Source organism: Nyctibius grandis, chromosome 7, assembly GCF_013368605.1.
Source record: "Nyctibius grandis isolate bNycGra1 chromosome 7, bNycGra1.pri, whole genome shotgun sequence".
NCBI lineage: Eukaryota > Metazoa > Chordata > Aves > Nyctibiiformes > Nyctibiidae > Nyctibius > Nyctibius grandis.
Genome location: NC_090664.1, coordinates 54,244,596 through 54,463,963, shown reverse-complemented (window position 1 = coordinate 54,463,963; position 219,368 = coordinate 54,244,596). Strand labels below are relative to the sequence as shown.

Genomic DNA, 219,368 nt, shown 5'->3' with positions numbered 1-219,368 from the left:
ACATATCGCAAGGTGGAGAGAGCAAGAGAGGACATATCGCAATACATGCATCATCTTCCCGGACTATCACAAAAGGCCTTTTCTCAGTCCTGAGCTTCAGGCTTATGCCAGTGGCAACTCTGGTACCCTCAGATGCTGATGAAAGCAGGCACAAAGGCCTCACAAAGTCAATTTTTCTCCACAGCCCCTTTCATTTGGTTCAGCCACAGCCCAGACTCAGGCTCAAAGACCTCCGCAGCCACACTCAGCTCTCTGCTGTGGCTGTTTAAGACAGGCCTTTTCATTGCACCAGTTCACCTTCCAGCCAAAGAGACTCAAACACCACAGTGCACACCATCAGACAAAAGCAATTACATTTCAAATGAATAGAAAACCCCAAAGCCTGCTTTGGGCACCCTGCTTTTTTCTCATCCACACCATCACTTTCTGAGCTCATCAAGAAGCAGAGTCGGGGCATTTCTAGGCCTGGAGACAGTCTGTAGGTTTGGCACAGCCTTCCTGAAGCAAAGCTGCCACCTAAATAGTACAAGGTCAGGGCCATGGTATTTTGCTGAGGGACAAATCCTAAAGCCAGGACACACCTTGATTAACCCACTTGCTCTCCAGCCATATCAGTGAGCTCGGAAGGAGTTAAATGTCAGCCAGGCTGGGTGAGGAGCCTGCCTCCCTCTGTAACACACCCTCCAATACCTCCACACGAAGAGCTGCCAAGATCATCAGCTGAACTGGAGTTGTGCAAAGTCAAGGAGAGCTCCCTTTTCCCGTGCACCTACACGCCTTTGCATTCTCCTCCTTTGTTTGTGCACACACAGCCCAGCCCAGGCAGCAAAGAGCGTTTGCAGAGTTAAAAGACAAAATTGTTCACAGGGTTCATTCAACAGCGAACCATAAATCACAGCGAACCCAAAGCAAAGCAGTTACCTGTCCCTACTCCGAAAGCATGACTCAAGTGTTGATTTAATTGCACACAGTGGAAGGAGCAGTGTTTCGTCTCAGAGGAATGCTACACCACCCGATCACCAGGTATTTCCTATGGAGAAGATGCCTCCTGGCTCCCTCTGCCTTTCAGACTCTCACACACACCCTCCTCATCACACAGAAATGTTCCCAACCACCTCTCCCAAAGATAACAGCAAGGTGCTTTGTTTGCTTTGCAAAAAGGACTCAGGATTTCTGCCGTTGTGACACAGCAGGAGTGTAAGAAGCATTTGAGGGTTACATGGCTAACAGGGAGCTTTGGTAGCCACATGTTATTTTTTTTGTCAGCAGGAGAACTACTAAAACCAGCACAAAAGAAAATGTCATATTAAATAAAGTTCATTTCAATGCAGAAGCGGGACTGGAATTTTTCAGACACTTCCGTTATGGTCTGGCTGTTCATTGAACTGTTTTTTCACGTTTTTCCCCAGTCTGTTTACTGTTTTAGATGGGGTGTCTTACCATCGTCAGATCATCTGGTCTCTCTACATCCAGCTGTCATGGAAATAAGTCAATAATAGATGCATAGCAAAATGTAAATGCCTTTTACATTTTGGGAGCTGGTCAGGGCTTCTATGAAGCAGTCTATATATCAGTTTGGAAGGCCAGCTCCAGTCACCCTGGTGACTAACCTTTTGTAAAGGTATCATTACTCTTTTGTTATTAGTACTGTCTTGCATTAGGTGGACATAGTTCTTGTTGATGACACGTTGCACTCCCTGCCTATGCAAGATCTGGGATTCAGAGGACTGATCCTGCCACTGAGGCTGCTCCACCCAACATTTACCTATCAGCAAATTTTCCCAACACTGCCAGGTTTCTGGAAGCTGATGGTCCTTCACCTGCAAGAAACACGTTGCAGTGTGGGGAAGAGCAGTCTCATGGCTCGGTAGGAGCTGGCAAAGCTCAGCACCTCTGGAAACTGGTTCCCTTAGGAGATAAATTGGAAAAAGATCAGGAGTGGGATTTACGATATAACAGTGAGATTATTGGGTTTGTGGACGACTCACTGGACAAAGCAATTCACTGTAGTCCACAAACTAGGCTGGAATGGAATTACATAACACAGTATCATAAAGTTCAGAAAATGGGTAGGGCAGCCAGATGCCTTGTTTATCACCACAGACAGCTATGCCAAAATATCTTCAGACCGAATGATGTTGATGTGTACATCTGCATTTAAACCATTTATTGTAACAGTTACTCCCATTGAGGAGAGTAATACATTGCCACAGGAAAAAGAAGCGACAGATGCTGGGATGTGTAAAGCTAAATCTGCTGCTGGCATAGTCCCATACAAGTCCCATTAAAATTAATGAGGCATTTCTGCTTGAGCAGAAGATAAATTTATTTACTAAGCCAGAAATATGCCTACCTGATTTTGTATATCAGGAGGATTTTCCCTCCACTTACGAAAAGTGATCAAGAGCAGCTCTAACCACCAAACAAAGCGACAAAACAATCAAAGGTCACAATTAAAGAGTTACCAGCTCAACAAGTCTCACATTGATTTCAGACTGAAAAATTACAAGGAAATAGAGGAAAAAGCTGAAAAGATTATGCATAAGATTTGAGAATAAAAGACCTAGGTTTTTCTAGTTATTCAAAAAAACTCATTATATCTCTCAGAATTTCAGTATAAAGGAGATACTTACATAATTTTATCTCTGTCCATTAGCACTAGGTATGATTTAGGTATCTCACTAATTTTATCTTCAGACTAATTTTAAGTTATGTTGAAAGTTTTATTTCATATTTGTTTACCTAATTTCTGTCACTACAGGATAGATTTATGAGTGTCTGAGAGTCATTTTTGTGCATTTTTATGCTTTAACAAATTTAGGTTTAAGTGAGCCCTCTAATGTTGAATTCCTTGACTTTACATACTTTGATTCTAGGATAAGGAAAATGTCTTTACTAGAGAGCTGTACAGAAAAGAACATTTAGTCTTAAACACTTATTAGCAAGATTTTTTGGCGGGGAGAGGACCACAGAGACTTCTTTGAAAGCTATGGAAAGCTCATCTATTAACAATTAATGAGAAGCTCAAAGAAAATGTCACGTATACATTTCATCAGTTTCTCAGTTCCGTGCATCAGTAAACAGCACAGATCAGCCGCACAATACTACACAACTACATATGATTTATAACTGTGTGAAAGGTTTAGTAAATCTGCCATTAATATGAAGTTAACGTTGCATGAATGAGAAACAATAACTTAATTGGGGAACGTAGTAATGTACTAGACTTACTAGTATGAAAACATTACTTGGAGTGATTATCACTGTTAGGAAAAAAAAAACAGTGGGAGGCAGGTCCCAGGGTGTAGCCACTTTTATCCATTAATGGCTCCTTCTGGTATATCCCAGATTACAACAGAGCTGAGACACTGAGTTTCACAACCACTAACGTCCAGGTTAGCAAGCACATTTCTAACCTTAAAAGACCACAGTCATTAGGCCAAGTCATCTGCTGTCAGGAATGCCTGACACGCGTGTCTTCTTTCTTGCACCATTGCCTCTATTGCAGCCAATAGCACTGGGGTATACAGGTTAAGTATCATAGAATCATAGAATGGTTTGGCTTGGAAGGGACCTTAAAGATCATCTCGTTCCAACCCCTCTGCCACGGGCAGGGACACCTTCCACTAGACCAGGTTGCTCCAAGCCCCATCCAATCTGGCCTTAAACACTGCCAGGGAGGGGGCATCTACAACTCCTCTGTGTAACGTGCTCCAGTGTCTCACTACCCTCACAGTAAAGAATTTCTTCCTAATATCTAATCTAAATCTACCCTCTTTCAGTTTAAAACCATTCCCCCTCGTCCTATCACTACTTGCCCTTGTAAAAGGTCCTTCTCCAGCTTTCCTGTAGGCCCCCTTCAGGCACTGGAAGGCTGCTAGAAAGGTCTCCCCAGAGCCTTCTCTTCTCCAGGCTGAACAGCCCCAACTGTCTCAGCCTGTCTTCATAGCAGAGGTGCTCCAGTCCTCTGATCATCTCCGTGGCCCTCCTCTGGACTCGCTCCAACAGCTCCATGTCCTTCTGTTGGGGGCCCCAGAGCTGAACGCAGCACTGCAGGTGGGGTCTCATGAGAGTGGAGTAAAGGGGGAGAATCCCCTCCCTTGACCTGCTGGCCACGATGCTTTTGATGCAGTACAGGATACAGTTGGCCTTCTGGGCTGCAAGCGCACGTTGCCAGCTCATGGTGAGCTTCTCGTCAACCATCACCCCTAAGTCCTTCTCCTCAGGGCTGCTCTCAATCCATCCTCTGCCCAGCCTGTATTTGTGCTTGGGATTGCCCCGACCCACATGCAGGACCTTGCACTTGGCCTTGTTGAACTTCATGCAGTTCACACAGGCCCAGCCCTCAAGCCTGTTAAGGTCCCTCTGGATGGCATCCCTTCCCTCCAGCATGTTGACCACACCGCACAGCTTGGTGTTGTCAGCAAACTTGCTGAGGGCGCACTCAATCCCACTGCCCATGTCGCCAACAAAGATGTTAAACAGGACCGGTCCCAATACCGACCCCTGAGGAACGCCACTCATCACTGGTGTCCACTTGGACATCGAGCCGTTGACCGTAACTCTTTGAGTGCGACCATCCAGCCAATATGCAAGTATGGAGCAGGGTTGATGATTAATATCATAATGGTTCCTTTTTATAAACTTCATCTGTCAGCTTAATTCTCTGTAACTGGGATAATCACAATAATTAGATGCAATTGTTCATATCATTACCTAAGTGCAGCTTTTTTCAGTGTAGCCAACTCACATGAATTTTAAATGCACAGAAAATATGGAAAGTCTGAATTACAACTACATTTTAGAAAATCCTGTTATGTATACAATTGCCCCACATGTTTAAACTGCACGTGAGGATCTTATGATTCCAGAGCATGCAACACAGGTAATCAGTGATGTTACAAGTAAGACATTTTTATTTCTGAACCCAAAGAGTTAAAACTACAATTCACACAAGCTCAGTGACATCAGACTTCCCTCCATCCCCATCTGAAAAATTCATGCAGAGCATGAAAAGGTTCTTGAATTGCTAACATCTCCAGAGCAGATGTTCATGCAGAAAGTATGCAAGGAATTCCTCTGTCTCCCAGCGTCCTAATGAATGGCCAGCATTTTTGGTGTCAATTTATAATCAGCCATGCTCTTTGAAAAGCCAGACATGAGGTGAAGAGAAAGGCACATACTGAAATCATTTAGGACCCAAAAAAAAATCAGACATTTTATTACTAGATCCTTTTTTTTGGATTAACAAGTTTCCTAAATGAATAAAAGGATGAACTTGTAAAATCTCACCAAATGTACTCAAAAAGAGTATTCATAACCTCTAATTTAGCTTCTTTTAGTATCTAGTTTCATTTCATAAGATGAAAATTAGGAACACAGTTCAATAAACTGTCACTGAAGAGGGAGGAGCCTTTGAAAAGAATGAAGAGGACCAAATTAAGATGCTGAAGTATCTCAAAATAGACAGAGTAAATACCCTTCAGAGAGGTAGTGTTGTAAGTCTGAGATCACATGCTACATCTGTAATATAAAGGGAATAATGAACCTTTGCTTTAAGTGCAAAGTAGAACTCAAGTGTATATATAAAGGTGCAACTGCTACTTCCACAATCATGCATTGATACTCCTGACCGAATCAAATGTAGCCACATTCCTCTGGCCAGTGGTGTTATTCGGATTTTTGAAAAGAAAACACCAAGGGGATATCGGGGTGCAGAAAGAACCATAGAAGTTGCCCACTGAGGAAGTATTTTATTGTTTTTTTGGGGCCTCCTCATCAGTTCTGCAAGCCTGGTGCAGGCAAAGCAAAAAGGTTAAATGACTCATTTCCTTCCTGCTCCTGCTGCAGGGCACCTAAACCAGCAAAGCCTTCACACAGGCGTGCACCCTCTGATTGCAGGAGACCTGGTTTGTGCAACTACATGCAGATGTGCCTGTGGGAACAATACTCGGAAAATGAAACACGGAACTACCCGATTGCTATTAATATCTGCTAGTAGGATCCCAGCTACAAGCTTGTGGGCTGTACAAGTATCAGAGAATAAAACCCTGAAGCTGTGGTCTGGGCCTTGTCTTTGAGTTTGTGGCACCTCAGACACCTCCCTAAGCTCCCCAGGGCTTCCCTCATCCACCTAGTCCAAATTATGCCATCAGCTACCCTTGTACCCACCACATGATCCTTGAATCCTGAAAACTTCACCCTCCTCGCTCTCTCTGGCCACTTGCTTGGTGGAGCAGAGGGTGAGAATCATAGAATCACAGAATGGTTTGGATTGGAAGGGACCTCAAAGATCATCTAGTTCCAACCCCTCTGCCATGGGCAGGGACACCTTCCACTAGACCAGGCTGCTCAGAGCCCCATCCAGCCTGGCCTTGAACACTGCCAGGGAGGGGGCAGCCACAGCTTCTCTGGGCAACCTGGGCCAGTGTCTCACCACCCTCACAGTAAAGAATTTATTCCTAATATCTAATCTAATCCCCACAGACAGCTGGTTTTCTACAGAAATTGCACTCATAGCTGACACACTTCTGCTTGTACCAGTGGTGGATCTCCTTTAGATGAAAGGTAAAAGGGCTGCTCTGCCAAAACAGAAGACAACCCAACAAACCAGCTTTGATCACTTATTGAACAATTTCACTTAAAAGTGTTGCAACCGTGTGGTGTCTCAGCACAAGAACACACCAGCTGGACATGATGGGACATGTTCTCACTGTTAGATGCCTTATATTCTTTAACCCTAATGAGGCTGCAGACCTGATGCTTTTAACTCCAAGGTGCCAGCTGCAGCCCAGGTTAAAATGAGATTTTGAAGGGTTTTACTCACTTTCTAGTACACCAGAGATAATTCTGGGCTGCACTTTGGAGATGCAGGGGTATACATTTTTAAGGCCTAGTGCAATTAAAAAAAGAATTCACCCTTTCTGATGAATATGAAAAATATGGTGAATCCCCCAAAATGCAAGCATTTCTTCTTGCATTAGGGAACTGGTTGTTTTCAGGTCAAAATTAACACTGTAATGGATTCCATGCTAAACTGTAGCACTGAGGGTCAGGCCATACTTTGACTGTTAATCTGTCACTGATAATGTCTGGGTACTCCTGCAGGGAAAAAGTGCTGCTCCTTGAACTTAAGGACTTTAAGACTAGTACTTGGCTGCCTAAACACAGAAGTCTTCATGGCATAAGTGCTGTGGGATGTCCCAGTTGACCTTCTGTTTCTGCTCCAGAAGGCTGTCCATCCCCAATAGACCCTGCATCCACGTCACTAGTCCCTGGCAAATGTATTGTGTATCCTTGGGCAGCTTACATGACGGGCACTTAAACGTAGGCAACTGAAGGCAACACTGTCCGAAGAGCAAAACCTTCCCTTGGGAGACCTTTCGTTGCTCAGAACCCTAAGGAAGATCCTATGTTAGAAATAAGCCCTGAAATGTTAAGAGATCATATAACTAACCCCTAGAATAGCCTGACTAGAGATATTTTATAATACAAACACAAGTAATAAGCTTAATAGAAGAGTTATTAGGTGCGGTTTACAGCAGGGCACAATGGGGAGAAAAACAGTCACTCTGGGACCTCCCCACTACGGCAATTCCTTGCCCTCGTTTCAGTGCCTCAAGTGAAGGCCAGTCAGATGGCAATAATGGAAGGTAAATGGAAATAACAAATCCCTTGCTTCATGATTTCCTGGGCACCATAAAGGGTACTACCAAACGTGTCCTTCTAGCCTGGGCAGAAAAGAAGATGCTGATTTTGTAGGCAGGTACCAGTTCATCTGGCTGGCGAACGAAGCTGCCTCCTCGCTTTCTTTGATCCTCTGCAGGGCTGACTTGGAAAAGCATATGCGAGCCTGCTGGTTTGGCTGAGCCAGCCTTATCTTTCCCTACCAGCAAAAATGAAATAATACACTGGGAAAGTGAGGTGATAACATAGCTGTACATTTTTCTGATGACAGACTCTGCATGCCCTCAGGACACCACCACCTCTCACACTCTCCTGTCCCAGTGGGACAGATTTTCTTTCTTTCATACCGAGTTCCCCTGACTGTACTCCTACAGACGCTATGTCCAGTGAGATTCCTCCCAGTCTGCAGGAGCTAGGGCACAGTTTGGAGCTCTTCTTGCACTCCAGCTGTTTGCAACAGATGACATTGTGTTGCCTGTGATCAATTTACTTATGACCCATCCTACTCTTGCAAGGGCTTTGGAGGTAGCTCTAGCACTCCACGTTCATGTTGTCCCAAAGTGAACAGTCTCTTTGAGATGACCTTTTGGGACTAAAGCAAGATGTTCTTGTTCAGTTACACGGCCCTAACCCAGCTGGCCTTTTGGGTCATTTGTCTGTGACCAAGTTCCTGAGGATAAAGGGATAAAAATACATTTAAACCCACCCATTCACCATCCTGAAACACCATAGGCGGGAAAGATACTCTTTGGAGCTTGGCCTAAATTAGCAGTTTTCAGGGAAATGAAAATAACTCAATGCTAAGGCAAAATTTAAAAAGCATTTCTCCTGAGGTTCATCTTAGAAACTTCCTTCTCACCTGGCCTGACACGTCTATGAACTTCACCTCCAGTGCTCTCAAATAGCTGCTTCTAGCCCTCAGTGTGCTGACCAAGAGGGAACACTGGATTCAACAGTTTACGCTAAATGTAAGCTGTCTGAATCTGAGCCTGTCAGGATCACCAGCTGCTTCACACACATTCTTGCTCACGCTCTTATTAAAGCAGAACCGAGAGCTGGGGGCAAATCCAGATGAAAAATCCTACATGTAGGGGTGCTTGGATTCCTTTTCCTTCTGAATTTGGGGGCAAGTCTTCATTGCACTGCACCATACAGGAGGTGTATGGTGGGTCTTTTCCATCTTCGACTCCAAAGATTCAGACCTTGTCCCATCCTCTACCAGGCAAGGGCCTTGCTCAGCACATCTTCACGTTACAGACATCTAGAGCACAGACAGGCATGGAAGAATGATTTGCTTTTTTCCCTTTAACTAATTCATCCAATGCACAAACCAGGAGAGCAGGGGAATATCTGCAAACACATTGTGTCTGAAAGTTTGCTGACAGGATGATGAAAAAGAACTTACCAGATAAAGGTAAGAAAAAAGGTGTTTAATTTCTTGTTCAAAAGATTTCAAGACAAGGAGGGAAAGCCTGGTAAAGTACTGAGGCACTGGGACAGCATGAGACAGGCCCAAGCCATGGTTTTCTGACAGCCACAGCTTGGCTGAATGAGCCCAGCCAGAAAAGTCACAAGGGCGTAAACAGTAAGTAGCAGGGTGATCTCAGACAAGAGCTCCCAAGGGTAGGGAGAAAAGTAGAAGGAACAGACCTAAAGTTTCTCCTCTTCCAAGGTTTCTTTGCATCTACAGAAATCCTGGCTGCTGTGTAAGGAGAAGAAGAACTTCCAAAAGAAACTGAAACCTAGAAGGGAATCAAGGGAAGAGAGAACCATGATTCCTACTAAAAAGAGATATCAGTGGGTTATTTCCAGCAGCATAAATGAAGAGGCTCACACAAACCTAGTCCATATATATATATATATATATATATGCAAACCTGGAATCTGCAGTGTAGGTATGGGATACAGACATCTCCCCACTGATGTCCCTGAAGGGCAGAAGAACACTATTAAGCATCAGTTAAATCTTTTTGTTACTGCAAAGTCTTTAAGATCTGGAGAGATGAAGGCTGTGGTCCACCACCATGTAGATGATGTGCCAAGAAACAGATTCATTTACCAAAAATAGCAGTGAAAAGAGCCTTTTTGACCACAGAACAAAAAAATCTGGAGAGTGAAAATGCTAACCTTATTCTTTAATTTGGGGAACTACGGCATATCTGGAAGCAGAAGCCAAATATTGGGTTGTGAATCTAACCACAGGCTGCTTTCCTTGTAACCTTTCATAGACTCCTTACAAATAACCAGTGGACCCCCAGCTAGTCATGGAGCACAGAAAGAAAACCACTAATTTTAATAAAACATGTTACTGCTGGTTTGGGCTAAATGTAACAGCTTTTGACGAAAGGTCAGACTATGTAGCCCAATAAACCTCTCCGACCCAGGGACCTGTGAACATGTTGGTGACCGTGGAGTATGAGCCCTTGTTCTGCTCTGCTTGTGAGTCCCAGTGTCACACCAGCACTGCACCCTCCAGCTGGATCTCTGCGTGGAGGCGTAGCCCGTTTCCAGCTTAATTAGAGAGTGATGTATCTGCCCAGACACTGTTGGAAAGGAATGACTGGCTCCTTTGTGTATGCATTTTCCACATGCTTCTCCTACATGTTGGGTGTGTCTGGTGTGTAAGATCCCATGCGGCTTGAGTGAAATTACAGCATAAGTATTTCAGCAGAAGTACAACAATACCCACTGACACGTTTTAGCAAGGGACAGACTTGTAGATACAGGAGAGAGGTGTGGGAAATGAAGAAAAGCTTAAAGTCAGGAAGTGTAAATTGGAAGAAAGTGAAAGGGTTGACTCATGTCAGGAGACAGACACAAAATAATGCCACACAAGATGTTAAGAGAGAAAATAATGAAGAACAGACAGGTGGAACTGCCAATCACAGGTAATTTCAAACTGTCTCCAAGAGAACTGGAGATGATCTAAGTACGGCCAGCAAGGCAAGATCTGCAAGAAATGGATGATGGTCTTTAAACTAACTAGGACATTTGAAGAAAACCCCAATTTTAGCAGGACAAGGAAGCAGTGCAATGTGAGAAGCAAACTTTCAGAAAATGAGCTGTTTGGCATTTTTCACCTGAAACTGAAGGGTTATTTCAAGTAATCTTTCAGAAAGGTTATTAGCAGTTGGACTTGATGACCTTAAAGGTCCTTTCCAACCAAAATGATTCTATAATTCTACGATTCTCCATTTTCCACGTCTGCAAATTTTACTTGGGTTTTAAAGTCAGACAGTGGATGCTGGTTTTAGTTCATCTTCAAAATACACATGGTAACATGCAAAGGAGACCCACATTCCAACGATACCTGTTTGGCTGCATGTGCAATAATTATGGGATAATATATAGCTTTGCCAGTGTAGTGAATAAACACACTTTACCTAATACAATGGTAAGAGAACACGCTAGATTGCGATGGAAGTATTTTTACCTGCTCAGTTGCGTAAGCAGAGCAAGTTAATACAACGTTGGGTTTTAAAGGCTTTCCTGAATACATGGAAACCTTAAGAAAACCGCTGGAGGGCAGCAACGCCAAAGTGAAGCGTTCATCAGCGTACTCTGGGAATTGTTTTGTGAAAACTCAAACCCAAGAAGACCTTAGCAAAGGAATAGAAATAATTAGATATAATTTTCTGCTACCCAGATGAAAATATGCAAAACACTGCGATTCCTCCTGCACAAAAGATAATACCATAATATCGTTTACTTGCCCGCATATGAAGAACGTCGCCTGAAGCCTACATGGCTTGTCCTGTTGTCAGAAAATGCTAAAAACATCCAAAAATATTTGGAGTCTTAATGCATTCTGAACCCTGTGGATTTGTGGGTTTTTTTAAATCAATATATAACCCAAGACTATTTTATATATCTTTTTATATACCTATATATTTTTAAATTATATTTACATTTGAGATATGTATAGATATATATTTCCAAATGAATCCATATTGTTGCATTAATATAATTGGGGAGTCATGTGCAGCAGAATTTTTAACTTTGATTTATATTTAAGAGTATCCTAAATGTCATTATTTCAAAGAAACCTTTCAAATATCAAGTGAGTGGAATCAGTTTAGCGAGTCCTCCCTCTGTAAGGAAGTCCACTGACATTAGTGAAGATTTTGGGGTCACCATGAAGATAAATGTATCAACTTTCCTGCAAGCTGTTTTGATTGAGTGAGAGGATGCTACTATTAGACCAATATTTCCACATTTAAGGAATATATGGTTATAATAATTTAAGATTATAGTTAGTCAAACACAGATGTCCATTGCTTTAAAATATATAAAGAAATATACTGGCTGACTTACAGGCACAGGTGATAACATACATCTATACTTTTGATAAAATATGCGCAAGGTAAATAAAACTGCTATGGAGCTTGCTATTTTTGTAAAAAGTGTAAGATACAGTTTCACTCTGCAATGTGGTTATGTACACATCGCCTCTTACTCAGTACGTGACCTCCTTGATTGCATTCCAATCACATCTGGCCATTTTATATACAAATATATTCTGTTAACTGTTGGTCTCAGAAAGCTAACAAGCAGAAAGAAGGTGCTGGGCTTGCCTTGTACATGCTATCATTTCGTACCTGGATGCCTGAACAAACCACCCTCATGACTGTAAGATGATTTTGTTAGGTTACAATGGGAAGGACCTTTTCTGAACACGTTACTACCAGAAGAAAGCATGGGTTTGGACAACAGTTGATCTTTTAAGAGTCCTCATGGGATAACAAGGAATGTGTGGGCACCACCTGGGGAGTGTGAACAAAATAAATATAGAAAAGCAATACGATCCTGACAAGACACAGAGACTACTTTTAAGAGTGGAATAATCTGGACTTCAGCAGAACTTAGGAATCCTCTAAGGTCTGTGACTTAGGCTACGCCTACCTTAGCAAGTAGCTTGGTGCACTAGGAGCAGAACTGCAGTGAAAAAAGTCTGTGCTCAGGAGACAATGATGTCCACTCTGTAGGCATTTGGGGATGTTTTATTTCAGACTAGCTTTTGCTGGCTCCTGTAGATTGAGAGTCCGTTAGCTGACGCAGCACAGGAAGTGAGTTCCTGGAGAGCTTAGTTTCAGATTAGTTTCCTCCAAGAGAAATGCCATTGTGCTCCATGCAGCACACACAAGCACACAAAGTGGGGCCCTTGGGAGTCTCTTCAGGTCCACACACCCAATCCAAATCGAAATATCAGCATAAAATCCAACCTTACATGATAAAGAGGGGAAATACAATGTAAAATGTCTGGTAGAAGTCATACAGGGCAGTTAGAGAAAGTGTCTACATTTGGACAAGTTATAAATGTAGGCTAAAGTTTCTGTTTGTTTTTTTAAATACTATTTCCTACATGCATGAGTCTCTCTTCAGCCTTTGGAAGTTAAATATCTTAGAATGGTGATAAAGAGAATGATATATATGCAAATTGTTCTTAATTTTTATAGTATTTATATGGAAATGTATACTATTTATATGTGAATACATTTGTGAATTAAATAGCTTTACAATAGGAACAGTGGCATTTATTTTTTAAGTTTATATGAGTAAATGATGATGGCATAAAAATGGAGATCTAACAAAAAATATACCAGTGTCATATGGGCAACATGTATAGCTCTGGAACAGTGTTTAAGCCCTCCCTGCTGATCTTGCATTTGACTACTGGGCAGATGCATCTCACCTTCACTTCCAGATTTCACGGTGGGTTTCTGGACTGCAGCTGGAAAAAAACATCCAACTTCTAAACTGAGATGATCTACTTGGCAAGTTACTGAAAGACAGTAAAGATGAAAGTACAGAAAGTTTTTTCCACAGTCAGTTTTCGTGTACATCTATATACTATTTTAAACAAAAACATCTGCTTTACTGCCACTACTCTAAGGCTTTCTTAAAGGCTGGGAAAGAATTCTTTAGAAAATGCTGGATTTTATTAACATTCCAGTTAGCAAACAGATGTTATAACCAATTGTAATAGCACATGACAAGAAAAGTTGGAATTCTGATATGGAAACGTGTCAAAAATGTGGATGCTCCAACCTACTTTTAAAGGCACGGACACACCTACGTGCCTGCACAGAAACAAAGTTGTGAACCTTTTCTATGGGAAAACACAAGTACCTGGTCCTGCCCTTGCCAGGTGTCAGCGATTTCTCTGACTTGCCTTAACGTTTGGAACAGGATATTGCAGATTTGCTGAGCTTTCCCTTGGACAAGTTTCCCTTTTTCACACGGAAACAAAAAACACAGCAGTGCCTCCAAGTCTAATTTGGTGTCTTATTCCAAACGCAGATTTTGGTGAACTAAAGCTTGTGACACCATGTAGTCACAAGCCCCCACGTGCCACATGTCTACAAACACCAGTTTTTCAACCACCCCCACGGCTGCCATGGGGCTTGCACCCCAGGCCTTTTGCTTATTTGCTTGTGCAACAATACATGTTGGTAAATTATAATTATTTTTGCAATGGTTATTTTCCATGAAGTATCATCAGAGCATTGTAGCATTGCTCGCCTGCACTTCCAACCCCTGCAAACCCCCATTACAGGAACCCCGATGGCGCCCAACGGCCCTGATAGCGATGGAGAAGCCTCAGGGCCAACAGTCTGGTTCCTTCACTCTGAGCAAGATGCAAAGGGGAGGGGGAAAAAAAAAAAAGAAAAAAAGGAGGCAGGACAAGCAGAAAATGCTACGCCAGGATGGTTTCTAAGGAAAACATCACCCACTTCAGCAGGAGCAGGCGGCTGTTGTTAGCAACCGGTGTACACAGCCCAGGCACTCTGGCAAGCAGAGGGGGAAGATGGATGGTTTCTCGGGCTGATGATGAATTACCCCGTCTTCCAGCCCTCAGCTGCAGCGGAACGGACGAGCTTTACCTCCATGTGCCGCCTGGGGCAGCTGGGGAAGAAGCAGAGGATTTGTCACCTTCCCTCAGCTGCCAAACTCACGGCCTGCACCGGAGCCTGATGGCGGCAGAGCAGCAAGCCAGGCCTCCCGGAAAGCCCAAATCCCCTCACAAGTTTCAAGTCAAGATTTTATTTCGTTTCTTATTAATTCTTACAGGCAGGGCAAAAACTGGGTACGAGCCTCACGGAGACACGGGGTGCTGCCCTCAGCCCTCCAAGAGCGCCAGGACCAGGGCATGGCGGCTGGAAGGGCTGTGTGCGGCCTGAGGAAGCCCGGGAAGGGCAGAATGGCGGCTGCTCCCGTTATCCCGCTCCGCGGTGGCCTCGGACGGAGCTCCGCCCCGGGACCTCCGCTCCGCCCCGGGCCGGCTGCCCCGCCCGGCGGCCGGGCCCTTTCCGCCCACACCCACGCGGTCGCTCGGCAACGGCGGCGCTGCCGGGCCGCGGCGGGAGGCCGAGCGGCCGGCGGGCGGCTGAGGGGGCAGCGCCGGCCGGGGCGACCATCCCAGCGCCGGGCTTGCCATGGCCGAGCGCAGCCTCTGCCTCGGCACGCAGGTAACTTGGCGGGGCTGGGCCGCACGGGCACACACACTCCCCGGCACACAGCCTCCCCCCCCAAACAGCCTCTCACGCTCACCCCAGCACACAGCCTCACACGCACACCTCACACACCCCTACACACATCCCCTCACACCCCCGGGCACACAGCCACACACACACGTCCACACACACGTCCACACACTCCTGTACACACAGCCTTACACACCCCCGCCACACCACCCATACACAGCCTTACACACACCCCCACACCGCCCATACACAGCCTTACACACACCCACACACAGCCCTGTACACAGCCTCACACACACACACACCCCCCTCCGCAAACTGCCTCACTCATCCCTCACACCACCCCGCAAACAGCCTCACACACACCTCACACACCCCTACACATGTCCCCTCACACCCACCAGCACACAGCCACGCACACACATACACACACACACATGTCCACACACCCCTGCACACAGCCTCACACTCCTCCACACCCCTACACACACCCCTGTACACAGCCTTACACACACACACCCACAGCCCTGTACACAGCCTTACACACACACACAGAGCCTCACACGCACATGCACACCCCTGCACACACACACATCCACACGCACCCCTGCACACACACACACACGCAGAGGCTCACATGCACATGCATACACATCCCCTCAGACCCCCCCCGCACACAGCATACACACACATCCACACACACCCCTGCACACAGCCTCACACCCCTACACACACCCCTGTACACAGCCTTACACACACCCCCCCACAGCCCTGTACACAGCCTTACACACACACAGCCTCACACGCACATGCACACCCCTGCACACACACACATCCACACGCACCCCTGCACACAGACACATACACCCACACACACCCCTGCACGCACCCTGGAGCACCCAGATGCATGCCCTGCACAAAGCCTGGCACACACACACACAGCCTGGCACATGCACACGTGCACACACCGTGCACAGTGTTTGTATCTCTCTCCTTCACGCACACACACACCACTCACGTAGCCCCGCACACCCCGCCCCCGCATAAACCCAGGCACACACACACGCAGTGTGCACGTACAGAACTGTGTCTGCCGCCGTCACCTACACATACAGCCAGCCAGCACAGACACACCGCCTGCGAGCATGCACAACCTTGTGTGCACACACACACATACTTACATACACGCCTCCACACCTCAATGTGTGCACACACAGTGCGTCTGTCCCCTTTTGGGGTCCTTCCCGGGTACCTTTCCCAGCCCTTTTCCCCCCACTTTTCCTCCTCCATTTGTTGACTCTAGCTGTTTGCATGCACCCAGGGATCTCTTCCGATCCCGTCTCAGGCCTTAAGCACTAACATCCTTGTTTTCTTTCTTCAGGTCATCTCCCACTTGCTGGCTAGCACCTTTGAGGACCTGTACACTGGAGATGTTTTCGGGGTGGACACGGGGACAAATTGGATCAAGTCCCAAGGAGGAGACGATGTTTTTCATGAGACTTTTACGGAGGAGCTACAGAAGGTACAAGTCAAAACTAAGTCAGGGTTTGGAGCTCTGTTAAGCTTTTATTACTACTTTGTAATTTCTAGGTCTTCTGTAAAATAAAGTAAAATTAAAAGGCAGGGAGGGATCCTAGAACTGGCATTTTAATGGAAATTTACTTGAGCACATTTTCCCAGAGAACCCTTCATAGAAATTAATATTTGCCACATGCTGCTTTTAACTATACATGATATTCTCTGCTCTGGGCAGCTTTTCAGACAGAGTAAAACCAGTAGCCCTTTAAATGCCTGTTCTACTGGCTGACAACTTCTCCCTGTAACTGTCAGTCAGCGTACTAGACTTCCTATCTTGCAATAAAATATTCTCATGTGCTGTATTTTGAAACCAGGTGCTGCAAATATTATTTATATATGCTCACCTTAGTGGTGTGCTATGACACAGGCTAATAGAGGCTATTGCTGGATGACGAGCAACAGGTATTTTCTCCATTTTGTGTCATTATACCCTTTTCGAAGGTTATCAGATGTGAAAAATCTTAAGTTTTGTATTTCGAGTAATTTATGAATATATTGGTGCACACAGTGTATTGAATAATAAATGGGAGTACTTCTGCTTGGATAAGGTTCATTTCAACTGACAGTACATGTCTGTAACATGTATGTTACAGCTGCACTAGGCTCTCTGTATCATAAGAAAAAGGAAAAAAAAAACACCAAACTAGGCACTTTTAGGGCACAATCCATCTGATCCATTTTAGGTAGCAACTTTGGCATGGGGTGGGATCCTACCCTGGATTCCAGTGGAGGGATCCCAGAATGAACAGGACAGGATGAAGCATCTCATTTTAGCTGAGATGCATTCTACCCTTTCTATTTAAAAAATTAAATGGAATTATTCAATTCTATTAAATTAATTATTTAATTTATTAAATGAGCCAAAAGATCAAAGCTTGCTACATAAAAGTTCTACAGAAAGCTGTTAGGCTACACGTACTCTTGAGACCAATATCCATCAGTTTCTCTTGGTGTTGGTCTTGTATGTCTCTGTGCCTCTCCTGTATTCTCTCTAACTTTCATTGATAACTCTTTGAGGCAGGATTTTTCTTTTGAGTTGTGTTTGTAAAGCACTTACCACACTGGGCAGAGTGATCCAAAATATATCAGGAGTGAAGTATCACTATTGGGCTATTTTGGAGTTTTAGAAACCTTCCTAGTAGCTAGGAGGGACCATTCACTTTATATTTAATCCTACACTTCTAGGCAAAATACAGTGCAGTAGCTATTGTCCCAGAGAAGGTGAGAGACACATTTCTCTTGTCCTGAGAGACTCTCATCTTTCACACATTTTTCTTGGGTAATGCTTCTTACCCAGCACAAGTTAAATGATAGGAATGACAGTGTTTTAACAGGCCACTTTATGCTTGTAAAGTAATGATGTTTTACCAGGCTCTCTCTATTTACCTCTCAAAGAAAACATTTATTTGCAAGGAGATCTTTAATCATTTGTGACAGCTCAAATTACAATCATTTCTCTACACTCACCCATGCCTGTGACAGCTTCACGCTGAGTATAAGTGCCGACAGACAGAAGCTGACAGAGTAGAAGAGAACATCATTCAAGCCCAGGATCGAGCAAAAGCTGAAGAAGAAAGAGCCCTAAACGTGCTGAAGGCAGATGCAGGGGGAGATTTCCACAAAATGAGATTGCCAGCAGGTGAGGATTCTGGAAATACTGCCTCTCCCCAGTACATGCTTATGGTATCTGGAGACCAATGCAACGTTTGCCTGAATCCCTGGTAGGACTAAAACTAGACTTGGTGAACTTTTAGTTTGGCTTTATATCAGTAGGGCAACTTTGAAGGATTTTTTGCAGAGATTCAAGTAGAATAACATCTGTTTAGCACTGTAAGAAACTAAACGACCAGGTCATTTTCAAGGTATTAAATTTGCAATTAATGGCCTACCACCTAACTTCATTACAAGCATACACACCTTGATATATAGCAGCCACGAACAGACATTAAATGTTTCTCCAATGGCTGTATAGCTGGGTTTGAACTGAATTTAGAATTGTGGAGATGCATGTCCAAGTCTTGGGATTAAAGTACCAGACCGTTTCTCTATCCAAAACTATTACCTGACAGTGATGAGTTATAAAGACAACATTACTTTGGATTGATGAAGATAGTGTATCTTAAGGGGCTAAGCTTTTGCATTTTTTTTTAGTGTTTTTTTTTTTTTGTTTACTGTTGCAGTGGTGTCCCCTTTTAGGTGGATTGTGGATAATGAACTTCTCAGAAAAAATCATTTGACCTGTCCTGATGATTACATCACTGATAAAATACCTGTCACTAGAGCACCGAAAGGTAACTTTTAAAGCAGAGAATAATTTAGACTTTTTAGAACACTCTATAAGAACTGAAGCATTGGAGGATGTAGCAGATCTGAGTATATTTTTATAGTTTTCTGCCAAAGCAGAAGGGACTCTAGTATTACAAGCATAAAATTCCACTAAAGGGACATTGTCAAAATAAAATTGATAAATTAAAAATTCTCTTCCTCAGGAATTAATGGATTATTGAGTTTAAATGTGCTTAAATATGAAATTTAATGGTGGTCGCACGTTTGTTTACAGTTCTTTACATCTGACACAAAAACTATATTAATTGTGACTGCTCTGCCTCTATTCAATTTCATTAGCACAAAGCTGCAACTACATCTTGTATACAGACAAGGAAAATGGTCACGTTAAAGTAAAAACTATTTTCAGTGAAATAAAATTGTATATATTCTTTATTTTGGATTTAAAATTTTCCAGTTCTGGAAATATATCAGTTTAATTTGCAAATGAAGATCAGTAAGAAAAATCTTTTGGGTGATGTCAAGACCACTTTACTTCTTTTACTCATGTGTGAGCCAAGATGAGAGATTTTAATATCATTAAAAAGAAATTTTTCAGTCAAGTCAAAACAAACATTACAGAGTAATCAATTTAGTCATAAATTCCAAGATTTTTTTTTCCATTGTAATTCCAAAGAAAGCCAAAAATCTAACATCTCAGAGTTTCCTCTGAGGTGGCAATTTTTTTATCTAACTATAGGAGCATGGGACTAGATGGTACATCCTGTTCATGTCAATTTTCTGACTGTCCTAAGTCCGTCATACAGATCTTTTTGTAAACTGAACAGGACACTCGAAGTCCCACTCACTTGTAAGATCAGCATAGCTTTCTGAGAGTAATGTAAGTTTCTTTGTATACAGCTTGTTTAATTGGTATTTCTAAGAGCTTTCTTATTAAAGCACTAAGCTTAATTTGTTAAAAATAAATTATAAATGTAAATTAAATTCTAGAGGATTCAAAGTGTATTTTTACCATCAACAAGACTTAAATACATATACCTGTGCTTAAATAAATGCTTATAATTCATGTTTTTCTCTTATAGAATTAAATTTTTCTTTGAATTGCAGGAAAATCAGAACCTGGCTACATGAAAGAGACATTTAGTTTTAAACAGCATGTTTCTTCAGGCTCACGGGACCAGACGCCTGCAGAGATTGCACGCCTACAGAATATATCTGGTAGTCTGACAAATGTGTCTTTAGGCACGTTAACTCTGCCTTCAACACCAGAATCTAGCCACCAGACTAAAAAGACAAGTAAGGTACATTTTACAGATTTATTTGTTTTAGTCTGTCAGAACTGTAGGGCCTATTGCTGTTCCTGTACCAAAGGGTGAATATCAATGCATTGTTGATTTGGCTCCAGTAATTATTTTATTTGATCTGTTAAGAAAAGAGAAATACAGTATTTCTATATGAATTTTCAATGCTGTATAGCTTTGATTAGACATGTACAGATACCTTTTTCATCATCCTCAAAACTGCTGTGTTTAATTTTGCACCCTGGTCTTTGTTTTTCAAAGAAAACTAGTGCCTCACAGAAGCTAGCCTGGAAAGATAGTATGTGTAAAGCAGAGAGAGAAAGAGAGTGTGCTTCCCTTGCCAGACTTGAGAAAAAACAGAATTACTTGAAGAACCCCCGCTTTTTCCCACCAAATGCTCTTCATGGAGGCAAATCTCTTGTCATTTCTCAAGAAAAGGTGGAACAAACCATAGACAGAAGAAAAGCAGAAGATAATGAAGGGTATGCAGTATATACAGTTTCTTGATTCTGAGCTCGAGCACACAGACAGCTCCACTATAGAACTGCTGTGGATTTGCACATAGATGTTTTGAGCTAAATGTCTGTATGGTCTCTTAGGAAACAAAGTATGTCTGTATGACATTTTGGTTTTGCTAAAAGATACATTTTGCAATTTCTCATTTTATCAGTATTTAAAGAACTAGGCAGTAAGATAATGTCACCTTTTTTCATCTTTCAGTGATACCTCATTAGTTCCTGTGTTTCTTGCCAATCCACCTACTGTTTTGTTTTCTCATTATGAAGTTGGCCAGGTTTATGAGGTGAGAACTTACTTCTTTGTAGAGAGTTCATTCTACCACTGAGAAGCATTATGTCCTGCCATGATCTATGTATTTCACCCAGTCTTTTGGCTTTCTGCAGTTTTTAACAAAAGTCTGAGTTTCTTCTTTATATTGAATTAATGACCCTTTAGCTTCCTTGAAGATGCTCTTTCACAGATGCCACTGACACACTAACCAATGAAAACTAAAAGGGACCCTTTTCAGTCTCTGCTTCGTTTTGGTAGTATCAGATTCAGCCTTTATTGAATAAACTGAGATTTTTTAGCTTGGTTGCGATGATAGATTAGTTACTACTAGCAGAGTACTAGGGAATTGCAAACATTATAATGAGTGATGATAAATACAATGGAGTATTTTCTTTTTAATTGAAGATGACTATAGAGCTGCGGAACATCACTTCAACATGTCATCATGTTAGACTTATCCCTCCCTCTACTTCAGCATTTGCCATTGGGCCAGGTAAGGGTTCTTTTTACTGCCTTTAAGATGTTAACACATAAGAGATCTAATTTATCTGCTCAAACAAAGATTTTTCAGAGACATTCTGTTTGGTTCTGCTATCCATAGTGCTCAGTTCTTTAAAAACTAAAGGCTGACCTATGTCTTCAGGACCATTCACATGAAACTCATAAGCAGATTCAAATGGTCTGATAAGGAATTCAAGAAGATTGACTAACATTAAGATGTTTGTTTGAAATTAGATTGAAATGTATCCATGGAATACCTAGATTGAGTCTTATTCAAAATTCATCTAGGGACAGACATAATTACCACTGAAATCATAATGGGGAGAGGGCAGAAATAACATACTTCAATTGGAGCAAGGAAGATTAGGTCCGACGAAAGTTAAGAAAAACATCTTTCCTATAGAAGGATAGCCAGGCACTGGGATAGGTTGCCTAAGGAGATTGTGATATCTCAGTCGCAACATTGGAGGACTATTTAGAAGAAGTTAGATGCCCCCATGTAAGCCTTGTCTCATGGCAGGGGAAAGCTGGGTAACGTCTCTAGGTTTCTCCTCACTCTGTTTTCTGTAGTTATAAGAAGGATATTTCAGACAAAAAGTCTTCTTTGAGTTCAGTGGAAGATATGCACATACACAGATTGCATTGCAGGTCTTTTGTGGTCATTCGTTTTTATCAGCTTGACTTAGGCAATAAATGGGGAGAGTTTACAGGCACCTTTCCAGAGGGAGATGTGATCATGAATACATATGCCAACTTTGGGAGGTTTTAATTTTTTTAATTCCCTGCATTTTTTTTTTTCCAAGGAAGATTTCCAGGAAAGGGAGGAATGGTTGCTCCTGGGATGACGTGCCAGTATACGGTCCAATTTATTCCTGAATGTCTAGGAGATTATGAAGATTGTATAGTAGTGGAGACTCAAGTATCAGAACCTCTTCTGATCCCGATCCAAGCTAAAAGATCACCTCCAGTGTTAACATGTCAGTAATGTCCAATTCTTAAGCTTCTCTAAAGTTGAATGGACTTTTTTTTTTTCATTTGACTGTCTCCAGTTTTATGTCACAAAACAAATGTGGGCAAACTTGGCAGTGCAGTTTCTACATTTTGATATCTATCTATCTCATTTTCATTCAGAGTAGATTTATGAGTTACTAAAATGTAATCCTGTACAATTTTTCCTCAATTATTTGTTCTTGACACATTAAGGTCATTTTCTTTCACTATATTAGAGTGAGCAGGAGCCGCTTTTTTAGGTTTGTGTCTTGTCGATTCCTGAACTCCTAACTGTAATTACTAATGCTAAATATTAAGGAATTATGATTTAGTTATAAATATTTGATGCTGTTAATTAATATTCATGGCATGTTACATTAATTATATATGGATATGACACATCTGCAGGATTCACCTGTCAGATATCTAGCCTCAACTGTAACAACCAGGATTACTTTTGCAGAAACATGCTTTGATTTTTTGTAAATTCATCTTTCCTGTTACACTGAGCTTTTTTAAAAATCACCTTACTTTTTGTTACCATTCAATAGAGTCTTTACATAGGAAGCACCATTAAAATGTAAGATGAATGTAGAAATATGCAACTCATACTGTTTAACTTTCAAATGGAAAGAATTTGAGGTTTTTTGGGATTGCAGCACCTAGCATATTCATATGCAGTAATGTCTGTAAAGAGTTAAGAAGTAGCCTTCACTGCCTGTGTAGTCTGATTTTCTGTGTGGTTCATTGCAGTGCCTCACATTATAGACTGTGGTTCCTGCCTTGTTGGAGGAATAAAAGTAACGAAGATTTTGTGCAGAAGTGAGGGAATTAGCACTGGGAAGTTCTGTATAATGCCAAAGAAAGCCTGGCCACCTTCTGATTTCAGCGTGAGTGATTAGAAGGGAAATACTGTACACAATATGGTATAGATGCCCTGACATGAAGGCCTTTAATCTAGCCATGGTATATTAGCACAGAAGTCATAAGGCCTTGCTAGGGACATCTGTATTGTCCCATTCCCTCAGGGATTCACATTTATCCTCGAGACCAATCTCCCTGGATGTCCATACCTCCTGCTTGTGCTCTGTCTTGCCTCTGGAAGAAGCTGTCTTGCTCAGTGGTGAGGTAAACTCAGGCATAGATCACGGAAAGGACAACTGGCTTGAACTCTGATCTTACCCTTAAAGCAAATAGAAATGCAATCAGTTCTAGCATTGCTTGAGCTAATTTCCTCCCCCTCCCCACCAAAGATATCACTTACTGACCTTGCTGCACCTGTAGACCCTAGCAGTCCACTCCAGTACTGCTCTGTGTTTAGCTTTCCATCACAAAACAGGGTCTAAGTGATACAGACAAAGAAGATGATAGATGTGAGTGGTAGATTGGCATTTTATGTGCTGGAGAAAAGGTTAATGGGATAGCTGATGTACCAGGTTGTCTCTCCTGAAACACTTTACAGTTCCAACTCAAAGTGAGTCATAAGCATGGAGAAACAGACAGAGCTCCTATGCTCAGGCATAGCTGTTCTTCTGTAAACATGAACGTTAGGGCTTCTGACACTATCATTTGTCTTTCGAGACATCACCTTCCCTCCTGCTTTCACCAACATAATTATAAAGCATGGAGCATTTCTTCTAATTAAGCCATATACTTTTGAGATGTGTGAAAAAAATTACAGTAAGAGGTAGAACAGTGATGTAGTATACTGCCTGGTTTAGGTAACCCTGTATTTTAAAAACAACCACTTGATCAATATAATTTATTAATATTTCTTTTTTTTTCTTTTTTTTTTTCTGTTTTTTTAATACCTTAGGCTGTTGCCACTGATGGTTTTGTGATACAAGATCCTTTTGGGATCAGTCCTGCTGTTTTTGAGCTAGCTCCAGGGCAGAGTACAACAGTAGAGGTTAGTACCAACTGCTATAGAAAGTATTTGTACTTTGCTAAATACATTAGCAAACGATCATTTTAGAAGATCTTGGCTGGACCTTACGAATTTGGGTTTGTGTGAGCAAAAATGCTCAAATCCTTTCGTGCAATTATGCTGGAAGAATCACAATTGTGAGTCTTCCTGGAGAGTCTTTCATTGCATCTTCCAAGTCTTGCTTAGCCACTCAGAGACCAATCAGATATTCCCCATGCAAAGAATCCTGTTAGAGAAAACAGGAGTTGAGGACACAGGAGTCCTTATTTTACTCCAGCTGGGGCATCAAGTCCAAGAAACTTTTCCTTTATAAGCTTACTTGGAAAAAAAGGATATTTTGGGAAAAAAATATTCTTTCATTATAGAGCAGCAGGTACAAATCCTTCACTTATGCTGTGCTTTTTCCTGAAAAAGATCCTGCAGTAGGTATGCATTACTGATTGCCACCACTGCTTTCTCTGATGTGGGCCACATTTTATTATAGCATCACTATGAGGAGAGGAAGAGTAGTATGGAAAGTACGGCCTAGCCTCCAGCCTTTCCTTTTACCAGTACCTCCTGGCTGTTGACAAGAGGAATGGGTCAGGCAGGTGCGGGTAAAGGAGGAACGTTTCTCTTCCTTTCTATCTCCCCAGGCACGTTGCTTCAGCAGGGCCAAGCACATGTGGGAGAGAAGGAGGAGATGGATTTAGCATGGGTTAGGCTTGCAGGCAGTAATGGGTAACAGGCAGAAGAACCATGGCACACATTACACAGAATCACAGAATCAACCAGGTTGGAAGAGACTTCTGGGATCATCGAATCCAACCATTGCCCTGACACCACCCTGTCAACTAGATCATGGCACTAAGTGCCACGTCCAGTCTTTCTTAAACACATCCAGGGATGGTGACTCCACCACCTCCCTGAGCAGCCCATTCCAATGTCTAATAACCCTTTCTGAAAAGAAATTCTTCCTAATGTCCAACCTGAACCTCCCCTGGCGAAGCTTGAGGCTGTGTCCTCTTGTCCTATCGCTAGTTGCCCGGGAGAAGAGGCCAACTCCAACTTCACTACAACCTCCCTTCAGGTAGTTGTAGACTGCAATAAGGTCACCTCTGAGCCTCCTCTTCTCCAGGCTAAGGTTTTGGCCCCTGAACCATTTTTGTTGAGGTGGAGCTCAGGAAGGCCACAGCAGCTGGCCCTGCTCACACTGTTGTAGCTTGACAGGCAGCAGTGGCGTTGCTCAGTAACTGACTGAGGGCAGATCTGATTCTGGGGTGCAATTCATGCAACTAACCCAGTAGACTGCCCGTATCTCCAGTGACTACAAAGACAGCCTCTGGTGACCAACCAGATAGACACATGTAGTGACCCAGAAAACACCTATTTCTTTGTGGTCTTAAGGGAATGTGGCACTGTCTGTTTCTTGTAAATGTAAGATTTAATTACTAATCACTAGAACTGTCCTTTAGTGAACATTTATGAATTGAAGTTTATTACTTCCTGGAGAGAATTCAGTTGCAGACATTGCTATTTCACTTCTCTCTTTCAGGTAGTGTTTTTCCCTTCTTCTCCAGAAGTCTCACAGGAAACATACACCATCGTTTGGGACAATCGCCAAGTCAGTGATGTTACAGTCACAGGTTTGTTTCTAACACCTTTCACAGATTGTGTTTCTAACACTGTAGATATTAAAATAACGTGAGTGGTGGTTGATGGCTTGAAGTGATGGTAAGATTTTATGTCATTGGATTAAGCAAATACTTTGTCCCCTGATGGTGTTAAATGCTAAGGATTTTTTTTATTATTATTATTACTGTTCCATCCCAGTGCATGAAATACATGGGATTCAGAAAGCACTGAGCTCATAACCCACTGCAGCCAAAACTCCAAATGTAAAATGTCATCAAGTAGCAGAAAAGAACACCTGTAGTCAGGCATGATTAATTTCCTAGGCTTTTGTATCAATAAGATATATATCACAAACTATAAAACATCAGTTTCAACAGGGCAGAAATACATTCGGGTGTGAAGCAAATCTGGGGTACATCTTGGATTAGGGTATTCAGGAGAGATAGGCAGTCTTTGGATTAGCTAATGAAACCAGTTGAAATTCTTGTAAATGTTAGTGCTTGTCCTGTAATGTAATTGTGAGTGCTATAATATTAGGCTTGACTTGTACTCTATGTAATGACTTTATTACAGGTATTTCTTTTGGATTTTTTTAGTAGTGCATTTGCTGCTTGTTTTTATTTTAATATACTGCTCAAAACATCTGGGAGCCACATTATAAACCATTGCAAACACCCTGCTCACTTCAGTGAAACAATGCTGTGGCCACTGAAATCCAAATCTGTTAAATTCATGAAGAGAAGATCTCTATTGATATATGTTGATCAACAAATAACATCAGGAAAATATTGTACAATTAACACGTTGGAGTTCTGAAACTTGAGGAAACACCAGATATAATCAATAATGGCCGTTGCTGGCACTTGCTGTTAATGAGTAATATGAACAATGTTAATAGCCAGACAGTAAACAGTAATACCTACTTATTTCTTCAAGGACTTGGACAGCTGGTAGCTCTGGAGCTTTTGTTCGTCACGGGTGGAGAAAGCAAACCTGAACCCAGTGAAGTTACTGATGTAACAGCACGGCATCTCATACAATTTGACCCCCAAAACCCACACACCACCGAGGAGAAGAAACTGGTTATAAGAAATTCTACGTACGTAGCTGCTATTAATAGAATAATGCTCTGCAGTCTGAACATACTGGTAGGGATCTCATTTGTGATACCATACTCTCTCAAGCTGGAGAAACTTTCATGCACTTGATAACCTTTGTGCAGAAGCCTTGCTTCTTTTTGTGCCATTGTTTAGTAATTAAGGTTCAAGGATAAGCTTGTAAGAGCAGGAACGTTATATATAGATGAAACACTATGGCAATGATTAGCCATACCATTAGGTTCATACAAGGCCAAGGTCAATATATTTGCCTCAGTATGGATAAATCTACAACTCAAAGAGATTCATAAATATGGATAGTTGCAGGAAATATTTAACAGGGTCATCCAGATGAGGTTTATCTAACTTTACATGTCTACAATGTATACTTCTGCAACTGAGCTAAGCAGCCTGTACTCTTTTCCTTTCATAGTGCAGGGAAATAGATGCTTCTAAGGATCTAATGCATAGATGCTTCTAAGGATGCAATTCTGACTGTAGACATCTCCCATAGAACAAGACATAACGTATCCTGGATCTCCACTGATTAAAATGGGAGCCCAATGTAACTAGCTCATATTAACACTTTCACATGATTTTTAACGTTGAGTCCTAATAGATTTAAATATAAACTCTATTTTAAAGTTAAGGAATATGTCCCTACATACAATTACATTGTACTGAACAAGTGGCACTCTGATTTTGCTCAGAATCAGTCAGGCAATAATAGAAGAACAGTAAGGTGCATGCCTGCAGTAGTTAGAGGCTACAGACCATCAAAGCAGTGAGGAGGTCAGTGCTGGTTTTAGATACATTAATGTAAATTGCAACTTGCTACAGTGAATTTCTGGAAGTTTGTTCTGTGGCCTGGAAACCACGCATGCATAATGCCAGAACAGAATGCTGTGTGCGTATAGAAAGTGTGATTCAGTGAAGTGGATACTGTAAACTGACGGAGGATGTGACTATGCCAATTTCCCCATTTTCTCTGTGTAATAATCATGGCAGCAGCCCCTGCATGTCTGGTGTCAGCATTTGTATGAAACAAAGCTGGGAAAACATTCTACTGCTATAGAAAGTGATACAAGTAATTGTCCTAGTTCAGTTTTGTCATTGACACTGACTTTGAAATTCCAGTGTCCTTCCTCCCCTTAGTAAGGCAAAGTTTTTGAGGTCAGCATGAGCAAGGTTTTAAAACCCACGGACACATTCCATGGAATACACTTCTGCTGAAGCAATCTGGTTAAACAACCTTTTCTGGATTACAAACAATATTGCAGAGCCATTGCTATAATCTTAGCTAGAGCCCCTGTGTTTGTTGACATGTTAAAGAACATGGCTTGCACTTGGATTAAATTCAGAATGTTTTGTAGATCATCAGCAGTGATCCAATGCAAACATACTGATATCAGCAGGAACAGTCCTGTTGATGTCAGATTCTTGAAAGAAGAATTGTAGAGTTGCCTAAAAGTTGCATTACATGACAAGTTAAATAAGTCAAGACAGTATTAACATATCTTGCATATTTATATAATTTACTTCCATATATTAGCATGTTCTTTGTACAATTTATATACTCTGACTCTACGCTGTCTCATCAGCTTTGTAGCTCACAAAGACTGGTAAGTCTAATCCTTTTAATTTTTAAGGAGAGGAATTCCCTACATGGAAAAAGGAACTGAAAATTTTCTCCCAATATCTTACTCAAAAATGTCTAATTTTTTTAATTATAGCTTTTTGTTGTTTATTGATCTCTTTGCAGCCATGTAGAACTTCCTTTCTACTGGCAGATAATAAGGCCTAATCTGAAATCATTAATACCAGAAGAAACCTCATACTTCGTGAAGCTCAAATACAGTCAAGACACAGCATCAGCCTTCTCCCTAAATCCTGAACAGGGAGTTTTGCTTCCCCGTGCTGATCATGAGTTTATTCTCACTTACGCTCCACAGGAGGTATGGCTTGTAATTCCTTCCTATCTACAAACTCCAGCTGTGTATTTTTATGCAAGTCATAAAATCCTTGCTGTGCAGCTTTCTGAATTAAATTTAATTAGCTGGTACTATGCTCTGATAAACAGTGTTCAAAATGTAGAAAGTTACTAAAAGAAAACATGTTTTGACTGCAAAATGTGAGGCAGTTTCTGATCTCATGTCATTTCTGGTACTGATTGGACACAATTAATTTTACAGTGAAACTTTGGACACATCCATGTAGCTACAGCTGTGCTGGCTGGTAAAGTTATCACTCTCACATTACCAGCTTCTCCACAATCTCCTGACCCTTCATAGAATGGTTTGGGTTGGAAGGGACCCCAAAGATCATCTAGTTCCAACCGCCCTGCCACGGGCAGGGACACCTTCCACTAGAGTAGGTTGCTCCAAGCCCCATCCAACCTGGCCTTGAACACTGCCAGGGAGGGGGCAGCCACAGCTTCTCTGGGCAACCTGTTCCAGTGTCTCACCACCCTCACAGCAAAGAATTTCTTCCTAATATCTAATCTAAATCTCCCCTCTTCCAGTTTAAAACCGTTACCCCTCATCCTGTCACTCCACGCCCTTGTAAAAAGTCCCTCTCCCACTTTCCTGTAGCCCCTTCAGGTACTGGAAGGTGCTAGAAGGTCTCCCTGGAGCCTTCTCTCTTCCAGGCTAAACAGCCCCAACTCTCTCAGCCTGTCTTCATAGGAGAGGTTCTTCAGCCCTCTGATCATCTTCATGGCCCTCTTCTGGACTCGCTCCAATTTCTCATCTGCTGAGTAAGCTGCTTTGGGGATGTGCCCCATACCTACTGCAGCCTAAACAAGTTTGGGTAGGAAACAGTGACTATTTAAACTGTTTCCAGCTGTAGCTTTTTTTTGGGCTAAAATGGGTCCTATGAACAGCTGTGTGGTAAATTAAGGGACTAGTAGTATCCTTTGGCAGAGAAATGATGGTATACAGCTGTGGATAAAGAGGAGTGAAATGATGTTTGAATGTGGCTGTACTAGCAACTGTTGTCTTAGTTTCTGCTCTGCTGTCTCTGTAAATAAGGAGCATGAGCTCATTGTATTTAAAGAAACTCAATCCAAAGTAAGCCCAAGAGTGGGAATATCCCGTGCTGTGGTGATTGACAGACATAGGAATACCTGAAATCAGTGTGGAAGATAAACTGTTTTTTTAAAATACTTTAATTAATTAATGGAAAAATATATTGAATTAACATATACACTTAAATTAATATCTCTCTACAAACAAATGAATTTTTTGCAAAGCCCTCCAGATTTAATGCCTGCTTCTGTGTTTCCTTTTTTTCCCCCCCATTAGAATAGAGAAGGCATCCTCTTTTCCCATGACGGAAAAGTAGTGTTTCTTACTCAAAATCAGACTGATGGTCAATTAAGCTAAATACCCTGGAGCGCTTAGAAGAAACTTTAAGTTAGTACAGCAGTACTGATCTTAATTTGGGGAGCCTTTGCAGATGCGTGTGTGTAGTATGCAATATACTAGGGAAATAATAACAGGCATGACAAAAATGAGTATTTTTCTTGGAACCATACACCATGAGATCAGAATCTGGCTTCATATTTTGCAGTCAAACATGTTTTCTTTTAGTAACTCTAGAGTTTGAATATTGTTTATCAGAGCTTAGTACTCGGATGATGATAGTTCATCCTTTAAATGTAAACTACTTTTTCATCTTTTTCTAATCCTCAACATAACTGATTACTAGACATTAAATCCTCTCCTTCTTCATCTGTGTAGCTGAAGAGTTACCACAGAGTGATTCAGATGGTACTGAGGGACATCCCAGAATCTCCTTGGTAAGCTGAGAAACAGTATTTCCCAGTAAGATGTGTAGCCCCATTTTAGCTATGCTATTACATTACATTACTGGGATTTGTTATCTTTCTAGTGATAATGGACTGACAATTATAAAGGATTTTATCTGCACAACTAATAGCAGCAAAAAGTGTCTCTGTGAACTTCCCTGAAGTTCCATATCTGAAAATATGCCTTAGCCCTAGCTAAGATACTACTGTCATTTTGTCTGTTCATTTCTCAGGTTTTCTGCTGAGATTTCCAGCAGGTTTTCCTGTTATTACTGTTTGTCACAGCAGTCTATGACTTACATACTTGTTCGTGAACAGACTGGGACGACTGGAGTACTTTAAAGAACCACTGGAAGTTTTCCAGTTTTTAATTGTCCCCAACCTGAGCTAGTTGCACACTGGCAGTCTGTAGCTGAGAAACTTTTGATGATTTTCAGTCTTGATCTGGCAATTACAAGATGGTATCCAGTTTAAACACCAGTTTAAATTGCTTAATAATTGTACCATATTTCCTCCCACAGTTTAGTAAAAGAGAGGATGCTTCAAAACATCCCAGAATACAAAGGAAAGGATGTAATAGCACTGGAAATAGAAGTTAAAGGATCAACAGAACCGTTTCAGCTTCTTCTGGAACCATATGCCATTATTATCCCTGGAGAAAATTTTATTGGTGTAAATGTCAGAAAAACATTTAAGGTTTGTTTGCTTTTGACTTCATTGTTACCATGTGCTATCACTGGATGTCATAGGTGTATTAGAAGATACCAGATGATCCATGTTATTTTAGATTTTCTTAAATGAGGCCGTGACTCCAGGAGGGTCTGTACTGAAATCCCCTAGCAAGCCTCCTTAGCCCTACACTCCAGGCAGCAGGCTTTGTTCTTTTTTCATCTCTCAAATTTAATACCACAGTGTTTTACCCTTCTAAATGTTTTTCTGGGTCACTAGCCTGTTGCTTATCACTTTGTCGCTCCTGTAGTGTAAAAGTTTTCCAGGTGGAAGGAATAGCCAATGGATGATTAATTACTTCATAAGAGAAGTGGTTTAATCAAAGGACTACAGCAAGCACAGAAGAGCGACAGAAGTCACACATACTGCAGCTTACTAGACCTTATTCTTTCCTGCAGGTTCTGATAATTTCGGTTTGACCATTATGGGACAGACTGCTGCAACTGTCCCCTCAGCGTCCTCTTCACTATAGATCAGGATCCTTCTGATCTTAGACTAACTTTGGAAAAATAGGCCTCTTAGCAAGAGCCAGGCAGGAAGACATTTCCCAGTTAATGGTCTTTCCATTTTTCCCTAAAGATACTGCTAATCAGTGTTTAGTTTTATGCTTTCTCTTCCTAGAAGTTCTTTTTCAGCTTAAGACAGCCATTTCATACTTTCCAGTAATCCAGTATAGCTACACGTGTGGTATAGGTAATTAAGTTGCTTACTGATGACATAATGACATTCCTCACAGTTTCCAAATATTTAGTCTTAAAAAGATAAGAACTTGAACTGTGCTTAAAGATAATTGTGCTTCAGAGAACAAAGTTATTTTCTGTAGTTAAGAAATAATGTCTGAATAGATCTGAAGAGCAGGCCAAAGATCACAAGAGCTTACATCTCCCTCACAAATAAATCCTTTGGTAAAAAAAGGCTGCTCTCAAAACAAGGATTTGAAGTTTAAGCTTTGAAAGTTCGTAACATTTTTTAAAAATGGGGAAAAAGTTTAAAAGGCTTCAAATGTGATAATGTTCTTGGAAAGAATGGTTAGGGGATTGCCTTCAAATTTCAGAAAACACCTTCACCTGTGTGAAGATAGCCACTGTGTTAAATAATATATAATCTGACTAAATGTAGTGCTTTCAGCACAGCATAAATCTCCACATCTGAGCTGCCTGTGCTAAGCTTTCGTTACAGTCCTCAGAGATCTCGTTGGCAGCAACCAGGGAGTGATTCATCTCATCCTATAGGCTAAAATAGGTCGGAGGAATTGCTCCCATCACTCTCTAATTGGCTTTATTTTCAGAGAATCCTAGGAGGTGAGGTCAGGTGTAGCTCTTGCATCTGTTTTGCAGACACCTGAAATCCCATCAGGTGAATCCCACTTCTTGTCCTTGTTTTATATCACAGAGGAGAAAGGAAAGGGAGGACACAGCATTATCATGAAAATAACTGTAGTTAGTGTGTGGTAGTGGGTTAATACTGTTCAAGTCAGAGGTTAGATGAAGTTCTGTGCCTTTGCACTCTTACCGTGCTCAATTTATTTCAAGATTCAGCTGAAGATACAGGATGTTGTAGCTAGTTTCAAGGTATGTTAGTAGGTTGTAATATTTAGTGGTGATCAGGGTATGGTTAGAGTTTGCAAAGCATGTGATGTAAGACTTGCAATACTTAGTTTGCAGTGCATCAGTGCTCTCAGCAAATTGGCTTGTTGCTATGAAAGCTTCAAGTGCATTAATTGTCTCTTTGATTTTAATTGTTTTAGATGTGGAATAACAGCAAATCATTGGTCAAGTACACATGGGAGAAAATCGTTCCCTGTGACATCATGGAAGTTGAACCTCATACTGGCATCATAGGTAAAGTTTCTGTGACTTGCAAGCATCAGTTAATGATAGAAATATTTAAACTGGTATGAGTGGAAGAGAAAAGTCACGGAGCACCATAATGAAAGCTACGAAAGAAGACCTGATCCCCAGCCAACAGGAGACTTAATTTGGTTCCAGGAGTTACAGTAACAGGCTCACAGCAGGTGGTTTCTTTGCAAAATGGTGAGACAGGACCCTGAATTTTTCTTTTCTAGATATGAATAAATGCTGTGAATTTCAACTGACAATTACTGGAAGCAAACCTGGGTGCATCAGCCATAACCTGCAGTGTAATATTGAACGCTGCCCAGAGCCAGTTATACTGCATGTTGAGGCTGCTTTTAAGGTAAGGAACAGTTCAGTGTTGCGGGATGATTAGCTGTGGGGCCTGGCTATTGTCCATTTAAAGCTTTTTGCCTCTTAAAAGCCTGACAAATCTAAAGCAGTTACAAACAGGAGGTATTTTTGCTGTCTATTGAGTCAATGTTGATACTCCCATGACAATAAGATTTTTTCTGTATTAGATGCAATGCATTTGCTTTCTGGTATTCTCTGTGAAATTGAACATTAATCTTAGCTAATGTATGCTGCTTAATTAGGCAGTTTTGGCAGAAGTGTCCATTCTGACATCTGTTTCCTGGTGTCCCAGGGTCCACTTCTTTGTATTGATGTTCCATCACTCCACTTAGGTTTGCTTAAGCAGGGTGAGAGTGTGTTCAGAACCTTTGACATCAAAAACCTGTGTCAGCTGCCAGCACGATGGAGAATGCAAGAAAGCCAGGTTTGTCTAGCTGAAAGGAATGAAGAGGTAAGTCACTGCTGTAGCTGGCTATGCTCCCTCTTTAGCTATTTCTTCCTTATGCTGAGGACTTCTACTGTTCATTCCAGATATCAATAAGTTCTAATTTCTGTGACTTCTTGTGAAACTGGTTCTGCACAGTTCCAGAAGTGCACAAGTTCTTTTGAGATCAAATGCTTCTTTGCAATTTTTCTGTTTCCATTTATTACAAATCCCCTGTGAGCCTGATCCAGAGACATGAAGTATTTACTGTATGACAGTAATTTCATCTGCTGCTGATCTAAATAAGGAGGCAAGGTTTTATCAGACCTGAGGCTGCTAAACACTCCCCCCATGCACCCACATCAGCATTTTGGACAAGAATCTCAGTACCTACTGAATTGGGTCTTTTGGCTTTAAATAATAGCTTTGAAACATGCAGGTGTCTCCCAAAATGGCTTCTTACCACAATGACTATTAAAACTGTTGTTTAATATTATGTAGGCTGTGATGTGTCAAATGCAGTCCACTCCAGTCTTTTACTTCAGAGCTCATTCCATCATTTCATATGAAGTAACTAAAGCAGCTTGGAGGTAATACTGACGGCAAAGGATTGAGTGAGAGCTGCTATCTGCAGACCATCACATATTCTTAAATTTTTTTTTAAAAAAAAAAAAGACAAAACACTTATTTTTACTATTTGTGGCACACAGTGGGCTTTGTAGCTAGATTTCTCCTTGGTGTTATGCATTAAAGGGAAGTGAGGAAATCCGGACTCTGGGGTAAGTGCTTTTTGTTGTAATGAAAGGCCAAATTCTGCCTGTAGGGCTCTTTACATAATTACCCATTCACGGAATTGAGTTCACTTTTTTCATGGCAAAATTGGTCTAAATGCTGTTCTGATGTTCTGTTTTCTGGCCAGACTGTCAGTTTTGCAACAGAGAGAGGAGCATGTTAAGCAGGAGCTTTCCATTGACCATCAGGAGATGGAACCCTGCGAGAAGTTTTACTGTACCCCTATGAGTTCTTGAGCTCTGTTTTCTTCATACCATGTAGATACCTCACCAACTTTGGGTGAAAGCTGAGGGCAAAAAGAAAAGATTTATGAGTGGTGGTTATGGCAGCCTTGCCAAACAGTTGTGTGTGTGTATGTCTATCCCTTTTCCCTCAGAACAATTATAATCAGAAGTGCCTGATTAGGGATAGGGGTGCCCTGGAGGACATCCTGTCCTCACAGTCTGCAAGCCCTTACTTCTCACTGTTATTCCTTCGTCCCCTGCCATTCCCAACAATTCCCAGAACCCCAGAGAGATTTTAGACTTAATCTCTTGAATCTGTAACCCCAGAACCCATTCATATCCCAGGGAAGATCATAGATCAAGTGCTCCATTCCTCCTGCATAAGAGCTACCCCTTTTCTTTCCTGAACTTCTCCAGCCACCACACCACACTTGTGCTCTTTCTGATTCACTCCTCCAGCCCTCCTTTCTCAACCTTCTGTCCGAGAATCTCCTGAGTTTGTGGCACCTTGCAGAGCTGCTGCTCACCCCCTCCCCTTGGGAGAAGACGCTGCTACTGCTGTTGACTGCTTCTCCTTCACATTCCCCCTCACTCCAAGCACAGGCATCCCTGGTATGACCTTGGCTCTGACTACCCTTCTCTTAGGTCGTTGCCTTTTTATTAGCTGTCCCCATAGAAGCAAAGTCCTGCCTCCTTGTCTAAACAGGTTTTCACAAAGCTAGCACTGTACTTACTGAACTCAACCCAGGTGGGACTCCGGGGCAGAGGGAAAGGACATCTTTGAGGAAAAACTAGGGACATGCAAGTCCTAATCAGATTGTGTGGCTTCAGCATTTTACACTTGCTTTGCAGGCATCAAAGAAATTTCTGCTTCCTCTCTCCTCTCCTAGGTATCTCCCTTTACCATTCAGCCATCTGCTGGAGAAATACCTCCTTTGGGTATATGCAGCGTGTCAGTTCAGTTCACATCATTGCTGTGCCAGCGTCTCCAGACAGTATTAGAACTAGAGGTAGAAAACGGAGAAGGAAGGTAAGGGGGAAAAGTGGCATTCTGCTTTGTTTTTTCCTGAGATTCACGTGTGAGTTTCACTTTAGGTAGTTTTATCTCCTAAAACAAAAATATGTAGCAGGAACTCAGAGTGGGGTTGTGTAACCTATCAATGAACTATCCAATCACTAATATTGCTAAACAAACATAATCATCATTCTTTCCAGCATGCTGTTGTATGTCTGGCACATTTCATTAACGATAACAATAGACCATCTGTGTGTTTATTTCCAGTCATCTTCCTGTTTTTGTTGAAGTTCAGACCCCCCAAGCGTGCCTGATATCTAGTCATCTAGTATTCACTGAAATTTATACTGGAGTTCCTGCCAAAGCAACCAGCAAACTTTTTAACCAGTCACTGCTGCCAGCAAAATACTTATGGGGAAAGGTAAATGCACTTCTAATGGACGGAGAGTACAGCAGGGATGGAAATTGTAGTTTCTATCAAAATGCAAACTACTCTTAAAAGCTTTTCTGATTTATCCTTTAAGTAGTGATTCCTGTTTACTGGCTTATGAGCAAGACTTCATCTTGAGACCAGCCTTGAAAAGATAAACTACTAGTTGATTTTAATATGCTCTTACTGTCTGTGGATCATCCCCAGGAAAATGAGTGGGCAGAGATGTGAGGGGAAGTAGGATGTAAGCTACCAGAGTATTAAACACAGTACCTTGGCAGTTTAGGGTTTGTATTTAATTCAGTAGAGCAAAGAAACAATGGTGCTTTTGAATTGTGTCTAAATTTTGCTTAAATTTTACCTTCTGGGTGGGATTCAGCTCATAGATCAGGACCCTAAATTTAATGTCAGTATGTAAACTGTGGTCTGAACTCTCTTTTCAGTCCATGGAAATCTGAGCAGGAAGTAAGTCACTAGAATATATATGTCTAGTGTGTTGTTGTGGGTGCTGTAGATTGTTCTTCCTCACCTCCGGCGTCACTCAAGAAGTGCAGTCTCTTGTAAGTCCTGTCACACCAGCCAGCCACACTTGTATGGCTTGGCTACCCTATGGGCCTGTGTTTAGACAGCTGAATCCTACCCCATCTATACAGTCAATGAACTCCAGAGAAGTATTCAGCTCCTCCTAAAATGGACCTACTTTGGTCTGCAGCATGCTCTCTAGCACATACTAACTGGATGTCTGTTGGCTACAATGGGAGTGTAGACGCCCACTACGCACACGATCAGGTTAATTAGCCTGTAAGCTGAATCCTACTGTCAGTGCCTTGGTCATTCAGATCTACTCTGACATCCAGTTCGGTTGCCTACATAAAAGCATTCAGTGCCCTCTGAGATGTCCTTAGGTGCCTAAGACATCCTAACTGAGTGTGTGGATGATATAGGACCTATGGGAAAATGTTTTGGTACAGCTGGAGCCTAGGAGGGATATCCACAGCATTTTACGTGGTATCTGATGTTTGTATGTGAGCAACCAAGTTGAACCCCTGGCTTCAAGCCATGTGCATTTAGTCAATTAGGGAAGGTGCCAACACCAGGAGTGTCTCTGTAGGTGACCTCTGTAGTCACTGGAGATAAATATGGCACCTGTATGATCCTGCTCCCATATCAGATAGGTTGACTTAACCCTGGAAAGGCTTGTGACTGTGGAAGGGACTGTGTCACTGTGACAGTGACTCTGCTCCCTGCCCAGATGCCTCAGTTGGGCACCTGAAGTCATTTAGAATGAATGTAACATGAGGATCTTATCAATTGTAAAGCAAGCCTCACCTCAACAAACTGTGTGTGTTGCTACCTGAAAGTGCCCTAAACCTTAGAATAACTCTGTTTTTAGAATTCTCTTTGATCTGAAGAGAAAATCTGAAAGAACCAGTGTTAATGAATTAGGAGTTAACTGAATGTGTGTCCCTTCTGTTCGGCAGCTCATTGGAAGTCAGGCAGCTTTCTGCTCCGCCGCTGTCTCCCCAGCCAGTGGCACCATAGGCCCAAATGAAGAAAAAGAATTCTGCCTAGAGCTGTCAGCTAACATCACGGTAAGTTTAAAAGCTGATGCAATTTTATCAAAACAGCAATGTTGGCATTCTTATCTCACTTCCATCTGGCAAAAGGAAGGATTTTTATATACAAAACATGATGCTCTTTTTTTTCCATACAGTATCTCTGAAATTGCTTTGCTTTAGAGGTAACCATGGTTGAAGGCAAGAATTAAATCAGTCCACATGGTGTGCAATTCTCTACCCTGCCTCTTTGTTTCCCAGCTGTTCTTGTTTTCTTTCTTTTTTGAAAGCCTACTCAATTACTCTTAACGCTTATCACTTTTTTTTTAGAGCATACAGATCCTCACTGGGGATTATCCCAAATGAAATGTAGCAGACTGGCATACATAGTATACATTTGGTTTTCTGAGTGCAACTGCGTTCATGACGTTTTGATTTTTGAAAACTTAAAAGGGGCTGATGGGACTGAGAATCTGCAACATAGGGTGTAGACTGCAGAGTTTACAAACTTCGGGAATTCAGCCATAGACCTTCTAGGGCCATTCAAACAGCTGATTTACTTCAACTAAATAAAGGATCTTCCTATAGATGTGGTGTACTAGTTCCCATTACAGTCACTGGAGACCTAAGTTTCATTTATTTGATTAAAAGTCAGTGTTCAAGAGGTGCCCTGGAAGATACCCATCTATGTCTGGCATATGTGGCACAGGATCCCAGTAAACTTGAGCTTTCTTTATGGAAGGCTGGAAGCTCAACAGGACACATTGGACATCTGAAAGGGCACTTTTGCATGTGGCTGGGGAACTGAATGCCATCCGAACCACCTACAAGAAAGGCTGCCTGCATCGTAGGTGAGCTAGATGCCCAAGTACCGTTAATGAATCAGTGGAGATTCAGCGCTCATATTTGGAGTTCACCTTTATAGATGAACTCAAGGGCTCTGTGGCGGGTTGGCCATGGATGGATGCCAGGTGCCCACCAAAGCTTCTCTATCATTCCTTTCCTCAGCTGGACAGGGAAGAGAAAATATAACGAAAGGCTCGTGGGTTGACATAAAGGCAGGGAGAGATCATTCACCAATTACAGTCACAGGCAAAACAGACTCGACTTGGGGAAATTACTCTAATTTATTACCAATCAAAATCAGTGTAGGATAATGAGAAAATAAAAAGTAAATCTTAAAACACCTTTCCTCCACCCCTCCCTTCTTCCCAGGCTTAACTTTACTCCTGAATTCTCTACCTCCTCCCTCCGAGCGGTGCAGGGGGACTGGGAATGGCAGTTGTGGTCAGTTCATCACACATTGTCTCTGCCACTTCCTTCTCCTCAGGGAGAGGGCTCCTTACACTCTCCCCCTGCTCCAGTGTGGGGTCCCTCCCATGGGAGACAGTCCTACATGTACTTCTCCAATGAGTCCCTTCCCACGGGCTGCAGTTCTTCACGAACTGCTCCAGCATGGGTCCCTTCCATGGGGTGCAGTCCTTCAGGAACAGACTGCTCCAGCGTGGGTCCCCCACAGAGTCACAGGTCCTGCCAGCAAACCTGCTCCAGCATGGGCTCCTGTCTTCACAGGGCCACAGGTCCTGCCAGGAGCCTGCTGCAGTGTGGGCTTCCTATGGGGTCACAGCCTCCTTGGGGCATCCACCTGATCTGGCATGGGGTCCTCCATGGGCTGCAGGTGGATATCTGCTCCACTGTGGACCTCCATGGGCTGCAGGGGGACAGCCTGCCTCACCATGGTCTTCATCATGGGCTGCAGGGGAATCTCTGCTCTGGCACCTGGAACACCTCCTCCCGCTCCTTCTTCACTGACTTTGGTGCCTGCAGAGGTGTTTCTCTCACATATTCTCACTTGTCTCTTCTGACTGCTAATGGTGTGGCACAATTTTTTTCTCCACCTTCTTAAGTATGTTATCACAGAGGCACTACCACCATCGCTGGTGGGCTCAGCGTTGGCCAGCGGCGGGTCTGTCTTGGAGCTGGCTGGCATTGGCTCTGTCGGACATAGGGGAAGCTTCTAGCAGCTTCTCACAGAAGCCACCCCGTAGCTGCCCCCCCAACCATCAAAACCTTGCCATGCAAACCCAATACAGGCTCATATTTAGACAGTGACATGTAGAAGTCTGAATCTGGAGCTGAATCCCAGTCTATCATTTTATGTAGGATGCACCAATTCATGTATTGATAAGGCAAAAAAGTGTTGAATTAGCCAGAGTACTGGTGTAACTGGGCCACATAATTCATCTTACAAGTCCTGCTTTAAACCCAGGTAGAAATAAAATCTTGGTTTTGGAAGATTATTTGAGCATGACTAGAAGTGATTAATGCTTAGAGCTTCAACACTTGCAGTATAGAAAGTGTGTGAAAAATCACTAATAGAGCAATTTTAGTCTTATAGACTGATGTGAGTACAAAGCCAAGAAACAGCCACAAATTTTTACTTTGGTACTGCCTTCTAAGCAAATCTGATGCTGGCAGAGAATGCACTTAAAACAACTCAGAGAAATTTTTCAAGACTCTATTGTAGTTCTGGTCTTAGTCCAGTGAGGTTTATTCATGTTTTCTACGTAAACTTCTCAATGAGGCTGCCTTTCCTCTGTGATGTTTGCTTCATTCACGAGGAAACTTGACTCTTCTCCTTTCAGGGTGAGCTGAAAGACCTTGCCCTTTCCTGTAGCATAGAAGACATGATTGAACCCCTCTTTCTGAGCATTTCTGGAGAAGTGAAAGGACTGCATGTCAGCTACTCGGTACCTTGTGACAGTGGAGTTGCCAGGTAAATCAAGGGTTTACCCCTGAACTGAACAAAAATTACTTCTCCCTAAAGCCAAAAATACAATAGAGAGGGGAAAAAGCCCTACTTACCTATGTAAACCTCATTCCTCCTCCTGCTGTAGGCAGCAAGGACAGTAAAATGTGCTGGGACAATTCACTGAAGGTGCTTATGTGAAGAAAAAGTACTGGGTTTCCACCCTAGCCAAATTCAGCATCTTCATAAGCCCAAGAGAAGACTGAAGAAGAGCACTACTCCACTCCCACCATTGTTTGGCTGAAACAAATTAAATTAACAACTGTGAATTCATTAATTCATGAGCAACAAATTGGTGTGTAGTTAAGTGCACAGCAGTGAAACTCATGTTCATGTGTTGTGTCTGTTCTCCCTTGTGCTCCTGGCCCTTGTAACCTGCTGGTTGCCTTGATGCTTTTGTGTATAGAAAGCATGAAAAATTACCTTTCTCTCTGGTAACCAAAGTGTGGGACCTCACAAACTCACATGTTTGTGAGTAACAACTATTTTCTGGAATGCCAAAAATTTGCAAATTCAAGTCTTAGATGCTAATTTAGAATTACAGAACTATACCCAAGATCCTGTATTTTGGACCATTAAGTTTTATTGTTGTACTGTGAGACATGATATTAAAGAATTTTCTTTGACTTGTTATATCTGAACAATATTTATTTTATTCTTCTGATATGTAGCATAATTACCCTCTTTTGGAATATCCTTGTCTTTATATATTTTTCTATAAGTAAAAAATAGCTTTAATTTGGTAGGTTGGCATGCTATACATGATAAAAATTCAACCCCAAATAAATCCTCATGTGGATAGAAGTGAAAAAATGAAAAGCAGTAAATGCTGATGATAAAAATAATAGGCTGCATCGTCCTTTTACACTGGTCATCACAACCACATTGTATATTGCACGTTTTAAAATCTACTGATATTATCTGTGGCATAAGAAAATAAGACTGATGTTTTAATACTAGTGTAACTTTTTCTGACAGTGATGAAAGACAAACTTTACAAAGCCCATGTGATCTTCTTTTGGACTTTGGATCTGAAGTTGCATTCAAAGACATCGTAAAGCGTCAGCTGATTCTTACCAATCACACTGGAATCAATGCTCCATTCAAACTAGAAGCTGAGTATTTTACTGGCTATTCACTTACTCCAGAACAAGGAAACTGCCTGTAAGTCTTGCTTTTCTGCACAATGACTCAAATACTGATTTAGGTCTGGATTAAATCTGAAATCAAGACAGAGTGCCATTGCCTCTATCATGAGATGCACTTTCTGCAATGCTCTGGTGGGGTTTTTTTTAAGCTCTTACTCCGACTGTGGTAGTGAAACCTGCTGGTGAGGTTTCCTGCAGAAACAAATAGCTTGCAATGCAAGGGTGGAAGATTTAGATGGTGTAAATGGCAAAACACTGTTGTTGCCAATGAACGTAAGCTGGTTTACACCGGCCGAGGCTCTGTTGTGTTAGATTGGACACAGAGTCTTACAACTCTCAAGTCGATTCACTCTGAAGGATATTACTTCCTTCTTTAAGTTATAATGGTTACTAATTTGGGAGTCAGGTAGAGCTGGTACTTTACCAGAGTCCTGCTCATTTCACAGAAATGTCATCGTGATTTTTTTTATTTTTTCAAGCTCCTCAAGCTACGTGGTTAAAAGAAGAGTCACACAACATGCAGCCAGAAGAGCACAGTCAGGTATGAGAACAGCTGTTAATCCTCTCAGTGGAGAGAAGGCAAAAGACAACTGACTACCCTATTCAGCATTAAATGTGCCTGTCAGGCGCATCATTTCATTCGTGGAGTACCTGGCTAAGTCTGCACTGTTAAATGACTTAGTTACTCAGTTCATTCTTGAGTTTGAAAGCCCACATTGCATAAGCATTAGGTCAGTCTCTCTCTTCCCCCCTTGCTTATTTTTTCTCTCTCCCCACCACTCCTTTCTCTCCCCCCCTCTCTTTCTTTCCCTCTCTCTTTCCTCTTCTTCTTCTCAAAACAATTAGTTCAAAAAAAAAAGGGTGGTTCTGGTGATAGTTCACTCGCAGGATCACTCCTGCCACACAGTATAGGTGACATGCGTAACGTTTGGCTATTTCCGTCCTACACAGTCTTCCAATACCATTGCAGCAGGCTTTTCTCCCTCAAACCCTTTTATATACCTTCCCCACTGTGGAAAGCTACAGCACAGCCCATCTATCATTTCTGATGCGTTGTACTGAAAAATAATATTTGGAGCCACATGAGACCCATGGAGGGGGGAAATGGGAGCAAAATGCTATAAAGTGTTGATGTGTCTTCCGTATCCAAAATAAAACTTGGACATACTGGTACGTTGCCATAGTGTTTGGTATCTGTTACAAAGAGAGAGCTTTTCAGCTATTGAATTAGTACTGAAGATTGGAAAAATGCTTTTCTGACAGATTCCATGCAAGCTTATTGATTTAGAAGGCTAGGTGACTCAGAACGTGGAAAGGTTTCGCTCTTTGTAATTCATTCTTTGTGTTGAAGAGAATGCAGAGGTAAACAGGCAGCTGCTAATAGAATGATAACCAGTTAGCACAAATTCCAGCTTATTTTTCTCAAACTGAGGGTGTGTTTTTATGTAACCAATTAGTGCCTTGCATATCCCAAAGAGTCCTGGATCAGGTTGTTGGAAGGGAGTCCTTCTATGAAATAATCTCTGCAAAAACTAACTCTCAAAAACCAGGTTAAGACCCACTGCAGAAGGGAACTTGGGTAAAGTGGTATAAATGTGGGTTGTGTAAATGATCCCAGTTCTTTTTTGAACCAGTGAGGTTAGGCTGATTAACACCAGCTAAAAATACGGTCCTATACGTTCTTTGAAAGACTAACTTTTTTCCATTTCCTCAAAATTCATGAAATGCTTCTTTGCTGTGCTCCTGCAGAGTTTGCAGCAGCAGTGCTGTCTCATGGGAAGGGAGTAGCTTTCCATATACAACCTTCCACAGGAACTCTGAAAGCCTTCCAGCAGCTAATCATAGAAGTAACAGCTTACAACAACATGTGGGGAGAGTACTGGGATGATCTTGTCTGTAAGGTAGGTGGGGCTTTGGTTTTAAGTGGAGTATTGCTATGGCAGATTTTACACCAACTATATTTCCCAGATTCCTTTCTGTTAAAAACACTTTTTCAATTTGTTTGGACTTCTGTAAAAATTCAGGGTAGATACTGCTGTACTGCTACCTCCAACGACATGTAAGGAACAATTGTTTGCTCTTACAGTGCGTGGTTTAGTTTTGGGATAACAAGTTTATCCCTTGGGAGGTTTTCATGTGCCTTTAAAATGACTGGAGCAGTTTTGATTTAGAAAATCTGTTTGGTAGCTGGCCAGTGCAGTACTCTGCTCTACCAATACAATATATTGTGCTGTATGGAAAAGCCGCAGGGAAGCTCATGAACATATGAGGTATTACATTCTCCTGCTGAGAAGAGCTTTCGTTAGCATATGAATTAGGTGCTGTCAAAAGAAACTGATCAAAAATATTTGAAAATCCAATCAGTTTTCAAAACATAATCTTGTAACCCAGAGAACTGAGGTTTTATCTTGGTTCTAATAGCAAAAATTCATTTTTAATAGGTGGGAGACTTACAACCTAAATTAATTCCTATGCAAATGACCGTGAAAGGCTGTCCAATCTTCCTGCAGATGACAGGACCACCAACGGAGCAACCCATAATCAGGTATAGCTCAAAATACTGTCAGAGAAGTCAGACAATTAAATACCATTGGACTATACCCAACATACATGTTTGTTCCCACCTTTTTATGATATCACGAGAAGGTCAGCAAAGGGACTGTCAAGGTACAGTATCTGCTTCTATAACACCAATACATTTGTCTCTGCCAGCATAATTAGAAAAGAATCTGCATACAAGCCTTCTCAGGTGTACCAGCAATCACCGTTCTAGGCTTACAGTCATAGAAGTTCACCCAGTCCAGCCTCATCTGATTCTGTGGAGAGGGTAAATGGTATATGGTGGCAGTTCTTATCATCATCTGCAGTTCATTTCTCCCTGTCCATTTACCTGGACCATGAGAAATGAAGCCTCAAGGTAAACAGGGGCAGGGGAAGGTTTAAGCCCTCTCCTATGGTGAGTCACATCTGCACATCTGGGTAAGGGTTGGTTTATGGGGAGCGTGGCGCTACACACTCGGCCAGCTGCTATACAGCATGGCTGCTTCTTTCTGACTTCAGAGGAATTAGCATTGTGTGTCATACTGCAGCCAAGAGCATTTGCAATGTCAGCTCTGCAATGGGGCACAGAAAGTGGATTTAGCTATCCACCATAAAGCACCCTTCTGCACCTGGAAATCCGTGTCTGACATGGGTCGCTCCACTGCTGCGTAGCCAGAGCCTTTCACAAAAGCTGACATCACATGTTTATCCTGAAACGTCTGAGACAACTAAGAAAACTGGAGAAAAGAGACTGATGAAATAAAGCAATATTGTACTTCTCAGTATAGGCCATCCTTTACCTTGTAGCCACTCTTTAACAGGCTGCCAGTGCAGCCAGAGGTATTTCTACTTTTAAACAAATCTTTAATGATTTCAGACATTCACTTTTATTTTCTGCATGTACTGACAGCAAGGTTCCCCCCGTGCAGGTTTGGCATGCAAGTCTCTGGAGGGTCTCCTGTCTTTCGGAGGGTCAAGCTCAACAATCCCACTCCCTTTGGTAAGAATGACTTTAATACAGCAAACATTGACACTTGCATTGCACTCCTTGTGATAACGAAAATAGAAGAACCCATTAGCATGTTAATGAACAGGCCTATTTGTTTCCTAATCAAGATAGTTTTTGTAAAAATAATAATAGCATATAAGAGTGTCTAAGCTGTTTTCTAACTTAACTAGTACAGAACAATAATACATGTTGTCAGGTCTTTATTTGCATAGTAGCATTTATCATTATGGCATTACTGCCATGAATATTAGTTTGCCTTCTGTGGCAGTAAAGCAGGTAAGCTCCAGGCAGAGTGTAGTAGAATGTATGTAATTGACTCAATGTGGTGTTACTATGAAACTGCACATCCTACCCTGATGTGTCTGGGTTTTCATTCATTGAAATGATGGGAATTCGGGATTTGCTATCCTGTTTTTGTAAATCTCTCACAGCACTAAGCCTAGTCAATCAGATGTGCTACCTGCTCCTTGGTGGCATCATCTGGCTCTTCTGTGTTTAGTCTTTTTACCTCTTGAGTGAGATTTTAAGCTCTTCAGAGCAAAGGTCAATTACCTTTTTTTTTTTTTCCTAAATGCCACCAAATATATTTGTTTAACAAACAAAATACTCGTAATTTATTTTAATGTTATTAAAAGTATAGTTTAGGACCTAGAGAGTGGCCAAGCTATAATAAGAGCATAGCACACGTGGTCTTAAATCATTTTAGTTTACAGCAAACATGGAAAGCTTAAGATGTGCTTTAATACAAATCCAGTTGCTAGACACAAATTCATTACTTGATGTTCTGATTCTCTGGTACCAGCTAAGCTGAGAGTCTTCTCAGTGACCAGAAGTAATTGTCCTTTCTCCTTTTTTATTCAGACATCCGCCTGGACTGGCAAACTTACAACCAAGAGCAAGATGATAAAAAGCTGGTGGACCTGTTGATGTTCTTTGGAGACCCTTTTCCTCTTAAGGACACAGATGAAAATGAGACAGCATCAGTTGGTAGCACCTCGGAGTCAGAGATCGTGTTAGAGTTGGATCAAACTGCCATTCCCTGCGGAAGCGTTTATCCAGCTTCGCAAACCACAGATGAGGTCAGCTGTTAGTCTGTTTTTCATACTGCTGCTGAGATACATGATGGGTTTCTTGGCATGAAAGGTTGAAAACAATAACACGCGATAGAAATTGTAACTAAGAGCTGGATTGTTAAAAGAAATGTCAGCTCCTCTCACAGTTAAAAAGGCAATACATGGATAGATGGCTATTGGCATCAGCAATCAGTTTCTGGAATGAGCTATAAGCAAATAGCTCTTTAGCTTCTCCTTTTCTTAAAATTGTTAAAGAAGCTAATGAGATGATTTTTAAAATACTGTTATTGAAAAACTAATGCCATTTTTACATTAAAGCGTTACGTTTTTACATTAAAACTCCTTAATATGAGTCTACTTTTCTCATGGGTGCTTTATGGTGTCAATGTGTGCTGTAGGCAGGGAGCAGAATCTAACCTGCAAAGTTCAAATTGCCGTTAATGATATGGAGGTATTTATCCTGATGCTAAAGTTAGATTGGTTCTGTTCCCCTGATAGAATATGGTAACATCTATCACATCTGAAGTTTGATTATAGTATGGCAGTTTACTGTCTTGAAGGGCTGGGAGTGACAGGGAGAAGGTATCGTGCAGGGTTTGTATATTTCTCTGGCAACAGCTTTACAGAAAAGATATTAAAATCACATTTTCTCTGCTTCAGCTCAGAAGGCATAGTTGTTTTGAATACACCACTAACCTTTCTTGTGCAACGAGGAACATTATTGCCCTAGAGTGCTGGTTTCGATAATGGGCCGGAGATGTTACGGTTGAGTGCTTCTCCCGGTAGAACAGGACCCAAGCATGCACATTTTCCAAGGAGTTCAGGAGCAGTTTCAGGAAAGCAAACCTATGCGTGAAAAAATTCATGTACAGGACACATCCACATGTCCAGCTTTTGTGCCAGAAAGCAAGAAACTGGAGCTGGCCATGCTTACTGCCTAGTGCAGCAGTTCCCTGTGCGCTTCACTTGCATTCCTCCTTTGCAGCGTAACAGTTTTAACCATTCCCCACCCTTGTGTCCCTGCAGTCTTCAGACTCTGACAGTAAAGAGAAAGAAATCGTCACTCAAGAACCTACAATACAGGAAATTGTCTCTGTACTTATACGACCTCACGAAGGGATTCCTGCAGACAACCCCTACTCCATTACTCCAAGACAGATAGTAAGCTTTTACATTTTCTTTGTGCTTAGTTTTAGCATATTTTCTGCAGGACAACGGAGACAGAAGGAGCAGGAGGTAGCTTTGGTTTGGGGTAGAGACTACTAAACAGTGAAACAGTAGGCTGGAAGGCTTTGGGATCTTGAAGATGACCATGAGAAGAGTTTGCAAAATCAACAGAAAAAAGGAAGTGTCCCACCTACATTTGAGCAGTTAACTGATGACTGGAATTCAGTGTTCAGTTGTACTAGGCTCTCTAGAGTGGCATCTGTGGTCTTCTCACTTGGGTTGCCTTGGTGAAACGTGTGGCATTAGGTGGGAGGCATTCAGCCTGAAGCTTCAGAAGCATGTTAGTTAACTGGGGTAGCTTTGCTAAGAGGATGTGGCAGAGCTGGAAAGCAGGCTGCTGGGAAAGGGGTGCTCTGTAGACAACTCTCTTGGATAAACGGTTGTAACCCACAGTACTTCAAAAGTAACTGGTGCGAATAGGGGCCCCAGTGTCACAATTCCTTAGGAATAAGATAAAGCAAAGAGAGCACTGGGAAGATCTGAGTGCCAGGGTTGTCCAAAACATCAGTGTGTCAATTTTGATTCTTATTAGCAAGTTTTTTGCCAAAAGCTTTCAGTTACAAGTTAGACTGAGCTAAAGATTACAGAAAAGAAATAATTACAGCAATGGCATCTCAAAGCAATGAAGCCTACAGTCATCTCTGGGATGGTTGAGGCTGAGATAGCTCAGATAAACAAGTGCTTCATCATGGAGACAGCCTCTATTGGTTGTAGCCAGCAGCGAGCTCTGCCCATGTGGAATGGAGTTGATGCCTGCAGAGCCATTCAGGTATTCCTCTGCAGAAATGTTCTCCATGTCTCTACTGTTGCTCCAGGAAGGTCTGTTAGCTCAGGTGTTGTGCAGAACAGCTGGCCAGACCTGGCTTCAGTCCATGCCTGAGCAACTAAACTCTCTGTGATCACAATGCACAGACCCTGTAGCGTTGTAGGATGTGACAGAGCTTACTGTCTCTGCTCTGGCCCTCCTAGACCTTAGGCAGAGCTTTCTTATGCTCCTCACCACTCTGAGCAGGGGAAGACAGTGCAAGGAGAGCTCAGCTAGTTTTGCTTTTACTGAACGTAGGTCCAGCGAGACCAAATATCTCATCCTGTGATCACATGGAATTGGGGAGTTTGTGTCTGCACAGTGCTAGCCTGAAAAGCAGTACACGCCACGTGGCCCCTGAGCTTACAAACTCAGCTAGACATGAATTGGCTCTGTAGGGAAATGGCAAAGGCTTTTCTGCAGCAACAGCAGGATTTAACCATAACGTGCATAATACACCTAAGGAAAGCAGAATCTAGTCAACCTGTAAATCCCAGAAAATCCACTGTAGCTGCATTTGATTACATTACCTGCTGTCATGTAAAATAAAAAAAATACCCAAGAGTAAACTGAACTGTAAAATACTCTTAATTCGCACTTGTAACTCTTTAAAAAAATGTTTCTTGTATCTGTGAGTGCTGTCACTTGTGGGAGAAACAGCTGAGTTAGCCATGGAGTAAGACTGGGCAGAACTGGGTATTTTTAAAAACAAACAGGTCATGTGTGTGTATGTGTGTACTTAGGGAGTTGGTCTGTGACTGTGCTTAAACTCTGTTGATGCTAAAGAGTGGCTACGCCGATATTTGCAGCTGAAATAATTGTCAGTTTTGTTGTCATATGTTGTCATTTCAGTGTGAGCCTGAGCATAGCCCATCCCCAGGAGGTTTCATGCTGCTTGTGCAACCCAGCTTTAGCAGCCGAGCGCTGAGGATGCTTGTGCAATCCCAGGCAGCTCCCTGCCCTGCTGAACAGTTATCTCTCGACTGCAGGTGGTTCCAGGAGGTGGCAGCAGCTCCGTTTGCATCTCCTTCACCCCACGGGTCCTGGCAGAGGCCGTGCCTGAAGTGCAATGTGAGGGGTTTGTGCTAGGTTTCATGAACCTAGATGACGAGGTAAGCTGACTATCACAGCAAGGCTAAAGATGACTAGAAAATAATCTTCTCCCTTCCTGTAATTTATGTACAGGCTGCTGTGTACCTGGCTAGTCCGTATAGACAGTCCTGTACCTCCTTCCTTAACTAGGATTGTTCATTTGTTGCATTTGCCTTTTAGCTTGGGAGCATTCTGGGGTGGGCATGTCACCGTCGTCTTACATTGTCTGGTGCAGCAGACCCCCAGACAAAAGCCCAGGGTTTGAAGTGCTATCACAACATCAGGTTTTGTTGATAACGATGGTTAACAATGGGCCTGAGACTCAGGACTGCTGAGTTCTGTTCCTGGCCCTGCATCTACCTTCCTGTGTGAATTTAGACAGCATATCTCTCCTCTGGGAAACTTCCTCTTCAACAACTGCAAGTGCAGCTCACAGGCTAATGTGAGGCTTGAATAGTGTTTTATGAATTGCTCTGCGATTCTGTGACATGAATCATTGCAAAGGTGCAAGGTATAATGAATGAATGATAATGGAATATTTAATAAAACATCCCTAATGTTCCTGACTCCTGGAGGAAGAAACATCTGCGTCTGTATTAACTGCAGCCATCCAGAGTTCAGCTCCTGCTTAGCTTTTGCTGTTCCTTGGATGTCACCATCACGTCTTACAAACAGGCAATACATTGTCAAGCAGAATCCTTTTTGGCTAACAGCCTCTCGGGCTAAAAGTAGGGTTTCAGCTTTTAGTGCTATCATCATTTTTTACATCATTTCTGTTTTCACTTTGTTGCCAGCTTGCAAAGACAGTGCCTAACAAAGTGCATCGCAGAGGTGGCTATGAAGCTCCACCGTTACGAATAGACTTGGAAGGTTTCATACAGCATGCTCTGTAAGTACCATCACGCTGATGGCTGGTGTGCCCACAGAATGAATCAGCCTGGAGGGCAGGGCTCTGACCAGCTCTGGTTCTTTACACTCAGGTTAAAAGTAGAGATGGAGCATGACAGAGGAATGGTGTTTTATTCAATGGCGAGTGATCTCGTACCAGATCAGCCTCTGTTAGGAGTAAGTATTTCATGCACCGATGTGTTCAGTGGGTTTGTACTGCTGTGTTACTGTAAGAGTTCAGAGCTTTATGCACATGGTTTTTAAAATGCATCTTTAGCCCCAGTAGCCTCATCTTGCAATTTTCTATATTGCACATCACAAGATAGGTAAAACAAAAGGACCACAAGTACTTATTAGCCAGAAGTAAGCAAAGCTGAGCTCAGACAATGCCTATTTTATATGTCTTTTTGTTTCTTTGTAGAGGAGTTTGTAAGTAGAAAAATAAGTACTTATTTTTAGGTCTGATAGCAGAATGAGTCACTTCTAAGTGGTAGTTTCTGTGACTCTTGACATTCAAAGACTTTTTCAGTTTATTGCATTAGTTGTATTTTGGTTTTTTTACTCAAGAAATTTTGACAAACATGAGTAGAAAATACTGGGCTGCTTTGGTGTAAAGTCCTTCAGATCCCTGGTGGTGCTGAATGACCAGACAGACTAGCAGAAACCTGTCAAGGGAGTTAAAACTAACCAGTTTGGAATCATTTCTCCACCAGGTTTTGACAGATTCGGTAATGACTCAGAGTCTGAAACTCATCAATTGCACTAAGGTTCCTCTGTACTTCAGGCTCCTTCTGTCTACACCCTTCAGCCTGTCCAGCACAGATCCCAAAAAGAGCACCAAAACATCCCACAGCAAGAAGGAGGAAAAAGAACAGCAACCACAACTTCTACTTTATCCACAGCAAAACATGCTGGTAGGCTCAAAAATAATAATCCTGTGCCAGAACAGATAGTTTAGTAATTGGTGTGTTAGCATGGCCCAGATGAACCACAAGAAAAACACAACCACTATAGAAATATTAGCAAGTGCTAATTACTGCAATTTTGCGTGCTATATTGCGGGTGCAATAATATTTTTCTACAATGGCCCTGATGTGCTTCTCTCATCAACTCTGACCTGTTGCAAACTCCTGCAGAAAAACCCTGTGGTTTTTGGAGCTCACCTAAATCAATAGCCATATATATGCTGGACCAATTAAGACATTTTCAAAGACTGCAGTCCCTCATTTCCTTAAATTAGATGCAGGAAACACAGAAAAATTTGGTTCGTTTTTGGGTGTACACAATGACACTAAAGGAAACGAAGTCCTGGAGTAAGGAATTAGCTCAGGTGCAAAGAATGAGTAACAGCTGCATTTTTGAAGAGTGCTTCTCACCTTTCAGTGTTCATTTTGATATAGACACACACGTCTTAATTCTGCATGTGCATGGAAGAAAGCAGACTGACATGTTTAAGGCAGTTTTGGGAATGTGGTATTTGTAACCTCGGGGATTTAGAATCTTTGTCTTGCTGGAGACCGTTTCTCCCCTGTGGTTCAGAGATTAGCTGTTCACCTTTACACTCCATCTCTGTGTACTGGATTCATAGGAAATAGCTGTGTTTTTTCTTTCATTATAATGCTTTGTTCCAGTGGGAATTTGGTTGCTGGCATGACACTTTTGGGTTCCAGTGGGAAAATGTGCGCCTGGGCCTTTGAGCAGTGTTTGCTTTGGATTTCCTGCACACAGTGTCTTCTTATGTGATGGTCATTTGAATTCCTCTTCCCATAGGTGAAAGTGTCATTCCACACAACTCCGGAGTTACTTACCTATCAACATTTGCCAGATACCCAGCTGCTTCCTGGATTCCAAGTGCTCCAGCTTGAGAACGGAGAGAGAAAGCTGAAGTTTAATCAAAATCTGGTCATTGAACACAGTAACCACACTGCCCAAGTAAGATCAGAACGAGATCTCTGGGCCCTGAGAAAGGGCCATGTTTTATCAGCATCGCTGACTCAGAATGAACGTGCCTTAGGATTTACTTGGCTTTGAAATACAGCCACCTCTCGAGTAAATTGTGTCACCCAGTTGAAGCGAATGGCCATGGCTTTGCGAAAGGAGATAGCTCTCTACTGAGGCTGCAGGTGACTCTCAGACAGACAGGGTGGCTTTGGGTCAGCACCCTGGTGCTCGTACCCCAGCCCTTTGCACAGGGTGATGGCCTGGATGAGATGGCTCAATCAAAGGGCAGCACACCCGGTCACACTATGACTCTCAACGTCCTTCTGAGACGTGGGGTCAGGACTGTCCCAACAAACATGCCAGTGACTGAGTCATCAAGAGTTGCCTCCTGCAGTACCCGACTGCTTCTTGAAAGACTCCTGAATGTGTCTAACTCATGTGGTGTGGTCATAGCCCACACACATGTCAAGACCAATCTCTTCCAGATGGAAAGCTATAACCTCCCCCCCCACCTCAAGTCTTCAGCAGTTCCAGTACACTGCAGGCATTTTTTTTGTTTTTCATACCAGGTATTTCTGAGGACTGATCTGTGTAAGATCCAAGCACCATATCTAAGATAGAGTCAATTTAATAATAATCTTGGGCAATCTGCACAAATTGAGTGACTCACAGTGGGCCATATACAGTCCTAAGGGACGACGAGATGCTGTAATGTCTGCATCTCCACAGAAAACCCTAATAACAAATCAGAACGTTCACGCCGTGTTACCTCACTAAGACTACAGTGTCTGGTTTGAAAACCTATCCCAAAAGAGTGAAACAAGCAACAACTTAATTCACTCAGAGCTGTAGAATGGGGAATTGACTCTATTACAAAAAACACAGAACATCTACTCTTGATTCAGTGCTTGAGGTAAGAATGATCCAGCTGTGGCAGATATTACTAAAGCTCTACAAAAATAAGGTGGGTTTTTTTTTCCTCCTTCCCCTTTCCTCTGTTTTGCAGCTGGTCCCAGTGACTGCGTACCTCACTGTTCCAGTTCTGGAACTCTCTTGCGACACGGTTGATTTCAAGACCTGCTTTGTTGCACAGACCAAGACTGAACATGTCTTCCTGCGTAACACGAGTGGCTGTAGAAGTTACTGGACTGCTTCGCTGGGTATTCTGGTTTTGCAGTTGGATGTCCATGTTACATAGTTTCACTGTTTAGTGTTTTTATTTAGTAAGACTGCATGCACTCAATATATAGCCAATAGATGATGATGTTGGCTGCAAACATATCAACTCTGCTTCTGTTCTCACTTAGGGGCTTTTTTTTTTTCTTTTTTTTTTTTTTATGTCAGTATATATCTACTGATTTCAGCAGTTACTCCAAATTTAACCAAAAGATTGACTCACAGCCCTCACAGGTAGTAGACATGCTTTTTTCATTTATAATACAATCCTAAGAGGTGACAAGAAGCAGTAGTGCCTCATGAGTTCAGCTTGAGTTTGTGCCTAATGATGTTCACAACAGATGGGCTTCGAAGGAAAGAAGTTCAGGGCCTTATTATTTTGACTTGGAGGCCATTGATCACTCCCCTTGATTAGAGAATGAGAACAGAAATTGGCCACATGCACAGAAAGCCTCTGATGGTGCAAGACATGATTTATTAGCTGACTAGCAAGGAGGCACATTGATTTGAGTGCTACACGCCCTACAAACTGATACCAAGGGCCTTGTATTGCTTTGGTTGACACTTGCCCCTTTCACTGCAGATGAACAGGAAAGGCGTAACGACCTGCAAGTATTTTCTGTCTCCCCTACCACTGGCGTTTTGGAGGCACGTGAAGGGGACCCACCTACCAAAGAGATTTTGCAGATCAGCTTTACTGCAAGGTACGGTTCACAGGACCAAAATCTTGCTGTTGTTTCCCATCAAGCCCAGACTTACGGTGTGAGTAGCCACTGAAAGCAAAGAGCAATTCTGCTCTGTTCTTGTGTTCTCAAGCTGCTCATTTTGCTTCTAACACTTGCCAGTCCTGGGCTTCCAGCTGGTACATTTTCCATATAACCACGTTCCTTACCCTGCTCCCATATACACGATTTCTTTTGGAATTTCAGGCTTTAGATCTACCCACTCGAAATCATGCTGTTCCAACAGCTGGCCTGACACACTGACTATGTACCACTGGATAAAATCCCTTTCTTTAAGGCAATGTCTTCAACAGAGGACAAATCTCAGGCCTGTAACTCAGTGCAGAGGCTGATACAACAGTCGAGGCCTTTATGCATCCAGCACTGTATTAGGACAGAGGGAGAAATGTGTCTGGAGTATCTCAGAATTCCAGTAAAGCATCTCTTTGTCACGCAGGAAAGTGCAATGTCTTCTGCAGTCAGTCTCAGGGATCCTTCAAGATCATTTATGTGGCTTCTCTCTAAAAATAACCTTTTGAAGTCCTTTTCTTCCCTACATGCATTCAGAGTACCTCCTGATGAAGCAAACAGAGCAAAATGTTATTCTAATGCAGTGATGCAATTTGTTTTACCCTTGCTTAGCCTGGTGCAATGTTTAGTGTTACAGTCATGTTAATGTTTGATGAGACAGAAAAAAAATCAATGTATTTTTTTGTCTCTAGTTCAAACATTTTCTGTTCAACAAAGATAATGTGAGCTGCAGGCAAATGACAGCAAAGAACAGAAGAGAGCAGATGAAAATTACTTTCTTTGTCCTATAAACATCTAATATTGTTTTAATTATGTTTATGGAGATCTTATCATAACCTTTTGTCAAAGCTAGAGATTACTTGTGAATGGCAGAGGCAGTGACCCAAAGCCTTTAATTTCTTTGCTCTAATTAGAGAGGTACAACTCCTGTAAGAAAATTCAGCTTCCATTACAAATAATTTTCTTGGAAGTTACCACATGGTGGCAAGAAGTTTAAGACAGACAAGTCCTTCCAACCGAAACCATTCTATGATTCAAGTCCATCCCAGTGAGTTCAGTGAACTCTGAACACTGCTGACAGGGAAGTTTCAAGAAGCAAACTATACGTGACATGAGTTATTGTCCTAACTTCCATCTCCCTGGAACACGCTGCGAGATCTCCATCGCTGGAGCCACTGACATCTCAGTGGGCCGAAGCCTTGAGCAGCTGCTGTAAGCTGTCCCTGCTCAGAGCAGTGGGGTGGAGCAGGGACCTCCCCAGGCTCCTGCCTGCCTCAGTTTTTCTGGAGTGCTTGTGAATATGCCTGAAGCACTGCTTGTCTGACAACAGATACGCTAACCAGTGTGCCTGAAAGCACCAGAAAGCAAAGATGTTGCTATATAGCAGCCAGCTCGTCTGTTCAGCTCCAGACGAAGAATTCCCAACGCAGCAGAGCTCAGGACCAGCACAGCAGTAGTAAATAATTACATGCAAGGTGCGAGGTGATTTTAATAGTTGACGTCCCTAAATCAGTGGTCTTCCTGCAGGGGAATTTTGTACGAGAAGGGAAAAATAAAAGTTGTCTGGCAGAACAGGCTCTTGCCTCAGGCCTTTACAACAGCTGCCTCTTGGACGCAGAGAAGCCCTTCAGATGAGCAGTCTCAGGAGCACCGGGCAGCATTAGCCTTAGGCAAGTTACACTAGAAGACTTCTACGTAGTGCAAGGGATAAAACTACACTTGCTGTAAGTTTTTGATGTTCATTTACAACCTGGCCTCCCCTGACTGCCTCTTGCCTTAGGGGAGTTGACACAAACTTTTCCGTTTCAAACTTTGCCTGTCACAGGGATGAGTTCTCACATCAAGGCAGTGCAGGCATTTGCTCCCAAACACTAGCCCCCAGCAGAGAGTCATTTTATTTATTTAGCTAAAATAGAATTTCAGAGGTAGGAAGACACTCAAGTTCTTCTTTCAAACATGAAGTTAATAACCCAATGCCTTTACATCAGGTACAGACTGGAGCATTCTTTTGAAACATCCTCTACGTAGCCATGGGACATGACACTATGAAGTGAGGTTGCCACCCGCAGACTTGACACTAACGTTGGAGATCAGTGCTTGTGACGAGGAGCAGTTTATGTCTCAGGGCACCAACCTCCCCTTTTTCCTCCGCGAAGTAACTAATCCTTATCCTTAAACACAGAATTGTATCTTGCTGTAACTGAACTGTCTTTTTGCTCTGCATTTTAGGAGTGACATTGAATATGAAATGATCGTGACCATTACTGGAACTCTGGGAGAGAAGCCTTGCAAGCTACAGATCAGGGGACGAGGAACATACGATGGGAAGTATGAAGACCTGTCTTTAATTTAAGCAAGACAATGTGGGACAAATGGCCAGGTAACAGGTTGGATGCAGATGTGCCATCAGCTGCGCCTGTGATTTCATCTACTTCAGTTGTTTTAATACGGACTGGAATTTTAGCAGAACAAAATTTTAAGTTATGAGGAAAAAAAGCTCATGGTACTTCAAAGAAAACAGTCATAATCTCATTCTGTGCTATTACATTTATTGCTGTGATAAGCTTACCGTTACCTATGGAACCAGCCTCTGCAAAGTAATCGGTTTTAAACTGCAAAGCAGCTATGGTAACAGTTAGGCCAAAACCCTTTGCCTCAAATTACAATTAAAGACTGTTCGTACCTTAAAAAAAGCAGCTTTTGTTTTGCCTTGTTTATTTGTTTGACATTAAAACAGACATTGACACATAATAAAAGCAAGAGTTAGTGAATAGGCCAGCATTCCCCAGGCTCTTTTCTCGGTGCCTTCCATGAAAAGGAGAAGAGCCAACTTTCCCTGGACTCCTTGGAAAATTACCAACCTGCGTGTTTCAGCATGCTTGGGTATCGAGAACATCCCCTTCAGCTGCAGAGGGAGGAACCCTTCTTCCTTTTAATTCTTTCCCCCCACATGGTTCTCATTTACTCACACTTCTCTTTAAATGTTTTTAGTATTACTTTAGCTAAAGGTCACTGAAATTCCCACTTCCGAGCCTGTTCAGTTTTCCACTCCCATCATATAAAAGGTTTTTATTAAAGGCAGTGTGTGGGGAGGAGGGCTGCAAGCCACACTAGAGGAGAAGATGCACGCTAGCTTCCTTCTGCCCTGTTTAAAACAGGCTTGTACTAGCACCGAGAACTCATTTTATGCACAGGAACTTCAGTGTGAGAAAAAGGACCCTTGAAGATGCTCATGCCTCTCTGCCCCCTCTAAATAATGTCATCTTTTTGCTCTAAAATACAGTAGGCGTGATTGCTGGGTGAGACAGGCTACAGCACAGGAACGTGAGACTATCAAACAGCTCTAACTAGTCAGGACCTTCAACTAACAATCATAAAAAAGAAAACTAATATATTGCAAGAACCCAACTGTATTATTAAGTGCAAAAACAAGAGCCAGGACAAAGAACTTCAGTGTTTGTTACAAATTTAAACTTTTCTAGCATGTCAAAGATGACAAGTACATTTCTTTTTCAAGCCGTTAGCACTGAGTTTTAGTGATCTTTCTGCTCATAAGAGAGAGAACAGATAAGGGAGAACTTTTCAAGATGAAATACACATTTGTACTAGCACTGAGGTACCGAGATGTCACTGTAGTTCTTGCAGGAGGAGTAATGCTGAAATCTGTTTTATGTTAGGTAAGTAAATCTTATTAAGCATAAGCTTGTCCTGTAAGTTAGAGTCACACAAGCTGATAATCAGAGTTGTGTTGGAAAAGATGGAATGGCCACTTTCGAAGCCCTGGCTTCCAGCAGATCATCAAAACCTTTCTATTCATTTGTTTGCTCCTGTGTAAATGACATTCTCGTCCTTCCACTCACCCCCACTGGAGGCTTCTCAGCAGCTTGGTTAGGAGCAGAAAGCTACAGCCCATCCTCCAGCCCAGGGAGCATTTAAGACAGAGCCGACTTAGGACGTGGATAGGACAGGCCCAGCTGTAAAGGAAACAGTGTTCAGTCTTTGCACCACTTCCCAAACAAGCTGTTCTAGACTTCTTGCAAGATGGTGAAATCTTTTAAGAAAACCCTAGAAAACCCTTTTCATGTGGTTTTCATTTCAAGCAACCGTTTTAGACAATTTGTCATATAAAAATACTGTACCATGAACTACTTCTCTCTGACAATATTCACAGAATAAAGGGATCAATTAAATTAGGAATCATTCATTCATAATCACCGTGCAAAGGCCTGTAGTTGAACTTCAGCTGAATTCACTTCTCTTGGCAGGATGCCATTTGCCAGTTTTGCATTTTCCCACCCACTTAGTAGATCTGTACGATTTATTCTACGTCACATTTTGTGCCTAAAATTTGTAGATCCAGTAACGAATCCCTGGATCCACTTGATTTCACAGTGCAAATCATTTGCTATCACTAGAGAAGGCAGAGAATTGGCTGTTGCGTTGTTTCCTCAGCACACTGGAGTTAGTTCCCTGGGTACTCAAACACCGCTGCAGCGCCCATGCCCGTTCCAATGCACATCGATACAACACCGTATGCTCTGAAACGAAAAGAACACGTGGAATTAAGACAGATCTGGTTCAGATCATCTGGGCAAAAAAGAATACAATAAATTTGAGCTACCCACTGCTCTCCTGTGTCACCAAGAGATTCTAACTCTGGAGCAGCCCCTGGTGCTCTGGAGTTCTTGCAGGGTGTTGTTGGGGAAGCACGTGGACACACGCTTCTCTGCCTGCTTTCTGGACAGGAGCAGGGTGCCAGAAGCAAGCTCCTCAGCCACCTGCCCCAGACAGACTAGCAGCGAGGAGGAGCTAGGAGAACCGCTTTGACTCAGATGGGTTGAGGGAGAAACTCTTCCTTTTCCTGCCTCCTACCGCTGCCCATCACATGGCTTTGCTATGTAAAAGTTCGGGTAAATTTGGATAGCTAGATGACATGCAGGAGGATTTGTGGAAAGCCTGATTTCAGAGCAAGTTCTTCCACTTCAGTTTGAGGTTGTTTATTGTTACTGCCTGATCCACTTGGCATTTAGCAGCTCGCTGTCACTGTTACCCTCCCCTCTAGGCCAGGGCACAGCTCAGCCGAAGGTGCAGCCCAAGGACACTGTACATGCCAGCCCCCAAGGGAGCAGCGACACAGCCAGCAGCAGCTACCGGCTTTCTTCCACGTGTTGGGCAGAGCCCGAGGGCTGGGACCAGACTGTCACAAAGCCTGAGGCAGCCCAGCCTTGCAGAGCTGCCAGCCCTCCAGTTCCAACCGCTGCCTTGCTGCTCTAACGCTGCACAGTGGAGAGGTCCACCCTAGGGCCCTGCACCAGGACAGGAGAGACTCTGCACTCCTGGGCAGCAAGACGTGACACAGCCCTCCCTGAAAAGAACCGTTGGGAATTCATGTTCAAAGCTATCAAAGGGATGCAGAAAGCTTAACCCAAACTGAGGGTTACTTCTGAGCCTAAGTTACTCACGCACACGTAAGGCACTAAGGCTAATACTGCTTCTCAGGGCTCACCTCTTCCCTCTGCGCTTCAATTCATTGAGCAAAGTGACAACTTGCCGAGCACCAGTGCAGCCCAGCGGGTGCCCCAGTGCTATTGCTCCTCCCAGGGGGTTGACCTTCTCCATGGGAATGCCCAGCTTTTCCACACAGTACACAGCCTGGAAAGACAGAGGGAATGGTTTCATGGAGGTGCTCTCGCCTCCGTTAGTTCTTGGCTCTCCTGCAATCGAGAGCTCAGAGGACTGCAGCGATGACTGGTGATCTCGTCCTGTATAAAGAGGGACAGCAAACCATCCCAGGCAGCTCTAGGGGCTTCAAAAGATTTGTGCTCAAAATGAATTGAGCTCAAACCGTGTTTGTTATGACACAAACTCCACGTCATTGTGTCAGCTGCTCTTAAACAGTTGGTAGCGAGAGGCCTGACTCCAGCCAGACCATCCTTCCCACTGGAAAGGACTGGAACTACATGACAAATCCAAAGCACACAGAAGTGAGCGAAGCCTGTCAGCTTCATCTCAAACCGAGCCCACGTGCTTTCCGACAGGCATGTAGAGGTTGTGGAAGACACAGCAGTGAAGAAGTTTCTACGTTTCATGAAGGACCTCCAAATCAGTGAGTGCGACACATTCACACCGACACCCCCCGATAACAAATTACAGCCCTTGGGAAACAGATTTTGCGAGTTGGTATGAGGATATGACAGTAAGGATTACATTCTTATTCAGTGGACATATTTTTCTGGGGTTTTTTTAAGTATTAAGCTGCATAAGCAATGCCCTGCTTATTCTGATTTGAAGGAAAGGGAAAATAGTCTGTGCATGTTATTAACGTTTGGCTGAAGATGTAATATTTGGAATAAATTCAAATCTGAATTTGGAGACCAAGCTGAATTATACTCAGCTCCCAAGCAAGGTAGCAATTTAACCAGGACCATCACTCACCTGGCTTGCAAAGGCTTCATTAATTTCATATATATCGATGTCATTCAGAGTCAGACCTATGGTTCAGAAGAGTCAGGATTTAAAATGAAGTATTTTTGCCTTATGACTGTATCAAAGAGAATAATTCACTCACAGCCTCCCTGTATGAATTCTAGTGCTACTCCACTCGTGACAAAAAGAGGGGGACCTTGGCTCCACGTGGGGTGGCTACACTTGTACACGTGTTTATGTACAACAATAAAGACTGCACAACGTCACAGTCCCTGGTATTGTGTCCCTGAGTTTGGCAAGTTTCCTTAGAGGAAATGTGATTTCTTTGCAGAGGGATTAAAGATTGAAGGGTATTTCGAGACTGAAAGATAAAACTAGAGGTGAGCGTGCGACCATAGCAATGACATGCGGACACAACAATAATCATCAGCTATAAAAGCTATTTAACCTGATGAGTATGATAAGAACCCTGAGGAAAGGCTGTTCCGCTGGTCAGATGCCAAAATTGTAAAGAAAAAAACCCCAAACCAAACACAAAACCCCCACTCCCACACGCTGGTTGTATTAAGGAAGAGAAAACAGCACTAAGTGAACACTGAATCACTTGCCACATGTTAACCGTTTGTTGAGGCTGTGCAGGGATTTAATCCTGAGCGTCTCAAAGGCGAGTGAACGACAATTTATACACGAGGACAAGTGAACAGTATTACAATAATGCCAGCTGTGATCTCTCCTAAGGTTTTGAAGTTAAGTTCACTGTCCCTATGGCTGATAGCTGCACGCACTAGAATAATACAACCTTGAATTTCAGTCCACAGACCCTGATCTGCCTTGTGCCCAACACTCTAGGAATGACAAGTGGTCCTCACCCGCCTTCTCCACAGCTGCGGGGATGGCGTAGGCTGGTCCTATGCCCATAACATCGGGTGGGACCCCCACCACCGCGAAGGACCTGAGCACCCCCAGCACCGGGAGTCCCAGCTGTGCTGCCTTGGAGCGTTTCGCCAGGAGAACAGCAGCTGCTCCATCACTGACCTGGCTGGCATTACCTGTTGGGAGAGATCTGGTAACACCTTTTTTTGCCAAAGTACATTTGATTCCAAGGCAGGTAAACCACAGGAACACCATAAATTTAACAACAGAGCTGACCTGCTGTGGTGCTGCCATCCTCTTTGAAGGCAGGCTTCAGCTTTGCCAAGCCTTCCAGGGTCGTGGAGGGCCGAATCCCTTCATCTTGGTGCACGGTGATTGTTTTTTGGTTGCCCTGATCATCTAGAACAGTGGTCTTCACTGGAACGATCTCAGTTTTAAACAGTCCCATCTGCTGAGCTTTTGCTGCTCTGTTAAGGAAGAGTATGAAAGGTTAAAATATTCTGGAGGGGAACTGCAAGAGAACTAACATCAAGGAAACCAGTTAGTGAGAGAATGAACTAGGGTGTGACTTGGTACACAGGTACCACCAACACCTTTGTGACTGACTGACCACCACCAGCCCATAGCATGAAGCTGTACTTGTCCAGTGGTACAGTGACATCACAACTGTAAGAAAATAAATGAATCCTGACGTTCAAACATCAATTCTCATTTTGAGTTTAAACAGGGGAAGTGGGCTAAGGCTCTCCATAATGCTCATAATTTCTGACAAGTTACGGAATGGCTGAAGTTTCACTCATTCCTGGTTTTGTCCTACTAAAGACAAGCTGAGCTTTAGACCACAGACTTCAGGTATAATCTTCTAGCATTTAAATGTAACCTTTGAACCTCAAATGACTGCAATTTGTGTTGCATAGTTCAGTGTGACTACGTAGAAGGGTATCACTTAATTCAGCAGTAAAGGTGCAGCGAAGATAGGGCCTGGTCCCCGAGACAGCAGCATTAGCAAGAGGGAACAACTGACATGACCGGGCAGATTAAGCAGGCAGAACGCTATTAGCTAAATTAGAATTAGCTCAGAGCACACAGTTTTAATCTTGCATATCAACAAGGTATTTAAAAGCCTCCATAGTAGAGCTGATATAGAAGATTTACCTTCCCGCAGCAGAGCACCCTTTATAGGGAACACAAATTAGAGCCTGAATTCTTGTTTTACCCCCTCATCACTTTACACTTTGACTAATAAAATGAAAATATTTAATACTCCCAGGTAAGTGAGAGTTAGAGCGAAGTGCTGGAGGACAGATCAGTAACTCCGCAGACATCCTGAGACCGAGGCCAGAAAATCAGCCCTTTCCTCATGCGAGGGGCGAGGATCGCGTTCACATACCCTCTGCCTTATCAGTTCAATGTCAGTGAGAAAGGCTGGCATGCCAAGTTCCCTAGAAGCAGGGCCAGAATTTAAAGGTTAACTGGCCTGTGCAGTGGCTTCCTGTATTAGATAAATAATTGGACCGGGGTGATGCTTAAACACAGCTCTGAAAGTTAGCTTAACTCTTTGACGGCAGCAACTCTAACATCCCTCCTGTCACTGCCCTGCCAGCGCAGCCCCACAGATCCATGGGGTCAGTTTACTTTGGCAGCGATTTAACCTAAAAGGAAGGTTATCAGAGGTAGGACTGGACTTGCTTGGAGCCAAGCACCTGCAGTGAAGACAAGCCACTCTTCTCATAAGCTCGGCAGTTCTCTAGAAACAGCTACATTTCAGCATTCCCTCTGAGGAAAGGTTCCTCCTGCTGCCGCTCCCACGTTCAGTTCCAAATGATACTGAACCAAAGACGCTATGAAAATATTGAACCATACATTCGTTTCAGAAACCTCACGGAGGTTGTTGCATCCTTTGGATGCTGAAAAACACAGGGTTACTCACAGCTCACGCCTCGCGTGCCCGGTGATACGTGCGCAAGGTTAGTCACGCAATCCCCAGCGCAGCTCTGCACTCGGGTTTCCTCATCACACAACCCGGGACACACGCTGGTCTTCACTCTGAGCATCTCAAGCTTCTTTACTCACTATTAAGGTTTGGAAGGCAACACAAAGGCTGCACGTAACCACTCCTGGGAAGTAGCAATGTGTTTTCTATCTGTATTTATTCCTTAACTCAAAGGTTATAAAGAAATAAAAAGCATTTACTTTTGTTGGGAAGCCAAGGCAAAGGCATCTTGCTTCTTTCGGGAAACGCCGAACTTCTCTGCCACGTTTTCTGAGGTTATTCTGGGGAAAACAACATCATAAGAGTTAATCCAACGACTATCTGATGGAGCTGCAGCTGGCTTCTACTAAGACAACACAAGGTACAAGCACTGGCTTTAGTCTCAAAGCTAACTGCTGCCTTCTCAACCTAGAACTGCTTGGCAGAAGCAGACCCTGAATCAAACCTAGAATCAAAACAAGGTTCAAATCCACTTTCATTGCTCACTAAGCTTAAGACGTAGGGAAATCTTTCATCGGAGTCACTGATCTTCCCCCCATTTCACACAAGGAATCCTCTACCACCACCGAGGAGGATGCCGACACATACAGATCCAAGCTCATCGCATTCAGATTGACCTGAAACAGTTTGGCCACTGAGGAGACAGACCGTCTAGAAAACCCTTAAACTGTGGTTAGAGGAAACACTTACCCCATCGGAATAAGGCAATCGCGAGCTTTGCTGTTGTCCATCATGCTGGAACTGATATCCCCAGGGTTATTTGCACTTCTGAGGGACATCGTTTCCACGCTAAACACAGGAAAAAAAATTTGAATTTGCAGCCAGTGCTTTCATACAATATTTGTGGTAATTACTTAATTAAAACTGATCAAAACTCAGTATCTTGACAACATGCTTTCCTATCACCCTACAGAAACGCAGCTAGTCATTAAGAACTGGCTGAGGCAGGAGCTCTTCAATCATCAACATAAGAACTACCACGAAATGAAAACAGATTGCTAGATTAAATTGGTCCTGGTTTCACTAAGAGCAGGACACCAACGTCAACAGTTAATTTCTCTGGTTTCCACAGCTAGGAAGGAATCACTAATGATTCTGTCACTTCTGTCCTCAAACACAACAAGAAACTTAAGGTCCTAGGACTGGAGTTTCCAGCGAGATTGTCAACAGCCAGAAAAATGCTACTTACAGCTTACAAACCGGTTGGCAGTGTAATAAGTATTAAGCAAACCATGATGCCATTGGTGTTTCACAACACAAAGGATTTCAGACACGGATCCCAGAGGCTGCAGTCTTTCACCTACCGCTGAGTTAACAGGCTGCACATACCCAAATTTGCTGTATAAATACACAGCCACCACGTAAGACTAGTGAGCTTTTGTAAAGCCAGTCTAGACCGTGAAGCCTGTGATGGGAAGTGGGTTTGAATTCTACTCTGCACCACACAAATACTCATGGAGAGTAAATAACAAAGAAACTATTCCTAGAAAATGCAAGACACAGAAAATAAGGCTTTTCTCCAAGCAGCTTATAGTAAGTGCTATCAGGAATTTAAACTAACTCCAGTATTGAAGGGGCTACAGGAAAGCAGCAGAGGGGCTTTTTACAAGGGCAAGTAGTGACAGGAAGAGGGGCAACAGTTTTAAACCGAAAGAGGGCAGATTTAGATTAGATATTAGGAAGAAATTCTTTCCTGTGAGGGTGGTGAGACACTGGCAGAGGTTGCCCAAAGAAGCTGTGGCTGCCCCCTCCCTGGAAGTGTTCAAGGCCAGGTTGGATGGGGCTTGGAGCAACCTGGTCTAGTGGAAGGTGTCCCTGCCCATGGCAGGGGGGTTGGAACTAGATGGTCATTAAGGTCCCTTCCAACCCAAACCATTCTGTGACTCTATGAAGGACCCTGCAGGGTAGAGGCCAGAAAACTTCCCACAGTGAAATGTGGTGGCTTGCACACCCGAAAGGGCAAAGGCTGGGTCCCAAACCCTTTGAGCCCCTCAGTACCTTTAAGCATATAATTTTGGTGGACACTGCCAGGCAACTTCTTGAAACAACTGTGTTAAAGCAAATGAGTGAAAAGCATCATGCGGTCAAAGAGAAGCATCCCCCTGAACACCGAGCGCTCAGCCTACATCAGAACATGCCTTGTCTTGCTGAGCTGTTTTATTTCACAGCAGCCTAAGGGCGTTCTCAGCATCAGATCTTGCTCAACCAGGTACACACAGGTGTTGAGAAGTTGTAACTATAAATATTTTCCTAAGGGCTACTGTGTACAGTAAAAATTCAAGAAAGACTTAAGAGTTACCAAGGTAAAGAAAAAGAGAAATCCAATATTTCAGCCTCAGGATTACTGAATACTTTTTTTTGCTGTTTGTTCTTCTGAAGTGAATGTGTACGTGGCCACTAGTATTTCACTAAAGCCAACTTAACATTTATTTAATCCTCTAAAAAATAAACACTTCTTATGCTGTTAGGACAGAACATCTCCTCTAAGTCTGTAGAACAGTTACTAGCCTGGGTAGGACATTAATTTCTTTAGCCAAGACAGCTGCTGGTGTTCTAAGACACCAGTTATTTGGAGATTAGTTAAAAAGCTCGTCACAGCAGGCTCTGGGAGGCTGTCAGAGCTCTGCACACAAGTGGTATCCTACAGCGGAGCCAGAGGCCCCAAAAACAACAGGGTTTTTGCAGGCTTGTGATAGCCTCTTATTGCAACCCCAGCAGATGCCACCAAGACCAAAACTTCCAGGGCAAGTAAAGAATTTTCAAGCACCCTCTCTCAGACCCTTCAAGATGACCCGATCTTCTGCAAAACTACTCAGCAGCCTCTGGAAATACATGAATTTCATCTGCAGGTCCTAATTTTAGAGTCTATTCACCCATTTGTCACAGGAGGACAGCACCTACTCCCTTGGCGGGGACAGATCTGGCTGAAAGGGATTTCTGATGGCTCACACGAGCTGTGGCCGAGGGACTGAGCGCTACTTGCAGGCAGCCTAAGCAAGTGCCGTAAAAAGACATTCTTACCCACAGGCCAAGCCAATGTCGTACGATCCATTTCGGATGCCACCTGGAACAGCAGGGCAGAAAAATTCTGTCACCAGGAGCAAAAGCACTTCCTATTCCAGCTGCGGTTTCATGAACATCCGAGGCACCCGCTACAGCTGGAAGGTGCATTCCCACCGCCCTCCTGCCTGCCAGAACGTGGGCCAGGTCAAGGAGCTGATGAGGCTGAAGACTAACCATGACCTGACATGCAACCGGAGAGGACAGGAGGGACCTTTCTAGAAGCTGACTGATGTGGAAGTGACAGCAGAACTCATCCTCAGAAAATCAAGTTACTTCTCTAGGGGTAAACGTGGCTGCTCAAGGATATAGAAGTATATAGATGATGAGAGGGCTGGAGCACCTCTGCTATGGAGACAGGCTGAGAGAGTTGGGGCTGTTCAGCCTGGAGAAGAGAACGCTCTAGGGAGACCTTCTAGCACCTTCCAGTACCTGAAGGGCCTACAGGAAAGCAGGAGTGGGACTTTTTACAAGGGCATGGAGTGATAGGACGAGAGGTAACGGTTTTAAACCGAAAGAGGGAGATTTAGATTAGATATTAGGAAGAAATTCTTTGCTGTGAGAGTGGTGAGACACTGGCACAGGTTGCCCAGAGAAGCTGTGGCTGCCCCCTCCCTGGCAGTGTTCAAGGCCAGGTTGGATGGGGCTTGGAGCAACCTGCTCTAGTGGAAGGTGTCCCTGCCCATGGCAGGGGGGTTGGAACTAGATGATCATTAAGGTCCCTGCCATCCCAAACCATTCTGTGATTCTATAATTCTATGACATTATCACTATTTCTACTGCTCAAGAGAGATGGAGGACAGGAGAAATGAGCACTTGGGGTGGGGCAGGCATCAACTCCGATCCGAGCACCCACAACACTTACCAGCTATATTGATAATGGCCTGGAGACCGGAGGAGCATTGCCGGTTCACGCTCGAGCACGGCACCGTCTCTGGAATACCACTAGAAAAGACGACAGCGTTGGCAAAGACTCAGTGATGGAAACCACGCAACACACCAAACCTCTAAGAGAGCATTAAGCCACTCGATTAAACTTTAACCCTCAAGACAGATCCCTTTATACATTTGCTGACCTATTTGGTCCTGCACCAAGAGAAAGCAGAGTTCATAGATAATTTCCAGCCTTGATTTGCAGGTGGCTCTGAGTGCTGTTTCCCCACAGGTCTGCCTTCAGAAGGTCCTCTGCAGGCATGGCACTCTCCCCTGCCTAGTTCCCAAGCTCTGATGGGGCCAGGAATACTGAAAAGCTCTGCAATATTCATAATTACTGGGGGGCTGTGTCTACACCTCTCCAAAGCAGCGGCTGAACACTGATTTATGGAAGCAACCATCACTTGGCAGTAGACCGGCTGAAATATTTGGAAGCCGGGATCCAGCTCAATATGAGCCACCAACCACAGCACCGGGAAACGAACAGGAAGACCTGAGACGGCTCCATGGTTTCAGGCTCGCGTAGAGCAGACAGAAGCACAGCCTTGCAGGATGGAGAAGTGGCAGGCGCAGCTGGGAGCCCACAAAACAAGATCTCCTGTTCACAGGCCCAAACTCATTAACTGGCCTCACCTCTGCCTCCCTGTCCTTTGCCAGCAGGGTTCTCCAAACCCCGTCACGGTTCTTCAAACAGATGATCAAAGTCTAATTTCCAGGCAAAAGGTGATTTGCCAGAACTTCCTAAGAGCGCATGAGCCTCATCGCAACCTCTGACCCAGCGCTGCTCCACAGCCAAGGCCCGAGAAGGGGAGGAGGAACCTCGGTCTGGTTGAGAGTTTACCTTAGAAACTGTGCAACTCTTGCAATCAAAGCACCAGCTCCAGGCTGCAGCACGTTTCCTGAGTGCAAAGATACGATTCCAGTCAATCGGTTGCATTTCCCTTGCTATTTGCTGCGGGCATCGAAGGGGTATTAACATCTCCACAGCTTGGTACCGTCCGGCACCCAGATCAGAGCCCCACCACGTGACAGAACAGTCTTGAAGGACACCCTGATTTCATTAAGCCAGAGAGCTATCCCGACCAGGAGATTCACGTCTGGATGGAGGTTCTTCACTCACCCACACAGATGTCTCCCAGGACGTCAGGACGAAGATTAACGTCTTGAAGGACAGCCGTCATCACGGCAGACAGCAGTTCATCGGGTGTAGTATCCTAAAAGCACCGAGGATTAGCGCTACTCAACGAACACCAGTAACTTCACCCTCAGACTACCTTAGAGGGCTGGTGTACCACGCTTAGGCAGCTTTACTCCACTTCTCAGCTCACGATGGTAGTCATTTTCCTACAAATGCAGAATTCCTCTGCGTGTTTTTTACCCTGGGTCTCTTTCAAGCGCTGTCACACACGCTGCTTTCTTACCTAGCTTGGTTTCATACGAGCGCACTTTGTAAGGCCTTCAAAACCAAGCGACTACGGTGAGTTATGTGACAAGACTTAGCAAGTGGAGCCCCTCAATCGATGTTGTGACAGAAACAAGGGTGTCCCCATAGCTGGTGGGAAGCACCATGAATGTAACAGGACCTATTCTGAAGAATGACAAGCAATGTGCATCCTTCAGGGCCATCCCGGCACCATGCTCTTGCCTGGCTCAGAGCCCCAGGACCCTGCACGTGCCACCCAGTGAGGGAAATTCTGCCCCTCTGCTCTGCTCTCGTGAGACCCCACCTGCAGTGCTGTGTCCAGCTCTGGGGGCCCCAACAGGAGGACATGGAGCTGTTGGAGCGAGTCCAGATGAGGCCACGAAGATGCTCAGAGGGCTGGAGCACCTCTGCTATGGAGACAGGCTGAGAGAGTTGGGGCTGTTCAGCCTGGAGAAGAGAAGGCGCCGGGGAGACCTTCTAGCACCTTCCAGTCCCTGAAGGGGCTACAGGAAAGTGGGAGAGGGGCTTTTTACAAGGGTGGGAAGCGCCGGGGCTGGGTGCTGTGAGCAGGGGGGGCCCAGCACCCCGGGGTGTGCGGAGGGGAGGCCGCAGGGGGGTCCCCACCGCCCCGGGGGGTGCTCAGCACCTGTGCGGGGGCAGCGCTGGGGGGGCCCCAAACGCAAGGAGGGGAGGCGGGCAGGGAGGCGGGCAGGGCCCGCGGCACCCCGGGAGGGGCAGGCGGGCAGGGCCCCCCGCCCGGGCCGTACCTTGAAGCCGCCCCGCTTGGCGCGGCCGATGGCCGTCCTCCGCCCGTGCACCACCACCACATCGTCGGGGCCGGCAGCCCGCGGCCACAGCCCGGCCCGGCTCCCGCACGGCGCAGCGCGAACCCCGCTCCCGGTGCCGGTCCCCGCGGGGGCCGCGGCGAGGTGCCCCAGCACCAGCTGCATCCGCCGCACGGCCCCGCCGCCCGGCACCGCCGCCATCTTGTCACCGCCGCCCGGGGGCCGGGGTGCGGTAGGACCCACCCCCTTATTTGCATGGCCCCGCCCCAAGGCGGAACCCGCGATTTAGCCGGACGCGGAGCGGGGGGAATAAACAATTAAAATAAAGACGTAAAACAGAAAACCGCCAACAAGAGAAAAAAACTGGACTGAAAATAAATAAATAAATATTAAAATAAATATGTAAATTTAAAATAAATTAGAAATTACATTGATAAAGAGAAAATAAACAAAAAATTAAAACAGAAGAAATAGAGGAAGAGAAAGAAAGAAGAAAAAGGAAAAAAAGGAAAAAAAGGGAAGAAGGGAAGAAGGGAAAAGGAAGAAGGGAAAAGGGAAAAGGGAAAAGAGAAAAGAGGAAGGAGGAAGGAGGAAGGAGGAAGGAGGAAGGAGGAAGGAGGAAGGAGGAAAGAGGAAAGAGGAAGGAGGAAGGAGGAAGGAGGAAGGAGGAAAGAGGAAGGAGGAAGAGAAAAAACAGAAAAAAGAAAATAAAGAAGATTAAAAAATAAAGTAAAATAAAGAAGAGAAAAAATAAAGAAGAAAAATTTTCCTTTAGGGAATTTTAAAATAAAAATAAATAAATAAAAATACACTAAAATTAAAGAAATTGAAAAGATACAAACCCCAGTGCGTTTGGAGCATTGGGAGAAAGCGGGACGCCAAGACAAAGGGACAGGCAGAGCCGTGGGGTCAGAGAACTGCCCAGACTCATTATTTCGAGTAAAACCCCCGACCCACCAGCTCCATCCCTGCCCTGTCACCCCCCTGACCCCACTGCGCCCCTGGGGACAGTCACGCCAGGCGACTGCTCGCCCACTGCCTGCTGTGAACTGTCCCACTGGGAAGGGACCGTATCGGTGTGCAGGGGACAGGCGATGTCCCGCTCCAGCCTCCCCCCAGAGAAAACCATTTCTCGATGGATACGTGACGATGCGGCGCGCAGGGAAAGCCGCCTAGCCCGCTACAGGCAAAATAAAATAAAATTAAAAAAAAAAACACAAAAAACCGACTTTACACGGCATAATATTACATTCTCTTTTCCTAGTTTCATTCTGTACATCAGAACACTGCAAGGGTTTTAAAAAATAACAAGGCAAAGGCACCTGAGGAGCGAGTCACGCACACACACGCACGCACACGAGCCGCGTCCATCCACGGGAGGGTCTGGGTGGTTTGGGGGCCCTGGGAGCGTGTTGGGGCAGCCGGGAACCCCGTTTTGCTCTCCAGCCTTTGGAAAGAAGGAAAACACCCACCCACCGCCGCAGGGCTGAGAAAATCAAAACCAGATTCAATGAAAGAGGAGAAAACGGCTCAAAAATGGTTGTTTTTTTTAGCTTTGATGAAAACACACATTGTTACCCTCTTCTGTTACCCTTCCCTGCCAACAGTGATTATTTTTTTTCTTTTTTTCCCCATCCATCCCATATTATTGCACAGACTGATGGATTTGGTCCTATTCACAGAATAAAATTCTTCATTCCCGCTCGGAGAACGGGGACGACTTTGTCCCCCTGCCCCGGAGAGCTGCCCCTCACGGCCGCGCTCTCCTGGCACAAAGCCACGTTCTGCCCCACCGCAGCCCAGCCTGGATTTGCAGGCAAATTTATAGGGAATCCTTTTAGCTATTTCTTTTAATTTGCCCTAATGCTACCAGTGTTTTTTGTTGGTTTTTTTTTTTTACTGAAATAACTGATTTTTGCTTCTCTTTTTGGAGCTGTGAACAAGGAACCGCTCCCACCTCCACACCGGCGGTGCAGTCACTATCTGTTCCACGTGGAAGAATTCAAGGATGTGTGAAGTCACACGAACAACTGATTTCTCAGTTTCCTCTTCAGTCCAACCAACACTTCTCATTTTCAATTAAAAATAGTATTAATATAAATGTGTTTGACTCACCAGCCTGAAGATGACAACCCCCTGGTAACCCTTTGCTGAGCAGGGTGGAAATAGCTGATGCAGCAGGGAAGGGGGAAGTGGGATGGTGCAATTAATTTGTCCCAAATAACCAAGATCTGATTAATTAATGGGCTTCCAGGGACTCTATGTGTGCTCCCTGACCAGGTTTTCCAGTAGGGAAGTGCTGGTCAAAGAGTTTGTAGCCCAATTCTACTTTCAACTGGCCCATTTTCTCCTACAACTTCAAATACACTGCGGGGAGAAACCTGTTTCCAGCTGCCCTCGACCGACGCAGCTCTGCTCTCCCAGTCTGAGGCTTCATGGTCCTGCAGCTGCTCCCTCAGGCACTGCTGCGGAGGTGACATCCCCCTTCCCTGCACCCAGGGCTGGTCCCACGAGGCATGGAGAAGGCAGCACCCAGCCCTCAGCAGCCCAGATCCGCAGGTGCCGGTCCTCTCTGCCTAATTTGCCTAAAAAGTTGTGGCTGCCCCCTCCCTGGCAGTGTTCAAGGCCAGGTTGGATGGGGCTTTGAGCAACCTGGTCTAGTGGAAGGTGTCCCTGCCCATGGCAGGAGGGTTGGAACTAGATGGTCTTTAAGGTCCCTTCCAACACAAACCATTCTGTGATTCTATGATTTTAGGCACCCACTTGGGTTTTATGGAGACTCACTAAGCTCCTCCTGCAGCTCCACTTCCAAAACATGTTGGCATCCCTCCGGCCCCAGCGCAGCAGCGTGGGCACAGGTTAGCAGGGCTACGGCTATGAGCCGAGAGCCGCCCTCGCCAAGATCCCCTCCAGCTCCCACCTGAACCCTGATGGTTCCCAGCACGCACTGGCTGGTGCTCAGCTCTGCCCGCTGCAGGCATCGACAGCTTTTAAACCTCCCTCTGCACGGCCCGTGGCAGAGGTCCCAGGCATCCGTCAGCGGGTGCACCCCGCAGAGACCTCCTGCGCCCCGAGAAGACCCCTTCTTCCAAGGTTCACACACACACACACGCACAGGCACACACGCACACGCACAAAGGCAAAGTCAACACGGCTGCTGCATCATCGAGCTCGACTCCGTGCTTCATGCCCAGTCGAGCATCACTCCTTGATTGTAACCGCTTAAGGCACAGAACAGTATTAAACGCCGCCCCGCTGGAGACTGGTTGGTCCCACGACCTCTAGGAGGGTTCGGTCCCCTTGTGAACAGGGACACCTGGGTCCCCCTGACTCTGCGGTCTGAGGATCATCTCCCCTGGCTTGGCTGAAGCCCGTCTGTTCCCCTGCGAAAGGTGGTGATCGCCACCGAGCATCTTGTTCCTCTGCTGCTCCCGGGGACGCTGCCAGCGTCGCTGTCGTGCTGCGGGGGGACAGATCCCATTTGCTGCACTTTCCCCAGGAGAAAAGTAACACGGCGAGGGGGGACGACCCCGACATCACTGGCGGCATGAAGGTTACTTGGTCCTATGCCAGCACCCGCACAGTCCGGGAAATCCCTCGCTTTGAATTCCCGGCGCCGACGGTCCCGAGCGCAGCTTGGAAATCCAACAACGTGGCGGGTGACGAGCAAGAAGGGACCTGCGGGGGCCACCGCCAGGACAGCCCAGGGCGGAGGTCTGAGCCCCAGAGCGCAAAAGGCCGCGGGTCTGGCGGCCACCCCCCTCCCGCCGGCATTTCCCCATCCCCGCTGCCGGGGGCTCAGAGCCCGCAGTTGACGAAGGGGTGTCTCAGCAGGTCCTCGGCCGTCGGCCTCCGCTTCTCCTCCACGAAGATCTGCTTGAGGAAGTTGCGGCAGGAGTTCGAGACGCCGTCGGGGAGCTGGGGGTTGGTCGGCTGGGTGGCGATTTTAAAAATAGCCGCCATGGCTTCGAACTCCGCCCACGGCGGCTTCTCCGTTAACATCTCCACCACGGTGCAGGCCACGCTCCTGCAACAACGCCGAGCACGCAGGGGTGAGACAGCAGGTAAGGGACTATGTTAACTGGCAGATATTAAGTTTCATAAAAGCATGTGAGAGATTTTATCAGAGCATGCCCTGAAGGGAAACCCAGGCACAAGTTTAGACACCACAGTTTCAGCAATAGCATGTAGTTCCCCAGGAAGCTGAGCTAGAACGAAACGTGTCCACCTACATCCAACTTCATCTCTGACATGCATCTGAGAAGGAGCACGTCAGATGAGCAGCAAAGAGCCTAAGAGGTTTCCCTGTGCTTGCTGAGGAGTCCTCGTCTCAGCAGGGACCCTCTCTGCCACCTCCATTCGTAGCTGCTCCTAAAAAATTGAACCCCCCCATCAGCCGGAGCAGACGGTGCAGGGCTGCCTGCTAAGGACTCCCTAAGGTTTCCCCCCCAGGCCTCCAGTGGAGGGTCAGCACCCAACAGAAAGCATGCTGCGAGAACAGTGCTTCCTCCCCATTTATCGGGAGGATTAGTAGCGTTATCCCAACTCTTTCAGGCTCCAGCTGACATCTGTGGATCTCCACAGATCAAAACATTCACAAGCAGCCAATGATTTTGGTTGTCTTCGTGCCTGAGCCACATGCACACACTCAGCAGCAGTTTTTGAGAGGCCGCACAAGATCCCCCTGAGCCTCTGAGCTCACTGAAAACCAAGGCCAACAAAACTTGACAGCTCTTTTAGCAAACTTTGTTATCAACCTGCTTTCCAGAATTAAAGAGCAGCTACGGGGTCAAGCTGTGCATGGCCCTCAGACATAATAAAAGCTTCCAAAAGCAAGTTGTGATTCAGAGTGCTCCTGTTTTGGGACTTCCAGCTACGACATGCTCCCTCTGGATACCTGCACAGTTGATCCTAACATTTAGCTCCCATTTCCATCCTTTGCACTGCTCCATCTTCTAACTACTAGCTATACCTGGTGCTCCCATTCCAGCTTCCCAAAGGGATCATTTGTTTAACTGGCAGTGGTGGGGTTTCTACAATATTCCTTACCACACATCAGCTTTCCTTCCGTAGCCTTCTCCACTGATAACCTCTGGGCTCATCCAGTACGGCGTTCCCGTGACAGATTTAATCCCAGTCCCAGACATACAGATGGTCTGGATACGTTTGCTGGCTCCAAAATCTCCAAGTTTCACATTTCCAGCAGAATCTCTCAAAATATTGGCACCTAGGGGTAAAAAGCAAAACCCAAAAACCTCAAGAGATGAAGCAGTAACCTGAGTTGAAGTGGCTACAGTGAGGAGAGCAGAAAGGGTGAAGGCAAAGAGCTGGACATGAGGGAGCCTTGGTGGGGCTGGATTCAGTATTACGTAAAGCCCCCCTCTCCTATGGCAGCTGCTCTCCAAGAGGGTCGACTCCCATCGGCTCTCCTGGATAGTCTCAGCAGGTTTCCCAAAAGTGAGCAGTGAATGGGAGACGACAGATCATCCTCCCCACGTGTAGACAGCAGAACAGAGCCTCAGACCCCTCTGATCACCAGGGCTGCTCAGTTCTTGGGTATGTTACACCAGGTTTGTAGATGTGTAAGGGCAGTTAACAATAATCCCTCTCAAGTACTTAATCTTCGCTTCCCAAGCAGGAAGATAGCACAAGAATTTGGTTTCAGCTGCTTGTTCAAGTTTCTCATGGTTCAAGTTGGTGAAGGCCAGAGGCAAAAATGCTTTAAATACCAGATCCCAACATTATGTTTTGCACAAGAATTTATATTGGGTGGGGGGAAGATGGGTTGAACAAATCCAAGCAAGCAGGAAGCCTCTCCGTATTACCTACTCACCTTTAATGTCCCTGTGGACAATCATATTGCTGTGTAAGTAGAAGACTCCCTGCAGTATCTGCCTGGTGTACTTCCGTGTGACGTTCTCGGTCAGAGCACCGTAAGCTTTTAGCTGGTCCTTTATTGAGCCCTGTTGCAAAGAAACAACACGCACCAACCGTAAGGGCCAGCAGAACCAGGTGCATCATGTCGCAGTGACTTTTTAAACTTTCCTGACCACTCTATCTCCCAGCTTAAAAAAGCCATTCTGCTGTAGAAACAGCAAGATAAAAATCCACTAAGTGCTGAACAGAGCAAGGACTTGTTCCCAATGTCCCAGATCCCAGCGGACAATGAGGTATGGTCTCCAGTGCTACCTTCTGCCAACACTACAGATCTTTTTCCCCCTCTAGTGGCTGGACCTCACCAATAGCTCATGGAGAAGGACCAAACTGATGAGGAGTTACAACTCAAGTGAGAGGATCAACTCAACTAGTTCTTCAGGACCAAGCTGATGAGTCAGTCTTCTATGAAGCCTCCCCCACCCTGCAACTTACCACAGCAAGGACTATCCACTGCCATGAGGTGGACAGACTCATGAGGGACGTGATCAGCCCCACATAGAACTGCTTCAACAAGAAGTAGGGTGGACAATTTGCAAGTACTCAGCCTTGAATTTCCGACCCAGGCATGCAGGCTCCCACTGGTTTGATTTTATTGATCAGGAGGGAAGGAAGGAGGGGTGCAGCCATCTACCATCTGCAAGACATTGACCCCCTTGGTTTTATCCGTATTTTCTGTCCACTTGGAAATGGATGTCCCTCACTATGCCAGAGCTGGGCTTTAGCAGGGACAAACCAGAGGCAGATTTGAGGTTCAGCCAGAGAGGTTGCACCCAGATCTACCTCCAGCACTCAGGCTGGCTGAAAAGTAGGAGGGGAAACTCATCCTGTTTCTGCCTGTCCTGCAGCTCTGGGGTTGATCCAAGATTGCCATAGTCTCTTCTGTTCTGGGAACAGTGGGATGCTCTGCTTCAAGTCAGTCACTCAAACTGTATCAGCTTTTCCACATCCACCCACCTCTGCTGTTGCTCTGTCCAGCTACTGTTTTGGCCTTCTTTTGAGGCTTGTTGTGATCCTGTGGATGGGCCTCTCCTTTCCCTTTCACAGTGCTGCTAAAGTAACCCGAGATGCTCTGAAATCACCCCCTCATACAACTTGTATGCAGGGTATATCCCCTCACCCACAAACCAAACGAGCTTTCTTATCCTGGCCTCCCTCAGCCTGATGGGGAGGTATCAGACATGATACTGAAGAAGGGGAAACTGGGTCTTCCAAGGTCTTTCGTCAGATAGACCATTCTGTTTTCCAAGCATAAATTCAAAAAAATAGCTGAATGGGCAGGGCAGGACAGAAATACAGAGTTATTTAATGGGGGCAGTCAGAAGAATGCCAGGCTAATGGTGCACCCAAGCTTGGCCTCGTGAAGATTTTGCCAAGCTGGCTGTGTTAAATCAGAAGCTTGGCCAGACCCAGCATTGTGGAGCTCCTGTCCTGCAAGGTTTGGGAACTCATCCACTTCCACTGGCCTTGAAAAAAAAAGCCCTGAGCTGCTTCTGTGAAATAAGCCATCGCTGCAGCAAGAAAGTCAATCTGTATTTGGTCAGAGCTCTGGTTTATCATTAAAAAAACAAACATTCAACTTCCAGCCCTGCTGGACACTGCCCCAGCATCCAATGTTGGTTTCCTGGCTGCTAACAAACATCTGCACGCTGCAGAATAAGCGGCAAGGGGACTGCTGAAACTCCCGGGGCTTACTCCTCTGGGTCCATGCCTTATGGTAAGGCCTGAAAGGGAGATGCCTGCCCACAAGGAGAGAGGGAGGACAGGGCTTGGAAGGGACTCAAACACGTGGAAATCCACCTGATTACTCATGTGCAAGATGTATTAGGAGAGCTTCTAGCATGTTTACTAATGACCAAAATTATTTGCAACCAGATGACTTAATAGTCCCTTCTGACCTTACAAATCTCTGTATAAACAAGGGTTTATTCTCCCACACTCTGGGGAATGAATCCAGCTGGACAGGCGGGACTTAGGAGAACAGATCCTCCGGCAATGTAAATAGCGTTATGCTGGTTTATACCAACCGATGACTTCGTCTAGATGGCTGATGTAACTCACGTGCACGCAAACGGAGAGAGATGTTCAACTGATCTACGTAAACTCTCCAGCCCCTGCTCAGACTCCCTCAAAGCTTCCTGATCTCCTTTTTCCCTAGGGCTATTTTATCCTATATCAGCAAAGTCCCAAATTGAAGCCACTCCTGCACAAGAGTGCCAAATGCCACCAACAAGAAGTTCTGTCCTGAAGAGGAGAAGACTTACAAGTGAGTAACACTGTTTTTAATACACACGTGCTGAAAGCCATAAACAACTGATGACAGCTGTGGGTGGACAGTTGTACTATTAGCTTTTCCTGCAGAGATTTGCAATAAATACTTAAGGATAGGCTCAGGCCGCAGTGTTTGGAGACAGATCTGGATCATGTCCCACATTCACCATGTTCAGATTCCAGACTATGAACACACCCTGCTCCAGGATTCAAACCTAAAACCTGCCTTCAAGGCTCTTGATTTCACCCACCGCATGTTGAGAAGCTTCACCATGACATCTGACTCACAACCTAAGCTTTCCCAAGCCATATGGATGCTGACATCCACTGTTCTGGTTTGGCTCATCGGACACAGAGCAGCTCAGCTGTAGGGCTTAACTCCAGATCTGAATTTCACCAGACTCCAGGGCAGTCTAAATCTGTTCTCTGTCTCTCAGGATAATCTTTAGCAGGAACCACACTTACCCCTGGCATGTATTCAACAAAGATAGACAGTTTCTTCTCCTCAGGATCCCGCAAGCACCCGTAGTACTGCACTATCCTGTCATGACGGAGAGTCTTCAACAGCTGAATCTCACATTCTAAGGCATTCACCTCCTGCAACAAAACAGACATGCTTCGTGATGACAGGGAGTGGTTACTTTGGGAATATTATCCAAATATTGCTCAAGGCTGAGCACTCTTTTCATAGCACCTGTGAAGCTGCCCACGAGGACATCAGCCACATAAGGCTCAGAAACGAGGAGCACTGCCCTAAGAAAAAGATAAGCAGAAAGATGGAATACACAAGGGCTTGGCTTTGAGACAGGTTTACTTCTTATCGTTACTTGTACTCAAGGAGTTTTTCTGGAAAGGTGTGAATGAAAACAGCAGCAAAGCTAATGCAGCGCCCAGAGTGGGAAAAAGGTGAAGGGAGCAAAAAGGCTCAAACTAAGGAAGAGCAGACAAGACCTGCAAGAGTTCATACCTGAGACAGAGCGGGGTAACACGACGAAGGAACTAGGAGGTACAAAAGGCACCAGAGCATGCTGACTGAAGCCACGAGCCCCTCGGGACCACTCCAAAGAGGGCAAACAACACATACCGTCTCCACACACTGACTTCCATCAGGGACATGGACCTCTCTGCCACCTTTACCCTCAGCCTCCAGCCCACAACTCCCCAACATGCTGCAGAACACAGTCCTGCCCTCCTACTCACTTTACTTGTCTCTTGACTGTCAGGGTCAAAAGGCACCTGCTTCACTGACAGCTCCCGCCCAGTGTCAGCGTCGTAGCAGAGATAAACTTCCCCAAAAGCTCCTCTTCCAAGCAGCTTCCCCAGCCTCCAGTTCACAGGTGCCTGCAGGGCTACACGAGAGAGGAGAGGGTTGAGAGAAAAGCATAGAAGGGAGACACCAGCACCAGGGTCCATCTGACCCTACAGAGTGCAGCTCAGGCTCGCATTGAGCTCACCAGGGCAGGCAATGAGCCACCCTCTCCCAGGGGCACCACAACAAACCAGTTTTAATTGTACTAGTGCTACTGGTGGGGGGATGTCTCCCAGTCCGCACTAGTATAAAGCAGAAACAAGTCCCAGAAAAGTCACATTTCTTTAAAAGTCCTTCCTCCAAAAACTGCTTTCTTAGCCAATGGACTTTCCTCTGCTATAGGAGTGGTTAGCAGGACACTGCATGGCTGAGCAGCAGCTCAGGTAGGGACCAGCAAAGAGTTTTATCTCACTGGTCATTCCTAGGTTGTTATCTACCACTGAACAGGTCCAGAATGCACCAATTCCTATAGCTTGGGCAGTCTTGCAATATCAGAGCAGCCTGCAACACTGTCTTGGGGTGCTGGGGTGACAGCAATGTAAGCCAAGGAACGGAGCCTCTGGATGCATTTGTTCCTGCGTCCCAAGTCTCCTGGAAGCTTCTGCTGCGTGAGTACATTGACAGTCCAACACACATGCAATTTTCTGCAACTCTAAGTGATGAACACCAGTTGACCCCATACATGCTCTCAACTCAAGGCCAAGGTAAGATAACGTGTTGTATTAAATGTTTGTAATTGAGACGCAAGCTGGCGCAGTGTGCCTTGTGTTGGGGATGGAATCGGTGCATTCACACACGGTTGGCTTAGCTGATGTCCATTAAATCAGCAGGTCACGGTAACTCAATTTTGTGTTGAGGCCTGGATGTACTGAGATCTCAGACACGAGCAGTTTTGATTCACTTACAGTTCCTAGCTTTCGTAGGGGAGGTGCTGAAGACCTGCAGACCTTTTTCACAATTGTTCCACCACTTGGGCCTGTACTCGTCGTACTGCAAGGTGCTGAGCTTGCTGTCCCCATTAAAGCTCTTGGTTCGGCTAGAAGGGACAAGCTGAAACAGGTTCTCCTGTGGGAAGTAACTCCTGGGGAAAGTCCTCCGGCCTGTAGGAGAAAAGGGAGAGAATTATGGCAAGAACATACACAACAGCTTGGATCTACCTATCACAACCTTCTCACATCGCCGCCCAGATCCTCTTCAAATTAAACAAAATAGGTTTAATGAAGCTGAAGCAAAGCCCTGTGAACATTTTCAACTCAATTTAAGAGTTGTTAACAGCAGGCATTACATCTCACATAGAACGTTTCCAGAGGAGTTTGCAACAATTTAATTACATTAGGCTTTTTGCTGGTTGTTAATCAAAATTAACAGGCACGAATTTACATTACAAATTATCCCTGGCATCCCCTAAGACCACAATACAAATGACCACACAAGCAGTGCCAGATCTCATGATAACTGCTTTCACAAGGGTGGTGTCAGTGAGAGACGAAGTTCACTCTGGAAGGCTCAATATGCTCTCTGCATGTCCTCAGCATTTTTTTCCCAAGGGAATTTGATTCTTATCCAGTTTTGCCTTCCACCACTTGCAGTCTCATATAGCGAAAGAAGGAGCAGCAAGGAGGTGATGGAGTGGTCCAAAAGCTCAGAGCTCACCAGCTTAGAAGACAGACATGAACAGATACTGCTACCCTGCATTTGCTAGGGGATTTCTTACAGCTCTGAGAAACCTGCTGTAAAGGTGACAAACCAGCATCCTCAAAAGCTAGTGATTTAGGGCAACAGAAAGGTTGATATTGCCAGGGATAAGAAATGCCCTCCATCCATGCGGCTGAGTTCAAACAACAGGCGTAAGCAGAGGAGGAGCTGAGCGCTGACCCTCAGACGTGCTGTAGATGCTCAGTGCTTCCCAAGAGCAGACCCACAAGGTCTCGCAGAGGATGCTCTTCCGAATACACCAGCGAATCCCAAATTACTTGCTAGTTCTCCCTTTATTAGAAACCTCTCCTTCCCAAGTCTCTCCAGTCCTAGGCAGTGTCACAAGCCACCAAGATCCTGGACCAAGCACCTCCCTCCCCGACCCTCCCATTGTTTTCTTACCGTCACTGTAGTCCTTGCGACTTTGCGAGAGGTGGTACTGCCTCGGGAAGGTCCCACCTTTCCCAAACCTCTCGCAGAATGGGATGTCGAAATCTGTCAGGAGGGAAGAAGAGATGAGTTTCTGAGATCAGCTCAGTATCCAATGCCCAGAGCGTTTCTTACGGGAAAGCGTTCTGGTCTTCACGCTGAATTACAGGCAAGAATTAGGTAACAAGCCGTTCATTTACATGACCAGACATTCCCCAAGGCTCACCCTGAAATCTGTCCACAGTCACATAGTTAGTGGAAAATAAGGGTTATACACACTGGTCTTGGTCCCCCTAAAGCGAACAGAGGTTTAACCACTGACGTTATGGACCCTGGCCCACACTGTTCAAATATAAGGCAGGGGATTAACACTGACCATACCTGGTTTCCAAAACAGAGCACTAAACATCTTATTTGCACATGGAAAACACAAAAATTATTGCGGAAACAGGACTGCCAGGCAGGGTCAGGCCCAGATCCATCTACTCCAAAATCTCTGCTCTGATATCAGCTGTTTCCAGGGAAACACAAAAATCCAGCACCTGGCCAACACCAGACAATCCCTCCCCTCTTTCTTCTCAGATGCAACTCCTGACCTCTGAAAGCCAGAGACCAATTTATACCTCTGGAACTCCAAACTTTTATATTTGCTTTGATTAAATGCTAGAAAGATAGACTTAGAATACACAGAAGGGATTCAAGACCATCAGAGTTTAGATTAGACACGAGATTATGAGATGGATGGACACGTGAGATAAGGACATACTTTTTTAATAAAAAACTGCAGCACAGGAAGCCTTTGCTGGTAGCACTGAATAACGTGAGATTAAAATATCTGTCATTTCCCCCCCCATCTTTCACCTCCTGTTTTTCCTCCATCCAACTCTAATGACACAGTCCGTTCTGATTGTTTGTTTGTCTTAGCCTGGGGCCAGCAGCCGCTCCTTGGAGACCATTCCTGGCCTCGGCCGCGCTTCAACATGATTTCCCCATTACAGCAGCGCGCAAGAGGAGTGCATAATGGCTGAAATATGGTCAGCAAGAAAAGCAACACGGACAGGTCAAGAGGTTCTCAGCGAGCCACGTGTGAGCGACGATGGTGAGTGGTGTCTCAAAGCAAAATGCCTCCCCTGCCACGAGGGATGTATTAAAACCTTCAGCGACGTGGACCGACTGCAGCTTCATCTCTATGGTTCAATCTAGAAATCCTGCCTGGGGCCAGAAACGAGTTATCGTGCCACAGGCTGACTGCCATTTGTTCATTTTTAATAGTGAAAGTCATTACAATACTACAGAGTTTCCATGACTTAACCAGCTGGATGTTTATGAGTGATTAAGAAGTAACCCATGAGCCTTGCAAGTTACCAATACACTTTCTCTAACAGCATTTGCAGTATTACAGATTATTATTCATGCAAGTGGAAGAGGTATAACTCCCTAACGAGTCTGGGACTCAAGTTTTGCTGTGTATGAAATCAGGATCCTGAAAGTGCAACTCACAGAAACTAACAGAAACAAAAGGCGATGCCACAAGGCTGTTTCCAGCTTCCCAGCACCTCACAGTTGTCTCCAAATAAAAGAGTAATGCCCCTCAGCACCTTCTTCCAACACAGCGCTCACCTCTGATCTTGCAACAGCTTTATTTGCTTTCGTAGAATCATAGATCCATAGAATGGTTTGGGTTGGAAGGGACCTTACTGACCACCTAGTTCCAACCCCCTGCCATGGGCAGCTACACCTTCCACTAGACCAGGTTGCTCCAAGCCCCATCCAACCTGGTCTTGAACACTGCCAGGGAGGGGGCAGCCACAGCTTCTCTGGGCAACCTGGGCCAGTGTCTCACCACCCTCACAGCAAAGAATTTCTTCCTAATATCTAATCTAAATCTCCCCTCTTTCAGTTTATAACCGTTCCCCCTCGTCCTATCACTACATGCCCTTGTAAAAAGTCCCTCTCCCGCTTTCCTGTAGGCCCTTCAGGTACTGGAAGGTGCTAGAAGGTCTCCCTGGAGCCTTCTCTTATCCAGGCTGAACAGCCCCAACTCTCTCAGCCTCTCTTCATAGGAGAGGTGCTCCAGCCCTCTGAGCATCTTCGTGGCCTCCTCTGGACTTGCTCCAACAGCTCCATGTCCTTCTTCTGTTGGGGCACCAGAGCTGGACACAGCACTGCAGGTGGGGTCTCATGAGAGCAGAGTAGAGGGGCAGAATCATCTCCCTCGACCTGCTGGCCACGCTGCTGGTGATGCAGCCCAGGATACAATTGGCCTTCTGGGCTGCAAGCGTACACTGCCAGCTCATGGTGAGCTTCTCATCAACCATCACCCCCAAGTCCTTCTCCTCAGGGCTGCTCCCAATCCGTTCTCATCCACTTACTTCAGGGCTCTTGCTACCCAGTTTGGACTGTTGTTGCTGTAAACTGATTCCCAAACCAGGCCCAAAGGTTCTTCAGTGCTACCACTACTGCTGCAGAGCCAAAAAGGGTTAACAATGACAAGAGCAGCCCTGCCTGTGTTTGATGCTCTGGGTCTTCTGATTTTAGAAAACATTCATGTTTGATCATTGCAGGGTCATTTTTGAAGCATAACCTAAGCAATGGAGCCGGTTTGCTTGATTTTTTTAAATTACTTTTCATGTAGTGCCATCCCTCTAATAGCCTTCATCCGGTTTCTCTACTACATGCTTTTTATGCTTATAAGCAAATACAAACCTCCAAGAGTGCTTACCCATGCAATCAAGACTGTCTTTGGGATGGCTCTTCCTTCCAGGAACAGGGGTTTGGGTAAAGGGAGGGCTGCAAAAAGACAAAAAACAAAGAGATACACTTTATTACTCAGAAAGGCTGGAATGAGTCAGGAAGTGCTTACATGCAGAAAGCACAGGCTATATAGCAAGTTGCACTGATCAGCCCAGTCTACCCAGCTGAGATCCCATCCTCAACCTGCACAAGACTGAAGACTATTTTTTTTGCTTGTTCCTGTGACAAACGAAAGGGATGCGCAGAAAACGTAGACACCAGGCTGAAATGAAGTAGCTGAAGACGGTACCATAACACCTGTGCCCAAGACGGCACAGGAGGGCTGCAGATTTCTCTTCCCTTAACGCCAAGTGTTCAACCGTGCAACTCTGCATTCTGTGAACATTGCTCAGTTACTGCGGAGGTACGCACTGAAGTCCTTCAGTCATGCTTGATTAATGCGGGTCTCCCCTTCTCTGCAACATCATCCCCCACCCTCCTCACACAGGAGGGTCCGTACCACCACTGAGCACACACACCCTCCCGGGAGACCAGGAGGGAGAGAGCGAGCTTGGTGCTTCAAGGCTCAAGGTCTTTCAACTACCTTGAGAGGATGATAAGGCACTGCAAGGGGATCTCAGCGATCCTAATTTCAGCCCAGCCTCTCTAAGGGCCAACAGGGTGACCTGGACAGGTTGCTTTTCCACTGCCCCTTTTAACAAGATGGGCATAGCAGTAGAAAACTGCTTTGTAAAGTGCTCTGAAATCTACTCATGTCAAAGCTGATCACGGCAGGTTTGCTACAGTGAAGAGGAATTTGTTGTGTTATTTCTTAGCATCAGACTGGCCACCACGCCTGGTGACTAGCTCTGCCCTCTTGAGGCTAATGCCAACTGAAGCGATTGGCTGCAAGGGCTCAGCTATGGTTTTGCAGGAATAGTCATACTCCTCTGTCTGCCTTTGAAGAATACAGCCCTCCTCATGCCTTTTCCAGCTCCTAGACCCCATAACTGAACACAGCTGCCTGTTCCTTTGTATGTGAAACCAAGCCATATTACCCTCTCGCAAACATCCCTAACACTCTTCTCTCAGTTCACAATAGAGTGTTACAACAAGGCCGCGTGGACAGTCAGAGGGACTGTCCGACTGTGCTACGGCTGGAGCAGAGAGGGAGACAGGATGGCTGTAGGGGAGATGGGATAACTGTAGAGGACTGTAAGGCAGATGCAATGACTGTAGGGGTGGTGGGACAGCTGTAAGGGTGATGAGATGACTGTAGGTGTGGTGGGACGGCTGTAGGGGAGACGGGATGACTGTAGAGGAGATGGGATGACTAAGGCAGACGAGACGACTGTAGGGGAGATGGGATGGCTGTAGGAGTGGTGGTCTGGCTGTAAGGGAGATGGGATGACTGCAGGGGTGGTGGAATGACTGTAAGGCAGATGGATTGACTGTAGGGAAGATGGATTGACTGTAGGGGAGGTGGGAGGTTGTTCCTCCCAGCAAAGTCTATGCAAAAGCAAAGCTGGGGCAGAGAGGCTGGGAACACAAGGAATCCAGCTTCGATCCAGCCGTAACAATGAGCGAATACATCACAGGAAATTATTAAAAGCCACGAAAAGGAAATGGACCTTGATGCTGAGACAGATCCAAAGTGCACAGAGCTGCAAACCCGAAGCACGCTACACAATCAAATCAACACAACGCAGAGCTGCTGTAACACAGCCTCGATGGTGTACGGCAAAAGCAACGGAGGGGGGAAAAGAAAAGAAAACCTTTGATGCGCATGGAAAAAAAATATATATTGCTTCCCAAAAGGACACTGTGTCGCATACACAGCCTACCGTGCACAGCAGCAAACGTACAGTTGCTGTGCACGTGTGAGCTTGGACCAACCAGCCGCACCGACTATTGAACTGCAGCCTGTGTTAGTACAACGTGTCCTAGTTGCTTCCGGCTGAGAAGCTAAACTTAGTTGTTGCTCATCTGGTGTCCTCAGCACCTTGACTGACACGTCTGCAGCTGCTGAATTTACAAGCAGTCAATGGAGAGCAGACAGCATGTCCGGGGGGGAGGAGGCATGGAGAGGCTAACAGAGTATTGACCTGGTGACTGCAGAAAGCCAGCGGAGTAAGAGAGGGATCTGACCGAAGCAGAAAACCTGGACACACGAAGTCAGGCTGCCCGCAGATCCCCAGCTACTCTGTCCAGCTCATGTTACTGCAATTCAAATCATACCATGACACAGACATCCGTGCTAGGATCCCTTTTCAGCATTCAGGATAAATTTGTTTTGCTCAGGTGCATCCTCATCCCGACAGGAACCTCAGGGGATGCCACCGACCCTGCTCCTCTCCCACGATGGAGCGGAGGCTGCATTCCAGCTGGTGAACATGGTGACATGAACGACTCACCTGTCCACAGATCTGTCCAGCGACTGGCAGCTCCCAGACAGCGACTCATCGGGGCTGATGAAAGCTTCAAGCATCTGATGGTGAACAAAAAGGGGAAACAATAAAACCATGTACTGTAGCTCTTCAAGCTCCGGTGCTAGCAAACCTCTGGCAGGGTCAACAAAGCTCCACCAAAGCTGGCTGATTTACACCAGCTGATGCCAGCCCCAGTAGAGACGAGATCCAATCTAACAAAAGTTTTCTTCCCAGCGGAAATCCATTTATGATGCCCTCTCTGGATTATTGTTCTTTCCTATTGCTATTTGCTAGTAGGCAAACTGAGGCATAGATAATTATCACCCTGATATTCAAAGCATGCTGAGAAGTAGTGAGATTCAACAAAGTATTCGTGAAAAAAATAATTTAGAAAAATGCATCTATCAGGACACAAATGATGTGCCCAAGGTCGAGTGGATATTGTGTGCCAGAGCCAGGATCGCAGCCCTGGCCTCCTGACTTCCCCGAGCTGCCCTGGCACACGAGAGCAGCCTTCCTCTCCGGTGGTAAGTGAAGCATCATCAGGGCTTTTGGCTGGAGGAACTCGCTTGGCTCTCACTAGCTCAGTGAGTCAAAAGCTGCATTTGTGTTGCTTCCTGGATGAGACATTGTACTGGATGGGGTTATTTATAGCTAGTTAGTAACAACAGAGGATTTGTACTGAGTGGCAAACCTAGGGGCTATGAGCACTTCCACGTGGAGCAGAGCTCGCTCAGGGCCACGCTGCGCTGCAGTTGGTATGATGCTTCCTCCTGGCTGCTGACCCACTGTGGACACTCACTAACTCCTACCCCACAGCCAGCCCCAAGCCCAGCTGGTTCCCAAGAGAGCTGAGCAACGAGGGTTAAACACCATGTGGAATCACCCTTCGCTGGCTCCCGGACCCACATCGCTCCTCCTTCCCTGCGTACGGGAACAGCCTCCCTCTCCACATGCTGTTCCTGTGTTACACCTCCTCAACCGGTTACCATAACAGCTCGCATTGTTTTGGTAGGACAGTCCCAACTGGAAAGTGTGATTTTTCTCTGCTTCCCAGTTTTTACCCCAAAGCCTCATCCTTCAAAGTGCACCAGCCAAAGAAGAGCAAGACCCCAGCTACACCCTACTCCCCACCTCTGCCAGCTATGCCAGGTCTCTCCCAGCAGTTAAAATCATGCTGAAATGCACTCATTTCTCGAAAGCATAGAATTAGGAATCCAAGGAGGCTCCATACTCAGCATCTGTCCATCAGCCAAACTGGTCTCAAGGCAAAGACTGCAGTTACATCACAGGCTTGCACAGGGCCATCCCCCAAAAGGCAGCAGGCACCAGCTTGGAAGTGATTTTCCACAAGGCACATATGGAAGCTGCAGCACGAGGACAATCTGAGGGCAAAGCCCATATGGGGAAAAGCACGGCTGCTCAATGAGATGAGGAAAAAAAAGACTAAACCCATCCCCAAATCCCCTTTTCCCTGCATTTAATTTGCCAGAGAAGGGCAGCAGGCCACCCACAGCGTGATGCTGGGGAAAAGCAAGGAGAGCATCTGGGAACCTTCATCAGGAGCAGGCTCAGAGCTCAGCTAGCGTTAATGGAGCTCCATTAAAAGCCAGTGCAGTTGTGCTGATGTACACCCAAGAGGGGGTTCGTGTGGACCCTCCCCCTGCACGCACACACAATTTGTCTTAATCCTACCAAACGTGTTTGGAAGGCATGTGAAAACAATAGAAAGCCAACTTTTGGCTGCAAGGAGCACAAGATACATCTGCACTCTGACGCTGCCAAGACTCACCCAGAGTGACTTCTTATTTTATTAATGGCTGTAGAATAAACCATTGAAAACACAACTTTGCCATGGAAACACTGGCACAGCCTGCACACAAAAGCAAAGACAGTGGGTGCTATTTGAGTGTATGAAACACACATCTCCCTAGGCAAGATCTTTGGGGGCTGTCACAGCAGCCTGCTGGAGTGAGCTTAGTGCCTTCCAGATGTCCCTCCTGCACGGCCAGCGCTCCTGGAAATCGTGGATCCTGGTCCTGCCCTTCCAAGAGCTTTGCAAGAATGAACTGCATGCCCAGTTAGGCCAGCTGACTTCACAGGACCTGTACTAAGCTCTTTGGAGCTATAGCTTGAGCAGAGATGCAAACGGAGAAGAAGGTGGAAGCTGCTCCCACTCTGGTCCCTTGACCCTCCAGAGTTTCCCCCATCATGGGTACTAAATTGACTGGAGGAAGAGGTACTGCTCATCACTGTGCTGAAGAACTAGCTATTCTTTTATTACTAAGGGATTGGAATATACAAACTCCTCATTAAGACAGGAAAAAAAAATTATATGGGGGAGGAACAGAGAGAGAAAATCAGAGAGAGAGGCTGCAGGCAGAGCAGAGAACTGTAGCCAAAGCTCAGGTAGAAACAGCATACGGGAAGCAACGAGAGCTGCTGCCATCCCCAGGCTGTTGCAATCGCAGGCAGTCGGTTGCTTGGCACGCTCCCTCGTGGTCCCTGGGATGTGGGAAGGCTGCAGCCACGAGGATCTGGCAGCTGGCGTGCATGTGTGTGCCAGATCTATGCTCCTCTAGAGCTACCTGAGGTGCCATCACCACTGCAGCTGGCTTTTAGGGTTCCTGGAAATTGGGCCCGCTGTTTCTTGAGTACGTCAAACCTGGGGGCACCCATTCCTGGAAAAACCTGGCCTGAGCCCCGTGCGCAGGGCCCACGGGGGATTTAATGGTGGGAACAGCACTCACAGCGCAGCCTCCCTCGTGCCTGACACTGCCCCAGTTTAACCCACACACCCTGGCCCCACTTACATTCTGATCCATGGTCTCGGGGATGAACTCGCCCTCGCTGTTGATGCTGGTATAGGATCCCTGGCGAGCGATCTGCTGCTGCTCTTCGGGAACGCTCCCCGGGGGTGGAGAGCTCCGGCCAGTGTGCAGAGAGCCTAGGACATAGGAAAGACATGGGTCAAGGAGAGGAATTGCGACATCCAAGTCATTCCAGGGACATTGTTCCAGTGATCACAGACCTCCTGGAGATGCTGATGGGTTTGAACTTGTGTGGAAGGGAATGGAGGAGCTAGAGATGTGATACTATTTATGGGCATCCTACAAAGCTTTTGCAACAGGGACATTTTCTTACTGTAGGGCCACACAACACCTAGCAGACTTGGCCTTCAGCCGACCCTGGATCCTAAGAGCTGTGCACTGTTTCCAGGTGCTCTGTAAACACCAAAAAGAAAAGGGCTCCAGAGTCTTGTTGTTACAATCAGGCAATCTCAAAGCAAAACGCAAATCCAAACCCACCTTCCCTCTTTGACCTCCGGGCATTTCCTCCCTGGATCACGTCACTGCCTCGTTCAGCAATCTGGGAAACAGCCCGGCTGAACTCGGTGCAACATCACTTAAACACTTCTGATATGGAAAACAATTTGCACTCAAATACCCCTCTTCTCTCCCCTTTCCCTACACAAAAACAAAGAGGAAGGAAAACCAGCTCTCAAATCCAAGAACCATGGGGAGGGGATCAGCTTGTCCCACCTACGGGATCAGCTCGTCCCACCTCCTGCCGAGGGAGGGTCGTCTCCCCTGTCTGTAGCCCCAGAGGCTCCACGCCTGCAGCCCCAGAGCCTCCACACCAGGCAGAGCCTCCTGGAAACCCCTGGGGCTTTGCAGTGCATCATGCACACCTCGGGACAGGGAGCAAGGCTTTTGCAGGCATCCCACCAGGCCTGGTTAGCAAAGGGGGGTTCTACTTCGCACCTGGGAGAGAACCCCACAGCTTCTTTATGTGGATGGCTTATTCCTCCCCATTATTCCCCCAAATCCACCCTAACTGATTCCTTGTGCCTTTTCAGGATACAGAGAGCGCTGCCCTCACATAGCCCAGATGCACAGGCTTGGCTCCGCTTGTCTTTCTGCAGTCCCTCCCCTCCATCTCTGCGCTGTCATCACTTCATGGCAAGGAATTGCTGACGGAGGTCCATGCTGGAGCTTTAACCAGTTGGTATTGTGCAATATGAGCGTTCACACAACACAACAACTTGTTTTTAAGCAGACTTCTAAAAAGCACACATCTTTGAAGAGCTAGAAAGCACATGGAGATGCGCTTCCTTACACTTCTTACCCGCTTTTGCGACACTCTTGCCAACTCTTCAGTTCATCACTACGATTTGGTAACAATGTGCCTAGGCTTAGCTCACTATTGCAAGAGAAAGGGACCGGGAAGGGGCCTATACCACTGTGCAAAGTCCACACTGATAAATCAACACAACACTTCTGCCTCTTCTGCTGCTATTTTGCATCACGGTTACCGTGACAGATTGATCTCTGGCATAAATCCATCAGCGTGATCGACACCTCAGGTCCAAGTCCCCACCTTTCACATAAGCTGATACACATCAGGAGCTGCTAACGTTAACACTGTCACACCAGCGTTGAAGATCAATAAATCAGGCTTGCTGGATTTATACCAAATACATAGATCTCTCTGTCCCACAGTACATCTCCCTCCAGACTCCTTTCTCAGATTGTAAAAATAAAAGTCATATGGCTTTGAGTTACTTTTTTTTTTTTCCTTCTTCCTATTTTCTCCTTCACAGATTTCCTGCAGGATAAGAACACAGTGAAAAAAGCCCAACTGAAGCAACGCCAAGATCAAGGGGAGAGAATCTCTCGAGTGCTGCGGCGCTCATAATGAACTGGCTTTCCACCAGCCCTAAAAACAAACCCTCTTGGGAAGTACGGCATCCTCTCTTTGAAGATAAATAAACAAATGTTTAACCATTTAACAGTTCAGGCACCCTGGATAAATCACTGCGTTATCATCCCCTCATTTGCTTAGCAGATGTCAATCCAGAATGCTGCATAAAGACAGGAGGGTGGCTCTTGCTCCAAAAAGCTGCTAGAGGATTTGACGTGGTGTAATCGCTATATCTTAGCTCTGTTCAGCATTTTTGTTATTGATACTGAAAGGTGTGGGTCTGCCCGTGCAGTGCTGGGATCTCTCACTGCAACAACCCACTCATTGCCCAGAAAGTCTTCGACTTGGATTTTACAAAGAGCTGTACATGCCTAGTTTGATTTTGAACCCAGGGAGTTAAATGAGATTTATCACAAGCGTAAAGACTTTGCATGATCTCACATTAAGCCTTTGCCTGTAACAACTACTCCCAGTCGTCAGGTCAGTTGTGTTTGACCTCCAGAGCCACATTTCCTGCCAAAACTGTAAAAGGGGATAAGACACCAGCCGTTTCCCAGCAGGCAAGGAAGTTAAACAACACGCTCAGGCTTTTGCACGCCTGGGAACTGCTGAACTGAAGCAGATCTCTTTCAGCCAGGTTGGTCGGGTAGAAGAGCTGCTCAAAGTAATTTATACAGCTTCACACCTCCAAGAGCACTGGTTGCGGCTGCTTTGCATCCACGCATGCCCATCTGCTCGGAAGGAACATGAGGAGGTGGTGGGAGCAGAGCCCCAGAGCCCAAGGTGGATTCCCCCTGAAGCCCTATCCTGCACCGTTAACAAAACTTCAGGCAATTTCCGTGCTGCTGATGGGAGGGGGGGGTGGAAAATAGGGGCCAGGGAGAGAGAGCAACTGCGGTACTCAATGGCAGGCTTAATTCATAGTGGGGGCAAGACAAGGCATATTGGATGTATTGGATAATCCTGCTTTATCCACCCAGAGGCAGAGGAAGAGGTGCCTGATGACACATCACAGATGCTCTTTGCACTTGACCTAATACTCAAGAAATAGCAGCAGCACTAGGCAGAGAGAGGAGACCCCCAAAGGACTGTCCTCCTTGGGTCTACATGTCAGCTCCTGTCCTCAGACCCAGTTGGGATGGGGCAGGCTCTGAGACACTGCTTTATAAGCCGAATGCTGGCCAGATCTCAGCAGCTCTGTTCAGGATTCCTGAACTCAGAGAAACTCTGCAGATTGGCACTGGTTGAGCATCTGACCTTGGTTACCCTTTGGAGCAAGGTGCTTTGGGAAGGGATTCCTGCTCCATGTTACACACACTAATGTAAAGCCATATATTTGAGACTAGAGCACAGCATGTCCCGAGCAGGGTGAACCAGGCCAGCACGGAGACTTACAGTCACTGCTGGCATCTACTGGGGTCTTTCATGTTCCCTTCTGTTATTTTTATTTAAGAAGTGTCTTTCATGCAGTATGTGCAGAGTTCGTGGTGCTGCACGTACAGCCAGCTCCCCTGTGCCAGGCTTGGCTTCCCTCTGCCTCTGTGTTCCCTGGCTTCACTCTTTCCCTGCCCTGGCAGGTCCTTCCCAAAACTTCATCCATCACCCACCAGCATCAATCAGGGGTCCTGATGGAGAACAGAAGCCCCTTAAAAGTCAGAGCTAGGCAGGGTTTGTTGGTGGCCGCCTACTCTCACAGCTGCAGCCACGGAGAGCCCAGCCCTGGGATGACGCTGCCGCAGAGCCAAACGAAGGACATGACACCAAGATGTGCCGTTCCTCTGAGCCCTGGCAGAAGCACGGGGCTCAGGCCGCAGCAGCACAAGAGGAAGAGATAAACCTGCAGGAAATTTCTCACTCTGACTGTTGTGGGGAGGTGTCAGCAGACAGACCAAATCTCCCTTGATTTCTCCTTTTTCAGTGGGACCCCCATAAGTCTCCCTCCTCTCCATGCTGATCCTCCAAGGATGGACTCCTACCACCTTGACTGAAGGCAAACTTTAGGGTACTTCTATACTAGTAAGTGGGACAGAGCCCATTTTCTTGCCCTAAAGCAGCTGGCACGATGCACAGAGCCAAATTCTCCTCCTCTTCTCACAATAGAGGGGGTCTCATCCATCTCAACTTCTGCAACAGGTCCCTAGCCTGTGCTACCCCAGTTTGTACCCGGGGACTGCTGGGATGGCAGTCATTGGTACAGGGTTGGCCAGGGAATGTGCTAACGATTAAGGAACCTCATCAACAGCCAACCAGTGCTCGAGTCCTGGCCCTGTGAATTTAACAGCACAGATATCACCTCCAGGCCTTTGTTTCTCAGAGTCATCTGGCCAGCTTGTGCGCCAGCAAATCTTTGTACCGTCCCTCTCCAGAGATCTGCATTCAAATCCTCCCAGCATGCTAGCAGGGGTTAGATGCTGCTGCACACATGTCCAGGCACGCATGAAAACCTGGGCACCGTCACTGCGGTGGCAATTCTCTGAGGTGAGAGTCCTGCTGTTCCCACAGCCAGTCCATATTTGACAGCACGGACCCAGCCAGAGGTAGCTCCTGGTCTGGAGAGGGCTGGAAGGCACATGATGCCGTTCAGTAGCCTGGTTTGCCACCATGGAAAAAAAAAAAAAAAGAAATAAAAAAAATTAAAGCTTTTGGCAAATGTTTACACTGAAATGGTGGTGCTGGAATGGGAAGCTTGAATAATTTGTGGATAATGTTCTGAAACATATATTTCCTCCAAGTAAATAAAAACAACCCTGAGTTATCTGAAAACCCAGAACCCAAACAGATTTTAGCCGAAGTTTCCTGGCACTCTGCTGAACATTTGCAGATGCTGGTCACCAACAGACTGGAACATTTTCCACTCCCCCTCCCCCCAAAAAAGGGGGGGTATTTCCACTGAAAAAGTTTATGGGGAAAAAAAAAAAAGAAAATATTGACTTTGCCTAAGGTTTTTCAGGGACATGGAGTGAAGACATTTTCTGTCCAGCAGAAGCAAAAATAGCCAAATCTTCTCCAGAACATCTTCCCCGCTTCCAACGTGCTTGTGCCAACAACATGCAGTTTTATTCTTTTTCGCTGCTGCTAACATGGCAGAGTCAGCAGAAAAACATGAGACATCTCAGAAACACCGAGAACATGACCCTGAACCACCTTTTTTTTTTTTTATAAAGTCACTTTAAAGCTCCTTTTAAATGTGGTTTCAAGAGAAAAGCTGAACTGAGTTAAGAGCCTCTCTTGACAGCAACCACTCTGGATGATAGCAGAAGCAAACACTGTGAAATACCTTGCAACTACAAGTGAAGAATAGTTTCTCCTACAGAAATTCAAGCCTCTTAGGCTCCCTTTTGGTTGTCCACCAAGTTCAGTGAAATCCCTGGTTCAGGGAACCACAACACGAGATCATCTCTATCTATTGCCTGACATTCAGTTTTATGGGGCCTCAAGTTGTGTCAGGAGAGGTTTAGATTGGATATCAGGAAAAATTTCTTCACCAAAAGTGTTATCAAGCATTGGAACAGGCTGCCCAGGGACGTGGTGGAGTCACCATCCCTAGAGGGATTTAAAAGACGTGTAGCTATGGTGCTTAGGGATATGGTTTAGTAGTGGTAGTGTTAGGTTAACGGTTGGACTTGATGATCTTAAAGGTCCTTTCCAACCTCAACGATTCTATGATTCAATGCTCCATTTGAAACACTGTCTCTCTCTTCCAGCTCACTGGAGTTTCTGCCCAGCTGCTAGATTACCCAGTTCTGACTCGGCAGGACAAAAATACTGCATCTGCTGGACTGCGAACACCTCCTAAGCAGGGCTGTAGTAGCTTCATACAGACCCCAGACAACTCCAAAAAGAGGTCTTGTTTGTTGCAATCTCTTTTCAAACTAAGAGCAAGACTGACAGTCTGCACGGAGTAAAAACAGAGGCATGGCCATAGCATGGGCTGGTTACCCTTGCTACGTAACTATAACAGCGCCGACGGCACTGGTTTTGGTGCACCAGCAATCGGCATGCAGACCCTCCTGAAGATCCCAACATTAGCACACTCTGCATCCTACATCTGGTGCTGCACAGTCCTCCTCCTCCATCACCTAGATCAAACCAGCATGTTATGCCCATTCTTCCGCTCTGCTACTCAGGCATTCCCTCAAAATCCATCTGTCGCTCAGGCTCTCACCCTTGCAGAGCTGATATCTCTTCCTTTGTCTGCCTTGTCTTATCTACAGGATGCTGTTCAAGTCAGTGACACATCACAGTCAGCGGTGCGGACCTGGTCAGGGACTCTCTTGGTATTACAGCAGCTCCAAAACAGTAAGAAAAGGCCAAAGCATGGCATAAAAGTACTAGGAAAGTCTAACCTTGCAAGAACTCATCTTCTCACTAGCACAGCTACACATGGGATCAATTCTGCCCGTCATGCTCAGTTCACACATCAGTGACAGCTCCCAGTGCTACGGCTCTTCACTGGCTTATGTTAAGAGCTTAACAAGTGCCAAAAAAGAACAGCTGAGATGTTTTGCACAAGCACAGTTTCTGCCGAGGCTCTGTGCCTTACCATGTATTTGTGTGTGCATTTCATTCAGAATCATCTAGTGACTGCCAGAATCTGGGCAAACTCTCAAGAGCTGTGTGAGCTAGGAAAGAAAAAAAACCACAATAGAAAAAGACATCCCTGGCATATCCAAACACCAGGCCCAAAGAGAGCTCTTGTACATGTACCACCCACCCCTGGCTTCAGTAAGAGTTGGGCACGGCTGCACAAGAGCCTGTATTGGACCTACCCTAGAAGAACATTTCCTACATAGCATTGTCTGAGATGCAGCAAACCACAGGATACGTTATCAAGGCAGCACAGGCTATGAGAGAGAGAAAGGGCAAATCCTTGGAGAAAAATACTCTTTTGTTGCACAAAGCAGAGAGTTTGGAAGTGTTCACTGCCATACAAGTACAAAGGATCTTTGGAGGATGAAGTATATCTTCATGTATGTTTGTATAGGAGGGCCCCACTTTATTCAAGGTCTCTGATGCTGTCGTTTCTACAGTTGTTGAATAACTGTATGAAAACAATAGAGATCTGTAGAAATTACCCTGTAACCAGCACCCACAGATGCAGCAGAGAACATTCACTGTACTTCAGGATCACTGATCCTGCCTATAGGTTATAATATGAATAATCATACCCCTGCTGTCCAGTCCTATGGGCTGCTTTACCAGTTCTGCACAAGGCATCCTGCTCTCTACAAAATCCTACAAGGTTCTTCATGCAAAAGGTCCTACATAGAGCTGATCAAGAGTACTTGTCATTTCAGAAGCCTCACAGAGTATTTTAGAAAGCAAGAAAAGCATAATCTCAAGGACAGAAAACCAAAGAAAAGACCACACAAGGCTACGAACAAACTCCAGCCCCTGCAGGGCTGCAAGAAGAGACTAGGCATTTGCCAGCCTGGCATCAGAGGCTGCAGGTATCTACTCCCAGCACCTCTGAAGGAAAGGGACGCTCCTCTTCATCTCAAATGTGACCACTGCAAAACACTGCGCACATCCATTCTCCTGAGGAACCACAGAAGCAACTACCACAGACTTCATCTCACCAACAAGAACAGCCTGGTGGCACAGACACACGTATTTGGTCTTCACGTAGTGAAGCTGGTCTCAGCTGAGGAGCTAAGGAAACCAAGCCCAGTCACCTGTGTTATTCTGCTAATGGGGAAAGGGTGAGAGATGCCAAGAGAACAAGAGCAGATGGTTAAAGGAAAAAAAGGATGACAAGGTATGGAAAAGCCTCGTCTTTCTATAAATCCTTGCTCTTCACTTTGATGCAGCTTAGCAGTGCCAAATTCACTGGAGATTCTTATCACTGCATTTTCCCCCTCAAATTACACCTCAGATCCACTGCTCTTCTTAGCTTTCATGCCCAACACGACTCTCTGGTCAGCACAACCTCATCCGACCTCTGCAGCCTGCAGAGTCTTTTCCTCAGGCTGAGAATAAGCAGTAACTGCACTGAGCTACCGGTGGGAGCCATCAGGGTGGCCGTCCAGACTGTAGCAGCTACAGGGTTGTGATGGGAAAGAGAAAGAGGACGGTGGCCAGCTTGTAATAGCACAAAACACCCTGCAGAGCATTGCATTTCACTGACCTGTGGAATACTTCCGTGTCCTCTCGGAGTCCTTGTACAGGGATCCCATGATATCCCCCATGGATCTGGAGATCCTCATTTCGTGCTGTTTACTGTTGTTTGGCTGGAGGAGCTGGTAATCAGACAAAGGGAATGATCAGATTCTGCCAGAGCCCTTGCAGATGCACCATGTGAAACCCTGTATTTGGCTCCCCATGGCCATATTACCCAAGAACCATTAAAAAAAAAAAAAAAAAAAAAAAGACATGTATGTAATCTATGGTAATCCAAAAATAATTCACAAACAATTCACGTCTGTTATTAAAATACTCTAATTAAGACTGAACTCCAGTTGATAATGATAAATGCAGATATTTGATATAAACGACTGTTCCCACATCGCATTATTTCCAAATAGACAGAGAGACTGATCCCTGCCCTGAACCCAAGTTTGCAGTCCCAAAATCAGAGCCTCCCCTCCATGCTCCACAGACTGCAGAGGCAGCCTAGGCACTGCAGAGATTCCTCTGTAACAGAGCAGAGGAACAGGGAGTGGAGGATCAGGCTTTGCTATGCAAGACAGGTCAGGTGGAAAGCAACGAAATGACAATCCAGTTGGTAACTTAAATGGTAGTGGCCAGATCTTACTAAGACAACACGCTACACTGTGCACTGTGATTTTGTGATAATTTCCTGTATGACCTCGGAGCTGTATGTTCTTGCATGGCTACATGCTTCAGGAAGAGTCTGACCTACTTGCAATGGTGTGCCTGAATCTACCTGGCTGCTCTGCTCTAAGTAGTTAACTTGCAATACTGCAATGTTCCTGCAGTTGCTTGGGCAGATGATTGCCCCATTTCTGCCCAGGATTTAGGAAACCCCAATTGATGGCTCAGTTTTTCCCTGGGACTCTGGTCCCTGAGCCTCTCAAAAGGAGTGGAGAAGTTCCAAGAGCTGTGAGCGCCAGCGGTAGCATGAGGACAAGCAGTATGAGTTTTAAGACTCCCAGTCTCTCTGGTACTTCTAGGAAATACAACGAAGAAACAGAGTTGCAACATCTGCAAATCCCTTGCTTTACAGCCTGTGCTTGGGGCAGCACGACATGTGCTTTGGCAAGACGCTCTGTGCAGGCGAGGTCAAGCTAACAGGCTTAACTGCAAAACCACTGAGCTCAGGAAAAACAAATAAATAAATAATGGGGAAAAAGACAGTCCTGCCTGAGACTGGAGAATTCTCCCGTTTGCTCTCCCTGGCCGTTAGTACTGCAGCACCACATGGAGGGAACGGTCCCCACGCTAGTACCCAGCACGGTAAGGGCCAGGGCACCACCCTGTACATGGAGAGGCTACAGAGGAATGGTGACAGCATCCCTAGGCAGAAAGCACAAAGGGTTCTCTTGGGGTTTAACCTTGTTTGAAGATTAAGTACGGTATTTAACCCTTTATAGGTTGCAGGAGGAGCTAGAGGGAGCTGAACTCAGTCTCTGGGCCGCCACCACAGGAGGATTTCCAAGCAGCTGAGCCAGAGCAGGGCTGACCCCTCTCATGACCAGCTTGCCCTCTGTTCTGCACCGTCAGGAGACTCATTTCCACTCCCCAACACAATAACAAGGCATCTCACTCCAGACACAAAAGAGCAGAGAAGGTGAAGGACTCACATTCGCTTTCTTTGGAGCACTCACAAGGATCCGCAGGCTCTTCAGGGAAGGGCTCAGCTCCAACTGTTCCATCGCTTTGTCCAAATCTTCCTGGGATTTCAGCGGGATCAGGAGCTGGAAGGGATTGAACAAACACCGGAGCATGGTAGTGTCACACTTTTGGGTAAACAGAGGAAGCCAGATCCTTGCAGTGAGCAGCTTGGGAACCTGGGGGATGAGGGAGGAACGAGGAGAAGGTGGATGGAAAACAGAGCCCCCGTGCCCTCCAGCTTGACAAGCTCTAACATTTTCTTCCAAGTTCTCATCTACCCAGGAACAGACACAAAAAATCACAATAAAAAACATCTGCAAGGAGACAGCTTAAAGGTCACATCACCAATTCAGCTAGTGGGAAGAGGAGAGGGATGAGACAAAACCTTAGGCTTGCTGCCTGCTATTTGGGGGCTGCTCTAATCTTGGAGTTTGTAGGCAAGACCTGCTGCTACCCAGCCCCAGAACAGCCCCAATTCTTCCTGGACTTCCTCCTGGGAAGATGGACATATAACGGTGCTCCAAGAAAGCAGTGAGCTACACCCAAGGATTTATGCTGGTAGATCCTCAGTGGCCTTCCTTACTGCTGCAACTGTCTCTCTAGTGTTTGGGCACCAGGTGAAATCAGGGGACATCTCACAAGAGTCTCTTCCCTTTTGATGAAGGGTGTGCATTGCTCTCCCTCCAAGAACCACTTCTTGACTCCCAGCAGGACAAATTCAGTTTCTGCTTTTTATAAGGTAAATAGAACAGAGAGCTACACAGTGCTGTGTCGAACAGGCAGCTAAAGGTCCTGATGTTGTCCTAGTAAGTGGCAGACTATTGCCCTCCTACTCCAGAGGGAATCTGACCCTCTTGACATTGCTGTGCGGTGTACCACGTCCTACAGACAGCCTGCAAAGCTTCCAATGCCCAACACAGCTGCACTTCAGAGGGGCTCTGCGGCCTTCTGCCGCCCTGGGCTAAGGTTAGAAACACAACTTTTTGCCCCTCATCCAGGAGCATTCTGCCTAATCTCATAAAAACCAGTCCTCAGCCTCTGTAGGTTGCCTCGGGCATTGGCACTGAACCCAGTCAACACAGCACATGTTATACTCATGCCTGTGCCAAAGTACACAGCAGTTTCACCTACCAAAGGGACTGAGTGGCCACAGCTCCCAGTAGGCTCCCATTGGTCTTACTGGGAGCCACAGCTGTCCAGAACTTCTGAAAGGCAGCTCAGCCCTCTGGGTGACCAGGGTTCATGCCACCAGCCACAGCAAATGCACCTCAGACCAACTTCTCCAGAAGACACTCAAAAGCTGCCTGTGCCTACCTTTTTGATCCCAGGGTGTTTTTCCAAGGGTTTGGCTGTTGGCCTGGAGGCAAATACACCTCAGACTGCGTGCACTGAGACTAGGACTCCAGGGATGACCAGGTCAAGGGAAGGCTGTGGGCCCTGGCTAACGGAGATGAGGTTTCACCTCGGGAAACTGCTACAGTCACCTCCTCCACCCAAGGATCACAGCCTGAGCCTGCCAAGCTCCATCTTAGATGTCTGCATGGCTGCTGTTTCTGCAGTGTGAACAACTCAAGGTTTGGATTGAGTTTCTCCTCTCCTGAGCGATAGGAAGGTTATATTTGTCCCCATTTTGCAGACAGGGAATCAAGCCATATGCAGACCACCTGTTTCGTATGATAAACATCAGGCTTAACACCATCGTCCCACCAAGAAAGCCAAACTCCCACAGCTGATAACAGGTTGTCCTGAGCTTATATCTACCTTAGGCACTCAGCTTTGAGATACTAAAAGCCAGGTCTGCAAAGGGGCACTGCAATAGCTAAGTTGAATGCAACCTGCTATTCTGTAGAGTTTACAGTCCCAAATTAGATATCCAGGACCCATACAGCTTGTGTGGGAGAGATAGATATCCAGAAATGGGATTAAGAGGTGACAAAAGGAAGCTGCCAGGTGTAATTGCTGGAAGCAGTGGTAATCGCCGAGGAAAGACAAGGACAGTTCTCAAAAGATATTTAAGCAATGAACTCCAGGTTGAGTTAGGAGTGCTCTTCTGGTGTAAGGTATGCAAATGTGGTTGAGAAATTTCTACAAAAAGACAGAAAAGGAGACTCTAGAGCAAAGTATTTAGCACATTCATCCAAGAAGAGCGATAATCAGGTTGTGCACCCTTTGTCTGAAAACTGTTTAGTTATTCGTGTGTAGGAAAAAGATTCCAAGAGGAACTCTTGAGAAAGCCTTGCCCTGGGATGTCCTACAGGCTGCTGAGGAAGGGACTTGAGTTTTCAACCAAACCAGATGGGGAAAAGTTCAGGAACATGTCCCTCACCTCCCAAGCAAGGGACCTAACCAGTTTACAAAGGTTTACAGAGAACGCCAACACCAGCCTTGTCTGGGCTGGGCCTCACAAGTAAGGCTGGAAGCAGATTCTCAGTCTGGGACAGTGCTTGGACATGAATGAAAGGAAAGTACTCACCAGGTAGAGATCAACTATTCAGGGCTTTCAGTAGGTCCATGAAAGAAATGGTTAGCCCATGGTTCATGGTTAAACGTTGGGATCTGAATGAATCACCCGTGGTCACAGGAGATATCAGACAAAGATGGTATTGAATACATCTCCCAAATGCTGTGCAGCTGTTCTCAGACAGTCTGCTTCCTTAATTAGCAGAGCTTAAGAGATATTCTCTTGGTGCACTGCTTAACCCTCTTGAAGCTCACAAGGCCTCCACAGGTGTATCAAGCAGACAAGCCTTCTCTCCTACACTCACCCCAACAGAAATGAGAATGGCGGAGAGCTGCTCCCCTTCGTTTCACCACCAAGAAGAATTTGATTCTGAACTGTAAGCATAGTCCCCTGCTCACCCATCCCTCTACCGAGCTCCTCACAAGTGTTCAGAGCAATCCCTCAGCTGCTGCTTTGAACAGAATGTTCTGCAGGTCACTCCATCTCACTCCAATATCACAACATTAACATGTTTGCATGCTTGCTTCAGAGGAGCCAAAAACATCAGGCAGAAATTGCCCTCCTGAGTATTTAGCTTGGCTTTACCTATTACCCACATCTGGCAAGTAGATTTTGCTCCATTTGGCTTCCAGAGTGTGGCACATATGGATATCAGGAAGAGACATCTACTAGGCACGAAACTAAATATAGACTCATGCAGAACCACAGAAGTAATTGCCAGGGTACATTTCCAGTAACTGGGTTTATTCTGTCTACAGAGTGAGCAGCCATGATGAACAGCAAAGTTCACCTACACAGAAGTTTCACTAAATAGAGCTTATCAGATTTTCTTCTTGCTTTTAAACAGTATACTCCTCTGGAGCCTAATGTTTTAGTATGGGACTTGCTAGTCAATCCACTGCAGTCTAAGAAAGTGAGTGCAAAGGGTGAGTTTTCACTGACTACAACAATATTGCCAGACCTCACTCTGTAAGACACTGCAGAAAGCCAAAGAATAGTAGGAAACAGGGTTGGGGAAAAATCTGAGAGGTCAATTAGTTCATCTTCCTGCCCAATGTAGGACCAACTGGCATCAACAATTCTCGTCAAATGTTTGTTAAATATGCTTTTAAGCACCTCTCCTCCCCCCTGTAATTGAGCTTCTACCACTTCCCTAGGCTTTAGCTCTCCCTAACCTTCCAAAATGATGCTGAGGGACAGCCTCAGAGGAGACAAGCAAGGGGAGCTCAGAAGGGAACTGGTGGCACACCAGGGTTCAGTGTTCTGCCCAAGGTCACATCACAAGTTGGTGATGGAGATGGAAATGATGACAAGGTAACACTTAGTCACACCTGGAGCAGCTGTTCAGCAGTGCATACAGATCAAATCCAGACAGCATTTGGTGCAGAAGCCAGTCTTTCAGTCCATAACACAGCCAGCTGTCTAACAAACACCACGCCACGCTGTCCATGCCCAGGCAAGATTTTGCTGTCCCATTCATTAGAAAGATGAGCCCAGCCTAGTCCTAACATGCAGACATGCCCCATGCGGTACACCCATGGCCAGGCCCCACTCTTATCTATACCAGCCCAAGCCCGTTGATTCCATGGTCCCACCAGGATGTGATTCATGCGTGCCCCTGCTCCACCCAGCTGGCATGCTCATCTCGCTGATCTTGGCTTCAGGACTCCTGCTTCACCAGGACAGGGACTGCCATTTAGTGAGCTTTTGTAGGGGCCTGTTGACCTCGGTGTAATTTTGGTCTACAAGGTGCTACTGCAAAAGAAACATCTGAATGCAACACAGAATTACTGTACAGTTCCCTTTGAGCATGAAGAAAGGGTGAAACACTTAACTGTAATGAGTTGGTGGTCAAGCTACCTCTGAGACTTGCAGTCATGAGACTAAAAAGCCTGACCCAGAACATGCTAGGAGCCAGATGCCAGGGTGTCACCATGTGGACATGTAGGCTATCATCTCCCCAAAGATCACTTTCGTCTGCCCATAGTGTTTCCACAATAACAACCCTGAATTACTACTGCTCAGACCTCTTCCCAAAAGTGTGGGTTCTCACAAGGGGGAAGTTTTTATGTATAGAAAAACAAAACACTGAAGGTCTTTCTCAACCTTAAGAAGTTAGGAGTACCCTGCTCATGGTCCTGCTATGTGCTGTGCACATGCCCAGGAAGACAGTCTCTAATAAGGGATAAAATGCATTATTTAAGCTTCTGTTTGCTGTTGCTGGAAAAAAATCCTCTTCCAGTGGAAAGAAACTTGGAATGAAATGAGTCATTCCTGGAGAATTCAATGGCAGGCTTTTCCCGGGAGGGCTGTCAAAGAATGCCCAAGATTAGAAACCTGACTGCATTCAAAGCCAAAACCCAGCAGACACTTTGGTATCATGAGGTACCTCTTATAATAGAATAGCAACCTATTTGTGGAGCAAATCTCCACTGAAACAGAAGGAAGGGAAAAAAAAAAAAGAAAAAAAAAAGAGGGAAAGCTCTCTTCATGCCTTCCCTCTCCATTCATACTTTAACGAAAGGTTGTTAGTCATTTGCAATTAAGACTTGAACAAGCAAGCTGTCAGGACAGATCCAAAAGAACTGGTGTTTAAAAGCCTATCTATTTGTCATCTGGCTCTCTCCTCCTTCCCAAAGCCAAACCCACCTTAAGAGTCCAGTGGCTCCAGCTGCCTGCCCAGTTCATGGCAAGATGCCTCACAGGAAAACACTGAGCACACCAAAACAGATGCCAAGGATTGCCCCCTTCTAAGCAAAGGCCCTCACCAGTATCCTCCCCTTTCAGACACAGTGCTGGGCTCAAAGAAAAGGTTGGAAAACTACAGAGGCCTGTGTTAAGAAGAAGGCTGGAGCAGAAAGGTCTTCAAGCCTTAAAACGCAAGGATCACAGAGGGAGGGTTTCTTGGCTGCCTGTATGTGGTCACAGGACCTGCTAGAGGAACCTCCAGTGATGTAAAATACACATATTGTACTGCAGACCTAACCACAAGAACATGCACATGGTTCTGGGGTTTTGGGTGAAACAAAGTCAGTGCTAGATAAAAGTACGCTGTGTTAGCAGCACTGTCCCTTGTGTTCTGGTACTCACCATGCTCCTGCAACTTGCCCCCAAGATGGGAAGGCTTCACATCCAACCCAAACACGCAGTAGCCTACAGTCACTTCATGTGGCTCTCAGGAAAGCCATTTGATCTCAGCTGTTGTCTTCTCTGCCCTGTGTGTGCTCTCACCAGACGCGCTCTGAAAGTTGGTCCCATTGCCCCAAGGGTGTTGATGGGTAGACATCTACCGCTGCTGACTGTGCAGCTGAACTCACAATGTCTCCATCATCTCAGTTACTTAATTCCTTACCCTGTTTGAGTGAGAGGGATTTTTTTTTTGTTCGGGGAGGGGGAAGAAAATGTTCTTATGTCACCATTTAATAGGCCTTAATTGAAATAAATAAATTTGAGAAGGGGAAAGTCTGGCTTGGAGTCTGAGAATCCGACTGAGCTTCACCCAGACAACAGCTCTTGTACACTCACCAGTTGGGAACCACAAAATAAGATTATTTTTCTTAACATCCATGTACAATACGAATTAGGGCCTTAAGAACAAACCACTGCTCAATTCTGAAGTGGGCACCAGGCACCCTAAAACTCTCTTAGCAAGAAGGAGAAGAGTACCTCATTGTTCACACAGACTAAGTCCATCGTCTGTCCAAAAGCATCTGTGACCTTCTGCACCACTTCTTTGAATTTGACTGGCCTTGGAAACTGGATAATCCTGTATACACAAACAAATACAACAGTAGTCTCAGTTTAGTAGAAGCTTATTGGAATTTGGAATTAGACTGACAATTCAGAAGAAAGGACCTGTACTCTTCTATCATGAAGCACAAAGCTTGCTCCTTGCTTTTACACTCACAGAAATGCTGCTCATCTGCTATGACCAAGAGGAGACTTGATCCACCCTGCAAGAATATATACCAAAAATCCTAGTCCAGCTCCTCTGCTCCTTCTCCTACTGTGAGGCACAGGGGAAGAAGAAAGTCCAGCAGCGTTTCACTGGAGAAGACCCAGGATCAGGCACTGGTCAGTTATTTATCATCTCCATTTTCAGCAAGTGACTCTGAACAGGGAGGAGGGATGGAAACGAGAATAATGCAGTGTGGCATCCTGTGACTCTCCTGTACCATCACATGCAGCAGCTCTGTACATACACGTCAGCAAGTACAGTCTAGCCTTATGGTGACATTACTTAAATTTTCTTCAGCTTTAACATGCAACTTGGACCATCAGCCGGCGAGTTTCCAGCCCTGCGTCCTGCCCTGCCACAGTCACCGAGCACCAAGCAGAGGTGATTCCATGAAAATGTCAAGCAGGGAAGGGCAGGCAAGCTTTAACTCCCAGCTCTGTTTTTATGGGACTCATGCCCAAAATCTGGTTATCTTAAGTAAGTGTCATAGGCTGCTAATCAAAGGACACATTTCTGTAGAGTTGCAGCTCAGCTGTGGTTCAGCAGGGCTCAAGAATTAAAAAGAGAAAAGGATCCATGCGCGCACCCTATGTCCCTGGTAAGAGGCATTTAATGACTTCCAGCTTGGAACCACTTCGCCTGCGTGCAAATCCCAGGAGGTACTTGTGGCAAACGGGAAGAAGAGGGAGGGCTCTTGCATATAAAATTGTAGCTGATTTTAGGGGCACGAATCCTGCTGTGAGCTCATCTGCAGCTGGCTGAAGTGAGTAGGACAACATTGGGTAAAAAAGGGTAATTTGTCCCTGTACACGTGGCAGACTGGGTTGGGTACATACCTTTTCTCTCCTTCATATTCAAACTTGATCCTGACATTTCGCTGCTGAAAGAAAAAGCAGAAAATGGTTAGGTCCCAAACTGCATCCCATATTGACAGGCAGATCCAAAGGTGACAGGAGTTCTCAGGCAGACTCCCCTAACTCCAGTGGGCATCTGGTTTATTTAGGGCCAAGCTGCCTGCTGGACTCACAGACTTTGTGGAAACTCCACATTGCTGAAGAGGTGAAGGTTGAGGGCAGCCTTGGTTGTAGCGACCATGAGATGGTAGAGTTCAGGATCTCATGTGGCAGGAACAGAATAGCTAGCAGAATTGCAACCCTGAACTTCAGGAGGGCCAACTTTGGCCTTTTCAGGCAATTGCTAGGGGAAATCCCATGGGACAGGGTACTAGAAGGTAAGGGGGCCCAAGATAGTTGGTTAGCGTTCAAGGACTGCTTCTTCCGAGCTCAAGATCAGAGCATCCCAACAGGTAGGAAGTCAAGGAAGGGTACCAGGAGACCTGCATGGTTGAACAGGGAACTGCTGGGCAAACTCAAGTGGAAGAAGAGGGTGTACAGATCGTGGAAGGAGGGGCTGGCACTTGGGAGGAATATAAGTCTGTTGTCAGAGGATGTAGGGAGGCAACTAGGAAAGCTAAGGCCTCCTGGAATTAAACCTTGCAAGAGAGGTCAAGGACAACAGAAAGGGCTTCTTCAAATACATTGCAGGTAAAGCCAACACTAGAGGCAATGTAGGCCACTGATGAATGAGGTGGGGGTCCTGGAGACAGAGGATAAAAAGAAGGCGGAGTTACTGAATGCCTTCTTTGCCTCTGTCTATACTGTTGGAGGCTGTCCTGAGGAGCCCTGGACCCTGCGGCCTCAGAAGAAGTCAGGATAGAGGAGGAATCTGTCTTGGTTGATGAGGGCTGGGTCAGGGACCAATTAAGCAAACCTGGATGTCCATAAATCCATGGGCCCTGATGGGATGCACCCGCGGGTGCTGAGGGAGCTGGCGGAAGTCATTGCTAGGCCACTCTCCATCATCTTTGCTAAGTCGTGGGCAACAGGAGAGGTGCCTGAGGACTGGAGGAAAGCGAATGTCACTCCAGTCTTCAAAAAGGGCAGGAAGGAGGACCCGGGTAACTATAGACCGGTCAGCCTCACCTCCATCCCCGGAAAGGTGATGGAGCAACTTGTTCTTGGTGCTGTCTCTAGGCACATCAAGGATAGGGGGATCATTAGGGGCAGTCAACATGGCTTCACCAACGGGAAGTCTTGCTCAACCAACTTGATAGCCTTTTATGAGGATGTTACCCGGTGGATAGATGATGGTAAAGCTGTGGATGTGGTCTATCTCGATTTCAGTAAAGCGTTTGACACGGTCTCCCACAGCATCCTCGCAGCTAAACTGAGGAAGTGTGGTCTGGATGATCGGGTAGTGAGGTGGATTGTGAACTGGCTGAAGGAAAGAAGCCAGAGAGTAGTGGTCAATGGGACTGAGTCCAGTTGGAGGCCTGTGTCTAGCGGAGTCCCGCAAGGGTCGGTTCTGGGACCAGTTCTATTCAATATATTCATTAATGACTTGGATGAGGGATTAGAGTGCGCTGTCAGCAAGTTCGCTGATGACACAAAACTGGGAGGAGTGGCTGAGATGCCGGAAGGCTGCGCAGCCATTCAGAGAGACCTGGACAGGCTGGAGAGTTGGGCGGGGAGAAATTTAATGAAATATAACAAGGGCAAGTGTAGAGTCCTGCATCTGGGCAAGAAACAACCCCATGTACCAGTACAAGTTGGGGACAGAGCTGTTGGAGAGCAGCGTAGGGGAAAGGGACCTGGGGGTCCTAGTGGACAACAGGATGACCATGAGCCAGCAGTGTGCCCTTGTGGCCAAGAAGGCCAATGGCATCCTGGGCTGTATTAGAAGGGGTGTGGTTAGCAGGTCGAGAGAGGTTCTCCTCCCCCTCTACTCTGCCCTGGTGAGGCCGCATCTGGAGTATTGTGTCCAGTTCTGGGCCCCTCAGTTCAAGAAGGACAGGGAACTGCTAGAGAGAGTCCAGCGCAGAGCCACGAAGATGATGAAGGGAGTGGAACATCTCCCTTATGAGGAGAGGCTGAGGGAGCTGGGTCTCTTTAGCTTAGAGAAGAGGAGACTGAGGGGTGACGTCATTAATGTTTATAAATATGTAAAGGGCAAGTGTCAAGAGGATGGAGCCAGGCTCTTCTCAGTGACATCCCTTGACAGGACAAGGGGCAATGGGTGCAAGCTGGAGCACAGGAGGTTCCACTTAAATTTGAGGAAAAACTTCTTTACTGTAAGGGTGACTGAACACTGGAACAGGCTGCCCAGAGAGGTTGTGGAGTCTCCTTCTCTGGAGACATTCAAAACCCGCCTGGACGCGTTCCTGTGTGATATGGTCTAGGCAATCCTGCCCCGGCAGGGGGATTGGACTAGATGATCTTTCGAGGTCCCTTCCAATCCCTAACATTCTGTGATTCTGTGATTCTGTGATAAATGCACTTGTCAAAGAATAAAGTCTTCTGTTCTAAAGAGGAAATTAATTCTAAAATGCATTAATAAAAGTGGAAAATTTTGAATGCTCTGAACTTAGTATGGAACAAGACCCTATTATCAAAGAGGCAAACACGTTAAGCGTCTGATGTCTGTCTATCTTCAGCACTTCCCATGGTTTTACCCCAGTACTTTTCTGTTGGAAACCCAAAAAGCAAAGCTCAGAGGATGTTTAACAGAACACAGGAATCTTTGGGGCAAAGAAATAATAAGTAAAAGCAAGCATGCCATAATGGAAGTGGAAAGACAGTCCTGGATTTTAAAAGCCAATGGTGCTGGGGTGGTGGGTGGGTGGCTGTTATTTCCTTAGGACATACGAAATGCAAAGTATATCAAGCATCACTACGCTATACACAGTAAATGCCCACCCTGAACTGACCTGTTGCTCACCTCAAGAGAAATCATTAAATTTGCCCAAAGAAGAGCCAGCAGAGTCACGGGCAGACTGGACACACAACTGCACAGGGACTAGTAAAAGCCACTTCTCCCATCCTCTATTTGTGCATATTTAGCAGCGACTGAGACCACAAGGAGCCTTTTCATTCATTCAGCTTCTCAGACCGAGCCTGAGCCAAGCACCCCTCTAGCATCCCTTGGCTCATGCCAGGACGTTCTGACGGTCTCCAAGGCAGATCAAAACCCTCTTTACTTCCCAGACCAGGTCTAGTCACCCCAGTTAACCAGGGCTCTGCCCCCGCTAGTGCACACAAGCCTCCTCAAATAGTGGTTTTCTTCCCAGCGAGAAAAAAGCGCTCGCCACCTCCCTCCGAGGTGTAACATCAGGGAGGGCTCGGTCCCGCGCTGCCTGCATCTCACAGGGATAATCCTCGAATGGGTGGGTGACAGCCCTTCCTGAGCAAGGGCCTTATCTCTAACCCTGGATTGCCAGCGCGTGAAGGCACACTTTCCATCCTCTCAGAGGGAAAGCAGAGCCGCAGTGAAACAGCTTTGTCTCTAATGAGGAAAATGAGCTGGACGGGTATCCTTAGGTTTATATTTAAACTGACAGCTCCTCAAGTTCTGCAAACACCCATTGAAGCTCCGGAAGTTAAAGCTGGAGGCAATTCAGTTGAAAAGCTTAAAAAAAACCCCAGCAGATTCAGGGTAAACATGTTGGATCATCTGAAACACATCCTTTTTATCTCTGCTCATGGCATTTGCTGTGTTTCCAGAAAGGCCAGGAAGAACCAGTGCTGGGACAGTCACCGAATGGGGCACTCCAGCAGTGTTACAAGCCCGGGCTAAACAGGCACTTACATCACCTCGGTGTCTACAGCCAGTTCACCAGACCCACAACATTTGGACAAACTCCAGGTTAGTTTCTAGAACCAGGCTCAACCTGTAAAAATACCAAACTAGCTCTAAACCAGCCCAAAATTCAAAAGGAGAAGAGATCACAGAATCATAGAATGGTTTGGGTTGGAAGGAACCTTAAAGATCATCGTGTTCCAACCCCCCTGCCACAGGCAGGGACACCTTCCACTAGACCAGGTTGCTCCAAGCCCCACCCAGCCTGGCCTTGAACACTGCCAGGGAGGGGGCAGCCACAGCTTCTCTGGGCAACATGTGCCAGTGTCTCACCACCCTCACAGCAAAGAATTTCTTCCTAATATCTAACCTAAATCTCCCCTCTTCCAGTTTAAAACCATCCCCCCTCGTCCTATCGCTACCTGCCCTTGTAAAAAGTCCCTCTCCCGCTTTCTTGTAGGCCCCCTTCAGGTACTGGAAGGCTGCTATGAGGTCTCCCCGGAGCCTTCTCTTCTCCAGGCTGAACAGCCCCAACTCTCTCAGCCTGTCTTCATAGGAGAGGTGCTCCAGCACTCTGATCATCTTCTTGGCCCTCCTCTGGACTCGATGACCAGAACCAACCCAGTGTTGAAGGTCCAAATCACTGTAGAGAGACAGGCAAATACAGGTGGGATTGCCACCTTGGATTCTCTCTGTTGGAAAAGAAAGAAGATATGGGCTCTTTTATGCCAATTTTTATTTGCATGTGCCTCTCTGAACAGGGCCTGGCTGGTTCATCCCTCCTGGATGCTGGCAGTAAATCAGCCGGCGTGGGTTCACTGCATGTAGCTTCGCAAAGCCCTTCTCTGAAGTAAGAGAAAAAAATCAGGGCAAGGAACTTTTGAGGTTTCTCCTTACAAAGGAGCAGGACGTGTAAAGGGAAAAGCTCACGCAGCTCTGGCCTCGCCGCAGGAAACCTTTCAAAACACAGGTTTCACTTTCAGCGCAGACCCAAGTGCTGCACCGAGCTGGGACGTAGCACACGCTGCCTGTTTATGCTGAGCAACACAAATTTCGCAGACAAATAAGTTTTGAAAAACAGCTTGTGGCTGGAAAATGTCAAAACACTCCTATAAAGCTCCAGAGAGAGAAGAAAAGGAAAAAAAAAAAAAGAAGAGCCACGACCCTGCTGTATCCTTTTCTTCTACATCAACAGGGCTGATGTGTTGGGCCCAAAGCCAACAGAAGGAAGCCAGCCACCCCACACTGCTCCTGAAAACCCACTTCATTTGTTAATCAGATTATTATTTACTCTTTTTGCTGATATAAAACCCACTACCTCTTCTCTCCCTCAAAGAAACCAAGACCTTAAACTCATAAGCATTTCGAAGAGGGAGAAATATATATATACATACTCTGAGAAGTTGGTTACAGTTTTATTTTGCAATCTTCCCTTGGCTTGCTCATGTTTTTGACCCACAGTCAAAGTTGAATTCATCACTGCTATCAGCAACAAATACTTTTTTCCTTTAAAAAAGAAAAAAGTGGGCAGTGCCCAAAGCATTAGGAAGTCCCCAGGGGGATGCAAAGCACTTCCTAATGCTGGAGCAGGCTGTGATTTTTTACACCCATGGAAATCTTGTTTGGAGCAACTGGTTTGAGATTACACAGGGAGTCTGGGGCACTGCCAAGTGCTGGAGCAAAATCTCACGCGAGTCTGTGCCTGGCATCTCAAATGCACGATCGAGGGGAAGGCAGGACCAGCATCTTCTCCGTAAGAACCTCAACACAACGTGCAAATGCCTGAGGGCAGGTCATGGAGGAGGTGCGGGTGGTGGAGGTTACCGCATCCTACTCACTTTTGCAATCTTATGAGAATGAAGACAACAGCGACTCCTCCTTGCACAATCCAAGTCACGCTATTTACCCTCCCTGCCATCAGATGTCATATGAGGTTAATGGCAGCCTTGTTCTTCCTACAATGAGGAGGTCATTAGTTGGTGTAGGAGAACAAGCTGAGACATCCAAGAAGCACGTGTGTTAAATACAGTGGAGGAGAGGGGTAAGGCCATGCCACAGGGCACCAGCCTTCAACACTGAGCTCTGGCAGAGATTTCATTGACAGTTTCATGAAGCACTGCGAAAGCTGAGGCAGCTAATGGAGCAGACAGTGGAAACTGAGGCACAAAGCTGTGAGGTGCTTTGCCTAAGGGTGTGAAGAAAAAGCCCGCCTGGGGAAGAGAAGGCTCCAGGGAGACCTTATTGCAGTCTTTCAATATATAAAGGGGGCTTTATAAGATGGAGAGAGACTTTTCACCAGGTCCTTTAGTGACAGGACAAGGGGCAACAGTTTTTAACTGCAAGAGGCTAAATTCAGGTTGGATATAAGGAAGAAATTTTTTATGACAAGGTTGGTGAGACACTGGCACAGGTTGCCCAGAGAAGCTGTGGGTGCCCCATTATTGGAAGTGTTCAAGGCCAGGTTGGATGGGGCTTGGAGCAACCTGGTCTAGTGGAAGGTGTCCCTGCCCGTGGCAGGGGGGTTGGAACACGATGATCTTTAAGGTCCCTTCCAACCCAAACCATTCTGTGACTCATTCTATGAAGCAGAAGAGTGGCAGAGCCAAGCACAAAATTTAGATGTTTGATCTTGTGGCTTGTCTGTACTGAGCAACCTTCCCCTCTCCACGTGCGTTTCCGTACGACACGGGGCACGGAGGAGCCCGTGTCTCGGCTGGCGCCTGTAGGCCCTGCTGCGACACAAACAAAATAAGCGACAACCCTGACAGGAAATACCACAGTAATTCCCTTCGTTTCTGGAATAATTTCTTCTCTGAGATACTTGTACCGGCATTTCCTCCAGCCCCGCTAACAAATGGTATTTTACTCTTTCTTGCCATCTGCCTCAGAAAGGAAAAAGCAAAGCCACCACAGTGGCCACAAACCCATCACCATCTTTCCAGGCTTTCCTTGAGGTATTTTTAGCTCCTTCCTCAAAACTTCTAATTTCACGAAAAAGACCACAACTGCCGAGCATCAGAGGAAGCACTGACGGGAACTGGGGGGAGAAAAGGGGGTGACCACTTCTGCCCGTGAGGCGCTCGGCTGGGGACCACGCACCCCAGAAGGCTCAGCCAAGCTCAGCCCCCAGAGCAACCAGCCCTGCACGCTGGTTTAGATTAAGGAAACTGTTGGAAAAAAATGGAAAAAAGTGTTTCCAAACGAGGTGAATCATAATCTCATACAGAGATCCCTGAAGAGCTGACTGCTGTTTGTAATAAAAGCATACACAGAGAGCGGGAGAACATGTGGTTAGGCCTAAAATGGAAGCGGCTCTGGAGGAACAGGAGGTGCTGAGCACCCTCGGCTGCTGAACACCCAGAGCATCTGCCAGGGCAGGAGTCCAAGCTGAACAATGCCATGCCCGCGGAGAAGGGTGACCGACGGCGCAGGGACACCTTCTCTGCATCGTCTCGATGCCACCCACTGCAGACCAGGACCTCCACATCTGCCCGCACGATAGCACGGCACCGAGAGCTGAAGCACCTAAAACTGCCGCGCTGCAAAATCCCAGACAAGCGCCAAGTTCAAAGACTCCCCCCCATCATGTCCTCTCCTCCTTCTGAATTCAGCCGCCATCAGAAATGGCGTTTTGGTTGGACCCCACCTCTGTGGCTTCCTTTAAAGCTGCTCTTGTCAAACCTAATGAGAGGACAGCTTTACCCACGCTGAGACACCACAAGGACAGGGCCTTTGGATCACTCCTTCCATCTAAATCCATGGTTGCCTCACAAACCACCTGGGACAAAGCCTCCGACTCCAGCATTAACCCTTTTGAGGTCAAGAAAGGCAGGAAAAATCATCACAAGGGACCTCCCCTTCCCTTCAGCGCTGCACCAAGAGGGGCTCATTCACCCACCCACAAGACCTTGGGCACTTACTTTGCCTCAGTTTCCCCCCTGGGTAAAACAGGGGCAATGAAGGAGACCCATTTCTGAATGCTGGAGAGTAAGCAGAGGGATTATATTCACTTCTCTCATTTTCTTCTTGTTGGATTAGGAAACAACGAGAAAACCCCACTAAGCAGTGTGGCGTTCAAGCATTAGTGCTCTAGTTACTCCTTTGTACAAAGCCACAAAGCGGTGGGATTTCTCCTCAGCTTCTGGCTTCAGCCAAGAGAAATCAGCACCGCAGGGCCAGGCTGAGGGGACTTCTGCACCTCCCTAACGTGCACGTTGTTTGCATTAGTCCTGTGCTCGCCCCTGCTTTTAGCAACGGGACGTTCGTTACAAGCCAGACAGCTGGACCGTGTCCCTAAACCGCAATAGGAGATGACTAATCCGCGTCATTAGGAATTATCTGCACAGAACCCCCACGCTCTTCAGGCTATTCAGCAACCAGACTGAAAGGGGTTTGTCTGGGATTGCCCCCTTCTCCTTTCAGGGGGGTTGGAAGCTACGAGATATCCTGGTCCCCCTGGAACCTTACAGCTCTTTTCCTCCGAAAAAGCAAGGCCAGCATGTGAGCAGCTCAGAGGCCAACGGAAAGATGATGTCTAGAGGGTTCATTGCTCCCTGTTATAGATATTTTTGGTTTATACAGCAGCAGCAATCACAGCCTTCAAAATGTTTATCCAAAACCACCTACCTGGCAGGGAATAGCTTTTTTCCAGCTGGATTTCTCCTTGGTACTACCCTCTTAGCACCCAAGTCAGCTCCACGCACAGACAAGGGAAAGTCTCTGCCCCAAATCCTTGGGACTCCACTGCCTTTGCCATCTCCAGCCAAGGCTTTCCCAGCTGGTGCTGCTGCCCTCTTGGTCCCTTGCTTCTGCCCCCCAGTTGGGGCAATCCCTGCAGATCTCCTCAGAGAGACTCCCATATTCAAGGTGATATTTATGGACACCTATCATATTCCCCAATGGTAAAACAGAGGAGACTGATAAAGCCAAACTCCTTTTAGACTGCTTGAAGACCTACAGAGAGCCCTGGAACACAAGCTGTGTTTTATTCTAGTTATGAGCAAGATTTTTCCTGCATCCAACTTGCTGAAGAAAAGAGAGTCCAGAGGTAATTTACTGAAAGAACAACTTTTAGGTCAGTCTGACATTTGTTGTGCATGGGAAAATATTCCTCGCAAGTGTTGGGCATTATTGCCGTGGGAGAACTTGCAATCGAAATGAACGTGGCAGAGGAACTGCTAGCTGTCTTCAGCTGGGACAGAGGCCCACACCAATGCCTTGTCATTAGACCAAAGCACCACACTGACAACCAGCTTCATACTGTGCGTTGCCAGGCACTATTTATATAAATAAATGGATATTTATATATATTTATATATATGCACATAAATAGACAGACACAAAATAAACGTTAATATCATTGCTCCTTTCTCTTCCATGCTTTGTTTGGGATTTCTAACTCTTTGTGGTTTCCCTCCTCATCCCACTCATCTTTTTCCTTAGTGATCACAATGCAGATCTTTATTCTGCTGTTTCCTCCTTCCCCTCTTCAGAGCCACTGCTATAAACAAACTCCTTTGTCTGCCCAGTCCAGGAGACTGCCTGAAAGGACTCCTTCCAGCCATGCCAGAGGATGCACAAGGAATAATGGAGTGATAAAAGGAATAATGGAGGAATAATAGTGCAGAGGATGCACTAGGAATGATCTCAGGACGATCCCTCTGTTCCCAAAGAACAGCTCCGTTTTAAAGATTGTAACTCACATCTGGAAGGAAAAGGGTGTCCCTCTCTATCCCTCTACCCTGTTTTCTCACAAGGCAGAAAGGCAGCGTAATGTAGTGACTGACACCCGACCAGGACTCGGGAGATTCAAGCTCAGCCATCACATCTGCTGCCAGCTGCCTGGGCAAACTACGAGGAGGAAACGCATCCGCGCTCGTGCATCAATATTGCTGTTCTCATCTCCAGCTTGTTCTACCACGAGGCGTTAGACATCCAGAAACTCAGCTTTAGTCCTATGCTCATTTGTAAGGAAAGCAAACTAAAAAAAAGGAAAGATTTTTACACAATCTGCCAAAGAATAAGTTCATTTCATATAAAGATCTGAAGTAAAACCGCTGATATTTTCGGGAGGAAATACTGTGTAGCACACACCATCACAGACTGCTTTCTTGTGTGGCCCAGGCCTACCAGGAATATTATCTGGCAGGCTCCAAATTTCAACTTCTGTCAAGAGAGCACTAAGGAATCCCTCCAGGAGACAGGGATGAGATAGCACTTCGGTTGTGTTTCTTTGTGGACCAAAAAACTGCTGCAAGCCACAAAGGGACAGGCTAGTTAGTCAACACATTCTTGTTTAAAGTGTTTTTCAGGGCAAATTTGGAACACTGACTAAAGGATTCCCATGCCTCAGAAAAACATTTTTCCACAGAAAAACAAAGAATTTTTTTTAATCTAGCAACTGAATGTCCAGACCCAAATATTTCGATGTGAGCAAGTTGCTGCAGTGCCTTGTAAGAGACGCCTACAATGAGATTCCCAAGAGGAAAATTTAGCATCTAAATGCCCCATGCCTCACTCTCCTTCTCCAAGAAGGGAGACTGTGCAGTGCATCCTTCAGCCCAACCAGCCAACCTGATCACAGAGAGGAAAAAAAAATGAAAAAAAAAAAAAGGAACACTAACTATCAAAGGAACTACAAATCACAGGCATGACAACAGCATTTCCAAAGCAATCTTCCCCCCCCCATCAATTTCTGTGCTAAAAACAAGGAAAAAAAACTAGTGAAGTGACCCAAACAAGTCAATTAAAAGCTTCTGAGCTGCAAACATGAACCAAGTCCCCACTAATTCCACCTACTTTGGCCACTCCCCACCTCGCAGACTAGACTCCCGTCATCCCACGAGACAGACTTGTTCCAGCTAGTCCAATTTAGTGGAGCAACAATTCAACATACTCCAACGCCCTTCATCTCGTGGGGCCTGTTGGTCTGAATCCTCAGCCCTGGATGTGCGAGGCGAGAGGGATGCTGACTATTTGCACCTCCTCCATCAGAGAGCTCTGAGTAACTACAAGCACGCAACTACGGAGGGTCCACTTATGGATAAAAAGAAAAATCATAAAAGAGGCAATGTTTTTCCAAGCATCAGTGTTGTAATTGGGAAGAACAGTTTGATTCCTAATAAAATAAAATTAAATGCAAGCGGCAGCCAACAATTCTAAAGCTAACAGAGCACAACATAACTCTACTGGTGATTTATAAGTGAAGATAGAGAGTAGATGGGTTGTGGATCAAATTTGATTGCAAGACTTCGATTTTATGAAACTTCTGTAGATAAGAATTCAGCCAATGAAAACTACTATTTTTCTTATTTTCGACTACAGCATCCTGGCTTGTATCAGAAATTTGCCGACAGCATCCTGGCTTATATCAGAAATAGTGTGGCCAGCAGGGCAAGGGCAGGGATCGTCCCCCTGTACTCGGCGCTGGTGATGCCACACCTCGAATACTGTGTTCAGTTTTGGGCCCCTCACTACAAGAAAGACATTGAGGTGCTGGAGAGAGTCCAGAGAAGGGCAACGAAGCTGGTGAAGGGTCTGGAGCACAAGTCTGATGAGGAGCAGCTGAGGGAACTGGGGGTGTTTAGTCTGGAGAAAAGGAGGCTGAGGGGAGACCTGATCGCTGTCTACAGCTACCTAAAAGGAGGGTGTAGCAAGGTGGGTGTTGGTCTCTTCTCCCAGGTAACAAGCGATGAGAGGAAACGGCCTCAAGTTGCGCCAGGGGAGGTTTAGATTGAATATCAGGAAAAATTTCTTCATGGAAAGGGTTGTCAAGCATTAGAGAACAGGCTGCCCAGGGCAGTGGTGGAGTCACCATCCCTGGAGGTATTTAAAAGATGAGTAGATGTGCTGCTTAGGGATATTGTTTAGTGGTTGACTAGGTAGTGTTAGGTTAATGGTTGGACTTGATGATCTTAAAGGTCCTTTCCAACCAAGACGATTCTGTGACTAAATATCTGTTTAACTGTGTAACTGCAGCAGTTACAGTAACAGTTTTCAAAAATGACAGCAGGGATCTTCTCCCGTTGTGAGAAAACAAATATGTTATTTAAGAGAAGTCTAAAAAGCTTTGCTATCCTGAAAGCATCCCGAGATGCCTTGCTATGGTCCCCACCCATCAACTCACAGAAGACGCTACCCTCAGAGCCCTCTAAAGCTGCTCTGGATTGTCTGCTTCGCCTGCAGCTGCAAAGAGCCAGCCCTGAATTTCTCTGGTCAGTTTTGTAAACATCTTGGACTTATTTCAGCAAGAGCTGAACACAAATCCAGTGATTCAACTTGGACAGCTGCTACCGCCAGGACACACTTTAAAACAGACATGCTACGTGCGCACGTGTTTTCGTCTGCATGCGTCTAGGAAGTCTAGAGGGATTCGGGAAAGGATTTTTCCTCTCTGTATCTACAGTTTTTTGTTAGTAGCACAAATGCCATTAAAATATGCATGATGACAGTAAGTGACAATTTGTTTTCTTCCTTGCTAGGCATTCAGCAACTGCAAACTTGATTGCAAGCTTATTCTAAGCTGTAGCACTAGAAGTGGAATTCCAAGTGGATTTGCTCACATGCTTCTCCAGCAGCTTCCCAGTCTTAATTATTTTTCCCCTTCTTTTTTTCTTGCTATTTTGACAACTGAATTCTTTCTTCCCAACTTCTGTGTTCGTGTAATATTTGTTCCATATGCAAACAGGCTATTAAATCCACTTTTGCTATTATATCAATGTCAGCGAATAATTTCTGACATTGCTCAATGGTTTTCCTCACCACATCAACTCTGAATGTGCAACAGGGCCAAAATGTTTGGGTTTAGGAGCATAAAGATAAACACCAGAAATTAATATTTAAACCACTTTATGTAAGAATGACACTATTCCTCCCAAAAGAGCCTGGGTGTCTACAGCTCAAAGTTGGCAGTCTGTCTTTCAAATATCTGAAGTAAAATGTGCGCATGATAAATATTGTGTTTCATCAACACTGTCAATAGAAAACATTTGACTAATCCAAATCTTAAAGCTGCATAGCCTGTAACAACTTCTACTACTCTCAGTGCTAAGCAAGAGAAAAAAGTGCCTTGGGATGGGATTTGAGATTTAAAACCAGTTTCAGGCTCTATTGCTACATTTATGAATGATTTGCAGTATCACTCTTCTGCTCCTCTGCTGCTCCTCTGTGATACAGGGATGCCTGTAGCTTCTGTTCAGCTCTTCAAAAAGAGGTCCTAAAGCTTATGTCCCTGTAAAATTATTTTATTTCTCATGTGCTGAGCTCCTGCAGCACTTGTTAACTTCAGCTCTAACATTTAAACTCTGTTCTCCCAGCATGGTGAGAGCCATGCCCACCTCTATGGTCTACTAGAGTTTGGGGTGGACTCAAGCAATGCCTTACCTGTTTGGTGGAGTGGACACTGTTTTTATTCCTGTTGTTGTCCAGCAGCCCCCCACACTTGCCCAATGCTGCCAAATCCTTCATAATAGAGTTCAGAGCTTCTTCTTCATCTGCAAAAGAAGAGAAACAACTGAAGCGTGGCAGGGCAACCTCGCCCCTGGAAGCACTGACTAAAAATACAGTATCACAGATACAATGTTTCAACGCAAATGGGTCAAAAGACGTGATGTCCAGCCTTCCTGTTAAAAGAGGCATTCAAAGACCACACTGCAGTCCCTCCTAGCCCACTGTGTCTTGGAAATACAGGTTTCTTCATCACAGGTGAGACAGATCCTCAGAAAATCCAGGGGCTGAGTGTAGGTGGCCACTGCTCCTACAGTTCCTCTAGCTCATAGCCCATGTCCTCTGCCCATGGGGCCCTCTGGAGAGGGACCATAGACCAGATGTGCTTTCCAGGGGGCTGGATCCAGTTTGTGAGGTGTAAGATGATGCTCTATAGGACAGAAACCTTTCACGACCCACAGAGCTCATGCAGCAGGTGATGGTGCACACCACAGTTCATCTCCTCCTTCCCTCCCTCTTCATTAAAGGTGCTCAAGAGCCATATCTGATTTTCAAAACTAGAGCCAGTGAGAAACCAAGGGAGAGGGCAAAAAAAAAATGTTAGAAGAGGCAACAGACTCAGCTATCCTGGACAGAAGGGAGACATGCACTGAGAGCCCGTACGGTATTTCTGATTCTGCAGTAACTAAAGACCTTTGAGGGACCCATTTGATCTGAAACTAATCTCCTTTTCAACACTTCCACATCTCTGGTCGTGGTCTCTTACAGCAGCTATTAACTATCTAATTGTGAAATACCAACCACGAGCACTAAAAGCCCTATCAAGATCTGGGGTACCGCATACCCACTCAGAGGGTGTGAAAACCTGTTGCATGCTGTCATGTTCATCATACAACCAAGACAGGCAGGTATAAGGCATATGCAGCTACTACTGTAAAAATACAAATACAGCTACTGCATTTTGTGTAAAACTGAGTGCCTCCAGGGACAGAGCCACCCCTGCTGCAGCTAGCAATAGGACAAGAGGACACAGCCTCAAGCTTCGCCAGGGGAGGTGCAGGTTGGACATTAGGAAGCATTTCTTCTCAGAAAGGGTTATTAGACATTGGAAGGGGCTGCCCAGGGAGGTGGTGGAGTCACCATCTCTGGAGGGGTTTAAGAAAAGACTGGACATAGCACTTAGTGCCATGGTCTAGCTGATATGGTGGTGTCAGGGCAATGGTTGGACTCGATGATCCCAGAGGTGTCTTCCAACCTGTTTGATTCTGTGATTCTGTGCTCCAAGCCAGCTTGCAGATTTAACTCAAAGTCTGCAAAGATGGGAAAGATGACAAAAACGATATGAAATCACACAAGACTGGACCCCAAACATTAAGGTTCTTTTCCCAGGGAGGTATATGCCCTTGATCCTCATGCTCAGACACAGCATCATTTTTTTTTTCCTGCTTCTCCTGCTGGGCTCTATCAGGACTGAAAGTGTGAAAGAGATAAAAGGTGTGAGAAAAAGACATGCATGCTGTGCACCCAGAGCCACCTTCTTACAGAAATAAGGGGAAAAATGGAGGAAGATGTTTAAAATCCAGGGTCACTTTTATTTTAGAGCTCAGAAATGAGGCATTAAGAAAATGCCTACATTGTCCTGTAGGCAATGTGTGTGTATATATGTTAAGGATATAATATATATTTAAATATGAATATTAAATATATAATTAATAAAGTAAAACATTCACAAAGTACATTAAAGTGTAATTTGTCTCCTCTTCCACATTTCCCTACCCACTAAAAACACAGGTATGTTTTTCCAGAGGGGTGGTAGGAAGCGTCACCTGAAATGCTACAAGAAAACACTCAAGAAAATTAAAACTTTCATTTCTAGTTCAGGAAAAAAACAAAAGAGCTAGAATTTTCCCATAGTTTGGTTTTATTCTTTTTTTTTTGTTGTTGTTAAAAGGGACCTCTGCGGACAAGCACAGTTTTCCAGACAGATTTTGCAGTAGGAAAAAAAAACAACACAAAAAAGAAGGAAAAAAACCTTTTCTTTTGTGGAGGGGGAAAGGAAAGGGGGGAGGGACAAGTTTAAAAAAAACCCCACAAAAACAAAAACCCCACACACCACCCTTCAGGAATTTTCCACCAAAGCTATAATCTCAAAAATGCCCCTCACCCCTTTTTTTTTTTTCCAGCCCGAGTGACAACAAAAGTTTCCTGAACTCGCGGACACACAACACACTCCGTAATGTCACGGGCAGCGGCAGAGCCAGGCTTCTGCTGGCAAAACCACCCGATCCACCACCACTCTCCCACCTCCAAACCTCCCTGGACATGTCTGGTAGCATCTGCGAGGAGATGTATCTCTGGTTAACCCACCAGTGCCCTGCAAGGATATTCCAGGACTGATAAGAGTCAGCTCTGTCTGTCCCAAGGAGGGACAGCAGGTTTTGCTGAGGTCAATAGTAATAATAATAAAAAATAATAATAAACCAACAAACAGGGACAGAGTAACTTCAACATTTTCTGAAGTGACTGTCAGCTGCTCCCACCATTCCTCCCAAGAGAAAGACCTGTCAGCTCCCAAGAGCTGGTCCAAGCCCCCCATTGACCACATCCCAGAGAGCTCCCACCACATCCCATGGGTACCCGTGAGGGTTAACCATGCAGCCGAGACCAACAGCATGAACCACGCTTTTGCTAGGATGTCTGACCAGCACATGGCATCACTGAAGACACCATAAAAGAGAGATCTTTGAGCTGAAGGGGGTCCTATCACTATTACCACTAGAGGTGAGCATTCAGCGTCACTGCTTCAGTGTTATCCCTGTGGGCTAGGTTACTTTGTCCGTTGTAGGGACAGCAGTCACAAGGGATTGCAATGCAATTTCACTAGAAAGAAGCTGGAAGTGAGCAACCCTGCAAAACGCAGAGAGACTGCGACTGGAAATCACCCTGCAAGGTGTACTGAAAGCCTGGATGTCCTCGCTGCTTATCCTACCGCACGAGGTTTATGCTGGCCACCAAGTCAGGGTACTCAAACTAACTCGTGACAAGTTGTTCACTGATTGACAAAGCAAGGAAGGCCAATTTTGCATGGACTTCTGTCTTCTCCTTAAACACCAAGGGGTTTCCAATGTCCAGGAAAGGCTGAGTTTATATTACACTGCCCTCAAAGCAATAACAGAGTCTTCCACCTCTACTCACCCATCGATTTTGTCAAAACTTTTTGCAACGCAGTCTTCTGAGTCCTTCAAATATAGGTTTAAAAATTCCTGGGACTGCAACCCCACCTGCATGATTATGGAAGTCGCACATCCTCAGAAAGGCAGGCTACACATCTCTGCCAGACACGTCCTTTTGCATCTCTACCAACATAATAAAGCAAGGAGCATCCTCGGACTTTCAGTAACTGCTTAAATTTAGCCCATTTTCAGAAATACCCAAGCATCAACTTAATCAGCCTAGAATCAGTGGTGTAAAACTGGGCCCTAGCTGTCCTGATCAGGTACTAGAAGAAAAAAAGAAGGAAAGAGAAGATATTTCTAATATTTAGGCTGTCAACTCAGCATCTTTATTCCTCCATCTACTAAAAAGCCAATGCCAAAGAGCATTCTGAAAAGCATTTGAGAATTTATTATAAAACATGAGTGTTACTTGCCAAAAAACCAAAACACATCCATGCCATCACTGCTGCAAAATAAGAAAACTTCCTCCTATACAAGCAGGAAAGACTGTTTTCTGCCACTGGAGCATGAAAGAACACGACTTAAGTTGTGTTCTTATGTGCTTAAGTAGTTTTTTAACTACTTTTAACAGCGTGTTTTTAGTCCAGGAGAACTGCAGTTTCAGAGGGACTATGACGGAAGCCTCAACCGTTCAAAACAAAGCGAAAAAAACCCCACACCACGCTCTGTAGCAACTTGAGAGCAGAAGCACAATTTGCATCATCGATTGCAAAACTGACACTTCCCAGTCCTCTCCATGACAGCTTTGCACAGGAACTGTTGCTTTCCAGACTAAGGCTCTTGCCCATCCTAATTACTGCTCTTGGGGTCTCCGAGCTGACTCCCAAGAAGGGTGGAGAACTTTGTTCCATGGAAACAAGCAGCCAGCTCAGCCAGTTCAGTCAAAATTCTAACAAGAACTGAAGCTTACTGGATAATTAAATCCAAATGCCACTCCCGAGCCTCTCCAGCAAAAGGGACGTCACAGGCTGCTCGCTCTCCATTTGGCTTGGTTCAAGCAAGCAAAGGGTGCAGGATGGATGGCTCTCCCCAGAGAAGAATGCTGGGGAATCAACAGGAATCCCATGCCCAAGGGACATGCAAGATAAGGTTCTCCTGATCTAGCACTGACAGGACCCAAGTATGCTTCAGCCTTGTGAGAAGACAGCATTGAGATTATACAGCAAATATCTCCCCAGTCTTTGCCGCAGCTCCAGAACAAAACAGCTGCAAGTTGCACAACACTAATAAAGTATCCACAGAGCTCAGATGGACTTGGAGACTCATGGAACCCACTGACTTTGCTCAACGTGAGCAGGTTCTCACTCCTGAACAATCTTCTGGCCCAGCTTCAGTCTTGCACCATTTTGTACAAATTCACTTAAGGCTGACAGGATGAATTACTTGTACAATGAAGCCCGCTCTATCCCCTGTATGACATGTAAACAGGAATATTTTTCTACAATGGAAGACCAGGACAAAGAAAAGTTGATTACACAGACAGCAAAAATGAAACATAAAAATCAATTGTGTTTAGCACTGTCCCTTTGTCCCCAGTGACTCTTCCATCCTCAGCTTGCTCTTTATTTTCAGCTATTTCCCTCAGTAGGAAACTCATTTCTTGCTTCCCTACTTCCCACCAACACTCCAATTTTGTGCTTTTTAAATCAGCTTCTTCTGACAAAGCTCATTCGATCACAGCGTCAGCCCATCCAACCAAGGACCACTTCCAACCAAATACAACAGAGGTCTCAAAGATATAAGTTTCCCAAAGGTCTGGGGATTAGGGGAAATATCCACAGTCACATAGAGAAGAGGAACACACAGAAGCAGTAGAGCCAAGAGCCCTCCCAGGAAGCAACGACCAATGGAGCTACAGTGGCCATGAGAAGATCGGTTTTATACTTTTATTAAAGTCCACTGATCCATTTTGTCAGGATCTTATAAAAACCAGTATACCTTCTGCTCTCATCAAGTTTTCAGTTCTGTAAGACGTTAAGACTCACAGGTCCCAGGCATTACCAAAGTGAATCTAGGGCATTCGGCACTTAGTAAAATCAACTACGAAGTGAAATCAAGAAGCCACAAGATGACACATCTCTCTGCCCTTCAGATGCACGTTTCCGGCGCTGCTACATGGCTTCGGTTCCAACATGCGTGCCAGAGAGAGGAACCTGGAGTTTCAGTCTTAGTACAGCAGGCTCACTGCTGAACGAGAAGGGGGAGGAAGAAAAAAAACACACAAGGGAGAAATAGCAAGCCTGAAGGTCAACATGGACCACCCAAAACAATTCAACAGTCAGGAGAGAAAGCAAATGAAGAAGGGACAAAGGAATAATTTAGCTGTGTTCAGATGGTCTAGACAGTGCTGTTATTGTTGGCTTCACTAATAGGTCATTACTAAGAGGCAGCTTACGGTAGTTCCATGAAGCTGCTTCCATCAACACTGAAAAAAATTTAAAAAAAAAAATAAAAAAAAGCACCAGCCGGATGAAGCACACAGAAAAGTCTGCAGAAGTAAAAGAGAGTCTTGTAAAATCCGGCAAGTTCTGATCTCGGCCTCTCTCACACACCAGGCAGAGCTGGGGCTGGGAAAAGTCGGGGAAAAATCCTGGGCGTTGCAGAAGGGAAGAATATTTATTGTCCTCTGAGTCATTACTGAGCAAGGCTGGAGAGTGTAGCTCAGGGGCCACGTGTTGTCACATACACTTCCACTTGGATCCAATGTAAAACCACAGACGTGACCGCTTGTGGTCACTAAAGATCCCACCGTGCTTTTCACAGCTGTGGTGTTGGTAGCCCAGTTCAGCCATTGTGCCTGTGTAAATTCCAGCATCACCCTCCATCGCCTGCATCCCCCTCTCTGGAAGGTGATGCAACTGCTGGGGATGTCCCCAGGCAGAGGGAAGAGTTCTGTGAAGGCTGGGAGGGGATGAGGAAAGGATGGGAAGCCTCACAGAAATATTGTCACCTTCAGTAAAAGCCCTTTCAAAAGGCAAGACTTTGAACATAAAGCAAAAAAAAAAAACATTGAAATGTAATAAAACATAGTGAAAAGAAATACAGACCCACATGACTATGACAGTGACAACCTTAACTTTGGCCTACAAAGGACATCAGCCTTTCATTTTCTCTGGTTTTGGAAAACAGACATTTATTTGATTAACTGGTTTACAACATTTATCATTTCCCAAAGGGAACCTCAACTGAAAGCCAAGACTCACTATAAGCAACAGTCGATACCTGCAAAGGGCAGTCCCTGTCCCGATGGACTTTCAGCTAAACTGTCAGATGGAAAGAGAGATGAGCTGTTCTTTATGTTTCATTTTATGGACAGAAATCTGAGACAAACAAAAGTCTTGCCCAAGACTACACAACTCTGCAGCCAGAGCTAAATACATAAATGGAGCTTCAATTCAGAAAGGACTTAACTTGATCTAGCCTTCCTGGCTGTATACAAAGGCCACAGAAATTCATTTAGCAGCCTCTACATCATGATCTTGACCTGGAATCATGCAAAACAGCCTTTTACAGAAAGCTGTCCAGAAACTCTCAGTTTGAAGAGCTCACACACTTATTCCAATAACCTCTCCGTAACAAACATCTCTCTAAATTCCAGTTTGAGTACAACTCGCTTTGTATTGTACTCATTAGATCTTGACATCCGTGTATCTTGGAGACCCCCCTAGTAACAGAAATCCTCCCCTCATCTTCTGCAAGTATTCACACACTGCAATCTCATCCCCTTTTAACCCTTCCTCATTTAACTAAATGGAAACATAAAGCTTCTTACATTACAGTAATCCTCAATTCATTCCTACAGCTCTTTCCAGTTGTCTTCTTTTTTCTTTTCTTTATGAAGAGCAGAGCAAACATCAGAGTAGCATATACTGTTCAATGGCCACAACACCTTTTAATTTTTATTTGCAGTGTGAGCATGAGGTAACAGCAAACTTGGCCCACGCGTTACAGTGAAAGTTCATGTCTACCAGACCAACAGCAACTTGGACTGACCACTGCCTTCAGCAGCAGGTCAATGTTCTGGGTTTGCTTTTCTGGTCCAGGGAACTCCACAGCACTAACCTATGTGAAAGCAGGGGTTAAAGAACTTGCTTGTGAAGACAAATGCTGCCTTTTCTCCAAAAGTCAGAGGGGAAAAAAAGCTTGGAGCTGAAGAGAAACCCAGGACTTCTGGGTTCCTTCAGTACCTGCAAACACCATCAAACAGACATGTACTGCCACCAGGATTCAGGCTATGCACAAAATACCAGGGGCAGAGGCACCAAGATAGCATTGACTCAATGATCTTCAGGGTCTCTTCCAACCTAAATGACATGATTCTAAATAGCAGAAGGGATCACTGTTATAGTGACCGTCCCAATCAATACTAGGAAGGAGACCAGTGAGCTAGAAGCTCAAGCTCAAGAGCCTGACTGGGACCGTAACAAAAGCCCCTGAGCAAGTAAAGAAGGGACCCAGACACTCTCACAGGCAGCTACAAATACTGTTTTGCAACTCATCCCCCTTAGAAGGGCTGTCCGTGAATGACCTGTGGCAAAACAGATTGCTGCATGCATCCATCTAGTGAGAGATGCAGCAGATAAACCTCCATATAAATTAAACCCACACGCACAAATCATTTTGCCACTGTCTGGAGCAGTGTTCAGTATCTGATAAAGAGAAATATTATCCAATTATCCTCCCCCAGCTCAGATGACTGCGCACTGCAGCAGACACAACCATTGGAGCACGTTCCCTTCAAGTCAGCAAAGGCTCGTCGGCAGCTGGATCCTGCTGTCGTTCACCCTCCTGCAACCCCACCCAAGGGATGGCAAGGTCACCCCTGTGTACGACTCGAGGGCAGGGCACAGCTCAGCAGGTCGAACAGAGCAATTATACACGAGGAAATGAGGAAAGACTCTTCTGATACGCAGGATTTCTTGGCAGGAGTTTGCTCGCTGACGTCTTAAGCTTGGGACACACAAACTCACAATAGATAAACTAATGCTGTGAGGGGCTGGGGTTTCTTGAAAGCATGTTTCTCCTTATCAAGACATTATGATGCTAAAGGGTACACCATCTAATAGGTATGGAAGATTATTAATACCTTATCTGACAAATCGATGGTAAACATTTGCTCTCCATAAATGACATCAGTTTGTATTTTGAATTTTGCTTTTATAGCACAACCAGTAACTGCTTCGTGAAAAGAAACAAAACCAAACCCATCAGAGGCTTTTGACAGCTGCATATGTCCATCACGCCAAACACCCAATAAAACGCCTGTAGTTTTAGGGTGCAGTTATACTATCTCACAGACCTTTTTCTCAGCGGTAAAGCTCATTTTGAGTTCCTGCCTCCTATTGCCCCTCTGCCCCATGCCATCCTTCAGGTCACCCATACAACTATTCATAGAATCATGGAATCATTTTGGTTGGAAAGGACCTTTAAGATCATCAAGCCCAACCATTAACCCAGCACTGCCAAGCCCACCACTAAGCCATGTCCCTCAGCACCACAACTACTCGTCTTTTAAATACCTCCAGGGATGGTGACTCTACCACTTCCCAGAGAACCTCTTTAGATCAAAAAACAATCCTTCCCTTTACATCCCCTTGCAAAAGGGGACAGAAATTAGTGCTCAGGAATGGGCTTGGGGGGAAGACAATCTATTTTATAAAAAGCTAAACCAGTTATTTTTAAAATGGTAATTAGTAAAACTGTGTATCGCATATATAACTAATTCTGATCACCCCAATAACAGGACCCAATCAGTCCGCAAAATACTCATGTACACAAACAAGCAGACACCTCCAATGTAATATTAAGTTTATGGGCTTATTTATGGGCTCTTAACATAAATATAAAAGCAATAAGACAAGAGCAAAACATAATAAACTGGCAAATAAACAAGTATGCTATGTCATACTGTATTTGAGATCCAGGGTGTGAGATAATGAAGAACTTCAGCTGCCCTCTGAATTTCCCCAAGGAAAACCAAAAGCTAAGGTAACACTACTGGGACTGCACCTCAGTTTGGGTAAGGCGAGAGTGATGCCCTTAAAACACTCAGTGATCAGTACCTTGCAAACACCAAAACCAAAACCTTTCAAGGGCACTGAATGGCAAGTTTTATCACTTATCTAAAAGTTTCAGTGGCTAAGCCACAAATCATACAAGAAATTTCTCTTGAGAAATGCAAAGAGCTGTGGCACGATACCGACGTATCCTTGTCCCAGAGATCTACCAGGGACTTCTGCAATGGAAAAGGGCTCAGGATCCAAAAAGGTGTTTAGTTTAGCTCAGCAGGGAGGGGAAGCAGGGTTACGTCTGTGGTTCACGACAACCTTCTGCTCCCAAAATAGCCATCCCTCTGACAGCGCCGCGCACAGTAAAATTCCACAGGATCAGAGCCGCTGGCAGAGCTCTCCCATGCTCTGCAACGTGCTGCACTCCTCCACGGCCCCATCCCCATGCACGCTTGTCACCACACATCCCCTGTACATCCCCACACACACGGAGGGCGGCAGAGCCTGGCTAAGAAGCCATTCTGCTCCCCATATACAGCCCGTGCAAAATCCCGACAGCTGGATTCGGTTTAGGGTGAAGCAGCTCGGGGACGAGGGCATGTAAACTCTCTGGTGTTACAGGGTGAGGAGGGCTGCTCGGAGGCTGCACTGCGGTGGGTATCCGAGCTGGACAGCTTGGAGATGGGCAAAAATCTTTGCCCTTGTGGGATTTATCCCACGGCTTTCAGGTAAAGACTCAGGCACAAAACCCAGCCTCCTCCTTCCTCCTCACAGCCCCCCTCCTCCAGCAGTGTGGTACCACTGGGCCCTGTAACAACCCATGGGGGTCCAGCCATGGCACCCCACACCCTTCAACCCTCCTTGGCTAATGGGGAAGACATCTGGGTTAAAACTGGGTGGCATTTGGGAGGAGAGGGGGGGAAGGTTTGCTGAAGAGAGCAGAGTTGGGGAAAACAACTGCTGCCCCTCATATCCAGCCAGCAACTTGGATCCTGGAGCAGGAGATATGATGGTTCAATAATAAAAAACACACCAGTTTTCAGTGATATAAAGGGTTTCAGTGCTTCTCTGGTGCTTGCTGACTGATCCCGCACCCTGTCACCACAGGGTGGTGGGGCTCAGCCCAGGCCCAGCCACCATGTCATCCCCAGCCGCAGCGGGGTGCACAGGCCCAGCCGCGTTCCCAGGCCATGTGGGACATGACAGGACCCCGGGGTGCCAGTCATACCCACCAGCTCTCTAAGAAGTCACCCCTCAAATGCTTCTCCAGCCCCCAGCAGGCACCGTTTTGCTGCCAAAAGGGTGGCAGCATGGGGCCTAGCCCCGAATGAGCCCCCAGCACCGAGCATACCACGCAGGGCTGGGACCCACAAGAGGAGCTCTTATGAGCTCTACACTCCTGAGACTATTTTTGTTTCTAGTCAACTAAGCAAGACCAGCACCCAAGCCCTGCCCTGTGACCTTCCATAGCTCATTGCCAACTTGACATCTGCTTTGTCCATGCTGCCTCGCAGGCCCCCAGCCAGCTCCCCTACGCCCTGGGCTGCTCCCTACAAGGGGAGCAGTCAAGGCCACCCCATTTTGGGGGAGGAATTTGGCCATAACCCACACACACAGTGCCAAAGCATGGGCCGTGACACGTTTTGTTGGCTAACACAGGTGTAACTGGGTAAGCTGCTTTGCCTCTAAGCACCTCTGAACTTGGCCGTGAAGCAGGGACCATAACACAAACCGTATTTGCAAACCCATTTGAGACGCGCAGGGAACAACAAGAAAGCACCTCACTCCCCTGCTACCGAAGCTCATAAAGAGATCTAAAGCATGGCAAAGATTAAATAAGCAAGTCTCTGTTAGCCAAAGAGCAAGAATTTACCCTACGGAGAACCAAAGAGAAACTTAACCCAGCCTTGACCTTTCCAGTTGCCAGAGGCTTCCCAGCCCTGAACTGTCTCCTGTACTGGGTGGCTCCCAGTTGCAGCCCTGGGGAAGACAGGAGGCAGGAACAGTAATACAGCAGCGAGGGCTTTCCTACAAAAGCAAAGACTGCTGCGAGATAAGCCGTGCTAAACCTCTGCCTCTTGGACAAACCTGTTGTTTTTCATTTGCTTTTGCAGATTAGTTAGTCTAGGAGAGCTGCAAGCAGGGGCTAGACCCTTAAAAAGCAAAAATAACCACATTTAAGAAAATTCTGGATGCCCATAGCTCTGTCGAGCATTAAAAAAATTAAATACATGGGCTGTTTGGTTTTATGGCATGACGCATTTTGTCCCACAGCACACGCCTGCAAAACTCCTCACCACTTCAAAGGGACCAGGTAGTGGTTTCTCTCTCTCATCTCACAACAAACTTTCACAGCTTTTTTGTTAGTCCTCCCCTCCCCTCTGCTCCACAGACACTAGTTACCTTTTCCTTTAATGGATTAACATAATTAAATTAAACTTGGGCCAATTTTTCTAGCGTCTTTTCCCACTAAGCTTAAAATTTGCGCCTTCTGAAGAAGGGCTTATGCGCCTAAAAGGCAGCCTGTTTTTTTCCACCTCTATCAGTTTGGTCTAATAAAAGATATTACTTCTCCCCCTCCAATCCGTGTGCTCTCTTGAGCACACTTGAAAGGAGAAAGCTGTTTACCCAGCAAGAAACATAGTTGGCAAGTTATTTCCCCTGACTGCCTCCGATACCTTTGAAGGTTATTTGCAGGCTCATAAAGACCTCTTTCTCCCTCCCAGCCCAGCTACTTCCAGTGCTCAAAGCCACAGTCCAGAGCTTGTGAACTCCTAATCTGTTTCTACAGCAATGGCTGCAACATCCCAAATACAGCGATGCAGGTCCAGTCCCGCACTCCCCAGGTGCTCAAAGCGCCTGGCGTGACCCAAAACAGGAGCCCTGGGCACAAGGGGCATGACACCGCTAAAGGGAGAAGATGACATGGATGCCTCTTAAAAATAAGAACACCTGAGCTGGAAAGCTTGGTGTGTCTTAGAATAAGACAAACTGCTGCAATTCAACCTGAATTTTCTTTTTTTTTTTAATAGCTGTCAGCATACAAAGAGCAAAGACACTACCTTAGATTGAGGAATGAGGAAAATGAGGCATGGGAGAGCTGAAACAACGCCTGCATGCATGGAGATACGGAGAGTCAATCTGTTCTCCCCCCACCAACTGGGGCAGTTCTCTCCAGCTCAACAGTCCCCCCAAAAAAACCACTGAATTGGGTTAAATGGCCAGACCATGGCTGCGCAAACAGGCCCCCTCCTCCTTCAGCAAGCTGCTGTGCCTTCCGCCAGCCCAGCCTGCAGTCATCTTCTCCAAACACACCCAACTCTGTCAAGGCAATACCTTAAATAAGCATCATTTTCCCATCTCCCGCACCTCAGATTACCTTTCCGCTGAAGAAAAAGTCACACTTGCTCCAGAAAAGTACTAAAGAAACCTTTGAGTTATACGTACATACGCTGAATGGAAGAGATAAGCGTTCCTGGAGTTTTTAATCATCAAAAACACACAGGCATGCACACAGCATTTCATAACCAGAATTAAGAATACTCAAAAAACTTTTAAATAAAAAGTTAGGCAATAAACACGCTGGTGCCTTTTATACCAACTTCTGCAGTTTTTTTAATAATACTTTTACTGTGATATAATGTTTAAACACTGCAATTTTAAACACAGCAATTTTTAACCGCTATTGACCATGGTCCTTTCACTGCGTTGTATTGGAGATGTGGACATCTTTAGAAGTGTCATATGCACTTTCAATCAAATTATAAAGAGGTCTTGGACCCTCGTGGAGAGGTGGCAGATGGACTGTGAGCTGGAGGAATTGCTCTGTGCCAGGAGTGAGAGGTGGGACATCCTGCTTTAGGACACATGTGTTCTCCACTCCAATTTTTCTCTCATTATCAACGCTAAGAAAACCAATGTAAGAGGCACATGTCACTTGGACTCTTTGAAGTCTGAAAAGAATGGCAACCCAACAACTGTGTTAAAAAGGAGTTTATTATTCTTCCAACCAGCAGGAATGACAGTACCAAACGGGGAGCAGATAACCACTTCAGGCTCTGGCACCATTTTGGATGATCAGTGTCCAGCAAGGTGTGCTGGGGATTAGCCTTCCTGAAGATGTGTCTCTCAGACCCATGATCAGTCATCTTACCTCACTTCATCTCCATACCCAAGACTTGACCCATTCAGAAAACTGAGTCAGCTTCTGAAGCAGTGACTGAACACCTACAGCATGGCCACATCTCTCCCTCTAGAAATCACAAAGTCCTTCCAATGCCATTTCCACCTACAAACCACCCCACTGTTCTCGCCACCTTCCTTTTCCATACAAAGGAAAAGTCAAATGTTTCAGTACACATACAACCATTACACAGCTGGAGTGAAATGCCCCAGGACAACACTAAATACGAGCCCAAGGGATTTACTGAAGACCAAAGTGTGAAGCAAAACCAGAACAATTCTGTCCTGAGATCCTATGCTGTATACAGTTGCTCTTCTCTCTGAAATTAAGCCCTCTCATCTATCCTGCAGAGAAATGTCCAGGTCCTTCACAGACAGCACTAAGAGAATAAGTGTCAAGTGACATGGTCATGGCCATGTCTACACATCATAAGACAACCCAGTGCCAAGGACCTCTGCTTAGGCTGGCCCCAAGCTGGCACATGTAGAGATACTGTCTTGGACCTGCAGCAGCAGAGCAACCTATCTGCAGTGCTGGGATGCCACCACTGCAGAGGGCTAGTCCAAGCACCACTGCACCGGTTGACACAACTAACTGCTATATCAGACGTGCAGCCCACGGAGACGCCAGAAGTCCCCACTTCCCATCTTGTGGTCTACATACAAGGTCATGCAGCTTCCCTAGAACATGACCAGGAGTGAGCAGTCCTATGATGAACTCTGAGACACTGAGCAGACTGTAAATAGGATCCTAGGAAGAAAGGTTGAGCTGGGATGGACCTTCAGAAATCACTTCATCCAACACACCTCAGCTGTGGTCTACCAGGAAGGAATCAATGACATGACTGCAAATTTTCTGCTCTTCCCTTGAAAATGCTCCCTCATCCCAACGCGTAGAGGAAACAAACACACCTATAAAAGGAAGGGGGGAAGTGAAACTAATAAAACCTCAAAATTTAGCCTAATTTTCTATGTGTCAAAGCTGTTGCAACAATCCTTTCACTAACAAACACCACTCAGTAACACTGTTCAAGATACACCTCACTTCATCCATCTCGCCCCAACACTCAAGCCAGAGACCAGACTCAGGACTGCACCATGATCCTTTCTGAATGCAGCCTGGCAGATCTAACCGGTCCTTACACAGGCGTCAATGCTATGTCAGTGACAAGCTACAGCAATGCTCCAAGCAATGACATCTGGGGAAGGGGACATGCACAGCACCTTCCACCCACCCACAAGTGTAAGCAGAATTGCAAATCTGCACAAGACTCCTACCAGTTCAGCTCACCTTCCCAAAAAAACAGCCACGGTGCCTTGCAAATGGTGCTCTCTTCACTACAGTGTTCCCCCAGTTACTGCTTTCCCCCGTGTATCCATACAATGTTTACAGATGACAGTTTGAAGGCACTTTGAGCAGTTTTGCATCAACCGCACTCTCTGTAAAAGAAGTCATCAAATTGACTATCTGCTGAGAACTGGACTGAAGCCAGCAACTCATTCCCTGCCAGCGCTCAGAGCAAGTCTGAACCTTCCTTCTTTAAAAAAAAAAATAAATAAATATTGCATTGACAGAGGAGTGGCATTCGCCTTCAAAGTGAAAATGTCTCTAAAAAATTTTGGGGTTTTTCACCAGGGATTTTAAACTGAAATTTGTCATTCTTCTTATTGAAGAAGCAGGTCTGGACTTTCTCTTCTCTTCCCTTCCTTTTTTTTTTTTTTTTTTTAAACGTGGCTTTAAATTAGTCTTCTCCCCACAAAATCTCTCTTCTAGGTAACAGAGAAAGAGAAAAAAAACAGAGAGGTAGAGCCACAATGAGGTAAACACTACTTTTCTCCTTTCTCCATGGGAGGGGACAAACAGTTGTGGTAGTGGCTTAGCATTTTTCATTTTTTATATTCAAACCACTATCAAACTCTGAATCACTTTGCTACCAGCTTTGCAAAGACAATCCCTAAATTTACTGGTATTCCCCTTCACCTCCTTTTTTTTTTTTGTTTTAAGCACCATTTCCACCAGCCCTGAAAAGTGTTGGGTGAACTTGTGTAAATGCTGCAAATGTGAAAGTGAAGTGCTCAGCTTCCACCAGGACTCCTCTGAGACCTCTTCTCCTTTTTTGGGTCACCAGGCCAGGAAGCCATTTCAGGAGATGAATCCAGGCTCCTCTGCCTCAAGTTGCACCAGGGGAGGTTTAGATTGGATATCAGGAAAAATTTCTTCACCGAAAGGGTTATCAAGCATTGGAACAGGCTGCCCAGGGAAGTGTTGGAATCACCATCCCTGGAGGTATTTAAAAGATGTGTAGATGTGGTGCTGAGGGACATGGTTTAGTGGTGGACATGGTTTAGTGGTGGACATGGCAGTGCTGGGTTAACAGCTGGACTTGATGATCTTAAAGGTCCTTTCCAACCAAAACGGTTCTATGATTCTATGTAACCTGGGTCTTCTGGTAAAGGGAATAGGACAATCCAAGCTCAATTAGTTCCACGTGTTAATTGAGCACTGACACCCATGTGAAGTAGAACCTGGCCTTGTTCTCCGCTCTGCTGAGTTTTCTCTCTTCAGCAAAATTAAAGAAAAGGAGCAGAAACCCCTACAGTCGCTGGAATTGCTACTGGCTGGCAGAATGGCTTGTAGACCAATTTGGAATTGGTTTTGTGGTCAATATTCATTCTGCAAAGAGCTTTCTCATACTTCACCATGCTCATAAATGCATGAAATGCTGGCTGAATCCCAAATCCAGCAGTGCTGCTGTCAGCAAGGCATGCATCTCCTGCGAAGCCCTTTAGCAGGGAGAAGACGACACCAGGCAACCCCTCCAGCTGTGTCCACCTGTGTGACAAGTTACAAGCACAGTAGCAGAGCATCGACGTTGTCCTGCTATCCTGGTTTTGGATGGAATAGAGCTTATTTTCTTCTTAGTAGCTAGAATAGTGTTGTGTTTTGGATTTAGTATGGGATTTTGGGATGAGAATGTTGATAATATACTGATGTTTTTAGTTGTTTCTAAGAAATCAAAGACTTTTCAACTTCCCATGCTTTGCTAGTGTGCAGATGCATAAGAAGCTGGGAGGGAGTATAACCAGAGCAATGGATGCGAGTTGGCCAATGGGATATTCCATATCACACAACGTCATGCTCAGTATATAGATAAGGGTTGGCCAGGAAGTTGGGCTCTCTCACCTCCAATATTGAGGTTTTGGAGTTTCTCTCTTCCGGGATCATTAGCCAGGGATGTGCTGGGCATTGGTCAGTGGGTGGTGAGCAGTTGCACTGTGCATCACTTGTTTGTATATTCTATTATTATATTTCAATTATTAAATTGTTTTTATCTCAACCCACGAATCCCTTCACCTTTCTGATTCTCTCCCCCATTCCCCAGGGGAAGAGTGAGCAAGCAGCTGTGTGGTATTTAGCTGCCTGCCAGGTTAAAACCATGACACATGCAAGTAAGATATGATTTTGCAAGAGTAATCAGATAAGTTTGATGGCCAATGGCATGAGAAGCTGAGAGCAGGGACTCTCACACTTATCACCTGCTCATGTGAGACAACACCACCAATCTGACTATTCACTTGCTAAAACTGAGAGTCCAGCACTTCCAAGTGGTCCCAATTTCTCACATAACAAGTTTTCTTCAGTAGTAGAGATAAGATCAAGATCATTATGTACCTCCAAAGCTATAAATAATTTCCACTTTATTAAAAAAAAAGTCTCCCTCAGCATCACAGAGCATCTGATACACGACTATTCCAGTGGAAGGGGGAGAAGGTGCAAGTAATCCAGGTCACCGATTAGAAAAGCAATATATCCAGGCTCTGTTTGAAACAGAAGCTTCCTTGGGAGAAGAGATACAGGGAATGAAGATGCTCTGCCCAGAAATACAAGGCAGACTTGAGAAGCGGCTCCACCTAAAATATGACCCACCAGATCACACTGATGGTAAGGAGACAATTTGTCCAATTTTGGTAGCACTGGAAGGCAAAAAAAACCCTAGAAAGCAATGTAAAACTCAGCCAGAAAATCCTGGCAATGTCTCCCACTCTGCTGTCATGCTTGGTAGCCCCAACTAAAATCAGCAGGCTGCAGAAAATTAATTGCTTCAGGGGAATCCAGTTCTTACCCATCTTTCCATCGACATCAGGCCTCCATTCCACCGGTCCCAGACACTTGTACCTTATCCTCCACTCTCAAGCATCCACCCTGTAATAACAAACACACACAGAGGTTATAGATTAATTTTGACATGTCAATGAGGACAGAGACTGAACAGGACCACTCTTCACAATGCATTTCCCCACCATCACCTGGGCTGGAACAAAGAGGAGAACCATTTAGTTCGGAAGCGAGATCAGGAGTCTGCCCTCCTCTACACACCCCAAAGGTAACACACTACCAACCTGGTACCTTTATGGTTTTAAAATCTTGGAGTAAACAACTTATACTTGTGCCACAGGTCTCCTTTTGTTAAGAGCAGACCATCTTTAACACATTACACCTTTAATGGATTTGTACATTATTTAATGTAACCTTAAAGCAAAACCATCTTTAACACATCACATTTTGCAGCATCCCTATGGGATAACACTCACTTGGGGAACAGACCAACAGTAGGACATGGAAAGGCAGTCCCAGAGGCAGGCTGTATCAAAGCAGAAACCTAAATTTAGGCCTTTCAAATTCCAGCCAAGGCTCCTCAAGGCTGGACCAGCCTTCCTCTGACCACATGGGAAAAAAACTGAGTCTGGGCAGCTCTTGGCAGCAATGTATGCCCCATACGTCCCCCATGGCAGGCAGGTCCCTACAGCCTCTCCAGAGTCTCTGCCTGTTCCCATGTGCTACTCACAGCTATCTGCTGATCTGCCCAAAACCGATGCAGAAGGGGGTTCAGTCACCTGGCATGCTGCATTTAGCCAAAGCTCTGTACCCAGCAAGGGGCTGGTTTTTATTTTGCTCGCCAAGAAACTTAGAGTGGAAACCTGAGCCTGATGGAGTCAGTCCTGCTCGCTAGGGAAAAACCTCATTTTAGACTGAGCGAAGGCATAACCCACCTAAGGATGGGCATGTTTTAAAGAGCAGTGTGATAGAAAGGATCAGCAAAGCCCAGTCCACTTCTGTTGACTGATAAGCACACAGATTTCTTGGTCACAAACCTTTGTGATAGCACGAGTAAATGCAGAGATGTCTCAAATACTTCATCAGACTTGCACAGAGTAAGACACTCCTGTACTGCAGTCCCTGCAAGCAACACTGCCCCAAAGTCAACAAGAGCTGTGTGTGTCAGGGCATAGACGTGAATTCTGGAGTGTTATGTATCATGCATTGGGCAGAAGCAGTAGAAAAAGGCACTTTGAAAACCTCCCAGCTCCGTCAAATCAATTTAAACACAATAACAAATCTGAAGTGAACCAGGAACGATTGCAAGCATGGATTAAAACGATTTTCTGCAGCTCTGGCGCCTTGGTGCTGGCAAGCAGGAGGATATTTATCCAGCCTATTTTGAGAGAGACGAGCAGGAAGGGAAAGCGATAAGAGAGCAGCAGAGGCGGAGACGTCCATGTGCCCGAAGTGCGTTGTTCCTTTTGCTGCTGCAGCTTCCTCTCGGGACAGCACCATTTAGCCTAAGAGCCCACGGCCGCCGGGGACTCCGCTCTGTCCCTTTTCAAGACAAAGGAGGAGGCAAGGAAGTAACTAACAGGCTAGGAAAGGTTTAAAATCCTGTCTTGAGAAGGAACCGGTCAGTCTATGCAACACTGACTCAAGAGACAGCAGAAAACCACCAAGAAAGCAGTGTAAAAATTCCATCTGATTATAACAAGAGCAGGAAACGGCCCAAATCTTCCCTGCTTTTGCTTTCAAAATTGATGCGACACTTTCAGCAATTAAGCTGCGTGTAGAGTTTGCACCAAGGGCCACATGGAGATAGCCTGGGATAGCCTCAGTTAACTCTCCCATCAGTGTAACAGACTTTTCTAATGGCTTTCTGGAGACCTTCCAGACCTCTGCAATCCCTGTCTAGTTACAAAAGCAGACACCTACAGGAACCGTGCAAATGAACCCTGGAAAAACAGGTGACCTTCCCATCAGCAGAGCCCTGCCCTGTGCTCTTCTCCATCCCTTCTGCCATAGCAAGCTCCTGAGACCCCACTGCCCAGCTCTCGCGAGCACACCAGCCTCCGCACGCAGCGCAGGAAATCTCCGCAGATACACGAGGGAAAAAAAGGTTTTCTGCTTTAGCAGATCTCTTCAGTCCTGAGGACAGCCAGCCTTCAAATTGGACTGCAAACACTGGCGATTTCCGTGGCTTCCCAAAAATACATACCAGCAGCTTCCTGTTACAGAGGGACAAATTCCTGTTTCTAGTACAAATTCTGCCCTTTTATTATCTCCCTTAAAAAATAGAGAGGAAAAAGGGAAAAAATAAGAGGGGAGGAAAAAAAAAGGAAAAATTCTTTTTCTACTCCGATGCACTTCAAAGCAGCATCCTCCCCTTCTCCTCCCACTAAGCTCCCTCATCAGAACCTTCAAGCGTTGGCAGTTTACAACACAAACCAGCGAGCATCTGAAACAGGGCTCCCGCTTCACACTCCACTGCTCCCACAGCTGGCAGAACCAGCCTCTGCTGAAAATCTACTGTAAATCTCCATCGTCGATCTACAAACTACCGCCCTGGTAACCTCGCTGTGCCCAAACACCTCCTACCAAGCAATGAAAATAAGAGCTCAGCAGTACTCATATTCCAGGTTTGTGTCATGCACGCAACAGACTTCAGCTGCTCCTGTCTGCTCAGGAAACTGCTGGAGGTTACTTAACCTGCAGGAAAACCCAGTATAGATGCTCTCATCTAGAATAAAAGCAGCTTTGATTTGACTAAGCTGATTCTGCCCCTCTGCTCCGCTCTCATGAGACCCCCCCCTGCAGTGCTGCATCCAGCTCTGGGGCCCCCAACAGAAGAAGGACATGGAGCTGTTGGAGCGAGTCCAGAGGAGGCCACGAAGATGATCAGGGGGCTGGAGCATCTCTGCTATGAAGAGAGGCTGTGAGAGTTGGGGCTGTTCAGCCTGGAGAAGAGAAGGCTCTGGGGAGACCTTCTAGCACCTTCCAGTACCTGAAGGGCCTACAGGAAAGCGGGAGAGGAACTTTTTACAAGGGCATGTAGTGACAGGACAAGGGGGAACGGTTTTAAACTGAAAGAGAGGAGATTTAGATTAGATATTAGGACGAAATTCTTTCCTATGAGGGTGGTGAGACACTGGAACAGATTGCCCAGAGAAGCTGTGGCTGCCCCCTCCCTGGCAGTGTTCAAGGCCAGGTTGGATGGGGCTTTGAGCAACCTGGTCTGGTGGAAGGTGTCCCTGCCTGTGGCAGGGGGGTTGGAACTAGATGATCTTTAAGGTCTCTTCCAACCCAAACCATTCTATGATTCTATGATTCTATGAACTCAACGCTGCAGCCAAAGCGGCTCAACTTCATTACAGCTACATGAGTGCAAAGTAGGAGTATCCAGTATCCACACGAGAGCTATATGCAAAGTTATTAATCCACTTTAAAAATTAACCCCAGTTCTTCCCCTTTCTCCCCATACTCGTGGCTGGAAAGGGATTACACAAGACTGAGTTCAAGGGAGACAACAGCAACTTACTGTCCAGCTAGACATGACTCCAGCCTCTGTGCATCTAAGTTGCAGAAAGCAAATCAGAGGAGGAGAGGATGGAGAAGAAAAATTTTTCCCTGGATTTGAGGGAAGACACAAAAAACGACTGGAAGAGACTTACTGGGAGAAAGGATATAGGATAGGGGTTAGGAAGGCAGGAAGAGTGTAGTCCAGCATTGAGAGCTGGAGTCACCAGTGGCCTACCATTGACGTGAAATGGGATTTAGAGTACCACCTACCCCAAAAAGGGCTGTTCTTAACCCACAGAGGCTTAGCATCCAACGTAAAACATGACCTCCACGTCGGGATGTCTTGCCACTACCGCAGCACAAGCAAGTGGCATCTCCGTCTGCAGTTTATCAACCTCAGGCTTCCAGGGAAAGCAGCACCTACTTATTCCTGCCTGAGCACCACTTAACACTTTGGTTTGAAGGTGTAGGGACACACCACCGTTCAAAAATAATAAGCCACAGTTGCCCCTGAAATACAGCTCAGCTGGAAAGCTACTCAAACTACCATTGCTAAAATTGGGACTTTCCTTGTTTTTTCAAGCAGCAGGGAACAACATGTTGGGCTCAGAGAGTTTAACAAGCAAGAGTCAAGCGGAAAAAATCTCTCCTTTTTAAGAGTTGACCACATTAACTTTCAGCAAGTTTCCGGGAGTCCTGCCAGGGCACTGGAGTTTTGTATACTACGGAACTGTTAAAAATATTATTGTAAATGTTATTTTCAAAAAGCTTCAGAGGCCAGGGCTGGGGTAGTGTTAAAAACAACAGCAAAGCAAATGAGATTGTGTTAACGGTGAGAATACAAACGTAGGCACGCTGATAGCTCAGTCAAACAGCCTGCAGGCCCCGCAAAGATGGATTCCAATGCAAAGAGAGAGCGGTTGAAATATTACAGGTTTCCTCAGATCATAGAATCATATCACAGAATCACAGGATGGTTTGGGTTGGAAGGGACCTTAAAGATCATCTAGTTCCAGCCCCCCTGCCACAGGCAGGGACACCTTCCACCAGACCAGGTTGCTCCAAGCCCCATCCAACCTGGCCTTGAACACTGCCAGGGAGGGGGCAGCCACAGCTTCTCTGGGCAGCCTGTTCCAGTGTCTCACCACTCTCATAGGAAGGAATTTCTTCCTAATATCTAATCTAAATCTACCCTCTTTCAGTTTAAAACTGTTCCCCCTTGTCCTATTTTACATGCCCTTGTAAAAAGTCCCTCTCCTGCTTTCCTGTAGGCCCTTCAGGTACTGGAAGGCTGCTAGAAGGTCTCCCTGGAGCCTTCTCTTCTCCAGGCTGAGCAGCCTCAACTCTCTCAGCCTGTCTTCATAGCAGAGGTGCTCCAGCCCTCTGATCATCTTCATGGCCTCCTCTGGACTCGTTCCAATGCCTCCATGTCCTTCTTATGTTGGGGGCCCCAGAGCTGGACACAGCACCGCAGGTGGGGTCTCATAAGAGTGGAGTAAAGGGGCAGAATCACCTCCCTTGACCTGCTGGCCACGCTTCTTTTGATGCAGCCCAGGATACACATGGTCTTCTGGGCTGCAAGCATACACTGCTGGCTCATGTTGAGCTTCTCATCAACCATCATCCCCAAATCCTTCTCCTCAGGGCTGCTCTCAATCCATTTTCTGCCCAGCCTGTATTTGTGCTTGGGATTGACCCGACCGACTTGCAGGACCTTGCACTTGGCCTTGATGAACTTCATGCAGTTCATATGGGCTCAGTTCTCAAGCCTGTCAAGGTCCGTCTGGATGGCATCCCTTCACTCCAGCATGTCGACTACACAACACAGCTTGGTGTTGTTGGCAAACTTGCTTTGCCCTAACAAAGATGTTTAACAGCACCAGTCCCAATACTGACCCCTGAGGAATGCCACTCATCACTGCTCTCCACTTGGACATCGAGCCGTTGACTGCAATTCTTCGAGTGCGACCATCCAGCCAATTCCTTACCCACCGAGTGGTCCATCCATTAAGTCCATGTCTCTCCAATTTAGAGACAAGGATCATCTCAACCTCACCCTTACAGTTTTGTCTAGACACTATAGAACGTTCGACCTTGTGCACATAGAACTGCCCTGGAAATGGGATCCATATTTCAGGCCTACACAAGAGAACAGCTAAATTTTGGTGACACTTCAGACACGTAATACCCTACTGTTGTGGCATTTTCCACTTAGGTTATCCAAAGGATGCGTCACACAGGGGTAGTCAAACAGTAGCCATTTAAGACTATGCATCTATGTAGATGTGGCACTTAGGGACATGGTTTAGTGGCGGACTTGGCAGTGTTAGATTTATGGTTGGACTCAATGACCTTAAAGGTCTTTTCCAAGCTAGATGATTCTATGATTCTATGTTTATGAGCATGCAACTGAGATGGAGTTTTTACGAACATGCACGTAACCAGGCCAGGTTTGCAGGCGTATCTCCCACGTGGGCTCAAGGGACAAACTGCATGAGCCAAGATGAGGAGGAAAAAACCCCTTTCCTGAGCACACACTGATCAGGCTGCTACGCAAGAAATGACACACATGCACCAGCAGAGCTCATGTAAGGAGCAAGTCAGTCCTCTGGGAACTACAACACGTGAAACCCAACAAGCAATTCTATATGAATACTCATCAGTTGAGGTTTCAGGTTTCCTCTCCCCGTTTTTGGGTGCAGCACCCCAAAACTGCTTAAGAATCTTTTTCACAGCATATGTTGCTGGAAGAAGAGCTCTGTGCTGAAGAGCCGTCATGCACGATGGAGGATACCTTTAGTCAGTGACCCAGCCAACGCAGCTGTATTCAACAGCTGCTTCTAAAGAAAAATCTCCTGAGCCATCCCGTTGATTCCAGCACAACATGTACATAGAATAAGAGCTTTAAAACCTGCATGACTCCTGCTGTTAATTTCCAGGACAGGCCTTTAAAACAGTCATTGAGATCTTAAAACCTCTCCCCTCTCAACCCTTCCTCTTCTCAAATGACTTTGTAAATGAAATGTTGCAGACAGCATGCTCCAAGAAGTTTTTTTTTTCAGTTACTTTTTTTTTTTCTTGCTTTACAGTAATAATCCTTTTCCCAAATTCAGTGGAATATTCGGTAATTTATACTGGCATATAAAACAACTTTGATTTTGCATACAGATCTCAAACTTCTGAAAACCCATAAAACAAGGAAGCAAATGAAAAGGATTAGAAAGGGCTCTTCCATCAGCAAAAAACAGACAACTCGGCCCTATCAGGTCAGAGTTAATGTATTTTTTTATATATATAACAGACAACTCAAGGAAAGCAAATTTCCAGAGAACACACGTGGTCCCCACCTGTTTGGGTTTTTTACTTGCATCAAGGTCTGCACAGCTCAGAACTGCATCTCTGCTGAACTCGATCTGGTTACAGAGGAACTGCTTCCTCCAGCAACTGGTACAGCTGAACCAATTTGCAGACACCCCGATTACACCCTGAAGCCCACCTCAGTCCCACTGTGCCTAAAGGCAAACCTGTAAATCAGGCACTGAAGTGACAAAGTCTGAAGTCCTGCAACCCAGCACATTCATCTCCCCCAAAGCCAGCCGAGCCAGAATTATTTAAACATGTATCCCTGCTCGCTGAGGACGAAGGTCTGCAGCTAGAGGAGAGCACTGTCCTGCATCATTTCCCCTTTTATAGGGCAAAATCTTGTCCTCAGATAGCTAGCTGTGCACTTATAAAGCAGAGAGAAACTCTCATGCAAGTTACACCAACAGAAACCCTCTGATTTCAATGAACATACCCCCCTAGGTGAACACAGCAAAGGGGAAGGTGTATCTCTACGTATAAGATAAAAGCCAATGCAGAAGAGTGTTATAATTTCTTCCTCCTGTAGGTTTTCATGGGCTTTTTTTTGGTCTTTCTCCTCAAATGACTGAAGACTTTGAGGGGAGCGGAATTAAAACAAGAAAGTGTATCTGGAAAAGTGAGGCTTCAGGCCTCTTTCTTGTATGTCCCTGGAAAAAAGAAGCAGCAGCAGAAACCAAAACAGAGGAATAGATACTAAAACCTTCAGATGAAACATGCCCTCAGAAGAGCGTTTGTCTCAGAGCAAAATCTTTCCTGGCAAAAGCAATTGGGAGAAAAGCATCTCTGCAGGACCTATCTGCTATCCAGCATCACAAATGAAGAGTCTCCGTGCACGAAGCTTTATGCCAAAGAGCTGCAAAGCCCACATCGTGCAACGGAGAACCTGGCCCGAGAGCTGGCATCTGCACCACAGACTGGGACACCCAGTTCTCCCCCAGGATAACGGTAGGCAGGAACCAACCCTCTCTCTGTAGCTTTGACCTCTAAAAGTATCAAAAGCATTACAAGCTTTATGACTGGTCCAACATGCTCTAACGGGGAGGTTAACACTAAGTGACCAGGCTCTGGACTGGGAAGAAGGGAGGTCCATCCCATCCCCTAAGTGGGGAGCAAAACCTCATGGAAGTATCAGGGCTTTTAAGCCACTGTGCCATCTTCCACGCTCATCCCACCTTCTGGCTGACCCACTTTAGCTCACTTGCAACATCCTGCTGACAGCACACAGGATAGATAATGCCTGTATCTCCTATGAGTTGTCCTACCAGCCTTTCTATACCACCATTTACCCTCAAACGGCTGCGATCGATAGTCCCTCTCACAGCCATCCCACCGCACAGCTTCCTCTTTAATGAGCCACAGCCTCGCCCCTGCAGCCTGTCTAGATTTCATTGATCATAAGACGACTTTCCAATCGACTGTGAAGCCAAGGACTGAGGACTAATTGACTGCCTTCTGCTCTCTCAGCAGCTACTTGGTTGTTTTCCTCCTTCCTTGCAGGCAAGAAGCGTGAGCTCCACAGCACATGGGGAGACCAGGACCTGAGGATGAGCCCCCAGGAGGCACCACAGAATTTGCAAGGTCCTTTTCTTGCTCACGCCACTTCTGCCAGGCAATTCTGGATTGAGATTAGACCAGGGGGAAGAAGGCGAGCTCAGTGAGCACTTAGCGGCAAGTGAAGATTAAAAGGCATCTTGTGTTTTTGGGCAAAAGGACCATGTTTCTGCATAGCCCCAGGACACTGCTGTCTCCACAAGCTGCTGGCTTGTGCGTGCCATTAGTGGGGTGGTGATAGGGTTATGAAACAGAAACACATGGGTCAGCTTTCACAGAGGTTTTGTTCTCCTTGAACTCTTGACTTGTAGTATCACATGAACTCAAGTACGCTCGCCTTCGCGTGTGACTACACACGATAGAAAATGAGCCATTAAGAGTGAAGGAACCAGACTGGGCCGCACATGGCCACACGCTCACACAACCTAACAGGTCTGTAGAACACATGTATTGGTCAAAGCTCAAAGCCCTCAGGGCCTCCTGGGTCTGCCCTACCTCTCCTGCCAGCCCTTTGCCACCCAATTTTCACATGGTTGGTGGCTCTGCAGAGCCCGCACACAGGCTGTTGCTTGTTGCAGCACACACGTGGCATCTTCTTCCAGAGAAGGAGAAGCAACCTCGAGTTGCCCAACCTGTGCCACCCACAGCCATCATATAATGGTGACCTGCTCCCCAGTGCACGGCAGGAGGTTGCAGCTGCTGTGCTGGCTCTCCTTCACTCCCCAGGCTTGGTGGAGGGAAGAAAAGACGAGGAAACTGAGGAAAAGGCAGATCCTGCCTCTAAATCCAGCTTAGGGCATTGCAGAGTGTAAGGCTGAGCATGACAGCTCACCGAGGCCAAGAGCAGTCTGCAACGGAGGCAGAGCGATGAGTAATTTCCTTCCCTATGGCGTCCAGCCAGTTGCGGTGCAATGGAAAGTCGCAGGCAGCAGAAGGCTGTGGGCCTTCTCGGCCATCTCAGAGGAAGTCTGACCTGAAAACCTTCGGGAAGAGAGAAGACCATCACCCTCTAGAGACCGTAGACAAACCCTGAACTGCCAAGGCAGCCACACGACACCTCTGAACTGGAAGACCATCAGAGCAGCAGTTGCTGAGCTCCTCCAAAATCAAGTCACTTATTAGGCACAGTGGGGAAACAGTCAACTACTTTTAGAAGAAAGCTCTGGAGAAATACAGTTCATCCCAATATCGATTCCCACGCCCTCGTTACAGACAGACAGAATTAATTTCCAGGATGGAAAGAAACATATGCCTGCATATCAAAACAAAATACAGCAGCCTTTCCAGTTCTTCAGCTGCATTTCAATGGAAACCAGAAGGCTGTCATGATGGAAAGATTTCAGTTTTCTAATTAATCCTCCCTGCTGAGCATTTAATGCTGCTAATTGATGAGGAGAGGCGGTGTCCAGACAGTGTTTGCAATTGCTTTTTACATCTTCAGACCAAGTTCTCTCTCAATTAAATAATAATAAGGCAGATTTTCTCCCTGCATGCACTATGCCCTGCTCCAACTCCCTCCTCCCTAGAAGATGTGTGGTAGAGGGAAGGGAGGCGAAGCCCATCTCAGAGCTCATTTACAAGTGTTGGAAGTTTTCCTGGAAAACGTCATCTGCGATACTGTCACTTCCACAGAACATGCCAAGAGAAAGACCAACGGTGCCAGGGACACAGTCTGTACCGCGAAACACCCAGCCCCTACCCTCCATGGATTTAGGGGATAGCTTCTCCTGATTCAACAGCGCAGTCGCTTAGTCAAGAGATGTCCCATAACACCTCCAGAAAACTGCACAAAATGCACCATAGTGTCAGAAAACAGATCATCAGGCCGCAGCACAGCCCCAGGGGCCTAACACTGTGCTACCACCAGCAAAAACACCTCACCGTTGGCAGAGCAGGCTTGGTTGCTCACCTGCACCACAGAACGGTCCTGGTGTCTAATCCTAAATACTGAGCTCACACTGGTGTTGACCAGGAGACCCCTTTGAAGCCAGCAGAGTGATCCGAAATGCAAAAGCCAACACAGTCTCAACATGAGAAGGCAGTTCAGCACGTGCCTGGGTATGAAACGTCTCCTCTCGTTCCCTACCTGTGTTGAGCACATGCTCTAGTCCTTCCTTGAATCAGTTAAGGACAGAATCCATCCCATTATACTCAACACTCAGCAATCTGGGAGACGCTAAGTGCTCTGAGCTGCAAATGAAATTGGTGAGTGCGAAATGAAAAAAAAAAATACACGTGCATGAGGCAGTGCTATGGTTACTGAGGAGTAACAAATGAAGCAGTGTTGATGGTCCCCAAGCTCAGGCCTGAAGCTGCAGCACCGATCTGTTTGTCATAGCAATAGCATTTCCACCTGCACCTTTCTGACATCTCCTCTGGGAGCCTTCGCACACCACTGTCATAGATCATGGCCAACGGAGCCCAGGCCAGCTGTGCAGATGTCTAGCTGGCTGACCTCTCCTTACCAAAAGGCTTCTAATTTTTTTTCCCCTGTATTATTACTAGTTTTCAAACCACCTACTCCATCATAAATATAAAGTAAAATTAGCTTATTCCTAGAACGTTAAAAAAAGACGAGCTGACGCCTGCACAAACTGAGTCCCAGCAAGTCAACGGGAAGGCTCCAAACATGCAAAGAATGTCGAGTCTAGAGCTTTTGGCCCTTTTACTAGAAAATACTATTGCTGCAAGCAACTTGTGCACGTGCAAGCCGAGTCACATGCGTGCAGAGTCCCTCACCTGCACAGGCTGGCTGCTACTCTTCCATAGTACCCTGAGTAAACTACTCCTGTCTGCCCAACAGCCTATTAATAAATATACACCAGGGAGAAAAACTGCACGCCAGCAGGGAGGTGAACGAGATGATCTAATAGGACCTTTTCCATCTCTTAACTTTTATGCTTAGTCACAGGATAAATATCTCCCACGTTGTAAAGAAACATGCTGGCTTTGCTTGCCTGCTTATGTTGGGAGAGCATTGCCCTCTGAAGGCATTTTGTTTTCCGGCTGTTGTTTCACTCACGCTAACGGGACTTACCCAAGGAGAGCTAAGCAAAGGAGGACTTGCATTTGCCTGGCATTTGGCTTCAGTGAGCTCCGAGGCACCTGAGCAAGTCCCCTAATTCCTGTCCCAGCAGCCACAAGCAGCACAGGAACTTTGTTTCTGTATTATCAGAGTACTTGTGCTTCTCTGAGCACTCAAGCCTCATCCTGTCCAATGTGGAGAGGCACTCAATTTACTTTTTGGCAGAAAGCAGGTTGGCAAGAGAACAGACAGAAGCATCCCCTCCATCAACCTCCTGCAGGACTTGTCAGAAAACAGCTCAAAAACCACCAACCGTCCCAGAAAGGGAAATGCAAGGAACCAAAGGGTTTGGGGGAGCAGGAGCAAGACCCTCTCTTAGTTTTAAAATGCAAAAGAAGTGCAGTCACGCAGAGAAAGGTCCAGCAGCTGCACTAATCCAGCATCTCCAAAGCGTGTCCAAGCAAAGCACGCACCAATACGCAAGGTTGCTACAAGAGACCATCCTCACACGTAATCCAAAGAGCAACTGAGAGCCTCAGGATCACAGATCTGCAAATTTCGCAATGTAAGGAAAAAAATCTTTTACCATATGAATTATAAAAAAAAACCCCACACACCATAGAAAACCCTAAAAGCTACGCAATCTAGATCTCTTGCAACAAGACAGACACCAAGGGATGGGGAACCAACGCTGGAAAAGGAGTCGGGAGAAGAAGATTTTGCTTCGCTTTCTAGTTCAGCTGCTGGACCACGGGATGACCCTGAGCATTGCCAATTCTCATAGGATGCAGCGTTTTTCATACGCGCCCGGTTCCCGGAGTCACATGATTACATCAGAATCCACACTTCCTTTTTTTTGTTAAAAAGAAGTACTTGTAGATGCCAAAAGTTGAAGACAGAAGTGTAAGTCATGAAGTTTGAAATGATCAAACAAAAAGAAGCAGAAAAAAAATATTTTAAAAAAAAAAAAATCACTATTTTAAACTTAATTATTTATTTTGTGTTGGAAAGGATGTGATCCAGGATTCTTTTTCTCCAATACTACACACTGGGAACCTTAGACTGGGTGGGGAATGACTTAATTTTGGGGGGGTTTCCAACATCTCCATCTGTAAGTTACAGATACACCTGCCCAGAAACTAGGCAGCCCCTTTGAGGTATCCTGATGTTGACCGTCCCAGTAAAAAGAGCATTATGCATTGGGGGACAATATGAAGGCACAGCAGTTTAAAAAATAAAATAAAATAAAATAAAATAAAACAAAATAAAATACAGCAGAACAGCTTTCCAAAGTTTGCTTCCACTTATTTTATCCAGCATCAAGCAGGGTAAAGCCCTGGACATCAGCTATGCCAGCTCATCTGCTGGCATCCTCTGCTCACCAAAACTGCTGGATTTACAGCTGCTGGTGGGTCTTGCTCAGCAGAAATACCTTATGGGAATCACTAGTCTGCAAACAAGGACTTGACCTTCTGAAAAAGCCTTTGTTGGCTCTTAGGGAGCTCATCCCATGCTGCTGCTGAGCTCTGGGGCAGTGCTTCAGCCCACTGTGCTGGCCACGATGGCACTGCAGGCACGTGGGCTGCAGCTAGCCACCACGTAAAGAGTAGTAAACTTTGGCCCCGCATTCAAACATCCACAAGCACCACGAAGAGGAGAAGACTGCAGGTCACATTTATTTCCTTTTTTTTTTTTTTTTTTTTTTTCCTTTTTGCATGGAAGAAAACTATTAAGATTGAGAAGACTTGGATCTGAGGTGTGTTGTGCTGTGCATTGAATACATTATATCCACGGAAAAAGGGGGTAAACGCTACACTTCTGATTAAACCAGTGTCTTTACCCTCTCAGCCCAAAGCTAAGTAACTAGCTAAGATTCAGAGCAATTCAGAGGAGGAGGAGAACAGGAAGGACCTGAGAAATCGTGGCACCCAGAGCAGCTTTGGGTGCTGGTTGCTTGCACAGGCAGCAACCCCAGAGCCAAGCCCAGGGGGTAGTGGCCGTCACCCCGACTTAGGCTCAGCTGTGCCGTTCCTCAAGCAAGAAGGATTTGCTTTCCATCAGCCATGCAGCCAAGGACGACAGCAAGCCAGCTGCTCCTGCCTTGCAGGACACGCACAGGGGCAGAAAAAGGAAGCCTCGCCGTTCTCGCTGGCAAACGTTCCTGGGTTTCTGTATTATCTCAGCTTCGAGATTACAAGGAAGTGAGCACAAACCTGCTCAGTCACATTGTTCCCGTTTACCCCTGGCCAAGGGCCGGGCCGTTACGCTTCTGTGTTCCTGCTGTTCCCAGGGCAGAGCTGCTGCCCCGCTGCAGCCCTCGGGCAGCTCTAACCCATTCCCGCAGCACACCGGGACACGCTTCTGCCTGCCCCGGCTGCGGAATTAACCACGGCCGAGCACTGGCAGAGAACACGCACAGCACGAGGGGTCGGTCCATGTCTAAATTCCTAAACTCAGCTAACATTGCTGCACACAGCGTTTAACCCACCCAACCCTCGCTCCTTCCACAGCTGGCAAAGCACGGGCACATTAAACCCACCGCTCCGCAGATCTCCCTATTCAAACCTTCTACACCTTCTGCCTAACGAAGATTTCCCCTCCCTTCTCTCTGGTGTCTGTGAATGGTGGCTAGGCTTGGAAAAGATACTACAGAGGCTGCTACAATCTGGTTGCAGAGGTTGCAAAACACTTGGGGACCTCCTGCTAGCCGAAGTTATCCCACAGCTATCGCAGCTCTGATCCTCCCGTTCACGCTCATCTTGCAGCGCTTGTTTCTCAGGGATGTGAGTGCTGCTCCGTTTAGACTGTCCAGACAAAACCAGAAAGTGAATCAAGGCTCTACAAATAAATAAATATATTTTTTTAAGTTAAAAAAACCAAAAAACAAAAAACACAACAGGTTGACCAAACACTAAACCACCTCTTGCTAATACTCTGCCTTGCTGCATCGCTATAGAATCATCCTCTATTTGAGTAAAAATTATCAAACAACAACAAAAAAAAAAATCGATGCAATTATGGTTTTGTTTGCAGAATTTTCTCTGCACCTCCTTCTCCCTCCCCAAAAGGATTTGCTTTAAAAGAAAAAATACCACCCATAAGGTTTCTATGCTTGCTTATTTAAGAGGAAAAATACAGCATGCAGCTCTGATGTTATTAGTACCTTTCCTCTTTTACAGCAAAACACAACTAAATGAGACATGCTACAAAAAACAAACAGATGTGGAAGTTACAGGTCTTTTTTTCCCCCCCTTTTTCAAATGAAGCATTTTATTAGGCGAGCTCAAAAATCCAGCTCACACATACAAAGAAACGAGTTTGGAAATCCCCCTCCTTCCACCCCCACTGCTATTTGCTAAGGAAACCAGATGCTCAAACCCAGCCAAAAAATGATCTCAGCCATTCTTAAGAGAGCCTACGGTGCATTTTCATGAGTCATGGAAAGCAACAACTCGTTGCTTTGGTAATACCAGGTAAGCAACTGGTCCACCGTCCCCAACCAGCCTCTCAGCAGTAAGTCAAAGAGCAGACCATTTCTTGACAGATTACGTCAGAGATGGCCCCAAAATAGAGCCTAGCGGCAAGTTTACCTCGCAGGAGGCTTTATAAGACACAGCACAAAGCATGTGCTATAAAAGCATTTAGCAAAGCACTCAGCAGCCGGGATCCCCACAGTCCCGGTCCCTGCAGGGGTGTTTCTCAGCACCCACCCCCCTGCCCGTGCTCTGAGAGCAGGCAGAGGTGCCCGCTACGGGCAGTGACTGGAGGGGGGAGAGAGAAAGAGGCAGAGAGAAGGCGGCAAGTCCCTTACCCACGCTCTTCCCACAAGCTGAGGCAGATCGGAAACCCGCTGCCTGCCAGCCCAAAAGCCGACACTGGGGCAAGCAGGCTTGTCCTAAGAATTGCAGGAAGTTTCATCCACCACACAGAATCACACAATCACAGAATCAACCAGGTTGGAAGAGACCTCTGGGATCATCGAGTCCAACCATTGCCCTGACACCACCATGTCAACTAGACCATGGCACTAAGTGCCATGTCCAGTCTTTTCTTAAACACATCCAGAGATGGTGACTCCACCACCTCCCTGGGCAGCCCCTTCCAATGTCGAATGACCCTTTCTGTAAAGAAATTCTTCCTAATGTCCAACCTGAACCTCCCCTGGCGAAGCTTGAGCCTGTGTCCTCTTGTCCTATCGCTAGTTGCCTGGGAGAAGAGGCCGACTCCCACTCCACTACAACCTCCCTTCAGGTAGTTGTAGACTGCAATAAGGTCACCTCTGAGCCTCCTCTTCTCCAGCCAGGGGTCTGCAGTGACTGCACAGCACATACACGACTCGATGCACACATGCACACAGCTACATTACAGACATACTTAAGCTTTCACCAGTCCCTGACCAAATCGCGTGCTCTTCTCATTTCTCAAGGACCGCAAGTTAATAACCAAAAGCATTAAGCAGAACGCTGCTGTGGCTACGGCCACCTCAAGACTCATGCAATAAACGTACCTGCAATTTATCCAAGTACTGCAAAGGGAAAAGCAGGCTTTCAAAACGTGTGTTTTATATACAATTTCCCTACCAACCTCTCAGTGAGGGAGGCTACTACAGCAGCACCACTCCAATTCCTTGATGACACTCCTGAACGTGGCCACAAGGACGGTGGTGTTCAGTGATGTAGCCTTGGGCCCTTCAACCATACCTGCCCATAGCACCCATCTGCCAAAACCCAGGGTTGAGGTTTTGGAAATCCAGCCCAAGACAGGTCAGGGAGGTGGGAGGTTCCCCCTGCAGCAAGGGGAGACCCTTTCCAACACATCCAATGTTCTTCCACAACCACCTCCCACCTTCATCACCTCTTGGCGACTCCCACAGCAAACACACAGCCACCACTGCCCGAGAAGATCCCGCAGAGGTGAGACACCAAACTGCACCTCTCTGGCAACGCATGCTATGAAGCGGCTTCCCATGTAACGATGAACCGGGTACTGGAAGCCTTGCTCCATCTCGTCCAAGTCCCCAACAGCTTTGTGACTCTGTGGTGGTCCGGGATGAAAGCACAGCGTGCCACACCACCTCCCTGGGACAGCCCAACCAGCTTCCTAAAAGGGAAGTTCTCCTGCACAGGATTTCCTGGACACAGACCAAGACTTGAACTAGCTCATCCCCAGCTTTCCCTCCAGAGATGAAGACAGCGACAATCTTCAGCGCCTTTTGTGCTGGGTCCACAAGCTGATTGTTTGGCCTCGCTGCCTATAACACAAACTGAGAACAGAAAATGCATCCTCACCCCTTACAGCCCCGTCTTGAAGCCGACGGAGCATGCACCAGACGTTAGTCACACCGGTAATGCAGTAGGTGAAGTTGCTGAAATACTGCAATGATTAAACACTTTCTCTCTTTTTCTTGAGCCATCAGCCACGTAACACAGTGACACACGTCATGCACTTCTCTAACACTGCAGCACCTTGGGGAGAGCATCATGGAGAGCCCCAGCAAGCATCCTCACCCCACACAGAAATAGGTAAGAGCGGGCATCGTTCCTCAAATCCTTCACGCTCAAGAGATTTCAGCCAAGCGAGGTAAAGCCAAGGCAGTCTTCAGACAGAGACCATCATCAGGGTACACAGAAAACACCATAGCTGTCCTTTTGTCAGAGCCACCCTTGACTCAAGTCAGCATCCAAGAGCACTTTGTATTCCCCGGGCAGCACAGCCAAAAGTGACTGTATCACAAGAGGGGGAGCAAGCGGGCATCAGCCCAGGCCACCGGTGAAGGAGATCCTCCCAGCCAGCAAAGCCAGGGTGAGCCGAGGAGAGGGAGCAGGAGAGAGCATCGGGCTGCATGGTGCCACATCCAGGCAGCCCTGATGGTCTCCTCCCAGCTTCAACACCCAGAAGGCTGCAACAGGAGACGTCAGCAGGGCTTCCCCTGGCTGCCACCATCAGAGGAGCAGCTACTGGGAGTTAACAGGAGCCAAGTGCAGAGTTTTCCAGTGAAAACTCAAGAAAGGAGCATGACAGGACTTGCCCCATCATGATTCTTCCAAGGCACTGCAATGGGCCCCCTGCGGCCACCGTTTAGAAGGAATACATGGCGAGAGCACTAGAACGGCACCTTTCCCCACCCTTTTCCCTCTGGCAAACATGGTACAGCGTGGGAGCAGCTCGAATGCATCCTGCTGCTGGGTTTATCCCAGGCAGCAACACCACCGGACCTTGAACCTTTCAATAAAACCAATGATGCAATAAGCTAAGCACAGCTCAACACAGTCTCTGTTGATCTCTTTGACTTGCCACCAGCAGCATCCAAAGGGAAATAACTGAAATATTGTGCATATTTCTCTAATGACACTTGCTACTTGTTAGCACTGGCACCGAGGGACTAAGACCAAGGAGCAGCAAACGCATTCCACCGGTTTATTAACCGGGCGCTCAGGTTTCCCCAGAGCCGCTCTACAAGCAGGAAGCCAGCAGAAGGATTGCAGCACAGGGATCAGGGCTGTGCCCAGGTGGCCAAGAAGGCCAATGGCATCCTGGCCTCTATTAGGAATAGTGTAGCCAGCCGGTCTAGGGAAGTGCTCGTCCCACTGTACTCGGCACTGGTGAGGCCGCACCTTGAATCCTGTGTCCAGTTCTGGGCCCCGCACTTCAAGAAAGATGTTGAGGTGTTGGAGCGAGTCCAGAGGAGGGCGAACAAGCTGGTGAAGGGTCTGGAGGGTCTGACCTACGAGGAACGGCTGAGGGAGCTGGGGTTGTTTAGCCTGGAGAAGAGGAGGCTCAGAGGTGACCTTATTGCAGTCTACAACTACCTGAAGGGAGGTTGTAGTGGAGTGGGAGTCGGCCTCTTCTCCCAGGCAACTAGTGATAGGACAAGAGGACACAGCCTCAAGCTTCACCAGGGGAGGTTCAGGTTGGACATTAGGAAGAGTTTCTTCTCAGCAAGAGTCATTAGACATTGGAAGGGGCTGCCCAGGGAGGTGGTGGAGTCACCATCTCTGGATGTGTTTAAGAAAAGACTGGACATGGCACTTAGTGCCATGGTCTAGTTGACAGGGTGGTGTCAGGGCAACGGTTGGACTTGATGATCCCAGAGGTCTCTTCCAACCTGGTTGATTCTGTGATTCTGTGATTTTTGTGCTGAAAGGCAAACAGAAGGCCTTCAGGCTGCAGTGTGGGCACCTTGCATCAGCAAGGAGAGCTTTCCAGGAGCTTGGCCCAGCCTGGTATCTTTACCAAAGGATGCTTCATCAGTTCAGCAAAACAAGCCCTGGTCCACAGCTCCACACTACACCAATGCATCGACCAACCTTAACAGAAGCAAGCGAGATCTCTGATCTCTAAGTACCGGTTATTCATCACTCACATGCTCCTGGGGTGCCCCAGCCCACACACCTCCTTCCAGCCACCCACTTCCACAACAACCACATTACTTCTGCTGCAGATATCAAGCTGAATTATCAACCCATCAGCATCGCCCAGTTATAGATAACACTATCAGCCGCCCTATGAGATGACACTGCACTGACCCAGCATGCAAAAAAGGGACAGTCCTCCCCCCGGGTACTCCCCAGGTGGTGGCAGAGAGGAAGAGGTGAAAGGCTGAAAGGAAGAGGGTATTTAAAACAGGGTTTCTGTGCACGCACACACACCTTTCCTTCAGTTCACCTTCACCGCCAGCTGTAACATACCTCACCCTACACTTTCTCCCCAAGCCATTTTCCCCTACCAAGCCTTCCTTATCACAGCACTCAGGTTGCCCCACGCAGCTGATGCCCCAACCCTTTAATCCAGATCAGAGGCGAGACTTCCCCGTTATGGAGACACGTGCTCACCACTCTGTGTCCACAACCCTTCTGCATGCTCCTCATGCCTCGGGACAGAGCATCACTGATGCCACCTTGCAGAGCAGAAGGTGCAAACAGCACACCATGAAGAGATTAAAACTCTGGCAGATTTTTTTTTAGGCTCTTCGCGAGTCCAGAGGAGGGCCATGATGATGATCAGAGGGCTGGAGCACCTCTGCTATGAAGACAGGCTGAGAGAGTTGGGGCTGTTCAGCCTGGAGAAGAGAAGGCTCTAGGGAGACCTTCTACCAGCCTTCCAGTACCTGAAGGGGCTACAGGAAAACTGGAGAGGGACTTTTTACAAGGGCAAGTAGTGGCAGGATGAGGGGGAACGGTTTTAAACTTAAAGAGGGGAGACTTAGATTAGGTATTAGGAAGAAATTCTTTCCTGTGAGAGTGGTGAGACACTGGCACAGGTTGCCCAGAGAAGCTGTGGATGCCCCTTCCCAGGCAGTGTTTAAGGCCAGGTTGGACGAGACTCTGAGCAACCTGGTCTAGTGGAAGGTGTCCCTGCCTGTGGCAGGGGGGTTGGAACTAGATGATCTTTAAGGTTCCTTCCAACCCAAACCATCCTGTGATTCTATGATATGATTCTTACCATGAAAGGTGCTGCACTATTTCCAGTTTACAACTAGACTACAATGATCTGACCTCTGCTCAACCACAAAAACCCAAAGAGGTTGTAGAGCAAAAGCACTAAGCAATCCAAATAATCCACTGTCCTCATCATGATGGACTTCCACATACAAGGACAGATCTCCGAGACCCCAAAGTCTTCCTCCCAACCTCTGCCTCAAGACCAGCAGCAACTGGTCTCATAGCACAATACAAGGTTCGTTTTGGCACACGATGTTCGGGCTAACAACTGTTACGTGCAAAATTTTCAACGGTCCCTTGGGGATTTGTGCGCACTTGGAAGCCACTGTGCAAGAAACACCTTCACGTGGACAAGACAAACCCAACTGCTCCAGGACAGTCCTAGTAGTGTAGGAGCACTCAAAGCATTGCAGAGGCCACAAACACCTTTCAGTAGTGTTGGATTTAAGACCTTCCTATCTCCCTTGCGAAGACTTCTTGTCCCACAATTTTTTTTTCCAAAGCAATTGTATGGAGTCCTTTTCCCTCCAGATCATCTAGCTACCGATCAGATGACTTCTTGTTATTTAGCACACAAGCTCCTGGACACAGTAGGTTTGCAGAGCACCTCTAATCCACCCACCTAGGGCTATTTTTTCAAGTAATTTGGTGTTTAATCACTACCTGAACACTCAACCCATCCTCCCACCCCCTCCGAGGAGCTGACCCACACACGTGCTGTTTACGCAGCAGCCCACGCAGTAGCTTGGCCGGCTCCTTCCAGGATCTGGCCCGTGCTGCGGGGCATGGCACAGAGCACGCGTTGCCAACCGGACTTTGTCCCATGCAGCTTCTATGGTGCCGAGCCAAACCCTGGCTCAGCTCCACCCTGGGTTTCATTGCTGTTGTAGCTTGTTCTCCCTGGTCTGCCCCAGATCATCTTGCAGAGTGGAGAGTATAAAATTAGGGGAGCTTTCACGGAAGTGACAATTAGTTCTGCATAAAATGGTGGCTAACCTGGGTTTTAACTCAGGAGAGCAGGACAGGCTCCCGCCTACTACGAAAGGGTTATTAGACATTGGAAGGGGCTGCCCAGGGAGGTGGTGGAGTCACCATCTCTGGATGTGTTTAAAAAAAGACTGGACATGGCACTTAGTGCCATGGTCTAGTTGACATGGTGGTGTCAGGGCAATGGTTGGACTCGATGATCCCAGAGGTCTCTTCCAACCTGATTGATTCTGTGATACTACGGATTCTCTTTAAATTCAGAGTCCCTTGGTCTCCATTAACATTTATCTTAGGATCTTCCAGGGTAGGAAAAAGTGTTTGCAGAATGCATTTGGGAGGTGAATCCCCTTCTTGTAGGGGGGTACAGCTATACCTTTCACCCTTGACTTCTAAAAGCCTCAGAAAATCCAGGTCAAACCCTCTGGGTAAGCTTTTGCAGATGTCCCAAGCGCTCTGGGAACAGAAGCTGGCACCTGAGACCAGACACAGCAATGACATGCAATAGCGTGTCCTCACCCCAGGTCGCAGAGATGGGGAAGCAGAGGGAAGAGCTGCAAGCAGCTGCAGGACTTCACCGTGAACCCACACACCCTCAGCTCGCTGAACCTCTCCACCACAACCACTGTGGCTCTGGGTGAGCCAGCTTTGGGCCAAACTCATCCACGGGTCCCCATCACGGGCCATGCTGGTGCTGCATCTTGGCTCCAAGCCCTGGGACTCCAGGGAAAGCTCCTGGAGCAACAGCTCCAGCGCTGAAACAAAGCAGGGAGCCACCTACCCCCAGCCTGCAGCCCCAAAACTCTCCACTAGCCCCATACAGTGTTCTCTCGCTCTCCCTTCCTGTGTAATCAATTTTTAACAAGGAATAGCTTCCCAGAGGCTTTGAAGAGCATCTGTTTTAAAGAAGATCTTTGCTTTTTCTTTCTTGCATCATCACAGATGAGCTAGGACAGACTGATTCAGTTGGACATCGGTGCCATTTTAGTGACTAATGGGAAGATTACTTGGCCAGACCAGATCAGAACTGCAGGGACAGACAGAAAACAAACAAAAATACCCACATACCCACACTCACCCACGCTCACCCACGCCTTCACAGGCAGAAAAGCACTCGTCCATCTCATGCTCATCGCAGCCTTCACCACATCAGACAAAGGCTCACGCTGCACGGAGTACCAGCCAAGCCCACCGAGACAGCGTGCTTCAGGCACAACTGAGATGACATTCACCATCTCTGCATCTCACATCGCATTCAGCAAAGGCAGAAAAGGTGCCAGGAAGAAAGGTGGTCCCGACCCAGCACATACGGCCGCATGGGGGGACAGGGAACTGCTCCCCAGAGGGACTCACTGAAAATGCCTGGTCACCCATTTCCCCTTGTGGAGCTTAAATAGGAAATTAAATAAAGTCTGGGGACTGAGAGTGAACCTGCCAGGTTCCGAATCACTGAGCCATTTATAGCTTTTCTGAAAAATGTCTGAGGAAACAAAAAAAAAAAAAAAAAAAGTTGAATTCCATATTCCTCTTCTTACGGCTCCATAACGCATTTTCCGTCTCCCTGCTGCACAGCTGACGTTCTGCACATTTCTGTGCACATCGCGCTTGGCCTGTACTATGTGCAGAGAAGGGAGTGGAAGTGACGGAGCCCAGCAGCCTCCTCGCCACGGGAGCCCAGGGGCAAAAGGCTCGGCCACCTCCCGAGGCAGGCTGGCATGTGGGACACGTGTCTAAAAGAGTCCAGAGATTTGTACAGAGAGAAAACGTGTTTCCTTTGACCAGATGAACCGTACAGGCTGAAATGTAGTTCAATATCTTTATTCTTTTTTTTTCCCCTTTTCTTTCAGATGATCTCCTCAGCTTGGAGAGCCAAGGTAAGCTCAGAGCAATCGCTCCCTCCTAACTCAGCTGAGGTTTGCTGCTTCTGTGTGTAGACAGGCTCGTACGATCCAAAGCCAGTCCGCGTTCACCGAGCAGTCTAATAAAAGATATCCCTTCTAACAGCAAACCCTGACTCACTTCCCTCTAGCCTCCACCAGCAGGTCTCCAACGGCAGGGCCACATCAACCAGTACAGAAGATCCTGCCAGCTTCCACACTGGTCCCCACGTCCAGCTGGGGAGGGCCAGGCTGGAAGCACATCACCTCCTGTGCCACAGCAGCACGCTCCATTCCACTGCTCTGCTGGGGAATCAGACACACCGTGTGATCCTCACCGGCATCTTCCCGATGGGAAAATTCAGAAAACTCATCAAGTCCAAGCTGCACGCTAACGCCACGAAGCATCACCAACATTTCGGAAGGGACTACGCTCCTCCGGCTGCCGTAATCGTCAGCTCCTCATGATGCAGTCTCTCCATTCTGGATGAAAATCCAGACTACATCTCTTTGCATGAACCCATCTCCCTCATGGGCTCTAACGGCCTCCAAAAAAAGAAACGCATCGCTCACCAGCAGACGTCGACAGGGCAGAGCTGTGGGTTTCTGATGGAGATTTAAGACCCACGGAAAAAACTGCAGTAGCAAAACCCATTTAGAGAGGAAGGTATAAAAGAGCCTTTAAATCCACATCCCACCAGGCTGGCAGCCCATCCAGCCTCGCGTCCTGCCTCCAACAGAGGAGCTTTTACAAGCTGCGAAACCTTCCTAGGGCAAAGGCTGTGCCCAGCTGTGGAGGTATGCCCCGAATCTGCAGGAGCCCTGGGAAACCCCGAACCCCCAGTTATAACTAATGTCAAATTAGAGGTTCTGGAAACTGGATCGCCAGACGCAGGCATCACAGACACAGGTAGGTAGTCACAGGGAGATCCTCAAACACAGTGATCTCCCACACGCCTGAGGAACAGCTTCTAAGAGCTGCGCTCTGGGCATGACTCCTACATGGAGCTACATCAAACTGCACGTGCCGGGCTGGAAATAAATTCACAAGGCACCACAGAAGGAAATTCCCCCAAACCGCTCACACTCACCGAAGAAGCAAAAGAGCTTGACCCTGGAAATCCCTGGGATCACTCAAATTCCACACAAATCCCAAGCCTCCAAATCCCAAGTGAGCCCCAGATTTTCGATCTGCACACTGGCAACGCCTGTGGACCCTGCACCGAACGAGGAGCAGGTCTGCATCCAAAAACCACCAGATGACAAGACAGGAATTGAAGAGGAGGATAAAAGCAGCAGCCGAAGGGAAAACTGCTCTCCAAGCTGTGTCGGGGCCACCGAGCGACGCGCTTGGCCGCCGTGCACGACCCGGCCAGCCTGCCGGCGCACACCCACCCGCGCTGGCACACGGCTCCCACCTCCGCTCCACTCCTCTGCCCAGCCACCGAGGGCTGAGGTTTGGTGTCGGCAGAACAAACCCTCCCGGAGCATCGGCCCGGCTCGTGGCACAGCTCCCTACAACAACCGCTCGCTCCGTCCAGGTGGAAATCCAGCGTCCCAGCTCCGCCGGCCGGCGTGGTCAGTCATGCTGCGTGGGTCCCGGCTTCTCTCGCCCACGGGGGTCCGTGCCCGCCGCAGAGCCTTCCTCCCCACGGCTCACCCCATCCTCACCGCTGTGACAGACTCTGTGCAGAGAGGACTTTGCTCACAGCAAGGCTGGAGGGTGAGGGCCGGCCGGGCATTCCCACAGCTCCCTGCCACGGACACGACGCTTTCCACCGAAGCGGGACGCAACTGCTGCCAGCAACATACCCGCTGGCTCCAGAGTTTAATGCGTCCCGATAACGGGACCGGCTGTATTAGGGTCTAATCCCCCGTCAGACAGCTGCAGCGGGGACAGGCTTCCATGACTCACGGCCCCAGGCAATAACCTGGGAAAAACAGTCACGGAGCCGAAACCGAGCGCGCTAACACCAGGCGAGGGCTGTGCCGGGGCAGGTGAATCCCCAAAGGGGAGGCAGGTCCTCCCGGTGTCCCGCACCCACGCACACGGCCCCCCACGCTCCCCTCCTGGGGAGCTCCCCACGGCTCCCCACACCCAGCCCGGCGGGACCCGCTCTCACCGGCGAGACTAGAAGCGGGAGGAAAGGGGAAAAGCCGCCGCAGCCAGACCCTGCTACCGAACTCCCGGTCACCGCGGCGAAAAAAAAAAAAACAATAAAAAAAATTAAAAGAGCGAAACAAACCCTCGCGGGTGCGGGGACCTATTGCCCGCGGAGCGCCCCGTCCCCGGGGGCGGGGGAGACACTTACCGGTCCAGCTACGCGCGGAGGGCCATGCCCGGCGACTCGGAGCACCGCGGTCCCAACGCCTGGCTCGGCTCGGTACGACTCTGCACGGCTCGGCACCGCACCGCTGGGCTCGGCTCAGCGCGGCAGCAGCAGCGGGGCGCGGGGCGGCGCGGGGCGGTGCACAAAAGCGGGAGGAAGCGGTGACGCGCGGCGCCGCCTCAGCCAATGGGGCGGCGGGGGGGAGGGGGGGCGGCCGGCCCCGCCGCCACCGACCGAGCGACCGACCGACCGACCGAACGAGGGAGCGGTACGAGCGGGGAGTGCCGCACCGCACCGCACCGCGCCGCTAGGGGGCGTCCCCGCGGCGGGGGGGAAGGGAGTGCGGCCCGGCCCGGCCCGGCCTGCGGGGCAGCTCCCACCCGGGGGGGACCCGCAGCCCGGCCCGCAGCCCCGCTGCGTCCCGGTGAGGCTCCCCCGGCCCCGCAGCTCTCATCAGCCCCGGTTGGAGCCCACGGGAGCCCCCGCCGTTGCTTTCAGGAGGGATGGAAGTTGACCCCCTGTGCTCCAGCTGAGGGTTTCTGGGACCTTCTGAAACAGGGGCTGGGACCAAACTGTCCCGCTTAGGGTTAACTTGAAAAACCAGGAGATGATGAAAAACAGTGTTGAAACCTCCTGACTCCAGGAGATGGGGCTTCATGAGTTGAGGCGTTGGAGAAGCTGGTGAAACCTTGCCCCAGCATAGCTTTCTGCAGCACCCGGCTTTCTCCACACAGCCGGGATGTGAAAATGGGGTGAAGGGATTGTTCTTTGATAACTGGGTTTGGTTTTGCCTCTTTTGGGGGGAACTGAAGCAAAAAGGAGGCATAGTTGGGGGACGCTCTCAGCTGTTCCCAGGCTCTGCCCCGTTGTCACAGCTTGCCCTCCAGAAGAGCTCAGGGCTCCTTGGGCAGCTCCCCATGGGAGGTAGAGCAGCCTCTGGGCTGCTCCGATCCACGCCCACCTGTCCCAAGCCTCCTGTGTGTGTCCAAGTCCCTTTTGACTTGACTCTTTGGATGGCTTGGAGGCAAAATTCACCCCTGAGCAAAGGGCCAATGCGAGTCTTGTGCCTGAAAGACGGATGGAAGTGGGACATGAGTTTTGTACCAGATATCATTCAGACTAGTGGGAAAGAGAGAAAACTCACGTAGACAATGGAAAAAGTAGGTAAGACTATTTTTCTGATTATTTCCCTGTTTCCCCATTTAGTAAAAGTGTTGTGGAGAGAAACAGGAACAAAGTCAGTTCAAGATTTTGGTGGGGGGAGAGAAAAAAATGGGCAGAATCCTAAACCCAGATCCATTCCCCCCGAGTTTTTAAGGACTTGCTGCGGCAAGAAAGTTTGAGCCATTGCCTATAAATGCAATAGAAACCCCAACCAGGGACCCCTCCTGAGAGATTCAGATCTCACATCCTCGTATACAATCGCGTGACCTATTAATAAAATCCATAGAAACCAATTCTGTATATACCAAATAACAGCAGATGGCTCCAGCCCAAACCGCTCCGGGTTCCCTCACTCCATAAATGATTTTACTAGGGCCGGTTGTGATCTTGATGTAACCGAATAGGTTTCGCTCTTTTTTTCTCTCTTTCCCCCTCCCCAGAATATTTGTGCAGCTTACGGAGAGATATCCAGGGGGACCGAGCTGTTGCTGGAAGGAACCTCTGACTCCAGCTTGCCTCATCCATTTGGGAAGCGGCGTAAGTCTATCCTAAGCCACCTGGCTTTGGGAAGGAGGTTGCCTTTCTCTGCACCTTCCCTCTAACTCTTACAGCTTTTAATAACATTCTGGTAACTTGGCACATTTGCAATGTTTTGGCTCCTGCCCATCGGGGATGTGTGTAATGAATTCTTGTGCTGCAGATCCCTTTCTGAAGTAAAGCACGTGTGTTTACCTTGGGAACCAGGCACAGGACCCCAGGAGTTCAGGTTCAAGTACTATAAGGCACTAAGTGACAAGCAGCTCCTTTGAAACCTCCTGGTTTCAATGGGAATCAGTTAAGCAAGCACCAATTACTGCTGAAAACTCCTTCCAAGCGGCTTCTCTTTTCTAAACGTGTTTGATGCCCCAGGAATCCCCACTACGGGGATTTCAGTTCTAGGGTGTTCCTGAACAATATAGGGATCGTCATGTGTGTAAAGCCTGTTTCCATTGATGTCAACAGCTCCCTACTGATGGGCGTGCTAAGGATCTGCCCCCAGTTTCTGATGCCTCAAGTTGCTCTTGAAAACATTTACAAAGCCTGGCAGAAGAACAGATGGAGGCGTGTGGCTCTGCATGTAGTTTCATGTGTTCTCCCCCGAATGCCGGCTGACAGCCTTCGCCACGTTTCTGGAAAGGAGTGAAAACCTGGTAGAGAGTGTGTGCAGTGGAGGGCACTGGTAAAACTGGTGTGTTGCAGACAGTGGTTGTAGTGGCTCCATATGGAGAAATTCTCTGGGGCTATTCCCTGTCCCTGAGGGCAACAGGCATGGCATACTTTGTACCCATAGCTCCAAACTCTCTCTTCTTTTCCAAAGCAGTGTCCAAACTGCCATTAGGAAACACTCTTTGGTGCATGCTGTCCCACGCCGTGCTGGTGTATGTGCCACTTGGCAAGGTGAAAACCATGCCACACATAAAACGTATCGGTGTGTGGTCTGATTCTTCTTAACTGACTGGTATGCGTGTTGCGGGGGGTATGATGGACTATATCATCCTGATGGTATCTTCAGTGAAAAGGTTGATGGCACAAGTGGGTAACAGTGAGCTATAAAAGCTGATGGTTCATCCGCAGACCAAGAACTTTGCAAATCACAGCCCCAGGCTGTTCTCTTTATGCTTCTCCTTTAATGATGTAAGCATTAGTATTTGCTGTGGGGAGAAAAAGGGGAAGATAATTTGGCTTTTACCTAACTGCTACTATTTTGGGCTACGTTAGGGCTCCTGCAGGAAGTGAACAGAGGTCCCAGAGCGCCGACCCAATTCTTCTGTGACTAAGTATGCTCCGTCTAACCTGAAATTCTCCCATGCCTTCTGTTTGATATAATATCCTTTCTTGCTTCCTGTCCTAAACTGCAGCGTAAAGCTGTTGTGTGTTCTGAGACGTCTGTCAGGCTTTCTCTCCCATCGAGATGGCTGCGTATCAATGGTGGGTGAAATCATTCCTATACTTAGTTTGCAAACTGTAAAGGAATGATGCTGTCTCGGTGTAAAGAAAAGAAACCAATTACTCAGAAAATGCGTGCTGCTTCACAGCAGAAGGCTGGAGCTGGTAATGGACTTGGGTGGGATTTCAGCACGTAGACACAAGCTTGTGATGTTGAAACCTTTGCATGAGAGCACCTGGGCTTGGCAGACCTGCGTTGGCTGCAGCTCCTCCTCACCCAAGATTAATTGCAAGTCTGCTGCTTGCTGTGGAAAAGCAGGTGAAAAAGGAGGGCTAGAGCTATCCTGTGTCCCTCTCAGTGATTCTACACACCGAGAAGCCGCATTTAGTTTGCTTAAGTGTTCTCCCATTGCGCCCATATTCTGACTGCTGATTTGGGGACTGCCTGACAGATAAACCTGGTCAGGACCCACAGACTGCACGTGTCGTGAGGGGTTTGTGCTGTTCCTAGAACACTTCTGAACATATGCAGAGGTTTGCTTGGGACAGACATTTGGGGATGGCATTTCATCTCTACGTCTGCTTCTGTTTTACAAGAACCACTGTGTGGAGCGGTTGAGAAGGGTGAGAGTCAGGTTCAGATCCCTCTTGCTAAGGGGCTGCACACTTCCTGACTACATTTCTTCCTCTCCTGTTACATGAAATGTTCCCTGGCTGATATGACCATATGCTCTGCGGGGCAGATGCCGGGATCTGCTGTATGAAAGCCCTCACAACCAGGCAAGAGCAACAAGTGATCTCTCCGGCTCGATGGGTTTTGAAACCTTTCCTCCACCATGCCAGAAAACTGTTTCTCACAAACAGCAAATAATGCCTCCTGCCCACATAACAGATTAACCTCATGGGTTAGAGCTGGGGTTTATACACCATCAGGCTGGGGAGGAAGTCCTGGGCTCCTTCCCAGGCTCCATGTATGGGATATTCCTAGCATCCACTGCAGCATAAAAGGTAGGTGGCAGCAGCAGCAACTGTATTTTAAAAGGAAAGGATGAGTCCTGCAGTTGAAGATAAAATGCACGGGCCTCATTCTAGAGGAGAAGGTTCAGAGCATGAAGACCCGAGAGCAGAGGCACACTCTCCATGCGCTGTTGCCCATTGACCACTTGGGAATACTGCGACACCCCATCTTGGGCGGTTAGAAAGTTGCTCTGTGGAGGGGTCAGAGCAAAGGGGTGCCCCCAGCCCTCTCTGAGGTGGTGTTTGTGGCCATCCACCAAGCTGTACACAGCTGAGAGGAGACATTTTTCCGATCTTAAGAAACAAACGCTGAAGGCTAAGTGTGTCACGCATAGGAAGGTAGCAGCATGCAGCAGCCAGCAGTGTTGATCAACCAAAACAAACAGGTTTTAACTCTTATTTCTTCCAAGCTGGGTGTGACTACAGTGACATTGAGTTGTGTGGATGATTTTTTTTTCCTGGTAGCTGTCACATGCGCTTTCATAGCTGAATGTAAGTTTCCACGCTGTCTTTGTTCCATGACTTACCTTCTTGGCCCAAACAGAGGGAAAAACATCTCCAAAAAGGACAAAGTGAAAGTGAAGAGGATCTGATTTGTGGGCAGATTGTTAAGCAAACGTCGTTGGAGAGCATTTCTCTGTGATGCTTTTTCACGTGTTCACAGAGCTTGGAATTTGTGTCATCCAAACAGTGTTTGCAAGGTGACTATATATCACACTGGTGAAAGGTGTGGAACTGAAAGCCCTGGAGAGTTATACTACCTGTCTGGAAACAGACCCAGTTTAGACTTTCTCAGGTAAGGTCAGAACTATCCCAGAATATTTATGGGCTCATCTGACACCTGAATATTGTGGAAAATAGCACAAGAAATACCGTCCTTGGGGCATTCACAGCTGAAACTGCAAGAAAGCCAAAAATCGCAGGGGATATCCTGTGTTTCCATCCCACCTTCCCAGAAAGCTCAGAGAAAATCTTGATACTTCTCCTGAAAAGAACCAAGATTCTCCACCCTGCAAGTGGCCCGTCTCAATTAAAGTCTAAGGGATAAGAGAAGGACTGAAAGAGCATGATCCAGACATGGGTTTAGGTATGTGTATCAAGCCTGCCCTGTTCTTTGTCGCCACTGACTTCAATAAGATTTTGCTCCTTGAGAATATGACTCTATTTCTCTAATCCCTCTCCTGATTTGAAAGGTAACCAATCTATAGGGGTGTACTCAAAGCCACCCATTATAATCACTGCATTACAGCTGCCATTTCAATCGGTATTCTGCGATCCTTACTGTATTCTTGACGAAGAAGCTCCTACCACAACCCTTCAGGCATATTTGTACTCCTACAGCTGAAAGCGAATCATGTACGAGCAACCATCGAGCCTGAGTTTCTTTGTGTTTCCTCCCATCCACCCACATGGAGCTGGATTTTAGCTGACAGAAATCAAGGGAAGTAGAGACTGATTTACTGCAACTGGGATCTGTCCCATTGGCCATAACCTTATCTGCACACATCAAATGGAAACCTACAGTTTTTCCTTTACATCTGTCACGAGGGGGAAGAAATCACCGAAACAATCAAAACCTGACTGTTTACACATGTTTTGTTTTATAAATGGACTTGTATAGAAAGTTGCAGCACTGTTGCACAGACAGCTCACATAAATCTCTTATCACAAAAGCCATATGTCCTCATTTCCTCATCTGTAGTAAAATACAAGCAGCGGCGCTTCGATAATTAGGAAGCTGGAGGTAAACCACTCAGCATCCAGCAGTAGGAAAGTGTATATGGGTGAAAGTTACAAAGCACAAAACAGAACAGTTTGGTTTTGAGCAGTGTCACTCATCCATACAACTTTCCATTGCGCGACTGTTTTTTGCGTGTTAACAAGCCAGTTCCTCCACAGAGGGGATACTGGAGAAACTGGGAAGGTCTGAGAGGTGCTTGATCCTCCCCATTCAGTTTGCTCTGAGATGGCAGCCTGGTTGCTCACCTTTGCTGGACATTTATCCTTCCCTCGAAAAGGACTCAAAATCAGACCTCAAAATACAGTGAACTGACCTGCTCCCATTTAAGTCTCTTTGATACAATCTCCAGACAGGTAGAGGGGGAGAAGAGCATCCATGGATGGTCCTGCGAAAAGCTTTCTCATCATCATCAGAGGATCCCCTGTTCCCTGCATGGAGCTGATATGGTTTCACCCGGGAAGAAGGAGCAGAAGGGTCCTCCAGGACCACTCAGATATTTTTTGGCTTCTCCCTTACCAAAACTCAGACGACTGTCATCTATGGCCCTTGTTTGGCACTGGTAAGCCAAGCCAGTGCCACTCACTAACTTTTAACTTCACCCAGGTGTTTCCATAAAGCTACTCTGAGATGGATAAAAGTTAACTGAGTGCATACAATTAGCACAGCTGCCATTATGGCATGTTCGAGTCCTTCCAATCTTTTATTTTGTCCAAAAGGGAGACATTTCCTAAATTTCAGATCAGCCAGCAATGGTGAAATGCCCTTTTGCCCAACTTGGTGTGCTTTGTGTAAGGGGTATTTATTTAATCCATCTGAAACTACATGAGAAAGGAGAGAAATATCCCGGCGGCGAGATAAGATGATTATCTTCCTGGCAAACAATAGGAACATGGTCAAAATTAAAAATAATTTGATTGCAAATAGGAAGCCTAGTAAAGCAGCAGGACTAGAGGAAACATGACTAATTTTTTTTAGCTTGTCTGAACTCACACAGCAGAACTTTGCAAGAGTCGTAACTTTGAAATATAGATCTGTAGAAAACCCATGGGGGGAGGATGGCAACAATCCAACTGCAGTAGTACAATAGGGGCAAGTTAATGCAGCTGGTAGATCCAACCTGAATGGCTAAAGAGCAACAGACAAAAGCTATTTTAGGTATAATTCGGTGGGGACTACAATAAATACAATTTGGGGAGGAGTGGAGAAAATGAAGGCTTTTTTCTTGACTTTTGGTTTCCATTCATTTGCCATTCTCCTTGGCAACACGTGGCCAAACCACGACGCCAGTGTCACCTGCAGGATCAGTACCAAGCTCTCTATACTGAGCCTGCAGGCCAATGCTTCACATCCTTGGTCAACGTTGGTTCTTCCCATCTCCAGCAAAGAACCTTACTTTCTGCAGGGGAAAGAGGAGGTGGCTGCAGGACCGTGATGACCTTGGGGCTTGTCTCCAAGAGAAAATTCTAATAGATGTGAAACCTATACAGGTGCCCTTATAAAGGCATTTCCTTCTGATAATGATTACCCAGCACAAGTGTTTATGTGATTGCCAGAAATACTGTGTACTAAACTACTGCTTCCTTGAAACAAAACTCAACATGAACCAACCTCTATCCAGCGGGGATGTGAAGGAGAAAGTGCTGTATAGGACAGCTGTTCCTCAGCATCCATGGAAGGACTCTAACATCTTCCTCTGTCCCAGACAGTGCTCGTATCTGCTGTAGACATGCTGTTGAGCTGGGTAGACACTGAGACCCACCTAGGCTGCAGTTCTTGTTGTCCTAGCATCACAGCCTGCATGTCAGCAATGGCCTAGCGACTATTGATTTAACACAGTGGACAATAACGTTTATATCTGTGTTTTGAAATGTCTAAGATCATTTGACTGTGTCCTTCTATAAATATTACTGTCTAGAATATTCTGTGCTTTGATTAGCATCATTAGGGATGGGTCTCTGTAATATGGAGGCAGTCAACACTCAAAATGCCCTGTGCAATAGGGAAGTGATGTTACCTCCATTTTACAGCAGAAGAAATTCTGCTGTAGATAGAGGTTTGAAATGATCCATTCCAAGAACACAGGGAGAAGCATGGATCAGAACACAACAAAGACATGATGTTCCCAGGTCTAGTTGTGACCACAAAACCACAATTTCTTTTTTTTTTTTTGCTTTGAAAGCCTTTTGCACTGAGATTTTTAGTCCACTGAGGGTTAAAGCAAATCCTTGGTTATCTGCATTGAAGCCATGTTGAATTACATCAGCCAAGGATGTGAGTACACTTAACTGATATGAAGCTACTTCAGTTGCAGTTGTGCATGTCTGATCTTTACCTGGGTAGACATTTTTTCTAATATTTTGAGGGCATAATATAAGACAGGTGAGAGTGTGTTGCAAACCCATGTGACAGCCATAAGCAGTAGCTGATGCTAGATGCTAAGCAGTATTTAAGCCACTTGGCAAACCTCAGACAGGTCCAGTAATTGTAGGTGGATGAGAGCTTGCAGAGGGTCATTGGGTTCCTGATGGAGGAAATACTGCTGAAAGGTAGAAGAGGAAATGACAGATTAATGAATAGTGGTCACAAGCTGAACTACAAAGAGCAATTGGTCTGTATGTTTTCCTACAAGAACGTTCATAGCAGAACCAAGGCCAGATGGTCCCTGCACAGTACATGATGGCAAGACCCCTCCAAACCAGAAAGCATGACAAATGACACCAGGGAAAAGTCTCTGACCAGTGAGAAGAGTGGCTTCATTTATGCAGGCAGTAAACTGAACTCTGAGCAGGGCTATGTCCTTCTGCTTCCACCACAAAAGAGTGCCAAGTCTTTTGCAGTCAAAACATCAAAGCGTTGTCTCAGGAATGGGAAGTCTTGTGTTAAAGTCAGGTTGCCACTGTTACTGATGGTTCAAAAAGGTAAAAGATAGATCTAGGTGGAGTATCAGATATGCATGAAGAGAAAGAGGGGTTTCATGCTGGTGGACAGGATTTAACAGGCTACTCACATCCTAGAAAATTAGATTGTACTTGTCATAGTCAGAGACATTAGAGCATATGCTTGGACGCAGCAGGGCTGGTAACAGCATCACTACAGTCTGTCTCTGAGCAGTGCTGCACTATATGTTGATCATGGACGTTTTATGCTTTAATGAAAACAGCTAATGATGACATGATTCAAGATCCTGTAAAGGGCTCAGAGGGAGACTCACTAAAACATCAAATAATGATGTCAAACTTTTCATGCATGACAAGCTAAAAGCAAAAGCATCGTTCACAGAGAGACTTAAAAGAAGCAACAGTTGGGATTTGCTTCCAAAATGAAAGAGGAAATTATTCAGGCCAATTTGTTACTTTAGACACGTGGAACACCATCTGCATGAAGATGGTAGTATGCATCATGACTGAAGTTGGGCACAGATGCTTATGAACATGGACATTGATGGTCAACATGTCAAAGACCGTCATCAGTGATGCAATGACACAGCAGTGCTGGAGGCAAACTGTCCAGCAGATGAAAGCTTTAGTGTCCTGGGCTAAGACCATAAAGTGTGAACCTTTAATATGATCAAAACTTCTCAAAAGAATACCCAGGCAACGTGTGATAGTCACCTTCTACCTTACTGTTTGTGGTGCTGCTCAGTGCATGGGTGGACCTGCTGCCACTGTATCTGCTGTCTTAAACACTGTTCAATAGGAGGCTGTCACTGTTGAGGAAGACTGCTGTCTTCTCTTGCCTCGGGCTTCATCACAGCCTGTTTCTGAGTAGAGAAACAGAAGTGTTGGTGTTGGTATGTTGTTGAACTTCCACCACAGCAAGCTAACTGCAGGAATGGAGAAGAGAGGAGAGGAGAGGAGAGGAGAGGAGAGGAGAGGAGAGGAGAGGAGAGGAGAGGAGAGGAAAGGAGAGGAGAGAGGAGAGGGGAGGAGAGGAGAGAGGAGAGGGGAGGAGAGGAGAGGGGAGGAGAGGAGAGGGGAGGAGAGGAGAGGGGAGGAGAGGAGAGGAGAGGAGAGGAGAGGAGAGGAGAGGAGAGGAGAGGAGAGGAGAGGAGAGGAGAGGAGAGGAGTGCTTGGCCCACCTCCAGTTCCTCTGTCACAAAACTGGCTGTCTTTCTAATAGATTTGTTCTGCATAAGCCATAAAAGGAGACCTCACTGCAGGAGACATGAGGTGCAATTCTATGGTTCTGTTATCCAAGGTGGCCACAACAGACATTTCTGACTGTAACACTCAACTCCAGGAATAAACAAGAGATGATAAATGGCTTCAATGAACGAAAAAGGACACCCAAAGCAGCAAGGGGAAGAGTACCCACTAAATGATTATTGACTTGGGAGTTGGGGTCTAAGACCTGGTATCCCATGAGGTTGTCTCTGAGAAACAAAGGGATCACGTGCTGCTGTTCACATTGCAAGAAGAAATTGCTAGGTACTGTCTAGCCTGGTCCCTAGGTTTCCCCTAGGTCTGGATAGTCCATGGCTATCCAATAGTTTTATCGCAGGTCTCCTGTGTAACTTCATCACAGTTCACAGGCCTCCTACCACATCCCATGAATTACCTAACAACTTCAGGGCTCCAGGAAGGAAACCATTTCTTGGAGGATACTTAAAAGAACAAAAATGATGGTGGAAAGTTTGTTCCCCTCCATAGTGGCGTGGAGATTGCTGGTATTGCCACATCTGTTGGCAAAGCTGCTCTGCTTCCCAAAGGGAGAACGGAAAGCTGGAACACCATCTTGGAGTAAAGAGACAGGTGTCAGTGGAAAAAGAACAAAGCTTTTGTTCTCATTGACTGTGTTCATCTGTATGGAAAATCCAGGCAAGGAGACTGGAGAGCCTGCAGTTCCTAATGCCAGGTCTCCTGGTGTCTAATTTTGGAACAAAGTAATCCTCAGCACCGCTTTTCCTACACACCCCCGTTACACATATTTTCAGAGGATGATTTCACAAGGTCTCACAGAAGCAGGGACTGAGCAGATGTACATGCAGAATCTAAGGAGGAGAAACAACTGCGTAAGTAAAAAACTATCCTCCTTTATTATCGGGGTAGACTACAGAGTGGGTGCAATCAGCACTATTTTAGAAAGCACTGGCTTGAGTGTGTAACAGGGTTTGTACTCTCCTACAAGAGTGCAACGGAAACAAAACTGACCTCCAACCGTGTGACAGAAAGGGTATGGTGTTGGGTGTAAGGAGGTCTGGGTTCTGGGCCCGAGCAACTGTTCGTCCTTTATGGACCTCTGTTTTTCCTGCCCGCTCTTGCTGCCTAGATCGTCACATCTAACAGCCATGTGGGCGCAGAGTCTGTCATGCTGCTCTTGCCACTACTTGCTTTTCAACCCACTTTAGTTTCCTCACTGGCACATCAAGAGTTTGAAATCTTCTCTATTGATGTTGCAGAGGTTTCTATTTAGTGGAAACCAGCCTTCCTTGCCAATGAGAAATAAACCCTTTTCAGGCAGTAGGGCACCTCTCTTTTGCACGCCCATTAAATAAGACTTCTTGAAGTTGCCGTGCAAGTGGGTGGCTGTCTAGCAGCTATGAGTAAGCTACAAGAGGATGTCATTATTGCCAGACTTGGCCCAGCTTAATGTCAACCAAGACATTGTGGGGGAAATCTGACTGCAAACAAAAGCAAAGCCAACTGCACTGTTTGTCCCTGTCCAGATGAAGGCAAAGGCAAACAGGGAAGATTTATAAACTGGATTTGTAAAATCCTTTCATTTCTAATATGATAAAGAGAGGAGTTGGCTTCTATGGCATATGCATTGCAAGCCAACAACAGTGTTTTCCTTGGGCATGAGCCAAAGTTTTGGCTCTACTTTTCTTTCACCAAACATGAGACCTCTGGGATGAGTCACTGGTTCTTATAGCGGGCTGCAGTCTGCAGAGCCAGGAAAAGGAGCCCTTGTTGCACAGAAAAAAGAATCAGGAGATGATGTGTCATGTGGGTCACTCCGGGAATCAGCATCACTTCCCACAGCCAGCCAATGCAGATTGCATGCAGAGGACCTGCAGGCCTGGAGGAGATGGAAATAAAGCCAGGACTCCCCGGGACCCACTGGGGTTTGGGTACCGCATTTCTTCTTTGGTGAGCATCTAAGAGTCCATGTGGCTCCACCAAAAACTCCACTTAGCAATTCAGGGACTTAAATGAGCTGCAGCAATTCTATTCTGTAAACCTGGATCCCAAATCATCACCAACTCCTTACTGCAACACATTAACCCCTTCCCCGTTCTCTCCCACCCCAGGAGAACCAGTGGAGTTACACAAGAGGAGCATGTGGCTGGAGACCTCTGAGCCAAGCAGCGTTTTGTTTTTGTATTTCCTCTTACTATGAGAGCCATCAAATGGAAAAAAAAAAAGGATCCCAAGGGATAATTCAGTGAGTAAGGGATGTGTGATCACTGGTGTCCGACGTCAACTTACGGAAACTATAGGATGAGGCAAGCCTTTTCACTTTGGCTGCTGCTGTCAGTGCTGGGACATTAATTATTGCTCATCTACAGCTCTCCTTTTGTTAGCCAACAGGTGAGTGAGCTATCCACAGAGCTGGTTCGCATGCAAGCAGGTAAGGGTGCGGCTGTATCTCAGCCTTGGGGCTTACAGGATAAATACTAATCAATATTAATAGCCAGAGCTGGGTGAGTGGTGGTCCTTGAAGGGGGCCGGTTTCACCATGGCATGGTGGCACAACGGGGCCGTGCTCCCGTGTGAGGTGGCTCCCAGCTGCTGTTATGTGGAAGATGGAGTATAGAGGTTAAAAAGCCCCACACAAATTCAGCAATAAGCGTGACCAGCCTGGGCAGGGCTCTGGTGAGAGGCTACCATGGAAAGGCGCGGGGACCAAGGGAAACGGGCCTCCTGCCCTGCCACCTCCTCTGCGCCCACGCAGCCCCGACCGACCCCGCTGAGGGCTCGTCCCGGTCCCGCCGCCCTCCCGGGACGTGGGACGGTCCCGTCCCACGGGACCGCAGGGAGGAGGTGGGGGCGGCCGCAGGGAGCCAGAGGCAGGACGGCTCCTCCTCGGCGGGGCGGGCTGAGGGGGAGCGGGGCGGGCTGAGAGGAGCGGGGTGGCGGGGCGGGCTGAGGGGGCCGGGCCGAGCTGAGGGGCCCAGCTGAAGGAGGACAGAGCCGAGTCGGGTGAGGCGGGACCGGCCGGCACCATGTCCGGGGCGGCGGGGACGGCCATCTGCCTGCTGCGCTGCGACCTGCGCACCCACGATAACCAGGTAGGGCCCGGCCGGCGGCCCCCCGGGTGTTTCTTTAGAAATAAACCCGCTCTTGGGTAGGCTGGGGGGAGGTGCGTGCTGCATCCTGCCCCCGAGAGCTGTCACGGCCCTCTCTGTTTCCAGGTGCTCCACTGGGCTCAGAGCAACGCAGATTTCGTTATTCCCCTCTACTGCTTCGACCCGCGGCACTACCTGGGCACCCACTGCTACGGCTTCCCGAAGACAGGGCCCCATCGACTCAGGTTTCTGCTGGAAAGCGTGAAGGATCTAAGAGAAATGCTCAAGAAAAAAGGAAGGTAGTTGAGAAAGCACCGTGCGAGTAACACGTCTATTTTCTTTCTCTTTTTCAATACATCTTTGTGCTGTAAGTCAAATCATGTCAGATACTCAGGGCTCTGATGATGGCTTATTTCAGAGAGCCACAGACCTTCTCTTAGATACAGCAGGTCACATACATAACCTCTGTTCAGGTGACCTGCTGTGGCATCTGCAAGGGGGCAATGAGCCATGCAGGCTGCCTGCCATGCGGGATTTTGCTTTCTTGAACTCAGATACCAGTGATGGGTGTCAGCCTTGTGTGCTTCGCTCAGAGTCCTGGCGACTGGAGATGTGAACAGCAGTCTTCTCAGATGTAGGCAACAACACTAGCCACTGTGGCATGTATCCTTCCTTGTCCCTAGTGGGTTTTCCCTAGGAGTTGGCCTGAGACAGACCAACATGGATCCCGGCTTGTGAGACTGGAGAGTTAAGTTTGCTCATGCCCTGTCCCGCTAAACCCAATCTCTTTGGTAGGCTACACTGTGGGAAGGGGTCTTCAGGGATTCCTCCTTCATTATGCCTTTAGAAACCATAACTGGGATAGACCAGGACCTGAAGGTCTACATGCTGAAGAATCCCATTACCAGATCACATCTGGCTTTGCTTAGCAGACGGTGCATCAGCCAGCCTGCCTTCTTCCAGAGCAGCGTAACAGTGGTAGTAGAAGCAAGAGGAATGGCTCTGGGTTTGCTGTGCAGTGTGGATCATGCAGATGGTGAATGTTCTAGGAGACTGAAAGAACTGATCAGTGGGTATCTGCCTCCACACTTTGCAGTGAACAGATTCAGAGCTGCTTGGATGGCACTGTGCTGTTGTCAGCGGCTGATAAGAGATTGGTCTCCTGCAGTGAGAGATGTGTGGTTGTGAATAGCCACGCTAAGACCTAGGCTCCACTTCCACAACCATGAAGTATCTTCTTAATGCAGTGGTAGACAGAAATCTCCTCCGTGTCCAATCTGTGGTGTTCCCTGGGCAGCTTGTTCTCTGCTTTTCTGTGGGAAGTAAGGGGAGCAACTCTCTCAGCAGCACCTCTTGCTCCTGCCTTCTTCAGACCCAGCCCATCTTTGAAGAAACTTTTCAATTATGCTTTAAATTATTCTGGCAAAAACACTGTACTACCCATTCAAGAAATTCTTCTCCAGCACAGGCCTCTTGTTAGATGACACAATAAGTGGGGGCAGGGGGGGAATGACAGGGAAAGGGACAGAGTCACGTATGAGGCTCCTCACAGAACTCTGCAACTACCTCTGACCAACTTTCTCACCACAGCTTCTCTTTTGGTCTGGTGCTACACAGCTGGGCAGTTGGTGAGGCTGTAAGGTAGGAGGGAAGTTTTGTTGACTCTGTTACGAACACAGCATTCAGAGGAAAGAATTCCTCTGCATAGTCCCACATGAAAGTGGAGAGGGGTCTGCCCACAGGCCACCACTACCTGTGAAGGGGATTGAAAGATGAATCAGTTCTTGAATCTCAGCCTTAGCGTGTTAGGATGAACAGATCTGATATTTACTTTTAGGTAACAGCCTGGCTTTCTGCTCAGTCATCCTTTCTAAGGCATCAGGCGTGGTAGGAATGTGTTTGACACGAACTCAGCTCCAGAGGCTTACAGACTGTGTTCAGTGGGTCCTAAAAAATGTAGGCTAGTTAAAACCTGTCTGTCTGCCTCCACATGCTGTCTGTGCTCCGTAGAGAACTAGTACATGGGTCCCTGGGCCTGGACTAGGGCCTCTTGTACACATAAATAACAATAACATCAAACCTAATTCAGGCCAATGTTTCGTGTTTGCAGTACCCTGGTTGTGAGGAAGGGGAAGCCAGAAGATGTGGTCCGTGATCTGATTACTCAGTTGGGCTCTGTCACTGCTGTGGCTTTCCACGAAGAGGTAAGGGAAATATATGAGTGACATCATTGTTAAAAGATAAAATTAGTTTGTGGAGGCTTCTTCCGCAACCAAATGGTGATGCAGATGCTGTGTGTTCAGAGCCTTTCTGGTCTGTGGTATTGTTAACCTTGGGGAAACTGGCTAGCTCCTGGGATGGGGGTGGTGTAGGTGTCGGGGTGGGAGTCCTTGCTGGATGACAGCAGCTATTTGTGATTGATCACTTGCAAGTGCTGTGTCTTGAGGAAGAGGAGTTTCTGGCAACTGGCATTTTGGGTCAGCTGAGTCCATTTCTCCTTTTGTTTGCATCAAGCTGCCTTTTCCTGGCACCTTCCTTGCACAGGGAGCTAGCTGCCAGGGGCCATTGTATGGAGTGTAGACAAGGCCCCTGCTGAGTTGACAGCACCCATATTTAGGCAGTTGCCCACCAGTGTGTTGAATGAAAGACGAGTCCGGTCCCAGACTGCTGATGGGGTTGGCATGTCAGTGACCTGTCGTCACTGAGCTAACTGAGTGCTTTGATCCAGAGCCTGCTGAATTCAGTGGAGGGCTCTGGATCCAAACCACTGTGCCTGGAGGCTTTGTGTACGCACACACATACGTATATATGTACATAGATGCTCTCAGTATTAGCAGAGTCTGGACCGCAGAGCTGTCTAATGCAGGAGTCACTCTGTGACCTGCACTGTGGGTATTCCTGCTGTCACGCCTGAGACCCTTATAACTTTGCAACCTACACATCCCATAGTGCCTCGTTCCATGCAGCACTAAGAACAGCCACAGAGGATCAGACAAAAGGCCTCACCTGACTCCACAGCCTTTTCCCTGAAAGTGACCAATAACAGATGCCCAGAGAAGACCACAGGAGTAAGACAAATCTGTAAAGATACTTCCTCGAATACTTTCCCAGCCTCCAAGAATCTGTGGCTCAAGGACTTCTTGAAACAGGAATGCTATCCTGATAATCCATAACCCTCAGTGGATTTCTTTTACATATACTTGTCCAGTCACCTTTCCAGGCCATGCAAACTTCAAAGACCTGCAACGTCCTACATCAAGGAGTCCTTATTCTGACATTGGCACTACTAATGGAGAGTGAAAACACTTGTTGGGTTTGGCAGCAGGAAATACTAAAGAGATTGTCTGTGTGTACCTCTCTTTAAAGGGATGAAGCTGAATGTGGAGATGAGGGAGGAGGGCCAGACCAGGGACCAGGCTCTGTGTGCATGCAGGAGTCGGGGCCGTGAAGCCGTGGCCTCACTGCATTTTGTTCTTCCTAGGCCACGCAGGAGGAGCTGGATGTGGAGAAGGGGCTGTGCCAGGTGTGCAGTCAGCATGGGGTGAAGATCCAGACGTTCTGGGCATCCACGCTGTATCATCGGGACGACCTTCCCTTCAGGCCTATTGCCAGGTGGGCTGCTCCGTGGTATCACTCACTCCTCCACTGTCCCATTTGTTTCTCACTCTGATGAACTGCACAGTAGGGGTCTTAGTTATCTGGTCCCACAGGGAAGGGACCCATTAGTCCATCTGCAGGTATGGAACAGTGCTGTCACGCTCAAACACATCAAGGGAAAGGGGCACATTCATCCCTCTGTACTAGTAGGATTTAGACTCTGATATGCATAAAGCCGAGGGGTTTGTTTGACCGTTTATTGAGGAACTGATTTCTCTTTGCCCTTCCACCAGCACGGTTTGGATACTCAGCCTGCAGTGCCCAGAGTCCTTGTGACATTGGACTGGGTTGCTCTGTTACCTCATCTGCCTAAATGCAGCTGCCTGTGACAGTAGCCCTTTTTGTGTGGACTCTTCATGGCTCCCTTAATAGTCACTTGAAGTGTAGTTGATGGAGTTGAGTGATTCAGGGTGTCTTATAGAAAATGTATAAAATGGGGCTGAAGAGTCGGGCCATAAAAGTGCCTGTTGCTCTCCATGGACTGAAAAGGCAGCAGGAGGTTGCAAATTTTCACATTGAGGTCAGCCTTCTGGGTAATCAGAAGTTAGGTGAGATACATCTGACCCTCCTGGGTTGCCCCGTCAGGACACACCTCAAATTGAAAAGGCACCACTTGCATCAGAAGCAGAAAGAAATTGGGTGAAGGACTGAACTTCCTACTGCTTAGCCCCAGGGGCATCTACCTCTATTGTGCCAGGCAATGTACAAACATGCATCACAAATATGTGCTCTGCTCTCAGGAGAGCACTTTCTGGAAAGCATCTTCCATCTGTGGAAGCTGTGTGGTGCTGGGTGGCAGGGCCAGGGTAGCCATCCTGCGCTGTTACCTGTGCAGGTTGCCCGATGTCTACACCCATTTCCGAAAAGCGGTGGAGTCTGAGGCGAAGGTCCGGCCAACCCTGCGGATGGCAGATCAGCTAAAGCCCCTGGCTCCAGGGGTGGAAGAAGGGTCTATCCCTACAATGGAGGATTTCGGACAGAAGGGTAAGAAAACTTAATTTGGCAGTTGCTCCCCTGAAATCCTACTGAGAGATGTCTCTTACTGAGAATCAAAACATGGAGGCCTCCCAAAGGCAGTGGTTGCCCTTCAAACTGTGACTAAGCCTCTGTTCACTCATACAGCAAATGAAAGTAAATTCCCAGCATGGAGGAGCTGCCCTGCAGCTGGGTAGAAAACATCCTCTTAGTCAGTAATTTTTAATATGTTTGATGTGGCCCTTGTTTTAAAGGAAGACCAGGACAGAATCTTTTATGTCCCGAAAGCAAACATCCCTACTGCTGAACATCCCTAGATTTTAAGCTCCCGACCTTTCAAGATGCTTTCCAAGGGGGTAACAAGCTGATGGTGTTTTCTGTGGCAGATCCTGTGACTGATCCACGAACAGCTTTCCCCTGCAGTGGAGGAGAGACCCAGGCTTTAATGAGACTGCAGTATTATTTTTGGGACACGGTAACTCTTACATTTCCTTGTCTGCATCCTCCCGCTTGTACATACAGCTGTGCAAGTGGGTGAGGCTGCAATTCACTTCCTAATAATATTTCCTTAGCTCCTGTATAACACTTTACAAAGGAGGGAATTAGCATTATTTCAGTTTTTCAGAGAGACAAACTAAACCAAAAAGAAGATATCCAGCAGCTGGGAATGTAAGCCAAATACTTAGGAACCTAGTTTAGTGGCCATCCCTCTTAAGTCTATTTTTCTATCAACTTTTGGGAATTGGGACAATTTTTTAGTTCCTTTACCTTGATTTGCCCTTTCTACTCTCCTGTCCCACATCATCAGCAATGTAGTTCCTCCATTTTGGAGGAGTGAAAAGTGGCCTGAAGGGCTTCAGTTGCAATTGGGGTGAGGAACAACCGACCCAAGCTGCTGCCCGCAGTTAAAAATAGTAGGAGGTTCCTAGTAGTCTGGTTTAAAAACTTACAGCCAATAATTACAGCTACTTCTTGCTCCCTTGCTTTGACGGAGTGAAGATGCTGCTGACTGCATTTTGTCTGTGCATCCTGACCATTTTTGAACCTCTTCCTGGTCTTCTTTGAGAAACTGCCTTAAATTTGCCTTGTGTGAATTTAGGCAAAGACACGTGGCTGGTTTCACAGAATCACAGAATCAATCAGGTTGGAAGAGACCTCTGGGATCATCACGTCCAACCATTGCCCTGACACCACCCTGTCAACTAGACCATGGCACTAAGTGCCATGTCCAGTCTTTTCTTAAACACATCCAGAGATGGTGACTCCACCACCTCCCTGGGCAGCCCCTTCCAATTTCCAACAGCATCAGACCCTGCGCAGCTTTGTGGATAAAGGAGGTAGAACCTCTCCAGCTGAGATGGGTTAAGAAGTGTGCTGTGTCCAGTCTGCTCGCTGGGACAGCCCCCAGGGGATTCTTTCACGGTGCTACAGAAGTTCCTGAGTTCCCTTGCTGTTGGGGAGCATTGTCGTGCATAACAGTGACTTGGGAAGACAAACGCCACATCCCCCTGCCCTTCCTCCTTCTTCCCAGCTTTATATGCTGAGCATGACGTCAGATGGTGTGGAATATCCCGTTGGTCAGTTGGGGTCAGCTTGTCCCAGCTGTGTCCTCTCCCAGCTTCATGTGCACCCCCAGCCTACTCGCTGGTGGGGTGGTGTGAGGAGCAGAAAAGACCTTGACTCTCTAAGCGCTGCTCAGCAATAATGAAAACATCGGTGTGTTACCAACGCTGTTCTCAGCACAAATCCAAAACACAGCCCCATACTAGCTACTGTGAAGAAAGTTAACTCTACCCCAGCCAAAACCAGTACCAGCATGCATAGCTTCTACTCTTCACAGAATCACAGAATCACAGAATCAACCAGGTTGGAAGAGACCTCAGGGATCATCGAGTCCAACCATTGCCCTGACACCACCCTGTCGACTAGACCATGGCACTAAGTGCCATGTCCAGTCTTTTCTTAAACACCTCCAGAGATGGTGACTCCACCACCTCCCTGGGCAGCCCCTTCCAATGTCTAATGACCCTTTCTGAGAAGAAATTCTTCCTAATGTCCAACCTGAACCTCCCCTGGCGAAGCTTGAGGCTGTGTCCTCTTGTCCTATCGCTACTTGCCTGGGAGAAGAGGCCGACGCCCAGGGGGCAAGTATCAGCCCATCTGATATTCTCCTCAACTGTAATATTCACTGCAAACACCAAAGCACGGAGGAGAGAGATGGTCAGAGGGTGCTGCTGTGGACTCTGTGCCTAACCCCCTGCAGCCCCTAGGACACCCCAAATTAGTTCAAACTAGCATACACCCCTACCATCCCCTTCAGCTGAGTGTCGGGTGCTGTCAGACGCTGTGGTTCTCAAACCCAAACGAGCAGCCACATGGAGAAGGTAACTGTCCGCCAGTCCCACTGGTGCTTGTAAGTGCATTATTGATCCAGAGTCAGGCGGGTATGAGCAGGGAGCAGCACAGCCGGGTTCACAGCTCTTGTAGAAAGAAATGTGCTACAGGCTGAAGTGGGGAGGATAGCTTGTGACATGCATCCCAGAGCTATAATGAAAACTGCTGGCCTGATTAATTCCTGTGCGCTGGAGGCAGTAATTTGGCAGCTCTGTAATCCTTGCAGGCAGCCATGAGAGGGAGCCCAGCTCTGCCAGATTGCCCTGGCTCCAGTATGAAAGAAAACATTTAGCAGGTTGCCTGTAAAGTATTAAAACGTTTTGTTCTTTTGCTCATGCAGAACCTGGTTGCATCTTACAAGGAGACTCGGAATGGTCTGGTAGGAATGGATTACTCGACCAAATTTGCACCATGGTAATGATTTTTGTTGTGAGACTGGAAGCTCCTCTGCTCCCATCCCAAACTGATGTTGCCTGTCTGCTGAGCGCTCACTGGGCATGGGTAGGGGTCTAGGTGTGATTCCTTTTGCCCCCTTTGTTGGGGTGCAGCAGCCTCAGAGCTGCTCTTTACTGTGCTTCCAGGCAGCGGTTCCTTGGAACATTCCCACAGTTAGGAACTGCTGAAGTGTGCCAAGAGCCCGGTGTTCTGGGAGCAGCGATGGGGACAGGGCACTGGAGGGACACACAACTTGGCTTTGGCTTTGTGCTCTTCTGTGTATCAGGGGTGGTTGAGAGTAGCCAGGGAAGAAGCTGGTGTTGATGGGGCTGTAGCAGAACTCGATCCAGTCCTGGTTTGCTGAATACGTGGGGCAAGTCCCCTCACCTCACTGCCATTCTGTTTTTCTGCGGGGTGAAGAGACACTTCTGATTATTCCTGTTGCAAAAGAATCGCTTGTTTGGGTAAATATGATGACTTCTAATTAGGGGTTTTAGTCTCTGGTGCTGGAAGGGGCAGAGTTAATTCTAGACTGAAACTGCAGCAGCAGAACCCAGTTCAGCCTAATGCTGAGAATACCTGGAGTGTTTTTCTGACAGAATGGCAATGTGAAACAATTTTCTGAGGCTGTTACGGGTCAGGATTTCTTATTTTCAGCTGGCTTTGTGCTTTAATGGTTGCAGTGGGTGGCTCCACCTGGTGGCACTTGGGGATCCTAGGACCACTGGCACTGCAGTTGTTCTGTTATTTGTGGTGGCCTCCACTCGAGTTTTTCCAACCTGGCCATTTGCCCAAAGCAGACAGTCCTGATCTGCCTGACCCAAAGTGTTTCTCTGTCAGATAATCAAAATCAGACCTGTTCAAATTGCAGCCACCTTATACTGGCCATTTCTAAGTGTCAGAGCTGGTCAAAAAGTAAGGAAAAACTCTTCCGGCCCTTTCCTCCTGTTTCCCAAAATTCATTAGAACATGAGATGTTACCATAAGCCCTAGTGGGAAATTGCAGTGAAATACATTTCTAGGAAAATCAAGGTAAAAGTTGTTCCTTGTCACCCTTTGCGATGGGGTTGGAGTCTACAAGCTCTTTCCTGTCTTGTACAGCGCTGACTTGGAACAAATGAAGGAGCCCAGTGAGCTGAAATTCCAGAGCTGGGTTTGTTTCCCTAGTTTTTCTACCCTGCCTGAGATTTTCAGAGAGTCACTTGCCTTCTGTGGTTGCTCGAATGAGAGACTCAGGTACTGCAGAAAAAGGAGCCCTGGGCATATGAGAAATAAGTTTGTAGTAAAAGGAGGGCTGTTGAACAGCTAGGACAGTCGAGCTGAGATCCATTTCTGGGTTTGTCATTGGTGCGCTAAGTCACCAGCTGATCAAGTCTTTTAGGCAAAACTTGTCAAACTTGTGTAAAAAGATTTATGTCAGTAGCTTGGAAACCCCTGTAATTGTCATGCGCTGGGAAGGGGAGGATTTTGATTCTCAGATGGAAGAGTTGCAAAGAAGTCACACAACTTGACTAAAGCCCTTTGGGAAGTCAGTGGCATAACTGCAAACCAAGCAAAAGTTTTCAGACAGCAAGCTCTGAACACAAACCTGCCCCTCCACCCTCTCCCCACAGACATCAAGCTGTCAGCCCTGCGTTGCATTCAGGACATCATTCTTCTGCTTTCAGGCTGGCGTTGGGCTGCATTTCACCTCGATATATCTATGAGCAGATCCAGAAGTATGAAAAAGAGAGGACGGCAAATCAGAGCACATACTGGTATGTCCTTGCATGATCAGCGTGGCTTGTTTTCTCTGAAAAGGAAACCAGCATCTCATGCACAAGAGAGAGTAATCTGTTAACTTTCTTCTTAATTAATGTTTGTTTTTCCTGTGCCTGCTGTCTGATTCCTCTGGGTTGCATTGCAGTTCTCTTTCAGTATGGATTTATTAGTCTGCCTTTGACATACAGAGGCTTTAGGCACTTTATAAGTAAAGATTGTTAATGCTAGTTGTCATTGTTATTGCTGGGAAATTGTGGTTCATGATTTTTAAAACTGATCTCTGTAAATCATCACCATCCCTCTCTGTATTGTTATTATGGGCTAGATGAGAAGGAAGAAGAATGGTGTACAAATAAAAGCCAAAGGGTTTCTCGCGCCAAGGATATGAGCAGGGTTTCACCCAAAAGGCTCAGTGACTGTGTGACACGTGGTGTCAGAAGGACCTCTGGCCCCAGTCGAGCAAATGGCCCCGTGCTTGCTTGGCTGCTTGACCCTGACCACAACACCACGGCAAAGGGGAAGAGGGGACTGGGAAGTGGGCTTACTGCATCCTGCCTTGTCACCCGTGCTCTTCCTCACCCCACTGCTGGCTGCTTGCCTGCCTGCAGGTTGTCCTGAAGGAGCCTACGGGAGAGTTGAGGTCAGTGTATCCATCGCTAGGCTGGCCTTGAACTTGCTCGTGCACTCTGATCTGCCCAGACGCTGTGAATTAGGGCCTGGTAGGGAGCTCTTGTGGAGAAGCAGGTTCATGTTAGAGCCTGGCCTAATACTAGACCTGAATGGGAAAAAACACAAACCAGAAAGTCTGTGCAAACTGTAGAACTGTGTTTTCATATTGGTTTGTTACATTTGCAACATATTGACCAGCACAGTGGTTGGTGAAGAACAGGCAGAACATTGCCAACAATTCCAGTCAAAAGACTCAATTTCATTAAAACTCAAGTGAAAGATAAAATATCGACCTTTTGCCTGGTGAAGTGTATGCTTTTTTTTTTCTTCAAAGACAATTAAGAGAGGAAAGATTTCAAGAAATGAACATACTCATGTTTTTCTGTCTAATAGCCAGCCAGCCTGCCTGCAGCCGGGCTGCCATGGTGATCTGAGCATTTTAAAGTGATAAATAATTATTAAAAAAGCTGTCAAGCTCCCAGGCACTGCAATCAATTGTACAGTGAAGTACAGGTTGTGGTGACTGCACATGAGGGACTGATTGAACCTCAGTAGCATGACACTAGTTAGCGTTTGGACAGTGTCTTGTTTTGTAATCAGGTTTTCCAGAAAGATCTTGAAAGCCAAAACATCAGCTGAGCAGAGTATTTTGAATATGCCAGAGAGCTGAAGCAGGTCTCAGAGGCTGAGGTGCCAACATTTTATAAGAAGCGCTTTTTATATAAAAGTTTTTATAAAAAACTGTCTGTTTTCTGCGGGCCTAGCACCTGATCTCATGAGCTAGACCACTGCAAACCCAGTTTTGAAAGGTGCTTTAAGCCCCTTACAAAGGTTATGACTTAAATCAATGCAAAGCTCTTAGGAATGTGCTGACATGCTTGCTCATGCGGAAGTGTGAAGCTGAATCAGGTCCTCGCCCTGCTCTTTGGAGAATTACATCCCAGTAGGGACAGATGAGAAACAGGTTTCTTGAAATTCTGCTCCTGCACTCGAGTTAAGGAAAGCTCCCCAAGTGATTCATGCGAAGTTCGCTTTTGCTGTAGTCATCCAGGTGCACGCTAGATAAGTAGGCTTGGGGCAAGAACTGGTATCATGGGAAGGTGTGTGAAATTGCTCCTTGTGAATAAACCTCACAGTGTTAATGATGGGTGCTAGGGAAGCAAAATCCTAATTCAGTAATTTTATCTGACCCACAGTGAAATACAGATATGGCTTTGTGTTTTAGGGTCCTGTTTGAACTGCTGTGGCGGGATTACTTCCGATTTGTGGCCCTGAAGTATGGCACAAGGATTTTCTCATTAAGAGGTGTGTATGGATCACCGTAATATCACCTCGTATTATGACCTACGAGGAACGGCTGAGGGAGCTGGGGTTGTTTAGCCTGGAGAAGAGGAGGCTCAGAGGTGACCTTATTGCAGTCTACAACTACCTGAAGGGAGGTTGTAGTGAAGTGGGAGTCGGCCTCTTCTCCCAGGCAACTAGCTCTAGGACAAGAGGGCACAGCCTCAAGCTTTGCCAGGGGAGGTTCAGGTTGGACATTAGGAAGCATTTCTTCTCAGAAAGGGTCATTAGACATTGGAATGGGCTGCCCAGGGAGGTGGTGGAGTCACCATCTCTGGATGTTTTTAATACAAGACTGGACATGGCACTTAGTGCCATGGTCTAGTTGACATGGTGGTGTCAGGGCAATGGTTGGACTCGATGATCCCAGAGGTCTCTTCCATCCTGGTTGATTCTGTGATTCTGTGATTCTGTGATATTTGGAGAGAAAAGGTACAGTCTTACAACAGGGAAAGTAAGAGAAGAGGCTGTCGGCATTGTGTTGTACCGATGTTCTTCTCCTAGCGCTTGTGTCACCACCCTGGGATGTTGCAGGGGACTTACTTTTAGCACAGAAGTGCCTCAACACCACGGTGCTGGATACTGTGTAGACACCAAGACTTTTGCCCCAAATCTGATTAGATACGGGGAGTGTTACCAGCATGTAGGTGAGAAACAGCAGCACGATAAGAGTAAAGATGCTGTTCCCAGAGATGCTCCACCTTTGGAGAGAATCCAGGCTTCGGGCTTGCCCAAGTTCACCGGAGAATCTGGGACAGAGCAGGAACTGACCCAGCAGCATGAATCCCAAGACACCAGATATTCCTTCTGCATTGCACTACACAGGAATCAGAGTGGGATTAAGCTCCAGACCTAGTCACTTACGTGCAGGTGTCTACACATGAAATGAGAATCTGAACTCTCAGTGCAGCAACAAATATCTAGTCCATATAGTCAGGAAACCCTACAGCTGATGCCTGTGCTGGGTGAGCTGTTCTCCATGTGATGTAGCTGCCCACACCTAAGCACATAGCACTGTTTTAGATGCCCCAGGGCTGTGTGCCTGGCATCCTGCCTGTGTCACGTCTGCCAGGCCTATGTGCCTGTGTGGAATCTCAAATGGGGCTGGATGCCAGTGGTGGGCCTAAGGTCAGATGTCTGGAGCCAGAGCTGAGTTGTCCCTGCTGCCTCCATTCCACTGTACAGAGGACTGTAAGTGCCACTGGACCCCTGCAAACATAAAGGCATCCCCCTCATCTGTTTGTACCCCACTGCAGAGGCAAAGTGTGACTGAGGACTTCTGCCAGGTAAATCTGGGTTTAGTATCTGCTACAGAAACGGATTTCAGATAAACATTGTCCCGGAGTAAAATTGAACAAGAAAGTACCAGCTTGGGCCAGGAGCACATCTCCGGGCACTTGTGAGGTCTGAGTCATTTTTAAAAAAAAAGAGCAAACACCAACAAAGCAAATAATCAAAATCCGTTGGGGCTTAAGCATCCTCCCTGTGCGCAAGACACCCCTTTGCGACACTCGAAAGGAGGAATGTTCATCTCTAAACCTTTGCAGAAGGAATGTGGCTTGTTTGTAATACACTAGGGCTAGCTTCATTCTGACATCTTGTGTCAACCAAGGTGCCTCTGGCTGTCATTGTTTTATTAATAACTGCCTGTGCCAGCATTTGTCTTCATTAGCGTTAATTTTTTTTCCTCAATAGGGCTTCAAAGTAAAGAGGTCCCCTGGAAAAAGGACCTTCAGCTCTTTGACTGTTGGAAAGGTCAGTAGGAACCACGGGTTTGGCTCAATGTGCTTTTGGTTTCCGCGTGTCTGCGTGCTAACGTGTGCCCTAATGCTGACTCAGATTTACACAGGGGAACTGTCAGCACAATCAGGCCCCGTCACTTAAACTGGTACCACCAAACAGGAATCCAGCCCCTCAGTTTGGTGTGGGTGCAGGATACTTGGCTTCCCTTCCGAGACTGAGCACCACGCAGGAGCAGGCCCAAGGGGTACCACGAATGGCCAGGCTCTGTCGGGCTGGTACGTGCTTTCTGAGCTGCACTGCAGAGAGATTTTTCTGCCCAGCTGGAAGTGTTTACGACCTGTGGATCCCTGTTCAGTCACACAGAGGCTGACCAGCTCTTCTTACCAATGCTAAATTGTTCTTCCAATTGGGTTTGGTTAGAAGGTTAGAAAAGCCTTAGAATAAACCACATCTTTTGCTGTGCCACAGCCTTTGAATATCCTTCCTTTTCTTTAGCTGTTATAACTTTGTTGTCACATGAATAGCAAGCATAATATCTCAAATCTTGGAGGGCCTAACAGATTAAAGTATCAGAATCAGTGAAATAAATACACACTCTATGTCTTTGTTCACATTAATGCCATGTGTGTCCATTTGCACACAGGTGCAATGAATCTTCTCCTTAACAACAGACAAGGCGCTCTACTTTTTAGGTACTAACCCTCGGGGGCTTGTCCAATACATCCCTCTCTGCTATTAGTCACCTGTCAAGAATCTTTCCATTCTTGGCCCATCTCTATTGTGTGTATATTTATTTTGCTCTGCAAAGTTCCCTGTAATCCACCTGATTAATTGTTTTTCCAGTCTGAGATTTTTTCTGTACCTTGTTTTTTCCTTGCCAAAAATTCTCCTCATGTTAATTTTCAGTACAATTTCCCATTTAATTTCTAGTGGATCTTAGTAGCTGCAGGCCAGCTAAACCTCACTGAAATCTCTCCCTGCGGCTGTACCCTGGCACTGTCTTACCTGACAGCCATCCACTTGGATGGCTGTGAATGCATGACCACAGGCTGGTTTATGAGTGTCCAAAAATGTCACCATGTCCCAGTGCTGGCTTTTGTCTCTGCAGAAGGCAAAACAGGGGTTCCTTTTGTCGACGCCAACATGCGAGAGCTGGCTGCGACGGGCTTCATGTCGAACAGAGGGCGGCAGAATGTCGCCAGCTTTCTCACCAAGGACTTGGGTCTGGACTGGAGGATGGGGGCAGAATGGTTCGAGTACCTGCTGGTAAGATTGAACCCTTGTGTGTCTGGAGTTGTTTGTGCTCCCTGCTCTGAGTGACAGACAGGAGGACAGCTCTGCCTCATAAGGAAGGATACAGAAGATGATCAGTGATTTCCAGGCAGATATAAAGGGCATGTATATACTGCCTGCATGGTATATACTTCCCAAAGCTCACCTAAGACAAAGGGGTTATGCCACAGTGAAGCTGCCATCAACCAAGATGTAGCTAGGAAGTTTACAATGATAGTTTTGATCCTCCGTCTACAGTTTTAGCCAGAGATCTGTCATCCTTGAGAAAATTTTCAAGCATGAATTATGTTAACAGTGCTCTGATTTGCTCACCCCAGAGGCTGGGGAGGAGGGCAGCCCAGAAATAGAACAGAAAAAGAAATGTGTGCTGGCCACTGAAGCCAGTGTTGGCACAGCATCTTTGCATTGATCGCTGTGGACAGGGAATTCATCTAGTCAAGAACAGGCGAGTATGGACAATAGCTGGATCAGCTTCCAGAGAGCTCCACCCTGGCTCAAGGCATCCTTCTTCATCCTGGTGAGTCACAGGCCTCCCTGCCAACTGGAGCACCAATCTGTTTCTCATATGCCCATCAGCAGCCGTGCAAGCTCAGTTAAATAGCTGGGTTGCTCTTACGTCCTCAGTCCCCGTAGCTTCTTCCTAGGAAGGTCTGAACAGGCTGGCAGCCCTCAGTTCAGAGGCACGGGCTCTGTGCCTCCGTACAGCTCTGTGTGTCTTTGCTTGGTTGCCATTATCTGGAGATACTGATGGAGAGACCGTCAGTAGCACCAAGCTGAGCAGTGAAAACTGAGGCTGAGGAGGTGATAATCTGCATTTGTTCTTCACTGGACCGAATGGTACAGACTGAAAAACATCAGCCTCACATTAAAGATCTTGTCTGTAGGATACAAGAGGCTATTGGTAATCAGGAAGCTTTCTGCTCACTTGGGATGGCTGGAGGTACAGAGGAATCCCAGTCACCTCGCCATTATCTGCAATTAAAAGAGCCTTTTTTGTGAATATGATTTCTTTTTGAGCTTCCTTGGAGCTGGGCTCTGACATGGCTTTGGCTGTGGAGATCTACAGGAAGTTCTGAGTGCTCTTCCCATTGCTGTGCCTCACACCAGTGCTGTGAGCAGTGGTGGGCTTGCACAGTAACACAGTGCAGGACTTGTTCAGGATCCTCCAAAAAGTGGTGTTGGTAGCTCCATGCCCTGCTGCTTTTCCAAATCAGAGTGAGAGCCTCCAGCACATGGCACCAGAGAACTTGTATAGGAAAAGTGGTGGCCTTGGCCTTCGTATCCTGCCTGGAATTTGGGATGGGAAATCTTACCTTGAGTGTATTTCTTCTGCAGTTTCAGTGGGTTGTACAAGACAGCCGATACCCTGCGTGCCCTAAGCTTCGTAGCAGTGCATTGCCAAGCAGGGGCTGCATTTCAGTGTGGACCATCTAACTGCTGTAGCCTGAGTGCGTTGTATGTGACACGCAGTGGCCCTCCAGAGGAATGGTACAGCACACGCAAACGCACAAACGCATCTGCGCGTGCCTGTCCTGCAGAGTGAGCCACGAGGACCCTTTTGAATGTTTTGTAGTATCTGGCTTTTGATGGCGTCTATCAGCTATGGCTTTTAGAGCAGTTACAAAGGTGACTTCATTTCACAGAGAGGGCATCTTGCTTCATGTGCAGGCAGGCCTCGTACTCAGAGTCACCAGCTGATTAAGAGCTGGAAGTCAAGAATTGAGGCTTTGCTCTGACGGGCGGGCAGCCTGGCCTTCCTCAGAAAGGAGCTTTGATCACTCTGCAGTCACACTCAGAGGGCCACGGGAGATTCCAGGTCTGATTCCCCAAGTGAGGAAGACCTGGAAGGTCTCACACTGGAAAGATGCTCCCTGGGTTACTTACCTTTATTCATACGGGCATGAGTGTGACCAGCCTTGCTGGAAGCAGGATTTGGCGCTCTGCACTAGCCCTTTCATCTCGGGAAGCCTGAGATGCTGACTGCCACTGTAGGCTGGCATGGCACAGGCTGATCCTTGTGCCCTTCTGTCCCTTCCTTTCAGTTTGTGTCACACTGATATATTGCGTGAGAGCTCTGTTTCTTGGTGGCATCCCAGAGTAACATACAGGAGCCATCAGTTTGATGGGGGAGAGATGGCTGTAGAATTGGTAGAGGCCAGTACAGAACTAAAGCTGGTCTCACTTGCCTCCACAGAGGGAAACCAATGCATTTTCCATCTCTGATACTTCCAGCAAAGGCCCACAGATAGTTTGCGTGTGCCTGTGAAGAAGAGGGTGTTTGTCATCCACACCAGACAGGCAGGGAGACTAAGGCAAGCTCTCTGCAACCCGCTGAAGCCAGGGGAAAGGCCAGAGACCTCTGGTGTCCTGAACAGAGAATATCTCGGCTATGATTTCATTCACAAGGTCAGGCCCCAAGGAAAGGGAGAGAAACAAACAGAAGAGAATGCCAGGAAGGGGCAAGGCTGAGGGGGAAATGAGCCTGCCTCCTCTAGTCCCCCTTGGATTTGCCCTCACCTCCCACACAGGCTTTCCTGCACGTTAATGGCACAATCAGGCCTCCGATGGCATCTTTCTTCTCCTCCTTATCTCACCGGCTGAAGGAAGTGCTGCTGGAAGGGGAAGCCTGGTGCCCAGGGAGCATAGCTGATCACCCCGACCCCAGCTCTGGGCTGGCTTTGCAGAGAAAGGGGAAGGGAGCTTGGCAGAGCCCCTTCCCCTGTGCCTTCTGCCCTCTGGGTGTGTTCAGCTCCCCACTTTAAGGGGTGGCTGAGATTTTGGGAGTATCACTGTGTGGAATGGTTGTTGCTGCAGCTGCAGTAAAGGGAGAAGACAACAGCACTGAACCTGCTTAGTGATGTGTCTTTGCAAACTCTGCTGCAGCTGCTGGCGCTTTCACAATGCAAACACCTCTCCTAGGAACTCCTGGAGATCCCACACCCCGTTTGCTATCACTGCCACTCCCCTCCTGAGCTAGGTTGGAATTGTCCTACAACTGGAAAGCTTCTGATGTTGGATTTAAGCCACTGTCTTTTCGTTTAGCCCACACCCGGGGCTAAACAATAACAGTTTATCTCTCACCCAATGTCCCTTCTCCAACCACAGAAGGAAACTAGGAAAAAGAGGGAGACTCATGGGTTAAAATTGAACAGATTTAATAAAATAAACCAATAAAAATTATAACAGAAAACACACAAAAATATACTTAGCTACAGAGTTGCAGCAGGTTGTTCCAGGAATACCAATCAATGGGAGGGAGGGAGGGAGGGAGGGAGGGGGAAAGAGCAACAACAAAACCAACCCCACCTCTCCCCACCAAGCCCTCCCTTTTATGGTGAGCTTGATTGTTAATGCTATAGAATACACCTGTGGGCCAGCCTGGGCCAGCTGCCCTGCATTTAATTGCTAATGGCCCTGATCACCATGGCTGGCCACAAACAAACAAAATCCCGATGAAACCAGGACAGCCACCTTGCCCAGCTGAAGAGCACTCAGACTGAACCATGTTCTGCTCTCATTTGTGCCTGTTCCAGGAGCCGTGCTCCATTTTACATAAGCATCCTTGAGAGCTTGTTATTTGTTTAGATGTAGAATAACTTGGCGATGTGCAGCCTACTGAGTACGTCACGAGAGCTCTAGTGCTTCCCGTAGTAAAGCACCTCTCTCTGCCAAGTCCCTGTGAGTTGAGGCTTATTGCCTGATGAAGCTTGAGTATGGCAGGGAAACGACTGCAGTGTTTGTACTGATTGCATCTTCATATGCTCTGTGTGGCCACTGCGTACAGTCTGAGTTAGATTTTTCTCCAGTCTGCCTAATAGGATCTGCAGAGGTGATTTGGTTAGTCTGTGGTCTCTGGGTAACCAGTCAGGAAGAATTTTCTCACATTTGAAATGTACTGGACTACTGTTTCGTGGAATATGAGGACTCAGAAGCTTGGGCTAGTTGTCATGAAGTCTGCCAGAAAGAGAAGGATTTTTTTTTAAAAAGAAGGAAACTGAGAAAGACTTTGGTTGGACTTTCACCTATCTCATGGACCTAAGGACCACAAAGTGAAGCAGCCTGGGCAGCTGATCCCAGCTGTACAGAACAGCCCTGCAGCGTGGTCCTCTTCTGAGCCCGATGGCTGTACCTACATGGGAGAACTCTGACTACCCTGGTGTGGCCAGATTGATTCTCATGCAAGGAATTTTCCCCTTGAGATAAGGGGTGGATGGGGAGGGAAGATTCACCAAGGGCCAGCCAAGCTCTTCTTACTGTTTCTCCCTCTGTTCTCAAGGTGGATTACGATGTTTGTAGCAATTACGGCAACTGGTTGTACAGCGCTGGAATTGGCAATGACCCACGGGACAACAGGAAGTTTAACATGATCAAACAAGGCCTGGATTACGATGGCAATGTGAGTCTTGTTGGGCTGTCTTACAACGAATAGTGTGGTAAAGCGTATGTGATAGTTTCAGGGAACGGAGGAGATCAGTCTGCTGTGGGGACACTGCTGCAAAACCAGTTCTGTGATCTCCGTGCCAACGGTCAGGCAGGTTCCCCATTGCTGTACAGGAAGATCTGATGTTTACAATCTGCTGCTGTCCCCAAAGAGGCTGTGCTCTGTACGCCTTCCCTGCCCTGCCGTTGGTCTGTGTGTTCAGTGTTTCATCACCATTTCTTCCGGTTAACAGCCACATCCCATCAATACCTCACACAGCCATTTCCTTGAGCACAGAGCAGCTTCTTGGAGAACTCAGAAGTGATGAGAGAGACTGAGCTGCTCACATGGCACCTTGGGAGGTCCTGGAGAGTGGATTAAATGTGTGACTCCTCTGACTCTCCTCTGTAAGTGGTGGGAGCAGATAAATCGCCCTTTCCATGTGCTTAGCCAGTGTTCACATACCAGATTACCTGTTTCCACCCTATTCCTTAGCTTCATGGCAGGCTGGTGGTGTTGCCTTTCAGCGCTGTAGCTGGCAGGACTTTGCAAGGAATTAGAAATTAGTCCTAATAGGGGACACAGCAGTAGAGTTAATGGGAGATTTGGGGGCAGGGGGGTTCCTCTTGCCAAGCACAGAGGTGGGTATGCAGCCTAGCTAGTCACCCTAGATACCTTCACAGTCACTGGAAAGAAAAAAAGGACGTCTTGGGAGTGACTTCGTCGTACTGTGTCCTAAATAGGGCAGGTGAACTGTACCAAAAACCCCCTCTGTCTCCCCCCGCTGCCTGCCGAGTGAGCCTGGGAGAGGAGCTCCAGTATCCCTGTCTCTCTTTTTAGGCACTAATTCTCAGTAGAGGGTTTAACAGGAGGGGCTAAGACTTGATAGAGGTAACTGATGCTGCAGTACATCTGCTTCTTTACCTGGAAATCAGGCTTCTTTCTTTCATGTTAAGAAAGACCCTTCCAGGGAAGCACTTAGAGATTGTTACTGAATGGATCCTGTCCTGTTGGTTTTGTTTGCAGGGGGATTATGTTCGGCTGTGGCTCCCAGAACTACAGGGCATAAAGGGAGCAGATATCCACACCCCTTGGGCACTGAACAGTGCTGCTCTCTCCCAGGCAGGAGTAACCCTAGGTGAGACCTACCCACAGCCAGTTGTGACAGCCCCAGAGTGGAGCCGACACATCAGCCAGAGGCCCGTGAGTACTGGGAAGGTTCCGATGGGGTGGGAGGGCTCCAGGGAGCTGCTCTGCGTGTGGGAGTGGCTGTGAATTCTGCTCTGCTTTCTCAGGTATAAAGGGAAAAAATTGCTTTAATGCCAAGTCCTGCTACCTCACAGCAGAGGATGGTTCAGCTCTGCCCAGGGACTGTGCAGCCAGGGTTATTTAGCTGTGTCTGTCCTACTAAATTAAACAGGTCTGAGGCACAAGCCCAAGTACCGACCTCCAGTCATCCAGACAGTTATACTGTTGGTGTATTCCCCAGCATGATTTTTGCCAGGGACCAACAAGCACCTTCCAGAACCGTGTCCAAGCACAATTTGAGGGTACCACGTGCTAAGGACTCTCACAAAATACAGTCTTGACAAAGCCACCCAACATCATATGGACATAAACTATGCCGGACCAGTTGGCTTTAGGGCTGAAGAATGAACCCATGCATGTTTTGTTTACTATTTTATAGACGTCTCTTCTTACTCAGGTTTTTTCCTTCTGGATCTACATAGTGCCAGATACGAGTGGAGAGATGGGGTATCTCTGAAGGCCTCCACTGGCCTAACCACCCCCTGATGCAGATGGACAGAAGGGAGCCAAGGTTGATGCTCAGTTTCCACTCTGTTCATGAGGTGGAACTCCTACCATGCTTGAGTGCATCCAAACTGGAGTCAGCAAGACCAGTAGATACGGGGACTGGCCTTGCACTTTGTTTTTTGCGTGTATCTGCTCTTTGGAATGGGGACAGATTAAGACGTGGATACTGCAACATGTCAAGACTTGGATCTGCTGTCTGGGCTGCTGTTCTTGGAGGGCACGGATATGGAAGGAGAGTGCTCTGTAGGTCTGGGTGGGGTCAGTGGTAGTGGAGCTGGAAGGGAAGAAGGAAATGGATGTAATCAACAGTTGTGTTTTTCAAGGGGTTTTCAGCATTTTGTGTTCCCCCATACATCCTCCCTGCCTCCTCCTGAGTCAGGATACTGTGTGGAAGCTCAGATTTAGTTGTAGTATGTTCAATGAAGAATGAAGCACGTGTCCATTTTGGGTTTGAATCCCAAGGTGCAGTACCGAATTTCTCAGGCCAGATTCCTTTGCCATGAGTGGAAAGTTTTGCAGAAGCAAAGCCTTCCGCTTCGGGACGTGCTGTTGAAGGGCCTGGATGTTTAAGCGTGCAACTAAGATCAGAGGAAGGACTCTCTGAAGGACCCCTTGGTGAGACACTGGTTTGAGGCAGTGGTGAAACCTGAACCCAAAACACTCCTCTGCCAGGCAGGAGTTCCATTTCGATCAACTTTCCAGCTCACCTGGGGCTCTGTGGGCCTGCACTGCCACACAGTGCTTGTGAAATCTACAACTACCTGAAGGGAGGTTGTAGTGAAGTGGGAGTTGGCCTCTTCTCCCAGGCAACTAGCGATAGGACAAGAGGACACAGCCTCAAGCTTCACCAGGGGAGGTTCAGGTTGGACATTAGGAAGAATTTCTTTTCAGAAAGGGTCATTAGAGATTGGAAGGGGCTGCCCAGGGAGGTGGTGGAGTCACATCTCTGGATGTGTTTAAGACAAGACTGGACATGGCACTTAGTGCCATGGTCTAGTTGACATGGTGGTGTCAGGGCAATGGTTGGACTTGATGATCCCAGAGGTGTCTTCCAACCTGGTTGATTCTGTGATTCTGTGAAATTAAAATTCTCCCAGGAGGGATTGTTGGCCCAATGTTATTGAGGCCTGGAGAAAAACCTCTCCCCTCAGCCCCCCAAAAATGAGAATCAAAATACCTTTGAAAATACAAGCCCACATCTTACGAGAAGCCCTAGTTTCCTAAGTCCAAGCTGTCCCTGTTTAGCCCACGTCCGGGGCTAAGCGATAACCAGCTGTTCTATCACCCAGTGACCCCTCCCCGGCCGAGAAAGGGATTGGGAAAAGGAATGGAGACTTGTAGATTGAAATGGAAACATTTAATAAAATAAGAAAACCAATATTAATACTAATGCTAATATAAAATACACAGAGTTACACTCAGCCCATGTGGTGGTCGTGAGCGGTGTGCTCCCAGCCGTGAATGCCTGATGTCAGACACTGAGCACCACAGCTCCAGCACCAGCACGATGGCCACAGCGAACGGGAGAGCGGCCTCGGGAGCAGAACGGCGGGCGAGACCCTCCAGGGGTGGCAACCACTGAGGAGACAGGGGGCTGTCCCCAGCAAACTTTCCAATTTATAGTGGACATAACATTTATGGTACAGAATACTGCCGTTGGCCAGCCTGGGCCAGCTGCCCTGGTTTTCGCTTCTCCTGGCTTAAGCACCTGGCTAATGTGAAACTGCTCATGGCGTTGATCACTAGGGAAACCCACACACCATGGCTGGCCACCAACTAAAACAAAGTGTCTCATCACCTTTGATCCCACCGTATCGGGTGCTGCAGTCTCCTCAAAAGTGCAGCTTTTCCGAACAGAAAATCAATTCTATGATTCCGTCCCAGCGCAAGCAGGACACAAGCCTCGAGCTGTGCCTGTCAGGCCTCCCCTCCTTTCTGTGAACTTGGGGGTCGAAGTGCCATGTGCACGTTTTTCTGATTGATACTGGGTGTCAAGGCTGCTTTGTGGTGAGATTCACTCTGCAGCACCAGTAAATACCTCCCTGTTCATCTTTTCTTTGCAGCAGGGAAGAAGCCCCCATCCCAGGGGCAGGAGGGGACCCGCACACACGCCAGCGCAGCACAAGGACAGAGGGATAGATTTCTACTTCTCTCGCAAGAAAGATGTCCGCTGAAGGCTGGCCAGGTGCCTGCTGGAGAAGCGCTCAGTGGGAGCTTTCAGTGCTGAGGATGCCAGGATAACAATTAACCTCCTTGAACCAAGCCAAGGATACAAGTCTGGTGACGGTAAAGTAGGGATCTGCCTCTTCAGTGTTCCCAGGGCCATGAGCGAGTGTGGATATTTGGAGGCCGAGTATTAGCCCTGAGTGTGGTGGTGGGATCTTGGATTTGCACAAGGCTGGCGCCGAGCTCTGTGGCAGTTCACCTGCTGCTCTCCAGGAGCGGCCGCCCTTCCGCGCCGAGGGGCTGACTCGCAACTCTGTAAAGCCCCTTGGTTGAAAGGAGCTGTCTACCTAATATTAATTAACCAAAACGGCGTGGCCTTTCCGTTTGGAGGAGCTGTGGCTGCTTTTCCAGTGCCTATTGCTTTGCGCTGGTGCTTTTACAGCTAAATTTCTACTTCTCTTTATGAACTGGAGCAGCTGGTTTATGTGGCAGGTGTTCAGTCAGAACTCCTTCTAGTGAACTTTCTTAGGCTAATTTTTCATGATTTAAAGCTTCAAAACTACCCATCATTGTGCAATTAAAAGTTTTTCTACTGGAATATTTTCTCTTCCTCATTTCCACAGAGATCCACAGACTGAGTGAGACATCAGAGGACATTCTTTTATGTGTCTCCTACAGTACTTTGGAGAAACAGTAAATTCCTCTTGAAAACTACCCTGGAGTCCTTGCAGCCCCCAGGTTGGTTTTGGTACCAGCCTGGAAGCTGGAAACTCTTCAGTTCATAGCTGAGAACTGTGCTTTGTACTCAGCAGCAGCGACCAGTCTAAGATGGTTCCCGGGCCATTTTAGGCATTTTGGTTTTATGCAGAATGTTGTCCTCGCTGGAAGCGTTTGGGACTTTGGAGACAGCCATATTTGTGCTGTCGCGGAGCACTGTCACCCGACGCACAGCCCAGGGTGGAACTCCTCCATCCCAAAAGCAGCCCCCTCTCTGGAGATGGGACATGGCTCCGGATTTATTACCACTAGGGATCCATTCGGGCCTCTTTTGTAAAGAATACTACTGTAAATCCCTTTGAACACTTACTTGGGTAGATGGGTTCAGGACCAGACTGAGAAAAGAACTGCCGTGGAACACAAAAACAAGTTCTTCTACCAAAAGGTGACAAACCAAGTGATTTTGGACACATCCTGTCAGGGCCATGTTAGTAATCCCACAGTTGTTATCAGAGGGCTGGACAGGAATGTAGCCATCATGGGGTGACTTTGGGGGGGAATAGAGGAAAACAGCCTCAGGGGCAGCACTGTTCCTTCTGTGGCAGAAGCATCTCCCCCGACCCACACCACGGGTCCCCCGTGTCCCCGTCCGGGGCTGTCCCGCGGCTCCGTTAAGGACCCAGCGTAGCCGGAGGCCAGGGCGGCAAACCAGCGCCGTTCGCCTCCTTTGGAGACAGCCCGGCCCGGGCACCGGGGAAGCGCCGGCCCCTCCGCACCCCAAGAGCCGCCCCGGTGCCCGCGGCGGGGAGGGCGGGCAGAGCCCGGCGGGCGGGAGGCGGCGGTGAGGCGGGGCGAGGCGGGGAGCGAAAGGGCCGCGGGCGGGGGAAGTTGCGAGAGCGGCGCGGCCATGGACACGGCGCTGGCGGGCCCCGGCCCCGGCCCCGGCCCCGGCCCCGGCCCCGGCCCGGCGCCGCCCGACCTCCACGCCGTGCCCATGGTGGCGCTGAACTACGGCGTGCGGCGCCGCCTCGGCCTCTACCTCAACCCGCGGGCGGCGGCGGCCGCCGACTGGACGGCGCTGGCGGAGGAGCTGGGCTGCGAGTACCTGGAGATCCGGCGGCTGGAGGCGCTGCCCGACCCCACCGCCGCCCTCCTGGAGGACTGGCAGGGCCGCTGCCCCGGCGGCGCCACCGTCGGCCGCCTCCTCGACCTCCTCCGCCGCCTGGGCCGCCACGACGTCCTGCTCGACCTGGCCGACAGCGTGGGTGAGGCGCCGCGGCACCCCCCACCCCTCCCGGGCCGCCCCTTCCCTCAGGGCGGCCCCGACCCGCCTTCCCCCGGCGCGGGGAGCCCTCCGCGCCCCGCGTGAGGGTGGCGAGGGCACGGGGAGGCCGGCGCGGTGCCCCTCGGCCCCCGGGGTCTGCCGCAGCCCGGGGTGCCGGCAGGCCGCGCCCGTCCGGGAGTGGGGCCCAGCCCGCCCGCCCCGCAGGGGCCGCCCTGGGCCGGGCTGGAGGGGCCGTGGGCTCGGCTCCGGGCTCGGCTCTCCTTTGGGGACGCTGCGGGTGGCTTGTGCCGCCCTCTGCGACAGCAGGGCCCGGCTGAGCTCGGTGCTCCTTGATGCCTGGGAGGGAGGGGATGCTGCTTGTGTTGGCCTTTGCTGCTCTGCCCGGGGAGATGATATTAAGAAAAAATCCCACACAAGCAGAAAAGCCCTTCCCAGACTGTGGAGTGGCCTCCTCGGTGTTTTCGTAGGAGCCTCGCGTAGCTTGCAGGAGAGAAGGGAGAAGCACACTGTATTTCTGCTAACTATAAGCCTTGCAAAGTAATCTGGAGCCCTGTCTTATCGCAAACCCTCAATAATAAGGTGTCAAAGGATGCTTTGGGGCAGGAGACAGCTTGCACGGACACAGGACAGTGTGAAAATTATGATATGTGGGTCTAGTGTCATAGGAAGATATTTGCAGGAGAGATGAGGGGTGTGTGGAACTGGATAATGGAAGGGAAAAATAATTAACTGGATAATGGAGGGGAAAGAATTTCCCTGCAAACTGAAAAAAACTGAGAGAGGTCAGTGAGAAGTATGAAGGTCCTAGTGCTGTTTTGATGACTTATTCTTTATAGACTCTTCGTATTCTTCACGATGACAGAAATTCGAAGGGCAGCCAGCTGTAAGAACTGCCATCGGAAGGGGAAGTTCATTGCTGAAGGATGTCCAAAGCCAGAGACTCCACTGGAGTCCCGTGTTGTATAATATAGTTTAGTGGGTTAGTGATGAAGAAATAATAAATCTGATTTCCTGTTATGGAGGTAAACGAAGATGTAGAAATTCATCTATGTAGACAGCCTGAGCAAGAAGCGATGGAGGACTTTGCCATCCTCCTGTGGTTCTTCCTACTCAAGAACACACTCTGAAGACTCGGTGTTGGGGAAGACAAAATCAGTGTGCTTTGTGATCCACCCATCAGGGGTTCATAACAAACAGCAGAAGATTCCAGCTGTGTGAGAGAGCTGGGGCTTCACAAAAACGTTGGGCATCACCTAGGCTGCTTCTGGCCCTGAATTCAGGAGCTGGCCCATGGGAAGGGAATGTGGTGGACAGTCTTTGTCAGAGCCAGAGCAGACAACAGCACAATGAGTGGGAGGAACCTGAGCCTCAGGAAAGTCATGAGTTTAGCCCGGCGGTGGGTCACACTGATAAGAGGAGGCAGATAAATTCTTGGAAGAAAAACCCACAGAGGGCTGTTCAACACAGACATACTGCCTCTGGCTCAGGAAATTCCTTAACTGCAAAAAGATAGATTATAAAAACAGATTGTAGATTATACCTAAAAGATTATTTCAGGAAAATATCGCTGTACACCTATTTTATTGTTATGTTCTCCACTAGACATCTGGTTTTGCCCACTGCTGGAGGCAGGATGAGAGGGTAGATGGACCCTCAGGCTGACCCAGCGTGGTCGTTCCTCTCTTTTGTTATTTCGGGCTGAGGATTGCAGCCGTGACCTGTCGCTGGCACTCGAGCTCTTGCAGAGGTCGGAGATATTTACACTTGTAAGAGGAAAGGAAGTGGATGGTTGTGTGCGCTCTTACGCACGGTATTTCCTGATGCCGAGGGCATCTTTGTGTGCGCCGTTAGGACTCCTGCAGCAGGGCTCAGCTCAGAACCAGAAACAGCAGTATCGAGGTTTCTGCCGTCTGTGCTCTCGTTATAGGAGGCGCGGAGCCGGGGCGCGATTCGGCTGCCCACACGGAGGCATCTCAAGTCATTTGAGAGGCGTCAGGGTATCTATCCCACACAGCCTCTACCTCCTCATGGGCCCAGGTCATTCGTAGGTCCAGTGTCATCTCTGCTAGCCCGTAACAGATGTCTTGGACACTCTGGGATCTCTCTGGTGACACCTGATGCCCTTGTGTGGGTAAATGAGCCAAGCTCCTTTGGGACACAGCATCACCTGTGCAGCTCCAGAGGACGTGGTTGGTTTGTGGTTTCTGCTGCAGAACCAGTGCCCTGTCTTCTCATCACATGCTCCATTCCTGGCTGTGCTTAGGGTGCTAAAAATTGGTGTCTCCTGTGGCCTTGAGTAGTTCCACTTCTGGCCACTCTGCACAGTGGGGCTGTACTTAGCAACTGCCCTGTTACACTGTCTGGAGTACGGACACTTGCAGGAGGCAGGTTTTCCATCCCAGCAGATCTGCCTTCACTGTGATCTTTCTCGACAGCTTATTTCGGTGTACGATCACAGTTAGGGATGTGAAGCTCTTTGCTTCGGTACGTTTGTGCTACCCTTTCCTGCTGAAACTCAAGGACTTTTATTTCTTCCTGACCCATTACAGAAGTGCTCCTTTCTTGCTTGACGGTTACTGAGTCTGTTTTTTCTCTCTCTTCTCATCGTGCTAATCATTTTGCACATTAGGTTTCATGTTTTTATTCTTTCTTTCCAATACCTCAGGCTTTTATTTGACCGTTAGAGGAATGTAAAGCCTGCGCTGTGTGTGTTAGATGCTGGGAAAACTTAACGTGGAGGAGTTTCTTGCTACTTCTTTGTGTTGGTTTGCATCCTTTTTCTTTGTGGGCCTTCAAAGTGATCTCTGACCCTCGTTCGCTCTTGTTAACTTGTGTAGTCAGGCCCTGTTTCCACCTGGGGACTAATCCATGATAAATTACTGAATGTCTTTCATCCTTTCAGGTTCACTGGACCTACTGGCAGTTCCAGCATGATAGGGCCCCTAGTTTGCACTTGTAGTTAAAACCATGAGGCTCCGGTGTTCTGTTTGAAAGCTTTGCCCAGCTCTCAGGTTTATCCTGTCGGGCTAGGTGGGATCTGGGATTACAGCATGGTGCCATCAAAACTGCATGTAGGCTTGACTGGGTGAACCAGGAGAAGACTTGCTTTAATCATAGAATCACAGGATGGTTTGGGTTGGAAGGGACCTTAAAAATCATCTAGTTCCAACGCCCCTGCCATGGGCAGGGACACCTTCCAGTAGACCAGGTTGCTCAAAGCCCCATCCAACCTGGCCTTGAACACTGCCAGGGAGGGGGCAGCCACAGCTTCTCTGGGCAACCTGTGCCAGTGTCTCACCACCCTCACAGGAAAGAATTTCTTCCTAATATCTAATCTCAATCTCCCCTCTTTCAGTTTAAAACTGTTCCCCCTCGTCCCATCACTACTTGCCCTTGTAAAAAGCCCCTCTCCCACTTTCCTGTAGGCCCTTCAGGTACTGGAAGGTTGCTAGAAGGTCTCCCTGGAGCCTTCTCTTCTCCAGGCTGAACAGCCCCAACTCTCTCAGCCTGTCTCCATAGCAGAGGTGCTCCAGCCCTCTGATCATCTTCGTGGCCTCCTCTGGACTTGCTCCAACAGCTCCATGTCCTTCTTACGTTGGAGGCCCCAGAGCTGGACTCAGCACTGCAGGGGGGGTCTCACAAGAGCGGAGCAGAGGGGCAGAATCCCCTCCCTCGACCTGCTGGCCACGCTGCTGGGGATGCAGCCGAGGACACGGTTGGCCGTGAGTGTTGTGTGTCAGCCGTGAGTGGTGCGGTGATGAGCTCTGGGCACCAATCTGGAAAAACGCAGGTTGGGCGAGCATAGATGCCACTTTTGCAGGAGGGAGAAGCAAGGAGAGAAGACGTGGAGCAGACACTCGAACATTTCTGTGTTGAGCACTACTATTAGGATGCCTTTAAGTAATTGCCTGTTCTTGCCTATTCAGCAATATTTTGGATTGTGAAGCCGCCTACCTAGGAGACCATGGCACATGGGAAGGGGTGCCTGTGTGCCAGTCCTTCCCATGGAACTTCTCAACCTGTTGGCCAATTCGAAGCAGTTTTGGTCGTGATTTCAAAGACGCTGACTTACGTGACGCGGTTTGTGCACCCCTCACGGCAGCAGGCAGCTGGCAGAGAGGTGGGACCCGAGTTTGTGCTTTAGAGAGGCAAGATCTGAAATCTGAACCTTCTGCCTGGTAAAGAACACGGCAGATTCTTCTGTCCGCTGCAGGACTGGGGAGGCAGCAGGAGGGGAGAGGCAGGGTGGGAATGCCTCAGCCTCAGGAAGAGCTTTGAGCGGACCTGACACTTTATTAGATCAGGAATAATCCAGTCACGGGATGCGAAACTATGAGACAGAAGCAGAGGGTGGGGGTTCAGGAGCGGGGCTGCCTGCAGCCCTGCACGGTACCGCGGCGGGCTGTGTTGCCGCAGTGCCTACCAGGCTCCCACCCGTGTCCTGCACTTCCAGGAGATGCTTTACTCTGCTACTGCTGTTGTGCCAGCGAGCTCTGTAGCCGTGCCAGCCTGACCCTCGTAGTGATCAGTACTTCTCTGATTGATACTTGTTGGGGTCAGATCTTACATAAAGGAGAAGGCTCTAGGGAGTTTCCTCTTTTTGTTAATTCCAGGTTTCAAATCTCCTTTTACTTTCAAGTTCTTCTGTAACTGCAGAGTGGCAGAGGCTGCAGGGTTTCTTGTCACTTCTCCAAAGACTTTACATTTAGATTTACCATTCATTTTCAAACAAAATCTGTTTATAATAGATCTGTGTCCGTCACTGTCCTGTTTGGGAATTTCACAGCAGTGAACGTGCCAGGCCTGCTTGCCTTTCAGTTATCCCCGAGGGGAGATAAACACCCACCCTGCCCGAGATAAAGAGGGTCTCCACTAGCTGTTGCACAAAATAAAGCATGTTTCAGGGGCTCCTTAGAATTCTACGTGCTCCTCCTGTACGTGGTGAGTGTGTGTACTCGTCACCTGTAGTTCTGGCTGACAAAGGCCGCTGGTGTGAATCAGCTACTGTGTGTCTACATTTATTAGTGAAAGATAATATGAAGAAATAATGGAGAATCCCGCCCTCAATTATTTTATGATTTTAAATACTCTAAAATGCATAACAATGAGAGCAGACAGTAGAGTTGGGACCTGTTATGTACATGCTGCATGCTGTTAAAAGTGCACTGGGATATACTAGAACTAAGAGGAGATTGGTTTAAAATGAATAAAAGTACTTTCAACAGTGAGAGTGAACTTCAGGAATTAATTGCTAGAGGAGGTGGTGGAGGCAGCACCGAGAGGTTCAAAAAGGGGTTAGAGAAATTCAAGGTACCAAAAAAAAACAGACAGGGGGTTTCCCTCTGAGATCCGTGACCCATGAACTAGCTACCCCTCTTCTGAAGAGCTCCAGCAGTGTAAAGGTGCCATCACAGGAGCCTCTCACGCCGGTTGTGGTTTTTGCAGAGGAGGACTGCAAGAAGTACTTGCAAAGGAAGCAGGAGCAGGCTGACCAGCCGCTTCAAGTGCCGGCGGTGGACAGCAGCGTGCCGAAGACGTCAGAGCTGATGGGCATCACCACCCGGGACGATCCGTACGGTAAGTGCCCGTGGTTGTATTGCTGCCTGATACCTCGTGTTGGAGTTGCCTTCAGCTGTAGCAGATCCCCACGAGAAGGGCAGAAAAGTGCTGAAAAGCAGTAACATTTGCTGCCATTAGTCCCCGTGACTTTTCATAGCCCAGGTCAGAATCCTTTAGCTGGCAGTCTGCAGGCATTTTCATTTTCCTGCTCCCCAGGGCAGAGAGGAAAAGCTACCCTGGGGAACGCCGTACCCAGAAACGGGCTGGCCTAGAGCCCGCTGGGTGCACGTGGGAGGAGACTTCCCAGAAACGTGTCCCTTAGCACAGCCTGGCACAGAGCGGCACGGGTTGGAGTCAAGGCGGGAGGATGTCAGAGCTGATCGCCTTGGCTACGCTGCCCTGTCTGCAGCAGATTTAACCACCTTGAATAAAAAGGAAGCAGGGTTTGAAGTACGGCTGGGTGTGAAGTGAGGGGAGAGAGGAAACACCGTTCCCTGTCTGTGTGCTTGCTGGTGTGTGCAGCTCTGCACGTGCAGCCACGTGCGCGCTGGGCTGCGTGTGCAGCTGGGGGCTGAGGAAGTGGACGTCCGGTAAAGTTCTGTGACAGATGGAGCAGCAGCCGAGGCTGAGTGGAGATGTGGCAGCTCACCTCTTCAGATGCTCTCCGGGCTAGTCCGGCTTTGGGTGGCCACTTTCGCTGTACACGGGGACATCGTTAACCCTCCCCAAATGTCCATAGACCAATGTGCTGGTGTTTGTGCATGGCAGCTTTGCCTGCTGTGACCCCCAAGCTAGCGCTGTGCCCCTAAAGCAGTATCACAGAATCACAGAATCACAGAATCAACCAGGTTGGAAGAGACCTCTGGGATCATCGAGTCCAACCATTGCCCTGACACCACCCTGTCAACTAGACCATGGCACTAAGTGCCATGTCCAGACTTTTCTTAAACACATCCAGAGATGGTGACTCCACCACCTCCCTGGGCAGCCCCTTCCAATGGCTAATGACCCTTTCTGAGAAGAAATGCTTCCTAATGTCCAACCTGAACCTCCCCTGTCGAAGCTTGAGGCTATGTCCTCTTGTCCTATCGCTAGTTGCCCGGGAGATGAGGCCGACTCCCACTTCACTACAACCTCCCTTCAGGTAGTTGTAGACTGCAATAAGGTCACCTCTGAGCCTCCTCTTCTCCAGGCTAAACAACCCCAGCTCCCTCAGCCATTCCTCGTAGGTCAGACCCTCCAGACCCTTCACCAGCTTGGTGGCCCTCCTCTGGGCTCGCTCCAACACCTCAACATCTTTCTTGAAGTGCGGGGCCCAGAGTTTGATTGACCTGGCAGCCAGTTACCCTTCTGCTTGACTGGATGCTTGGGCTGGCTCTGCCTGCCGGGTTGATACTTTCCTCAGCAGCTTTTAGAGCCTGACCTATTTTTTCACGGTGGTAGGCTTTAACTGGCATAAAAACTTGGAAATATGTGTAGTGAGATTGATACAGAAAAAAATAACACAGTGGGAAACTCTCCAGCAGTATTAAGGCACTTAATGATGAAAAATGTTGCCCTTAAAGTATAGCGCTTTAATATGTGGATAAGCGCTAAATAAACGAGAGCTGCCAGCCATTAACATCTGTGGAAAACAGGGCCATTTACTTAGGATGTGACTTCAGGTCCCCAAGTTTGACATCTTAGCCATAAAAATCTCAGTTTCCAAATCTCAAGGCCTACCTCGTAGCTCAGTGGACAGCGGCTGTCAGGACACTGCTGGATGAAGGGCCTGCAGGAAGGTTTTGGTTAGGAAGTTTGAATATCTGTGACCTGAACTAGAGAACTAGGACCCAGAGCCACAAGGGTATTTCAGATGTGTAACTTCCAGTGAAATCCACGAGCATCAGGGCTCTGAGTTGCACCTTCTGAGGTACTCTGCTCCCTCCAGCTCTTCCCAGACTCTGTCTCTCCCCTCCTTCTCTGTGGCTGGATGTTATTGCCTCTGCAGATTTTGCGTGTCTGCATCTCAGCTACTCTGCCCTAAACACTGCCAGTAAATGTGGGTTTATGGGAATAGCCTGGACAGTGAAACACAGCGGTCAAGGCACAGGCTGTGTTACCTCCTGCCAGCCCTGTTATGGACAGGAGCCTGGGCTGAAGGGTAGCTGCTCCGCTGAAACATTAAATTGCCTTAGCAAGTTTGGCCAGAGCTTGTCTGTCAAAGCTCCTGATTCTGAGTCAGTCTGTGGGAGCTAGTGGAAGTTCACTGCAGGAGTTAACTTCATTTACAGTAGGAGATGACAGCTAAATTTTTAATGGTTTCAGGGAACGGAACAGAGATGTTTGATGCCTTCATCTGCTACTGTCAGAAAGACCTTCAGTTTGTCCAGGAGATGATCAGGGAGCTGGAACAAACAGAGTTCAAACTGAAGCTCTGTGTGTTTGATCGGGATGTCTTGCCAGGAACGTGTGTGTGGTCCATCAGCGGAGAACTTATAGAAAGGAGGTAAGTGAACCGTGGGTGTTTGGGACAGCTGGGTGTAATGGAGCATTACATTTGTTTTACCATCATGTCTGCAGCGCGGTGCCAGCGAAGCTGTAAAAACCCACAAGGAAATCTTTGTGGGGTTTGTTTGATGCTCTTGGCTCCAGAAGGAAGACTCGAGCATTCCCAAACATGTTCACAAAGAAGGTGCCACTATAGTGATGCTGCTTAAGCCTTTTCTCTTGGCTGGAATATCCTGCAGTAGCATCTTTGGAGGTGCTCTGGAAATGACTACAGCTCCAGGATGAGTTAGCTCAGCCCACAGTGTGGAGTTTGAGGGGACAGTGCTGGTGTTGGCTCTGGCACTGACTTCAAGGATCCTTCAGACCTTTGTGGGACTTGGGCGTGGTGGGAGCTGTGGGATATAAAAGCAGCTCCCCAGGTAGGGAGTGAAAAATCCCAAGGCAGATGTTTGGGTGTTAAACATCAGCCTTTCAGAGTGGGTAGCTTGGTGTTAACAGAGACCCTCGTAAAGCCTCACAGTCCTGGCTGTGGTACAGCGTAGCCTTCCTTAAAGAGCCTAATGTGTAATTTGCAAACAGGCACCTCAAACGAATGTAAGCAACAAATTGGGAAAATAAAGCTCAGATTTATGAAATGGGGTAAATTCACAGTCATGCAAGTACAATAAAGCTCTGTCCAGTTCATTCTAATATTAAAAAGTACCGGTTATGCTCAGCCAATAAAGACAGCATGTAAGCAGGTAATTAAGATGGCATCGTTTGTAATACATAGACAGAGGATCAAATAAAGATTGCACAGACAATCTGGACTTCGCTGTTTCTTTGGTTTTAGTGTGTGAGTGTGTATCTGTGATCAGGTTTTTGTGTGACATAGCTAGCTGGCTGTCAGTAGTCCTTGCTCTGGAGTTAATTCCTGCTGGAACGCAGCTGGCGGGGTCAAGTCTCCACCCGAGCAGTTCCGAGGAATACATGCTTCTACCACTGAGGAGCAGCAGCATCTCTGTTGATGTTTTATTTTTTTCTCCCCTGCCTTCTTTATCTTCAGGTGTCGGAGGATGGTGGTCGTCATTTCAGATGATTACCTGGAAAGTGATGAATGTGATTTTCAGACCAAATTTGCTCTTAGTCTTTCCCCAGGTAAGCTCTCACAAATATCCCATTTCAAATTGCATATCAACATCATGTTTATTACAGTACCATCTCCAGCTCAGTGCTGTACCGCTGGGCAATGCACATATGCAGAATGAGGGGTAGTCTCAGGTGTGTTTAAACAAATGAGAGAAATACGAGCGAGGGAGGAGAAAATAACTCATAGTTTCACAGCTGGTCACTCGGTCTCAGACCTGCGTTCTCACCACTGACCTACATTTCACGTGTGTGAAAGTCCACCCAGGCACAGGGTTTGCCCTTCGCTAAGCAAACAGAGATTGATCGCTCTTAGAAGCAGCCGTTAAAACTAACAGCGGCTTTATAATTCTGTTGTGCAGGCAAGGGGCCTGGCCTTGGTTCCTTGCCCTGCCGTTGACCTTCTGCATGGCTGCGAGCGAGAAGCTTAGCTGTCTGCTTCAGTGCTCCAGCTGTCAAGTGGGCTAACGCTGCTGGCTTCAGAGACGTAGCTGCATGTCGGGCTTGTCAAGTGCTCCAGGATCCATAGAGGAAATATGCTACTAAAGAGAAAACTATTATAATAAATTCAGGGTGTGAGTAAATGCTGAAAGTAGGGTAGCGGGTAATGAATGTGCAGCTTTTTGCAGAGATTCTTGCAGTATCATGGACAGGCAAAGTATAGAATGATGTTCAACTTGGATCGAAAAACTCTTCCGTTTTTTGTTCTGAATTGAAAAGCCATCAATTTATTCCTGTCAGGTCTGTTCAGATTGCTTCTCTCTAACCACGAGTTATCCTACACTTGTGTATGTTGCTGGGGAGTTAGTGCAGCACAGCCTAACAGTATAGAGGATATGTAATATCTGTAGGAGTGTCTGCATGTAAAATCTCTTTTCTAGATTAGGTATTGGACATGGTTTTATACATGATGTGCCAGAGATTAAACTGGAAGCCAGTGGCATAGCTAGGAATTAGCTCCATCTTCCTTGACACAATAGTTTCATTTGATGGCTGTTAATCCATTGAACATCCCCAGCATGTTGCATCAGCCCCTAATCATGAAGATTTGTAGCAAAGTCCTGTTAGTTCTTCACCATTTTTTTTGTTGGCATCATGCCTTTGATTAGAACAACAGGAAAAGAAACACCCATCTGTAATGACCTGAGCTCTGCCAGTAAAACCATGCATGTAAGTACAGGCTGACGGAAGTCACAGAGGTACTTGTTTGCGTGGGGTAACTAACGCACAGAAGGGTTTGGTGGCAAGTTCTGGGAGCTCCACGGGTTACTGAAGCATCTGCTGCAGTTACGAAATCTTGTTTTCTTGCCTCATCCAGGTCTCAGCGTCATCACTTGGGCTGGGCAGCACAGTTTAGCTGGTAGCAGGTGCCCCTACGGAGAATTATAAGGGGAGAGAGTCCTCCTTCAAAGAGCTGCTCCTTCAAGCAGTAGCAATCACAGGGAGAGTTGTGCATGCCTCAAAAAAAGCAGTTAATGTTAGCAGAGTGATTACGTGCAGCCCCTTGTTGGGTAACGTCTGCAGCCTGTCTGAGTAAATCAAGGTAGGAGGAAAAAGAACTGGAGATAACCCAGCAAAGCAGCTTAGTGTCTCAGCTTTCTCTTCGTACACACCTGGAAGGAGCCAGGACTGTATACTCCTGTTTGCATTCCACCAGAACCTGTGCTCTGTTGTTTTATATCTGCAGTTCCTTACGCCTTTATCATTCCTAGTTGGGATCAAGCTGCCTACACATGCTAGAGGGGGCCCTGCTACGTATTTGAGTGAAATGTTCTTAGCAGAGGGCTTGGGATTCAGAAACCTGCTCTCCGGGGTGAGAACTAGTTGCGTTATAATGAGGTGACACAAAATCAGGAGCAAACCTGGATCTGGTGATGTGTGTGCTGCTGAGGGGAGAAAATAGATCCAGGATCTGACTGTGGCTCTGTGTAATCCTCTGCCTGTGTGACCTGTCTTTCAGGTGCTCGTCTCAAACGGCTGATTCCAGTCAAGTGCAAAACCATGAAGAACGAGTTTCCAAGTATCTTACGGTTCATTACAATTTGTGATTACACCAACCCTTGCACCAAAAAATGGTTCTGGACGAGACTGGCAAAATCCCTCATGCTGCCATGATGCAAAGTCCTGAGAGCTGGGTGCTCTGTTGTGATCTATCCTGGATGTGCCTTCGGACTGTGGTGTCGTTCACGCAGGGTCTTCTACCACTTCAGAACCTGGATCCTTGCAATCCACGTTTGGAGCTTGCGACCGGGAGCAAAAAATTTTCTCTAGCACTTTTTTATAACTCAGAAGGGGAAATACAGCAACTGTGTGGGTGTTCCTGTTCAAGTCAGTGAGCAACAGCATCCAGCATTTTGTGTAGTAAGCACTTTCACTGAAAATACAGAAAATACACATTTAAAGAGTCAGTGTCTAATACAAGAAGGGTCTGTTGTAAGCATTTAGTAAGGCCTCAGAGCCGCAAGCTGCAGGCTCCCTTAAACAAATATTTCCTATCATTTTAAAAGCTGTTTAACGGCCACAGTAACGTCTAGGGTTGGTGGGTTTTTTTAAATTCCAGTTGAATCCCATGGCTGCCTGGTGATCTGCAGGAGCTGAGGTTTCAGACTCTTGTTTCCTGCTTTGTGAATGGCCAGTGCCATGAGAAGGACCGATTTTGGCAGCCTTGTTGGGGGGACCCAGCCTGCCCTGCCAGGGCTGATGTCCCCTGCCCTGTGCTGCAGCCCCGCTGCTGGGCTGCTGAGCGCGTGTGGGCTCTCCCTGGCCCCCGCTTGTTCTGAGGGTCGACAGTCTCCTTTGGGCTTTGTTTTGAGAAAAGCAGAAGTGTATTTTAATTGTTAAAGCACTGCAAAGAAATGAACGGTTCTATTCTCAGCAATATCTGCAAAATTAGAGCAATTATCTTTGTAATTGTAACTAATGCACAATTACTGAGCTTGGTTTATTTTCAGTGGATGTTTTCCTGCTTAAGTTATAGCACAATATTCCTGTCCTGTGTTCATTTACAGGGTGAATCCCTTGTCAGTAGCATTTCCTGAGGGAGTCCCTCAGATTTGCCTTCAGTCGTTAATTTTGGCTTGTTGAAAGCAAGAAGTCTCAGGAAAGACACACTCTTGTACCGTGTCAGTCATGTGTGTCTGTGTTCGGGTCACATTTGATTAAGTTATACCAGCATTTGGTAGTCACAGATCTTATTAAATGTTTACAATGGAGCCTTCCTTTAGTAGAAATTCAGTCTTAAAATAGGTATTTTCAGTGAAAGCCCTTACTGCACAAAGCACGGGATGCTCTTGCTGATTGAGTTGCCCAGGAACAGAGCTGTGCACCTAAGTGGGTCCAGATCTTAAACTGTTTCACCTTTAAGAGCCTTCTAGAACACAACAGCTTTTGGATGCCTCAAAGCTACAGGGATAAATATTGAATAAAGAGTGTATTAAATTGTCAACTGGGCTGTTTAAAACGTAAAGGCCAATGTTACATTAATAGGAAAGAGCATATTTTAATTAACCACTGTGATCATTAATGTATTTCTGTGACTGAGGCTGGGACCAACATTGATACTGCTCTGCTTGTTAGACTTAGCCTTGAATGCTGCAGAGTGACTGGTGGATCTCATCAGTTCTCAGTGCTCAGGGGTGGGGGGCAAGACTTCTGCCCCCAGCAGCGTTTTAAAGCGACCCACTGGTGTATTAAACTGATTTTCAGTAAATATTTCCTTTCTAAATTGGAAAGAGAAGGATCTTGCTTATGTAGCTGCACTTGCTTGAACTCCGCCTCTTCATTCGTTACTTTGGCCACTGACTCATGTTGATTTTACAGCTTTTTTATTTTACTGGTTTACATTTTTAAGGTTGCATCTGGATGTGATTTCTTTTGTTGTTAAGGATTTGGTTTAAAGCATTACCAGGGCTGGGGTGCAGACAGAAATGTGTGCTCCTGCCTTTTCCTCCCCCAGTCAATGAATGGTCCCTTACTGGGGGTGCTGCAAAGTCCTGTCCACGCCTCGCTGCTGGTTCCTCCTGGCCCTTGACCTGACCACGCTGAAGCTTGTTTCACGCGCCTCAGGGGCCATTTGTGCACAGACCCACGCGCTGGGTGTTTTTCAGTCCCTCCTGCAAATAGAACTGCTGCCATCGTGCCAAGGGGACCTTTGAGCCTTTCTGTCTTGCTGGAACAAGTGAGAAGTCCGTGGGCATGGGAGGAGAAAAGTTAAGCTGCTGATGGGTTTCTAAATAGTTTGTCTTCATGTCCTATTGCCCTCAGGCCTCTCCTGCAGCAGCAGAGACAGCTGCTTGCCTCCGGGTTTCTGCATAATTGTTAAATGTTAATTAGAGAAGAGTTTGTGGAGGCTGCTTGATCCCCAGGCACTCCCGGGGCTCGGTGAATTCTCCTACTCGGGAGTGTCTATAACCATTAATTATGGGTCATTACTCGCAGGACCAAACCAGATTCCTCTTGTTTCAGAGCCGAAAGGACTGGAAGCACAGGCGCAGGCGGCCGTGCCGCAGACACTAGAGGGAGGCAATGGGCCGTCCTGCGCCCTGCGAGGGATCCTGCGCGCTGGGTGGGATGGAGGAGAGGAGATGGCAGGGATGGACCAGCTGCGCCATGGCCCGCTGTCACGGACAGGGGGTTTTGTCCTGTGGGTTTTCTTCCTCTGCCCCTTGCACCTTCTTCTGAGGAGGCTATACCAAAAATAGTGAGGATTTTGGCAGATTGAACCTCGTGTGGTGTCTTCTGCACGAGTCCTGATGGGTTGTTTGGGACTCAGGATGTTGTAAATGAGTTAAAAATGATAGCAGCAAAAATAATAACGTTTGTAGCAGATGATGTGGTATCACCGAACAGGGAAAGTGCTGCTTCTGCAAGGGAAAGTGAAAACAAGAGCTCAATTTCTAAACCTTCTGACTTCCAGTAGGTAAATCCAATATTCCAATCAGTTGTGAACGATGTCGGTGCTTCGGCAGGATCTCGTCCCCACCCCGCTCTGCGCCCTGGCCCCTCGCTCTGCCTGGCTCTGGTGCCGGGCAGGTGTTGCTGTTGTCCGACTGCTGCTTTATTGCAAGCGGTTACAGTTGTCTTGTGGGCTAAAATAATTATTTTGGGGTAGAGGTAATAGCCCTAAAGCGTGCAATATGTGCTTTAAATATGTCCTTTTCTATGTAAAAACCAGAGTTTATGCATTTCTGACATTTTCATATTTGTCTTGTCACGGTGATTTTATGACATCTATGAATGATACAAAGTTTAGTGATTGTCAACACGTTTCAGTGGCAGTCGTGGTTCTCCTCCCCTCTTTCACGCTCAGTGGAAGGTCAAAATTTTGAACACCTTTAAAAAAGGGATTTACAAAATTGTGGTGTTACAGTTTTTGCCATTTTGTTTCTTTCCCTCACTGAAAATTGTCCTAGTTGAATCTGTTAGTACCAAATCATTTATTTTTATAGACATACAGATATATTTATATTACCTTCTATCCTGATACAAATCTTTGGGAAAGCGTATGTGTTTTATAGCCATTCTGAAAATAGTCAATGATTCTGGCATTTTTTTCTTCTTCAAATAAATAAACTTGCTACTTGTGTAAACATTTTAAAATAAAGAATTAAAACCCAGCAGGCTGAATCTCCTCCTTGGGCATCAGAGAATAAATACGAGGTCTCAAAGTGAAGAGGCAGTGAGAAAAAGTCCGGGCTAGTTCTTCATTGTTTTCTTGTTTTCCCTTAACAGCTTCCTCAGTGGAGGTTTTTGGCCGTGCCTGGAAGAGGGAAAGGTAGAGTTATGTCACGTCAGGAGGAAAATTATCAAGGAATCGTACTTCAGACATGCGTGGTTCCTCTCCAGCTCTTGCTCTTGGCTTTGTGGTCTGTGTCTGTCGCCGCGCTGGCCTTGCTTCAGCGCTGGTACCCAACAGGCTGGAGGGGATGGAGTCAGGGCTTCTGCTGTCCGCCCCCAGCATGGAGGGATGCTGAGCGGTGAGCTCCTGCTCTGCACCATGGAATCATAGAATCGGTTTGGTTGGAAAGGACCTTTACGATCAAGTCCAACCGTTAACCCAGCACTGCCAAGTCCACCACTAAACCATGTCCCTAAGCACCACATCTACACGGCTTTTAAATCCCTCCAGGGATGGTGACTCCACCATGTCCCTGGGCAGCCTGTTCCAATGTTTGACAACCCTTTGGTGAAGAAATTTCTCCTGATATCCAGTCTAAACCTCCCCTGGCACAACTTGAGGCCATTCACTCTCATCCTGTCACTTGTTGGAGAAGAGACCAACACCCACGTCGCTACACCCTCCTTTCAGGCAGTTGTAGAGAGCGATAAGGTCTCCCCTCAGCCTCCTTTTCTCCAGACTAAACACCCCCAGTTCCCTCAGCTGCTCCTCATCAGACTTGTTCTCCAGACCCTTCACCAGCTTCGTTGCCCGTCTCTGGACTCGCTCCAGCACCTCAATGTTTTTCTTGAAGTGCGGGGCCCAAAACTGAACACAGGATTCGAGGTGCGGCCTCACCAGTGCCGAGTACAGGGGGACGATCCCTGCCCTAGTCCTGCTGGCCACACTATTTCTGATACAAGCCAGGATGCTGTTGGCCTTCTTGGCCACCTGGGCACGCTGCTGGCTCATACTCAGCCAGCCATCGACCAACATCCCCAGGTCCTTTCCCACCAGGCACTTTCCAGCCACTCTTCCCCCAGCCTGTAGCGGTGTGTGGGGTTGTTGTGCCCCAAGTGCAGGACCTGACACTGAGCCTTGTTGAACCTCAAACCTCTCCGGAGGCCCCGGCAGGGGATATATTGCTGTGCAGCGATCCGGAGGATTTTTGCCAGCTTTATCTCCTTTGGCTCGGAGTCAGGCCAAGCCAGGGAAATAACTCACAAACCCACCAGCTGTCGGGCCAAGGCCCTGCCACGGGAAAAGACGAAGGATCACTGAATCACGGAAGTGTCAGTTGGAACGAATTTCTGGAGGTCAAGGACGAGCTGCACTTCACACCAGGACGGGCCATACGCGACGCCGCTTGCAGGACAGTGTTCCCTGTAGAGAATATGAAGTAATGTCTTTGCTATGGCTACTACGAGTGAACATATGGACAGTGATATGGAAACCATCCCTGAATGTATCATTCTAGATAGAAATGGCTGGCATGAGCAGCCTGCCAGGAGAGTCCCGCCCCCAGAAGCGCTGCCATCTCAGCCCATCACTTCCAGTGGGGCTTTACACTACTCGCCTGCTTGCGTTTTTCTGAGCAGTTTGTGATTTTTGCCTGTATTTGGCAGTAGCTCAGACCCAGAAGAAATATTCCCAGCCCTCTATTTCACTTCGATGCAGGAACGTTGGCACCATCTCCTTGTTTACTGGAGAACAGCATTTACCTGGTGAAATTCACTGCAAAATGTTCTAAGCTTCAGAGATGGAGGGTGAGAGCCCAAATTCTCTTCAGAGATGGAGGGTGAGAGTTCCTTGACAGCTCAAATTCTGCTTGTCCTTACACTGACATCAAGAGAGTTGCTTTATCATGATCGAGGCGTTGCTTGATCCAGAGGGCACATTTACAGGAAAAAAATTAGCATAGGGAAGAAACTGTAATTATGCATAAAAATGGCTGGGAAAATGTTGTTTTGAGCATCCTGGAAACATATTTTAATAAGGCAATAAAAAAGAAACAAAACCTCCAAGGTTCACATTACCAGAAAGCGTGCTGATAGAGCTCATTACAAAGCACCTCTGTTTGGGTTTTACTAGACAACCAGACACGCACTGTGTACAAATGTTTCTCTAACATTAATTTTCTCTAGGTGCTCTGTTATAACCGTGTTTGGTTCAGCTGATCCCCACCAGGATTTTGAGATGACACTGAACCTGACCCAACTCTCCATAAGGATTATCAAGGCCTGCTGGGTAAAATTGTTTATTTTGTGGCAAAATCTGCAGCCAGGAGTACGAATATTGTTGTAGCCACTCTGGAGCTTTGCCACTCTGCAAAGGTTTAATTAATTGAAGGCGTATTTAAGTGTCAATCTGTTCCAAAGTCTGATTTACAAACTGCATTTTCTGTTCCTGCAGCAGAGCCTGGCTTAGCGATGTGTTTCCCTCCTCCTGTTTCCACTTGTGCAGTGGCAGAGGTTGGGGCTGTCCGTGCCCACTGGACAGCGGTTTATCCCACCTCAGCCAGAAAAGATGGTGTCTGCAAAGGCACGTCATGGTGCACCGGCAGCTGCAAACCGCTGTCCCTTCGGTTCGGAGCACGAACGTTTCATCAGCTGCCCCTGGGGTTCCTCCTGGCTGGCAGCTGGCGGAGGGGCTTTGATTCCACTTTCCCCAATTCCTAGACTTGCTTAGGTTGGGTTTTGGTGGGGCTGGACTGGAAGGAGGGAACGAACGCAGTCTGCATTGGCCGTGAAACACTAAACCATGTCTCTTTACAAAAGGTCGCTTGGAACGTTTTTGTTCCTCCTGTTTCACACCTGCCTTCCCGCTGCCCTACCGTGCGTTCACGTGGGGAAAGAGCAAAGCAGCGTGCCAGACCGAGTGCCAGCCTGCGGGGAAAGGGATCAGTGGGTCCTGCTGGGCCGTAAGGTGGACGGCTGCTCGGTTCACCTGCGCCGAGGGAGCAGGAGGGCTCTGCGAAGGAGGCAGCAGGCGAGGTGGTGCAGGACCAGGAGGAGGAGAATCATTGTTCCAAACCCAGTGAGAACGTGTGGGCTCAACGCTATGAATCTTGGTTGGCTTATTAATGAAATCAAACTCAAGAGGTCATGAAATGGGTCTTTAGCCACTGTTTAGGATGCTGAAGTAAGGAAAAGGATGGACTCACGGGAAGTATGTTCAGGCAAATGTGGGGGTTACGATGAAGTGAACTTTCACAAAGTTTTCGCAGCATTTTTCCGGCTCTGAGCTTCAGCTCTGTGTGCCTTCCGTTTGTGTCAGCAGAACTAACTGTAAGAGCCACGAGTCCTAAGGTGCTTAACTGCTCGTGTGCCAGTTTACAATCTGTCCCCTCAGAAGCAAAAACCACCATTCAGGAGGTGAAAACGCAGTGAACCCGAAGGTCCACGTGCCCTTCCCTGTCCTGCCGGAGCCACGGTGGGCCCTGGGTCACTGCTTTACAGCAACGTCTTCAAAAGCGTTCAGAAATCTGGGTGACTGATTTAAAACTACTGAATCGTGGAAGATTTAGTGTTTGACTTTTGGCAGCACTCGGCAGACATTCCCCACTGAAATATATGTAGAAATGAGATTTAAAGCGCTTCGAGCTGAGAACTAAAATGGACATTGGCCTTAAAATGTCAGTGTCTCAGCACCTCTAAAATCTTGCATGGGTGTGCAAAGAACATCATTTTTCAATATTAGTGATGGGCTTTTGAGATCTTGAGAAAGAAGGGCAAAGAAGAGAAGCATCACATTTTTATGCTACAGCTATTTAGTCCAAAAATGAATATTTTTTGTTTTTCCTAATAGCTATTTTTCAGCCTCCTCGGTGACTTAACCTCTCCTAGCACTGTGCCTGGCATCTGCTTAGCCGCATTGTTTTACCGAGCATCGGGAGTGGAAGCTTTTAAGATTTTCTATCCGAGCTCTTGGAAATCTCGCCTCATCAGCATGCTGCTCTCAGCAGACGGGTTTTTCTTCAGCT

General features: G+C 46.9%; 5 protein-coding genes across 6 annotated transcripts; 3 read left to right on the top strand and 2 right to left on the bottom strand.

Annotated features, from left to right (window-relative positions):
- Positions 1-15,122: 15,122 nt before the first annotated feature.
- DLEC1 (DLEC1 cilia and flagella associated protein) lies at positions 15,123-57,252 on the top strand. The gene is made up of 38 exons (XM_068405628.1): positions 15,123-15,155; positions 16,552-16,692; positions 18,231-18,387; positions 18,929-19,039; positions 20,142-20,335; positions 20,597-20,817; positions 21,056-21,137; positions 21,530-21,617; positions 22,429-22,602; positions 23,369-23,505; positions 24,432-24,524; positions 26,077-26,167; positions 27,093-27,255; positions 29,016-29,208; positions 30,994-31,052; positions 31,583-31,757; positions 33,538-33,631; positions 33,856-33,986; positions 34,290-34,448; positions 36,328-36,467; positions 36,720-36,873; positions 38,364-38,474; positions 41,084-41,214; positions 42,226-42,411; positions 42,875-42,936; positions 44,145-44,296; positions 44,837-44,940; positions 45,866-45,936; positions 46,807-47,024; positions 48,045-48,179; positions 50,040-50,162; positions 50,937-51,031; positions 51,123-51,207; positions 51,744-51,944; positions 52,801-52,962; positions 53,978-54,131; positions 54,731-54,851; positions 57,129-57,252. Exons 1-38 carry the CDS (start codon positions 15,123-15,125, stop codon positions 57,250-57,252), a joined length of 5,025 nt encoding a protein of 1,674 aa, XP_068261729.1.
- Positions 57,253-57,597: 345 nt separating this feature from the next.
- On the bottom strand, positions 57,598-70,603 carry ACAA1 (acetyl-CoA acyltransferase 1). Its single transcript, XM_068405235.1, has 12 exons — positions 70,375-70,603; positions 69,305-69,398; positions 69,026-69,083; positions 68,117-68,196; positions 67,213-67,255; positions 64,882-64,980; positions 64,392-64,472; positions 62,475-62,665; positions 62,195-62,374; positions 61,335-61,390; positions 60,406-60,551; positions 57,598-59,437 (listed from the first exon to the last, which is right to left on the bottom strand). The coding sequence occupies exons 1-12, from the start codon at positions 70,591-70,593 to the stop codon at positions 59,362-59,364; spliced, it is 1,323 nt and encodes a 440-aa protein (XP_068261336.1). The 5' UTR covers positions 70,594-70,603; the 3' UTR covers positions 57,598-59,361.
- A 1,029-nt stretch (positions 70,604-71,632) lies between these two features.
- LOC137665547 (mitogen-activated protein kinase kinase kinase 3-like) lies at positions 71,633-162,900 on the bottom strand. 2 transcript variants are annotated; one of them, XM_068404697.1, is made up of 17 exons: positions 162,792-162,900; positions 137,739-137,818; positions 120,126-120,235; positions 106,946-106,989; positions 105,818-105,917; positions 99,660-99,773; positions 98,024-98,135; positions 90,006-90,139; positions 87,178-87,251; positions 84,753-84,820; positions 82,004-82,096; positions 80,812-81,006; positions 79,798-79,946; positions 79,063-79,194; positions 76,226-76,355; positions 75,442-75,619; positions 71,633-74,419 (listed from the first exon to the last, which is right to left on the bottom strand). In XM_068404697.1, the coding sequence occupies exons 2-17, from the start codon at positions 137,740-137,742 to the stop codon at positions 74,191-74,193; spliced, it is 1,866 nt and encodes a 621-aa protein (XP_068260798.1). In that variant the 5' UTR covers positions 137,743-137,818; positions 162,792-162,900; the 3' UTR covers positions 71,633-74,190. The 2 variants fall into 2 exon arrangements, with proteins under 2 accessions (XP_068260798.1, XP_068260799.1); XM_068404698.1 differs by having other exon boundaries at positions 106,946-106,986.
- Positions 162,901-175,790: 12,890 nt separating this feature from the next.
- LOC137665873 (cryptochrome DASH-like) lies at positions 175,791-199,104 on the top strand. Its single transcript, XM_068405337.1, has 14 exons — positions 175,791-175,888; positions 176,012-176,184; positions 177,996-178,089; positions 179,367-179,497; positions 180,378-180,526; positions 180,904-180,992; positions 183,252-183,325; positions 185,014-185,103; positions 187,002-187,081; positions 188,813-188,872; positions 189,969-190,126; positions 194,430-194,549; positions 195,600-195,776; positions 198,452-199,104. Exons 1-14 carry the CDS (start codon positions 175,823-175,825, stop codon positions 198,560-198,562), a joined length of 1,572 nt encoding a protein of 523 aa, XP_068261438.1. The 5' UTR covers positions 175,791-175,822; the 3' UTR covers positions 198,563-199,104.
- A 1,074-nt stretch (positions 199,105-200,178) lies between these two features.
- On the top strand, positions 200,179-211,947 carry MYD88 (MYD88 innate immune signal transduction adaptor). The gene is made up of 5 exons (XM_068405627.1): positions 200,179-200,536; positions 206,002-206,133; positions 208,423-208,603; positions 209,651-209,742; positions 211,691-211,947. The coding sequence occupies exons 1-5, from the start codon at positions 200,179-200,181 to the stop codon at positions 211,843-211,845; spliced, it is 918 nt and encodes a 305-aa protein (XP_068261728.1). The 3' UTR covers positions 211,846-211,947.
- The last annotated feature ends 7,421 nt before the right edge of the window (positions 211,948-219,368 follow it).

Bases quoted from the DNA above. Each gene is read 5' to 3' on its own strand.
- DLEC1 (XM_068405628.1), top strand. From the start codon at position 15,123: ATGGCCGAGCGCAGCCTCTGCCTCGGCACGCAG. The intron at 26,168-27,092 runs GTTTGTTTCTAA...TATTTCTTCAAG, and splicing joins CAGTGATGTTACAGTCACAG to GACTTGGACAGCTGGTAGCT. The intron at 51,032-51,122 runs GTAAGTACCATC...CTTTACACTCAG, and splicing joins GGTTTCATACAGCATGCTCT to GTTAAAAGTAGAGATGGAGC.
- ACAA1 (XM_068405235.1), bottom strand. From the start codon at position 70,593: ATGGCGGCGGTGCCGGGCGGCGGGGCCGTGCGGCGGATGCAGCTGGTG. The intron at 69,399-70,374 runs GTACGGCCCGGG...CGGTGCTTTTAG, and splicing joins CCAAGCGGGGCGGCTTCAAG to GATACTACACCCGATGAACT. The intron at 67,256-68,116 runs GTAAGTGTTGTG...CTGCTGTTCCAG, and splicing joins GGCCATTATCAATATAGCTG to GTGGCATCCGAAATGGATCG.
- LOC137665547 (XM_068404697.1), bottom strand. The intron at 90,140-98,023 runs GTCAGTGAAATG...CCTATGTCCTAG, and splicing joins GACACGGAAGTATTCCACAG to GCTCTCTGCACACTGGCCGG. The intron at 74,420-75,441 runs GTAAGGAATATT...GCGTTGTTGCAG, and splicing joins GGAAGGAAAGCTGATGTGTG to GAGCGTGGCCTGCACCGTGG.
- LOC137665873 (XM_068405337.1), top strand. From the start codon at position 175,823: ATGTCCGGGGCGGCGGGGACGGCCATCTGCCTGCTGCGCTGCGACCTG. The intron at 183,326-185,013 runs GTAATGATTTTT...TTCTGCTTTCAG, and splicing joins TCGACCAAATTTGCACCATG to GCTGGCGTTGGGCTGCATTT. The intron at 190,127-194,429 runs GTAAGATTGAAC...TCTGTTCTCAAG, and splicing joins AATGGTTCGAGTACCTGCTG to GTGGATTACGATGTTTGTAG.
- MYD88 (XM_068405627.1), top strand. From the start codon at position 200,179: ATGGACACGGCGCTGGCGGGCCCCGGCCCCGGCCCCGGCCCCGGCCCC. The intron at 200,537-206,001 runs GTGAGGCGCCGC...TGGTTTTTGCAG, and splicing joins CGACCTGGCCGACAGCGTGG to AGGAGGACTGCAAGAAGTAC. The intron at 208,604-209,650 runs GTAAGTGAACCG...CTTTATCTTCAG, and splicing joins GGAGAACTTATAGAAAGGAG to GTGTCGGAGGATGGTGGTCG.